Genomic DNA, 261,548 nt, shown 5'->3' with positions numbered 1-261,548 from the left:
AACACCGCTCACGAACAAGAGTGTGCTCAGTCTCAGTCGTGTCCGGCTGTTTGTGACTCCGTGGACTATAACCCACCAGGGTCCCCTGTCCATGGGATTCTCCAGGTGAAAATACTGGAGTGGGTTGCCATTTTCTGCTCCAGGGGATCATCGCAGCCCAGGGATCTTACATCTCCTGCATTGGCAGGTGGGCTCTTTACCTCCAGTGCTACAAGAGATGCCACAAGAGATGTGGAAACAAAAAGTAACTCGGCAGTGGAGAAGCCTGCCCAATACCACGTCATCCTCTCACCTATCAAACAGATGGTGCCCGGTGTTGATGAGAGTGTAGGGAAACTCGTGGTGCTGGCCGGAGTATAAATTGGTACAAGCTTTGGTGCAGGCAATTGGGCTGTAACTTTTTATTTATTGATTTGGCTGCACTGGATCTTCATTGCAGAGTGAGGGCTCTTCTCTGCAGTACACATGCTCTCTACTTGCAGCACGCACATTTACTTGAGGCATGTGGGATCTTAGTTTTCTGATCAGGGATCAAACCTGGGCCCCCTTCACTGGAAGCACAGTCTCAACCGCTGGACACCAGGGAAGTCCCTCGGGCTGTAACTTTTAAAATAAAAATGCCGGTGCTGAGTGGGTTCACTGTAACATTATTCGTAATAACGAAACTTAAGAATAAATTTGACCCTTTAATAGGAGACTATGGTGCACAGAGTCGGACACGACTGAAGCAACAGCAACATGGTGCACATACACAATGGAATATTCTGCAATAAAGAAAAAGTGTGGGAATTTCCCTGGTGGTCCAATGGTTAAGACTCTTCACTTCTAGTGCAGGGGGCTTGGGTTGGATCCCTGATCAGATAACTAAGATCCCACAAGCCACAACTAAGAACCCAGCGCAGCCAGACAAATAAATAAATGTTTGTTGTTTTTTTTTTTTTAAGAAAAAGCATGAAGTAGACCAATTGCACATTGAGTGTAATAGTCACTGTGTAGTTCATCGCATATTTGACTCTCTTAAATGTCATCTGGGTTAATTATAATGCTATTCCCATTTTACAGATGAGGAAATTGAGTCACAGAGAGATTAAGTAACTTCCTCAAGGTAACACTTGAGGAAATAGCGGAATGAGGATTTGCATCCAAGCAGGCTGGCTCTAAATGACAAAAATAACAGCAAAATATACATGTACAGTCACAAATCTGTGTGCATAAGTGCATGTGTGCATGCTAAGTCATTTTGACTCTTTGCAACCCATAGACTGTAGCCCACCAGGCTCATCTGTCTGTGGGACTCTCCAGGCAAGAATTCTGGAGTGGGTTGCCACACCCTCCTCCAGGGATGGAAGCCGTGCCTCTTCTGTCTTCTGCACTGGCAGGCAGGTTCTCTACCACTAGAGCCACCTGGGAAGCCTGTGCATATATGTATATGCAAACATATAAACAACACTTGATGGAGATACTTACCTTCAGACAGCAGCGTGGGGGATGGGCGGGGGAGGCATCCACTCCATCTGTGTAGTAGAGTGTATTTGATCCTGCAGTGGTTTTTGTTTTCCCTTTCATTTAACTCTTCCCTCCCCCCTCCCACCACCTCCACACTGACCTCTGGAATTGGCTCCTTGGCACCGATTCCTGGTGGGGGTGGGGGTGGGGGCTGGGAGATGGGTGCAGAGGAACAAAGAAATCCTCAATCAGCTTTAGGTTTCAAATTAGACTTTTCAAAACTCACAACAGAAATAATACAAGCATCTCCCCGAAGGGGCTTTCTATTGTGGAGCTTTCTGTGGGAGAAGAGGTTTGTTGAGAAAAGAAGGGCTTCAGGCCTTGGAGGACTCACAGTAAAGTTTTCTGCAGTGGGAAAGAGGGGCCTGGGGGTGTTCCATGTGCCCAGGAGGTAGAAAGAGCAGATCTAGGGGCCTGAGACAGGCCCCAACCCCACACACACCTCCATTGCTGCCCACCTCCCCAGCACCTGCCCCCCCATCCCCGCCTCCCAGGAGAGCTGTGAGGCCTCAGGTGAGACCAGGGGGCTTCCCAGGTTTCCCAGGTGGTGCAAGTGGTAAAGAACCCACCTGCCAACGCAGAAGACAAAAGAAACTCAGGTTGGACCCATGGGTCGGGAAGATCCCCTGAGGGAGGGCATGGCAACCCACTCCAGTATTCTTGCCTGGAGAATTCCATGGACGGAGGAGCCTGGCGGGTTGCGGTCCATAGGGTCTCAAAGAATCAGACATGAATGAAGCCACTTAGCATGCACACATGCACGAGACCAGCAAGGAGGTTGGCCTGAGCCCCTGGGCCCCTTGACAGAGGCCTGGTCAGGCCCTGGTCAGCGGCAGCTAACAGTAGACAGCGGCCGAGGTCCAGGAGATGCGGGGCAAGCCTCCCTCAGTAGAGAGAGAAGAGCGCCAAGTGGGGACTTGGCATACTTTTCCTGGCTTTGGCGCCATACCCAAACCCAGAGCTTCGCTCTGCCCTGGTGTAAGCAGATAGGACAGAGGGTCCCCAGCGAAGGAGAACCAGTCATGGCTTTCTTGACATAAGAGAAGCCAATTTTGGCCTAAGACATTTTGCAGTCTAAACCTGGCCACAGTGCTTGCCCTTGAGCAACTCTCAGTAATTACTGATCTTACGGGAACCAAGGAATGCAGAAACGGAGGAAAAGCAGTCAAAGCAGTCAAGAAACAACAGTTCAGCGATTAAAGGGTCCCAGTTCCTTCCTTGGAGAAGGCAATAGCACCCCACTCCAGTACTCTTGCCTGGAAAATCCCATGGATGGAGGAGCCTGGTAGGCTGCAGACCATGGGGTCTCGAAGAGTCAGACACGACTGAGCGACTTCACTTTCACTTTTGCCTTTCATGCATTGGAGAAGGAAATGGCAACCCACTCCAGTGTTCTTGCCTGGAGAATCCCAGGGACGGGGGAGCCTGGTGGGCCGCCGTCTATGGGGTCGCACAGAGTCAGACACGACTGAAGCGACTTAGCAGCAGCAGCAGCAGCAGCAGCTCCTTCCTAAGGGCTACACAGAACAATCTGACACTGACCTCAGGTGACCTGGGCCTGCAGCAGCTTGGAGCGGGACTTGGGCTTCCAGCCAGCCATTGAGGCCAGGTGGTGGCTGTGAGAACACCAGATCCTAGCCACTAGGCCAGTGGTCAGTGACAAAGATCCTGGCCCTTTGGCTTTGTGGAAAAGAGTTACCACAAAGATGGAAAGTAGTGAGACAAGTGAAGTATTTGTTATAAGGAAAAAAGTACAGTACGTGTGTATAGACACACGAAGACTCGGGGAGAGAGAGTTGCTGAGTCGCGCCTTCATGGCAGTTTGAACTACTTTTATGAGATATTTCTTCCCTGTTTCCTTTGGCCAATAATTTTGATTTGCCTGGTTCACAGTCCATACTTGGTATAACTCAGGATCCTCCCATGGTGCACAGGCATCTCTTAGCCAAGATGGATTCTACGGAAGAGGCCTGTGGGTAGCCTGGCATTAGTTAACATCACTGCCCTTTGACCCTCAAGAAGCCTTTCTGTGCATGTGTAGTCGGGGAGTTCTCCTGACTTCAGGAATGAAAAATATGTGGTTTGGGCAAGGCCTAGCCTCCTGTCTTAATTGTTCTGCTATTCTCATCTTGGAGAAGGAAATGGCAACCCACTCCAGTGATCTTGCCTGGAGAATCCCAGGGACAGGGGAGCCTGGTGGGCTGCCGTCTATGGGGTCGCAGAGAGTCGGACACGACTGAATCGACTTAGCAGCAGCAGCATTCTCATCTTGGAGTTTCAATCCACAGGGAACGAACCTCCAATCCCTTTACCCTGGGGGATGGGGGGCGTCTGTCTCCTTCCTCAATACATACTCCTGTATAGCGCAGGGAACTATATACAATATCCTGTGATAAACCGTACTGGGAAAGAATATATAAAAGATTATATGTTTATTTATAAAACTCAATCACTTTGCTGTACAGCAGAAATTAACACAACATTGTAGATCAATCGTACTTTAATCAAAACAAAAAAGAAAGAAAAGCAACACTCTGATACACATCTTCGAGTTGTGAACTACACGCTAATACCCCAGACACCAGACTGTTGGGAACCTAAAGAATGATGACATTGACCTTCCAACAGTCAACTAAGACTTGGACTCTGTCAACCTTTGCCTCAATTCTGTATTGAATTCTCCTCTATTCAAATACTTTCATGAATATGCATACATCATTCAAGCCCCCTTCATGAATATGTATATATGCTTAGCTTACAACTTCCCTAATTTTGCTGTTCAGGGAGATACTGCTTTGGAAAAGATCTCTCCTGTTCTCATCATTTGGTGCAAGTGATAAATCCTTCCTTCTCCTGATCTTTGGCTTGGCTGTGTCTTTTGATTCAATCCCCATCAAGAGGCAAACTTGGTTTTCAGGAAACACTAGAAGAAGAGGAAAAAGACAGGGGGAGAAACTGGCTTATTACTCATCAGTGGTTCTTAAAATTCAGTAAGTCAGACAACAGACTAGAATCAAATAAAACAACACAGAATGGAATAGAAAATAGAAACAGGATAGAAAATATCAGAGAGTACCAAATCAGGGTTTTTTTTAAATTTAATTTTATTTTATTTTAACTTTACAATATTGTATTGGTTTTGCCATATATCAAAATGAATCCGCCACAGGTATACATGTGTTCCCCATTCTGAACCCTCCTCCCTTCTCCCTCCCCATACCATCCCTCTGATCAGGTTTTATCTTATGAAACTTTTGCTCCTGATTATTGATCCAACGTTGCACTGGGTTCCAAAGTGCAATGAGTTTCCTACTGTTGACCAAGGTCAAAGATAATAGAGAAACTTTTCTCGAAGATGACAAACTTGTGTACATGGAAAGTGCCCAGTGGTAAACTTGACACTATTGGGGATTTTGCTGCTACTGATCAGAATTGTGGGCTAGGGAACTGAGTTCAGTTATTGCAGAGTTTTTTTGTACCAATTTTCAACTGGTACAAATTTTCCAAATTCCAATTTTCAAATATTTTTTAAAATATATATTTATTTATTTAACCGAACCAGAGGTCTTAGTTGAGGCATGTGAGATCTTCAAGCTTCATTGCAGCACGTAGGAGCTTTAGTTGTAGCTGGCAAACTCTTAATTGAAGCATGCAGGCTCTAGTTCTCTGACCAGGGATCAAACCTGGGGCCCCTGCATTGGGATCTGCATTTGGAAGTCTTAGCCACTGGACCACCAGAGAAGTCCCTTCAGATCTTAAACTACAGCCATTTGTTTGATTTTTGTACAGGGAGGATTTGATTATATGTCTTCCTTAATTAAAAAAAAACAACGCATGTATTTCTTAAAGGCTATCATGACTGGAAATAAAAAGAAAAAAGGACCAAAGTCTTTAGATTATCTGGGGTTTTGACTGATTGAGTTTTTTAAAAGCCAAATGATTGAGAATCCAAAAGATCAGTCTCTCATCTGACCTAGAAGTGGCCAACTGCCTCTCTGTTCCAGCACGTGATCCTTCCTACACACCTCCTGGGTACAGTCAGAAAGGATCTGGGGGAAAACCATCCAAGGTGACAAGCCTAAGCCTTGCCTTCAGTGGAGCTTGTCATTTATTGTACCCGCTCTGTGCCAACCTGTGCAAGGCACCAGGGTGAAGATGATGACAAGAGTCCCTGTCATTGCCAAGACACCTGAAAGGGACTGATAGGTATTGACCACTGTGATGCGACATGGTGGGAACTCCAATGGGGTCTGAACTCCAATCAGATCCCAGCCATGGGGACCGAGGGAGGTGGGCAGAAATAGCATGCAAGAACAGGAGGGCTCTCGGCACATTCTGAAGGTTGCGCATGAGTTAGGCAAGTAGGAAAGCACCATCCAGGCAGTTGACTAAGTCTCTGAAGGGTGTGTGTGCGCCCCACCTGGTGGAGTAGACTGTCTGACTCCACCTTCCTCCAGGCCTGGGGAATCCCCTGGCCCTAAAGGGTGGTAACAGACAAGATCAGGAGGAGGCTGAAAATAAAGGGACCTTCCTGGAGATCCAGTGGGTAGGACTCCACACTTCCAATGCAGGGTGGCATGGGTGCCATCCCTGGTTGGGGAACTAAGAGCCTACTTGGTAGGTCCAAAAAAAGGAATAGACTGGATAGGGCACGGTGCTGTCCCAGGGTGAGGAATCCAAGAGAAGGTGGGCCATCACTAAAGAGGAAAGCCAGAGCCAACTCCAAGGGACAGTGTCACTAAGCAGGTCCAAGGAACAGGCATGAGGCTGTGCTCGGGCAAAGGGACCAGGACGCAAGAAGCTCCGTGTTAGACGCGTCAGAAGGTTGTGTTAGAAAACGAGGTCTCCCAAAAAGTCATATGCAGAAGCTCTAACCCCCCAGTGTGACTGTATTCCGAGGTAACTAAAGTTAAATGAGGTCACTAGGGTGGACCCTAATCCGAGAGGCTGGAAACCTTCAATATAGTAGCTAATATTTAATATCTACTTATTTATTTGGCTGTGCTAGGTCTTATTGGCAGCATACAGGATCTTTACTTGCAGCATGCAAACTCAGTTGCAGCATGTGGAATCTAGTTCCCTGATTGGGGCGGGGGTCAACCATGAACCCCTGAATTGGGAGTGTGGAGTCTTAGCCACTTGACTGCCAGGAAAGTCTCTGGCACCTTTATAAGACACTAGCACATACTGTCTCTCTATAGGCACAAGGCCACTAAGGACATAGCTAGAAGGCAGCTCTAAACATGCTAGAAAGAGGAGTTTCACCAGAAACCAACCCTGCCAACACTTCGGTTTGAACTTAACATCTCCAGACATATGACAAAGTCAATTTTTGTTGTTTAAGTCACCCAGTCTGTGGCATTTTATTATTGCAGCCCAAGGAGACTTAGATGGATTGGGAGCAAGAGCTCAAGGTGGGGCAAGAAGAGACACAGTCCCAGCAACTTAATTTGCAGGGCCTTATGCAACACGAAAACCCTGGACTCAATTCAAAAATTATCGTGCAAAAAAAAAAAAAAAGTTATTGAGCATTTCAAGAGGGCAAAAGCTGGATATTATACCAGGCACAGGTTATACACCCATGAAGTTGGGCCTGAAGAGAGGATCAGCATGGAGGCCTTAAAGTAACACAGGGGTGGAGGATCAGCCTACACTGCATGCTGGCACCTTCCTGTGGGTTTTTACACAGAGACAGCTACACACGCACCAACTCAGCAAGCAGAAGAACGTGATCAGAGCTTAAATGGAATTACAGAGGAAGTGCAGGAAGCACAGTCAGAGAGAGAGTAATTCCTCAGGAAGAGTGAGGGTGATGAGTGAGCAGGCAGCAGAGACACCTCCGTGAGATGTCCTCAACACCCTTGGCTCCTCCCCTCAGTCTCTGAGGGCAGGCCTCCAGCCGCCATATTTGTACCATGTGACGGCACTCCTGGCCAAAGGGATTGGAGTAGGGCTGATCACCTGATCCACAACAGCCAATCAGAGCTCTTCCCTGAGACTGTGGCCCAGATAGAAATTCTAAAGATTCTGTTAACCAGGTAGGTGTGGGTGGGTCTTCTCACCCATAAATAGGCTGAGAAAAGAAAGAAGAGGAAGACAGATGCTGAGCCACAGAGGGGAGCCATTAGGGCTTGTGAGAAGTGTTTCAGTCTCTGATTCTTGTTCTTTATGGACTTCTGGTACCACTGATGCCCTGAGATGCCTTGAAATGCTGGATCTTTTTCTTAAATTCCCCTCTTTTGCTTTCCAGTAGTTTTCTTGAGTTTCTGTTACTTTCTGGGAAAGGCTTCACAGAGGAGGGGGAAGTATTCAGCTCAGCCCTGAAGGTTGAGCAAGAAGTAGGGAGTGGATGACATGATAGGAGAGTGGAGTTCCTGGTGGGGTGTTCTGCTGAGCAGTTCCTTCACACTCCTTCAGGTTTGCTATTTTTACATGAGAGTTCTCAGTTCCGGAGTGGGAGGCAATAATAGGAGGGAGTCAGAGAAGGAAGAATATATTTCTTTATTAAAGGATTTGGATCAGAAGGTTTCTCTGCATGTCTGAAGGGGACTGCTTCGCCCGATCCTGAGGACAGCCTCCTGTTTGATTTTCTCCTGCTTTCAGTCCGTTTACTCCGTGTGTTCATTCATCAACTCGTGACTTATTGTAATATTATTGCAACTTGTTACTCTTTGAAATCCCACCTCTGCCTCTTGCTAGTGTTCGTTCTTGGTCATATTTCTTCTTTCTTCCTTCCTTTCTTTCTTTTGGTAGAAAAATTATTGTATTAGCACCCCCCACCAGATAAAAGTAGAATCTAATTATAGGAGCATCAAATACATGAACGCCTTCATCAGGTCTCATTTATATTTGTCAGAAACCATTCTGTTTCTTTAAAAATAGCTTTTCCCCAGCTTTACTGAAGTATAATTGACATATAACATTGTGTAAATTTAAGGTGTTGATTTAATACACTCATGTATTGCCAGTGATCCACAAAGTTAGCTGACAACTCCATCACATCAGGTAATTACCATTTCTTTTTTGTGGTGAGAATGTTGAAGATTTATTCTCACAGCAGCTTTCAAGTATAGAATACAGTAGTATTAGCTATAATCACCATGTTGTGCATTAGACTCCCCAGAACTTACTCATCTGTAACCAAAAGTATGTACCCTTTGACCAACATCTCCCGCTCATCCCCACCTTCCCCCAGGCCCTGGTAATCAGCACTGTATTCTCTGCTTCTATGAGTCTGACTATTTTAATTCCACACGTGGTGGTACCATAAAGTATTTGTCTTTCTCTGTCTGACTCATTTCACTTAGCACAATGCCCTTGGATTTCATACGTGTTGTCACAAATGGCAGGATTTCCTTCCTTTTCATGGTTGAATAACATTCCATTGTATATAGCTATCACATTTTTAATCATTTATCCCTTGGCAAACACTTAGCTTATTTCCATATCTTGCTGGCCACATTTCTTAACCTCTCTATGCCTATGTTTCTGAATACACTGAGTTGGGACTGCTAAAGTAGTCCTCATTGTAGGGGAGTTCTGTGCTCAGTCACTCAGTTGTGTCCAACTCTTTGCGACCCCGTGGACTGTAGCCCACCAGGATTTTCTGTCCATGGAATTTTCCAGGCAGGAATACTGGAGTGGTTGCTCCCACTCCTTATGCCTACTTCCAAGGGGTCTTCTAGGCCCAAGGACAGAACCCATGTCTCTTGCACCTCCTGTATTGGCAGGTGGATTCTTTACCACTAACACCACCCGGAAGCTCCCTGTAGGGGTGCTGGAAGCTTAAATGAGTAGACACATGTAATGCTCCAAAACCTGTGCCTGGCGCTGGAGACCTTCTTTAATGTGGGTTCTTGGGACTTCCTGGTGGCCCACTGGTTAAGGCTTCACCTTGTAATGCAAGGAGTGTGAGTTAGATCCCTGTTGGGGGAGCTAAGATTCCATATGCCTTGCAGCCAAAACAACAACAACAAAACATAAATAGAAAGCAATATTGTTTAACAAAATCAATAACGACCTTAAAAATGGTCCACATCAAAACATGTTTTAGAAAATATGAGTTCTTGATTTTTAAATATTGACAAGAGTTAGGGTTAGGGTTATAGGCTGGGCCTGAAGGATTGAGAGATGACTAAGAAATGGCTTCTACTCTTACAGTGGCCAGCATCCAGCAGGGACAGGCATGGAAAGAGATACTTCCAGGAAAGGCACTCTATGTGATGTGGTAGAGGGAGGGTCCAGGCACTGTGGGCAAGGAGACTGACTGACCTGCTGGCACAATCATAGAAGGCTTCACAGGACAGGGTTTTGAAGGATGAAGAGGAGTTCACATGGAGCAAAGCAAATAGAGGGCATTTCAGGGAAAAGGAATTGGATTGAGCAAAAGCTTGGAATCAAGAAAGGCCTTGGTGTGTTTGGGAAATAGTAGGGCATCATGGATGAAGCTTAGTGTGTGGCCTGAGGGGATGATGAGGACTAGACAAGAGGCTGAAATGATGGGTGAGAAAATACAATGAAAATATCTGACCTGATTTCTGCCTTACTGAGATATTTAGAGAAAATACTCCGCCACCTCCCAGGCTAAAAAAAGAAAGAGCAAAGTCTTAAGAATTACCCTGAAGAAGAATCTTCAGTCATTCATTCCTCCTCCATGGAAGCATCCATGCCAGCTCTATCCCAGGCTGCCTTGAGGGGGAGGGCATGGCATAGTTTTGGAGCTCTGACTGCTGGTCTCTGAGGGGTGGGCAGGACAGGTTATAGCAAAGTGGGGAGTGGGAGCCAGTGTCAAGACAGGAGGTTTTGTGATGGAGCTGGAGGTGGACAGTGAGTGTCCAGCCCTTCCTGGGCTCCGTGCCCAACACTGAGCTCATCCCCTTTCGTCTCACCAGGGCGGTTCCAGTTCTCTGTTGGCTTCTGCCCAGTATCCCCCTGGTGACACCTGCCACCACCTCCAAAGGCTTTCCGCAGCTACCCCACACCCTGCTCACTCCCATAAGGCCCCTATGCCCCTATGCCTTCCCTGGGGAGGGCAGCCTTGGCTGCATCTCAGGGCCCTGGGGGTGGGGGGGAGCAGTGATCAAGAGATGCATTCCTGTGGTTCTTCTGCCCTATTTTTTCTCTTCTTTTCTTTTTTGGCTCTGCTGCACAGCTTGTGGGATCTGAGTTCCAGGACTTGGGATCGAACCCATGCCCCCTGCACTGAAAGTGCAGAGCCCTAACCAGTGGACCGCCAGAGAATTTCCTCTTTTGCCCTGCATTAGCAGGGACTTCTTGGCAATGGTGCCCATGTTTTTCTGGTCTCAATCCCTAGAAGAGGCTGTGAAGGTGAAAGTCACTCAGTCTGTCTGACTCTTTGCAACCCATGGACTATACAGTCCATGGAATTCTCCAGGCCAGAATACTGGAGTGGGTAGCCTTTCCCTTCTCCAGGGGATCTTCCCAACCCAGGGATCGAACCCAGGTCTCCCACATTGCGGGCGGATTCTTTACCAGCTGAGCTATGAGGGAAGAAGCTATGAGGGAAGCCTCAGAAGAGGCTGAGCCAAGACAATTCCAGGCCTGGGGCAGTGGGAAGGAGTTTGAGGACCAGGCCCATTTAAGACTTTAGGCCCCAGGGCCTGTTTCTCCTGAAGGCCACATACCAACACATCATACAAAATGGGTCTACTCTTGACAGTAAATAGAATTCTTTATCATGTTATATTGACCTGCAGTTTACTAGTTGACAAAATATTTCTGTGAGATCAAATATTAGCTTCAATTTTCTTTCCTTATTTTGAAGGGAGTAATTTTCCCAGGTGTCAGATGTTGTAGGGCCCTTGCCAAACTAGGTTGGAGGCAATAGGCTTTTTTTTTTTTCCCTATCTTTTTGGTTTCTCTGTGCAGCATGCCAGATCTTAGTCCCCTGACCAGGGACTGAACCCATGCCTCCTGCAGTGGAAACACAGAGTCTTAACCACTGCCCCTCCAGGGAAGTACCAACCCAGGCTGTTTTTGAAGAGCCTCTCAAAGAAGCTCCCAACCCCTCAGCCTTCTGGAGCCCCCACTCTGAGCTTCCCAGTGGCCCCTGGCACGATCCCACCCTTAGTGACAAACCTGGGAAGTCAACATTCTCACTAAAAATGAGGGACTTGTCTCCCAGTCTAACGCAGCACACAGTGGGTGCTTAGTACATGCACTTTGCCTGGCTTCCCTGTACCCTTTCCTCCTGGAAGAAGGTCTAGAGATGGGGAGAACCTGACCCGGGGCTGGGAGGGCTGGCCTGACCTGCCCCGTGCTTTCCCGGGGCTAGGTCCCCCTTCAGAATGGTCACAACACACACTCGAGGCAGAAACCAAGATGTTCCGCTTGGGTAACAGGACTTCAGGGAATCACGTTTGGTTTTGTTTTCGTGTTTACTAGCGTTTTAGGATTTTTCTCTCATGAACATGTCTGACTGCTCCAATGGTGAGAGGGGAAAAATGAAAACCTTGTGTAGTCTGTGCTTCCGTTCATTTCAGATGCACCGTCTCACTGCTCCTCGTGCTGAGCCTGTGAGAGAGACAGGATGGGGAACACCCATTGTACAGATGGGAACACTGAGGTTCTTACGTCAGATCCCTAGTGACAAGACATTTATTACAGGACTTCCCTGGCAGTACAGTGGATAAGAATCTGCCTGCCAATGCAGAGGACACGGGTTCAATCCCTGGTCCAGGAAGATCCCACATGCCTCTGAGTAACTAAAGCCCGTGGGCTGCAACCACTGTTTGAGTTCTAGAACCCGAGCATTAATGACTACCAGAGTCCAGACGCCTAGAGCCTGTGCTTCACTACAAGAGAAGCCACCGCGATGGAAAGCCGGTGCACCGCGGTGAAGAGTAGCCCCCACTCGGCCCAACTCGAGAAAGCCCGTGTGAAGCAACGAAGTTCAGCACAAAGATACGTAAATAAATAATTGCTTATAAACACTTTCATGGATTTACAGAGAGTGACAATAGCAAAAGCAAACAAACAAAAAATATTGAAGAAGAAGAAGAAAGAAACCTATTGCAAAAGACAGAGGGAGCCCGCACTGCCTCAGCAGCAGGGCTGACAGTAGGGACAGAGGCTCGGGGTCTGGGGTTGTGCTGAGGGGTGGGCGCAGCACCGGAAGGGCACAGAGTTTCAGGGACAGAACGGGCTGGGGGGAAGCCTGGGCCCTGGGAAGGAGGCCCCAGGGCTGGACAGGTCAGCAGGCTAGGAGCGTGGACCTGAGGCCCAGGGACCCACGCGGGTGGCAAAGCCCCCAGATCTCCTTCCCACACCCCTCTGCTTCCACCGTCTCACCCCAGCAGAAGAAACACTTCCGACTTGCATTTAAGCCCTCGAGATAAAGTCCGAACTCTGGGACCCACAAGACCCTGCTTGGCCCTTCCCCTCCTCCGCAAACCCACGTGGCTCCTTTCCCTCCCCAAGTGAATTTCATTCCCTCAGCAAGTATTTATGGGCACCTCCCGGGTGCTGGACATGCAAGGTTGGTCAGATCAGATGCCCTCCCTGCTTTTCCGGAGTTTACCGCCTACCAAGCTGCAGCTCCTTGGTATCTTCGGTTTCTCCCGCTTGGGATGCCTTCTCTAGCCCCCTTTGCCTAGCCTATACCTGGTCATCTTTCAGGTTTTGACTTAAAAGGTCACCTCCTCCAGGAAGCCCTCCCTACTCAGACTGGATGAGCCACTCTTCTTTTGAGCTCCTACAGTGCTCTGTACTCCCTTCATCACATCATCTTGTAAGTTGGTCATAAGTCGACCTCCTCTACCAGACTGTGATTTCCTCAAGGAAATCAACCCTTAATAGTCATTGGAAGGACTGATGCTGAAGCTCCAATTTTTTGGCCACCTGATGCGAAGAGCCGACTTGTTGGAAAAGACCCTGATGCTGGGAAAGATTGAGGGCAGGAGGAGAAGGGGTGGTAGAGGATAAGAGAGTTGGATGGTATCATTGATTCAGTGGATATGAGTTTGGGCAAACTCCGGGAGACGGTGAAGGACAGGGAAGCCTGGCGTGTTGCAGTCCCTGGGGTCACAAAGAGTCAGACAGGACTGAGCCACTGGACAACAGTAACTGTATCCAATGTGATCTCACCTTGAGGTCCTTAATTACCTCAGAAAATATATTTCCTTATTTTTCCAAATAAGGTTGCCATCACAGGTACCAGGATAAGGACTTGGATATATTTTGGGTATTCTTTGGAGGGGGCACAATTCATCCCACCACATCATCCCATCAGGGGTCAGCGACGGTGTCAAGCTCACCTACACATCTCCACAGAAAATACTCATTGAAACAGAAAAGGTGTTGGTTACAGGACTCAGTGACTGGGGGTCCAAACAGTATGCCCAGAACAGATGCCTGGGGGGCTCGGGGGATGGAGTGGATGAAAGGGGACCACAGATACCGCAGGCCAGCATCCCTGCCTCCCGCAGCACCAGCCTCTCTGGAGAGGACTGAGGAAAGGCCTGGCTGTCCTGTGTCTAAGCACTGAGGCTGAGCTGTGAGCTCAGCCTGGCCCCCAGCAACTGGGACCTGGTGAGAACCTGGGGCCTTGTGGGCAGCACCCAGGCTGGAGAATTACAGCAGGGGGTGGGGGAGGGGAGAGGATGGGGGGCGGCAGCAACAAGGCTTTTGACCTGGGAGTCTCAGGACGCGGATGCGGGTAGTGTCCTCTCCTGGCCCCCACAGGCAGCTGGGATCCTCGTGGCCTCCCGGCATTCCCTGGAGGCTGGGACTGCCAAAGGCAGTGATGGGAGCAATGGAGGGACCGTCTCAGCCCTTGAATGTGGACCCGGAGAGCTGATGGGCCTGACAGTCAGGTGGGGACAGTCCCAGCAACCCTGGGCGTCTGAGCCTCAGGGGTAGGTGGACAGGTTGAGACCCAGAAGCAGAGAAGGGGCTGGCAGACAGGTCGCCCTGAGCATGTGCTGGGCGGGGGCCCCTCCATCCAGAGCTACAGCTCCTTCTGAGGTTTCCTCTGCCCTAATGCCAGTGGCAGCTTCCTCCGCAAGCAAGGAGCTCTTAGTTGCAGGGGAAGGAGGCAGCCCAGCTGGACCATAGAGAAGGTTGAGCCCCGAAGAATTGATGCTTTCAAATTGTGGTGCTAGAGAAAACTCTTACGAGTCCCTTGGACAGCAAGGAGATCAAACCAGTCAATCCTAAAGGGAATCAACCCTGAATATTCACTGAAAGGACTGAAGCTGAAGCTGAAGTTCCAATATTTCTGCCATCGGATGCAAAGAACTGACTCATTGGAAAACCCCCTGATGCTAGGAAAGATTGAAGGCAGGAGGAAAAGGGGACGACAGAGGATGAGGTGGTTAGATAGCATCACTGATCAATGGACATGAATCTGAGCAAACTCTGGGAGATGGTGAAGGACAGGAGAGCCTGACATGCTACAGTCCATGGGGTCACAAAGAGTTGAACATGACTTAGTGGCTGAACAACAACGAGGCACCCCACAAGATCACCCTCATCAACACTTGCCCAGCCTCTTGCCTCTTGCTCTCCGCATCTCAGTTGACAACTCTCCAAGGAACTGTGTTGGTAGCAATTGCTCAAGGGGCCACTTCCTTACCTGGCATAGATCAGGGAGGCAGGTAGGATGAGGCAACGTGGGTGCCCTCAGGTGATGGGGTGATGGGAGTCCCCACTGGAAGCAAAGAGAAGTTAAAGGGCTCCTTGGAGACAGAAAGAGCTTGGGATTTGGGGCCAGGACTCATGGGCTCGATATGGCCCGTGATTTCAGCTCTCCTGGACTTGAATTTCCTCATCAGCAAAACAATAGCAGCAGCAGCCTGGCAGGATCAACGGGGATAATGAATATAAAGAGGTTTTGGAACACGCCTGACAGATCTCAGCTGTGTGGCTTTGCTGCTAGAATCCCTTTGTGTCTAATGTTCTGATCTTTAAAAAGTCCCTTCCTGTACGTCACCAGGAAAAAAAAGAACTGTGAACACAGAAGTGTCCAGTGGTCCCGACCTCCTTTGCTGGCAAGAAGGGCTCTGGACCTCTAGAGGGTGGGAGGAGAAGGGAGCTGGGTGGGACAGACCAAAGGGAGGCCAGAGAGCTCATGGCTGGAGAACAACGGTGTGAAGGCAGAAGAGGGAAGGCCTGAACAGAGAGCTCGAGAAAGAGTGGGTAGTAGAGGCAGCTCCCGTTCGCTGAGGACTTGCTGTGTACCGGCCACCAGCTCCTTTAATACTCCTCCAAGCTTGTGAGTTGTCATGTCTGGATGTGAGAGTTGGACCATAAAGAAGGCTGAGCGCCGAAGAGTTGATGCTTTCAAATAGTGGTGCTGGAGAAGACTCTTGAGAGTCCCTTGGAGACCAAGGAGAACAAACCAGTCCATCCTAAAGGAAATCAACCCTGAATATTCATTGGAAGGACTGGGGCTAATGCTGGAGCTCCAATACTTTGGCCACCTGATACAAAGAGCTGAAAAAGACCCTGATGCTGGGAAAGATTGAAGGTAGGAGGAGAAGGGGGCAACAGAGGATGAGATGGTTGGATGGCATCATCGACTCAATGGACATGAGTTTGAGTAAGCTCCAGGAGATCGTGAAGGAAGCCTGGTGTGCTGCAGTCCATGGGGTCGCAAAGTGTCAGACATGACTGAACGACTGAACAACAACAAAGCTTGTGAGCTGAGAGCAGCTTCATCCCTATTTTACTGACCAGGACATTTTGCTCAGAGATGTGAAACCACTTGTCAGGGATGGAAATTCAGGTTCAGTTCTGCCTGACCTCAGAGCTCATGCCTACGAGACTTAGGCTGAGCCTCCAAACACAGAAGAGTTGGGCCTGCAGGTGGAACAAGCCTCAAGACGCAGAGCAGACAAGCTCCTGGCCAGGGCCTGGAGAATGTGGAGTTGCCGCCGGAGCACTGGCCTCGGGGCCCAGGTTTCCAACTTGTCTCCGAAGCTCCCCCACCGGGCAGCCTGGGTCAGTCCTTCCTTTCTCTGGGTCTTAGCTCTTTGATCTGTAGACGGGCTGACTCCACACACAACATCCCAGAGGTGCAGCATCCTTTGGGCCAAACCGACCTCAGGGTGATTCCTCAACTAAGACGCACTTGGATCTTCAGGAAGTGGTCACAATTGTCCGAGGGGCTGATGAAGAATGTGGAGGGTCCCTGCTGGGAGACAAGGTGAGCAAGCCCACAGCCATGACAGTTCCTTCAGGACCCGGTAGTGGAGAAGATGGTGGGGAACCAGTGATGCAGCTGGCTCCAGTTACTAGGGTGCAGGGACTTCATGACAGGCTCAAGGGAGGTGACCTCTTTAGGGTGATGTGCAAAGGGAGGATGAAGCAGGATGTGGCCTTCACCAACTGGCCCTGTAGCCATACCTTAGATTCTGAGTCACACAGGACCTTCTCATTCCTGGGGAGGTTCTAAGGTCCAGAGAGTTTCCGGCCAGAGGCAGGTGATTTATGTGAGCTGTGTCCCTCTCCCCAGGGCCACCCCAGCCCGGGCACCTGGTGGGTCATCACTCACTGGGGGGCTTACATCTTGCAAGGGACCCCAGATAAGGTGTATGCCCTCAAGGCAGACCCCGCTCCATGAATGACTATATGTCTCGTAGGGTTTATAGTGGGGGCTGAAGGTGGGCTGCCCTTGAGCAGGAGATGTGTCCAAACCCAGGTAAGACGTAGGCCCTGACTGCTGCTTGCAGTTAATTCCAGCTGTCTGGGAACCTCCGCCTGCTGTCAGTTCCCCGGTTATCTTGCTACTGGGACTCCGGATTCTGTGACACGACCCCTCCCCTCAACACCCACGCCGGGATCCACCCGTCCCTCCGCCACCGCCTCTCCCTAGCACTCCATTCACTCATTCATGCACAGAACATCTTCTTTTGGCTGCTGCTGGGTGTTCGTTGTGGCACGCAGGCTTCTCCTGTTTCAGCATATGTGGGCTCCAACAAACACAGGCTTGTTGCTCCGAGACATGTGGAATCTTCCCCAACCAGGGATCGAACCCATGTCCCCTGCATTAGAAGGCGGATCATTAACCACTGGACCACTCCACACATTTATTAAGTACCTACTGTGTCCCAGGTACTGTATCAGATATACTACAGGGGAATAAAACAGATCTGTCAAAGTGTAGAGTTAAAAGAAAGGACTCTGGAGCCAGGGGGTTCAAGCCCTGGCTCTGCTACTTTCCAGCTGTGTGACCATGAACAAGTATTACAAGCCCCAATTGCCTCAACTGTAAAATAGGGCTAAGAATAGTATCTCCCCATGGAGTTGGGGTGAAGATTCGATGCCTTAATACAACGCTCGAAAAGCACTTGGCTCATGGTAAGTGTGCTGCGTGTTTGTGGTTATTAGTCTCATGGTAGATGCATAAAATGAACTGTAAACAAATAAAATAATTGCCAATTATGGCTGGTGTTCTGCAGGGAATAAACGGTGTGCTGTGGGTGGAGGAGTAGGTGGGGTGGTCAGGAGGGTCTCTCTGAGGAGGTGATTTCTTTGGGGTGCCAACGGAGGAGGAAACAGTCTTGGCAAGAGCAAGGAAAGTGCTTTCCAGGCAGAGAGGCCAGCAAGTGAGAATCCCTGAGGTGGCAACGGCTTGGCAGGTGTTGGGAGCAGCAGAAGGCGGAGAGGCAGGAGATCGGAGGGTGAGGAGAGCGCGGCAGGTCCTTGTAAACCACAGAAAGGAGTTTGGCTTTTATTCCAGTGTGATGGGCAGCCACACAAGGTTTTCGGGTGTTTCTGTAAGTCGTACTGGAGTGTATCACACATGTCGAAAAGTACACGGATCAGGGACTTCCCTCGTGGTCCAGTGTCGAAGACTCCGTGTTCCCAGTTCAGGGGGTTTGGGTTTGATCCCTGGTCAGGGAACTAGGTCCCACACGCTGCAACTAAAGACACCTCATGCCCCAGAGAAATCCTGCAGGCCGCAACTAAGGCCTGGCAAAGCCAGATAAATAAATATTTTTAAAAAGAAAGAAATGCATACTAATCAGAAGTGTGCAGTGCCACAAATTTTCACACACACAAACACACACAACAGAGCAGGAGTGGGGGATGGGGGTGTGGAACCAGCTCTGAGATCAAAACCAGAACATGAGCAGCACCCTGGAATCCCCCGTCCAGGCACCACCACACCCGGGGTAACCTCCATGCTGACTTTTAACAGCAGAGGGTAGTTCTGCCTGCTTTTTGAGCTCTCTGTGAATGGAACCATACACCATGTGATCTCCCGTGACTGGTTTCTTTCGCTCAACATTACAAGTAACACTCATCCACCCATTGCAGATGGTGGTGGCTCTCTTTGCTGTGCAGTGCATCGCCGTGGCTGTCCCACCGCACACTTAGATGCTCACCTGTGGGCAGGCACCTGTAACCCCTGTCTTTGGTGCCTGTACTTCTGTTTTTTTCTGGTCACTGAAAGGTTTTTTTAACATGAAATTGACAAGACCTCCTTTCAACTTCACTCCAGACTCCAGTTCCCACATCAGCCCGCCACACTGACACCAGAAGCAGACCAGCTTCAACCTCACCTTTTGTTATTTTTTAAATTTTTGGCTGTGCTGGGTCTTCATTACTGCGTGCATACTTTTGGTGAGTGGACGCTACTCTCTAGGTGTGGTGTGCAGGCTTCTCGTTGTGCTGGCTTCTCTTGTTTTGGAGCACGAGCCCTAGGGCACTCGGACTTCAGTAGCTGTGAAGCACGGGCTCAGTTGCCTGGAAGCATGTGGGATCTTCCTGTACCAGGGATGTCCAGCCGGTGTCCCAGGCATGGCAAGGCGAATTCTTAACCACTCTACCACCAGAGAAGCCCCTTCATCTTTTTCAAACATTTTCTTTTTATTGAAGTGTAGTTGATTTACAATGTTGCGCTAATTTCTGCTCTACAGCAAAGTGACTCAGATATACACATGTATACATTCTTTTTTAACATTCTTGGCTGCTATGGTTTATCCCAGGAGATTAGATATAGTTCCCTGTGCTATACAGTAAGATCTTGTAGTTTATCCATTCTAAATGTAATAATTTTCATCTCCTAAGCCCAAACTCTCAGTCCATCCTTCTCCCTCCCCGCTCTCTTTGCAACCCACAAGTCTGTTCTCTGTGTCTGTGAGTCTGTTCCTGTTTCTTAGATAGGTTCATTTCTGCCGTATTTCAGATTCCACAGATAAGTCATATCATAGGGTATTTGTCTTTCTCTTTATGACTTACTTCATTCAATATGATAATCTCCAGTTGCATCCATATTGCTGCAAATACCATTATTTCATTCCTTTTTAAGGCTGAATAGTATTCCATTGTATATACGTACCATGGCTTTTTCATCCATTTGTCTGTCAATGGACTTTTAGGTGTTTCCCTGTCTTGGCTATTGTGAATAATGTTGCTATGAACATAGGGGTGCCTGCATCTTTTTGAGTTATAGTTTTGTTCAGGTATATGCTCAGGAGTAAGACTTTAGGGTCATATGGTAGTTTTATTTTTAGTTTTCTGAGGAACCTCCATACTGCTTTTCATAGTAGCTGTACCAACTTGCACTCCCTACCAACAGTGTAGGAGGGTCCCTTTTCTCTACACCTTCTCCAGCATCTGTTATTTGTAGACTTATTTTAATGATGGCCATTCTGACTGGTGTGAGGTATTGGTAGTACCTCACTGTAGTTTTGACTTGCATTTCTCTAATAATTAGCAATGTTGAGCATCTTTTCATGCGTCTACTGGTCACCATCTGTATGTTTTCTTTGGAGAAATGTCTAATAATGTCTTCTGCCCATTTTCCAATTGGGTTATTTGGATTTTTTGTTGTTGTTGTTGACCAATCTCACCTTTTTGCTGCTCCAACAGAAGCTAGTATCAGGGTATACCATTTTCTGTGCTGATGGTGTGTTTAATTCAATGCTCCCTCCTGAATCGGGAACCCTTTAGTGGCTCAGTGTCCTCATGTGGAAAATGGGTCAGTCATCCCGAACTGCAGGTGGCTGGCTATGAAGATTAAGTTAAATGAGAAATGTCAGTGAGAGCCCATGGCCCTTCCTCCTTCCAAGGAGCATAATGAATGCCCTTTGTCTCCTTTTTCTTCAGAATCCATAAAATGAACTGAAAAGGGGGTGCCCCCTGTGAGTGAGAGTGAAACTGCCTCCCTGGCTTCCCGGGGTCCTCCTGCCTTCTAGATCAAGGGTGTCCCCTCCCTGCCCCAAAACCAGCACAGACCCAGCTCCTGGACCCCACAGTGTGCTCTCAGTCTCTAAGTCCCAGAGGGTAGATGATCCAGAAACCACTCCTGCCTTAGCACTCTGGCTTGCCACCTGAGAACCTTGCCCCCTCCCCACCCCATCCCACCCCAGATCCTACAGATCCCCTGAGAAGCCCCACCAGTGACGCACCCAGCCTGCTCTCAGGGTTACTGCACCCACAGCACGTGGCACCTTCCAGCGCACATCCCAGCCCTTTCTAATGCGTGTGCGCCTCCCTGCCAGACTGCGCCGGCAGAGAGGGACCTGTCCCCCTGTTCCCGGAAGATGGAAGATCGCCCACACCTGGCACTGTGCCTAGCATCCAGCGGGGGCGTCCTAAATATCTCCTGAATGATTCATTCATTCCTTTGGAAAGAAAGCACAGACCCCTAAGTGGTATGTCCTAAGAGTATGGACTTTGAAGTCACATCCACCTAGGTTCAAGTCTTAGCTGACTCTTGGCTCTGTGACCTTGGGAAGGTCATCTCACCTCTCTGAGGCTGTTTCTTTCTGCTAAAAAAGGGGAAAAAGAGAGAGAGAGAGAGGAATGACCACGACCCCATTAGGTCATTGTGAGGAGTGAGATGACGTTTTACCATTCAGAGAAGGGGCCACCTGCAGCTTCCTGTTTTCTGACCGGTACTTAGGAGGCGCACAGTATCAAGTCCTATTTACAGAAAAAGAAACTGAGGCCCTAGAAAGGGAACAGGATAACTGGGGGTGCGGCCGCTCGGGCTAGAACCGGGGCCTGTGGACTCGGAGCCCAGTGCTCCCGGAGCTCACGGTCAGCACATCCCCAGCCCCCACTCCGACTCATCCTGGGCCTGGGAGCGCGGGGCTGGTCTCGGCCTCGCACGACCCCTGGGATCCGGGGAGCGCTTGGGGATCTTCGGCTCAGACCCCGGAAGCGCCGCGCAGCTCCCGGGAGCGGAGAGAGCGCTCGGGGTTGTCACTTTAAATTAAAGAGAGAGCGGGCGGGCGAGCGCCAGGGAGCGCGCGACGGGCTCCTGGGAGCGTGCCCGGACTGCGGCGCAGTTCCCGACTGCCGCCCCGGCCCGGCCGAGCCCCCGGCCCGCGCCGCGCTCCTCCCAGGCGGGCGCGGGGCGACACTGCAGGGGTGGCTCCGCCGGCGACCGCCGGGCTTGGCGCCGGTGCGTGCGCGCTGCGGGAGGCCGGCGGGAGCCGGGAGCCCGGAGCCCGAGCCTGAACCCGAACCGGAGCGGCGGCCCCTCCGCGGAGCCCGGGTGAGTACGCGCCCCGAGCGCGGATGAACGCAGTGCCCCCTCGCAGCGCCGGGGACCCCCCGGGCTCCGCGCGCCCCGGTCATCTGCACACTTGCGCGGATCGCACACCCGCGCCGCGCTTGCACACACACACGGCCGGCACAGCGCACGCCGGGCGCCCTTCCCCGGCCCGGCCACTCCGCGCACTGCGCATCGCCTCGCGCCCCGCACGCCCGCCCCGCGTGTGCACACACGCGGCTCTCTCGGCCATTTACACGCCTCCCCGGCGCCCGCGCTGCACGCACACCTCTCACGCTCCCAGCGCCTTGCCTGCCCCCGCTGCCCCGGCCCCGCCTCGCACCTCCTTCCCAGCTCCAGGGTCACCCCCCGCAACACTTCGGTCCCCAAATATCCTGGGGGTCCCCGCAGCATAGGTGCTGGGTTTTCAGGAAATGCCCCATGTCGCACCCCATTGCCAGGAGGCCCCCGGGGAACCAAGAGGATCCTCGGCCTCTGTCTGCTATCACCAGCCTGGGTGAGGAGCTGTCCAGGGTCTCTCTGCCAACCTTTGATGCCATTGCATTTTGGGAGAGGAAGCCTGCCAGTCTCGAGGTCCTGGGGCTGTAGATTTGGGCTGAAGGTGGGGGCGAGCTGGGGCCAAACAGGGGTACCTGGAGCCAGGCCTGTGGGTGAAGGATCCCTTAGCCAGCCATCCTAGTGACCCCTCTTCCATGGGCTGCAGAGGGACTGGGTGCCCCCCTCCCCCGCCTCAGCCAATGAGTCTACCCTCCCCACAAAGCACCTGGCAAGTCTGTACCCTGGAATGTGCACCTCTTCCCGAAGCTAGGGAGTGGGTAACAGGTTGGACAGCCGCAGCAGCAGCAGCTATGCCTCTTAACTAGAAGTAGGGAAACTGAGGCTCAGAGAGGGCATGAGACTCACCAAAAGAAACACAGCCAGTCTGGAGAAGGGTCAAGACCCAAGTCCCCGGCCTCCCCATCCTGAAATCTGAAGCCTTCCCCAAGCAACTTGGGGAGAGTGGGGTCTCCCAGCCTGGGGTTCCAGCTTGGACCCTGCTTCTCGTCAGCGCTCGTGACGACGGGCAAGTAGCATCCTGCCCTTCAGTGCTCTTACCAGTGCCTTGGGCAGAGGAGCAGCCCTCTCAGAGGGCAGCAGGGAGGGTGTGCTGAAATAACACCTGGTGAGCCCTTGGTACAGAACTCAGCACACAAATGTGCCCAGGAAATGCCAGCTCCCACCACCCTCTCCTGTTTGTACTGTGGTTTTGTGGGCTTTAGGGAGGGGACGGTGGCAGGATATGGTTATTCCAGAAAGTGGGAGGGAGCCCCTGAAAAGAATCTCAAACCTGGAGGTCCTAAAGAGGCTCCCAGTCTTAGAGATTGAGGGCTCCCCTGTCCCCACCCCCTGATCCTTCCCATTGCCTGCTGGCTTCCGGGTGAAGGGAGCCAAAAGCTTGCTAGCTCAGGGCACTGAGCAAGGACATGGGGTGAGGGGGAGCCCCTCCCCTGCCAGAGTCACCAAATTCCTGGAAAGCCACGTCTTGATAAGCCCAGGAGGGGTCCTCAACTCGTGGTCAGATTCCAGTAAGTCTCGTGGTAGGTCTTCCCACCCATCTCCACCCCCGAAAGGCCTGCTCAGGAGGTGGCATGGTGGCCAGGAGCCCAGGCCCAGATCCATCGCACCTTGGAGTCAGTCCCAGTGTTGCTACTCGTAGGCTGAGTGACTCCAGCCTGGCTTCCTCATCTGTCAAAGGGAGATCCGTTTACCCATTCAGTGGTCAGGTTTATATCACTTGCATACGACGAGCCAGGCACCATGGGAGGCAGTTAGCATGGACTATGTCTGATTCTTACAGCAAAAGGTAGGTGTTGCTGGGTAGGTATGATTAAGACTGCATTTGAACCTAGAGGGGTTTTCAGTGAGCAAGCTCCCTGCAATTTAGGTTTTGGAGAGTTGGGGCCAGAATGAATGGATGGAGTGACGAAGGGTGTCAGGACAAGGTTCAGATGAGGGTTTGGAATGGCTCTGACCCACCCCCGCTGTGCCCCATTTCCTGCGTGTCAGAACTCAGGGCAGCTCTAGTCACGGGCTGCCCTGGCCTCGGGTGTGCCGTGTCAGCATCTTGTTCCAAGCTGGAGCCGCAGCCCCTCTGCCTGACAAACCTCCAGGCTGCCAGCAGGAATCTGCTGAAGTTGTCGTAGTGGGTGGGATGGGGTCAGAGGGTCTTGGGAGTGGTAAGTAAAGCCATTAAGAAGGGTGCTGGCTGCAGAGCCAGCTTTGGCTCGGTCTCAGCTCTCTGCTTACTGGTTGGTGACCTTGGGCAGAGTCACTGACCTTCTCTGAGCCTCACTTTCATCCTCTGTGGAGTGGGAATGAGGACAGGCTCTGCTCCCTAGGGGTCTTGAGCAAGGCCATGGGGAGGGCATCTTTGAAGTCCATACAGGGCTGTGGCTACTAATAGACAAGGTGCTGGACGACATGGCAGGCACAGCTCCATCCCTCTTGGCTGTGCAGCTTTGGGCAAGTCACTTAACCTTTCTGAACCTTCCCTAACTCATCCAAAAGCCTGCTTACCACGCTCATGAACTGAGATGCTTCCAGGGGCCAGCAGGTTCTGGAAGTGAATGCGAGGGTAGAAGATGCCAGGTCCAAAGAGCAGATGCCCCATCTGAAGGGCACAGCCTACTCAGCTCCGGCTCTGGCTCTGGGGTGGGGGAGGCTGAGACCCATTATTCCTAAATCTAACTTTTAAAGAGAAGCTGAAAATCTATTTTCTTGTAAACAAACCCATTTTTCAATGGGAACTCTCCCCAGTGTTTGAATGCTGCCAACTCACTTTGAGACAAACATACCCCATCTGCAGGCTGGCAGTGCTGCCCACACGATTCCACTGCTCAAAGTAGGGGGCTTGGGGGCCTTCTGGACCCTGGTGGCTCAGATGGTAAAGAATCTGCCTGCAGTGCAGGAGACCCGGGTTCAATCCCCTGAGGAAAGGAAAGGCTACCCAGTCCAGTATTCTTACCTGGAGAATGCCATGGACAGAGGAGCCTGGTGGGCTACAGTCCACGAGGTCGCAAAGAGTTGGACACAACTGAGCAACTAACACTTTCACTTTCACTGGACGATTTACAGGCTAATAATCACAGCAGCTAAGGTTTGCCAGACCCCACCTCACTTCCTTCTCCTTCCTCCCTCTTGACACCCTGATAAGGCAGTCATAAACCCCATTTTATAGATGGGACAACTGAGGCTCAGAGCTAGTGAGGGGGAAAATCTGGGGTTCAAAGCTTTCTCAGGCTGCCCTCCTCCCAAGAACCTCAGCCTCTCTGTTTCCTCTCCTCCCTCCTCTCAGGCAGAGGTGCTTTGGCCTCCGCCCCTTCACAGGGGTTCTCTGTGTGACCTTCTGGCCTGGCTGAGCCTAGAGTCATTGGTGCCTTCAGTGAATGCACAGCTCCCGGGGTGTTGTGATGAGGGGAGGGGGAAGGGTGGGCCATGTGGGAGCCTCAGAAAGACTTCTTCTTGACAGTCAGACGCCCAATATGGCAGATACAGGGTTCTGTCCCCAACTATAGGAACTTGCCACTAAGATGTCCTCAGCTCACTCTAATATGCTGCTGGCATGGGCTGTCCCAGTGCAGGAAGTCAGCTTGGGCCAGGTAAGCGGGAACTAAAGCCGATAATATGATCAGATTCCCAGCAAGACAGAGGCAGGCCGGGACATGAGTGTTCATATTAACATGTGTGTTTCAACATACCCAGAACCCCTTCTGCCAGGAATTAGGGCGTGTACCTAATTCTTGTGTACCTCGGGCGTGTACACAGTGCCGGGTTTGGCCGGCAGGTTCTCAGACACCTTTTGAAAGAATATGCCCTCCTGCAGCAAGGCACAGGGGTTAGGGAGCAAGTGCGGAACAGAATGGCCTGCACTGAACAGTTTCCTAGCTGTGTTGCCTAGGCAAATGACTTCACTTCCCTACCTCAGGGCTCTCTTCTGCAAACCAGAGATAATAATAGTACTTACCTCAAGGGGTTGTTAGAGGATTAAATGAGGTAATGTATATGCAAAGTGCTTACCGCTTGAGTATAAGAAGTACTTGGCAAGGTCCTTATCACCATCTCCAGCCCAGGTTCCAGGAATGAGCTTCCACTTGAACTGGCATGGGTGAAGCCCTTCCTGGTTACTATGGCCCTCCCATCACCATGACAACTTACATCTCACCATGGGAGTAGGGACATCGTCAGGGAACTGGGAGGGACCAAGGAGCTGTCTGTGGACCTGGGCAGGCTTCGCCCCAGAGCCCTATCCTCCCCGACTTCTCTAGGCCTCCTGCCCTGGGACCCATTGCACTTCCACATGTGCTGGAATACCCTGTCTGGATCAAGGCACCCCGCTTCTTGACTTCAAAGCTACAAATTGGGGAGAACCCTAGGATTCTAGAAAATGCTCACTCCCTGATTGGACCCCAGTCCCAACGGGAGCCCACAGCATCCTTGAGGAGTTGTAAACAGGTTACCACCCAGGAGCTTTTACTTTCTACTGAATGGTGTTTAGATTTTTTGTGAATTGTTTGCAACATTTAAAAATCAAGAAACTGCACGTTAAACAAATACCATTATCTGGCTTTTCAGAAGATCTAGCCAGGCTAGATTGGCTTTCCTGTGGGAACAGAAAAGCAGCTGCCCTTGGGTAGACAGACACTCTGAAGGTCTGACCACCCACCTCATCAGCACCCCCCGACCCGCAGGCACCCCAACTCACCTGCTTGTAACCACCTCTCAGAACCCCAAAGGAACGCAGAGGGTGGAAACTATCCTGTCCTCCGTGTCCCTTGAGTTGAGATCCTTACAGATCACCCCAGCCTTCCTTTACCAAACCCCCACCCCATTTAGAACCTGTCTGCGAGCCAGTTTACTTGTTAGCAAACACAGTAATAAAACCATGATCAGTCGCCTGGCTTCAGGTAATGGGTTGTATGAGCTTCTAGACCTTTCTAGAATAACTTAATCAAACCTTCAGTGGTTCGTAAAACTTGAGAGTAAAGGATGGGGAGGAAACTGTCCTAAGCAGAGAAAGGACTGATAACAGAATATTGCAGAAATGTAGTATTTCCGGTTCCATTTAAACAAAAGCATTTGAACTCAGTCCTGGGGAACACCTGAGGGGGCCGCTGTAATGAGTAACCAAGTCGCTGATGGTCAGCCTGTTGTTGGTAGGATGGAAATGAAATAGGGTTGCCAGATTTAGCAAATACAAATATGGGATGCTGGTGGCTTTTGAGTTTCAGATAAATAGGGAATTTTTTTTTTTTTAGTATAAGCATGTCCCATGCACTATTTAGACATACTTTTACCAACAATCAATCAGAAATTGACATGTCCCTGGGCATCTTACATTTTTTGCGTCTGGCAGCCCTGAAATGGAGAAGAGGGTGGCAGAAGATGAGATGGTTGGAGAGCATCACCGATTCAATGGACATGAACTTGGGCAAACTCCAAGAGATAGTGAGGGACAGGGAAGCCTGGCGTGCTGCAGTCCATGGGATCGCAGAGTCATACACAACTTAGCGACTGAACAACAAGAACTCTGAAATGAGGTTTCAGAGTGCTTGAAAAGTGCTTTAAACACTACTTTTTTTTTTTTTTAAGGTACATTTTCTATGCTATTTGTTAGAGACATCCTTGGAAGTCCAGTGGTTTGTTAGGACTCCACATTTTCACTGAGGAGGGCCCAGGTTCCGTCCATGGTCTGGAAACTAAGATCTGAAAAGCCACACGGAGTGGCCAAAAAGAAATAAAATGCTATTTTAAAAAGCTGCTATTTTAAATGATACAAATGAACTTATTTACAAAAGAGAAACAGACTCATAGACTTTGCTGCTGCTAAGTCACTTCAGTCGTGTCCGACTCTGTGCAACCCCAGAGACAGCAGCCCACCAGGCTCCCCCATCCGTGGGATTCTCCAGGCAAGAGTACTGGAATGGGTTGCCATTGCTGAGAAGGAGCTTATTGTTGCCAGGGGGTGGAAGGATCAGGGGAAGGGATAGTTAGGGAGTTTGGGATGGGCATGTACACACTGCTGTATTTTAAATGGATAACAAACAAGGTCTTACTGTATAGCACATGGAACTCTGCTCAGTGTGATGTGGCAGCCTGGATAGGACAGAGGTTTGGGGGAGAATGGATCCATATACATGTATGGCTGAGTCCCCTCATTGTTCACCTGCATCTATTACAACATTGTTTGCTCATCAGCTATACCCCAATACAAAATAAAAGTTTAAAATAAATAAAAGCCCACTACATTTGCCCAGGCCCCCTCCACCTGAGTGTGAGCACTGGACGCTGGGCATGTGTGGCGTGGCGGGGGGGTGGTGACCGTCTGAAGCCCCCTCCACTGACTCTCTTCTCCCTTCCAGTCTCACCCCCGGCGGCAGGCGGCATGGCCGTGGACGTGGCAGAGTATCACTTGAGCGGTGAGTCCCAGCGGCCAGTGAGCCATCTCACAGGACCCTCCCGCCAGGCCAGGGGTAGGGGTGTCAGTGGGACCCCAGTAACAGCCCCGTTCTACTAATAAGGATAGTCAGAGAGTTGCCCGAGGTCACACAGCCCTGGGGGCTCAGATGGTAAAGAATCTGCCCGCCATGTGGGAGACCTGGGTTCAATCCCTGAGTCGGGAAGATGCCCTGGAGAAGGGAAAGGGCCACCCACTCCAGTATTCTTGCCTGGAGAATTCCATGGATGGAGGGGCCTAACAGGCTACAGTCGATGGGGTTGCAAAGAGTCGGACACGACAGAGCAACTGACACTATCGCTTTCACACTGGATTGGGACCAGTCTGAGGTCTCTTCTGTCTGTTCCAGTAGCTTGCCTTCCTGTGGAAGGACTTGAGGGCATCCCCCAGGAGGCCCCTGTCCTGCTGCTCCCTAAGGTTGAGCCTGCCATGTGGAACCCACTGCCCTAGGGCCGTTTCTGGAGCCAAATGCAGGGAAAACCAGGAAGGCTGATATTAGATGCATAGGATACTGAACTCAGTGGTCGTCCAGTCTAGTCTGCTGTCGAGCAAAGGCAGCTCCCTTGGGAACAGCCTCAAGACACCAGACGCACTCAGGCTGATGGCGGATGGTGTCACAGCGGAAATGCACTCGCCATATTTTCTCCTTCTGTTCCCCTGCCCGTTTACAGATGGGAGAAGGGAGGCTAAGGAAAGGGACAGTGACCAAGTAACAGACCCAGGACATGGACCCAGGTCTCCCAGGCCACAGCTCCCTATCCCTCCACCTCCTTCCCTAGCTCAGCCCCTAGCTCAGTCCCCAACCAGCCCAGGGCAGAGCTGAAGGGCAGACCACCTCTCCCAACTCCCAGCCAGGAATTTTCACTTTCCACCTGCAGGCTCACAGGCCTTGGCCCAGGCCCTGGAGTGGCCTTCGGTGAGTGATGAAACCTCTCTGAGCCTCTACTTACTCATCTGTAAACTGGGGGTGATGCTGCCAGCCTCTGTGAGCTAACATGTGTGAAGTGCCCAACTGTGCAAACACGGCTCTCGCCCCACATGCTGTGCCTTCACCTGGAGCGCTCGCTGCTTCTGCCTGGCTGAGTGCTCAAGACCCATATGAGATTACGAGCACAGAGCTGGAGCCAGGTTGTCTATCTCTCAGCTTCCCAGTCTGTAAAATAGGGATAATAATAGAACCATCCTCTCAGGGTTGTTCTGAGGACTCAGTGGGTTAATATACAGAAAGTATTTGGAACAGAGCCTGGCAAAGTGAGGGAACAATTATTCCTAAGGCTGCTTCTCTTCATTCCTGGTCTCAGCTCAGACCTCACTTCACCAGGGGAATTCTTCCCATACGGTCCTGGTACGCAATAAAATGAATAAATAAATGAGCATTAACTGTCATAGTTTCATGTCAGCTTCCTGGGGATTTGTCTGTCCTGCCCCCCATTTGTGCCAACCAGGGTGCTGGCTTCAGGCCCTCAGCCCCCGGGATCCTCACTCTCAGGGGAGCCTGGTGATGCTTAGCCCCCTTGCCATGTCCACTGCCTGTGTGGACTGTGTCCGCCCCCTGCCAGCACCCAGGCCCCAGTGAGCCTGCTGGGCTGCCTGTGCGTCTGCGTGGGAGACCCGCCCCCCGCTACCCGCCCCAACACACACACACACCCCTCACCCTCCAGTCACCAGGTCCGGCCCCTTCCCTTCCCCCATTCACTGGACTCCCTGAGAGCCTGGCCCGCTCTGGGCCCTCTGTAGCTCCTTGTTGTGGTTTTATTTATCCCACAAATTGCATTCTCACAACAGAAGTCAGGAGCACACAGGCTTGCTCGATGTCTCTCCATCTGCGTTTCTTCTGCCTCTTCTCTCCTCTCTCTGGTCTGCCCAGCCCTTGCCTACACGCTGTGTGATTTTTACATCAAAATCATGTGGTTATACCGTGTTGGGGATTGATTTTTTTTTTCTTCTCTTAACAATGCCTGAGACAGTTCTCTGCATTGCCACGGCGATGTCTTGATGACCTCAATTGTCATTCTCAAAGCCCAGTGACAGTCCCTCCTGAGACAGCGCCACCGGCCCCCACTGGCCCCCTCGGTCAGACCTTGGGGCTGTTTTCAGATTTCTGCTGTTATAAATACAGACTCGCTGACTCACTGCAGACAGGAAACTTGTTGAGATTTTTCCCTTAGAATAACCATGCCCCCACCCCCAAGGGGGACCACCGGATGCACCAGATGGTGGGTGATTTTGGTGTCATGCCCTCTTTCTGGATGAGGAGACAGGAGCCAGGGAGGCGAGGTGGCCTCCGGGAGCCGAGGCACCTACACCAGACTCTCCATTTCTCACCCCAGTGGCCTTGAGCCCAGAAATATTAATAGATGTGTTCTTTAGCTTCTGTTAGCCTCAGTTCCCCTCTAGAGACTTCCCAGGTGGCTCAGATGGTAAAGAATCAGACCGCAGTGCAGGAGACCTGGGTTCAATCCCTGGGTCAGGAAGATCCCCAAAGTGGAGGACGGGACCCTGTAGGGTGCTGAGAGCTGGATAAATGCCAGGGCTGAAGGCTGGGCCCTGCCCTTCTCTGGAGTGAGTGTTGTAAATTCTGGTGGAGCTGGCTGGTTTCAGCACAGCGGGGGTGGGCTGGGGCCTCCCAGCGCTGCATGATTCCGCCCCAAATGCCTCCTTCCTTCACTGTTAACCCGGTGCTCTGAACTCTCTGAGCTTTGCACACGGGCCTCCTCCCCAACCAGGGATCGAACCCCGGCACCCTGCATTGAGAGCGGAGAGGCTTAGCCACTGGAGCACCAGGGAAGTCCCTTGGCTGCACACTCCTTGCTGCTCCTGCATGTCCCAGCTTGGGCGTCCCTCTTTGCAAAACCCTCCTGGGCTGTTCTCATCATGACACCCATCACTGTCCTGTATGGATTTGCCCACCCCGGGGACTGTGACCCACTTAAGGGGTTCTCGCACATAGTAAGTGCTCAACGGCTGTGTGATGAGAAACCTCCACTCCTGAAACACCCTCCTCACGTCTCTGCACCCTGCTGCTGGGGACCTGTGCAGGCAGAGGCCGGGTGGGCAGTGGTTACCCATGCTTGCTCTGGAGTCTGGCTGCCAGAACTGGAGTCCCAGCATCACCCCTTCCTGGTTCTGTGACCTTGGGCAAGTTCTTGTGTGCCTGGGTGTCCCCAGTCGAATCCAGTGTAGAGGCAACACTGAGAATGCTTTAGAGGATTGTGTTTGCCAACAGTTCAGTCTTTTGCAAAATGAACCTTACTATCTCATTGACTTCTCTGGGGGATTGAAGAGCCAGGTTTCCCAGTAGAGTGACTTAACATTTATGGTTCTGCCATGGGCCAAGCACTGTGCTAGGTGAGGACCTGCCCAGCACAGCTGAGGGGGTGGTTAATTACCATCTGGGGACAGTGAGGCTCAGATAAGGAAAGTTATTGACTCACCAGTGCACAAAAAGCATCTGAGCATCTAGATTTGTCCCCAAGCCCTGCACAGCCTACAGCCACCTCTCACTCTGGCTGGAGTGTTTGTATGTTGTTTGTTTTCCAGTAATAGTTTTATGGAGATGAAACTCACATGCCGTACACTCACTCACTTAAAAGGTACAGTTCAGTGGGCTGTAGTCTATTGTGCAAGCATGAGCACAATCAATTTTTAGAATATATTCATCACCCCGAAAAGAATCCCCATACTCCACACCCCCCACCGTCCCCCACCAGCCCCTGACACTAATTTACTCTCTGTCTGTAGAGATTTCCCTATTTTGGACATTTCATAGGAATAGAATCATACAACATAGGTCTTTTGGGACTAGCTCCCTTCACTCAGCATGTTTTCAAGGTTCATCCATGTTGTAGCATGTATCAGTACTTCATTCCTGTATATTGATGAATAATATTCCACTGTAAGAAGGTACTACATTTTATTTTTCCATTCATCGACTGATGGACATTGGGTTCTTCTTGATGAAGGTTGAGGCATAAAGGGGGATCATTTCTTTTTCTCCCCCAAGCCCCCTTCCGCTTCCCCCCAGATCCCAAAAGTCTGCTTTGATTATCCAGAAGCAGCAGTCCTCTGAAGGCTGAGAGAACTCAGAGAGGCAAGAACAACCCTATCCGTGTAAAGCCTAAGGAATATTTAACTATTGTTCGCAGCTCTTCACCTGCTCTAACCAAGTGTCGCTCCTGCTAGAAATGTGTTTTTGTGGAAAGTGGCCAAAAGTAGAAATTAGAGAGTGTATATCTCGTTCAACACCGGACCCCCAGCAGCCAGCACGAAACCTGAATAAATAAATATTTATTCAGGGACTTTCCTGGTCGTTAAGACTTCACCTGCAGGGGTTCAGGTTCAATCCCTGGCTGGGGAGCAAAGATCCCACATGCCTCAAAGCCAAAAAACCAAACCATAAAACAGAAGTAACGTCATAACAAATTCAATAAAAACTAAATATATATATATATATATTTATTCAATGAATAAGCAAGTCAGTGCTGAACTGGGGACTCCCTGGGTGGGGATGTACAATGATTGAGAGGCCCCAAGGCCCATTAATGAGAGACTACTCTGCTCTTGCCTTCAGTCATCAAGAGCCCCCCTGACTGGGAGGTGGGTGTCTACGCCGCTGGGGCACTGGCTCTGCTGGGAATTGCAGCCGTGAGCCTGTGGAAGCTCTGGACGTCGGGGAGCTTCCCCAGCCCCTCCCCGTTCCCAAACTATGACTACAGATACCTTCAGCAGAAGTATGGCGAGACCTACGCGGAGGCCAGGCAGAAGGTGAGGCTTCTGTGCTCATGGGTGCACAGCCCCCGCCCCCACCTCCACCATCCACTCTCAGGATTGACCTCACTCCCTCCCCAACTCGCTGCTGGTTAATTTCCTCCTGTGACAGGGTCCTTTGTCCTCCTCCACATCTCCAACAGAGCCCAGCTAGGTAATCAATGAATACTTGGTGAATGAATGAATGCTTTCCATTTAAAACACCCCTGGGAATTCCCTTGTGGGCCAGGGGTTAGGAGTTTGTGCCTTCACTCCCCCGGCCTGCGTGCCTGCGTAAACTGGGTAATCTGGGATCCCGCAAGTGATGCGGTGTGGCCAAATTTTAAAAGCAAAGCAAAAAAACCCCAAACAAACAAATCCTCCCCACCATCCTGTGAAAAATACAGGAAAATAAAAACAAGAAAAACCTCCCCAAAAGCTGCAACCCAGAGGCAAGCTACTGTGAATTATTTTCCAATATTTTAAATCTAGGCCCCGCCCCAATCTTTTTTCCATGCATAGTTTTTATACAATGGATGTCATTTCTCCATAGAATTTAACACCCTACTCTTTTCATCTCACTTAAAGTTGAAGCACTTTCTCATATTGTTGATCAAAAACATCATTTTAATGACTGCATAAGATTCTTTTTTATGTATGTGCCATGATTTACTAAATGCCACCATAAATAATACAGTAAGTGGTTTATATGTAAAACTTTGTCTTCGTGTGGAATTATGTACTTTGAAAAGATGCCCAGATGTGAAATTACTGTATCAGGGAGTGTAAACATTTTTAGGGCTCTCTACATATTGCTAAACATTTCATCACTTGACACTTGGCAGAGGATTTTGCTAACATCATGGAGAGTTCCAGAAAGCACAGCCAGAACCTGTTACCAGACAAGGGCCCCTCATGCTTCACTCATTTGAGGTTTTGGAAGGAATGTTCTCTTACTCTGTTGGGAGGACTGTAAATTGGCACAACTTTTTCAAAGAGCGTTTTGGAAACGTGTCAAAAGCTGTCAAAGGGACTGTGTCCTTTAAGTTGAGATTTTAAGAAAGCTATTCAATGCTTCCTGGTTTACGTCTGTGAAACACAAGATAAATGTCCAGCAGTAGGGGAATAGTAACATAAACTATGGCTATCCACTTAACAGCAAATTAATGGAGCCATTAAAAAATACGGTAACAAGGATCACCACCAAGGGAGATACTTACTGTACACAAGCTTTTGTTTTCTCAAATCCCAAGATCAATTTAGAGAAAAGAAAAATTTGTCTATTAGAGTTAGTGTTATCCAGCATGAAAGCTTTCTCTTATGGTGGACTTTTTCTCAGCTTCCTTGGAGGCTGCTCCATTGTCTGTTGAGTGTCTGTGTCTAGTTTTCTTCTCCATTCCCCTCTGCTGGACACTTAGATTGCTAATTATTTTTCCTTTTCATACACATCATCTCAGTGAACATCTTTATTAATGAAATTCAGTTCATATAATAAATAAACATTTTGAGAAAAGGCTCTCTTGTATCTTGGATAGAGAGAGAAAACTAAGTAACATGAAATAATATTAAAGAAGGATGTTTCTAAGGCATGCCCCGTTTTTGCAAAAGGAGAGCTAGGAGGTGTCTTGCGTGAATGGGACTAACCACATGTCTTCAAGACCAAGCCTATTGCCCTCCGATGCTCCCATGCCCGTTCTCGCCCTAGAGAGTGCCGGCCTGGAATGCGCAGCGCGCCAGCTCTAGGGGGCCCCCCAGTCGCAAAGGCAGCCTCAGCATCGAGGACACCTTTGAAAGCATCAGCGAGCTGGGGCCCCTGGAGCTGATGGGCCGGGAGCTGGACCTGGCCCCCTACGGCACCCTCCGGAAATCCCAGTCGGCCGACTCCCTGAACTCCGTCTCCTCCGTGAGCAACAACTTCGGGCAGGACTTCACGCTGGGCCAGGTGGAGGTGAGCATGGACTACGACGCCGCCTCCCACACCCTCCACGTGGCTGTGCTGCAAGGCAAGGACCTCCTGGAGCGGGAGGAAGCCAGCTTCGAGTCTTGTTTCATGCGAGTCAGCCTGCTGCCGGACGAGCAGATCGTAGGCATTTCCCGGGTGAGTGGAGGCTTGGGGGCGGGGCAAAGGGGGGGGGCGGGGTGTGCCCCCGGGCTCGCAGGAGTCGGGCCCAGGCTGGCAGGGCTGCTGGTCCAGGCAGGATCTGAGGAGGGCGCTAGAAAGTTTGGACGCTGATCCCAGAGTGGAAGGTGCTGGCTATAGGGAGGACAGACCGGAGAGTCTGGGGCCTCCAGCAAACCTACCACAGGAATCCAGTGTAATTGTCCATTTGTCAATTGTGTCAGCTTCAGGTCCTGGCAGGGAAGGGATGACAGGTTCATGCTGGCTCATTTGGGGAGGGTTTGGTAACAGGACTGTTATAAAGCTGTGGTGGTATGTAGGGCGACCCCGGATGGCGTGGTACCCTGGTCCGAGGGGATGGGGGCAGGGGAAGTTACCCAGAGACCACTGTGTGCCGAGGGCCATCTGGATAAGGACTATGTCCTTTGGTTAAGGGGCGTGGTCAACTCGTAGCCATCCTGCCGAGAAGGACTGGGGGAATAAGCACCCTGACCTCCCTCCAGCTTCTGTTTTCCCTCCAGTGACCCCTCCTGGCCAACCCCAAGGGAGCCTGCCAATGTAGCCCTGGGAGGTCAGCTCCTGGGGCTGAAAGCAGTGGGGGGGAGGGTGCAGAGTAAGCTGGAAAGGGCACGAAGAGGGGCCTAGCAACCTGCTCCAGGCTTCTGCTCCAGATGGCACCCTGCCTTGCCAAGAGAGAGCGAGGTCTACACGAGCCGCCATACTGCCCGGCACCAGCGGACAAGGTCAGCCCAGCACGGCCTCTGACCACAGCAGGAGTCTGAGGTCCAGGGCCCAGTGTCCAGTCCTGCTTCCCGTGCTCAGCGGTGAAGACTGTCGTTCCCCTCCTGTCCCACCCTGCCCCCTCACTCCAGCAGGGTCTAGAACCAACGTAGGGCTGAGAAGGGGAGGCCGGCTTCAAAGAGGCAGTCCAGGGGATGGTTAGGAGCAGCGCCCTGGAGCCTGACTGCCTAGGTTCAAATCCTGCTTCTCTGCTTCCTTGAAGTGTGACTTGGAGTGAGTCACTTCAACACTCTGTGACTCAGTTTCCCCATCTGTCAGATGGGCATCATCATGTTTGAGGAAGGAATGCATTAATATCTGCAAAGTCCTGGGACTTCCCTGGTGGTCCAGCAGCTACGATTGTGCTCCCAAAGCAGGGGCCTGGGTTTGACAGCAGGGAACTAGATCCCACACGCTGCAACTAAGACCCAGCACAGCCAAATATATACAGTGCTTAGTCATGTCCGACTCTTTTCGACCCCATGGACTATAGCCTGCCAGGCTCTTCTGTCCAGGGGATACTCCAGGCAAGAATACTGGAGTGGGTTGCCATGCCCTCCTCCAGGGGACCTTCCGAACCCAGAGATCAAGCCTAGGTCTCCTGCATTGCAGGCGGATTCTTTGTCAGCTGAGCTACCAGGGAAATCCTATATACATATATATAAATATATAGATATCTATATTATAAATATATATATATATGCTGCATGCTAAGTCACTTCAGTTGTGTCTGACTCTTTGCGACCCTATGGATGGTAGCCTGCCAGGCTCCTCTGTCCATGGGATTTTCCAAGCAAGAATACTGGGGTGGGTTGTCATTTCCTTCTCATATATATATATATATATATATATATATATATATATATATATGAGCCCAGTCCTTGGTCAGCTCTCCATGGATTGTCTGTCAGGACCGTGAAGTGTTTCTCTTGAGCCCAGAGCCATGCTGCCTGTGGCCTCAGCTGCCTGGAGGACCCTGGGTGGTTCTGGGTCCATCCCTTGAGGGGACAGGTTGACAGCTGCCGCCACAGCCTGATGTGCACTGAGAACCTAGTCCACAGCACCCGGCCCATCTGCATCCCTCTCATTAGCCCCAGGGATGGGGGATGGATTGAGGGCATCTTACAGATGAGGAAACTGAGGCTCATGGAAGTCCTTTGCCCACGAGAACCCCAGCAAGTGAGCTGGAGATCCAGAACTCGACCCCAGAGTTCTCCATCTACATTCCCATAGAGTACATGGGTGATCAGGGAGCCTGCACTCCTATGGGCAGGGGACAATCAAGAGGCTGGTTTGGCCAGAGGAAGGAATTTAGGGCTGAAGATCATGGAGAGCCTGAATGCCAGGGTCAGGATCAGGAGGTGGGCTTTGTCTGACTGGGGAGGAGCCCTTGATGCTTGAGCAGGTGACCGGGTCAGGGATGTAGCTCCCAGGGCGGTGTAAGAGCCTATCCTCAGCCCAGAGCGTGACCGGAGAGTGTGGCTTAGGACACTTGGAGGTGCCGACAGGTTTATTCCCAGAAATGCAGGCGCCTTAGCACCCCAGCCCAGCCAATCCCAGTGAATAGAGGAGCAGCTCCCTGGCTTCAGGCGAGGTACCAGGGATGACAGCTCCTCTCTTAAAATATCGCCAGGCAGTGACTAAGGCAGCCCCCCACGGAGTGGGGAGCAGGGCCTGCTCATGCACCTGCCCGGGGGACTTCCCACGGCTTCCTGGGAGGAGGCCAGTGGCGCCCACCAGGCAGGACTAGGCTTAGAAACAGAGTCTTCCCAGCCTGGCCTCATCATTCCATCCATCCATCTGCCCCATGACATTCAGACCGTCCTGGGCCAGGCCCCATGGGGGCTGGACATCTAAGGCTCTCAGCTTCACAGTTATCCCTCCTCACTGTATGCCTGGCCCCAGGGCTGGACTTGAACATGTGCCAAAAAGATGGCCATCTCAGCTGGCACTTGGCAAGGGTTCTGTGGAGCCATGGGCACTGAGGAGGGGAATTAGTTGGGGTCAGCTTGTCAAGCTTTGAATGCCAGCCCACGAGATGCCCACCTCTGAGAGGAAGACAGGGGGCTTTTATATCATCAGGGCTGAGCCACCAAAGAAAGGATCGACAATGAGGTGTGGGGTCAACAGAGCCTGATGGTAGCCCAGGTCTCCGGACTCCCCCATCCAGTGCTCTCTCCCTACCATGGCCCCTCTGGCATCTTCTGCCGCCTCTTCCCCAGCATCAGACCTCCTTCCACCACCCTTCCTCTCTGCAGATCCAGAGGAATGCCTACTCCATCTTCTTCGATGAGAAGTTCTCCATCCCGTTGGACCCCGCAGCCCTGGAGGAGAAGAGCCTGCGGTTTTCGGTGTTTGGCATCGATGAAGATGAGAGGAATGTGAGCACGGGGGTGGTGGAGCTGAAGCTGTCTGTCCTCGACCTCCCGCTACAGCCCTTCAGCGGCTGGCTCTACCTGCAGGACCAGAACAAGGTTGGTCTGCCCACCTGCATGTGCCAGGATGGCGTCACGGGTGTATACTTTAGATGAGGGAATCCACTGTCCTCAAAACAGCCTGAGTGGCCAGCATCTTTAGGAGATTAGGTCAGTTGGTAAAGAATCTGCCTGCAACACAGGAGACCCCAGTTCAATTCCTAGGTCAGGAAGATCCGCTGGAGAAGGGATAGGTTACCCACTCCAGTATTCTTGGGCTTCCCTTGTGGCTCAGCTGGTAAAGAATTTGCCTGCAGTGCGGGAGACCTGGATTCGATCCCTGGGTTGGGAAGATCCCCTGCAGAAGGGAAAGGCTACCCACTCCAGTATTCTGGCCGAGAGAATTCCATGGACTATATAGTCCGTGGGATCGGAAAGAGTTGGACACGACTGAGAGACTTTCACTTTTAGGAGATTAGAGAAAGAGAGCAACATTCAAAGAAACTCAGGTTACTGCGTGCACATGAATGGCTCCCTGACCACTGCTTACAGCTCTTCTGCTGCTCCTACCACCAAACCTTAAGAAGCTCTACTCGTGTAGAGGTTCTGTTTGGGAAGTAGCTCTCTGGCCCTCCAGTGAGTTATTTCAGACGCAGGCCAAGCTGAAGTTCAACTTCCTAAGTGTAGCAGTGCTTGGTGAGCATCACTGTTATTCAAGCAAGTGAATGTGATAGTGTTTGTCGCTCAGTTTTTGCGACCCCATCGACTGTAGCCCGCCAGGCTCCTCTGTCCATGAAATTCTCCAGACAAGAATACTGGTGTGGGTTGCCACTCCCTTCTCCAGGGGGTCTTCCTGACCCACGGATCGAACCCAGGCCTCCTGCCTTGCAGGCAGATTCTTTACCATCTGAGCCAATATTGAAGCAAAGGATCTGCTCATTCTAGTCCACTGGGACCCTCTAAGCGCTACCACCACAGAATGATTTCTTCGGTCTGGAATGAGGGAATGCGTTTGTTGCTACATTTGACAGGCAACCTCTGGTCCTCCTTCCAAGGCCGGACCACACCCTGTGGGAGGTGGGGAGGGTGCCATGCAGTAGGGGAGGGGTCCCTCTCTCAATCCCACCAGCTTGGTGCCCTGGGGTAAAGAGCCCCAAGAGCAGCAACTTCTCAATGGAGAAGGAAGGGCGGAAGCCCTCTGAGCCACACACTCGTCCTCAGGCTGCTGACGCTGTGGGCGAGATCCTGTTGTCCCTCAGCTACCTCCCAACAGCCGAGCGCCTTACCGTGGTTGTGGTGAAAGCCAAGAATCTCATCTGGGCCAACGACAAGACCACGGCAGGTAAGGCCCCGCTGGCTGCCTGGCTTCTCCTCTGTGTGGCAGGTGGGAGCTGCACCCTAGCTGCTAAGCCCTGGGCACCTGGGGGCATCAGCAGGTGTAGGGCCCAGCGCCAGGCTCACCATCCCTGGCCTAGGCTGGGCTCAGGAGCTCTGCATGGTGGGAAGATTAATCTAGCTGAGGAAACATGGGACCCATGGACAGGGACAGGGAGCTCCTAGGGGAGGGATGTGACTCTGAGAGCAGGAGGCTGGGGCACTGGTTGTGGAACCACAGTGGGCAATCCCAGAGGCTGGACTGCATCCCAGATCCCAAACGGGGACCAGGGCCACTGAGTTGGTGTGGGTATCAGGCGGGGCCTGACGTCTCAGGTCTGCCCCGGGCACCTGAAGACTGGGGGCTGCAGGAGCCTGACTGGGAGCCTGGGGGACCCTTGGTCCCGGCAGGTGTAGCAAGGACACCCAGTGGGTGGTAAGTGACGAGCAGATAGCGACTCGTTATTCCAGAGCCGCACGTCCTTGAGTCAGGCTCCACTGATTGGGCGCCGGGTGACTCAGAGCTGACGTTTGCGTTTGGGCCATTTATAGAGTGAAAAATGATGGCTCTGCGGAGCTCCCCCAGCATCATGCGAGGGGAGCGTGCACATGGGCTGGGATGCAGGCTGCCAGAGTCCAAAGCTCAGCTCCTCTCTTGACGTGCGTGTGAGCCTCAGTTTTCTCATCTGTAAAATAGGAAAGAAATCAAGGACTGATGGCAGAACTTCAGGAGAGAATGGTGATGGTGAAGGTTTGGGGGGACTCCCCTGGTGGTCCAGCAGCTACTATTCTGAATTCCCAATCCAGGCGGTCTAGGTTCGATCCCTGGTCAGGGAACTAGGTCCTACATGTCGCAACTCAGAGTTCACAGGCCACAAAGAAAATTGAAGATCGTGCCTGCTGCAACTAAGATCTGGCACAGCCAAAGAGCTTTGTTTAAAAAAAAATGGTGAATGCTTGGGGAGTTTGGAACCAGTGCATTGCCGTGACTGGGCAGGTCTATGCCAAGTGAGTGTGCCACTGGCCCTCACCCCACCCCCTCCCTACCCACAGATCCCTTTGTCAAGGTGTACCTGCTGCAGGATGGGAGGAAGATGAGCAAAAAGAAGACAGCTGTGAAGAGGGACGACCCTAACCCAGTGTTCAATGAAGCCATGATCTTCTCTGTGCCAGCCATTGTGCTCCAGGTGAGGGGGGATAGCACATGGGAGGGGCCCTCCACTCCCTCCAGCCTCGATCCTCAGGCCTCTTGCAGGCGGTGATGGTTGGCCCTAAGTCATCCCCTTTCTAGTCGAGCAGCATGTACTGAGCACCCGCTAGGTACCTGCCCTCTGGTGGGTGCCGGGGATACGGGCACAGCTTCCTGGGAGCTCACAGCGGATAAGCAGGGAAGTCCCCAGACAGTGCCAGCCCACGAGGAACACCCAGACCTTGGCAGTCAGGCTCGGCTTGGCAGGTGGGGATAGCTAAGCTGAGATCTGGGGGAAGACGGTTCCCAGGGAGCCCTAGGGATGAGCCAGGGCTGGGCCAAGGCCCGGAGGTCAGGCCCCCAGTCTCCTGAGGGGAGACTACCGAGGCCTGGCTGACCTCCCCAGAGGCCCTTGGCCTTCAGAAGGCAATATTCTCCAGGGAGACCCCCTTCCCAGCACAGATATCCCAGACCAAGGGTGGGAGGACTGCAGAGGATGTGGCCTGGGCCATGCTGGTAAGCTGGCTTGCCTGCCGCAGAGGACGGGGAGCTCATCACCTTCTCTTACTCTTTCCTTCCATCCGTCTTTTTTTGTGCCTTAAGCCCAAACCTGCCCCTTGGCCCTGGGGCTATACAGAAATCCCCTGGTCTCCCTTCCTGGGACACTGTCTGAATTTGAAAACCCAGAACTCTGCCTCACTCTGGGTGTTTCAAATCCAGGCAGACATCTCAGCGTCCCTGGCTGGTCCTCCCCTCCACTCTCCTGGGGCAGGCCACCCCTCTGCCCCCTGCTTCCCCTGAGAGGTCATCCTGACACTTCTCCTGCTTCACAGCCTCTTGGAGCGGGCTGACTCTTGGGACAAAGCGGGGTGAGGGGGTGCTGAGGGCTGGGGGAGAGGAAGGAGAAAAGTCTGGCTGGGTTCCAGTCTCAGCTTCACTACTTTGATCTCAAGCAACTTCTTTCCTCCCTTCCTAAATTATGAGTCCAACATATTATCTCAGGCACAACATCAGACATCCATAACGCTCTGACTGTACACTTTTAACTCGTTTTGTTCCTGGAACGGATAGGAACTATGATTACCACCGTTTTAGAGATGGGGAAACTGAGGTAGAAAGAGCCCAAGTTATTACCCAAGGTCACCCACCAAGCAGGCATTGGGGCGGGGCTGTGGGGTCAGACAGGTCAGAGGTGAAGATTCAGGGGAGCCGTGCCTGGCACCTGGCTGGGGTCTGGGGGCCATGGGGGACCTCTGGCATCGCCTCTGGTCCCCAGCACCCATGTCACTTCCTCCCCAGGACCTGTCTCTCCGTGTGACGGTGGCTGAGAGTGGCAGTGACGGCCGTGGGGACAACGTGGGCCATGTCATCATCGGGCCGTCAGCCAGTGGCATGGGCACCACCCACTGGAACCAGATGCTGGCCACGCTGCGCAGGCCCGTGTCCATGTGGCACCCCGTCCGGCGAAACTAACAGCCAGGCAGGGCCAGGGCAGGCACTGGAGACCGGCACGAGCCGAGCTCTGACACCCTTCTCTGTCATCTGGCTGGAACTATGAACACTGGGGTCCCCGGTGGAGTCCCCGTGAGCCATCATGATCCCTCTGTGCAGGCTGCGGTGGAGGAACAGGCCTGGCTGGATGTCAGGGGACCCAGGGCTGTCTCCCACTGAGGACCGGCTGTGGCTGGGCAGGGACCCTGGGAGCACAGCCAGGCATCGGCCTCCTGTGCTCCCATTTTCAGATCCCCAGCAGGTCTGTCCCTCGGCCTGCGGGGGCCTTGGCCTCTCAGAGCTCCCCACACCCCACCCCTGCTGGGAAGCCGTGCACAGGGACCCTGTGAGTCTTGGGGGCCAGATGCTGTGCGAGGCACAGGCTGGGGTGACGTGAACGAGATCCCCCTGCCCCGGTGATCTGCTCGGTGCAGATGGCGGCCCTGCCACCAGGACCTGTGGAGGGCTCAGAGGGACCGGGGGGAGTGGGGGGCAACATGGGAGCTGCACTAGGAGGGCCAGGGAGAGAGCTGAGTCCGGGGCCACAGCCCAGCCTTGGCCTAGCTGGGTAGGATTGTGACCGCGCCACAAACGCAGTCCTCCACCTGCTGCCATGGACACAAGGGCCTCTCTCTGGGCAGAAGGAGGGACCAAGGGACCAGGCCAAGCGGTGGCCCGCAGGCCACCTGGGACAGCGCCTCCAGCCTCATTCTCTGTGAAATCTAATCCCTATAACCATAACCCTCTTAAGGCCCAGTAGTCCAAAGAGGCCCAGCCCCAGCCCAGGCCAGCCCAGGGCCAGGGGACACGCAGCTGGCCAGCCCCTGCAGCCTGGGACACCCTCCACTCTTTTCAACCCAGATCTGTGTTTCAGATCAGATCAGATCAGTCGCTCAGTCGTGTCCGACTCTTTGCAACCCAAGATCTGTGTCTAGCCCCACACAAATCAGGCACTGGCTCCACCATGTTGGTTGGCGTCCCTCCAGGCCAGGCCCTGTGGGGAAAAGAGACGCCTCAGCTGAGGGGGGCTGGGGGGCAATGGGGTGGACAGAATACAGACTGTTGGGGGCCTGGGCGAGGCCTCTGTGGGCACAGGTTCCTGGGAGGACGAGGTGGAGTCCCCGGGGCGGGACCTTAGAGAAGGGGTGGCAGGAGCGGTGGTCGGGGAGGACGTTGAGGGGGGTCAGGATGGAGTGTGGGGACAGGTTTGAAGCCCAGGGAAGGAAGGAGGTGGCTCTGGAGCCCAGTTCAAACCATCAGAACACCAGATGTCCGAGGCTGAGCTCCAGAAGCAGACCCTGAGATTCTCAGGCAAGGGGTTGACGGGGAGAGCCATCAGGAGAAACATTTAAGGCCAGGATGGAGCTCTGGGGCAAGAGAAGAGGCCGGCAGGCTGTGGCTTCAGGGGAGCCCAGCTTCAGCCCTGTGGGGAGGGGGTGCTCTGCTGTGTGGATGGCACCCCAGGGGGCTCCAGCCTGGATGCCAGGGTGGGGCTGTTACAGGCTCACAGGAGTCTTTAGCTCCTACCCTACCCTACCCTAGCTGGAGGGGAGGTGTGCCTAGCCTTCCAGGCGTCACCAAGGCAGCCCCAGAGAAGCAGGCGGGGGTGCGCCTCTTGCCCTGAGGGGTGAGGAGGGGCCCCCAGGCCACAGGGATGGAGGGGGAGGAAACATGCCCCCGGGCCCACCCTCGGGTGAGAGGTGGGTTCTCTGGCTGGCTGCCTCTGGAGACCCAGGCTCACCCAAGTAGGTTGAGGGGCCCCCAGTGAGGCTGGGGGGCCCCGGGGTGGTCACAGGACTGGAGGCCAGACAGTGTCTCTCCCCACCTGACACGGCTGTGGCCCAGCCCTGAGGCCAGGCCGTCCACTGGGTGGAGGTCTGCGTGCCCCAGGCCAGCCCAGGGCCTGGGGACACGCAGCTGGCCAGCCCCTGCAGCCTGGGAGACCCTCCACTATTCAACCCAGTGGCTCTGCCTTGCAGGCCGTGTCATGTACCCCCCCTTCTGGACCCCCTCCGACCCTCCCCTAACTGCATGAAATGCTGACTCTGCACCTGGATGGGCGTGGTGGGGACCAAGTATGTCGACTGGAATGATTCTAGAACCAAAATAAAGCTGGGGCAGGAAGGAGGGGGCTGCCAGGGAGCCCCGCTCGCCCCAAATCACCTTTGTCTCCGGAAATCAGGCACTCAGGCCTCCGTGAGGGTTGCTGAAAGCACGCCTTCCCCTGCTGCTTGGACGCCAGAGGAGCAGGAGGCTCCCCCGTGGGGAGGTCATCCCAAGGACCAATGCCCTCAGGCTGTCAGGGCGGCTCTGAGAAGGGGCCCTGAGCCCCCCTGGCCGGGAGAATGGCCGTCAGGAGTCTCAAGGAAGGCCACTCAGGAGTGTTGCTAAGCTGTCTCAGCAAGATCAAGGCAAGAGGGCACAAGTCCCTCAGGGCAAGAGGGACAAGTCACTCCACTCGTGTCTGACTCTTTGCGACCCCATGGACTGTAGCCTGCCAGGCTCCTCTGTCCATGGGATTATCCAGACAAGGATTCTGGAGTGGGTTGCCATTTTCTTCTCCACAGGATCTTCCTGACCCAGGAATCAAGCTTACATCTCTTATGTCTCCTGCACTGGCCGGCGAGTTCTTCTTTACCACCAGCACCACCTGGCAAGAGAAATAAGGCCAAAAAAAGGTGGATAAGACCCAAAGAGCCTTCCTGGTAGTAGAAACAGTATGTGGAAAAGGGCAGGAGTGGAAAAACCTTGGTCAACTTATCAGCCTTGCTAGAGCAAACTCAGGGAGAATGGGGAGAAGGGAACCAGAGCAAGGGCTTGGAGGGGAGATGGGCCAGGTGCATTCAGTGAGCGCCGGTGCCCGGCCTGCAACCCTGCAGACTCAAGAGGCAGGGACTGTTGTCTGCTTCTTCTTCTTCTTTTTTTTTTTTTTGCAGATGTGGAAACTGAAACTCAGAGAGGTTAGGTAACTAGCCCAAGGTCACACAGCCAGAGCATCTCAGAGCTGGGGTTCGAGCTCAAGCTCTCTGGCTCTTGAACTTAGGACTCAACTACTAAACCACACTGCCTCCTTCCCCAGCTTCTCAAGGGCGGGGTTGAGGGGCAGCAGAGACGCCCCTCCGGATCCCAGGCTGCTCTGGTTTCCCCCTCTCCTGTCCTGGAAGATCACAGCAAGCATGGGAGAAGGAGAATCTGGGCCAGGGAGCAGAAGGGGGGCACTGGGGGAGGGTTCCCAGGAGGCCTGCCCACCTCAGGGCCTAAGTGAAGAGCTTCTGTAGAATTCCTGCCCCCCACCCCCCCACGCCCAGTAGACAGTGGTAACAGGCCCTGCAGGAGCTCAGAAAGAGTGAAATCAGGGAAGACTTCCTGGAGGAGACGGCAGAGTGGGAAGGACTGAGCGCGTGGAGGAGGGAGAGAGCCTCAAGGCAGGGAAACCACCTGCGCAGGTGTCTGGGGAGCCAGACGGCCAGCTGGGGCTGGAAAGGCCAGGTGGGGCTGAGCTGGGGAGGCTTCCTGTCCAGGGTGAGTCTGAATGTCCTTGGCCAGCTGGCAGTGAGGTCCTGGGCGGGAGCGGGCCAGAGGGAGGGAGACCAGGGGCGGGGGCGGGGCACCCTAAGCAGCTTTGAGGGTCATGAAGAGGAATGTGAGCAAGCCCTGCTCTCCCCACTGCTTTTAGGTCATTCAGCAGGGCCCAAACCATGATCCTCCTGTCTCTTCCTGCCCCTTCCTCCCCTCCCACCCCGCCTTCCCCTGCTCCTCCAGCCCCAGGCCTCAAGGGTGCCAAGCCCCCTCTGTCTGGGAGCCCTCAGGGATAGGCCGAGCCCCACCCAAGAGGCCAGGTGTGCAGGTCGCCCGCCTGACAGCGGCAGTGGGGGGCCAGGCCTGCACGTGGGAGGGGCGGGAGGAGCCGGCAGCAGCCACGGGTGACAGCGGCTCAGACTCTCCCTTCCTCTCTCCGCCCTGTCGCCTACGCCTGCAGACACCTGAAGGGCAGACCAAAAAGCCAAATGCACACTCGGGCTGGGCCACAGGGCTGCCTCACTCTCCACCCCTCCCACCCCACTATCAACCTTCCCGTCCCAGCCAGAGGGATCAGTAATAGCAAAGCAGGGACGAGAGGCCTGTGCCTCCAGCCCTGAGCTCCAGTTAAATGGCGACCGGAATTGTGTGGGTCTGGGGAGGCCAGACCCAAGGAAACTTAGGACAAGAAGCCCTTCTGGGTTCCACGTGCCACAGACTGAGTCTGCTGCTTACTTGTTGTGAGACAAATTCCTTCCCCTCAAGAGCCTCAATTTCCCCATCTGAAGAATGGGCATATTGGTCAAGAAGGTCTCTGAAGGCACCCGCACCCCCACATACCAGTTGTGGGATCTTGGGCAAATTATCTGTCTCCTTTGGGCCTCAGTTTCCTCATTCATCAAAGGAGGATAGGAATTAAACACATTTCATAGGAATTCTCCAAGCCAGAATACTAGAGTGGATAGCCTTTCCTTTCTCCAGGGAATCTTCCCAACCCAGGGATCGAATCCAGGTCTCCTGCGTTGCAGGAGGATTCTTTACCAGCTGAGCCACATAGGAAGCTCATGAAATGCGACAGGTCAAGTGTCTGGCACACAGTGGGTGCTCAGTAAACGTTGAGACCAAGGCTTTGGGTGGAGGGGTCCTGGAGCTCTGGGATCTGGTGTTTGGGATGAAAAGGACTTGCGGGGGGTACATTGGGAGGTTTGAAGAGCAAAGCATCTGTGTCCCCTGCCAAGACATCCCAAAGGGCAGGACGCAGGACCACGCCTCTGAAGTTCCACCTCCTCTGACACCCACTCCAGGTGCCTCCACCCGGCTCCATGAACGCCCCACACTGCAAGCCAGGAACACCAAGCAGTGCCCGCAGCCCTGCGTATTGTCGGTGCAGGGAGCAGAGTGGCCACACGGGGGCAGCAGAGACTCGGCCCCGACAGCAGGGAGTTCCGGTCTCACTGAGGACGGGGGTGGGCCGTCGGAAAATGGGGCAGATGGGCCAGGGCCATGGGGGGTCCTTGGAGCAGATGGGGGCCGGAGGGTAATCACCTGTCTGCTGACCCCGCGCTCAGGTCATGTTCTGAATTCACTCAGCCAAGCAACTGTTGTTTCTTCATTTATTTCTTTGGTTTATTCTTTTGCATCAGCCCATCTTCCTTTCTTTGTCTCTCCCTTGCTCCTTCACTTGCCTTCCTTTTCCCTGTTTGTCCAGCCAGTCAACTGGACATAACATCCTGAGCCACGGCTAGGTTCCAGTCTGGGGCAGGACTCCCATCTAGGGGACAGAGGTGGGTGGGCCTCAGTCCCTGCCACTGAGGTGCTCAGGGCTCGGCTGGGAGAGCCTGCTTGGCTATTACATTTGAAGGAAGGACTTCCGCCTCAGGCCGAGGACCTGGGGTCTGCAGGTCAATGACCCACTGAGCAGGGTGCTGGAGGATTCTGGGCCTGGGACTGCTGGGCCTCAAAGGGCTGTCACCCACAAGCTGGTGGTGAACAGCAGCCACAGAAAACTGTAAAACAGCAAACAGTACCCTTTTCAGGCCAACTGTGACCTGGGCCACCTCTTCATCCAAAACAAGCCCCAAGAAAACAGCACCATCCTGGGCCCAGCAATGTCTGAGATTTGGGGAAATTCCCTGGCAGCAGGGCAGACTCTCTGGCCAGTGACTAAATCTCCCTCTGGCAGAAGCAGGAGCATAGAGTGAGAGTGAACCCCTGGGTTTAACATCAGGGGACGTGGGTTGAAATCTTGGCTCAGGATCGTGCTAGCCTGACACAAGCCACTGCCTTTCTCTGAGCTTCAGTTCCCAGATCTGCAGAATGGGGGAATCCAATCCCTCACTCTGCCCAGCTCACAGTCTGAGCACTAGAGGAAATGATGCATATGAGGTGTGATGTTGGGAGAAAGCCCGGCTCTGCAGTCAGAACCGGGTTCCAGTTACAGCACTGCCTCACGCTGGCTGTGGATCTTAGACAAGAGCTTAAACCTCTTTGGGCCTCAAGTGCCCCATCTGTAAAATGGGGCTAACACTCCCCACCTGCTAGGGGACAGAAGAGCCTCCACATGGTCGGCAGTCCATTGATGGGCGCTGTTACTATTAGGAAATGTTCAGTGAAACTCTAAAGCATGACACACATCAAGAATGTCATTAGAGTGATTATCCCCATAGCAACAAAAGCCAAACACCTCTGCCTGACTCTTAGCTCCCTCCACCCCTAGTCTGGCCCCACCTGCCTCCCAGCCTTGCCACCCAACGCCTGATGACAGCAGTCATCAGGGGAGCCTAGGGGATGACGAGGCCGACAGCTGGTTGTTGGGGGTGGGGTTCCTCCCCACCACTCCTTGGGGCGGGGAGCCCTGATCAGTGGCTACACACCCAGTCCGGTGCCAAGTCACTGCCCAGCCCTTTGGCAGTTTCGGGGAGGAAGGGGCAACTGACGGGTGGGAGGGGAAGTCCTGGGGTGCTCCCTCCATCCAGGTGAGGCTTCATTCGGCCTGCTGACTGTGGCCCTGGCTGAGCCTGGAACAGGAGTCAGCGGCCTGGACTCTGCTGCTCAGCAGAGGGGTGGTGACTCTTGACCTAGCTGCCTCTTTGGGCCATGGTGAGGTTTAAGGGGGCTGAGAGTGGTTTTTCACCTCCTGGCTTTGAACTGCTTGAGGAATGATGTCATGACCTGTGTGGGGGAAGGTGAAAAACCCCGAGACTCCTGCCCTCTGTTTCTCTGAGCTTCAGTGGAAACAGTCCATGATCTGGGGCGGCCTTTGTGCCCATCTTATAAATATATATTTCAATTCTGGCTGCTAATAGGAGTAGGAGGCCTTCCCAGATGTCACTAGTGGTAAAGAATCTACCTGCCAATCCAGAAGACGACGCAGTTGGATTCCTGGGTCAGAAAGGTCCCTCAGAGGAGGAAAATGGCAACCCACTCCAGTATTCTTGCCTGAAAAATTCCATGGACAGAGGAGCCTGGCGGGCCACAGTCCATGGGTTCACACGATCGAGTGACTGAGCACGCGTAACTGGAGTAGGCGGTCAGGTGACAGGGAGTTTCCAGTTCAATTCGGTATTAATTCCTGGCACCCAAAGTGCTCCACTATCCAGGCCCCATTTAATCCTCAGATTCACCCCCAGGACCAGCTCCCTCATCCAACCTCACCCTTCATCATAGGGAAGAACTGCAGCACCCCCCGCCCCCCGCCCCCGCCACTGCAAACAACCCCCCACACACACCTCTATACCTTACACATGCTGTCCGCTCAGTTTGGAACCCTCTTCTCTTCCCCCATCTAACTGCATTTCGCTTTTTCCTCAAGACTCTGGCCCCTCTCTCGAACCACCCCCAGCCTGAGTGTGGGGCCCTCTTCCTGTCTCTCGTCCACTGCCTGTCCCTGCCACGGCTGGAGCTCTCATCACACTGATATGTCCCTCTTGTCTCCCGTTCTAGGCTGTGAGAGACGTTTTTTTTTTTGTCTGCATCACGTCTTAGTTGCAGCATGCAGGGTCTTTCGTTGTGGCGCGAGGGGCTTAGTCGCCCCACATGTGGGATCTTAAGTTCCCCACCCAGGGATTGAACTCACATCCCTAGCATTGGAAGGCAGATTCTCAATCACTGAACCACCAGGGAAGTCCCTGTGAGAGACTTGAGCTTCTGCAGTTCAGGGTCCCCAAGCCCTTGAGCACAGGAAATAGCAAGAATTATACATGGCATCACCACCATGTACCGGACCCTGCTCTAAGCACTTTACAGATGGAAGGTTCCATCGCTTTCACCAGGCCATGCCCCAGGCAGAGGGGAGACCCACTGCTAGTGAGACTTCCTGGTACTGGCTGGGGGAGGGGAGGTCCAGCTGGCAGTGCCACGGACTCACCCATAAGGGCCTGCCCGGGTCACCCCCTTCCCACCTTTCCTGGAACACCTGCAGGAGGGCTGTGGGGTGTTCTGTCTCCAGGGAGATGGGGGGAAGGGATGCATATTCATTCATTCACTCATTCATTCATCCACCAAAAGTCACCAGTTCCTGCTCCGGGCCCGCAGAGACTAGGCACTAGGGACCCCGTCCCTGCCCCCCACCAAGCTGGTGGGCCAACAGGGCTGACCCCCACCTCCCTGCTCGGCGAGAAGTGGGCCAGGAGCCTCGTCTGTCCCCGTCCATGGGGTCACTGCCCAACTACGAGTCTTCTCCGCATCAGACCGGGGTGCGCTCCTGAGGGACCTAGGCCGATCTGGGTCCTCCACTTCCTGCACCCTGAGGGCCCCACAGAGCAGAGATTCAAGAAGAGTTTGTCTCGGGCCGCCTGGGTCCCGGGCCGTGGGACGGCAGGGGCAGGGCCGCGGAATGTGCCCGGCCGGCCCCTCACCTGGGCCGCCCGCCGCCCGCACTTCCTCCCGCCGCCCCGCCCCTTCCACATTCCTGCCCCGCCGGCCCCGCGGCCGCCGCTCCGCGCGCCCCGGCCCTGCCTCCCTCCCTCCCTCCGTCCCTCCGCGCCCCGCGATGAAGGCGGCCCAGGCCCCGAGCGAGGAGGCGCCGGGCGGCGCGCGGTCGGTCAAGGTGGTCCTCGTGGGCGACGGCGGCTGCGGGAAGACGTCACTGCTGATGGTCTTCGCGGAGGGGGCCTTCCCCGAGGTGAGTGCGGCCCCCGGCGCCTCCTGCCCCCCGAGGAGGGAGGGACAGGCGCCCATCCTGCCTCCCCGCGCAGAGCCTGGGGTCCAAGGCAGCTCTCACCGTGCCCCCAGGAGTGACTCAGTGGCATCGTCTGTAAAGTGCCAAGAACGGCACCTACCCGGGGGAGGTGTGCCGGGGCACTGACTTGGGCGGCCTGGGGACGTTGTGGGTCCTAAGAGAACCCTCGGTGGCACCCCTTGGCTAAGAGGACTGACCACTCTGGGTTGGTGAAGCTAGATCTCCTGGCTTCAAATCCTGGCTTCGGGACTCACAGCTGTGTGCCCTCAGGCAGGCCCCTTACCCTCTCTGTGCCTGTTGGCTCAACTGCATAATAGGAATAGCTGTGGTGCCCAGCTCTCAGGGTCGCAGCAATGAGTGAGTTCACACAAGTCAGGGGCTGAGCTGCAGCAGGAAGGACCCACTGAAAAGTGGCAAACGTTCTTCTTGGGAGACATCGCGTCTTCACCCAGCTCTTGCCCCTATGATGGCTGTCCTGTGGGCTCAGCCTTAGAGGGTCAGAACACAACCACCTCGTCAGACAGCTGGGTTGGCACCTCAGTCTCCCCCAGCTGGGGGCCACCGTGCCTTGCTCAGCCTCTGTGAGCCTCCGATCCCTCATGAGACCTCCCTGGGTGGAGAGACCCAAGGGTGGTGGTGAGGTAGCATTAAGGCAAGGCTAAGACATGGCCCCGGGTGGTACCTGGCATGTCGTCGATGCCTGGGCACGTGGACTGTCTTTCCCCCACCAGCATGCCCACCGCCTGTCCAGGAGGATTTGTCAGCCCCAGGGCAGGGTGAGACCCACCCACTGTGTGCCCCCTCAGCCCAGTTCCCCTGGAGCCCATGGGTCCCCTTGCAGCACCACCGCCCCCTCCAGTGGATCCCTGCACCCTCCGACCCGGGGGGACGGGGGGGGGGGGTGGGAGTTGGATGGGGGAGGCTGGGGAGACCGGGCCTGCTAACGGAGTCAGCCTTTCTTTCCACTGTGGCAGCATCAAGCCAACTCTTGCTTTGTGGTTTTGGGAGCTGACGTCACGTCCTTTGGCCACTCACTTTTTTTTTTTAGTTGGGGGGAGGGATGTGTTTCCGGGCCCCCAGATGCTGCCTGTGAGAACCCAAACCCAACAATTATGGCAGAGTTGCGGGGAGCTCCACAGAGAAGCTGGGCGACCTGAGGCCTGGGAAAGGGGCCTGTGAGAGGGGCCTGGATGGATGGGGGTGAGGGGGTGGGGGTACCTCATTGCCACTGTCCTGGGCTCTGAGACATCCTCAAGGGTGAGACCCATCCCGACTGCAGAGGCTGCAGTGTGGAAATAGGCGTTTCTGGCTGATGTGAACGAAGTGTGTGTTGAAGGGTGAAGGACACTCGGGATAGCCAGGGAAAGGGAGCACACGCCTGTCACCAGGGGGCCGGCCTGCCACCGGTCCTCCCGTTTGGAGACCCGCATTCCCAGGGACCCGTCTGCCTCCAGGCACAAGAGAGACACTTCATTTAAAGAAGCACAAGATCTGAGAGCGGAAAAGGCCTTCAGTTTATAGCTGGAAAGACAGTGGCCGGAGAGAAGAGTCTGGCCTCGGGGCACAGGGCCCGCCTGTGAGAGCCCTGGCCTAGAACCCAGGTCTTCCTGGCCGTGACCAGGATATCCTCCGCAGCCCAGAGCTTTGCGAGCCAGAGCAGCCTCCTCCTGTCCTGGCCTTGGACGCCTCCTCTTGACAGCCCTGCAAGCCCGGGGAGCCAACAGCTAGGAGACTTGGGATCCCACATGCCAGGCCTCCTGCCTGCAGTGAAGAGCAGGCTGGGATCTGGAGGGCCTCAGGGGTCTGGAGGGCTTCAGTGAGCCTTGTCTGGCTGTGGCCTGACCTTGAGTTCAGGGCTGGAGAGTAGAGAGAAAGCTCCCGAGGCAGGGGGACTCCTAGCCGGGCACTGGCCCCTGACACTTAGGGCAACAACCACAACCGCAGGGCCAGAAGCCCAGGGCCCCCACAGCAGGGTCAGGGTGGAACAGGGCAGGGCACGCCAGCTGACCTTCCAGGGCCAGCCGGGTTCTTCCTGGCCCCCGGCAGGGACTCCCATGAGTGTGCTTCCCCGGGGAAACTCCTGGGTCTCCTCTCTGGAGCTGTGTCTCCCATGCTATCATGGTCCATCTGTCTGTCTGTGAGCGCTGTGCGGTCAGACCCAAGCATGAGTCATCTGCCCTGGTCTAGCTGGGTCCAGCCCTGTCTTTCTGCAGGAGGACGCCGCAGATAAGATTAGGTGCTTATTGGTCCTGCAGGCAGAGAGTGACCCTGCCTGGGGGGGTCCAAAGAACAAGACAGAAGGTGTCGATGGAGTCTGCGGGATGACATTCCAGAGGGGAGAACCCAGTCCCACTCCGTGAATGGGGCTTTCCTGCTCAGCTCTGGTGCCAGGGGCTAGAGTGGGTGACCTCAGGAGAGACAGGTGAGGAGGGTCAGAGCCTAGCTCCTGGAGCCTGAGAGACCTGGCCCCATCCTCAGCCATCTGTCTAGTATGTTACCGTGGGCCAGTCACTTCCCCTCTCTGGGCCTCAGTGTCTTCAACAGGAAAATGTGGTGAGGGGAACTTCCCTGGCGGTCCAGTGGTTAGAACCACACGCTGTCACTGCGGGAGACGCAGGTTCAATCCTTGGTCAAGGAACTAAGATCCCACATGTGGAGTGAGGCCAAAAAAGAGAAAATGGAGATAGTGTCGACTTTCTAAGGTTACCAGGATCAGAGATGGTGCAGGTAAAGAGCCTCGCAGAGCAGATCCCTCGAGAATGTGGGTGACGGTGTTATCTCCACAGACACTTGCAGAGTCCAGAAGCGTGGCTCCCAAGAACTTCACGGCAGGTCGCCCTGCGCCTCAGATCAGGAGGGGTCCTGCCACGGTGGGCAGCCCAGCTGGGAGCTCTACAGATGTCAGCACCTCCACGGTGACAGGCTGGGGAGGGGCTGGGGAAGGGGCACCTCCTGGAGGGGTGGATGCTGCCCCTGGCGCCCAGTTTCCTAAGCGGTGGGCGTTTGACCTCGCCTGCCAGCCGGCCTTCGCTGTCACATACAGATACTCGCCTCCTTTAACCAGCGAGGGCACTGGCCCAAGGTCACACAGTGAGTGCTAGAGCCCGTCCTAAGCCAGGTGCATCTCATTCCAAAGCCTGTGCTCCTTGGACTTCTCTCGTGGTCCAGTGGTTAAGACTCTACTCTTCCATCACAGGAGGTGCAGGTTCGATCCCTCGTTGGGGAACTAAGATCCTACATGCTGTGTGGCACAGCCAAAAAAAAAAGAAAGCCAGCACTCATAGCCACCATGGCACATGTCACACTGTCCCCTACCAGGCCTGAGAGGAGGGGGCAAGGAGGGGGCATGGGAAGGAGGGGGCAGCCCTAATCTGAGTAGAGGAAGTGCCAGTGACTAGAGTCCAGGGTGGCTGACCCCAGGGCCATCCTTGACTTCTCCATCCTGCCTGGTTGCCTGCTCTGTGACCCACCTTTCTCCCCACCCTCCCCACCGCCGCTTCCTAAGTGCCCTTGAAGGACGTTGCTGACCCTCTGCTAAGGGACTGCCCTTCCCAGTGGCCAGGCCCTGACTCAGAGGACCAGCACGCAGGCAGCCTTGAAGTCCTCCTGAGTCACGGGCAGGTGGGGGCCCCGCCTGGCATGGGAAGAGGGAAAAACAGGGTCCCCCCGGGCTATGGTCCCACTGCCCAGCCCTGAGCAAGGGGGCAAGACTTGGCTACCCAGAAGGCAAGGGGGCCAGCATGCCACTTGGTGCAAAGGGCTTGTGGTGTGAAAACCTGCCCCCTGTTGCTCGGCTCCCCTCTGCACAAGCTCCCCTCTTCCTTCCTGCACTTGTGTAAAAGCCCCTCCTGCTCCCACTCATCTGGCCTTTGTGGAGAGGGGGCAAGCTCAGGCTTAGCGGGCCTGGGGTGGAGGGGCCCCTGGCCGGGTGACCTCCACCTGGGGCCAGGCAGGGCAGGTAAGAGAGACAGAAATGGGAGCATCCTGGTTGGATTATGAGAGGTTGAGAGGCAAAAGAGGGGACTCCCCCACCCCCGAAAGCTAGGAGCTCCCCAGGCTAGGCAGTGAGTCTCTATTACTTGTTCCTGAATGTCCAAAATCAGACCCGGAGAAGGTGCTCGTGAATGAATGAATGAATGAATAAGTGAATGAACAAACGTAGGTTAATGTCATTCTAGGAGGCAGGGACAGCAGGAAGGAAGGCTCAGAAATGGGACAGTCTGGATGAGGACAAAGATAAAAATAGCGGTCCTGGCACCTGTAGAATGTTAGTCTGTACCAGGCCCTGGGCTCGGGGCTCCATGTGAAGCTCCTTACAGCAGCACCTGCGGTGGGTGCTCCAGGAGACCCACTGTACAGTCTCAGAGGGGCCCAGGGAGGTTCAGTGCCTCGACGGGGCAGGGGGCACACAGCTGCAAAGTGGCCGCAACGCCACCAGCCAGCTCCCTCCCAGAAACCATCCGCTCTGCTGACTGCCAAAGGGGCTGTGCCGCGCGCATTCGTGGGCTCTGACCTGGTTGCCAGGACCACCGCCCTTCAGAAGCTGCCCTCTTAACCACCCCCAACCCCTTCTTCCCCAGAGCTACACCCCCACGGTGTTTGAGCGGCTCGGCGTGAATCTGCAGGTGAAGGGCAAACCCATCCACCTCCAAATCTGGGACACGGCAGGTGGGTGCAGGGCTGGGGGAGGGGCAGGGTGGGAGGAGGGACCCCACCCCCTTCCTTCTGAACCAGGGAGGCCAAGCAGTCTCCAGGGGACAGGTGTCAGCCTGAACCCTCCTCACTGTAGCCCCCTGACCCAGAGCAGCCAACGGGGTCCTGGAGACGAGGCGGAACTCTTGGCTCTCAAGAGGCAGACTGTTTCTGGCCTCCTGAGCGTTCCACCCTGGCTTTAGCTCCTATAAGATTATTCGACCTTGACTTCTGACCCCCAGCCTCCTGACCTTGCCCACAAGAAGGTTCAGAGTCCAGTACATCAGAACTCAAAGCTAGGAGACTTCCCTGGCAGGCCAGTAGTTAACGACTGTGCCTTCCACTGCAGGGCCTGGGTTTGATCCCTGGTCAGGGAACTAAGATCCCACAGGTCAAAAAAAAAAAAAAGAATTCAAAGCCAAACTCAGGGAATCCCACAACCCCCTTACCTTGTTGGGCTGTGACATCTTGGCCCAGGTCCCGCCTGCCTCTTTCTTCTCATCCCCCAGCTCCCCCAAGCCTAGGGCAAAGCAGGTTTCTGAGTGGGGGCCTCAGAAACCCCCTACTCCTGCCAGAGCAGGGCTCTCTCAGCAAGTGGTCTCACACAGGCGGGGGCTGGCACATCCCACAGGCCGGCCAGGGGGACACGGCCCCAAGGGGATCATTCACGGGCTGGACTCTGAGGCACGGAACTAGGCCCTGGTCTAGTTCACCCGCTCAGCTCACACCCTCCCCTGGTCTTGGTTGGGGTGACCTCTCTGATGTTGGGGACGTGCTGACAGTGGGCAGGAGATCTGGAGGGAGTGACCGCCCCCCACCCTACCAGGGCAAGTGGACTATGACCGCCTGCGGCCCCTGTTCTACCCTGATGCCAGCGTCCTGCTCCTCTGCTTTGATGTCACCAGTCCACACAGCTTCGACAACATCTCTAACCGGGTAGGTGGCAGCGGGGTGGAGGTGGGGATGGACAGGGAGGCAAAACCCCATAGCCAGGCCACTCCGCTCCGCCCCTGCCCTGGACCCAGCTGACTGTCAGAACCTGGCAGGCCCTGGATGATGTGTGGTCCAATGTGTTTGGCGTAACCGTGGGGAAACGGAGGTCCAGAGCGGCTTACCCAAGGTCCCACAGGGATCTGGTGGCAGGGTCTGGACGAGATTCTGACTCCCCATCCAGTACTTCCTGCCTGCCCATGCTGCAGACTCAGAATGCTGAGGCCTTTCCACCATGACTCTGCCTAAGGATGCAGGGCGACCCAGAGACCCCTGCCTCTCCCCAGCCCCGGCCTGTCCGAGGTCACAGGAACTGCCAGCCTCCCGCAACGTGGCCGCTGGCTCCCAGTGGCCGCCCAGGACATCCGCTGATCATGGTAGAGGTCCCCAGGGCTGCTCACAGGTGGTGGGGACATGGTCCCTGGAGTTCCTCTGTTCCAGCCAGCAGCTCCTACCGCCAGCGCCTCCAGGCGTGTGTGAAGGGCGTGCTCCAGGGTCCGTCAGAGCACAACCAGTGACAGCTGTAGTAACAATAACCACAACGACGGCAGTGTTTACTGAGGACTTAATACGGGCAGGTACAGTTCTGGGCACTGACATACTTACTTAGCTAACCTAGAAATGTTATAGAGGAGCTTCCCTGGTGGTCTAGTGATTAACACTCTGCACTTCTACTGCAGAGGGCGCAGGTTCAATCCCTGGTTGGGGAACTTAGATCCTGCATACCCCACAGTATAACCAGAAAGTGGAAAAAAACAAAAACAAACAATTTACGGAGCAGATACTATCATTCCCAGACCGGGGCCCTTGCTCCAAGATACGCATCTATTAACGTGGTAACCCTGGGACTTGAACCAGTCTGCTCCATGCAGACTGGTATGCATTTGGAAGGTACCTCTATGTGCCAGGACTGTTCTAGGCACCAAGGCTGGGACCAGGGTACCGGCAGAGGGGATGGTGAGAGGTGAGTGGGTACCGAATCTGGAAGGTAGAACCAAACCACCAGGGTTTGCAGATGGATTGGACATGGGTGGGAGAGAGACATTTGCTCAGAGCGCCTGGAAGGTAGACTTGCCATTTCCCAAGACGAGGAGGAGCAGGCTGAGGGCAGGGAGGTGGGCAGTGGAGGCCCCTTGGACATCCCAGTGGAGGGGCAGGCAGAAGTCTGAGTCTGCGGTTCCTGAGAGAGGACAGGGCTGGGCAGATCCATTTAGGAGCTGCTGGTGGGGAAGAGCTGTGGATTGGGGGTGGGAGGCGGAGGGGAGCTGTCACCTGGAGACCTGAGGACAACCAGGAGTGTGGGGCCCTGGGGCACCATGCCAACCAGCTTTCGGAGGATGGAATGATCGCTGATGCCAGGGCTTAGCTAGGACGAGGTCTGATGAGATGCCCTGTTGGACTTAGCAAAGCAGCGTCAGAGAGAAGACCCTTGTCAAGGGCAGTTTTGCGGATGGGAGGGTCGCTGGGACCCCACACAGGCCCCATATGTCTCCAGAAGCCAGACAGTTTGATGCCGGTTTTCCCCGAAACTGAGCTGGCGTGCGCTGCTGGTTCCAGGCTCCTGGGTTATAGTCCAGACTGAAATAACCCAGCCGTGAGGCCTCGCATTCCAGAGAGCAGCTGGCAGGACAGGAGTGCCCCCTCCGAAAGGCCAACAGCTGCTGCAAGCATTTCGTGAGCTGCTTTAGTTTTAGAGCCTCACTATTTATTTACGAATGTTGCCCCACTGGGGAGATGGTCCTGGGACCCCTTACCTTGCAGAGGTAGGGTTCTAGAGTAGGTGGGGACAGGGCTCTGGGCGCTAACCTCTGGGTTCAAATTCTAACACTTCCGGTCTTGTGACCAAGGCCAAGTTACAGAGCCTCTCTGCGCCTCAGTGAGTGCATCTGTGCAGTGGGACTGATGATAGAACTTGCCTCACAGAGACAGGGGCTTCGTGTGCTCATTATGTGTAAAGTCTTAGCCTGGCTTGGAGTACCTTGTCTTCTTAGTGCCAGTGAGTTGTTCCTTTGCTCAGTCGCTCAGTCATGTCTGACTCTTTGCAGCCCCATGGACTGTAACCCGCCAGTGTCCTCTGTCCATGGAATTCTCCAGGCAAGAATACTGGAGCAGGTTGCCATTTCCTTCTTCAGGGGATCTTCCCTGACCCAGGGATTGAACCCATGTCTCCTGCATCGGCACTGCATTACCACTAGCGCCAAGAGTACTCCCTAAGCTGGCTGTGCTAAGTATCGTTGTCAGAGTTTACCCGGAGTTCAGGACAGCAGCCCACTCCCCTGATGGCTCACACACGTGTCCTCACCACCCCTCTCCCCCCAGTGGTACCCAGAGGTGAATCACTTCTGCAAGGAGGTGCCCATCATCGTCGTGGGCTGCAAGACCGACCTGCGCAAGGACAAGATGCTGGTGAAGAAGCTGCGGAAAAACGGGTTGGAACCTGTGACCTACCACAGGGTAGGAGACGCAGCCTAGGGTGGGGTGGGGTGGGGGGCAGGAGAGGGCACCCCTGGGAGGATGCCACTCTGGCCCAGCCTCTCAGCACACACAGGATGTGGAGCAGGGTGGGGGGTGTTTGGGAAGCAGACGTGGTCAAGAACTGCCAGGCTTGGAAGTTTCCAGTGAGGATGGAGAGCAAGTGGAGTGCACATCAGATGGTCCTGCCCCCCTACTTCACAGCCAGGGGGACCCCTCCAACTCTTTAGTCTGCAGGCCCCTCTCTGTGGTACGCCTGGGTCAGGCTGGGAAGGTAATTAGTTGGTACCTGGAGAGGCAGAGACCTGGCCGAGAACTGAGGCAGGAAACTGTGTGAACCCATCAGGGTGCTTGGTCAGGCCAGGGGGCAGGAGCTGAGGGCGCCCTAGGAGAGCACGTCTGGGGTGGCAAGGGGCCCGGTGGGGGAGGGGGTGGCTGGACGCGAGGCCCCCGGCAGTGGCCAGCTGACAGCAGCCCTGTCTCACTCTCTGCTAGGGCCAGGAGATGGCGCGGGCCGTGGGCGCCGTGGCCTACCTCGAATGCTCGGCTCTGCTCCAGGAGAACGTCCACGCCGTCTTCCAGGAGGCAGCCGAGGTGGCCCTCAGCAGCCGCGGTCGCAACTTCTGGAGGCGGATCACCCGGAGCTTTTGTGTGGTGACCTGAGGGCCTGGGGCCCTCCCCGCCCGACTGCCCTGGCAGCACAGGAAGGAGCTGGTTGCTGACCTTCTGCCCAGTTGGCTGGGCCGGACCCAGTCCCCAGGCTGTGACCACCGAACTGTACCTCAAACAGATGGGCACCCCTGAGGCCAGCCCCCCTGACCCTGGGGCTGGGATCCTGGATTGCAGCAAAACCCCTCTGAGGCCTGAGGAAGGGGGGTCCCAGGCTCACCAGTCCTATGGAGGGCTGGTCCTGGAGACCCCTGACTCACTCCCATCTCCCAGCCCTGGACCACACATCCTGGAGCCGCCTGTGTGCCCTGGCGCCACCTTGTGGCTCTTCTTAGGGCTGTACCACCTCCCCCGCCCTTCACCCTGCCCATCCCAGCGGTAAACACGTTCAGATGACATCACTTGTCCGTTGCATCATGCCTCTTGTTTTGAAATGCCTTTACACACGTGTTCCATGTGGGATAAAAGCACACCCTGTGTAGGCACTGGGTCCAGTATGACTACCTGGATCCAAACCAGGCTATCACTTTAGGACCTTGGGCAAGTTACCTGGGCCTCTTGCCTGTGAAAGAGGCGGGTGCCTGGCACACAGAGGGTGCTCACAAAAGGTTCACAAGTATCGCTTTTATTTATGATAAATACAATAGATATTATTCCATGGGTGTAATGTACATAGTACAGTCTATAATATTGTACAGAGTTCTCCAGAGAAACAGAACCAATGGGATATATATTCAGAGAGTGATTTTAAGGAATCGGCTTAAAAACACAATTTTGAGGACTGACAAGTCCGAAACCTGTAGGACAGGTTGGAGGTCGATGTTGGATGTTGCTGTCCTGAGTCTGAATTCTGAAGGGCAGCAGGCTGGAAATTTCAGGCAGGGTTTCTGTGTTGCTGACCTGAGGCAGAATTCCTTCTTCCTTGGGAAACCTCAGTCTCTTCTCTTAAGACCTTCTAAGACCTTTGACTGATTGTGTGCGGTCCACCCACACAGAACCAGCCACTAACACCCACCTGCTCAGTTTCATTAGAAACAGCTCCAGGGGTGGGACTGCTTCCTCCAGGTGAGGGCTCCTGGCTCAGGTTACAGAGCTGAGCTGAGACAGGGGGAGTGATGTTAGGGATCTGCTCAGAAAACCCCACCTGGATTACAGGCTCTACTCCAGGGTCTTAACATAAGCTGCTCAGGGGTGGGAAACAACTTCCTGGCCTAGATTTCTGGCCTGGTTGCTCCTCCCCCAAGCCCACTCCAGCCCAGAATGTTCTTTCTCTTCTCCCCTTCCTGCCCTCCCCAACCCAGTGAGCCAAGCCCAGCTCGCACATTTCTGATTTCCCGAAATGTGAGTCCCTGCAACCCTTGGTAGTTATTTTGCAAAGAAGCTTGTCACACTGACATTTTGCACCAGACCTGGGCATCCCTGAAGAAGGCTGTCTGTCTCCCTCATCCCTTTCTTGGGGATGTGGCTTGGCCCCTTGGCATTGCAGACGGGCAGAGTGCTCTGTCTCTGGAGTCAGTCTCAGATCTGGGTTCGAATCCTAGTTCCGTCATTTTCCAGAGCCAGGTGATTTTATAAGCGTGACACTCCTCCAGCCTTAACAATTCCATCTGGCAGCCAGAGAGCATCCTGCCCACCCTAGAGGGTTGCTGTGGGGGTGAAGTGGCAAAATGCTTGTCAGATGCCTAGCACAGTGCCAGGAATAAAGGAGGAATGAGGAAACATGGACTGATCCTGTGGAGTAGGGCGGGGCTGCCCAGTATATTCTTTACGGGACAGCGAGATACTGAACAAGATGTCTGGATCATGCTCCCTCCCTCGGATAACCAGAGGCTCCATCATCCATGCCTTCAACAGCCTGGTGTCCAGGGAGCTCTATGAGGTACCCAGCACCATGACAAGAACTATGGGTGTAACAGGGAACCCACAGTTTGTGCCCTTAAAGCCAAGTCTGTGTGCAATGCCATCTTAACTCCAGCATGCAGGGTGGTTGGGAAGCTACCAAGAGAGAGAAGGCACTTCCCTGGAAAGAGACACTGCCCAGTGAGCATGGAGGCAATGAGTGCCTCGTGGTCCCTTGAGAGTCCATCAGATGCTGTGTGAAGTTTTACAAGGCAGACAAGAGACTCAGGACAAGGAGGCTGAGAGTATTAAAAAGAAGATGATGGACTGATGGGCTTGGTCCTGGAGAGTCAACCTTCTCACCTGATAAATAGGAAGAATAAATTCTGCCTTGTTAGGACATCCTTGGTGGCCCAGTGGATAAGACTCAGTGCTCGCAATGCAGGGGCCTGGGTTCGATCTCTGGTCAGGAGAATAGACCCCTCAGGCCACAGCTAAGACCCAGCGTAGAGATTCACTCTGAGCAATGACGAACACCCAGCACAGTCGAAAATTAATACAATTTAAAAAACGTTTTAAATAATCAGTGTTGGGACTTCCCTGGCGGTCCAGTGGTTAGGACTCGGCGCTTTCACTGCTGTGGTCCTGGGCGTGACCCCTTGTCAGGGGATGAAGATCTCGCATGTTGCTCGGTGCACCCAGAAAGCAAAAATTTAAATGTCCACTTGATGAGGTTAACAGGGCTCGGTTGTTGGGTCAAATGCCAGTCTAGAGGCTGTGAAGGTATTTATTCAACGTGATTACTTTTCAATTAGTAGATTTTGAGTAAAATAGATTACTTTGCATAACCTGTGTGGGCCTCATCCAATCAGTGGAAGGCCTTCAAATGTTGAGGTTTCCTGAAGAAAAGGGTCACATGGCCAGAAGAGGACTGAAGTTCATCTCAGACCATTGCTGCGCTTCGCCCAGGACATGGGCTGGGAGGCCAAGGTCTGGGAAGAACTGCTTTCCGTAGGCAGAGCAGAAGCAGAATGGGGTCAAGGAGGTGGGAGAGCCACAGGTGTGCAGAGGCAGGGGAAGGGCTCCTGGGGCCACACCACACAGAGTGGGGAGCGGGCACGTGCCTGGCCTGATGAAAGCGGGGAGCGGGCACGTGCCTGGCCTGATGAAAGCGGGGAGCGGGCACATGCCTGGCCTGATGAAAGGGGGGAGTGGGCACGTACCTGGCCTGATGGGGGGGGGGAGCAGGCACGTTCCTGGCCTAATGAGAGGGGGAAGCGGGCACGTGCCTGGTCTGATGAGAGTGGGGAGTGGGCACGTACCTGGCCTGATGAGACTGGGGGAGCGGGCACATTCCTGGCCTGATGAGAGAGGGGAGAGGGCACGTGCCTGGTCTGATGGAGCCACTGGGGAGGAGGGTCCCTGCCAGGGAGCAGTTTGGTCCAGAGCTCATACACCCACTTCTCTCCAGCCAGACCCCAGCCCCCTACCCTGGGTTGCACTCCCTTGTGTTCTTGGAGAGCTCGTCACTGATGCAATCGGGTCTCTCACTGAATTGCCAGCTCCTTGAGAGCACAGGCTGGATTTGTTGGGATCCTCTGTGCCTCCAATGGGCTTCCCTGCTGACTCAGATGGTACCGAATCTACCTGCAATGCATGGGCTCAATCCCTGGGTTGGGAAGATCCCCTGAAGGAGGGCATGGCAACCCATTCCAGTATTCTTGCCTGGAGAACTCCATGGACAGAGGAGCCTCAGATCAGATCAGTCGCTCAGTCGTGTCCGACTCTTTGCAACCCCATGAATCGCAGCACGCCAGGCCTCCCTGTCCAACACCAATTCCCGGAGTTCACTGAGACTCACATCCATCAAGTCAGTGATACCATCCAGCCGTCTCATCCTCTGTCGTCCCCTTCTCCTCTTGCCCCCAATCTCTCCCAGCATCAGTGTCTTTTCCAATGAGTCAACTCTTTGCATGAGGTGGCCAAAGTATTGGAGTTTCAGCTTTAGCATCATTCCTTCCAAAGAAATCCCAGGGCTGATCTCCTTCAGAATGGACTGGTTGGATCTCCTTGCAGTCCAAGGGACTCTTCAAGAGTCTTCTCCAACATCACAGTTCAAAAGCATCAATTCTTCTGCGCTCCGCCTTCTTCACAGTCCAACTCTCACATCCATACATGACCACAGGAAAAACCATAGCCTTGACTAGACGTCTGGACCTTTGTTGGCAAAGTAATGTCTCTGCTTTCGAATATGCTACCTAGGTTGGTCATAACTTTCCTTCCAAGGAGTAAGCGTCTTTTCATTTCATGGCTGCAGTCACCATCTGCAGTGATTTTGGAGCCCAGAAAAATAAAGTCTGACACTGTTTCCATTGTTTCCCCATCTATTTCCCATGAAGTGGTGGGACGGGATGCCATGATCTTCGTTTTCTGAATGTTGAGCTTTAAGCCAACTTTTTCACTCTCCACTTTCACTTTTATCAAGAGGCTTTGTAGTTCCTCTTCACTTTCTGCCATAAGGGTGGTGTCATCTGCATATCTGAGGTTATTGATATTTCTCCCGGAAATCTTGATTCCAGCCTGTGCTTCCTCCAGCCCAGCGTTTCTCATGATGTACTCTGCATATAAGTTAAATAAACAGGGTGACAATATACAGCCTTGACATATTCCTTTTCCTATTTGGAACCAGTCTGTTGTTCCATGTCCAGTTCTAACTGTTGCTTCCTGACCTGCATACAAATTTCTCAAGAGGCAGGTCAGGTGTTCTGGTATTCCCATCTCTTTCAGAATTTTCCACAGTTTATTGTGATCCACACAGTCAAAGGCTTTGGCATAGTCAATAAACCATAAGTAGATGTTTTTCTGGAACTCTCTTGCTTTTTCCATGATCCAGCGGATGTTGGCAATTTGATCTCTGGTTCCTCTGCCTTTTCTAAAACCAGCTTGCACATCAGGAAGTTCACGGTTCAGAGGAGCCTGGCAGGTTACAATCCATGGTGTCGCAAAGAGCTGGACACGACTGAACGACTCAGCACAATGCAGTGCCTCAAACAATGCCTTACAAGGAGACTTTGCTGGAGGTCAGGTGGTTAAGAATCCACCTTCCAGTGCAGGGGACGTGAATTCTATCCCTGGTCAGTGAACTAAGATCCCACGTGTTTGTGTGTGTGTTAAGTCGCTTCAGTCATGTCCAAATCTCTTTAACCCTATGGACTGTGAGCCTACCAGGCTTCTCTGCCCATGGGGATTTTCCAGGTGCAAATATTGGAGTGGGTTGCCATGCCCTCCTCCAGGGGATCTTCCCCACCCAAGGATCAAACCCACGTCTCTTGTCTCCTCCCTTGGCAGGCAGGTTCTTTACCACCAGCACCACCTCGGAAGCCCTCAAGATCCTAAGCCTGTAACTAAGCCTGCACCCTGCAATGAGAGACCCCCAAGAAGCCCTCCCGCGGCAACAAAGACCCAGCGACAGCCAAGAAACTTCAAAAAAAGTAAAAAACACCAGCGCTCACATAGAGGAAGCACTGAAGAAATCTATGATGAATGAATGGACGGATGCCGCGAAGCAATGCCCCACTTCGGGACCTCAGCTGCTCCTGCCTGGACCTCTCCCGTCTCCCAGCCTCCAGGCTCTCAGCCTCCTTCATCCTCCTCACCACCACACACCTTCCAAAGCACGGATCCAGTCGCTTGAGCCTTCTGCACACCCCTGCCCAGAGGAGGTCTAACTTCCCAGGTGGGGACGTGGGAGGTTGCTTGCACCCGACCGAAGCCCACCCTCCCCACCTGACGCTCCAGTCGCACCCCGATAGCTGGCCCAGCCTCGAAGTCTCCTGCTGGAGCGCTTTCCCCACCCTGGCCCACCCTTCTTCCCGGTCACTGCTTGTTCCAAGCCCCCCTCTACCCCCAGATCCTTCAGAGTCCGGCTCAGAGGCCACCTTCTGCAGAACACCGGTGGACCTGCTGGCTTCCCGGTTCCTGCTTCACTGCACTCAAACGAACCCGCCTGCACACCAGAGCGTGTGCTGTCTGTGCGTGGGCCCCTGGGTGAAGGAACTGGGTCTTCATTCCCCATGCAGTGGGAGAGGCCAGATTGGATGCCTTAGGATCCTGCAGTTGGTGGCGGGACCAGGCAGGGTGGCCGGGAGGGCGGAGGCGGGAGCAGGACCCAGTTGGGCAGCTGCAGACACCCAGACACGAGGAACAAGCCACCACAAGTCAAGGCCGGGGGACTTTTGGGCTGGGAAGCCATGGCTGCCAGGAGGGTGGACCACGGGGAGGGTGGGGATGCTGAGAGCTAGGGAAGAATGCAGGCCTCACCCTCAGCTTGAGACACCTGCGCGGCTGCCAGAGGTGGGAACCACCAGAGGTGGGAACCATCGGGCGGCTGGTTTCTAGCTTCAGCCTGCCAGCCATCTCAGGGGTCCCGGGGTGGGGGCAGGGTGCGGGGCATCCCTGGAGCCGGGGTTGTTGTTGTGGGTTGTCCGCCTCTTTCTCCTCCTCACCCATCAAGCCAGGCTTTCAATTCCTCCCAACCCGCCTGGCAGGGTGGGCGCGGCCAGACGAGTGGGAGCCTGGGGAAGGTGCAGCCCGGAGGCCAGCTGGGGCCAGGAGCCATAGACAATCAAGTGTCTTCATTTTTCTACCCTGCCTCCACCCAGCCTTGGGGGTGTCTGCCGGGAAGGCGAGGGGAAGGGGTGGGGACCCCAAGTCATATTCCCCGGGAGGGGCCACTCCCTGGCATCCCTGGGCAGGGAGGGTGGGGCACACTCTCTGAGTCACGTAGCTTTACTCTCCGCTCCCCCCCAAGACACGCCCCCGGGGCCCCACATCTGGGCGTGGGAGGGGGTTGGTGGCTGGCTGATCAGCCACTTCAGGCCACCCTCTTTGCTCTCTCCTGCCTCCTGCTCTTGGGGGCCCCTCCTTTGGAGGATCGAAAACTCACAGTTCCCCGGGAGTCACCCCGAAGCCACTAGCTAGGGCTCCAACAGAGCCTGAGACCAGACAGAGGGGCAGAGAGATCCAAAGCAGAGTGGAAGAGCTGACCACCCACCCTACATTCCTGGGCTTGATCTCCAAGCTCCATGCCTCTGATAAATCGGTCAGATTGTGGAAAGCCAGGGATTTCCCTTGTTTTCAATTCTGATTCTGTGATTTACCAGTTCTGTGACCTTGGAGGAGTCACCAGGGCTGTCTCTGTGTCAGTTTCCTTATCTGTAAAAGGAGTTTATGCAAACTCCGGGAGATAGTGAAGGACAGGGCCAGCTGCCATCTGCAGTCCATGGGGTCCCACAGAGTCAGACACGACTAGACAAGTGAAGAACAAAATGAAGGGCAGAGGAGGTCCTCCCCCCGGGAGGTGGATTATATGAGTTAATGTTGCTGCTGCTGCTGCTGCTAAGTCGATTCAGTTGTGTCCAACTCTGTGCGACCCCATAGACAGCAGCCCACTAGGCTCCTCTGTACCTGGGATTCTCCAGGCAAGAACACTGGAGTGGGTTGCCATTTCCTTCTCCAATGCAGGAAAGTGAAAAGTGAAAGTGAAGTCGCTCAGCTGTTGCCTACTCACTCAGTAGTCAGTGTTAACTACTAACTAGAGTGATCGGTGGCACTCGTGGTAAAGAATCTGCCTGCCAATGCAGGGGACATGACAGACATGGGTTCAACCCCTGGGTTGGGAAGATCCCCTGGAGAAAGAAATGAAAACCCACCCGTGGACAGAGGAGCCTGGTGGACTACCATCCATGACGTCACGAAGAGTCAGACACAACTGAAGCGACTTAGCACGCACTCATGGGGGTTATTTGCTATACAACATTGTTGCAGAGGCTGTAAAGCAGGGGCAAGCATGGAAGTGTTAGATGGGTGTCTGTCCCCTCTTCTCAATGTGATCCCAGGCCTGAGAGGGATCCCGATGCCAAGGACAGGCAGCCTCAGAGGGGAGTGGACGTGGTGTACGCGGCAGACGGCTCTCGGCAGGGCAGGCTGGACCCTCGGAGGGGAGCCCCGAAGATAGGTTAGAATTTCCTCCTTGGCTCATGTTTGCTGAGGGGACACTGAGCCTGGTCCAGGACTGAGCACAGGGCACACGCTCCATGTATTGGATTGTTGCTGTTCAGATGCAAAGTCATGTTCCATCTTTGCGACCTGTGGCACACCAGGCTTCCCTCTCCTTCACTATCTCACAGAGTTGGCTCGAACTTATGTCTGTTGAGTAGTTGATGATGCCATCCATCCAACCATCTCATCCTCTGCCGCCCCTTTCTCTTGCCCTCAATCTTTCCCAGCATCAGGGTCTTTTCCAATGAGTCAGCTCTTCACATCAGGTGCCCAAAGTACTGGAGCTTCAGCATCAGTATCAGTCCTTCCAATGAATATTCAGGGTTGATTTCCTTTAGGATTGACTGGTTTGATCTCCTTGCAGTCCAAGGGACTCTCAAGTGTCTTCTCTAGCACCACAATACAAAAGCATCAATTCTTTGGCACTCAGCCTTCCATATGGTCCAACTCTCACATCCATACATTACTGGAAAAACCATGGTTTTGACTCTATGGACCTTTGTCAGCAAATGGATGTCTCTGCTTTTGAATACGCTGTCTAGGTTTGTCATAGCTTTTCTGGATTAGGAAATACTGGTTGTCTACTACGTGAGGCCCCGTTCCAGCCATTGCACACCAAGAGGAGGGTGAGGGAGTGAGCGGGATACGGGAACTCTAGTGTGGACACAAGCAGCAGGGGAGGGGAGTGTCCCAAGTTTGCCGAGCAGAGTGCACCTGCCATTGAGATAAACAGGAAGGGAGCTGGGGATTCCAGGGCGGGGGTGGGGCATCAATGAACGAAAGACACTAGAGCTCACCTCTTGCACCCACGCCTCTGCTGCACTGTTGTTCTGGAACTCCTGCTCCTGTCTGCCCACCAGATCAGCATCACAGAGTCCTGTCTGGCCAGGCGCTGTACGTGACATACCGCACGTCCTCCCCCGGTCAGCACTTCCAAGCCCACGCTTTGCAGCTGAGGAAACACTTTCAGGAAGTTGGAAAGAGGGACCCACAGCAGTGAGTGGCAGAGCTGGGCACTTGGACACGGGGCAGGATAGAATGGGAACTCCCAGCCCTGGCTCCTTACCATCCCTTGGGCACTGGCCAGGCAGCTGGACCTCGACCAGCAGAGGGCAGCAGGGCCCAGGGAGAGGAGACTAGTCCGCAGGGCAGGCCAGGTGCGGAGAGCTACCTTTCATCCGCTCCTGCCTCGGGGCACACCGCTCCCTCCAGCCACCGCCCACCGAACAGGACGGATCCTAACATTTCAGTTCTGAAAAGATAAGCTCAGACAGGCCATGTGACTTGAGCATTTGGCCAATCTGAGCAGAACTAGAATGAAAGTGATGCTGTCTGGAGTCTGTCATGGTTCTAGGGTCGGAACCTAGGATTCAAATTCCGATCCTGCTCACAGGATTATAGTTGAGTGCATGCGCTGGAGTGAGATCGAAGCAACGTGTTTCCCATGGGGACATGTAACCCAGCCCCATTTAATCTCCTCTGTGATACCCCTGGGGAGGCGGCTTGGAACTGAGGGGTCTCCTGTCTGCCCTCCTCACCCCTGATCCCAACCCAGAATTTATAGTTCAGGAGATGATTAAAATACTTAAGAATTTTGGGACTTCCCTGTTGGTACAGTGACTAAGACTCCACACTCCCAAAGCAGGGAGACCAGGTTTGATCCTCTGGTCAGGGAACTAGATCCCTCATGGTGAAATAAAGATCGAAGATCTGGCATTCTGCAACCAAGACCCAGAGCAACCAAATCAATCAATAAATATCTTTTTAAAATCCTTAAGAATGCCAAGGTAGCACAAGGGAGTGCTGCCAGAAAGTAAGGTGCTGTGAGTCAGGAGGTGGGGGCATGCCCTCCCCACCTCTGCAGTCAGAACAGCCTGGGGGCTGGCCAGAGGAGGAGGGAAGGGGAGAATCCAGAGGAACTGGGGTCCTCCTGGGGTCCTTCCTGCTGGAGAACCAGCCCACAAGGAGACCCAGACCCTGTGAGGGGGTGGGACAGTGCTGAGGAAAGACAGTGGAGTTGCTGACTCTCTTCTTCTGGATCCCCTCCTAGCTGAAGGCGTTAAGTCATGTGAAGGACTGGTTCAAAACTGGGAAATGAATAAGTCAAGGCTGTAAATTGTCACCCTGCTTATTTTGTGCAGGGTACACCATGCTAAATGCCAAGCTGAATGAATCACAAGCTGGAACCAAGACTGCCAGGAAAAACATCAACAACCTCAGATAGGCAGATGCTACCACTCTAATGGCAGAAAGTGAAGAGGAACCAAAGAGCCTCTTGATGAAAGTGAAAGAGGAGCATTAAAAAGCTGGCTTAAAACTCAACAATCAGAAAACTAAGGTCATGGCATCCAGTTCTATCACTTAATGGCAAATAGAAGGGGAAGAAATGAAAGCAGTGACCGATTTTATTTTCTTGGGCTACAAAATCACTGCGAACAATGACTGCAGCCACATAATTAAAAGACACTTGCTCCTTGAAAGAAAAGCTATGACAAACCTAGATAGCATATTAAAAAACAGAGACATCACTTTGCCAATCAAAGTCTGTATAGTCAAAGCCATAGCTTTTCCAGTAGTCATGTATGGATGTAAGAGTTGGACCGTAAAGAAGGCTGAGGGCTGAAGAATTGATGCTTTTGAACTGTGGTGTTGGAGAAGACTCTTGAGAGTCCCTTGGACAGCGAGGAGATCAAACCAATCAATCCTAAAGGAAACCAAACCTGAATATTCATTGGAAGGACTGATACTGAAACTGAAGCTCCAATACTTTGGCCACCTGATGTGGCCAAGAGCCAGCTCATGAGAAAAGACCTGATGCTAGGAAAGATTGAAGGCAGGAGGAGAAGGGGAAGACAGAGGATGAGATGGTTGGATGGCATCACTGACTCAATGGGCATGAGTTTGAGCAAGCTCAAAGAGATGGTGAAGGACAGGGAAGCCTGGCGTGCTGCAGTCCATGGGGTCGCCAAGAGTTGGACATGACTGATGGACTGAACGACAGCAGTTAATCAATCAAGGGCTCTGAACCACTCCCCACACACCCATGCACACACCCCAGTGTGCTAATAAGGAAGAGAAGTGAGGACACCTGCCCAAGATCACACAGTACCAACAGGACACAGGTCTTCCTGAAGGACTGGGGTGACTCCTCAGACTGAAGCTCTGTTCCATCAAAGTGCTAGCGAGGTTTTTATTCAGAATTGTTAACGGGGATCCAGGAATCAGTAAACGAACTCTTTCTGGATTATTCTATGACACTCTTGGTTTCAGATACATTGATTCATTGTCAGATCAAGATTAGTAACAGTGACTAACTAAATGGGTGATGCCTGGGCTTCCTCTTCTGTGAAGGGGCAGTGGTAATACCATTGCTGGCTCACAGGTTGGAAGGGGTCATAACTCCCAGCCTAGTGACTGTGCAGCAGATGAGCCCAGTGGGTGTGATTAGTGACATCATTATTGGCATCTTGCAGGCCAGAGCCAACCCAGAGGGCAGCTCTGCTGCAGAGCTTATGACACTGTGGAGGGCCCTGTGGGGCTCCTGGGCACAGGACCTTTCTGTGTCCCCCATGTCTTTGATTATAGGGAACAGCCTTCATTCAGCCTCCATGACCTTCCCTGAGTTCTGATGGGCAGATCCAAGCAGTTGTTAATCAGGGAAGGGAGGGGTTGGGGTAGAAACAGTCAAGAGCAGCCTTGGGGTAAGATCTTGTTTCCCCATCAAAGGATACACACAACAATGTCTTTGAGCTATTTTGCAGATACTGAAACCCCCTCCAGGTATGTGTATGCTCAGTCAAGTCCAAGTCTTTTCGACCCCAAGGACTGTAGCCCACCAGGCTCCTCTGTCCTTGAAATTTTTCAGGCAAGAATACTGAAGTAGGTTCCCATTCCCCACTCCAGGGGAATCGTCCCAACCCAGAGATCAAACCTGCCTTTCTTGCATCTCCTGCATTGGCAGGCGGGTTCTTTACCACTGTGCAACCTGGAATGCCTTCATACTACACTTGATTTTAGCCAAAAGGTCAAGAAGGGATGGGAGAAGTTAATGATTAATGATGATATACTGCCCACAAGTATGTAGATGACACAACCTTAAGGCAGGAAGGGAAGAGGAACTAAAAAGCCTCTTGATGAAAGTGAAAGAGGAAAGTGAAAAAGCTGTCTTAAAACTCAACATTTAAAAAATGAAGATCACGACATCTGGTCCCATCACATCATGGCAAATAGATGGGGAAACAGTGGAAAGTAGTGAAAGACTTCATTTCCTTGGGCTCCAAAATCACTGCAGATGGTGACTGCAGCCATGAAATTAAAAGACGCTTGTTCTTTGGAAGAAAAGCTATGATCAACCTAGACAGCATATTCAAAAGCAGAGACATTACTTTGCTGACCAAGTCCATCTAGTCAAAGCTGTGTTTTTTCCAGTAATCATGTATGGATTTGAGAGCTGGACCATAAAGAAAGCTGAGTGCCAAAGAACTGATGCTTTTGAACTGTGGTGTTAGAGAAGACCCTTGAGAGTCCCTTGGACTGCAAGGAGATCCAACCCGTCAATCCTAAAGGAAATCAGTCCTGAATATTCATTGGAAGGACTGATGCTCAAACTAAAGCTCCAATACTTTGGCCACCTGATGCGGAGAACTGACTCATTGGAAAAGACCCTGATGCTGGGAAGGATTGAAGGCGGGAGGAGAAGGGGATGACAGAGGATGAGATGGTTGGATGGCATCACTGATTCAATGGACATGAGTTTGAGCAAGCTCCAGGAGTTGGTGAACAACAGGAAAGCCTGGCGTGCTGCTGTCCATGGGGTTCCAAAGAGTCGGACACGACTGAGCAACCGAACTGACTAACTGCCCACAAGGATGTAGATCCCAACCAGTTGGATCTGAAGGTTGAAAATGCGGACTCCTGCTGACCTCACCACCAAGCCATCAGAAGAGTGTCCAGGAGCTGATCACACACTCTTAGAACAATTTCTATAAAACTTGTCACTATCTTCCCCAAGTGGGGATATTTAAAGGGCATGAGCCCACTGTGTCATCCTTTGCCTGGCAATGCAATAAAGTTATCCTTTTCTACTTCACCCAAAACCCCGTCCCTGAGATTTGATTCAGCACGGGTGCACAGAGAAGCTGAGCTTGCAGCATCACTTAACACCAGCTACTGAGGGATCTTTGTGGGTGGGAATGCTGCTCCATGTCTCCCACCACTCCAGTCACCCAGGACTGTTTAGGGCTCACCTTGAACACCCCCTTTGGGGGGCCACTCTCTACCAGCTCCCAGTGCTCCCAGCAACCCTAATGGCTCAAAGAGTAAAGAATCCGTCTGCAATGTGGGAGCCCTGGGTTCGATCCCTGGGTTGGGAAGATCCCCTGGAGAAGGGAATGGCATCCCACTCCAGTATTCTTGCCTAAAGAATTCCATATTTGGGCTTCCCTGGTGGCTCAGATGGTAAAGAATCCACCTGCAATGCAGTAGCGCTGGGTTCAATCCCTGGGTTGGGAAGATCCCTGGAGAAGGGAATGGCTACCCACTTCAGTATTCTGGCCTGGAGAATTCCATGGACAGAGGAACCTGCCAGGCTATAGTCCATGGGGTCGCAGAGTCAGACAGGACTGAGCAAATTTCACTTTCACTTTTCAAGGGTTCTCTTAACAGAGAAGTGAGGAATGCAAAACTCCTTGGGATTCAAATCTCCAGGAATTCCATGATCTCAACTGCTGCAATACACCAACCCCCTTTCTGCCCCCAGCAGCCTTCCTGGAGCTCTCCGGTCCACTGAGTGCCCCGCCTCTCAACATCTGAGCTGTGCTGCCAGGCTCAGGGCTCACTGACCAACAGAGGAAGCACTCGGTGGGGGGGGGAGGGGAGGAGGAGGGGGAGGGGGGCGGGAGCAACAAAGCAGAGGCACCAGGGTGAAAAAGGAAAGGAAGGAAATAGGGAAGGAAGGGAGGGAAGCGAGAGAGAATGAACAATTTGGGAAATAATTTTATTTTTATAACAAAAATTAATCAAAGCACTTTGCCTCCATGATCTTCCTTCCCTAACCTAATCATGAGAAAAAACCCCAGTGGACAGATTATTTCATAAGCTATCTGAGAGGTTGTCCTCAAAACTGCCAAGGTCATCAAAAATGAGGAAACTCTGAGAAACTGCAACACAGAGGAGCCCAAGGAGATAGGAAAACCAAGAATTCCCTGGCAATCCAGTGGTTAGGACTCCACGCTTTTACTGCCAAGGACCCAGGTTCAGTCCCTGGTTGGGGAACTAAGATCTCATAAACTGCAAAGTGCACAGCGTGGCCAAAAAAAAAAAAAAAAGCAAGCCAAACGTGTGGTGTGCTGGATGAGACCCTGGGATAGAAAAAGATAAAAAGAAAAGGTAAAAACTGATATATTAGGTATTGCTGCTGCTGCTGCTAAATCGCTTCAGTCGTGTCGGACTCTGTGCGACCCCATAGACGGCAGCCCACCAGGTTCCCCCGTCCCTTGGATTCTCCAGGCAAGAACTCTGGAGTGGGTTGCCATTTCCTTCTCCAATGCAGGAAAGTGAAAAGTGAAAGTGAAGTCGCTCAGTCATGTCCGACTCTTAGCGACCCCATGGACTGCAGCCCACCAGGCTCTTCTGTCCATGGGATTTTCCAGGCAAGAGTACTGGAGTGGGTTGCCATTTCCTTCTCCAATGCATGAAAGTGAAAAGTGAAAGTGAAGTCGCTCAGTCATGTCTGACTTTTAGCGACCCCATGGACTGCAGCCTACCAAGCTCCTCTGTCCATGGGATTTTCCAGGCAAGAATACTGGAGTGGGTTGCCATTGCCTTCTCCGTCTCCTATATTAGGTATTAGATATTAGGTAAAACTAAGGAAATCTGCTAATGTATCAGTGTTGGTTCATTGAAGTGAAGTGAAGTGAAGTCGCTCAGTCGTGTCCGACTCTTTGCGACCCCATGGACTGTAGCCTACCAGGCTATGCCGTCCATGGGATTTTCCAGGCAAGAATACTGGAGTGGGCTGCCATTTCCTTCTCCAGGGGATCTTCCCAACCCAGGGATCGAACCCGGGTCTCCTGCATTGCAGACAGATGCTTTACCGTCTGAGCCACCAAATGTAACAAATGCACCTTATATTTGTACAGACAAATATAAGGTGCTAACGGGGGAAAACAAGATGCAAGTGTAAATAAAATTCTCTGTATGATCTTATTCTTTGTTAATATAACATACAGTTTCTAAAATAAAAAGGTTATTTAAAAATTAGTCCAGGACATCCCTGATGGTCCAGTGGTTAAGAATCCGCCTTCCAACGCAGGGGACACGGGTTCAATCAGTGGTTGGGGAATTAAGATTCCTCGTGCCATGGGGCAACTAGGCCCAAGTGGCACAACTACTGAGCCCTGACACTCTGGAGCCTGCTCGCCACAAGTGGAGAGAAGCCCATCCCGAATGCCGCAACAGAGACCATCCCACCAGTGGCTCTTGCATTGCCCTGCTCCGTCTTCAGCCCAGCTGCAGAAATTCTCCAGGGTTCCCCCATCCTACCTGGCTTTGCCTGAAATTCTTCTCTCACCTCCACCACAATGCCCCATGCCAGGGCCCAGCCTCATGCACAGGTGACCAGAGACCACTGCCCCGTAAGGCTGATCTGGATAGAATTTTGGCCAGAGGCAGAAGGAGGCTAATTGTGGTTCTGGAGAAGACTCTTGAGAGCCCCTTGGATAGCAAGGAGATCTAACCAGTCAATCCTAAAGGAAATCAACCCTGAATATTCATTGGTAGAACTGATGCTGAAGCTGAAGCTCTAATACTTTGGCCACCTGATACGAAGAGCCAATTCATTAGAAAAGACCCTGATGCTGGGAAAGATTGAAGGCATGAGAAGGGAGTGGCAGAAGATAAGATGGTTGGATGGCATCACTGACTCTATGGACACGAGTTTTAGGAAACTCTGGGATATAGTGAAGGACAGGGAAGCCTGGTGTCAGTCCGTGGGGGTTGCAAAGAGTCGGACACAACTTAGCGACTGAACAACAAATAGGGAGGCTGTAGCCAGGTGGTCCGGGGATCAAGGCCGCTTCTGGCCGGTGGATAGCTGTGTCTTATTGTCTTGTCCCCAGCAGATACCCTGGCCTCCCTGACAGGAGCCCTGCAGTTTGTGCCCTGCCCTGGCAGGCCTTTGATACCTGCATAATCCTTTCTGCTGAGGAGGCCCGCTATGGGGTGTGAAGAGGGGCCAGTGAGCTGGAAGAGCCTTGGGAGCAGCTCCGCTGGACACCCAGAGACCCTGGGAGGAGTGAACTGGTGTCCTGGGCCCTTAAAAACCAGGGTCACTCAGGCAGGCCGTCAGCCCAGGGGCGGGGCCGTGCCCTGGGACTCCGAATTGAGTTCACTGGGACCAAGGGCTTAGATGTGATTCCAAACTGTGTTTGGATAACTGACTGACCCTGATTCCTGGGCCAAGGGAACTTGGGCTCTGGCAGACCTGGCACAGCGAGAGTGAGAATGTGTGAGCAAACCCATTAGGGGTTGTTTACCTCTCCATTGTCTGAAGCCAGTGTCTGTTTGTTTAAACTTCAGGAGGTCTCTTGCGGGTTCATTTGGGTCTTTGCTGCAGTTGGGAACTTGAATTTCACAAGTATGTGTGAATTACACCCATCTTATCTGTCTTGCCTGAAAGTAGAGCAGTTCGGGCTTTAGACAGTCCACAGGCATTCAATAAATATTGTTTGTACTGAGGGATATCACCAGGGGTGTCACCAAGCCTCTGGGACCTGCCCTCAGCCATTTTGCCATCTAGGTTGGACAGGGGGGTTTGCTCAGACCCTGATGGTTAGTCTTTAGGGGCTCTCAGCTGAAAGAATATGGGTCCCCCGCCCTGGCATAGGTAATAGAGTATCCAGCAAGTCCAGGGCTTCCCTAGTGGCTCACACGGTAAAGAATCTGCCTGCAATGCAGGAGACTCGGGTTTGATCCCTGGGTGGGGAAGATCCCCTGGAGAAGGAAATGACTAGCCCACTCCAGTAGAGGAGCCTGGCGGACTGCAGTCCATGCTTCAGTCCATGACTGAAGCAACAAGGCGGCAGCAGCCAACTCTGAGGATTTATCCAGGCATCAACTTTGATTAATTTAAATATATATATATATATATATCTTTAACTGATGTTGAAGCTGAAGCTCCATTACTTTGGTCATCTGATGCGAAGAGCTGACTCATGGGAAACGAGCCCTGTTGCTGGGAAAGATGGAAGGCAACAGGAGAAGGGGGCAGCAGAGGATGAGAGTGTTAGAAAGCACCAGCGACTCAGTGGACATGAGTTTGAGCAAGCTCCAGGAGATAGTGAAGGACAAAGGAGCCTGTGGCTCGCTGCAGTCCATGGGCACGACAAGAGTCAGACATGACTTAGCGACTGAACAATGACGATGATACATCTATGGATTTGGTTGCATCAGGTCTTTGCTGCAGCTTGCGGGATCTTTTGTTGCGGTGCTCTGGCTTCTCTCTAGTTGCTGCGTGTGGGCTCCAGAGCACGCAGGCTTAGTTCCAGGGCGCAGGTTTGTTGCCCCGCAGCACGTGGGATCTCAGCTCCCTGACCAGAGATTGAACCTGCGTCGCCTGCATTGGAAGGTGGATTTTTAACCACTGGACCAAAGGGAACTCCCTGAACCCCCTTTGGGGCATCTGCTCCAGTCACATAAGCTGCCTGAGACTCGAAGACAAGCCTGCCCTGTTGCCCCACCTCCTTCCTCTCCTCCCTTAGAGGCAGCTTCCGCTCCAGTCCCTCAGGTGCAGGGGCCACTGCAGAGAGTCATATGTCCTAGGCAGGGAGCAGCTTCTCACAGCGGAGGCCCCCTTCTGCTGCCGGCCTGTGGCTGCAGCCCCTGCAAACCCACCACCCATCCCAGCACAATTGCTGCAGGAGCTCAAGGTACCTTGGCCCCCTGGCTGAGCTCTCGTTCTCTCTCTCAGAAGGAAGCAGAACTTCAGTGTAGCAGCATTGCCTCATGCCTACCCTGGAGAACCTCAAGAGGAAAGTAAGCTTGAGCTGGGCAGTTGGAAGTAGCTCCAGAAGATCGCCCCACCAGGCTCAGCTTTGTGAGTGCGTCACCTCAGCACCCACAGAGCCATAGCGTCACCCCAGGCACAGCTAAGCTGCAAAGGCTCAGGACTTCATCCCAGGGATTGGTGTCCTCAGACTTGTCACAAAACTGTGAGCTTTGAGGTCGCGGCTGGGCCCCTGAGAGCATGTTGCTGCTGGCCCCTTGCCTGAAACTCAACATCCCCATGCACAGCATTGATCCGAGGACATCCGGGTGGTGGGGCGTGGGGGCATTTTCCAGCTGCTAACTGTAGTGCTCTCGTGTCACCTGCAGCCTGCTGAAACTTGCACGGAGTGGGTGGGGGGCAGGCAACTGTGGTTACTGGGCCTGGAGGGGGCAGGTGCCTTTAGCCTGCGGGCTGGGTGGACGGAAGCTGGCAGGCAGGACGGAGCGGGTATATGGAGGGGGAGGGCGGGGAGCAGGGCCTGCTTTTCTGGAGGAGGACTCATACCATACCGCCCTCCTGCTTCCCGGGTCCTCCTCCCTCCCAGGCTGCTGTCACGCCCTGCTTGGCAGCTGTCACCTCCCTCTGGCATGTGTTGTGGCCTTTTTGATCTCCTCCACTGGTCTGTGGTTCTGTTTAAGAGAGAGGCCAGGCAGGGCCTTCCTTGGCCTTTGCAAACTTCGTGCATGCTGGGGGTCTGACGGTGACCCCCAGTTTGCCTCCTCAGTCACGTCACGTGACATGTCTCATCCCCCAGCCTGTAGCCATGCCCAGCACCCAGGGAATGCTCCTCACAATGCCCCACACTCCACCCGTGCCTGACCATCGCTCTGTAGCCATCAAAGCAGCCACCCGCCCTCTGAGAACTTCATTTTACCTCACTTGTCCTTCACCGCACACTCAGCCATCTGTGTGTTAACAGAGCGGGAGCATGCTCTCTTATGTTTTTCGTTGTTTTCGCTGCACTGGCTTTTAGTTGAAACACATAGAACCTTTAGTTGAGGCATGTAGGATCTTTTTTCAGTTGCAGCACGTGGGATCTAGTTCCCTGACCAGAGACCGCACCTGGGCCCCCTGCATTGGGAACCTGGACTCTCAGCCACTGGACACCAGGGAAGCCCTGGTTGTACGTTTAAATAATCCTTCTGGGAAGTGTGGTGTTAGTTGCTAAGTTGTGTCCGACTCTTTGCAACCCCATAGACTGTAGCCCGCCAGTCTTCTCTGTCCATGGGATTTCCCAGGCAAGAATACTGGAATGGGTTGCCATTCTCTTCTCCAGGGGAACTTCCTGACCCTGTGTCTCCTGCATTGGCAGGCGGACTCTTTACCACTGTGCCGCCTGGTCGGTACATCCTTCTGGGGAGGCTGGCCTGGGGAACACAGGCCTGGGAACCCTGTTATCTGGGTTCAAACCCTAGTTCTGTCTGTTCAAGCCATGTGACCTTAGGTAAGACCAAGTGCTTGTCCTTCAGTCTCTGAAGCAGAGTAAACGTCACACCTCCTCATGGGGAGTTTAGGATCAGCGTGAAGACTGGAACAGGGCTGGGTCCTCAGTACACGTGAATGGTTTAGAGAGCATCTCTAGCAGCTGGTGAGGACCAGATGGTGGCAGCGGGGGGTCCTCTGGGAACAGGGGGTCTGGTGAGATGCTGCCGCCCTCGGGCCTCCACTCACTCTCGTCAGAGCTCAGCGGGTGCCTCCAGCCAGGCTGGCTCCTTTTGGGGTGGGACCCTGGGGCGGGTTTTCTCTCCAGAGGACATGCCTTGACACACCTGCAGACCCCTGCAGCCCCTCATGCCTAGAAAGCCTTAGCGAAGGACATTGCTTGTCTGATGACACTTTCTTTTGGGAACTGACAGCTCTCCTCAGGTGCCGCCTGCCCTAGTTCTCTCTCTCCTAGAACTTTCTCTCCACTGCATTCTGCTGTCCTGGACAGGGCACCCGCCCACAGCCCCTGGGCAGTCCCCATTCTGTACCTCTGCCTGGGGGGCTGCCCAGGCTGCGAACTGCCCCTGGAGGCAGCGCTCAGCCAATGACAGGGGGCAGCTGGTGGGTAGGTGACACTATGAGGCCTGGGCTACCATCTCCCACAGGCCGCAGCCAGGCTGAGCTCCGTGGCCCTCTGTGGTAGTTTTTTTGTTGCTGTTGTTTTTTAATTTATTTGTGGCTGCACTGGGCCTCCGTGGCTGCACATGCATTTTCTCCAGTTGCAACAGTGGGGGCTACTCTTCGTTGCGGTGTGTGGGCTTCTCTTGCCGTGCTTTCTCTTGTTACAGAGCACAGGCTCTAGGGCACGCTGCCTCAGCAGCCCCACAGTTCCATTCACTCAGTTGTGTCTGACTCTGCGACCCCATGGACTGCAGCACGCCGGGCCTCACTGTCCCTCACCAACTCCTGGAGTTTACTCACTCATGTCCATTGTGTCAGTGATGCCATCCAACCATCTCATCCTTGGTCGTCCCCTTCTCCTCCCGCCTTCAATCTTTCCCAGCATCAGGGTCTTTTCCAATGAGTCAGCTTTCTTCACAGGTGGCCAAAGTATTGGAGCTGCAGCTCCAGCATCAGTCCTTCCAATGAATATTCAGGACTGATTTTCTTTAGGATGGACTGGTTGGATCTCCTTGCAGTCCAAGGGACTCTCAAGAGTCTTCTCTAGCACCACAGTTCAAAAGTATCTATTCTTAAGTGCTCAGCTTTATTTATAGTCCAACTCTCACATCCATACATGACTACTGGAAAAACCATAGCTTTGACTAAACAGACCTTTGTTGGCAAAGCAATGTCTATGCTTTTTAATACGCTGTCTAGGTTGGTCATAACTTTTCTTCCAAGGAGCAAGCATCTTTTAATTTCATGGCTACAGTCACCATCTGCAGTGATTTTGGAGCCCCCAAAAATAAAATCTGTCACTGTTTCTACTGACTCCCCATCTATTTGCCATGAAGTGATGGAACCAGATGCCATGATCTTAGTTTTCTGCATGTTGAGTTTTAAGCCAGCGTTTTCACTCTCCTTTTTCACTTTCATCAAGAGACTCTTTAGTTCTTCACTTTCTGCCATAAGGGTGGTGTCATCTGCATATTTGAGGTTTTGATATTTTCTCCCAGCAATCTTGATTCCAGCTTGTGCTTCATCCAGGCCAGCATTTCTCATGATGTACTCTGCATATAAGTTAAATAAGCAAGGTGACAATATACAGCCTTGACGTACTCCTTTCCTGATTAGGAACCAGTCTGTTGTTCCATGTCCAGTTCTAATCTGTTGCATACAGATTTCTCAAGAGGCAGGTCAGGTGGTCTGGTATTCCCACCTCTTTCAGAATTTTCCAGTTTGTTGTGATCCACACAGTCAAAGGCTTTGGCATAGTCAATAAAGCATAAGTAGATGTTTTTCTGGAACTCTCTTGCTTTTTCAATGATCCAACAGATGCTGGCAACTTGATCTGTGGTTCCTCTGCCTTTTCTAAAACCAGCTTGAACATTTGGAAGTTCACAGTTCATGTACTGTTGAAGCCTGGCTTGGAGAATTTTGAGCATTACTTTGCTAGCGTGTGAGATGAGTGCAATTGTGCGGTAGTTTGAGCATTCTTTGGCATTGCCTTTCTTTGGGATTGGGATGAAAACTGACCTTTTCCAGTCCTGTGGGCACTGCTGAGTTTTCCAAATTTGCTGGCATATTGAGTGCAGCACTTTCACAAATCTTTTAGGATTTGAAATAGCTCAACTGGAATTCCATCACCTCCACTAGCTTTGTTCATAGTGATGCTTCCTAAGGCCCCCTTGACTTCGCATTCCAGGATGTCTGGCTCTAGGCGAGTGATCATTCCATTGTGATTATCTGGGTCATGAACATCTTTTTTGCATAGTTCTTCTGTGTATTCTTTCCATTTTTTCTTAATATCTTCTGCTTCTGTTAGGTCCATGCCATTTCTGTCCTTTATTTTGCCCATCTTTGCATGAAATGTTCCCTCAGTCAGTTCAGTTCAGTTCAGTCGCTCAGTCATGTCCTACTCTTTGCGACCCCATGAATTGCAGCACGCCAGGCCTCCCTGTCCATCACCAACTCCTGGAGTTCACTGAGACTCACGTCCATCAAGTCAGTGATGCCATCCAGGCATCTCATCCTCTGACGTCCCCTTCTCCTCTTGCCCCCAATCCCTCCCAGCATCAGTGTCTTTTCCAATGAGTCAACTCTTTGCATGAGGTGGCCAAAGTATTGGAGTTTCAGCTTTAGCATCATTCCTTCCAAAGAAATCCCAGGGCTGATCTCCTTCAGAATGGACTGGTTGGATCTCCTTGCAGTCCAAGGGACTCTTCAAGAGTCTTCTCCAACACCACATTTCAAAAGCATCAATTCTTCGGCGCTCAGCCTTCTTCACAGTCCAACTCTCACATCCATACATGACCACAGGAAAAACCATAGCCTTGACTAGCCGGACCTTTGTTGACAAAGTAATGTCTCTGCTTTTCAATATGCTGTCTAGGTTAGTCATAACTTTCCTTCCAAGTGTCACGCAAGTGTATGTTCCTCGGTTCTTTGTCTCGTCACGAGAGAGAGAGAGAGAGAGAGAGAGAGAGAGAGAGAGAGCGCGAGCCCGCGCATGCACGTGGGAGAGACAGTCCCAGAGAAAGCGCTTTGGCTCCTCCTTTTATATGTTTTTTCTTCCACCTGGGCCTGCCCTATGCAAATTGGGCTTAGCCAGGAGTGCTGTTTGTTCTGCCTGAAGTTTTCACTGTGGTCGTCGGACCTTTCTTTGACCTTCCTTGTCTTTTAGCCACCGCCATTTTGGACTCCTTTTCCCTATTCTACCTACCTAACACAAGGAGTAGGCGTCTTTTAATTTCATGGCTGCAGTCACCATCTGCAGTGATTTTGGAGCCCCAAAAATAAAGTCTGACACTGTTTCCACCGTTTGCCCATCTATTTGCCATGAAGTGATGGGACCAGATGCCATGATCTTCGTTTTCTGAATGTTGAGCTTTAAGCCAACTTTTTCACTCTCCACTTTCACTTTCATCAAGAGGCTTTTTAGTTCCTCTTCACTTTCTGCCATAAGGGTGGTGTCATCTGCATATCTGAGGTTATTGATATTTCTCCAGGCACTCTTGATTCCAGCTTGTGTTTCTTCCAGTCCAGCATTTCTCATGATGTACTCTGCATATAAATTTAATTTTCTTGAAGAGATCTCTAGTCTTTCCCATTCTATTACTTTCCTCTATTTCTTTGCGTTAATCACTGAGGAAGGCTTTCTTATCTCTTCTTGCCATTCTTTGTAAATCTGCATTCAAATGGGTATATCTTTCCTTTTCTCCTTTGCCTTTCACTTCTCTTGTTTTCACAGCTATTTGTAAGATCTCCTCAGACAACTGTTTTGCCTTTTTGCATTTCTTTTTCTTGGGGATGGTCTTGATCCCCGCCTCCAGTACAATGTCAGGAATCTCCATCCATAGTTCCTCAGGCACTCTGTCTATCAGATCTAATTCCTTGAGTCTATTTCTCACTTCCACTGTATAATCCTAAGGCATTTGATTAAGGTCATACCTGAATGGTCTAGTGGTTTTCCCTACTTTCTTCAATTTAAATCTGAATTTGGCATTAAGAAGTTCATGATCTGAGCCACAGTCAGCTCCCGGTCTTGTTTTTGCTGACTGTATAGAGCTTCTCCATCTTTGGCTGCAAAGAATATAATTGATCTGTTTCGGTATTGACCATCTGGTAATATCCATGTGTAGAGTCTTCTCTTGTGTTGTGGGAAGAGGGTGTTTGCTATGACCAGTGTGTTCTCTTGGCAAAACTCTATTAGCCTTTGCCCTGCTTCATTCTGTACTCCAAGGCCAAGTTTGCCTGTCACTCCAGGTATTTCTTGACTTCTTACTTTTGCATTCCAGTCCTCTATAATGAAAAGGACATCTTTTTTGGGTGTTAGTTCTAGAAGGTCTTATAGGTCTTCATAGAACCGTTCAACTTCAGCTTCTTCAGCATTACTGGTCAGGGCATAGACTTGGATTACTGTAATATTGAATGGTTTGCCTTGGAAACGAACAGAGATCATTCTGTCGTTTTTGAGATTGCATCCAAGTACTGCATTTCAGACTCTTTTGTTGACTATGATGGCTACTCCATTTCTTCTAAGGGATTCTTGCCCACAGTAGTAGATTTAATGGTCTCTGAGTTAAATTCATCCATTCCACTCCATTTTAGTTTGTTGACTCCTAAAATGTCGATTTTCACTCTTGCCATCTGTTTGAACACTTCCAATTTGCCTTGATTCATGGAACTGACATTCCAGGTTCCTATGCAATATTGCTCTTTACAGCATCAGACTTTACTTCCATCACCAGATACATCTACAACTGGGGATTGGTTTTGCTTTGGCTCTGTCTCTTCAGTCTTTCTAGAGTTATTTCTCCACTGACCTCCAGTAGCATATTGGGCACCTATCAACCTGGGGAGTTCATCTTTCAGTGTCCTATCTTTTTGCTTTTTCATACTGTTCATGGGGTTCTCAATGCAAGAATACTGAAGTGGTTGGCCATTCCCTTCCCCAGTGGATCCTATTTTGTCAGAACTCTCCACCATGACCTGTCCATCTTGGGTGGCCCTACATAGCATGGCTCATAGTTTCATCGAGTTAGACAAGGCTGTGGTCCATGTGATCAGAATGGTTAATTTTCTGTGATTGTGGTTTTCAGTCTGTCTGCACTCTATGGAGAAGGATAGGAGGCTTATGGAAGCTTCCTGATGGCAGAGACTGACTGAGGGGGAAACTGGGTCTTGTGATGGATGGGGCCATGCTCAGTAAATCTTTAACCCAATTTTCTGTTGATGGGTGGGGCTGTGTTCCCTCCCTCTCATTTTCCTGGGGCCAAACTATAATGGAGGTAATGAAGATAATGGTGACCTCCTTCAAAAGGTCCCATGCATGCACTGCTATACTCAGTGCCCCTGACCCTGCAGCAGGCCACCACCGACCCACGCCTCCGCTGGAGACTCCCGGACACTCATGGACAAGTCTGGATCAGTCTCTTGTGGGATCACTGATCCTCTCCTGGGCCCTGGTGCACACAAAGTTCTGTTTGTGCCCTCCAACAGTCTATTTCTCCAGTCCTGGGTAAGTTCTGGCAGCTCTACTGTGGGGTTAATGGCGACCTCCTCCAAGAGGGCTTATGCCATACCCAAGTCTGCTGCGCCCAGAGCCCCTGCCTCTGGAGCAGTTCACTGCTGACCCCTACCTCCATAGGAGATACTCAAACACAGTTCTGTCTCAGTCTCTATGGGGCCTCTGGGTCCTGGTGTGCACAAGGTTTGTTTGAGCCCTCTGAGCATCTCTGGCGGGTATGGGGTTTGATTCTAAACATGATTTCGCCCCTCCTACCATCTTGCTGGGGCTTCTCCTTTGCCCTTGGACATGGGGTATCTCCTCACAGTCGCTCCAGCACCATGCAGCCAGTAACCCCAGGGGATATGGAATCTTCCCAGACCAGGGATTGAACCCATGTCCCCTACATTGGCAGGCAGATTCTTAACCACTGGGCCACTAGAGACATCCCCTGTGTGGTGGTTTTGATGACAGGCCCTCTATTAAGGGTCTTCTTTCCTTCCTTGTCTATTCATCCTCCTCCCCTGTCTGGGCTCCCCAGGACCACTTCCCAAATAAACTTATACTTGAATCTTTGTCTCAAGGTGTGCTTCCAGATGAACTCAAACTCAGGTGTTGCTAGTGGTAAAAAACCCGCCTGCCAATGCAGGAGACGTAAGAGACGTGAGTTCTATACCTGGGTCAGGAAGATCCCCTGGAGAAGGGAATGGCAACCCACTCCAGAATTTTTGCCTGGAAAATCCCATGGACAGAGGAGCCTGGCGACCATAGGGTCACAAAGAGTCGGATATGAATCAATCAACTTAGCATGAACTCAAACTAAGACAGACACAGTTGCTTACGTGAAGACCAGGGCCGGCTGTGCTTGTCTTTCTACGCCCAGTGCTCACTACAGCACCTGGCACTAAGAACCGTAGTGCAATCCTTCCAAATTCATCCACGGATTCCGCATCTGCATGGGAGCCTGACAGCGTTCTCAGCCTTTAATTAACAGGATGAAACCCTCAGCTTGTCAGAGTTCCTAGGTGCAAACCATAGAGATTGACTCCAGCTAACCAAAGCAGAGAGGAATTTCATGGCTGTGAGCATGTGCAAGGGTACTGGAGGTGGTGGTAGCCGTGGCTCCCAGAATGGACTGGGGGCTGAGGGACCAGGTTTGGGTTGGTAGGAAGCTCTGGAGCTCTGTGACCCCATTGCCAGTGACTTAGTAGGAATGATCTCCGCTTTCCCCCACGTCCTAAAGTCTCCTGCTTGGGTGTCAACATCGTGCAAGAGAGGGCCTGCTGGGTCAAACCTACGACACAAGCCACCCCTAGCTGCACGAGGTGAGGGGCTGAGGGCCTGGCCCCTTCAGTTTCCGCAGAGAGGAGACCACCAACGAGGGGTCTCCAAGATAGAGAGCCTGGGGTACCTTTAGGAACAATGTCTTTGAATAGGGTTGGAGGGGGACCACTAGTAAATGCAATGTTCACCAGCTTTGCTTTTTTCAAATTTTATTTGGTTGTGCCGAGTCTTAGTTTCAGCCATCAGGATCTTTAGTTGTAGCATACAAACTCTTAGATCTGGTTCCCTGACCAGGGATCAAACCCGAGCCCCCTGCCTCGGGAGTGTGGAGTCCTAGCCACTGTCCAGTGGGAAATCCCTTCCCCAGGTTCTCCTTGTTCCTTCTCTCCCGCTCACAGGGCAAAGCACTGACTATGTGAGTTTTGCTGCAGGAATCCAGCCTCCAGCAATGAATGGCCTGCTGCCTGCCTGGTGCTGTTGCCAAAGCTGCTTTTCCCAGCTCTTGCCTGGAGCACAGGATAAAGTTCTCTCTAAATCTTTTGTGCCTATCAGTGACTAACCCATTCCCACCCAGAGCTAAATTTGCCACCAGCTCCTTCTCCTCAGGCCCTCTTGCTTCTAACCCCACCCACTTGGCTGGGTCCTTCCAAAGTTACTCAACATCCCCCACCTCCTTTGAGTTACTTTTGATAATTGATGGTTACTCTTGCCAAGTCCACCTCTTTCCTGGCAATCCTTCTCATCTACTGGGGTCCTGCTCTCACATTATCTTCACTAACATTGAGTGAGTGAGAAAATGGCTTCGTTTATTTTTTCACCTTTATTTTTTTTAACTTTTTATTTTGTATTGGGGTATAGCCGATCAGCAATGTTGTGATAACATCAGCTAAACAGTGAAAGGACTCAGCCATACTCAGTATACATGTATCAAAAATGGCTATTTTCCAGGCCTGATTCCAGACACAGTGGAGGAAACGAGTACATGCAGCCTTCAGGGGGCTTCCTCCCCTGGAGGGAAGAATCAGATACCCTGGAGACTTTTAGCACCAAGAGGGCATGCAGTAAAAATATGCCCATCCAGGTGGGTGGGTGCTGTGGGAATTCCCAGGGGGCAGCAGGGACGGCCTGGTGCCCAGGTTTGGGGGGCACAGCAGGGCGCAGGAGGATCAGAGCAAAGCCTGACTGGAGAGGAGGATCAGGTAGGCGTCCTCACCCTCACAGGGGAGTCCAGGGGAAGCTCTGATGGGGAAGCTGCTGGCCAGGTGGTGCCGGCAGAGGCTCTGATTATCTGTCAGCTGGGCATCGTGCCCTGCTCCCGACTCGAGGCTCTCCGTTTTTGTGCAGGGCACCTGCCTGGGTCCTCACTGACCTCTGTCTTGACTTGTGGTCACAGGAAGTGGGCTTCCCTCTATCACTGGCACTGCTTCTCTCTCCAGGGAAGCAAAGAGCACTAAGGCGTGGCTTCTGTTAGGCAGGAAGGGGTTGAAATTCAAAGCCGACAGCAACTGTCTCCTTCACCCTGGTTTTCAAGTGTAAACTCATCCTGCCTCTTGCTGCCATACCTGCCAATGATCTCCCTGACGACCTCTCTCCGGGGTCAGAGGAAGGCGTGTCTTCTCTCAGCTGGCACTCATCTCGGGGCCAGTCGGCCACCCTGACTGTCCCCCACTCCCTTATCCCTATTTCCAGGTTCCGTTTTCAAGCCCTTTCTCTCTCCTGGCATCTTCTTGTAGGCTACACACAAGCATGTTTCTTTCCTTCTGCTCTTCTCTTCACAGCCTGTTTCTTTTTTTATTTTTTTTTTTGCGGATTCTGACATGATTTTTATTTTTTTAAATTTTATTTTATTTTACAATATTGTATTGGTAACAGCCTGTTTCTTGAAAGAAGGGTGTAGGCGCCCCCTCTTTTCTACCTTCCCAGTCATTCTTGGCTGGTTGCGTTGTGACTCCGCCGCTCCCAGCTGCACTGCCGCTGCTGCCAAAGGTTGCCAGGGACATCACAGCGGCTCCTCATCCAGGGCTGGTCCTCCTGTCTCACTTCACCTCTCAACTCCTCCCTCCGGCTGAAGCTCTCCTCCACGCTGCTTTCATCCTCTGTCCTACCTCTCTGGTCTTTCCTTCTCAGCTGTTTCCACGGGCTCCTCTTCCCCTGGGTGCTGCGTCCTGCACCCATTCATTCTTCGAGCAGTAACTGAGCGCCGGCAATGGGCCAGGCACGTTCCTCCCAGACGGAGCTGTCCCTGGAGTTCCAGATTCCTTCTACACTTTCCATGGGCCATCTTGTTCCTTTCATGGGATTAACCTGGTGCTGCTGATTCTTGGATCTCCAAATTGGGTGCAGACTGCTCTCCACCACAGTCTTTACAGAGCCTCTCAGCCTTGATCCCATCTCTTAACCCACCTGGATTTCTCACTTCAGAGTTCTTTCTGAAACCTAAATTTCACCTTGTCATTCTCCTGCTTCCATGACCATCGTGGGTTGCCCCCGCCTTGGGAGGACACTCTAAGCTTTGTCTGACCGGCCTTGCCACCTCAGCCACTCTGGCCTGCTTTTTGAACATACCGATGCCCATTCCCACTGAGGGCTTTGGTCAAGTTGTTGTCTCTCCCTGGAATGTTCCTTTTTTGTCATACAGTCTCAACTCCAATGTCACCTTCTCACAGAAGCTTTCCTATTTTCTTTATAGACTTTATGTAATAAATTTGCTATGGGGCTCCCGACTGACTGCAAGCTCAGTTTATTTCACAAACTTGTCTATAAGCATCTACTATGTTCCAGGTGCTGTTCTAACCCTGTGAATGTTAAACTCGAAGTCAGATCCTATAACAAAGGCCACGAGGAGGAATTCTTAATCCTTTTTACAAATGAGGAATCTGAAACTGGAGCTCTATGGCTCAAGAAGGGTGCCGTGCTCACTGAGAGGGTCCCAGCTGGACCCTTACACCATGTTGCCTCCCAAAGCATCTGTCTTGTTCACAGCGTTCGCAGTGCCTACAGCAGTGCCTGCTACCTAGTAGATACTTGGTATTTTCTACCTGGATAACCAAACACCCATTCCCTTACAAAGGACAAATCCCCATCCACTTGCTGAATATGGTGGGAGAGGTTCTCTAGGCTAGGGTTACCTCTGTAGGCTGAGTCCTTGTCAGCTGTCCTGCTGTGTCCAGAGCACACCAGGTATGGGAAGCACGCTTCCTCCACCATCTTCTTGGTGAACCTCAAAACCTCAGTAACTTTAAGCATCACCTCCTCCATGACACCTTCCCTGCCTGGACACCCCTCCCCCACAGCAGAATTGGCCCCTCCCACCTTTGTGTCCTCATAGTATCCTGTCCTTGCTGTTGTTTAGCCGCTAAGTCCTGTCCAACTCTTTTTGTGACCCCCCCATGGACCATAGACCATCAGGCTCCTCTGTTCATGGGATTTCTCAGGCAAGAATACTGGAGTTGGCTGCCGTTTCCTTCTACAGGGGACTTTCCTGACCCAGGGATCAAATCTGTGTCACCTGCATTGCAGATTCTTTCCCGCTGAGTCACTATGGAAGCCTTCCACAGTATCCCATACAGACCTCCTATCTATCCTGCATAGACCTGGTGTCCATCGCAATGCTTGTCTTGGTTTACACTTGATGTGCGTATAGTTATTATTAGACCCTTTTGTTGTTTCAAAGGGTCTCAGTTTGGAGGCTAATTTGTACAGTCACCTGCCCCACCCCAATGATGTCTCACTGGCACTCACCTTGCAACCCCTGTGCCAAGCACACTGTCTCAAACAGGCAGGTGCTCTCTTGGAGGAAGGAATGAATGATTAAACATTTGATCTGATGGTGAAAAATGTCATCAGTTTGAGGAGCAGCAGGAAAAGCAGCTATGAGAAGACATGGTTTATGGTTCCAATTTCATTACTAAACTAGTTGCATGACCTCAGCCAAACTGCTTAACATCTCTGGGACTCAGACTGCCAGGTTTTAACTGAGCAGGTCGGGGTAAATGACCTCTGAGTTCCATCCAACCAACTCTAAGATTCTGTAATTCACACTAATATCCCCTTTAAATAGAGGAGGACCTAGTAGGCACTGTACGGAGAAAGTTAATGTGACACTGAGAAACGCAGCATGAAGGTGGGGGGGGGGGTACTCCTACCTCCCCTGGGGCTCCGTGGGAATCCTCTTTACTTCTCCCTTCCCAACTCTGCTATGCTGCTGCTTGTCTATGAAAATTGGCATTTTCAAAGTGGTCATTTTTTTTTCTTCTCTAAATAGTAAGCTCTTTGAGGGCAGGGTCCAAGTCTTATACTTTAAATCTTGAAGACCCAGCCGGCAGTAAAAAATTGGCATGCATTTTGTGGTTGATGAGGATAATGGTCATAGAGAGATCCAGTCAAGTGTGAGACAGACGTTTGCAGACAATCAGAAATACACCAGAGAATGAAGAGAAAGCACTGGAAATTAGTAGTATATTGTTTTAGTATCAATAGCTTTCAGAATTACAGGCCTGTGTATTAAGGAGCAACTTAAATGCATATAGAGAGGAATATGGTCCCTTCAAGAGGAATAATGTGAATTCAGAATAAGCAAACTTCTGCCAAGTCTACATTTATCTTCCAGCAATCCAGAACTGAGAATTCAATTTGCCCACTTTTCTGAATTTGTCGACTATAACGCACAAGATATAGCAAATAGTAAATAAGCACTAAATACTGAAATGAAATAGAAACATTTTAAATATATCATAAAAATATTAACATATATACAAAACATAAGCCTTCACCAGTATAAAATGTGCATTAAAAACATCGATGTGTCAATCTTTGTTTTTGGCTGTACCTCTCAGTATGTGGGATCTTAGTTCCCCCAGAAGGGACTGAACCCACATCCCTGTAGTGGAAACTCAAGAGTCCTAACCAGAGGACGACGAAGGAATTCCCAATAGATGTGTACATCTTGTAAGCAGTTTCAATAACAAAGGACTAAGGTATAGATCTTACATCTCTTATATTCCTTATACCAATAAAATTATAGAAGAATTGAAAATTAACTAAGGATACATAGTTTACCAATAAGAAGATAATTAGATCAACAATAGAAGCAGATTGAGTAATTACAACCAAATCAAAACATGAACTGCAAGCTGTGGCAAATCAAGTATATTTTCAAAAAAAAAAAACATAATGTGGAAATCTCACCTTAACTGCAGTCAATATTTTTTTGCAGTCCCCCAGAGGGTACAAAAATAGATTTAGCCAGGAAGAAAAAGAAGACTGAATACATTTCAGAGTTTAAATATTTAGCAAGCATTTGGGGAAAAAAGGAGACTGTCATTTCAAAATTAAACACTCCAAAGATAAAGAACATTAGTATAATTAAAGAGGCATTTTGAAAAAAAGTTGGCTGGTGATATTAACTTTATAATGTCATATCAAAAGCTGTGCTCTGATATGGACTCTACAGACGACACCCAGAAACTGCAGACGGCAGAGACAAGTGGAGCAGAAAGACCAGATCACAAGAGAAGCTACAATAGAATGATGTACTTGGCCTAAAATTTGCAAACTTACCTCACGGTATGGTTTGCAGTAGTAAGGACTTTAGTTTCTATCACCTCTACTCTAGCTGAAGTGACAGCTGCAAGAATAGTTTACCTGGAAAAATCGCTATTATATCAAACCTTTGCTGCAGAACATATGTGCCTTTCTTACTCTGTCAAAATCAAACTTTGCAAGCGTTCAAAGCCCTCCAGCCTTCATGCTTCTTTGTCCTTCAAAGCATCACTGATCTTCACTGGTTCAATAAACACCAATGAGTGTGTGAGGGCCAACTCCGCCTGGCACTGTTCTAGGCTCCCAGCGTGGCATCAGCAAACATAAAAAAAGGAACAAAACTTCCTGTCCCATGGGGCCTACAGCCGAGTGGAATTCTATATCCAGTTCTTCTTGCCTACATTATTTTCCAGCAATTCATTGTCATGACCACCACTATCTTAGTATGTCACGTCTTCCTGGCATCTCTTCCATGATGCAAAGTCTTCAAGAGTAAAATCCATGCTTTCTAATTTTTCAAATCTCCTTTTCCGTCCAAACACTTAATTTAGTGTTAAGCACAAGGTACTCGGTAACAAAACAAATCTTTCTTATAGGAGAATAAATAAAAAGAAATAAGAGAACCAGCAATCCTTTCTAAATATATTGTCTTCCAGCTTCCATAGGACATTGTTGATTAGTCCATTTGACTCCACAACAATCCTAGGAGGAAACGGAGCAAGGAGTCATGATCTCTGTTTTATAAAAGAGAGAAGTTTCTCATAGGCTAAGGGACTGGACTAATAACACACAGCTGGTAAGCCCCCTCACAAAACAGCTGAAAGAGCACCAGACTCTGAAGTTGACAAAAGGCAGTGAATAGCTTGAAGAAGATGTGCAAAGAGTAGACCCTCTGGGAGGATCCAGGAACAGGCCCAAGTTTTAGGCAACTAGTCCTTTGGGGATGTGGCTGGGGCACCTCACAGCTATCTAAGCCATCACCAGCTGAGCCAGCCAACAAGCATAGGGTTGCAAACAGAACCCTAGGGTGACACAAACTTCCCCCTACTAAACATAGGTGTCATGAGACATAGGGCTCAGCCTCTTTCAGTCCCACTCAGGAAGAGCAGGAAGTCTCTCCCTTTCAGATGTGGAAGTGAGGGTGGCCTGGCCCCCAGGCAAAGCTAAGACCGCTAAAAGAGCAGGTGGATCCCAGATACTGCTGCAGCTGTCCCACAGCCGAAGTCAACCCCACCATTCACGAGAGGTGGGTCTGCGCAAAGGCAGGCCAAATGCCTGGGGAAAATGGCAGCAAGGGGAGACTGGGCCAGGGAGGGTTTTGGTCCCATAGTCCCAAGGAAAGGGTCAACCGTGTTCCATGAAACGTAAAAGAGTCTCACGTTATCAATGTTCAACGATACAAAAATTTGCAGGGCATTTCTGTCTTCCTTTCTTTTCTTGATCAATTAAGATTTTACTTTCAGACTGAGAACTTTCTATCCTTTAAGATCCATAATCACCTAACACCTAATTTTTATCCTTCCTAAGTAGAGTTGGACTATAAAGAAAGCTGAGCACTGAAGAACTGATGCTTTTGAACTGTGGTGTTGGAGAAGACTCTTGAGAGTTCCTTGGACTGAAAGGAGATCTAACCAGTCTATCCTAAAGGAAATCAGTCCTGACTGTTCATTGGAAGGACTGATGTTGAAGCTGAAACTCCAATACTTTGGCCACCTGATGCAAAGAGCTGACTCATTGGAAAAGATCCTGAAGCTGGGAAAGATTGAAGGTGAGAGGAGAAGGGGATGACAGAGGATGAGATGGTTGGATGGCATCACCAACTCAATGGACATCAATCTGAGTAAACTCCAGGAGTTGGTGATGGACAAGGCCTGGCGTGCTGCAATCCATGGGGTTGCAAAGAGTCAGACACGACTGAGTGACTGAACTGAACTGAAGGTTGACACAGTAAGTACCTGATACTAACTTTGGAAGGTCTTTTGAGGGATACAGATGGGGCCTGGCCCCTGCCTTCAAGGAACTTACAGTCCAGTAGAGGGGGTGGAGAAAGATGTTCAGGAAGTGATTGTTACAAAACCAGAGAGCACACATGATTAGAGCGCACCAAAAATGAGTAGTGGGAAATGGGCAAGCAAGGTCTACTTTGATGATGAGAAAGTGGATGACATGAGCATGCCTGGAGAGAGGAATGAACACAATAGGTGATTAGTGGAAGAATGGAGAGAAAGATGAAAAGAAAGAGACTTTAGTATGCTTGAGTGATGATCAGGGAGAGGCAGAGTCAGGGATGATAGAAAAATAGAGATCAGAGTCAGGGGTTGAAGAGGAGAGACTAGGATTAAGGAAAGGAAAGAGGAAAACCTATGAATAAGTCACTCCTTACATGATACGTAAATCTGCTTAAACACTCAAGCCATCTCTCCTTAAAACTGGAGGTCAGAAACATAGTAAATGCTCATAATCTGTGGCTATTATATGCCAGACATTGGGTTTTAAGACACTATTCATTTCATCCTGAGCGTTAGGTATTTTCCCCCCTGTATAGAAGAAAAACCTAGGCTTTGAGGCGATCATCAGGACCAAGTAGCTGGTAGTCCGAAGAGTACAACTTCAGTCTCTGATGCTAAAGCTTTTAAATCACTGGCTACAGTACCTCCTGTGGGCTTATCAGGTGGCTCAGTGGTAAAGACTCTGCCTATCAATTCAGGACTTGAGTTTGATCCCTGGGTCAGGAAGATCCCCTGGAGGAGAAAATAGCAACCCAATCCAGTATTCTTGCCTGGAGAACCCCACGGACAGAGGCACTTAGTGGGCTACAGTCCACGGACACAACTGAAAACACATGCATGCTAACTCTTAGGAGATCTTCAAGACCAACTTTTCTATTTTGGTTTAGATCTATACTATTTAGGACATCCCTGCTGCTGCTAAGTCACTTCAGTCATGTCCGACTCTGTGAGACCCCGTAGACGGCAGCCCACCAGGCTCCTCTGTCCCTGGGATTCTCCAGGCAAGAATACTGGAGTGGGTTGTCATTTCCTTATCCCTACTTCCTCCTTAATATTTAGGGAGTGAAATGACATTGGAAATAGCTTAACTTAGTTGATCAGATTACAGGGTTCTCTTTTTGAAGGTGATACAGATTTTGGTTCTCAGTATTTGTTGGGTCTTAGCTTTGCTTAATATAACCTGGTAGCTCACTTGGTAAAGAGTCTGCTTGCAGTGCAGGAGACTCAGGTTCAGTCCCTGGGTTGGGAAGATGCCCTGGATGAAGGAAATGGCAAATCACTCCAACATCCTTGCCTGGAGAATCCCATGGACAGAGGAACGCAGCAGGCTACAGTCCATGGGGTAACAAGTTGGACATGACTTAGCGACTAAACCACCAGCTTTGCTTAAGAAAGCAAATATTTGTTAATATCTTACCAAGACACCAGTTTATTCCAGTCAGAGAGTCTCTTCTTAATGCCTCTAAAAGGAATTTTTCTTTCTTTTCTCTCCATCTACTACTCTTGCCCTCTCCCTGAAGCCGAATACATATAGCTGGCTGTTCACAGTTCTAGCGGCTTTCCTGGGGAATCCCCAAGCTCTGTTCTCCTTGAAAATGGCTCTTTTGGGGCAAAGCAGTTAGCCTCGTGATATGCCCTTGCCAACCAGAGCCACTGTGATTGTAGGGGGAATCACTAGCCATCTGCTTATCTCTTATCTCACCCTGCACATCTGCCTTGGAATATTAACAAAGCCAGCCTGTGGAGAAACCATTGTGGGTATCTGCTTAAACGTCATGTCCCCCAGTGCAGACTAGTTAACAAATGGTTTTCAACTGGAAAGGAGCTGGCTGCAATCTGACAAACCTTTACTCGAAGTCCTGTTCAAAGTAAGTATTACTATTATTGTTCTTGGAGCTGCCGTGGGTTTCCTCTCAGCATAGGCACCTTAGTTAAACCTGCAGGAGGCATCTGTTATCTGAAGGTGAGACAGTTAATCACTTTAAGGAGTCCTGGATCTTAAGACAAAGGGCAAGACCAAGATGAGCTTCTGCTAGAGACCTCCTTCTCTCTCTCTGTCCCCAAGTAAATATTTCATGAATTTATAGGGATATATGGGAAGGAAATAAAGCCATTTATTTTGCAAATAGCAATGAGGCCTGACACTTAATCTGACAATGGCAAAATCTCTCCTTAAAGACAAAACAAGCAAGCTGCTGCCTTTTCCTCTACCTGCGGAGATCCAGATGCCTATGGGATCCCATCTGGTAGTGCCAGTGTTAAAGACTGCTGCCTTTTAAATATATTTTACTATAGTAGGAAACACTTAGGCTTTAGGCCTGATAATTTTGGGTGAAGCCCTTCATTTACTCTGGAAATCTAAGACATCTGAACAAAGCTGGTATTAGAATAAAGAACATTTCCCAGTGACTGGAATGCCAAGAGGGCAATACCATATTAACAAACCTCTTGTTGTTTGTGAGGTGCTGAGGTCTGGTAAGGCAGAGCTGAACTCCCCTCTATTAGAGTAGTCATGCAAGCTGTTTAACCTTTCTGTACTTCAAGTGTCTTATCTTTGAAATGAGTATAATGCTACCGGGCACTTTAGCTTATTTCCAAAGATGTCCTGAGACAAAGCAAAGAATATCTGTAAAGCTCCCCAAGTTTGCATGTAGAAAAACCTCATGTGCTAATAAATTATAATATCTTGAGTTTACATACTGCCTTTACCCTAGAGTTCAAACCGAACTCTAAATCATTATTTCAATTATTGCCTTCCTCTAATGTTTTCCTAAAAGAGTTTGAGGTTGTTTATGGCAGTTGTATGATTCACTGCATGCCTTCCTCTCTCCATCCCCAGATTCCAGGAATCAAGAGTTTAAACGGTAGGAAACCAAGGCAGGGAGAAAAAAAGATTTGTGTGACACCTCTCAGCAAGAGTGTAGTGAAGCCAGTAGAGCTGACCCGGGTGCGTAACGCCCAAGCCACGGTCCTTTACGGGATTTATAATTTAAACGGGCCCCAAAGCACGAGATTGGCTGGGGAAATGCCCTGATCGCGGTTGGGCTGCTCGCATGGCGTTGCTCAGATACCTCCGGCCGGGCTCCGACGACGTCCCCAGCCTGCAAGCCCGTCGGGCAGCTGTCGAGCCGCGGGAGCCCGTTCGTGGGCAGGGCTGGCACGGCTCGGCGGCCGCTGCCCCGTCGCTGACCCTCGCGTGAAGCTGCGCGCACCGAGAGACGACATCTTCCCGGCCGGGCCTCCCGCGCCCGCCGCGGCCCGGGGCGGCGGGGTCGGCCCGGGGGCCGAGGACGGCTCGCGCACCCCTCCGTGGGGGGCGCCCCGACTCGCCGGGGGCGGGGTCACGTCCCACCCGGGCCGCCGGGGGCACGGGCGCTGCGGAAACCTGAGCGTGGCCGAGGAGCGGGGGCTTCCAGGGCCACCTCCCCGGGCGCCTCGGGCCCGCGGTGGGCGCGCCGGCCGCCAACGCCCCCGGGCCGTCGCGGCGACCACTCCCGAGCCTGGTACCTGTGGACGCCCTTGTCAAGCGCCCGGAGCTCCCCCCAGGGGAGCCGAGCCCAGGACAGACATGCTACTCCCGTTTCCTGCCCCTTTGGAGCGGCGAGGAGTGGGTGAGGCGGGGCCGGGCTGCTGCACCAAGCAGCCCCCCGAGCCGAGGGCGGACGGGCCCCGTGGCGGGGGCGCCAAGGGCCTGCCCGGGGATGGCGGGCAGGCCGGCCTCGGCCCAGCGGCGGGCGCGCGAGGGGAGGGCAGCCGGCGGGAAGGTGCCCCTTCCCTGCGCCCCCTCTCCCTGGGTAGTCTGGCCGACCCGGCCCAGAGGCCTGACCCCGGGAGACCCCCGCTTTGAGGCGGGCAACGGCTGCCCTCGCCCAGGCCGCCCGGCCCTCAGGTTGTGTGACTGTGACGGGCTGACTGGGGCAGAGGGCGGTTGAAGGGGACCGGGGCGCTTCTCCCCACTGTTTGGGGGGTGTTGTGCTTTGTGGGGGGTCGGGGGTCACCACCCTCCCAGGCGAGGTGGGGGAGGGCCCCCAGCGCAGCTGGCCGGTGAGGGGCGGGGTCACAGAGGCGAAGTGTGTGTTCGAGCGAGGGCGTGTGGGGGGCAGGGCGCGCGCGGAGGCGGATCCGTGGCCTGCGCGCAGGCGCGAGCCGCGGGCCGAGCCGGAGCCCTGGAAGAAGGCCGACGGGGAGCGGGGGCGGTGGGCCGGCGGGAGGGCGGGCAGGCTGACGCGAGGCGGGGCGGGGAGCCGCGTCGGCGTCTCGGGGCGCGGGCGATTCGAGGCCGACGCATCCGCGCGTGCGCGCGCCGGCAAAGTGTCCGCGTTAGAGGGGAGTGACGCGTGCGCGTTCACGTGCACCCCGGAGAGCGGTAAGGAGCCGAGAGAGGCTTGAAGGGGGGTGGGGGCTGAAGAGGCGAGCTGAAGGAGGGGTGGGGAGGCGGCGCCTGCGCAGTGCGCCGCGGAGGAGCTGTGTGTATGTGAGAGTCTGACGGGTTCAAAATGGCGGCGGCTGCTCCAGCGGCTCCTCCTGTGTGAGGGAAACAACACCCCTCCCCGGCAGCGGCGGCGGCGGCGGCGGCTGCGGCTCGCAGAGCACCTTCTCAGCGGCTGGGCCTGTCGCCGCTCTGTCTATCCTGGGCAGGGGGCGCTCCGGGAGGAGGGGCAACGCCAAGGGGGCCCATCCCCCGGAATCCTTCCTCTGCGACTGGGGAGTAGCCGGGGGCTCGTCCCGCAGCGCGGAGCTCGGGCTGAGGGGGAGACGCGAGGGGACCCGGGGCCCCCAGCCCGGCGCGCCGCGCCGCTCCCGCCCTCTCCGCCCCCCGGGGCCGGGGCCCGCGTTCCGGGGGGCCGGGGCGGCGCGGGCAGCCTCGGGTCGGCCGGTCTCAGCTGATCGGCCGTCGCTCCCGGGCTCTGGAGGCGGCCGAGCAGCTGCTCGCCGAGGGCACTGCGAAGAGGGCGCTCCCCGCGGCCGGGGCTGGTCCGGGGCTTGCGCTCGGGCTGCTGACCGCTCGCTCGGGGGAGGCGGGGGCGCCCCGGGCTCGGCGCCGAGGGGTCGCGCTCCCCTCTCGTGACGCCTCCGACTCCCGGTTTCCAAAGCCAGAAGAGGAGGTTTGATTCAGCAACTGTTTCCTCTCTTTTCCGGGTCGCTCTGACCCTCTGGATACTGGATTGATCCACGGAAAAAAACCGAAGACGACGTTTGGGATTTAATTTTTCCTCTCAGTTTTTGGAATCTTTCACTTCTCACTTGGACAAGAACTCACGAGCAAAATCCCCGGTGAGATTTCCCCCTCCTATCGTTTACCCCCCCCTCCCCCTTTGGAAGTTTTGGTTCGTTGTGTTATCTAAAGACTTAATGTAAAGTTTCTATTTCTTTTTCTGATGGGTGAACGAACCATTGAAACGCCTTTCCCGGGGGGAACCCGGCGAGATTTGCCATTTTTTTCTTCTCTGGCCCTGACTGTTCCCAAGCCCGGGCTGTCCTCGTCCAGGGGGTGCAAACACGGTTTGACTCCCGACTTGGGGCGACGGCTTCCTCCAGGAGGGCTCTGCCACGAACTGCTATTGCAAACTGTGTCATCGGGTCCTCGGGTCTCGTAGCAGTTTTGAAAGGATGCTCTTAACGTGGCCATAATGTAGTTACAAAACGAAAAAAAATCTGCATTCTCTGTGGAAGCCATTATCCCTGAGAATTATTTAGAAACAAGAAAAACCTTGGTATTAGGAATCGACCGTCGCGCAAACCGGTCTTTAATATTTGGAAAAGATGAATTTGACTTATATGTTTAAGTAAGATATCTTATTACTTTAAACAGAAAGATCTGATCAATTTTTGTTCCTGATTTGCAACTCTCTTGAATTTGTTTCAGAGTTGTACGCGTCTTGTGTTGGGGTGGAGGGTTGGTTTGGAAATGAAAAGATCCGGGGAGTTTAGGAAGGACGGCGACGATTGTATACGGATTTTACTAGAGGTGTATAGGAAATGGTTTTGGAGTCTTCATTTCTTGTTCTCTTTATGTATTAGTCTGTCCTTTTCTCTAGTTTCTAATTACGGCTGAAAGAACTATTTTGGTTAGGATCTGGATTCGTTCAGTGGCTGCTTTACCTGGTCGGCGCTAGGAGAGAAAAGTCCTACCCGCGCCCCCCCCCCCCCCCCCCCCCCCCCCGCTGCGGCTTTTTTTTTTTTTTTTTTTTGCTAATGTTGCCGTGAAGGGGAGCCTTGACTATGGTAATCCTGTGGGGAGAAACAAGTGGTGTAGCCCGACTGTAAGGAACTGAAACCATCTTTTGCCTATAGGCCTCAGACAGTTGTAATGTGATTGTTGATCTTGGTTTGGCACAACTTGCCCCAAAGCTGAGAGTTCCCAAACTGATGAAGAGGAACCCGGTTTCTTAGGAAAACTTTTAACTTACGCATATCCTAAATACTTCATTCCAAGGGAAAAAAGCTTGAGTTCGAGGATGAGTTCTCATCTCTGCTCCTATCATTATTCTTTAGTGTTGCAATCTGGTTCCTAAGGAGGAAGAGGAAGGCAGCCCTGGAGTGGTTTCTTTCTGTAATTTCAACAGAAGAGTGAGAGATGGAACCCGAAGAAGAAAGGATTCGTTACAGCCAGAGATTGGTTAGTATTTACTTGCCTTTTTTTTTTTCTTCAGTTTTGAAGCAGAATAACTATTTTGTTTCCATTTGTGAACATACTGTGATTAAAACTTTTCAGGTGGCTTTTCTCTGCCCCAGAGGAGGAGGGAAGATAATATCTCATGTGGGTTTTAGGCCAAGTAGTTACAGCCATAATAGTCATCCTATTTGGAAATGAATGTATAGGTAGCCTTCTGCCAAAACGATTGTAAATCAGATGATTTTGTGAATTACAGCATGACAAGGATTCCTAATTTCAAAATACTGAAATTGTAATCTAATTGATTTAGATTAGAATGTAAATTTTAGGAGCAAAGCTATTTGAGGAAGAATAGTTCTGTATAATTTTCTTCTTAGATTATGGTGTACCAAGATCTGTGGCTTTGAGCTGGGGAGTAGAACTAAGGTTTTTTTTTTTTTTTTTTTAACACGAACATTGATAGTGTTGAAGGGTATTGATTGAGAGAAGGTAGAATACTGGATGCCGATAAAGTTCTGTATTTTGTATTTTGGGAGGGATGTATGTGATCTCTCTTACGGGAATAAATTTCTACTTAGTAATGATTTGGAGGGAATTGACTTGTGTCTGCATGTGGATACTTTGTCCTTTAGGCCCTGTTTTCCTCTCAGGGTTTCCCTGCTGGAGTTAAAAGAATTTGATTTTTGTTTTTCTTCATCAAAGAGAGTTTTATTAATACTCAGCATATATTCATTTCAGAATTGTGAATTTATGTTTGTAGAGTGGGGAATGAGGAAAGCCACAGAACTGTCTGTATTATGTAAATTTGGTGAACTGAAAGACTTAGAAGATTAACTGAAGGAATTTATGCTGGTTTTACTTGGCTCTGCATATTAGACTGAATTTGGAGGAAAAAAGAATGATTCTCTAAAGCTTTTTCTGTTGATCTCCAGACTCTGAGAATAGGCTGTTTTTCCCCCCGCCCCACACCCCCTTAATGTGACTGTTGAAAAGGTGTGGTGTATGTTGGCAAGTATTACTATGTCCAGTAGGCAATAATGTTCTGGTAAACCTTATTTCAGAGGTTTACTTCTTGTCTCCCAATCTGTGTTGAGATTATAATTCTTTATCTCCAACTTCTATAAATAAAGTATATCATTAGTGGAATTTTGTACATATAGGATTTATTTTTTGTTTTGACATTTCTTGAGTTCAATTTTTCTTTGGGAAAAGAAAGAAGATGCTGCAAAACTCTTTCCCAGTTAGTTAACTGCTATTTGAAATTAGTTTTTATCATGTCAGCTGGTAGGATTGCTGAGCTGTTTTGTAAATAAGAGATCTTGGGATTTAGTCTTTCAAAACAAGTTTTCACATTTTTTAACAAGGTAGAAAGGTAGTGGTAAGTGTGATTTTTGCCCTGGTAAGTTTTTTTTTTTTTTTAATTGTAAAATGATTGCTACCTGTTGCACACATTAACCTTTCTTTAGCATATTTTTCCTTCTGGTTTGTGATTTTGTAAAAGTGGTGTGTAAGAGGATAAAGCACAAATTTTGGGAGAATCTTAAATTTTGGGTAATAATCTTGGAGTTTAGAATTACTGTTTGTTTTCCTTTTTAAAATTACATGACAAAATTATATCTGAAGTGTAAATCCCTTCCATAACATAACTTTTGATATGATATTGGTGGCTTATTTGAATGGCAGTGTGCCTACCGAGCCCTTAATGGCTCTGTGTCAAACACTTACATTATAGCATTCTGTATTAAGTTAGTTATTTGAGGAATTTTAAGACTAACATGAAGACATAAAGGCTAAGTTTTACAGTAGTTATAACACTGTGTCTCTTTAAAGTAGGTCAGAGTATAGAATTTAGTTTTGCTTTGCAGTTACTGGCCATGGAACATAAAGTTTGAAAGAGAATAAATGACAGGTATACTAACTTGGCTTTATGATTAAAGTTTGGTTTCATGCTATATGTTTGTCAAATTGAATTGAATCACCTAGTATATTGATTATAGTGTTAACCGGCTTTTACTTCCATATTGTTTTAGAGGACAGAATCTAAATGGTAGTCCCTCTGTGACATATCTTCAAAATAGCTTCTTGGGAAGAAAATGTTGTACCAGTATCAACAGTCTGAATACAGACTCATGTTGGAACAAGACTTCTTTATATTGAGAACCTTTCTCGTATCTTAAAAAAAAAAGTTGTATCCTTACTAATAAGAATGTGTATTATTCATGATTGAATAGATCCTCTTTAATGCTTTTAACTGACTTGGATTTGGTGAGATAAATTATGATGTTTATATCATCTTTGTGACAAGTCATCTTTTAAAAAATCAGAAATGGTTTTTAAAAATGGGCTTTTCTTTTGTCAAACTAGTGTTTGTGGAGGAGAATTACACTTTTGAAGATGGTATGTATGTTTTTAATGAAAATATTTTGTTTTTAATGAAAATATTAGTAGTTTTGTGTATAGATTTCTAGAAGAAAGCCACATACTCTCCATGGCAAGTTGGCATCCCTAAGGAGGTATGACAGTGAGAGGAATAGAACTTTCAGTTTTGGTGATGGGTGGTTATTTGGTTGTCCTGAGGTAAAGATGATTTATTTCTGTGTTTCTAGTAATTTGGATGTAGGACCTTACTGAGAAACATTGTCAGGTACTAATTATGGAACTTTTCTTCCTTAATTTGGTTTCAGGAGCCAAAGTGTTGGAGCAGTTTTGAATGCTTGTCACAGCTATGTATATTTAAGTGTTCATTTACAGGGAATGTTCTACATAGTATTTTAGAGTTTCTTAGTCTAAAATATTAGTTAAATCCTTAGCAGTTGTAGTTGATGATCTTTTAGGTTTTTGAAGTCACACCAATTCTGAGTAGTTCTTGCTATTGCATAGAAAGTCAAGGGCAAAATAATGTGCCTTAAAATAAATGAGTAAAGTGTAGTTACATTTGGTATGGAAAAAATTCACTAGCCCCTGCCAAAGGCAATTGTAGAAACGAATGACTAAATTAGCGTAAAAAGAAAGCGAAGACAGTATACTTCAGACAGTATGCTTCAGGGTAAAAGAAGTTATACTTTTTTCTCTTTCATGTTTCTGAATACTTTTTTCTCTTGACTTAAGTTAGTACTGTTATCTGAAGGGAGAGATGCTGATTTACTTGAGAGTTCAGCTTGCTTGTCAGTCTTGATGATGAAATTAAGAGATTTTCTAAAGGATGTTATTACACTATTGGATGCTCAATCCTGTTAATGTGCCTTATATATGATTCTCTCTAAAGTAGCTGAATCATTTATTTGTTGTAGGAAACTGAGGGCCCCAGTTCCTTATGATGTTCTCACCTTTCTTTGGGTTATCCTTAAAATCGTATCCCCCGATTCAGGAGCAATGAATGAACAGATTCACCCTTTTACAAACAGTCCCACTTTGAATGTACCCTCTGTAAGGTTTTTCTGGCCAGGAATAGACCAGGCAACACAAAAACCTAATTTTAAGCCATTTTTTTCCATAGCTTAACAATTAAAAAAATTATAGCATGGTCTAAATTGATGACTTTGCTTATTTATAATTATTCCATTAGACTTAACTGTCAGTCTGTATTGGTGAAAGAGTACATTTTCGCAGTCTCTTTCCTAGTAATATAGGAAAATCTTATTGCCTATTTTTGGTATTCAACATGCAGATGATGAGGGAGCTAATTTTTTATACTTAAGCATCAGTCTTCCACAGTGACCTGTATTTTGGGGACCCAAATACAGAATGAGGGATGTATTTAAGCCGTTACTTGTCTTATTTTGCTGAGCACTCATCACTATCATACTTAAGTTTGTTTGTGCATATATCTCCATTAGAGTATAAGCTCCTTGAGATTTGGGACTTCGTTTTTGTTTGTGGTATCTACTAGATGCTTTGAATAGTGCCTGACACATAGAAAGTGGTTAATAAAGTAGCCTTAAAAAGAGAAAAGAAAGTACTCTCAATCTGCAATATATAGAAAATGCTCAATAAGTATTTGTTGATATTGTGGAAACCCCTTATAAATACTTTTCTTTTCTATGAGTTTTCTTGACTACTAGGAATAGATCGAGAATGGAGGAGAGTTTGGTGTACAGGGATGAACACACTGTTGGGGTTTGGGTTCTGTAGTGTATACATAAGAACCAGAATGCCTAAGCTCTAACAAATGAAAAACGTTCAGCACACATACCACATGAACACATTTATAGTATTTAGGCCACTAAAATAAGAAAATATTAGTTAACTGTAAAAGCTGTCTGAATTTTAAGTTCTTCCTCAAATCCTGTTAAACCTTCTGTGTTAAGGTTTTTGCTGACTTTTAAGACAGGCTTACGGTTGTGAAGTTGAAAGTGATGGTGGTTGTGTTAATCTCAAGTCTTGGTTTTGACTATTAAGTTGGGGAATGGGTACATTTGGTATATACCATGCAGAGGGACATAACACTCTTATTTTATGTCTCTCTTTATTTTTCCTCTTGGGGAATGGACGTCCTTAATCAAGTTTTATTAATTTGCTCCCTTGGTCTCACTTTTGGGATAATACTGTGTTTTTGCATTGTGCAGAGGTTAAAATTCAGTAAACATTTATCATGTGTTAGGTACTAGGCCAGGTTCTTTCAAACACATTACCCTGTTTAATCCTCAAAACAACCCTGTAAGGTAGATGGTATAATTTTTAAACCTTAATGTTTTTATTATGGAAATAGAGGCCTAGGGAGCTGCCTTGACTTGACCAGGATCACAAAGTTGATAAGGGGTGGAGCTTGACCTTGAACCCTGTTTCTCCTTTCATTCCTTATCATCTCATGCAGTGTATTTCATACAGAAAACAAATAGGTACTTCTGTGGTAGGAAGTTGTAAACTGAGTAGTTTATCTTTTTTTGAGGCTACTTTTGCAATTTCTTTTAAGTAGTTAATATAACTACTTAACATCCTAAATGAGATGGCTACAAATACTTGACAGCCAAAATATGATCATGTTTTTTAAAAGTTAGTGTGCTCTTTCATTTTTTGTCAATTCTGAACTTACTGCACTTGGTCTACTAAAATAGCAATATTTGTGTAGTTTGCATATATGTCAAGCCTTTTATTTATGCATGTCACTCATATCATTGTTTTCTGTTTTAAATTTTAGGTTCTTGGGGGTTTTCTCTATCTGTGAGTACTTGGTAAAAACTTAAAGCATAAAGATAAAAGGCAGCAGATAGTGACCAAACCAGTGGTTTTGACAGATACAGTGGTGAAGGCCTCCTTCAGGTAGGTAGAGAGGAGGAGGGAAGAGGGTGGCCTTGCAGAAGGTAAAGATAGCACAAGTCTTACTATGGAGTGGGGGGTCTGATAAGTTGTTAATAGGAAGTAGAAGATTTGTTTTGGGAGGTAGTGTTGATAATGTAGGGAACACATTTTAAACAATTATGAAAGCCAGGTATGAAAAGTAGAGAGCCACTAAAGTTATGGTTTGTTTTTAATTGTACACTAATTTGATCAGAGTGGTATTTTAGGAGTAATATTTTTGTAGTTTTATGTCAGGAAGTTGTCTGAAAGATTAAAATAGATTACCTCTTGAGAAGATCATGGCATCTGGTCCCATCACTTCATGGCAAATAGATGGGGAAACAGTGGAAACAGTGTCAAACTTTATTTTTTGGGGCTCCAAAATCACTGCAGATGGTGACTGCAGCCATGAAATTAAAAGACGCTTAGTCCTTGGAAGAAAAGTTATGGCCAACCTAGATAGCATATTGAAAAGCAGAGACATTACTTTGTCAACAAAGGTCCGTCTAGTCAAGGCTATGGTTTTTCCTGTGGTCATGTATGGGTGTGAGAGTTGGACTGTGAAGAAAGCTCAGTGCCAAAGAATTGATGCTTTTGAACTGTGGTGTTGGAGAAGACTCTTGAGAGACCCTTGGACTGCAAGGAGATCCAACCAGTCCATTCTGAAGGAGATCAGCCCTGGGTGTTCTTTGGAAGGAATGATGCTAAAGCTGAAACTCCAGTACTTTGGCCACCTCACGCGAAGAGTTGACTCATTGGAAAAGACTCTGATGCTGGGAGGGATTGGGGGCAGGGGGAGAAGGGGATGACAGAGGATGAGATGGCTGGATGGCATCACTGCCTCGATGGACATGAGTTTGAGTGAACTCCGGGAGTTGGTGATGGACAGGCAGGCCTGGTGTGCTGCGATTCATGGGGTCGCAAAGAGTCGGACATGACTGAGCGACTGAAGTGAACTGAATTGAGGTGATAGGTACCTGTACTCAAGTGCAGTGGTTCTCAAACTGTGGTTCCTTTACCAGCAAGGTAGACCTTATCTGCGAATCTGGGAGCTGCTTAGAAATGCTTATTTTTGGACCCTGCCTCATTCTTGCTGGATCAGAAACTCTGGGTTGGGGCCCAGCGACCTGGGTTTTTAACAAGCCAGGTGGTTTCGATGCGTGCAAAAGTTTCAGAACCACCACTCTCAGGTGTAGATAGTAGAAATGAAAAGGAAGGATAGAAGCAAGACACTTGGGCAATGAAGGACTGACAAAACGTGCTGTCTGATGGATGGCAGTGTATTTTGATGGAAAAGAATGCTTGACTGGGGATCATGAGCCCAGAGTCTTCATACAAACTGCATTACCAACTCTAGTTTTAAACAAGAGAACTGACCTGTTATTGAGGGAGTTGTACTGCTAAGTGAATTCTGAGGATTCTGGAGGCAAAGACGAATTAAGGTGGACTCTGGGATGATCTCGATTATCAGGAAGATCAGTGGGAGGGTTTTTAAAAGAGGGAGGTGAGAATATTGGTGGATATTTTAGACAGTTGGAACAGATTTATTTAAAGCAGAGATTCTCAGCTGGGGGTGGTTTTTGCCCTGTCGGGGGACATTTGGCAATATCTGGAGACATTTTTGATTGTCAGACTAGGGGTGTACTGCTGGTATTTTAGTGAGTAGAGACTGCAGATGCTGTTAAAACATTCCATTAAACATTTCCTACAATAGAGAATTATCCAGTGTTAATAGTGGGAGTTTGAAAATTCAGATTTAAAGGGAGAGATTCAGTCAGTGGGTTCTGGGTCTCCATTCTGATTATCTTCTGTTAATCTTAGAGGTTTAAGTCCAACGCAGAACATCTTGAAATCATCTCAGATTGCGTTTTTTAGGGCTTTGCCCAAATAAGCATGAAATGGTTTTTTTGTTGTTGAATTTTCACAGAAGTAGCTTCATGGTCATGACAAGTCCTCAACCTAGTTGCAGATTTCTTTATTACTCCTTTTAACTTCCCTGGTGGCTCAGATGGTAAAGAATCCACCTTGCAATGTGGGAGACCTGGGTTAGGAAGATTCCCCTGGAGAAGGGAATGGCTACCCACTCTAGTATTCTTACCTGGAGAATTCCATGGACAGAGGAGCCTGACAGGCTACAGCCCGTGGGATCACAAAGAGTTGGACGTGACTGATCGACTTTCACGTCACTTACTTATTCTAAGATCAACTAATGTGGGTAACCAAAGTAAATACTCAGTGTCTTGAGATCAATAATGGAGTTACAATAAATATTTTGATACTCTCTTTGAAGAATAGAAAAAAAAGATAAAAGGTGTGGTATTGACACGAGCAAATATTGAAATGTTGTGTATTACCCTGTGGCTGAAAAACCCATGGCCCTTCCTGAGAAACAATCTGATGAACTGGTTGTGGCCCTCAGTGTGAATTTAAGGTAGCCCCAACCTTATTCATTTCCTTATATCCCTGGATCACAGAAGTTACAAATGCTTTTGTGTCAAAACTCTTTTGTATCATCTAGCCAGCCCTTCCTTTTTTTTGACAGTAACTTCGAGAGAATGTAGATTTGTAAATATAGTGCTTGTTTTATAGTATTTTAATCATTTCCAAAGTACGTTTCTATTTTTTGACTTTTGGTCATCTTACTTTTTTGAAACTCACAATTCTAGGAGTTGCTAGGAAATGGGGATGGTGCTACCATGTTACACAATTCCAGAGGGTATCATTCACATTTCTTAAATTTTGTGAAAGATGCCATTGGAGTTGCACAATGTGCAAAAGAAAAAAAAAAACCAAAAGGGGCGCTTTTTGGGTGGATGAGATAAAGGAAAAGTCACCTTGTATATTTGAAACAGAGGGAGAAAGTCCTGTCTGAGAGATAGTTATCTAGTACACATTAATTGAGTGTATATTGTGTGCTTAGTACTGGCATTTTACATATATTAACTAATTTAATTTTCAGCAACCCCTTGAGGTAGGTTCTATGATTCCCATTTTCTGGTTTGGAAACTGAGGCATAGTGCAGTTAAGTAGCTTACCAGAGGTTATAAAGCTAAGTAAACTGAGCCAATGGCTCAGACAGTAAAGAATCCGCCTGCAGTGCAGGAGACCCGGGTTCAATCCCTGGGTCAGGAAGATCCTGGAGAAGGGAATGGCAACCCACTCCAGTATTCTTGCCTAAAGAATCCTGTGGACAGAGGAACCTGGCAGGCCACAGCCCATGGGGTCGCAGAGAGTCGGAGACTACTGAGCAACTACGCATGCATACAGCTAAGTAGGGAAAAGAGCCAGGATTCATAGTAGGCAGTCTAAGATATACTGCCTCTTCTTCAACTTCGTTGGAGTAGAGCTTGTGAATGTTTTGGTATTTAGGATGTTCTCCAAGTCATCTTTTCTCATTCAGGAGATTCATTCACTTAAATGTTTGCTAAATGCTTAATCTGTATCAGGCACTTAACTTGGGCCTTGCTTTTTTAGAACTTCCAAATAACTATGGGTTCAGACAGTGCTGGATATTTTGAAGAAATTAAGAGGGGGGATGAAATACTTGTAGTATGGGGATCACTCCTTGAGCTTGGGTCATTGGAAAAGGCTCCCTGAGAAGATGGTGTTTTGTAACTGAGACCTGAGTGATGCAGAGCCAGTCTTATGAAGTTCAAGGGCTTGAGTGACCAGATCTGGGTCAGCAGAGCTCTAGGCTGAGGGACCAGTTAATTCAAAGCCCTGAGGTAGGAATGAGAAAATGTTTGAAGCACTTAACCACATGTCACACACCAGGCAGAGCACTTGGGATACAGTGATGAGCCAGAGGCATGGCCCCTCTGTCACAAGATTACAGTGTTAGGGAAGTCAGATATTAAATACTTAATGCTAGTAATGTTAGTTACAGTTACACAAAGGACTATAAAGATAAATAGAGGATGCACTGAAGGTGTGTAATAGGGTGACGTAATCTAAGCTTCAGGAGTGCCAGCAGGCATTAGACAACACCTTGTCTTGAGAAAGCCTTTAAACCCGACACCTGAAGGGTGACCATGAGGTAACCAGGCAAAAGGGAGAAGTGATTATCATAAGCAAAGCCCCCCGCTCTGCCCCCCGCTAAAAGAAATCTGACATGTTTGAGGAACCTACCAACTGAATAAAACCAGAAAGAACAGTGTAACTGGAGAGAAGTGAGTGCTGGAGACAATTAAAATCTCAACAAGGTTATCGGGTCAAGTAGGGCTTTATTGTGAATGCAGTGGGAATACAGAAGTTCAGCAGAGGAGTGTAACATGCTAGTATCAGTAGACTAGTATCAGTAGCTGCTGTGTAGAAAAAGGATGGGGAGAGACAAGAATGGATTTGGTGAGACCGACGGAAGCTACTGTGGTTTGGTTCAGCCACTCAGACGTGTCCGACTCTTTGCAACCCCACGAACTGCAGCACACCAGGCTCCCTGTCCATCATCAACTCCTGGAGCTTACCCAAACTCATGTCCATGGAGTCGGTGATGCCATCCAACCATCCACTTTTTCACTCTCCTCTTTCACTTTCATCAAGAGGCTCTTTAGTTCTTCTTCACTTTCTGCCATAAGGGTAGTGTCATCTGCATATCTGAGGTTATTGATATGTTTCCGGGCCATCTTGACTCCAGCTTGTGCTTCAGCCAGCCCAGCATTTCTCATGATGTACTCTGCATATAAATTAAATAAGCAGAATGACAGTATACAGTCTTGACATACTCCTTTCCCAATTTGGAACCAGTCTGTTTTTCCATGTCCAGTTCTAATTGTTGCTTCTTGACCTGCATACACATCTCTCAGGAGGCAGGTCAGGTGGTCTGGTATTCCCCATCTCTTGAAGAATTTTCCACAGTTTGTTGTGATCCACACAGTCAAAGGCTTTGGCATAGTCAGTAAAGCAAAAGTAGATGTTTTTCTGGAACTCTGTTGCTTTTTCGATGATCCAGCGGATATTGGCAATTTGGTTCCTCTGCCTTTTCTAAACCCAGCTTGAGCATCTGGAAGTTCACGGTTCACTTACTGTTGAAGCCTGACTTGGAGAATTTTGAGCATTACTTTGCTAATAAGTGAGATGAGTGCAATTGTGTGGTAGTTTGAACATTCTTTGGCATTGCCTTTCTTTGGGATTGGAATGAAAACAGTTCAGATAAGATAAAATGCTAGTATGCTTGAGAGGCTGACAGTGGAATTACAGAGGTCTTCACAAACATTTAGGAAATAGAGTCAAAGGACTTTGGTTCATTGGTTGTATGAAGGGCAAGGTTAATGGGTACATACAACCATATACTCCCCAAGTTTTTCTCGCGTGAATGGTTTGTGCTGGAGTCCTTTTACTGAGATAGATACAAGTCACTCTGAAAGAAGAGCAGGTTTGGAGATAGAAGGGAAGAGCTTACATTCAGTTTTACATAAGTTTGGATAGGTTAAGGGTGAAGTATCCGTGAGACATCATGGTAGAACCGTTGAGCAGGTAACTGACTGGTTCTAGGCTTTAGTTAGTGTCTGACTCTTTGCGACCCCATGGGCTATATGTAGCCTGCCAAGCTCTCATTCCATGGGATTTTTCCAGGCAAGGATACTGGAATGGGTTGCCATTTCCTTCTTCAGGGGATCTTGCCGACCCAGGGATTGAACCCATGTTCCTGCATTGCAGACAGATTCTTCACCATCTGAGCCACAAAGGAAGGCCCATTCTGGGCTTTAGGAAGAGCTTATTAGCATATAGCAGGGTCTCATTGGCACATGTGTGGTAGTTCACACATGGACTTCCCTCCTGGCTCAGCTGGTAAAGAATCCGCCTGCAATGCGGGAGACCTGGGTTTGATCCCTGGGTTGGGAAGATCCTTTGAAGAAGGGAAAGGCTAACCACTCCAGTATTCTGGCCTGGAGAATTTCATGGACTGTATAGTCCATGGAGTCGCAAAATGTTGGACAAGACTAAGCAATTTTCACTTTCACTTCACTTCAGACTGGGACTGACTTGCAAAGAGGGAGAGAAAGAGGGACCAGAGCGATACGAGGAAAATCAAAAGTAGTGGTGCCCTGTGATTATCAGGCACTGTTCTAAGCATTAGTGTATTTTTACTCATTTAATGCTTGCAAATGTATGAAGTAGGTGCTTTTATTATCTCTATTTTATAGATCAGGGAAATGACCTAAGAAGGGACTATATAATTTGCTCAAGACCACTGAGTAGCCGCTGAAGAAGTTGGTTTTTGAATCCAGGTTTGACTCCAGTTTCTATTCTTCACACTGATAGTGTTTCAAAGAGGAGGGAATGGTAAGCTGAAGTGGTTGCTCCTTAGAGGCTGAGTATACTGAAGACTGAGATTTCTGTTGGAATTGGCAACATAGAGGTTCCTGGAAACTTTTAAACAGGAGTTTCACTGGCATTTGAGGGCAAAAGACATTCTTCAAAATAGATGTGAGATGAAACAGACAGTGAATGAATGAAGAGAAGTTTGGAGAAGTTTGGTTGTGAAGAGAGAAGGGGAGCAAGTCATTAGCTACAAGTGTAGGGTCCAGAGGATGTTCTCTTGAATGTTTGTTATGTTTTAAGATGGAATAGACCACTGCATTTTTTGTTAATGGCATTATCAACCGTTACTCCTTTCTCTGTTACTCTCCATATTTAATCAGTTGCTAAAGACTGCCTGGATTTCTTCTTCATTTTATTGCGTTTTGCAAATACTACAGTTTTTACAGATTGAAGATTTATAACTCTGCATTGTCAAATGATGGTTAGCATTGTTTTTAGCAATATTTTGAAATTAAGGTATATTCATTTTTTTAGACAATACTTTTGCACACATAGGAGACATAACTTAATATAAACATAACTTACATACATGAATCTCCAAGATATGATTAGATGTCTATTGAAATGAGCAGAAATGTGTCGTGCATGTCCTTGAGAGTACATAAAGCTTATATAACATAGTAACTGAACCCTAACAATTAAAAAACCTTAGCTTGGTCATCAGGAAGTCTGTATCAGTTATCTCAGCTTTATTTTGTTCACCTGCAAGGTCTTTCTCATTTCAAATAGTTTAAAGCAGTTATTTTCAAAGTGTGACCCAGATGACCATTCTGAGAGATTATTAGAAATGCAGATTCCCAGGTCCTAAACCCAAACTTAACTGAATCAGAGACTGAATGGATCCAGACTTGTTTCGACAAGTCTGCCAAGTGATTCTGATAGATGATAAAGAGAAGTGCAAGAGTTATTTTAGCAGTCTTTTTTTCTCTTCATTAAAAAAGAAATTAGAGTTAATTACCTTAATTTTGGAGAAGGAAATGGCAACCTACTCCAGTGTTCTTGCCTAGAGAATCCCAGGGATGGGGGAGCCTGGTGAACTTAAAGTTATTTTTAAAACTTTTCTTCATATGTGTTTCCTACCAGTTGACTTTAAGGACGTTTTTCTAAACTAGTAGTAGCTAGATAGTGAGGTTTTTGAATCAGAGGCAGTGGATTGAGAAGTATTTGAAGACTGGTGCTTGCCCAAAACAAAGAATGAGTATGTATATGTGCTTATATCTGTGTATATGCATCTAGCATACATACATGTTTTTCTATCAGTGGAAGATTCTCCTTAAAAGAGTGGTTAAAAGGAGGGAAAGATACAGTACTGGCATCTCTTAGGCGGACTCTAATGGGTGGTACGGCAGAGTAAGAAGTATCAGAAAGTGAAGGTGCTTTTTGTGCAGTAGTAGATACACATACAGTCAGCCCACTGTGTTCCCGCAGCCTGCATCCATGGATTCAACCAACCAATTGAAAATATCCAGGGGGGAAATTGAAAGTTTTAAAAAGCAAAACTTGAATTTGCTATGCTGGCACCTGCTTAATGTAGCATTTACATCACATTTATAATCATTTGTATAGTGTTGTAATAGGTAATCTAGAGGTGGTTCAAAGTACATGGGAGGATGTGCATAGATTATATGCAAATACTACACGATTTTGTAAGGAGCTTGAGTATGTGTGGGATTTGGTTTCCAGTGGCAGGGGTAGGGGGTAAGCGGAGTTCCTAAAACGAATCCCATGTGGATGCTGAGGGACTGTATCTACTTCCTGTAACAAGGAGCTCTCTTAGTAATAGATGTTTGCCTCTGTAATAGTAATAGATGGTTGTGTTACCTGCAATGAGTTGTTGCTGTGGACTGAAAGGTACTGATTATTGTTGATTCTCATTTGCTTCCTATAGAGGGAGTTGCACACTTTACTATTGGAAAGCATAATAATAGCACATGTCAGATGCATATTTTGTGCTTGGCACTATGCTAAGTGCTTTTCCATGTGGTCCACTTCCACCATTGTTGTTTGGCTTACTGCCTTGAGTTTAAATTTACTCACTGTTAAATTAAATAATAGAGTTCCTAAAAAGAACTCCTTTTAGTATGCCTGGTTGCACACTTCCAGGATTTAGTAAACAATATCATATTTGTTCCATTTATCTTTTGTGCTTTTTGTGTGTGTGAGAGTCAGTATTTTTATAGATTATACTCCATTTAAGTTTATTACAAAACAATGGCTGTATTTCCCTGTGCTGTACAATATATCTTTGTTGCTTATTTATTTTATACATAGTAACTTTACCTGTAGTTATTACCCATCTCATACTCTGTAAATTGAAGAAGCTTGTTTTCTTGCATCTTTCCTTACATGGAAGTTGCTTTTTTTTTTCTCTTTCCTTTACTTTTTGTAATTGCCGTTCTCTAAATCTTTTCTACCTATTTAACTGCTTCTTAGTGTAAGAATTGTCATAGGTGCAGAAGTTTTGTTCTTTTTGGTCTTTTGCTCATTTATTTATTTATTTAGCGAACACTGTTGGGTGTACTGCTGATGTTTAACGCATGTATTGGGGATACAGAAACGAGTATCTGTATCCTGTCCTCATAGTCAGGAGGACACAGAATTGTGCTCTGCTGTGATAAATGAAATTTAGGAGGTATAAAGTAAAGAGACGAGAAAGGAGGGTATGACTGAGGAAAGAAAGTCTTAAAAGTGGAGGTAAACTAACTGGATATTGGGACATTAAGGTTGTTCAAGAAGCCAGAGGATGAGGAAGGAAATTCCAAGCAGAGGAACCAGCATATTGACAGGCATAGAAATAGGAAACAGCACTACAGCATTGCTAGTACTTCAGTGTTAGCTAGTAGACGCAGACTGGAGAGGATCTGAGATCAGAAGAGTCTGAATCCCGTTAAGTTGTTTGTACTGCAATAGGCAGTGAGGAGACCTGACAGAAACTAGAAACATGGGAATACTTGATGGTATCTGCTTTAGAAAGACCGCCTGGGAGGGTGTCGTGGTGGATAGACTAGTGAGGGAGGAATTGCAGTGGAAAGTAAATCAGATAAGAATGTACTATAATAGCTTAGAAAGAAGTGATAACCAAGCCTTGGTACCAAGAATGGACATGGAGAAGTGACTGAGTCGAGATAGTTTAGGACAGAGTTGGTGGAACTTGATGATCCTATTAGATGCCCTTGGAGAGGAAGATGACTCCTGAGTTCTTGGCTTGTTCTTATTCCCAGTTGTTGGGTGTGTCACTCATTGAAAGAGAATACCATGGTTTTTTGCAAAGGTAAGAATGTAATTTTGGTATGTTTGTATTAGTCCTTGGGCTTCTTCCCTGGTGGCTCAAGTGGTAAAGAATCTGCTGGCAGTGCAGGAGACCTGGGTTTGATCCCTGGGTTGGGAAGATCCCCTGGAGAAGGGAATGGCCACCCACTCCAATATTCTTGCCTGGAGTATTCCATGGACAGAGGAGCCTGATGGATTACAGCCCATGGGGTCGCAGAGTCAGATGTGCCTGAGTGACTAATCTGTTAGTCTTTATGTCTATAGTAGCATATTTAAATAATCAATTATTTATTGGGTCTCTTCTGTAAAGAACCGTATCAGAGATTCTGGGCTAGTGTCATGAGGTATCAACATGTATTGGGATGACTTTTTATTAGGTGAAACTAGTCTACAACCATTATATTTTAATTACTATGTGGATTGCTTAATTTTCCTGTAGGCTTTCTGCTTTTAACTTGCCTAAATCAAAGATTAATAGTATTATGCTCATTCACGTGGCTTAAGCCCTTTTCTCAGTTTATCCCACTCTGTTTGAAATATTATTCTGTATTCTGTGTCATTTATGAAAATATTAGGAACTGTCCCAAACATTTTATTGTGGAAAACATATGGAAACATGCAACTTATTGTTCTTACTTAATTTTTTAAACCAGTTCTCCATATATGATACAAAATTGTTTCAAATTCTGTTTTTAAAATTCTATGAAGAGACTTTATTAAAAATTTTTGTAATTCTAACTAAATTAAATTTCTTGAGTTTCTCCCTTCATGGAATCCATGTGGCCATTCTAACAGCACATTTGGGAAAAGCTTTGTTGATACTTGGCCATCTTAAGTCAGGTTGGAGGTGTGAGGAACTCTCAGTTACCAGCCGTGAGCCAACAAGCTCTACTTTCACTGGGTAAAAGGAATTTATAGTGCTATGATCAGATGTCAAGTGGGTGGTGGTGGTAGTTTTAGATCTGGGAAGGCATCACATCTCTAGGCCTTTTGGTCTTTCCTGTGTAAGAACAACCTTCTCTCATTTTTTATAGACTGAGAGTTTTCTAATCACCTGGATGCATGCATGCTAAGTTACTCTCTGTGCAATCCCATGGACTGTAGCCTGCCAGGCTCCTCTGTCCATGGGATTCTCCAGGCGAGAATACTGGAGTGGGTTGCCATTTCCTCCTCCAGGGGATCTTCCCGACACAGGGATCAAACCCATGTCTCTTATGCCTCTTGCATTGGCCACCTGGGAAGCCCAGTCACCTGTACACAGCTCCTTAATTTGATGACTTAGTTCTAAGATCTATCTGAAAACTAAAAACTATTGGCTAAAATTTCTCAAATCTTGTTCTGTGATCATAACTATTGAAATGACTTACATATGCACACTCATATTAATCAAAGTAATTGACTTCTGTGAAAGCACTAATGGCAAAAGAATGGCAAGCTGACCATTTGAATCAAAACCTGTCTGTTCATTTCACAAGTGTCTGAAAGGTTCATTACCACAGGACTTGAAACTAGACACAGTGGCTTGCTTACCTGTGAAATAGGCTCTGTTCAGTTTCTGAAAAGGGACAATGCTTTTTTGCATACTTTTTTGTTCTTTTGGGACAGTGCTTTTTTGTATACTATTAAATCCTAAAAATAGTTTATTGATTAGTTGTACTGTGGGACTAATTTGATAATAAAAGATTCCTATTAACATTACAATTAAATACAGAAATAATACAAAAACTTGAGAAAAATTCAAATAAGATTTTCCCATGGGTAAAATTTTGTTTTACCTTTTCCCATATTGATCAGTCTTTTGGAATGTAATACTGATGACTCTTCCACAATTTATTAGTATTTTTGCTTTCTTCCCTCAGCATTGATAGAATCCATATTTTGGGTGAGTGAATGAGGAACATGTTTAAAGGATTTTACCTTGTTGACTGATAAAAGTTACACATGCTGGCTGTGAAAAATACAGGAAAATCATTCATAATCTTAAAAACTTAGTCATCATTACCATTTTAACATATCTCCTTCCAGTTTTTTTTCCCCATGCGTAAAAGTATTTCTGTGTAGCTGGGATTATGCTTGATACCATTTTATGTCTTGCTTTTTAACTTTATCATAATCATTTTCCAGTAACTAAAAATTCTTATTAAAGTTTTCATTGACTAAAGGTATACTGTGATTTCCTATGGTTTATTTGCCCATTTCTCTGTTATCGAACATTTGGGGAACATTGAAAATAAAAGTGCAGGGACTTCTCTGGCAGCCCAGTGGTTAAGAATCTGTGCTTCCACTTACTAGGGCTGCGGGTTTAATCCCTAGTCAGGGAACTAATCCTGCATGCTCTACAATGCGGCCAAAAAAAAAAAGTGGTGAACTTAATTTTTTTTTTAATGTTTCTGGGTATATCCTTATCATTTCTAGAAATACAATAGTTAAGGTTATGAATATTAAAAAAAAAACTGTGAAAAAATTTAAACATACACAAAGTAAATAATAGTGGATATATTTCCCTATACCCATCCCCAGCTACAGCAATTATCAGCATATGGAACTCTCTCATCCGTATCCTCTGCTCCCTCACAATTATTTTAAATTAAATCCCAGATGTTTTATTTGAGTAATTTATTTCATCTGTAACGTATGTATATTATGTATATCTGAATTTTTAGTAAAACTTACTATGTGTCGTATAAAGCACCTACAGAAAAGAACATAAAACATATTAACTACTAGTCCAGTGTGTGATCGCAGAATGAATCCTCTTGTAACTATCACTATCAAGATTTGGAGTTGCTGTCACCTCAGAAGTTTGCTCATGCCTCTCCCAAAAACTAACTCGCTTTTCTTTTCCAGTGGAGACTTCTAGGACTTTCATTTAGTTTTACTTGATTTTGAACTTTGGAATGTGTATTTTGTGTCTGGCTTGTTGGACCCAACATTTGGAGATTTATCTATGTTGCTCTGTAATATGGAGGCTTTAAAAGCATATTATTGATGTCTCAGTAAATGAACAGCTTCTCAATATCTTCATTGTTCAGATTTTCCTAATGACTGTCTCTCACTTTTTTTTTTAATGATTGGTTTGTTGGAATCAGGAGTCAGATAAGGTCCGTCCACATGTTGTGTATGGTTGATGTGTTTAAAGTCTCTCTTAACCTGTAAGTCACTGTTTCTCCCTTTTCTTGTAGAAAGATCTGGTTACTTGTCCTATAGAATTTCCTACTTTTTGGATTGTGCTGATTTCATACCCATGTTATTTTTTAAATTGAGATATATAAATATTTAAAATACAATAAAATATACAGGTCTTACGTTGGGTTTGGTGAGTGTAACATTTCTGTCTTCATGGAAAATTCCCTTGTGTCCCTTTGTCTTTAGTGTCCTCTTCCATCCCTGTATCTGACTTCTGTCACCATAGACTAAACTTGCCAGTCTTCATAAATATAGAATCATAGCATTTGCTCTTCTCTGAGGGGCTTTTTTCACTTAACATTATGTTTTTGAGATTTGTCCATGTGTTTTCATAGTTTTTTCATTTTTATTGCTGAATATATTCCATTGTCCTTACATACCATAATTTGTTTATTCTTCTATTGATTGGACATTTAGGTGGTTTTGTTTTTGGCTATTGCAAATAAGGCTGTGGTGAATATTCTTGTAAGTCTTGATATGGACATGTGTTCATTTTTTCTTGAGAAAATACAAAGGAGTAGTTGCTGGGTCATATGGTAAATGTATGTGTACCTTTAAAGTGCTGTTGCATTTTATGCTTCTGCCAGCAGTGTATGAGATCTTCACTTTGGTCCATATCTTTGCCAACACTGTTGTTCATGCCTGCAGCTTTCGGAATCTTAGTTCCTCTACTAGGAATTGAACCTTTGCCCCCTGCGTTGAGAGCACAGCCTTAAACACTGGACCATCAGGAAAGTCCCCTAGCCAGCATTTTTGACATTCGCCATTCTAATGAGTGTGAAGGAGTATCTCATGATTACAATTTGTATTTTTCTGATAACTAATCTTGTTGAGCACCTTCTCATGTACTTATTAAGCATTTGTGTATTTTCTTTGAAAAAAGTGTTGAGTCTTTTACCCGGCCCTCCCCTTTTTTATTGGTTTGTTCATCTTTTAATTGTTGATTTGTAGTTCTTCTTGTATTTGGATGGGGCTTCCCTGGTGGCTGATTGGTAGAGAATCCACCTGCCCTGCCAGTTCAGGAGACCTGGGTTCGATCCCTGAGTTGGGAAGATCCCCTGGAGAAGGAAATGGCAACCCACTCAAGTATTCTCACCTGGGAAATCCCGTGGACAGAGGAGCCTGGCAGGCTGCAGTGCATTGAGTCGCAGAGAGTTGGACACAGTTACCTAAATGGCTAAACAACAACAAAACAACATATATTTGGATGCAAGTCCTTTGTTAGACTTAATGTGCTGCAAATATTTTTTCCAAAAGTTTGTGACTTAATCATTTAATTTTCTTAATGGTATATTTTGGTAAACAGAATTTTTTTAATCTTTTTTTTTCTTTCTTTTTTTATTTGTAACATGCTTTGTAAAACTTGATTTTTGAGGTGACTCTTTGAAGGGGAATGTGGTAGTGTCCTCATTTTGCTTATTAGGAAGTAGAGGCCCAGAGAGGGAAAATGACTTGTCCTAAAGTTATACAACTAATGGAGCAAGCTTGGAAACCAGGTCTTTTTCTTTCAGGTTGAATTTCTTTCCGTCACACTGTATTCTCCGTTTCTCTTTCCCGTTACCTGAAAATGATACTGTACTCAGCTACTTTCTTTTTCTTAAAGCTCTGTGTCCTCTTTCACTTTGGGGCCTTTGCATATGTAATTCTGAGTTGAACACTTTTCTTCCTCTCTTGAATTTAATTTATCATTCAGATTTCAGCTTCTATGTTTCATCCTTTGGGAAAATTTTGACATCTCCTTTTCCTGCAGGTAAGGTACCTCTTCTCCCTATTTCTTTAACAGTAGATTTTTCTGCTGTCATAGCAAATAATACCCTGATTGTCTTTCCACTTACTCTAGATTCTGAGGGCAGGAACCATTACAGTTTTATTTATCAGAATATTAATGTTTGGCACATGGGAGATGATTAAAAATATAATGAATTTGATTATATATAATTCTCTCCTTATCTACTAGTGACTGGTTTTATTTTTTTTTTTTACTGTATACTTAACCCTATAGTGTATTTAATTTAGCATTTTTGTGTAGTGTTACGATGCTCCACTTGTGATTGCTGAGTACCTGAAGGATTGTAACCTGTTAAAGGGAAGATTATGAAAATATATTTTTATTTCCTACATACTAGGGAGTATTAAAACTTAATTGAATATTTGACTAGCTTTAGGGAGTTTTCTTTATCCATTTACTTTATTTTTATTCATTTACTTTTACTGTTGACAGTGTCTTAAACAGAAAGTTTAAACTATATAATTGCCTGAAAGATACTACATCTGAAAAACTAATTTATACATTTCACAGCTGCTATCTTTGACATTGAACAGCAGGCATTGATTCCATCTTTTATTCCTTAAGAGTAGATAGGTTCTTAAAAAGTAATCTCTAAAAAAAATAAAAATAAAAAAATAAAAAGTAATCTCTGACAGCTGTTCTGTGGTTTGGTAGAAAAAAATCCTTATTCTTAGGAAATTCTTAGGAAATACGTGCTTAAGTATTTAGGAGTAAAGGGACATCATATATACAACTTATTCTAAGATGGTTTGCGAATAAGTGGGCAACAAAATACACACCTGCGGAGTGTAAATTGGTACAGCTACTTTGGAAAACAATATGGTGGTTCCTTAACAAACTAAAAATAGAGTTGCCATGTAATCCAGCAGCCTCACTCCTGGGAATATATCCAGAGAAAATTGTAATTCAAAAAGATAAATGTACCCCAGTGTTCACAGCAGCACTATCCATGGTAACCAAGACAGGGAGACAACCTAAACATCCCGCTGAATGCCTAAAGAAGATGTGGTGCGTGTATGCAATGGAGCACTACTCAGCCATAAAAAGACTGACATAATAGGGAGCTCTTGTGATGCTGCTACTGCTGCTAAGTTGCTTCAGTCGTGTCTGACTCTGTGCGACCCCATAGACGGCAGCCCACCAGCCTCCCCCGTCCCCGGGATTCTCCAGGCAAGAACACCGGAATGGGTTCCCATTTCCTTCTCCAATGCATGAAAGTGAAAAGTAATAGTGAAGTCGCTCAGTCGTGTCCGACTCTTGGCGACCCCATGGACTGCAGCCTACCAGGCTCCTCCATCCATGGGATTTTCCAGGCAAGAGTACTGGAGTGGGGTGCCATTGCCTTCTCTTGCTCTTGTGATCAGGATTCAGCATTTTCACTGTTGTATTGCAGGTTCAGTCCTTGGTTGGGGAACTGAGATCCCACAAGCTGCTTGGCCTGGCCAAAAAAAGAATGAAATAATGCTATTTACAGCAACATAGATGGACCTAGCGGAGAAGGCGATGGCACCCACTCCAGTACTTGTGCCTGGAGAATCCCATGGATGGAGGAGCCTGGTAGGCTGCAGTCCATGGGGTCGCCAAGAGTCGGACACGACTGAACGACTTCACTGTTACTTTTCCCTTTCATGCATTGGAGAAGGAAATGGCAACCCACTCCAGTGTTCTTGTCTGGAGAATCCCGGGGACGGGGGAGGCTGGTGGGCTGCCGTCTATGGGGTCGCACAGAGTTGGACACAACTGAAGTGACTTAGCGGCAGCAGCAGATGGACCTCGAGATTATTAAACAAAGTGAAATAAGAGATACCATATGATACAACTTATAGTGAAAGTGAAAGTTGCTCAGTTGTGTCCAACTCTTTGCAACTGCATGGACTATACAGTCCATGGAATTCTCCAGGCCAGAATACAGGAGTGGATAGCCTTTCCCTTCTCCAGGGGATCTTCCCAACCCAGGGATTGAACCCAGGTCTCCCGCCTTGCAGGTGGATTCTTTACCAGCTGAGCCACAAGGGAAGCCCTGTCACTTATATATGGAATAAATGAACTTATCTACGAAATGGAAGCAGACTCACAGACACAGAAAACAGACATGGTTACCAAAAGTGAAAGGTGGTGGTGGGGGGGGATATATTAGGCAGATACAAGCTATTATATATAAAATATATAAACAACAAGGTCCTACTGTATAGCACCGGAAACTGTACTCAGTATCCTATCAGATCAGATCAGATCAGTCGCTCAGTCATGTCTGACTCTTTGTGACCCCATGAATCGCAGGACGCTGGGCCTCCCTGTCTATCACCAACTCCCGGAGTTCACTGAGACTCACGTCCATCGAGTCAGTGATGCCGTCCATCCATCTCGTCCTCTGTCATCCCCTTCTCTTGCCCCCAATCCCTCCCAGCATCAGAGTCTTTTCCAATGAGTCAGCTCTTTGCATGAGGTGACCATACTTGGTAGTATGGGATTGTAAAAATGACCCTGCATACTTGTAAGATCCTTGTCAATGGGAAAAATGATGTGCCCTTTAAAATTTTTGTCAAAATTAAAAATGATTTCATCATTGGTTACAAATGTATGAAAAAGTGAAAACAATAGTAAACATATGTTTCTGGGGGCTTCCCTGGTGGCTCAGACAGTAAAGAATCTGCCTGCAATGCGGGAGACCTGGGTTTGATCCCTGGGTCTGGAAGGTGTTTATTTGATACACTATAATTTAAAGCATTAGAAACATTGAATATTAAAGTGTTCTGTATCTTTGTTAAAAACTTACGTAGCCTGAAAGGTGCTTACCTGCTTCTTGTTATGTAACTTTAGATATGGAGCAAACATCTTCTGGATGCCTTGGCTTCCAGCATTTTATCCTTTGTACTTTCAATGTCATGAATATCACTGAGCGTTCCTTTTTTGCTGGTGTCGCTTTCTCTGGGACAGCCTCATCATCACCATCATCACTTAATGTCTGTGTTGAGAAGTTTGCCTGCACTAACTTCATCTGATGCGTGTAACTCTGTTTTCTACTCAGATTTCACTTCCAGCATTACTACTTTTTATCTGTTTCTTCATTTTTATCTCTGAAGGCCAGTTCCCTCTTTTGATTATCTATTTTTGTAAAATTTCATGTGGGTTTATTACTGGAGACTAGGCATCAACACAGTTACACACTGTGCTATTTGTATATGAACTGAATAACATGCCCAGTGACTCATCAACAGACTTTGAAAGGGGTGTGATTGGTCATTGGACACAATACACATCTGTCATTTTCATAGCCGCTTTTTTGACCAGTAAAATTTGTACTTAGGCAGCTACCCACGGTTCATATACTGTGGTACCTGAAATTGAACTATATTGTTGGGAGACTGATATTTAAGAATATCAGTATTCTTGATATTTGATATTCTGATATTCAAGAATATCTGATATTCAAGAATCAGAATTAAATAATAGCTTCTCTGGAAATGCTGGATCTTAAACTATGGAGGACAGAGAGCCAGAGAAATAATTTTAGAAAGTAAAGTGCAAAAGGCACGTTTTAGAACTTAGTTGTCTTGAGATTTGAGTGAAATTAACTGAGACCCAATGAGAGGGTGAGAAGTTACTTTGATAATTAGAGTAGGATAGAGAGCAAAGGGTTGGCCTGACATTGTGAGGGAGGCAAACTATAATTGCTAGCTTTTAAAGTTTCCTTTATTGAGTCTGGCAGATAAATAAGCAAATATTTTTATTTAGCAATGGCAAAATTTAAGGAGTGTTTTTTCTTTACTCCTACATTAACTGAATATTCCCTTAGCAAGGCTGGAACTAATCTGTCAATTTCTGTGTGGTTTGGCATCCCTTCCAGATGCTGACATGGTGCGACCTTAAATGGGGCACTTCTTAACCTCTCAGAGTCTTTGTTTCAGTTCAGTCACTCAGTCATGTCCAACTCTTTGCGACCCCATAAATTGCAGCACGCCAGGCCTCCCTGTCTATCACCAACTCCCGGAGTTCACTCAAACTCACGTCCATCGAATTGGTGATGCCATCCAGCCATCTCATCCTCTGTCATCCCCTTCTCCTCCTGCCCCCAATCCCTCCCAGCATCAGAGTCTTTTCCAATGAGTCAACTCTTCGCGTGAGGTGGTCAAAGTACTGGAGTTTCAGCTTTAGCATCATTCCTTCCAAAGAACACCCAGGACTTATCTCCTTCAGATTGGACTGGTTGGATCTCCTTGCAGTCCAAGGGACTCTTCAAGAGTCTTCTCCAACACCATAGTTCAGAAGCATCAATTCTTCGGCGCTCAGCTTTCTTCATAGTCCAACTCCCACACCCATACATGACCACAGGAAAAACCATAATCTTGACTAGATGGACCTTTGTTGGCAAAGTAATGTCTCTGCTTTCAAATATGCTATCTAGGTTGGTCATAACTTTCCTTCCAAGGAGTAAGCGTCTTTTAATTTCATGGCTGCAGTCACCATCTGCAGTGATTTTGGAGCCCAAAAAAATAAAGTCTGACACTGTTTCCACTGTTCCCCATCTATTTGCCATGAAGTGATGGGACCAGATGCCATGATCTTAGTTTTCTGAACGTTGAGCTTTAGGCCAGTTTAGTTATTTCTAAATTAGGGGTAATAATGATACTTGCCTTTTTAGAGTTGTTTGAGGATTTAATAGGATAATGAATATAGACTGCTTTGCAAACAATGAAGTTTCAATAAATGGTATCTATTATAATTTTCAAAACTTAAGTTATATAACCAGCTAGTTCTATATATTTCAGATATGACTGCTTTTTAATTATACAAATAGAGTAGGAATGTTGTTATATAAAGTATTAGAGATAAATAATACATTATTATGTAAAGTTAAAGTATTATAGATAAAGCTAAAGAGCCCCTAATGGCTTTGGCCCTGATCCCTTCCCCCAAAGGAACTATTTTATCAGTACATGTATCCTACCGTGTTGTCTTCTTTGCCTTTATATATGCATACACGCCCGCATGTACACAGATAATACACAGGTAAATGTATTTTCTACTTCATAGACCCAGTATAAAAAGATAGTATTTAGTAATTTTGTAAATATTACGAGTACTAGTTATTAGAATTTATATTTTATAGTCTAAATAATGCAAGTGTATGAGCTTCCCGGGTGGCTCAGTGGTAAGGAAGCTGCCTGTTGTCGACCTTTGTGTTCAGCTTTCTCGAACTGAAGGCAGCTGTCTACCTTCACAAAATGCAGTCACCCCCAAACCTTTGTAGTTTGGAAAAACTCTTAACACAGAAAAGTTGAAAGAGTAGTATAACGATCATCTGTATATTCTTCACCTAGAGTCCCGAGTGTTTTCTAAAAATTGCCACATTATTTCTGTATATACTTTCTCAAGGCTGAATTATTTGAAAGTAATATGCACATCATGACATGTTTGTGTGTGTGTGCTCAGTCATGTCCGACTCTTTGCGACCCCACAGACTGTAGCCCACTTGGCTTCTCTGTGGAATTTTCCAGGCAAGAATACTGGAGTGGGTTGCCGTTTGGTCCTGCAAGGGATCTTCCCAACTCAGGGGTGGAACCTGTGTCTCTTGTATCTCCTGCATTGGCAGACAGGTTCTTTACCAGCTGAACCACCAGGGAAGCCCACTTGGAAGCCCCTAAATATTTCAGCATGTCTTTCCTAAATACGGGTATGAACCTGATCACAAATCTGTTGTCATAACCTAAGAAAATAACAGCAGTTTCCTGTTACCTAATATTCACATTTGCCTAAATGGCTCTTTTCTGGCTTTTTAAAACTCTGGATTCATTCCAAGTTTATGCATTCCGTTTAATTATAGCTCTTCAGTCTCTTTTAATCTAGGATAGAGATTGACATAATATAACTCATGTGTCAAGTCTGACTAGCCACCCGTTTCTATACAGCCCCCAAAGTAAGAATAGCTTTTACATTTTCCCCTGTATTTTTTTAATTGAGGTAAAATTCACATAAATAAATTAACCATTAACCACTTTAAAGTGTGCAGTGTATTGACATTTAATACATTCAGTGCATTCTATCTAGTTTCAAGACATTTTAAACACCCAAAAAGGAAACCCTCTACTGTTAAGCAATGTCCCCATCAGCCCCTCCCTTCAGCTCCTGGGAAGCACAAGTTGACTATCCATTCCTATAGATGAGCCTATTCTGGATGTTTCATATAGTTGGAATAATATATGACCTTTTGTGTCAGCCTTCTTCCACTCGGCATGTTTTTGAGGTTCATTCATGTGAATGAACTGTATCGATATTTCATTCTTTTTTATGACTGAATAATATTTCCTAGATATAGGTATACCACATTTTATCTGCCCAGTGATGGATATTTGGGTTGTTTCTACCTTTTGGCTGTTTTGAATAGTGCTGCTGTAAACATTTGTGTACAAGTATTTGTTTAAATACTTGTTTTCAGTTCTTTGGATTTTACATTTTTAAATGGTTGAAAACAATCCAAAGAATGGCATTTCATGACATATAGAAACTATATGAAATTCAGATTTCAGTGTCTGTAGGTGAAGCCAAGTGTATGCATTTGTGTTGTCTCTGGCTGTTTTCGTGCTACTGTGGCAGAGTTGAAATAGTTGTGATAGAGACCTTATGTCCCACAAAACCTAAAATATTTACTCTTTGGCCCCTTACACTAAACGTTTGCTGATTCTGAACAGTCCTTCTATCTTCTTTGTTTTGTGACATAGATTTTTTTTTTTCCAACTACTGTTTTTATTTTTAAAGCAGTTTTAGATTTGCAGAAAAATTGAGCAGAAAGTACAGAGTTCCCACATACCCCCACCTTGCCTCCCAGTTTCCCCTATTATTAACGTCTTGCATTAGCGTGGTACATTTGTTGTAATTGATGAACGTACAGTGATAAAAGGACTTCCCTGGTGGCTCAGACGGTAAAGCGTCTGTCTACAATGCGGGAGATCCGGGTTTGATCCCTGGGTCGGGAAGATGCCCTGGAGAAGGAAATGGCAACCCACTCCAGTACTATTGCCTGGAAAATCCCATGGATGGAAGAACGTGGTAGGCTACAGTCCATGGGGTCGCAAAGAGTCGGACATGACTGAGCAACTTCATTTCACTTCAAAGTGATAAAACATTATCACCCAAAGTCTATAGTTTATATTAGGGTTCCCTCTTTGTATTTATAGTTATTTGGGTTATTATATCCATAGTTTTGCCTTTACTAGAATGTCAGATAGTTGGAATCCAAATACAGTATTATAGCCTTTTCAGACTAGTTTTTTTCACTTCGTAATATGCATTTAAGTTTCCTGTATCTCTCTGTGTCTTGATAATTCTTTTCATTGATGAATAATACTCCATTGTGGGGCTTCCCTGGTGGCTCAGTGGTAAAGAGTCTGCCTGCCAGTGCAGGAGATGTGGGTTCGATCTCTGGGTGAGGAAGAGCCTCTGGAGAAGGAAAAGGCGCCAGTATTCACTCCAGTATTCTTGCCTGGAAAATCCCATGGACACAGGAGCCTGCTGGACTATAGTCTGTGGAGTCACAAGAGAATCTGACACAACTTGGCGACTAAACAGCAGCAACACTCCATTCTATGGCTGTACCATAGTTTGTTTATCCACTCACCTAGTGAAGGGCATATTGGTTGTTTCCAGGTTTTGACACTTCTGAGTAAAACTGCTGTAAGTGTTTGTATACAGATTTTGGTGTGTGGACATAAGTTTTCAGCTCCTTTTGTGAATATCATCTCCCAGTCTGTGATTTCTCTTTTTATTCCCTTAAAGAATGTCTTTCACAGAGCAGAGGTTTTTTTATTCTAATGAAGACTAATAGACCAAATTTTTCTTTTGTGGTTTGTGTTTTTGGTACTACTGTGTCTTAAAAACTCTAAACCTGGAGTCATTTCAGTTTTTTCCTGTTATCTTCTAGAAACTTTCTGTTGTCTATTTAGGTCTATGGTCCATTTTGAGTTAATTTGTGAAATATATAAAGTTTATTGCTTGGATTTTTTTATTCCATGATTGTCTAGTTGTTTCAGCACCAGTTGTTGAAAAGACTGTGCGTTCGTTCCACAGGAAGGTGTTGATTTGCCCTTGGTCGTCTGTCGGAAATCGGTTGACTATACTCATGTGAGTGACGTTTTTTAAAATGTCACACGTTCTGGATTTGTCTCTTCCCTCCTTGTGTGCTTTGTTTTTCTAAACTGTATTCCTTGTAAACTAGAACTTGAGTCTAGAGGATTAGATTCATGTTAAACATTTGGCAAGGATGCTTCCTGGGTGATTGAGAACTTCAAATTGGATCAAGTCAGAAGGGGCACAGTACTCAGTTGCCCCCCTGGTAGTGATGGTTAAGACTGGTTAAGGTGGTAAACAGCAGAACTCTTCATTGTAAAGGTATGTTTTCCCTTTGCAGTTAGTAAGTTCTCTTGGAATAGTACTTTGGCCATGTAACAAATGAATATTTGAATCTGTATATGTCAGACATGCACTAGATTCTTGGAAGGCAGTAGTAAAAAGATTTCTGCCCTCACGGAATTTGCCCTTTCCCCTCCAGATTTGAAGATAGTAGTGGGATTGGGTCTATCCTAGGAGACGGGTGCACTTGCAATTTAGGGTAGGCTCATACCAGAAAAATAAGATCATTGAAAAAGTATCAACCAGTAAGGACAGACTTTCAGTATGGGATGATGTAAAACTTCTGGAGAAGGGTAGTCCTGTTGGTTGTATAACAGTGTGAATGCTACTGAACTGTACATGTAAAAATGGTTAAAAATCTTACATTATGTGTAGGTTACTACAATTTTTAAAAAATATATGCCATTATGATGCATCATTGAACTTAGCCCTGCCTCCCTGCCTTTTTTCTGATAATTTTCCTCAGGCTTCTTATTGGTCTGTTGGGACTAATTGAGAAACACCTGAGATAAAAATTCTGTCGTTCAGTTCTGGTAGAGAGGAAGAGGCAGTGATGTCATGTTTCATTCACTGCCTCCAGTAGAGTTTGTCTTTGTAGCCTCTCAGGGAGTCCACTGTTGAGATCTCTGGGTGTCCTGGATTGTGCCCAGGCTGTGGGTGGAGCTTCAGCTGTTGGTGCAGACAGGCTCTGCCTTTCACTCTCTGCTGTTTGCATTTGTTGCAGTTCGCCAGATGCAGGCCTGCCTTTGCCAGGATAAGGAGAGACATCTACAGCTTGAACCATTGTCTGAATGCTGCTCTTTTGACCCAGGAAATCCTATAGATTCAGGATGAGAGCAGTAACCATAATGCCAGCAGCAAAGTGATTGTTGACCAGTTTGCTGTGAAGGCAGGCCCTTCATTTAGGAAGTAAACCTGTTATTAAGAGCAGGAGCTCTGTTTAGAGGGAAGGAAAGAGCACCTTTGTTTGTGGCAGTGGAGCTTGGATAACCCCTCTTGCCTTCCTATTTACCTGAACTGACTGTGGAAGAGGAGGTGGTAGAAAAGCATTAGAGACGGCTGTGGCAACAGCGTGAAACCATGGTAAGGTAAATTATAACTATTCTCTAGACATTTTGTCCATCTAAAACCTTCAGTTGCCTTCATGTTGGAGAATATCTAGATTCTCAGAATATATCAGAGAATATCACAGATTCTCAGAATGTATCAGACAATATCACAGATTCTCAGTTTTCAGCATACAGATGATAGGTTATGTACATACAGCCTTTGGCTTGGCAGTAGTGTAGGGAAATTAAAGTGTGGGAGGGTGTTTTTCAGTTTTTGACTGCAGTAGGAAACACCTTTTTCAGTTAGGAGCCAGTACACTCATACACTTGGGTGTACATAATTGTAACAAATGTTTCAGGAAATGGTAACCCATACTGTGTTTTCTGATACTCTCCACTTCATTCTATTCATATTATTTCATTTAAAAAATGCAAAAATGACCTCAATTAATTTTTATGACCCAGGATTTAAACAGGATTGGTATGAAACAGTGGTTCCCACAGTATGGTACATACTCAGGATTCTTTTACGTATAGGAATCTGTGAAGTCAAAACTATCTTTGTAGTAATACTAAGATGTTATTTGCCTTTTTCTGTCTCATTCTCTAATTAAAGTGAAGATTTTCTAGAAATACAGTGGAGTTTTCCAGAACTATTTGATGTGTGATGATATCACTGAGGATTAATTGAATGTGTATTTGTATATTCCTGTGTTTTCTAAAATTTTGCAAAGTAGTAGGATTTATATGTGTTTTTTTCAGAGATTAACTCAGTTTGAGGTACTCATTGTGCTCTTAACTAGCTGCTTTTGATTCAGTTCAGTTCAGTGCAGTTCATTCTCTCAGTCGTGTCCAACTCTTTGCGACCCCATGAATCGCAGGACGCCAGGCTTCCCTGCCCATCACCAACTCCCGGAGTTTACCCAAACTCATGTGCATCGAGTGATGCCATCCAGCCATCTCATCCTCTGTTGTCCCCTTCTCCTCCTGCCCCCAATCCCTCCCAGCATCACAGTCTTTTCCAGTGAGTCAACTCTTCACATGAGATGGCCAGAGTATTGGAGTTTCAGCTTCAGCATCAGTCCTTCAATGAACACCCAGGACTGATCTCCTTTAGGATGGACTGGTTGGATCTCCTTGCAGTCCAAGGGACTCTCAAGAGTCTTCTCCAACACCACAGTTCAAAAGCATCAATTCTTTGGCACTCAGCTTTATTCATAGTCCAACTCTCACATCCATACATGACCACTGGAAAAACCATAGCCTTGACTAGACGGACCCTTGTTGGCAAAGTAATGTCTCTGCTTTTGAATATGCTAAGTTGGTCATAACTTTCCTTCCAAGAAGTAAGCGTCTTTTAATTTCATGGCTGCAGTCACCATCTGCAGTGATTTTGGGGCCCCCCAAAATAAAGTCTAACACTGTTTCCACTGTTTCCCCATCTATTTGCCATGAAGTGATGGGACCAGATGCCATGATCTTTGTTTTCTGAATGTTGAGCTTTAAGCCAACTTTTTCACTCTCCTCTTTCACTTTCATCAAGAGGCTTTGTAGTTCCTCTTCACTTTTCTGCCATAAGGGTGGTGTCATTTGCATATCTGAAGTTACTGATATTTCTCCCGGCAGTCTTGATTCCAGCTTGTGCTTCCTCCAGCCCAGCGTTTCTCATGGTGTACTCTGCATATATGTTAAATAAGCAGGGTGACAATATACAGCCTTGACGTATTCCCTTTCCTATTTGGAACCAGTCTGTTGTTCCATGTCCAGGTCTAAATGTTGCTTCCTGACCTGCATATAGGTTTCTCAAGAGGCAGGTCAGGTGGTCTGGTATTCCCATCTCTTTCAGAATTTTCCACAGTTTCTTGTGAGCCACCTAGTCAAAGGCTTTGGCATAGTCAATAAAGCAGAAATAGATGTTTTTCTGGGACTCTTGCTTTTTCAGTGATCAAGTGGATGTTGGCAATTTGATCTCTGGTTCCTCTGCCTTTTCTAAAACCAGCTTGAACATCTGGGGATTACACCTGCTCTAATGTTTGTAACTTCATCATGGTCCAGTGAAACATTACTTTGAAATCTTGAAGTTTTTCTTGAGCCTTTGTGGAAATACAAGACTTGTTTTGCAATTACATATTTAGAAATTCTTCCATTTTAATTTGTAATCACTAAATATTGACCTGTATAACCCATATATACAAAAGCTGTTTGGGGTCCTCAGTAATTTTTAAGAGTGTAAGGGATTGAGACCAAAAAATTCTAGAACTTCTGTTGTAGGGATTAAGAATAGCTACTTGTTAAGTAATTCTGGTTTGTTACCTAACCTTTTTGATTCTTTCTTCATAACTGAAATTGACATTTTACTGTCTTCATTGGATTATTGTAAGGATTATAAATAAGCTATAAAAATGGGTTTGAAAATGCTTAACACAAGGAGGCATTCATATGTTAACTATTGTTATGATAGAAAATGTAGTAACATCTAGTCACATTGATATTTAGCTGTAGCATTTCATAGCAACACTCACCTGTGTGAAAGTGGATTGTCTAAACCTGTTCTAAGTTCTTGTTTGCATTCTGCTCTTGCCTATGCCTTTAGTCTTTTCGTGAGTTTTGTTTTCTAAACAAATTATGAGCTTCTGGAAAACAGCCACTCACTTCTATTTTTTCTTTCCTGTCTTGGACAGAACTCAGCCTACAGTAAGTACTCAGGACATGTAAATTCTGGTACAAAAGCCATGGGACTCACCAGCTTAGAATCTCTATGAGGATGATGGTGGGGAAAGAGCTTTTAGGTCTCTGTTCTAAGTCTTTACTCTGTCTCTCTTAGAAACTTTCTTTCAGTACTGAACAAGCTTTCTAACAAGTACAGTGAAGGATGAAGTATGGTTTATCAAATCCCTTCAATTTCTTTGTCTATTCCCCTTTCTCTTGGCAATATAAAATTTAACATAATTTACTTTTCACTAGGGTTTTCTCTCATTACATCCCAACAATACAAGAGAATCATAGCAGTACATGCCAAATAATTCAGATTGGCATGATTTAATTTTTATTTTCTTTAAATGTATATAATTATTACTCCTGTAACACCTTCTGAGATATTAGAGCAACACAGGCAGGCAGGTGTGAAATTTATTTTATGTCAACTGTGTTCTAAACCTTCTCCTTTTTGGTCACTTCTCTTTTTTCCTTTAGTCTTATCTTCAGTCTTCTGTTCTAGTCTGTCTTGATGTCCAAAAACTTCTTCTTGTATAAGCACGTAGCTCCTCTGTTCTGGCTCTGCACTTCTGTTCACATGTGACCATTCCTTTAATGGTCGTATTATTCCTGAAATGTTGATTTCTGGGTTCCTTCTACCCAGAAATCAACAACAGTAGAACCAACTCTACCACTTAGGCTTCTCCTAAATAACACCTTCCAGGAATGACCACTTATATTAAATTAAAAGAGCTGGCAGTGTGGGGATGAACAGGGTACAGTTGTTGGAGTTTGTGAAATTTTATCCCTAGGATTAGGTATTTGGTATAAGAAGATTTAGAGATGGTGGAACCATGAAAGAGCTCCTGAGAGGGTTAGGCTTAGAAAACTTATTAGAAGTCTGCCACCTGGGATGATAAAGAAGGAGAAAACCTTATCCATTGTTTAATACTATATGAGAAAAGGCATGTCAAGTAGGACTTGTCTCTAGCCACGTAAACCAAATCACTCTTTTTGGGAAAGATGGTTATTTCCCAATCCAGTGTTGATTCCTGTTGAAAACCAGAATTCTTAATACTTTTTGAGCTCATGCCAGCTATTTTATGTCTTTTATCTCTCTTAATCCTCATCCAGTCCTGTGCCATGGCTTCTATTTTAATTGTTAGTTAAGTGGCTCTTACACAGTGAGAGGCAGAACTGTTATTTGAACCCTAGACTCTGCCACTACTCCATTTAGCCTCTTTGTATAGGGCACTCATTGGAAAAGACCCTGATGCTGGGAAAGATTGAAGGCAGGAGGAGAGGGGGAAGACAGAGGATGAGATGGTTGGATGGCTTCACTGACTCAGTGGACATGAGTTTGAGCAAGCTTGGGGAGTTGGTGGTGGACAGGGAATCCTGGTGTGCTGCAGTCCATGGGGTCGCAAAGAGTTGTGCACAACTGAGGACTGAACTGAACTGATAGGGCACTTTACAGTTTGCAGAGTGTTTTTGCATATGTACATTTAAACCTCACCACAATCCTGTGGTGTCAAGAATTAAGTGAAATTATTGACATATTCACACAAGAAAATGAAAGCTTAGGGAATTCAAAGCTCAGAGTACCAGTATCTAGACCCAGGCCGACACCTACTCCAACTCCGGTTGCTTTGTTCTCCTTATGTAGTTTTGCTGAAGATAATAAGTAATAAATGGGGTCATACCTGCAGGTGAATTTTTCTCAGAATGTTCTCTTGGTTGGGAAGTGATTGGCAATGTTTTAAATGTCTGGAGGAATTTAGCAAACCTCGTCATTAACTTGCATTATTGGTTTCTCTCTTAGCTTGAGTATAACTGCTTTATTGAGTTTTCCTTTTGCTGTTGGGCTTCTTAGTGCAGTGGGTTACTTTGCCACTCTTCTACTACATACCTAGGTCAGTTCAGAAGTGAAGACTCAATTTTCTGTGCCTTAACCTTAGTCGACACAAATGAATGACTGAAAGATGGGAAGTGGTCTTGCCAGGATTCTAATGCGTCCATGGCAGTGGGGAGAGGAAGAGTATATGTGTCTGTGAGGGATATTGTAAAATACCAGCTTTTGATTGTTTGCCAGTTCCTTTCAGAGCTCCTGCTCCTTAACATGGAATTTCATGACTCCTCTAAATCTCAGATTTGACAGTTTGAAAGAAGTCATGTGTTGGTTAAGAGATTGAGCTTTGTCTATGAATCAAAGCATTAGTCAGAGCTCCAGAGAGGAGGGCCATAGAGAAACACATGTTGATTAGAGGAATATAGCAAGACTGGAAATAGGTGCGTTTATGGACTGTCTTCTGGCTTTAAGTGACTGCTTGCTGTCTCCCCTAACTCACCTAAAATTTAGGAGAAGCAGTGTGTGTGACACCTTTAATGGTTCATATTATTTACTGAGTAAGTAGAGTTAATGTTTTCCAAAATCAACTGTCCTTTGAGGGTCACTGTACCTTTCTTAGTGACTGGCAGATTGTTCTTACTTCCCTTTTAAATTTGAGGTAAACTTTTAGGGGCTTTATCTTTTTCTATAAATTGTTTTGCCCAACAGATACACTAATCTTTACCTTCCAGGAACTGGAAATGCTCTGCTTGTGCCATCTATCATACTAATGACTTACAGTTGCATCACTTACAGAAGATGGTGAAGAAATTAGGCATTATCTTTGTTTCTGCATTCTAGGTGTCTGTTGCTATAGAAACAAACCAGGCAGTAAACATAGGTGTTCAGGGACTATTTGAATCTCAGAGGATGTTCATTGGCTAATGAAAATAAGTTAAGACATTTGTTGAGTTGAAGGACAAACTGAATATTTCTGAGTTCATTATTGTTTCCATTTTTAGTGGGTGGTATTTTCCATTTTCTTTATGTGTGAATAATTTGAAGATTATTTCCTAATGATCAGTCCTTCCAAAATTCCCTTTTCTGCTCTGGGAGATAAAAATTAGAAAAAGCAAACATTTTATATTCCTTTTAGATAATGATTTCACTTAACTCAGAGTAACTTTTGAATGTCAGAGAGTAAGAGTGCTAAGTTTAAGAAGCATTCTGTGGTTACAAGAAGGAGGTGAAGATTTGAGAGTGGGACAGAAAGGAGAGTGAGGAATTACACATCTCTTTTTCCCAGCTACTTAAGAAGTAAAACCCCCAAGGTGACTTGGACATTGACAAATGCTGTTATTTCCAGTTTCTCTGATGGTTTGACTGGGCTTCTTTTAGAGGATAAACTGATCGAAAATTTGCATGTTGGTAGAACATGTAATATTGCTGAGTACTGCTTTTGCCAGTATCCAAGAAGAAAAGTGTATGTATGTATATTCTAGTAAAAACCTTTAGGGGAATGAAAATGTGCTTTTTCTGTAATGTCTGAACTCAGATTATTTCTCTTCAGGATGGTGTTGGGATGCCTGTCTTCATCCTGAATTTCACAGACTGATTTTGCTGCTTACACCAGTTTTTTCTCTTATAGAATTGTGGCACCATCATGATTAGTTGTGCAGCAAGCACACTGAACAGTTGATTATTCCAAACAGTATGCAGAAAAGCAGGGGGTGTTGATGGCAGAGATCCAGCACTCTAACTCATTTCTCAGCCAGTTGGGTTTTTGGAGGACATATTTGTGGTTGAGTAAGTGTATCCTGACTCAGGATTTTAGGATCATTCTGTACATACTAAGTATTTGACATTAGTTCTGAGGGAACTTTAGGGGAGAAGTTCACTTTGTGTTGTATATCCCTCTCCTTTTGAGCATTCTGCCTTCTCAGCTGTCTTTTTTTCTTTTTTTAAAATCAGAGACTTAGATGTGAATAAACTTCTTGCCAAATTTCTATTTATGGATTACTCTGTCTTGTTGGAATTACTGTGATCTGCTAATGTTTTGTATATATAGAAAATGTTCTTTGTGCTGTTGGTCTCTGCATAAGTTGATCTTCAGTTAGCCCAGAAATATTTGGAGGCTGAACTGTCAACAAAAGAAATGCAAGCTTTTCAGCTATGTAGTTGATAAGTACACGTTCTTTGTAATACAGTAACGCGGTTGTGTTAAAATTAAGCATGTGTCTTCCTTTATCCTTGTCCTCAAGCCTCTTACTATTTTAGGGGCAGCGGGTGTGTCATCTAAAGGTAGAAATGGGCCCAAGGGTTAGTCACTGTAAGGCAGTGATTCCTCCTGTTTCTGTACTACCTTAGGACGTTGCCATTAAAATCTCATGAGATGTAATGAAGTTACCACATTTTTCTAAACAAACAACTTTTATTTTTGAAAAATGATATTCACCCTCTGTTAAGGAGAGTCTCAGTAACCCAGTGGGGAGGAGTTTAGTTCAGTTCAGTTGCTCAGTCGTGTCCGACTCTTTGCGACTCCATGGACTGCAGCACGCCAGGCTTCCCTGTCCTTCACAATCTCATGGAGCTTGCTCAAATTCATGTCCATTGAGTCAGTAATCCCATCCATCCATCTCATCCTCTGTTGTCCCTTTCTCCTGCCTTCAATCTTTCCCGGCATTAGGGTCTTTTCTAATGAGTCGGCCCTTTGCATCAGGTGGCCAGTGTATTGCTGCTTCGGTTTCAGCATCAGTCCTTCTAAGAAATATTCAAGGTTGATTTCCTTTAGGATTGACTGGTTTAATCTCCTTTCAGTCCAAAGGACTCTCAAGAGTCTTCTCCAGCACGGCAGTTCAAAAGCTACAGAGGTCACTGCTACAGAGGAGCAATATAGAATCTATATCCATAGTCCTTGGCACTTAGTAGATGTTCAGTAAAGTTATATTGAATGAGAAAACATTTCTTCTCTTAAGTCGAGCCTTCACCAACCATTCTACTACTCCTTCCTCTTGGACTTTAATAAATTCTGTACCTACCTGTCTTAATGCATATCACATTAATGGTAATACTGTAATTTACTTACATGTCTGTCTCCCCCTACTGGCCAGAAATCTTAGCGCTAGACTGTGCCTTTTATCTTTGTATGCAGAGCATCTGGCTTTAACTCCATAATGAGTGCCCTGTTTTATGAATGAGTAAGTGTTCAAATAATTTTTATATCACAAACACATGTACACACATAGAAAGGTGGTAGGCAGTGATTCATCTACATATGTACCTGCCCCATTGTGTGATCTTACAGCAATATCGGGTTTTCAAAAATATGGAAAGAAAGAAAATGAGAACAACACCTTCAAGCTTAGTTGATTTTTAGGATATATATGTAGTCATACTTTTGTGAAGGGGACCAGTTGAGAACCTGAGCTTGCTTCTTTCTTTGAAGATGTATAAGAGCTTATTAAGCACTTATCAAGTAGGGATTTGGTGTGTGTTGGAAAGGTTCAGATGTAATCTGTATCGCTTTATAAATTGATAAAAAGATGCCCCCAAACTTTTTCTTTAAAGCAGTATCATGATGTGGGACATGAAAATACACTTGTTACTTGGCTTCTTATACCGTCACCAGCAAAGAGGCTGTGTAATTAAAACTTTTCTCTAAGGTAGTGAGGTAGATCTGCCTCAGATCAGAACTTAGAGACAGTAGGAAATGTGAATCTTGGTTTAAAAAAAAAATGTTGGCAACGTCATCTTTACAGAAAGTGTGTGATAAATGTCCCTGACTACAAATATAGAGAATGAAAACAAATTTTAATTAGCATATATAATAAACGTACTAGGTTCAAAGCACTCTTTGATGTAAAGTGGTCTGTGGTTAGAAATTGCAATATTTTTATTTCAGCCAAAATAACTGAATGTCCAGGAAGTTAAGTAAAAGCTAGAATTAGAAGTTAGGATTGGTGAAATGTTAAATAACATTTAAAGGAAATGTTGTATCCCTTAGCACGTATCAGAAACCTCCCTCCCTTGGGAAGATATTTTGCTGATCTTTGTACCAGGCATGGTGTTCTGGTTTATAGACTGCTTCGTTGTCAACAGCCCCACCACTTCACCTCCTTGCTCTGCCAGAGCCATTTCATTTGTCTGGGATCTCCTCCTGTGACAGTTACTTCAGCTGCCCCAAGCCCCTGGTCTGGCCAGAGTTCGTTGCTTAGTGATTTCAGTAGTAGAGAGAGTAGTGGTTAAGACCACAGGTTTTAGAATTGGGTTCCAGTCCCAGCTGTACCACTTAATAGCTTTGTAACTTGGGCAGGTTACTTCTGTCCTTCATTTGCCTTTTGTCATACAAAAGAGAGGATAGTATCCTTACATGTGTTAATACATGCAGAATGCTTGTTACAGTACTTGGCACATAGTCAACACTGGAATGTTAACTGCTGTTACTACTGTTGCTTTGTCCTGGCATCATAGTTCACCTTCAAAGCAGTAGCCCTTCTGGGTGTCATTAATTAAAAAGCAACTGCCTTTTCATACTTTATACAATTTCTTCATTCTCTTGACTCCTTTGATCCCTTGGGGAATGGTAATTGCCTAAGCTCTCCAGAAATAACTGCCTTAACATCTGGTTGATTGAGATACACGGAGATTTGTTTAATATGGGGGGGGGGCGGTGTGTGGGGAGGACAGGAGGATGATGTGGAAGTCCCTTGGAGGGCTGTCCTGCCAACCCACCACTCGTGCCTCTCAGTGTCCCTGGTCAGGACAGAGGTGGGGCTATGGGTCAGCAAAATGTGAACACAGTATAAGGTAAGAGAGAACAAGGCTGAGAATCAGGTGGTGAGGACTTTATTGTAGAGCACAGAGGGACCTTGTATTATTTACCTCCAAGGGAAAATTAGGATCTAGAGAGGTTAAATGATTCACTTAACTGCCTAAGATCACACAGTAAAGTGTCTGTAGTAGAATTGACAAGGGATAAGCTCTCCCTTTAGATAGTTCAGCTTTCTTGTTTTTCTGTTTTCTAAAAGGGTAAACTTAGGTCAGTTTTACCTTTCTTCTTTGTAAAATAATTCCACCATATTTCCTGATTCTCAGAAGTTACCGTAGGCAAAACCTATTTGATATAAAGTGAAGGAATTATACAGTGACTCTTAAAGGGAGATTTTTGATATATTGCATTATTTTTAGAAATTGTAAGATATTTGCAACAAAACTTGCCATTCTAACCATTTTAAGCAAATTAATTCAGTGGTGTTAATTCAGAGTATTGTGCTGCCATCATTACTGTTTCCAAAACAAAATTACCCCAGATAGAAATTGTATAATCGTAAAACTGTAACTTCCCATTCCTCCTCCCCCCAGCCCCTGGTAATCTCTCATCTCTTTCTGTCTCTATGAATTTGTCTACTTTAGGTACCTCATAAGTGGAATCATACAATATCTTTTTGTCTGACCTGTTGCACTTAGCATAATGTCTTCAGGGTTTACCCATGTTGCTGCACGTGTCAGATCTCCATTTCATTTTATAGCTGAATAATATTTTGTTGTATATATAAATACTACATTTTATCTGTCAATGGAAATTTGGGGCTGTTGCCATCTTTTTTTTTTTTGACCATCAAAAAAAAACAATTTTGGCATTATGAACACTGGTGGTGTAGTGTCTGAGTCCCTGCTTTTGGTTGTTTTCTTTTGGTTCTAGAAGTAGAATTACTGGGTCATATGGCAATTCTGTGTTAAATTTTTTGAGGAATTGCTGTACTTCTTTTTCACACAGGCTGCAACCAGCAATGCATAAGCGTTCTAGTTCCCCACTTCCTTGATAACTCTTGTTATTTTGTGGGTTTTTTTGTTTTTTGTTTTTTCTTTTTTGGTGATAGGAATCTCAATGGATGTGAAGTAGTATCTCACTATGGGTTTGATTTGTGGTGATGTTTGGCATCTTTTCCAGTGCGTATTGACCATTTGGGTGTCTTCTTTGGAGAAATTCCTATTAAGTCCTTTGCCCATTTTTGAATCGGGTTGTTTCTTTTGTTGTTGAATTGTAAGAGTCCTTTATATATGCTAGATCCCATGTCAGATGTATGGTTTGCAGGTATTTTCTCCTACGGTTTCTTTTCACTCTGTTGATAGTGTTTTTTGTACAAATTTTACAAATTTTGATGAAGTCCAGTTTACCTGTTTTTTTTCCTTTTGCTTTTGATGTCATTAAAAAAAAATCCTCTTTAAAGCTAATGCTGTGAAGATTTTCCCTTGTTTACTTCTAAGAATTTTATAGTTTTAGCTGTTATGTTGAGGTCTTTGATGTGTTTTGAGTTAATTTTTTGTACTAAATGAAATGGTTTAAGGTAAAGGTCTAACACATTCTCTTGCAGGCAGATACCTAGTTTCCCTTGCATCGTTTGTTGAAAATGTTTTTAATCTTAATAAACTTAAGTCTTACAGCTACGTGTGGCTAGCAGCTAACATTTTGGACAGCTCAGATCTAGCTGATCGTTTAATTTTTCTCCTTTAATCTGTTAATGTGGTGAATGACATTAGTCGATGGAGTGGAAATTCTCAGAACTAACAGACTGCTTTTGCGTTTCTGGCACAGCATGGTGGTTCCTGACACTTAAGAGCTTTTTTTAGTCACTTATCTATGTGTCCTTTCGTATCAAGTCAACTGAAATGGCGATGAAAATTTAGAAAAAAATTGTGCTTTCTCAAAAAATGTTATTACGCAAGATTTGGTCTGTGTCAGACTTTATTCTTATATCGTAAAAATACATTGCTTTACTTAAATATGTGCATTGTATTAACCTTTTTTCTGTTATAGACTGCCCATCATTATTTTGTATTGAGATAGAATTCATATGCTATTCAATTCACTCTTTTAAAGTGTACAACTCAGGGAGTTCCCTGGTGGTCCAGTGGCTAAGACTTCACATTCCCAGCACAGGGGGCCTGGGTTCAGTCTTGTTCAGGGAACTAGATCCACATGCCACCACTAAGAGCTCGCATACCGCAACAAAGAGTGAAGATGCCACATACTGCAATTCAGACCCAACGCAGCCAAATATTTTTTTAAATAATAATAAAGTGCACAATTCAGGAGTTTTTAGTAGATCTACAAAGTTGTGAAAACATTCAGGTTGATCAGTCGTGTCCAACTATTTGGGACCCCATGGACTGAAGCCTACCAGGCTCCTCCATCCACGGAATTTTCCAGGCAAGAGTACTGGAGTGGGTTGCCATTTCCTTCTCCAGGGGATCTTCCCAACCCAGGGATCGAACCCAGGTCTCCCGCGTTGTAGGCAGATGCTTTCTTTACGGTCTGAGCCACCAGGGAAGTCCTCTGTGAAAACATTACTAGTATCTAATTCTAAAATATTTTCATTACCCCAGTACACATTAGCAGTTACTCCCCATCTCTCTTCTCTCCAGCCTATGTCTTTATAGATTTGCCTATTCTGTACATCAGATAAAGGCAATCATAAAATGTATGGTCTTTTGTAATTAGCTTATTTCACTTAGTGTTTTTGTCGAAGTTCATCTGTGGTTGCAGCATTTCTCAGTACTTCACTCCTTTGTATTATTGCTTAACTATATTCCATTGTATGGATATATTGCTCAGTCCCTAAGTTGTGTCCAACTCTTTGCCACCCCATGGACTGCAGCACTCCAGGCTTCCCTGTCCTTCACCATCTCCCTGAGTTTGCTCAAACTTACTTCCATTGAGTCAGTAATGTCATTCAACCATCTCATCCTCTCTCGCCCTCTTCTCTTGCCCTCAGTCTTCCCCAGCATCAGGGTCTTTTCCAGTGAGTCAGCTCTTTGCATCAGGTGGCCACAGTATTGGAGCTCCAGCTTCAGCACCAGTTCTTCCAGTGAATATTCAGGGTTGACTTACCACAGTTCAAAAGCATCAGTTTTTTCAGCTCTCAGCCTCCTTTATGATCCAACTCTCACATCCATACATGACTGCTAGAAAAACCATAGCTTTGACTACACAGACCTCTGTTGGCAAAATGATATCTCTACTTTTTAATACACTGTCTATGTTTGTCATAGCTATTCTTCCAGGGAGCCAAGCATCTTTTAATTTCAAGTGTGGCTGCAGTCACCGTCTGCATTGATTTTGGAGCCCAAGAAAATGAAATCTGACAGTTTCCACATTTTCCCCATCTATTTGCCATGTAGTTATAGGACCAGATGCCATGATCTTCACTTTTTGAAAGTTGAATTTTAAACCAGCTTTTTCACTCTCGTCTTTCACCTTCATCAAAAGGCTCTTCAGAACCTCTTCACTTTCTGCCATTAAAGTGGTATCATTTGCATATTTGAGGTTATTGATATTTCTCCCCACAATCTTGATTCCAGCTTGTACTTCATCCAGCCCAGCATTTCTCATGATATACTCTGCATATAAGTTAAATAAGCAGTGTGACAATATACAGCCTTCAAGTACTCCTTTCCCAATTTTGAACCGATCCATTGTTCCATGTCTAGTTGTAACTGTTGCTGCTTGTCCTGCATATAGGTTTCTCAGGAGGCAGGTAATGTGGTCTGGCACTCCCATCTTATTAAGAATATTCCCACAGTTTGTTTTGATCCACACAATCATAGGCATTATCATAGTCAGTGAACCAGAAGTAGATGTTTTTTTTGAAATTCCCTTGCTTTTTCTATGATTTTGACAGATGCTGGTAATTTGATCTCTGATTCCTCTGCCTATTCTAAATCTAGCTTGTACAGCTGGAAGTTCTTGGGTCACGTACTGCTGAAGCCTAGCTTGAAGGATTTTGAGCATAATCTTGCTGGCATGTGAAAGAAGTACAATTGTGTGATAATTTGAGCTTTCTTTGGTATTGCTTTTCTTTGGGATTGGAATGAAAACTGACTTTTCCAATCCTGTAGCCACTGCTGGGTTTTCCAAATTTGCTGGCATATTGAGTGCAGCACTTAAACAGCATCATCTTTTAAGATTTGAAATAGCTCAGCTGAAACTCCATCACTTCCACTAGCTTTGTTTGTAGTAATGCTTCCTAGGGCCCACTTGACTTCACACTCCAAGATGTCTAACTCTGGGTGAGTGACCATACCCTCATGGTTGTCTGAATCCTTAAAAGCTTTCTTGTACAGTTCTTCCATGTATATTTGCCACCTTTTCTTAATCTCTTCTGCTTCTGTTAGGTCCTTGCCAATTTTGTTCTTTATTGTGCCCGTCTTTGCATGAAATGTTCCCTTGGTATCTCCAGTTTTCTTAAAGAGATCTCTAGTCTTTCCCATTCTGTTTTTTTCCTCTATTTCTTTGCATTTTCCACTTAAGAAGGCTTTCTTATCTCTCCTTGCTGTTTCTGGAACTCTGCATTCAATTAGATATATCTTTCCCTTTCTCCTTTGCCTTTCACTTTTCTTTTCTCAGGTATATGTAAGGCCTTCTCAGACAACCACTTTGCCTTCTTGAATTTCTTTTTCTTGGGGATGGTTTTGGTCACCACCTCCTGAACAGTGTTACGAACCTCCATCCATAGTTTTTCAGGCACTTTGTCTACCAGATTTAATCCCTTGAATCTATTCATCACCTCTTAGGTCATACATGAATAGCCTAGTGATTTCCCCTACTTTCTTCAATTTGAGCCTGAATTTTGCAATAAAGAGCTGATGATCTGAGCCGTAGTCAGCTCCAGGTCTTGTTTTTGCTGACTATACAGAGTTTCTCTATCTTCGCCTGCAAAGAATATAATCAGTCTGATTTGGATACTGACCATCTGGTGATATCTCTGTGTGGAGTCATTTGTTGTGTTGTTGGAAGAGAGTGCATGGATATATACTATATTTTATTTTCCTGTTTGTCATCACCCATTTGTTATCACCCGTTGGTTATAGTGAATAATGTTGCTATGAACATTAGTGTGTGTGTTTTTGTGTGGACATGTTTTCATTTTCTTGGATAGATTAGATACTTAGAAATGAAATTTCTGGGTCATATGGTAACTCTCAACCAGTTTGAGGAACTGCAAGACTCGTCTATAGAGTTGTTTTATTCTATATTCCCACTGGGTTCCTTGGTGGCGCTATGGGAGGCTTTATGAGGCTTTTGCTTTTTTCACATTCTCACCAGCACGTATTACCTAGTAGATGTTAGGTAGTTTCTCATTGTGGTTTTGATTTGCATTTTCTTAATGACTGATGAGCTGAAGACTAATGATGTTTTATGTGCTTATTGGCCAGTTATATATCTTTGAAAAATACTCATTCAAACCTTTGTCCATTTTAGTTTTATTTTTTGTCTTTTCAGTTTTAAGTTGAAAGAGTTCTTTATATATCCTGGATATTAGGCCCTTATGAGATATATAATTTGCAAATATATTCTCTCATTCTATAAATTAATTGCTTTTTACTTTTGTTGGTGTAGTGTTTTTGAAGTTTTAATTCTGAAGAAGTCCAGTTAATCTGTTCTGTTGTTCCTTGTGTTTTTGGTGTCTTATTTAAGTAACTATTGCCTAGTCTAAAATCATGAACATTTGCACTGTGCTTTCTTCTAAGAATTCCGTAGTCTTAGCCTTTACATTTAAGTCTGATCCATTTTGAGTTAGTTTTTTTTTTAATAAGGTATGAGGTAGAGATCAGGTTTCATTCTTTTACACGTCCAGTCTTTAACATGTTGTCTAGTTGTGCCAGCACCATTTAAAATTTTTTTAGTTTTTGAAATTTTTATAGTTTTTAAAGGTTACTTTCCCTTTATATTGGCTGTACATCCTTGAGCCTGTCTTACGTTCAGTAGTTTGTATCTCCTGCTCCTCTACCTATGTTGCCCCCTCACTGGTAACCACTAGTTCATTCTCTATATCTGTGAGTCTGCTGCTCTTCTGTTGTATACACTAATTGGTTATGTTTATTAGATTCCACATATAAGTGATATCATACAGTATTTGTCTTTCCCTGACTTACTTGACAAGTCGTAATGCCCTTCAAGTCTATCCATGTTGCTGTAGATGGCAAAATTTTATTTGTAGTCGTGGCTAAGTAGTATTTCACTGTGTGTGTGTCTACACACACACATATATTGCCATTTGTTTGTTTTTGTTTTTGTTTTCCCTTGCCTTTGGAGTCAGATCCAAAAAGAAATTGCTAAGGCTAATGTCAAGGAGCTATTGCCTAGAAGTTTAATGGTTTCAAATTTATATTTAAGTCTTTGAACCATTTTGAGTTAATTTTTGTGTATGGTAAAAGGTAGTGGTTCAGTTTTGTTCTTTCGTGTGTAGCTGTCCGCTTTTCCCAACGCCATGTATTGAAGAGACTGTCCTTTCCCTGTTATGTGTTCTTGCCTCCTTTGTCATAAATTAATTGACCTTGTATGTGAGGAGGTTATTTCTGTGTGCAAATGAATGCTTTCTAAAAATGATTGTTGTGGGAAACCATATTTATTTCAGTGGTATTTCTCTTGCTTTTTGACATGCTTGGAACTCATCTTTTGGAGTTCTTTTCTAAGACACATGTGAAATAAGGTGAGGAAGAGAACTGAGGGATGCCTTTCAAAACACAAACCCATTTAAGAAATTGTCAGCGAAAATAACCAGCCTCCCTTCAAATATAAAAGTACCTAAAAGTATTTTTGAGCATTGGTGGCATTTTTAGAGTAAGAGGTCTACTAAAAATAGATCTTTTGGCCTTTAAGATGTGACTTATGGCAACAAACTGCTAGGTAAGAGTGTTATAAGGGTTTTTTTTTTTTTTTTTTTTTTGCCAAACTTGGAAAAGATAACAGGTATTCATCAGTGTTTCTACCTAAAACTGGTAAATTGAATCTCGCTCTCCTCTGGTGTGTAACCGTCAGTTTTATTTACTTTAATTTTAATTTCTTATTTCTGCTCTTTCCCTTGTCCCATTCCCTAAGAGACTTTTCTCCAGTGTCTCATTTTCTTAACGTGTTTATATAAATTCTGGTGCTGTGTAATCGATTCTAGATCATCAGTATTTAAATTCTAGGTTTGGTTGTTCTTAGCATATACTGGGGTGGGGGCCTTCGGCACCTCAGTCCCCAAATCCATACTCCTTCCCACCTGGACCTCCCCTACCCGTTGGAACCTCAGTTGATGAGCACCGCAGCAGGCTTGGGAATGGGCAGCAGAGGCTGCGGGGAACCTCACCAGGAATCTAAGGACCAAACCAGCCTCTTTTTCCATTCCCAGTTTTATTTTTTTTTAACCCAAGGCATGCTGTGCTCCCTGTTTTCTTCTGTTTGTGTTGATTGGGAGAGGGGTATTCTGAGTGGGGTGGTAGATATTTTTTCTTCGTTTAACTATTTTAATACTCAGAGGGATATGGGAAAGGTAAAGTGAGGAGCTCCACTTGGGTGTAACCAGGTGGTGGTAGGGTCTGGGCCAGGCAGGCCCTTGTGTAAGTAGTGGAGTGTGTTCTTTCTCTCCCTCCCTGCTGTGCCTCTTCCAGTGGGACCATAGCTCTTATCTTTAGCTGTATGTGGGGCTCAAGTTAGATTGGAAGGAAGCCATGGAATGTCTCTCTGAAAATCCTTCTTTTGCTAGTCTTCCTTCTGAGATTCAGCTTCTGATTTTCTCCCATGACACACGCATCTTTCCCCAATATCTTGAACCCTGGGGTTTTATGTGAACAGGGCTTCCCTGGTGGCTCAGGTGGTGAAGAATCTGCCTGCACTGTGGGAGACCTGGGTTGGGAAGATCCCTTGAGGAGGGCATGCAACCGACTCCAATGTTCTTGCCTGGAGAATCCCCCTAGACAGAGGACCCTGGTGGACTGCAGTCCATGGGGTTGCAAAGAGTTGGACACAATGGAGCGACTAAGCACAGTACACCCTGGAGTTGGGCTCCTTTACCGTTGCCTCACACAAGTTGTCCCATGTGTTACAGAAATTTCAGCAAATTTTAATACTGGCTAAAGTAAACTATACCAAAAGGTAAATTTGCAGCATGAGCAACATGTTATCTTAAGAAAAAAATTAAAACAGGCAGCTTACCAAGATAATTCACATACCATAAAATTCACCTGTTTAAAGTGCACAGCTCAGTGGTTTTTAGTATATTCAAGGTTGTGCAGATGTCACCACTGTTTAGTTCTAGAACATTTTTAATTGTTCCCCAAAGAAACCCACATTGTTAAGTTACTTTCTATCCCTCCATCTCCCCAGTCTCTAGCATCCACTAATCTACTTTGTGTCTCTGTGGATTTGCCTATTCTGGACATTTCATGAAAATGAAACTGGCTTTTTGAGGGTAGTGACTGAGTGTGTGCAGCTGCCCCAGGAGCCAGAGCTGTTATAGCTCCTCCTCTTCCACTTCCTGTTGTACACAGTAAAGATCGTTTATACAGCAAAAAATTAAAATAAAAAATGAAATTATGTAATACACGGTCTGTTGTGTTTGGCATCTTTCACTTAGTATGTTGTTCTCAAGATTCGTCCATGTGTAGCACATAACGGTACTTTGTTCTTTTTTGTGGTCAAATAATATTCCATGTGTAAATATACCACATTTTGTTAATCCGTTCATCAACTGACTGACATTTGGGTTGTTTCTGCCATTTGGCTGTTACAAATAATGTTCTGCTGTGAACATCTGCATTTTAGATATGTTTTTAATTCTTTTGGATATACACCTAGGAGGAGAATTGCTGAATCATGATTTACTGTTTAATGTTTTGAGAAACTGCCAAACTTTTCCAAAATGGCTACAATATTTTACATTCCCATCAACATTGTGTAAGGGTTCCAGTCTCTCCACATTTTCTTCAACACTTGTTATTGTCTGCCTTTTTTGGTAATAGCCATCCTGCTGGGTGTAAAGTGGTATATTTTTGTGGTATTTATTTCTAATGACCAATGATCCTAAGCACTTTTTATGTGCTTGTTGACCATTCGCATATTTTCCTTTGGGAAGACATCTTTAATGCTAAGTATTGGTGGTCTGCTCTTTGGAATGCTGTTGTTTAGGTTAACTTTATCTGCTGTAAAAGAGGTTTTGCTTCATTAATTAAAATGTTTTAGTCTATTCTCAAAGGTTGTTTTAGAAAGCTAATCCAGAAGTAGCCTTCCCCATAAAAAAATTATGTTTTGTATCCTGGTCTGTAAAGTCTATAAAGACAGTTTGTCCACCCTCTGATAAACGATGGTAGATAAATAAAATGTTTCATAGGACTTATCCTGGTGATCTAGTGGTTAAAACTTTGTGCTGCCAATGCAAGGGGTGTGGGTTCAATCCCTAGTCAGGGAACTAAGATCTCATATGCTGTGTGGTGCAGCCAGGAGAAAAAAATGTTTAGTAGGCCCTATTTGGTCATTTGGTTTTTGTTGTAAATTTATCTGTAGGCTCAAAGAGTTAGCAGTGTAAAATTTACAAGTGGGGAACTTAGTGACTCATTTTAAATTTCATACATTGTGAGAATATTAGCTGACCTTTATTTGAGAAAAAGATCTACAAAGCAAGGCAAATGGATGCTTAACGTAGCAAGTGAAAATCTTGAAAAGGTGTATGATTTCATCCTTCTGTCCCTCTCTCCCCAGCGTGGTACCATGCGACGACGCTATGAAGATGATGGCATTTCAGATGATGAAATTGAAGGAAAAAGAACTTTTGACTTGGAAGAGAAGCTCCACACCAACAAATATAATGCAAATTTTGTTACTTTTATGGAAGGAAAAGGTCAGTATCATTTGGATTCAGACCTGCAGCCACTTGATGTAGGAGGTTGTAGACTCTGGGAGCTGTGGGCTCAGCATGTCTGCAGCCAAAATACTGCCTGTTAATGCTGTGATGCTGTTTATCTTTATTTTCTCTTCTTACACAATGCCACTCATGCACCAGCCTCCCCCGGTCCCCCAGCCCTACCCCATGAGTCATTCTCTGCTATATTGGAAGAAGCAAGCGTTTATTAGGACAGGAATGTTGGGATTTTTTCCCCTAAAGGCCTCTTCCTTCTCTTATCCCTTGGTTTGGGTTTAATTAAAAATAGTTCAATAGCAATTCCTTTATGCATGTACCTGCTCCACCATGACTGAGCTCTGTGTGTGTCATGCAGCTCGTTCTTTGGCAAACTGACAAGGATGTCATGGTGTGTATTGCAGGGGGCAGAATTAGATGTTAGGCTGTTAAGGCACAGGATGTGGTTTCTGCTTGGGATTTATGAGATGACTCAATAGTACTATCCCCTGTTGGTTAAATTCTGAATGATTGTGGAAATCTCTTATCGTATTACGTAGGTCCTTTTATCTTTTTCCAGCTAAACCTCTTGGCCTTTCTAACAATTGTTTTCTTATGGTGACAGATTTTAATGTAGAGTATATCCAGCGGGGTGGCTTAAGAGATCCTCTGATTTTCAAGAATTCCGATGGACTTGGAATAAAGTAAGTGTTCACTGATTGGGTTTGGCTGCAAAGTGGCCACATTACACACAGGGCTATAGACAGTGCAGTATTGATAATCCAAAGCATAGATCATTGAAACTATCTGAAGTGTGTTATATGTAAATGAGAAAATATAGATGAACTATAAAGAAAATAAATTTAAATCTCCTGAAATCTTATCACCCTGAATAATCCCTATTAACCTTTTCTCATATATTCTTTTTTCCTACATATATATGTACATCTGTTTATATATGTATAAATATGTTTATATATGTATAAATGTTTATATTTAAAATATATTTTTTTAATCCTCAATTTGAAGATTGATGGGGCTTGACTGGGGAGTTCTTAGTTCTTTAAAAAAAAAACTCACCCTGACTAGAGTAGTTGTGCTTCCCATTATACTTACTGGTGTTTGTTTCATAGGATGCCAGATCCAGACTTCACTGTGAATGATGTCAAAATGTGTGTGGGTAAGTGCTACACTCAAGGCCTTTGTTTTTGAGGCAAAGATCTAAGATTTACAGCTGAGTCTTAAATCTCTTACTGAGATTTTAAGGTTTAGGAGCATTGAACTATATATTTATTTGAAGTATGTACTACTTGAAATACTGTCTTGATTAGATAGTACTATTTAGCAACTGAGAATTTCCTCAAAGGGAGTTACTGAAGTTGCTTCATTGAGTACTTCTCATTAGACCACAGCATCTGAACATCTGCCTCTTTCCTACCTTCCAGTTTTATCTCTGTGCGTCCTTCCTTCTCTCCATGAAGAGCCTGCCTTCGAGGGTAAAATTTCAAAAGTAGAATTATATTTCTCTGAGTCAAGAATGAAACCTCATTTATGATTCTCATCCTTCCCTAAAAGCCATAGAGAAATTTCCAGAAAATTTTCACTAACGCTACATTTGGTTATAGAATGTGGTCCACTGGAGAAAGGAATGGCAAACCACTTCAGATTCTTGCCTTGAGAACCCCATGAACAGTATGAAAAGGCAAAATGATAGGATACTGAAAGAGGAACTCCCCAGGTCAGTAGGTGCCCAATATGCTACTGGAGATCAGTGGAGAAATAACTCCAGAAAGAATGAAGGGATGGAGCCAAAGCAAAAATAATACCCATTTGTGGGTGTGACTGGTGATAGAAGCAAGGTCCCATGCTGTAAAGAGCAATATTGCATAGGAACCTGGAATGTCAGGTCCATGAATCAAGGCAGATTGGAAGTGGTCAAACAGGAGATGGCAAGAGTAAATGTCGACATTCTAGGAATCAGCGAACTAAAATGGAGTGGAATGGATGAATTTAACTCAGATGACCATTATATCTACTACTGCGGGCAGGAATCCCTTAAAAGAAATGGAGTAGCCATCATGGTCAACAAGAGAGTCTGAAATGCAGTACTTGGATGCAATCTCAAAAACGACAGAATGATCTCTGTTCATTTCCAAGGCTTCATTCAGTATCACAGTAATCCAAGTCTATGCCCTGACCAGTAATGCTGAAGAACCTGAAGCTGGATGGTTTTATGAAGACCTTCTAGAACTAACACCCCAAAAAGATGTCCTTTTCATTATAGGGGACTGGAATGCAAAAGTAGGAAGTCAAGAAAACCTGGAGTAACAGGCAAATTTGGCCTTGGAATACAGAATGAAGCAGGGCAAAGACTAATAGAGTTTTGCCAAGAAAATGCTCTGGTCATAGCAAACTCCCTCTTCCAACAACACAAGAGAAGACTCTACACATGGACATCACCAGATGGTCAACACTAAAATCAGGTTGATTATATTCTTTGCAGCCAAAGATGGAGAAGCTCTATACAGTCAACAAAAACAAGACCGGGAGCTGATTGTGGCTCAGATCACGAACTCCTTATTGCCAAATTCAGACTGAAATTGAAGAAAGTAGGGAAAACCACTAGACCATTCAGGTATGACCTAAATCAAATCCCTTATAATTATACAGTGGAAGTGAGAAATAGATTTAAGGGCCTAGATCTGATAGATAGAGTGCCTGATGAACTATGGATGGAGGTTCTTGACATTGTATAGGAGACAGGGATCAAGACCATCCCCATGGAAAAGAAATGCAAAAAAGCAAAATGGCTGTCTGAAGAGGCCTTAGAAATAGCTGTGAAAAGAAGAGAAGCAAAAAGCAAATGAGAAAAGGAAAGATATAAGCATCTGAATGCAGAGTTCCAAAGAATAGCAAGAAGAGATAAGAAAGCCTTCCTCAGCAATCAATGCAAAGAAATAGAGGAAAACAACAGAATGGGAAAGACGAGAGATCTCCTCAAGAAAATTAGAGATACCAAGGGAACATTTCATGCAAAGATGGAATCACTCGATAAAGGACAGAAATGGTATGGACCTAACAGAAGCATAAGATATTAAGAAGAGGTGGCAAGAATACACAGAAGAACTGTACAAAAAAAGATCTTCATGACCCAGGTAATCACGATGATGTGATCACTCACCTAGAGCCAGACATCCTGGAATGTGAAGTCAAGTGGGCCTTACAAGGCATCACTATGAACAAAGCTAGTGGAGGTGATGGAATTCCAGTTGAGCTATTTCAAATCCTGAAAGATGATGCTGTGAAAGTGCTGCACTCAATGTGCCAGCAAATTTGGAAAACTCAGCAGTGGCCACAGGATTGGAAAAGGTCAGTTTTCATTCCAATCCCAAAGAAAGGCAATGCCAAAGAATGCTCAAACTACTGCACAATTGCACTCATCTCACACGCTAGTAAAGTGATGCTCAAAATTCTCCAAGCCAGGCTTCAGCAGTACGTGAACTGTGAACTTCCAGATGTTCACGCTGGTTTTAGAAAAGGCAGAGGAACCAGAGATCAAATTACCAACATCCGCTGGATCATGGAAAAAGCAAGAGAGTTCCAGAAAAAAATCTATTTCTGCTTTATTGACTAGGCCAAAGCCTTGGACTGTGTGGACCATAATAAACTGGAAAATTCTGAAAGAGATGGGAGGAATACCAGGCCACCTGACCTGCCTCTTGAGAAACCTGTATGCAGATCAGGAAGCAACAGTTAGAACTGGACATGGAACAACAGACTGGTTCCAAATAGGAAAAGGAATATGTCAAGGCTGTATATTGTCACCCTGCTTATTTAACTTATATGCAGAGTACATCATGAGAAACGCTGGGCTGGAAGAAGCACAAGCTGGAATCAAGATTGTCGGGAGAAATATCAGTCACCTCAGATATGCAGATGACCCCACCCTTATGGCAGAAAGTGAAGAGGAACTCAAGAGCCTCTTGATGACAGTGAAAGAGGAGAGTGAAAAAGTTGGCTTAAAGCTCAACATTCAGAAAACGAAGATCATGGCATCTGGTCCCATCACTTCATGGCAAATAGATGGGGAAACAGTAGGAACAGTGTTAGACTTTATTTTGGGGGGCTCCAAAATCACTGCAGATGGTGACTGTAGCCATGAAATTAAAAGACGCTTGCTCCTTGGAAGAAAAGTTATGACCAACCTAGATAGCATATTGAAAAGCAGAGACATTACTTTGCCAACAAAGGTCCATCTAGTCAAGGCTATGGTTTTTCCTGTGGTCATGTATGCATGTGAGAGTTGGACTGTGAAGAAAGCTGAGCACTGAAGAATTGATGGTTTTGAACTGTGGTGTTGGAGAAGACTCTTGAGAGTCCCTTGGACTGCAAGGAGATCCAACCATTGCATTCTAAAGGAGATCAGTCCTGGATGTTCTTTGGAAGGAATGATGCTAAAGCTGAAACTCCAGTACTTTGGCCATTTCATGCGAAGAGTTGACTCATTGGAAAAGACTCTGATGTTGGGAGGAATTGGGGGCAGGAGGAGAAGGGGACGACAGAGGATGAGATGGCTGGATGGCATCACTGACTCGATGGACTTGAGTCTGAGTCAACTCTGGGAGTTGGTGATGGACAGGGAGGCCTGGCGTGCTGTGATTGATGGGGTCGAAAAGAGTCGGACATGACTGAGCGACTGAACTGACTGACTTAACTGACATTTGGTAACATGGCTAAGGTTTGAAACTTCATAAACTGCGAAGTAAATACATTAAAATATCTCTTCATCAGTGATTGGTTAACTTGAGTCTTTAGTCAGATTTGTATTTCATTATATTCAAAATTTAGGGGGAAAAAAGCAAATTAGAGCAGTATAATTAAAGAAGGAAACTTCTGGTGTCACTTATGAAAGTCACTCAGTCATGTCAGACTCTTTGCAACCCCATGGACTGTAGCCTGCCAGGCTCCAGGGATTTTCCAGGCCAGAATACTGGAGTGGGTTGCTGTTCCCTTCTCCAAGGGCTCTTCCCAACTCAAGGATCGAACCCTGGTCTCCCACATTGCAGGCAAATCTTTTACCATCTGCTCATCATTGGTGTTCAGTGTGGCCCTGAGACATGCCAGGATCCTCAGGAATTCAGAGATGGTTACTCTCATATACATGATAAGGCAGTAAAGTGGATAAAAATGTTTTAGAAATGTTTCTAACAGAACGTGAAACGAAAGGTGCTTTGGGCTTCCGTTGTGCCTTGTCCTCTGTGCTGAAGCTTCAGTGCCAGCTTCCTCTTTGAAATGAAGTATTGCAGTACTGTCTATTGGCCACTTGAGGGCTTTTTTTAGACAACTGAGAAACTGTTTATCCAAGAGGTGAATGTCCGAGGTAGAGGAAGGTTCTCTAAATCCCTGTATTTTTCACTCCCCTACATGTTTTTGTGTTAGATTTCGCTTTTCCTCCTGTCACTGTGTATTTCCTATTACTCAGCACAGTCTCTGGGGTGTAGTAGATACTCAGGAAATCTGTTTAGTAGTTACTCTTCACAAGGCAGGGTTCTCAGGGGGCTTCAGAAAACCTAATAGTAGAGTACCTATTGGTCTGTTACTTGACTTTTTTTTCCTAATGACCTCCAGGAAGTAATTCTTTGGATCCATAAGTTAATGGGCCACCACAGCTTTTCTCTATTGGTCAGGCATTCTCATGGGTTTATAGTCCACAGATGACTTGCATCAGAATCATATGTTCAGTTCAGTTCAGTCGCTCAGTCGTGTCCGACTCTTTGCGACTCCATGAATCACAGCACGCCAGGCCTCCCAGGCCTGTACCTCCTTGACCACTATTTTCTTAACTTTTCAGCTGGACTGCCTCTCCATATCTTCTCTTACGCTATTACCTCTGCTTGCAATTCACACTGTTGAATCTTGCTGAAATTCGGTTTAGTCCTCCAGGCCCAACTCAAATGTCTCCTCTTCCCTCTCTTTTTCTAAAAGCCTTCTCCGATCAGTCTAGTTAAAACAATTTTTGTCTTTTGATTTTTCATTTTTACTACCGTTTAATTAATTAGCATCTATTTTATGTCAAACATTTTACTTCATTGACTAAATCCTCACATTGGCCCACAAGGTGATATTATTCCCAAGTTATAGAAGAAAATATTAAGGTTTAGGAAAACTAAATAACTTGCCTAAATAATATTAGAGCTGAGATTTAAACTTAGGTCTCTTTGACTCTGAGGCTGTTTTTTCTCCCCCTGCTATTTTATGCTGCCTCTTTGGCATTCTGCCTTCTGTTGTGGTTATTACAGTTGGTTGAGAATCTTGTGTCCATTAAGATGTCTTTATCATTCAGTAAATATTTATGGAATGTACGAAATTTATCATCTATGAATGGTACTTAGTACTTAAAATTGTTAGGATTGAGATATTGAATAAAGATTCAACGCCTGACTATGTAGTAAACATGCCATAGGGAGTGATTATTGTTTTTAGTATTAATCATTGTCATTCTCATTCTTTCTGATTTGATTTTCTGTTGATTACCTCTTTCAAGTGACAGTTATTTCCTGTCTATTTATTGCTGAATACTGTAAGGGAAAAAGGATAGTTTGTTTACTTTCATTTGTATCTTATATTCTTAATATATTTAAGGATATCAGTGGCTCAGTAGAAATGATGAGTGCGTCTTTCATGGCAGGGAGTCGTCGTATGGTGGATGTCATGGATGTGAACACACAGAAAGGCATTGAAATGACCATGGCTCAGTGGACACGCTACTATGAGACCCCAGAGGAGGAGCGAGAAAAACTCTATAATGTCATCAGCTTAGAGTTTAGCCACACCAGGCTGGAGAACATGGTGCAGAGGCCCTCCACGGTTAGTCTAATCGTTGTCTCCACATTGTCTTTGTCACCAGGAGGGTTGTTTATACACTGGGAGAAGTTCTTAAACATACCAGGATGAAGATGAAGATGAACAAGAAAATTTAACTTGTATTTAACTTGTATTATTCGAGGGGTCATCATTTCCAACATCACTTGATTATGTTATAGGGAGAGGCCATTCTGATAATTTTGGAACTTTGTCACTTGCATGTAATGGGGAAGAGTCTTAAAATTCACTCTGATAAGAACTGTAAATAGGAAGTTTGCCTAGTAAATTTCTATCCTGTAGGTTTATACTTGTAGAGGTGCTTGGGAGAAAAATGATTTAGAGGCAGGTGAGTAGATGCTGTTGGATGATTAGTAGTAACAGATTGACAACCCAGCATGGGGGGAAGTTAGTTTTTGGTGCTTAACTTTCCTGAGGTAGATACTGATTTAACCTCTCTCATGAAAGTGGCTATCTACAAGATCCTTTCCTTGAGGGGGATTGGTTTCACTTTTAAAATATACTTAGTCATTTTTGGACCACTTTTATTCCTCTCTCAGAACTCACTTGAGTCAAGTATTCCATCTGGAGCAATGGAATTTGGAATGTACTAATATTTTAAACATTATTTTAAAGTCTCAGTGTTTTATCCCATCTTCATTTAAATTATCCTAATTGTACCCTTTGACTTTTAAAGTTAAAATGTGGTTAATTTGTTATAATAATGTTTATATATACCTTCAACTTACTAGATTGTTGCATTATTATCACTAACACATTGGTATGTACAGACCAAGGGACAATGTTCTGTCAGTGTGATGTAAAGAGATCTCCAATCTTGACATGAAAGAAGAAATGAGGCAGAGAAGAAAGACCAGAATCCCAGGCAGGAGGAATAGTATGTGCAAAAGTAGGTGCAAGGAGAGTGAGCTGGGCAACTTTGAACTGTCCATTTTGGGTGGTAGCATGAAGTGAGATTCTATCTAGAGGAGAGAGATGGCTTCTGCTCTCATTCCAGCAGTAACTTAGAAGTAGATGAAGAAGTAGCAGATACAATGTGCAAGTTTGTTTGGTGATGGGGAAATTAGTTCATGGAAGGCGATGAGCTGTTTTTGCAGTATGTGATTTGATTATGTCCCAGTTTGGCCCTGTATTGGTACAGAACAGGTAGAAACTGCTGATTATCCGTCCTGGAGACTTGTTCTCAAACGGATGTAACCATTTAGCAAAAGGCCTATCCAGAGCCTAAAGAGTAACCTAAGAAGGAGGTATGAACACCTTACTACAGTATTCTTTTGGTAGTCAGATGATACCCAATAATATCAAACAGAAAGAGGACAGAGAATGACTTACTGCTGCAGGTGAGAACTCTAGCCAGAAAAATCCAACTGTCTCTGAGTGAACACTTAACAAAAAAATATTCATATGTTCCTAATTTTTCCTGTTCCTGTCCAGACATAAGAACTTAAGAGTAAGTATATTGAACAAGTCAGTTATCCTTTATTCTGGTAAAGGCTTTCCAAAGGACAGTTCCAGGAGATGAGAGATCCTGGCCACTACACTAAGAGAGCAGAAATTAGGTTTTGTTTGATGAGAAGAAAGAAACCTGGAGCTCAGTCAGTGTTCCTAGGCCCAGTGGATGCTTGGTTAAAGCTGTTGGATCCCTGAGTGGAAATTCTTTGAAATGGGCCAGAAAGTGAATCTTCATAGTTGTTCCTCACTTGCTTATTTAAACTTGCATGTCATCAGTGACCCCTTCCAAAAACTCACGGTTTACATCTGAGTATCCACTCGATATTTGCCTATATCATTACACACAGATTGTATGCATTTATCTAGATATATCGGAGAAGGCAATGGCACCTCACTCCAGTAATTTTGCCTAGAAAATCCCATGGACGGAGGAGCCTGGTAGGCTGCAGTCCATGGGGTCGATAGAGTCGGACACGACTGAGCAACTTCACTTTCACTTTTTACTTTCATGCAATGGAGAAGGAAATGGCAACCCACTCCAGTGTTCTTGCCTGGAGAATCCCAGGGATGGGGAAGCCTGGTGGGCTGCCGTCTCTGGGGTTGCACAGAGTCGGACACGACTGAAGTAATGCGGCAGCATCTAGATATATGTTGTAAGGAAATAAATGATGAAATATAAACAGACATAAGTTATACAGCTTACCAGATACATCTTTTTTATAGCCATAAGTTAGACATCTGTAGCACCAGTGCTTTGCTGAATCCATGGTTGTTTGACTCACACTTAGCTACTTAAGACTGTTTCTTGGAGTTCAGTGGTTGGGTGCAGACATTTGAAGATATAGGACATGTTACAATTCAGTGTAAAGTGTTTAAAGAAGTTCATACTGTTTTCATTTCTCATTTCTTTCAGCACATATTATTTAAAACAGGTTCCTGGACTTCCTGGTGATCCAGTGGTTAAGACTCCATGCTTCCGTTGCAGAGGGCATGGGTTCAGTCCCTAGTGGGGGAAGTTCCCCATGCTGCAAGGTGTGGCCAAAGGAAAAAACCAGATTCCTAAACTCTGATAACATTATTTCAAAAAATTTTAACATGTTTTTACATGTAATCCTTACAATATTCCTTTGAGGTAATTATCCTCATTTTACAGATAAGTTCCAGAGCCTCACAAAAGATCTTGAGAAAACGTGATAGACCTGGAACTCTGATTCCTAACCCAGTAGGTTCTATAGCACATTGCTCATATAAGGCTGAAAATCCCTATGGAATTCTTTTCTCCTCCCCTTTCCTTTCCTCCTCCCCTCTCCTTTCCTTTTCTTAAATGTTTGGTATCTTGGCTCTTGTAGCAGTTTGTCTTTCAATAAGTTTACAGGAATCTTCCAGACAGTGCCTTTTATCTCCACCCTTCAACCCCCACCCCCGTCAGTATAGCTGGTTATGCCAGTCTGCCACACACAGGGTTTTATTGGGTACTACTGCATCATTTAATGACTTTTTTTTTTAATGACTTTGTTTTGATTAGTGCTATCTTTGTGATCATGCTCGTGGAACCATTAGTCTTTATTTTCACTTAATAATTATATCTATAATGTTTGCCTGTTGACCCCGAATTTAACAGAAGATTGTTAGCTTGCTGGAAGTTAAATTGTAGTCTTTCAGTATGTGTTTTGAGAATTTCTGTTTTTCTTGACTTTAGCTTTCTCTTTAATCCCAACCTAAACGTTCTTCCTCCTTTTAAAGGTGGATTTCATTGACTGGGTAGACAATATGTGGCCAAGGCATTTGAAAGAAAGTCAGACTGAATCAACAAATGCCATCTTGGAGATGCAGTATCCTAAAGTGCAGAAGTAAGTGGCTTACCCTGCATTTCCTCAGTGTGCTGTGGGAGACCAGAGTGATAGCAAGGAATGGGTCCTCCCTTAGCAACCTTGCTTCATGTCCCAAGACAGTCGAGTTTAGTTCCAAAGGAAGAGTGTATGTAAGAGCCCCATAGCCATGGTAACATAAAGGAAAACAAACTTTTCTTCTGATACTATGATGACTTGAGATTGCATTCCTCTCACCAGCTGGGAGTTCATATCAGGTGGAAGATGGAGGGGAGTACACAGGGGAGAGTGTGGCATTGTGGTGGGAAGTCTCCTTTTTCTCGTCAGTGCACTAACTCTACTGCTTTTTTTGGGTCAGGTACTGTCTGATGAGTGTTCGAGGCTGCTATACTGACTTCCATGTGGACTTCGGTGGTACCTCTGTTTGGTATCATATCCATCAAGGGGGAAAGGTATGGTCACAGTTGTGATGGGGCTTGGAATCTGAAGCCGGTTATATGACTTAGCTTCAGTTCATGCATGCTTCATATACCCTGAAAACTAGTCTATTAGGAGATACACATACACGAATCTGGAGAGAATCATAGACTAAGTTGACTTTCTTGGCTAGAATCCAGTAGAAATTGGTATCTATCTAGCCCATTTTCCTTTTGCCAATATTGGCACCAGTACTTAGTAAACTTCAACAGTCCTGTTTATAAATTCCCAAAGCAGAATTCTCCAAATGAAGGCAAGGAAGTGGTTTTAAGAGGAAAAGATAACTTCTCTATGTGGAAGTATAGTAAATAGTAGAAGGGAACACAAAGTGGGGCTAGATTGACAATGAAATCAGTCAACTGGGTTCCAGACCACTTTTCCCTATATAGCGACATTGGTCTGAAATGTAGCCAGAGGAAGCCTTTAAGTCCTGTATGGGGATATAAATAGATTTTTAAAGACTATCCTCATTCATAAAGCCTTATATTCCAGCTTCTGAGAGTGCTTCTGAATGCTGTATGAGAATGGAAATGTAGAATTAATACCAGAGGTTTATAGTATTATACTCTTATTGTGATCCTTTTTTTCTTGTTAAGAAGTGAAAGCATTTATGAGAGAAAAGTAGAACTGGAATGAAAACAGATGATGCTTTTAAAATGTGAGGGCTGAATTAGAACAGCTATATCTCCAAATCCAGAGTCACTTTGTTTACTTTAAATCTATTTAGATGGTGTCCTGAGTTTTGTCCTTTTGATCTTGGAATCGAGCAACCCAGGCCTGTCTTTTGAAGATACTGTATACCTAACTAACTGAGGCCAGCCAGCTAGGGGCAAGGAAGGGACTGCCTAGGTGACAAGCTTAATGCCCTCCTTCTCTCCAAGTCCTGTATAGGTTCCGGGTTCTACAATCAAACCCCAGGGAAGCCCTAATGCTGTTTGATCAAGTGGAGGACAGAAAAGGTCTACTTCCCTGAGGCCTCTAGAATTTCCCAAATGGTCAAGTTCTGTAGGCTGGGAGGATTGCTTGCTTCTCTTCTACCTGTTGGTCTTAACTTTGTACCTGTTTTATCAGTTGAGGGAGACGACTGGGTCATGTCAATGGCTGTTAACAGACTGAAGTTTTTTAACTCACAGGTCTTCTGGCTCATCCCCCCTACAGCCCACAACCTGGAGCTGTACGAGAATTGGCTGCTGTCAGGGAAACAGGGAGACATCTTTCTGGGTGACCGGGTATCAGATTGCCAACGCATTGAGCTCAAGCAGGGCTATACCTTCGTCATTCCCTCAGGTAAGCAAGATGGAAAAAAGTGAGTCGTCTACTCTAACCTCTGAGGGAGCCACACTACAGTGAGTGCTTATAGCCTCTGCCCTCCGTTCCCTTTCTCCTAGGCTGGATTCATGCTGTGTATACTCCTACAGACACATTGGTGTTTGGAGGCAATTTTTTGCATAGCTTCAATATCCCCATGCAGTTAAAGATATACAACATTGAAGATCGAACACGGGTAAGTAACTGTGTAAGAATTAAATGTGAAGATGTTTCATATATCTATTTTTACTCTGCTTACTGTGTAACACTCAAACTATTATACTTTAACATATAAATGTGTACACTGCCTTTCTCAACTGGGGTTCCATGAGAGAATTAAACTTTACAGAAAATGATTTGTGTGTCTTATTTTGTCAGTTTTTCACAGGGTGTTACATAGCTGATAAATCATCCAGGATATATAGGGGAAAAGTTACATGCAGTAGATACCTTAAGGCAAGAGTTGACAAACTTTTTTGTAAAGAACCAGATAGTAAATATTTTAGGCATTGTGGGCCATACAGTATCTGTCTTGTAGCACTTACTCTGCCTTGTAGAAAGAAGCATTTAAACAAGTGAGGATGGCTCAAATATAATACTTGTATTTATGGACACTGAAATTTGATTTCATACAATTTTCTTATGTCACAAAATTCTCTTTTAGTTAGATTCTGCCTTACCCCCTACCATTTAAAAGTGTGATATGTTAATGATTGATGAATCATGGAAGAGCTCTGAAAGTCTTAGTGGTACTGCTCTATAAACTTGGTGGATTTGAAAGTTTTCAGGATTAAAAATTTAAAAATAATTAATGAATTCATAATTTTTAGAAGGAATGGTTACTGACTAATGATCAGTTAATCATTTTGGTGCCTGTTTTGAAACATGTATTTTGGTTAGAGCTACCTATTACATAAATATTATACATAAGAGACAAGATTGTTGCTGTCGGAGTTATAGAGATTGCCCTGTTAGAATTAAGAGAGGATACAGTGCTTGAATTTTATAGAATTTTATAGCTTGTTTGTTAAAAGTAGTGAAACTACAGAAGATATAATAGTAGTTTAGTAAATTGGAAGTTAAAGTAACAGTAAAAATAGTTAAAATTTTTAAAAGAGAAAAATCACATAATTTCATAGTAAAATACTCTTATTTAACTCAAAATCATTTTGCAATAATACCATCTACCTTGGTGTAAGATTCAATCTGGAAATATTTTTAAAAAGCATTTGCTTTTTTGGCTAAAAATTGCCATTATGTCCATTGCTTAATTGTTTGCTCAGTTTGAGGGAAGAAAGGGAGGATATATATTTAATACTGTAGGTAAAATGAGCACCTTAACTCTTCATGGAAAAGTCTCCTGCAGACTGTTAAACTGGTAATAACTAATCTTGGTTTGTCTATCTGATTTTCCTAGACTTTGTTTATCAGAAAATGTCAAATTTCAGTATCTGACATACTATTCCATTTTTCCTAAATATGTCTTAATTCTTTCCTTCCAAATAAGGAACTCTCTGTGTTTCCATGAAATTTCACTGGGTCCTCTACACATGTCCACAGAGGCTTTTTTTTTTTTTTTTTGCTTTCCACACCCAAGCTTTTACATTGCCAGTACCAACCTGACATACATTTATTATGTTACCAACTTCTTTAAACTTGTTTAACGTAAAAGAGAATATGTAGAGAATGCTTTAGTAAAGAAATATAAAATATGTTATAAATTTAATGCAATATGTTAGTTACTTTTGCCATGCCGGTATAGAAATATACTATTTGAATTGAGCATTGGTAAGTCTATTGATAGTGCTTAAAGGTTCAATAATTTTATAATGAATATTAAAAACTTTTTTTTCAAGAATTCCAGCCCAGCCTTAGAAATTGTGTGCTCTGGGGTATCTAGCAGCATAGGTAAAATGTAACGGGGTAGTTTGGGTATATGATGTCCTGGCTATTATTAGTTCAGTCTCTTGAGTTCCAAGTGAAAAATTAAAAGTGTAATGCCCATTTTATATTTTATTTTACTTTATTTTATTTTTTAAAACTTAAAAGGCAAACAGAGAAGTGCAGTGTATTATGTTTAATTTAGGGGGGATCAAGTATCTGTTAATTCTTGTGTTCCCTCCTGGTGTACCAGAAGTAAATTTATTTTATTTTCAAACAAGGGAGGAGAAACCTCTTCTAGTTGTTGAAGCTGTAGTGGCATCAGAGACTAAGATTCAGAGCCTAAAGCCTTTGCATTGGAAAGCTAATGAAAAGTACATGTCTCTCCTGCCTTGCAATGAGGAAAATGATCTTATTCCCCAGTGGTGCCCTGTGACCTAGTGAAGGGTTTTGAAAAGGGATGTCCATCTGAGTCTCCTCGATTTGAAAAGATTGCCTGACATGGAGCTTTGAAAAGTAGGTGGGAACATTCTCAGGAGTTACATATTCAGATCAATCCTAAAAGTATTGTTTTCCTTATCCTTTTGAAAGAAGCCCTCTCTGAAAGAAGACAGGCAGAATATACAAGCATACCTCAGAGATCTGGCAGGTTTGGTTCAGTACTACTGCAATAAAGTGAATATTACCATAAATTGAATCACAGTATTTTTCTTTTTCCAGTGCATATAAAAGTTGTATTCACATTATACATAGTCTGTTAGTTATTTTTACATTACTTGTCTGTTAATGTACAGTAGCACTATATACATAATGTACAGTAGCTTTTTAAAAAAGTATGTACTTTAATTTTAAAATGCTTTATTGCAACAGAATTCTGTAAAGCAGTTATCCTCCAATTAAAAAATGATTGATTAAAAAAACAAAAAAAAATAAAGATAGACGAGTTAAAACAGGAAAAGAAAACACTTTATTGCTAAACAGTGCTAGTCATCATCTGACAAATGCAGGATTGCTACAAACCTTCAATTTAAAAAAAAAAAAAAGGCCACAATATCTCTGAAACTCGGTAAAGTAAAGCACAGTAAAATGAGGTATGCCTGTGTTTAAGATAATCTCCATGGTTGATCTTGCTCAGTGATTGATCCATGCTGATTTGCAGGTTCCTTGACCATGATAAATCTAAAGGGCAGTTATTTTTACTATAATTCACTTGGAATAATTTCATACTGTTTTGGGGAAGAATGGAAGAAAGCTAAAGAGAGCAGCTGATGAGGCCACATGGAATAGTAACCTGATTTGCGGACATACCATCTTGGTAGAGTATTATGAAGCAGGCAAGCTGAGAGCTAATAGTGGGAGGAAATACTCAGTCTAGTGTCCTAGATGAGATATAGCTTGGGAATGCATTTCTAATTGTACCTTTATGTATGTAAGGACATAATAGAAACATTTTCCGTTATATTCTGTGTTTCATGGCCTTCTGATTCAGGTACAGGCAAGAATGGTTGATATGTACAGAAAGTATATTGTGCCTTACTAACATTTTACTCTCTGCCTCAAAACTTCTTTTTGATGCTTTCCCACTCAACAAGACAGCTTCTTGATAGTTCTAAATGGTCTTTCCAAGTACCTCTTATCTTTTTTGATGATTTCCCAAGACCAACAGTTTTTAAGTTGAGAGATTCACTTAAATTCTTGCTCCACATGGCAACCTAGGATTACATGTTAACTAGAGAGAGATTTTCCCGGGCTAGTTATTGGAGTGATTGTTTGTTACTCTCTTTCCTGAAAAATTGTTATTAGCTTGGCTTTCTCATTATTTTGTTCCCGTGTTAGGTTCCTAATAAGTTCCGCTATCCATTCTACTACGAGATGTGCTGGTACGTGCTGGAGCGCTATGTGTACTGCATAACCAACCGCTCTCACCTAACTAAGGAATTTCAGAAAGAGTCTCTTAGCATGGGTAAGTGTTCCACCTACAGGAACTTTCAAGATACTCCACAGGACTGAGGGTAAGGCCAGGAATATTCCAAAGGCTATTCCCCAGTTGTTTTTTTATGGTTTATCTTTTTACTTATCTACTTAGAAGTACCGAATCCATTCATTGAAGTTAATATGGTTACAGTTGATCTCCTACCCAGATGTGAATTATTAGGGCTAAATGAAATATTCTGGATCTCATCTGGTGTTAGTACTTTGCTCTTCAAGAAAGTAATCAGTTGGAAATTCCCTGATGGTCCAGTGGTTAGGACTCTGTGCTTTCACTGCCGTGATCCAGGTTCAGTTCCTGGTTGGGGAACTAAGATCCTGCAAGCGGCTCTGTATGGGCAGAAAAAAGTCTTAACATGTTCTATTGTGTAAAGAATGGTCTTTGGCACAATAAAAACTAGGATTGCATCATCAGAGTTACTCTTACTGTATTTCAGGCACCAAACTAAGCAGTCTGTATCCATTAAGTTGTTATTACCTGTGAGGTGTGTATATCATCCATATTTTACAAATGGTGACATCAAGGTTCAAGGAAATTTAAAAACTTGCTAATGATCTAAGAGTTAATAAATGAGAATGTTACAACTTAAATCATGTTGGTAAGATTCTAAAATGTGTATTCTTCTGAGTTTTAATGTCTCCCTAACTTACATTGGAGAAATATTTTATTGGATGTCAAGGTAGTTTCAGTTATACATTTTTAGGCTAGTCCATGCCTTGAAAATAAAGAGGAGCCAACACTGCCATATCCTGTGGTCACGTAAGCAAAATACTTTTTGCCTTAGCATTTCCTCTGAGGATAATTGATGTTGTCATTTGAAAATAAAACATGCTCAACAATATGTAAAAGCAAGATATAGAATTGTATATACAGCATGATCCTAATCTTGTTTGAAAATATGTCAAGTTGTAGTTATACACATATGTATAGAAAAAGATGGAAAGACAATCCATCACACGGTTGAGTTTCTCCAAGGGTGGAAAATACAGGATGACTTACTTCTTTGCACCTTCCTGTATTTTCTAAATTATTAATAGTCAGCATTTATTTCTTTCATAATAAAAGACTACTTAACATTTAAAAATTCTTCTTTCAAAACTTTCTTTTGTTTTGACTATCAAAATCTTTCTTTAAAAAATACTCATTTTATTAGCCATGTTGCTAAGATTTTGATTCCAAAGCTTAATTTTATGGCCAAAATTTTGAACAAAGGTGGTTTTTAAATATATGTGCTTCATGTTTTTGTTGTTTCGTTACTAAATCATGTCTGACTCTTTGCAACTCCATGGACTGTAGCCTGCCAGGCTCCTCTGTCAATGGAATTTTCCAGGCAAGAATACTGGAGTGGGTTGCCACTTCCTTCTCCAGGGGATCTTCCCTGACCCAGGGATCAAACCCGTGTCTCCTGTATTGGCAGGCAGATTCTTTACCACTGAGCAACCAGGGAAGGCAGTGTGCTTCATATTAGTACTAGTCTTTTAAAAGATAATGAGATCATAATCCTTAAATTAAGTTTGAACTTGAAACTCATGTACAGCTATTTTCATGGGTAATTTATTTTCAGCACACTGTTTATTAAAGACTGAACCCTTCCCAATCTTTTAAAAATCCAATTGACTGTTGCCTCAGTTGTCCTACTAACTCAGGATCCTGTTTTTACCTGTAACTGATTTTCAGCAGTAGATAAATGGGTTGGAATAGGGAAGACTGTTTTTAAACTGGGGTGACTTTGTCGTTTATAACTTCAGGGCCCCTCCCATAACTACCTATTTCTCTTGTTGATCACATGGCCGAGTGGCACATTCATACCACACTTTCTCTTCATACTGGCAGATTTGGAGTTAAATGGGTTGGAGTCTGGAAACGGGGACGAGGAAGCAGTAGACCGAGAGCCCCGGCGCTTGAGCAGTAGACGTTCTGTCCTCACCAGCCCTGTGGCCAATGGGGTCAACCTGGATTATGATGGACTGGGCAAAACCTGCCGAAGTCTTCCAAGTCTGAAGAAAACTTTGTCTGGGGACTCATCCTCTGACTCTAGCCGGGGTTCCCAGAATGGCCAAGTGTGGGATTCCCAGTGTAGCCCCCGAAAGGACCGACAGGTGCATCTGACCCATTTTGAGCTTGAAGGCCTTCGTTGCCTTGTAGATAAATTGGAATCTCTGCCACTGCACAAGAAATGCGTCCCTACAGGGATAGAAGACGAAGATGCTCTCATTGCTGATGTGAAGGTAAGGGTTCATTGTGTTGCATAAAGGCTGCTAATCTGGCTAGGACAGTTAGTTTCTGGATTCTGAGAGAAAATTCGGGAGTTTGGGGTGATCTTGGTTCAACCAGAAAGAAGTTGAGAGTGTGAGAGTGTGTGTGTGTGTGTGTGTGTGTGTGTGTGTGCACGCGCATGCGTGCTTGGGCTGTACAGTGAGTGTTTCAGTTCCTAAAATGAGGTTAGGTCACTATTAGGAAAATGTGAACATTTGTATGTTCAGTTAGGATTTAAATCCAACCTTAAAAATGCAGATTTCAGGCTGACCCTAGAAAAAGGGTGAGCCTGAGAAAAATGTTTATGTTAAGAAATGTTACTTAGAACTTAAGTTACACTCTGATAAAGAGGCCTATTTCAGAACAAAAATGGCCGGTAAAATCTCTAGCAGTCTTATCCCAAGCACATTTGTTGTTGTTCAGTTGCTAAGTCGTGTTCAACTCTTTACAACCCCATGGACTGCAGCATGCCAGGACATGAGTTTGGGTAAACTCCAGGAGTTGGTGGTCAACAGGGAGGCCTGGCGTGCTGCAGTCCATGGGGTCGCCAAGAGTCGGACACGACTGAGCAACTGGCGACCCCATGGACTGTAGCCTACCAGCCTCCTCCCTCCATGGGATTCTCCAGGCAGGAGTACTGGAGTGGGTTTCCATTTCCTTCTCCAGGGGATCTTCCCAACCCAGGGATCAAACCTGGGTCTCCCGCATTCCAGGCAGACGCTTTAACCTCTGAGCCACCAGGGAAGCCCAGTCCATGGTGTTGTGAAGAGTTGAACACGACTTAGCAACTGAATGACAACAACAAATGTGCTTGGGATAAGACTGCTAGAGATTTTACTGGCCATTTTTGTTCTGAAATAGGCCTCTTTATCGAATGTAACTTAAGTTCTAAGTAACATTTCTTAACATAAAACTGAACTGAACTGGGCTTCAAATTTATCTACATTAAGACTTAAATACATTGGGGCAACTTCTGAGAAAAGTGTCATTTTAAATGTAATTCATCTTACTGCCAAATCGAGTTTCTTCATGTTGTATATTTTTCTTCTTTCTCTGTAAGTCTCCCAGCATTCAGTTGAGTTCAGGCGCTCAGTCGTGTCCGGCTCTTTGCGACCCCATGCACTTGCAGCATGCCAGGCTTCCCTGTCCATCACCAACTCCCTGAGCTTACTCAAACTCATGTCCATTGAGTCATGATGCCATCCAACCATCTCATCCTCTCTCATCCCCTACTCCTCCCACCTTCAATCTTTTCCAGCGTCAGGGTCTTTTTCAAATGAGTCAGTTCTTCACATCAGGTGGCCAAAGTATTGGAGTCTCAGCTTCAGCATCAGTCCTTCCAATGAATATTCAGGACTGATTTCCTTTAGGATGGACTGGTTGGGTCTCCTTGGTGTCCAGGGGACTCTCAAGAGTCTTCTCCAACACCACAGTTCAAAAGCATCAGTTCTTCAGCACTCAGCTTTCTTTATAGTCCAACTCTCACATCCGTACATGACTACTGGAAAAACCATAGCTTTGACTAGACGGACCTTTGTTGGCAAAGTAATATGTCTGCTTTTTAGTGCTTAGTAATCTTCAGAGTCCATCCCACTCCTCATATATTGGTCTCAAAGAAATGAATTTATTTTTAGGGAATCCAGATTGGAACTGTCTGAACTGGAGAGAGTTCTAGTAAATCTTTCCTCATGTATCTCATATGAAACCATTGGGGGCTACCCCAGAGGGCCAGTGATTTAGACTGAGCTTCCACTGCAGGAGACATGGGTTCAGTCCCTGGTCAGAGAACTAAGATCCCGAATGCCACCATATGTAGCAAAAAAAAAAGTGACCATTAATACAAACATGAAAAAGTCTTTAAATCACTGTTTGGAATTACGTCTTCAGTGCAGGGCATGGGTATGTGTATTAGGAAGCTAGTTAACCATTTGTAACATGTTATTTTTAAAACCTTTTGTATATGTTGTTTTAAGCCACAGAAGAATTTATAAGGAATAATTTTATGTGACCTTAAGGAAGATGGGCTAAATATCTCATAGTATGACTTTTTTATTCCTAATCCTTATACAAGTGTTTCTTGGCTACCACTAAACAACCAGCCGAGGTTCTCCCTACCTTCTGCCAGATACCTCAGGAAAGAACTCCAAAGACTGGGCTAAGACCTAGACTTCTAATTTTTTTTATTTTTTTCTTTCTTCAATTGACATTCTAACTATATCTTATTATTTATGCATCATCGAGATGATAAAAACTTTAAGAGACTGAAAGGATTGGTAACCTAGTGAGTTTGGTCCTCTCCATACTGATAGAACCTAGGCAGTTGTTTTTACAGTTTAGTTTTATAACGTTGTAGACAAGGCAGGTGGTATTGTGGCCTTGTTTATGGGAGGAAATAACGAAGCTCCAGGTAGGTGTGGTCCTGTGTCGATGATTGGTACAGTGCGCCAGAACAAACTTAGCAGTACTTTCCCATATTCACAAGCCAGTTCCCAAACTCACTTCCCACCCCTGAGTGAACAAAGGACACTGTATTTTTTGTTTTTCATTGCAATGGGACATATATATTTTCCTGAGAGTTTGAGTATAGCATCTTTTTTTTTTTTTTTTCCTACAGAAGGTTGTCTCTTTTTTTGGCCAGGCCACACGGTTTGCATGATCTCAGTTCCCTAACCAGGCACTGACCCCAGGTCACGGCAGAGAAAGTCTGAAATCGTAACCACCAGGCCACCAAGGAATTCCCCAAGGTTTCTTCTTTCTTTTTTTAAAATTTTATATTGGCCGTGCTTTGTGGCATGCGAGATCTTAATTACCAGACCAGGAATCGAACCTGCGCCCCCTGCATTGAGAGCATGGAGTCTTAACCACTGGACCACCAGGAAGGCCACAAGTTTCTGTTTCCTAGCTCTTCTACCATGGATGTGGAAAACATTAAATCGTGACTTTGGTGACTTACTAACTTGCCTTTAGGAACCCTAAGAAGGAAGGTTTTATAAGTTTATCTCTCAATAATCTTCTTTTGGCCTGGGGATCTGCATTTTTAATTTATGAAAAAGAGAAATATCTTTTTAATCCTAAGGGATGTCTATAGATAGATTTTATTTCATTGAATTCAATTGTAGGAAGTCATATTATAATTCACTAATCAGTTGTACAGGTCAAATGTTATGATAGAAATACACAAACTATTAACTAATTTGACCAAACTCAGGGAGATAGTGAAGGACAGGGAAGCCTGGCATGCTGCAGTGCCTGGGGTCACAAAAAGTTGGACACAACTTAGCGACTGAACAACAACATCTCTTAACTAATATAGTTGCTGCTAAGTCGCTTCAGTCGTGTCGGACTCTGTTCGACCCCGTAGACGGCAGCTCACCAGGCTCTGCCGTCCCTGCGATTCTCCAGGCAAGAACACTGGAGTGGGTTGCCATTTCCTTCTCCAAACTAATATAGTTAAATAAAGATATTTATAGAGGTAGAGTAGTAGGGGAAAATGTAGAAAGATTTGTGTCAAACTTTAGGCAGAGTAAAAGGCGGCAGCAAGAAAGGGAATGAGTTAAGAAGAGCCATCTAAAGAGAGCTCTTAACACTGTGACAGGTGCCCTAAGAGAGCTTGCTATTTATCAGGAATCATGGAAAACGTGGGTGCCTTTGCTCAGTAAGACAGAGGTGGCATAGAGACCAGGTCGTAAGAGAATGAGTGGCCCAGTAGGATGACTGCACAGACTGGCAGTGTTTGAGTTCTCCCTTGTTTACCCAATAGCATATCAAAATATAGCTGATGACAGAAGACAAAAGATTTAGAGACTGGCTCTGCAAGTACTTTCAGTTAAGATCAAATGGATTACTTATTCCTACATTGGACCTGTTATATTTAATTTGAGCTTTAGATAATAGTTTCAGACTTGAATACTTTGAAAACCTAAACACCACCAAAAAGAAAAAAGCATTGGATCGGGTGGGTGCCGAATCACTGCCCAGCTGGAGACTGCAGTGCCAGAGCACTTGGTGCTGTGGTAGCACAGAAGGCTACACTGCAGCGAAGGACTAAAGCAAGCCCAGAGTTTACCCTTCCTGTAAGAGAGAGGAAGGGTCTCTTGTTGTAGCCTATGTGGCTCTCACAAATAACTAGGAAAAGAGGTTAGAGGAACATTGGTGGGATGAGATACCCATAATTACATATTCCCTGGGAGAAGCAGATCTAGTGATGTGGTTAAAGGGCTTTGAAGCTTCTAAAAATGTTCTACAGTATTGAAGAAAGAATAATACAGAGTTGCAAGGGGATTAGATGAAATATGGGGCATTAAAAAAAGTTGATTTATTGGCAGTTGGGGGAAAGTAATGAGTGTATATAAAGTCCTGTTTTGGAGGGGTTATAAAGTAACCTTGACTCCTGATCTAAAATTGAGAGGCCATGTCCTTGAGAGATGTTGAGTAAAGAGGCAGGAGCTGGAGTAGTATGTATAGTGTATAGTGTAATCCCATTAGTGTTTTTAAAAAAGTATCTTTGTTTGTATGTGCTAAAATTACAGAGGGCCTGGAGTGGGAATGTTAACTCCTTACTGACCATGGGTCATAGCAAGGTGGTGGGAATCAGCTGGAAGGCTGAATTTTTAATCAGACTTTATTGTTTTCTGTTTATTTTGGTAATAAAGCAACTCTTAATATATGTATAAAAAGAGGCACTTAATATATCAATACATCTGGCTGCCCAACTCAGTTAATGAAACAATTTCAGAGTTTTTGAGTATTTTTCTACTTTCCTATTTTCTCTAAGACATTTTGATACGCTTGGCAGAAATGTGACTGTGGGGCAGGATACTAGATCAATAAGAGCCCGTTTTCTCCTCTATAAAATAACATCTACCTCAGTGGTGATGTTGTGAAAATTACAAATCTTTGAAATTCACTTATTTCACTACTGTAAGTAATCCCTGCCTGCTCTCTGCCAAGAACCAGGCTTAGTGTTGGTATAAATATGCAAACATACTGTGGACCAAACCTCAGGGGGCCTACTAAGGTCCAGTGGAGGAGCAGGCATTTTAAGTGGGCTAAGAAAGTGAGTGACTGTCTGACTTCTAGGTTTACAGGTGCTGGACCTGACCCTGAGGACTGGTGGTAGATTCTGTCCTGAGGGAAGGAGGCGCCCTTCTTTTTAGTTAACTGGTTAAAACCCTTGCCTGTTAGATGATGCAGACTGATGACTACAGTATTATCTAGATGATAAAAGCTCTAAATTTATAAATTTGAAATTCTTCCTTTGTGGTACAGTTGGCTACTGCTGCTCTTATCTAAGAGTCTATCTAGCGTTTTATTTTAAACTATGATCTAAAAATTTATATGAAGCTCCTCAGGAGGATGATGGGACTGAAGCAGAGTTACGGTTGTGAATAAATACAGAAACACCAATCAGGAATGTTCCTTCATCTGACACTTTGGGAGTGATTCTGACACTAACAAAGAGAAGAGCTGATAGAGAGCCCAGTATAATTGGATTTTAATCCATCAAGCCAGATGAGGAGGGAAAAAAAGAACCTGTATAAATAAAACTTCATTTGTAGTTTTTACTGATATTTGTAATAATTACTGAGTAAAAAGTTTTGAATAACTCACCTACAAGGCATATAAAGCTAGATTAAAATAGAGACAGTTCTTTAAAAATGTTTTCATATAGTCCTGTATTATGTAATGTTATGTTCTTACTAATTCTCATCATTGTTGCCTACCTTTTATTCTGAATGAAAAGGAGAAAAAGAATGGGCCTTATTTATAATGTGTGATTTGGGAACTTACTTGAAATGAGTTTCCTAGTGCCCTGATTTTTGTTCTTTCCTGGTGGCCTCTAGAATTTGTGCTTGCTACAACTTGGACTTGTGTTTAGTTTTGGAGTAACTTGTTTCTCTTAAGTATTTGAGCATACTGTATCATCCCTCTAGGTTAGATAGCACTAAGACCTAAATAAGCATTTTCCAAGAGGACCTCTCACAATGTTAAGGAAGGTTTTTCTAACATAATAGGCTAATTACAGAGAGTCCTTGAATCGTAAAAGTACAAGTTTAGGATTAGAATGACCATTCACACATTTCCAGGAAGAGCTCCACAGAACAGTACAAAAGTCTCTCCTTCCCTTGGTAAACTAATGTCAGAAGCAAACGTGCTGCCCCTGGCACCAGAGCCCCAGGCCTCAGAGAGCCTACTCGGCCATTTGACTGTGCAGGAGAAACTCACCGAAACAGCTGTCCTGGAATAAGCTAGAATAAATAAGCATGTTTCCATTGGTAAGAGCTAGGTTCTCAGTGGCCTGAGGTGTTTATTTCAGAGCCACTTCTGTAATTTCCCAAAAAGCCAAGTTACATTTATTAGAGTCTAAAAGTTACATAAATCTGGCCCCAATATACTGAATGCTGAAGCCTGAGAAAAGAGTGCTCCTTCAGTCTGAGTTTAACCCTGACTGTGGATCGGTGAGTGCAGAGTAGGTGACACGTGTCACTTGAGTGGCTGTCAAAAGTGGCACCAAGATGTGTGACCTTATGGGAGACTGGTTGCTTCATCAGGCAATGTCAAACGACAAGAATAGGAAGAGTGCGGGGGTGCTGGTATCCTGAGGATGGAGTGGTGAGAGGCAGAGTCCGCGCTGTTAACTGAGGCCCCAGGAGAGCGGCAGGTGTGGAGTCGGAGGCGGTGCTGGTCCTAGGTTCCCGGTTAGGTTCCCGGTGCCTGATGCCAAGCAGGGGAGTGAAGCTCCTGAGGGTGCACCTCAGCCGGTCTCACTTGATCACGAGGGAGCCTCCCGCAGCGGGGCGGCTCTCACGGTGTGGGCTGGGGCAGAGGCCGCCGCAGTTGTGGAAGTAGCTGAGATGAACAGACGGATGGTATCGGGTCCCCTCCGTGTTGGTGGGTATGCGTCATGCCCAAGGTGTTTCTGGAAACGTGTGCTGGTTCTGAATTCCGGCCTAGGGGAGGGGCAGCGGGGGCAGGTGAGGCTGGCCGGCGGTGGGGAGAGAACGCAACTCCAGAGGCGCTCGGCTCCGGGCCGGGCTCTGCTGCAGAGGCTGAACTTCAGGCGACTCGCTGTCTGCCCGGGCACGGGGAGAGCCCTGTGCGCAGCCCGGGGGAGCGCGGCCGTGACGGGGAGGTGACCCTGAGGGCCGGGGTGTGGACCGCGGCAAGGACTTTGCAACGCGGGACCCGACTCGGCACGGGTTAAAGCCTTCCCTTCCCTCCGCTGGCGCCTTCCCGAAGTCGCCGGCGAGAGCCCTGGGGGCCGGCCCTGGGTTCTGCCCCAGCGCTGACGGGGCGGTGGGAGGGAGAGGGCGGGGCGGCGGTTCCCTCCCGGCGGGCTCTCCTCCAATCGCCGCGCCGGGAGCGCTGCCCAGCACGCCCCCTCCTGACTCTGCCGCAGGACGCTGGGCCCTCTGCTGGCTCGCTCACTCGAGCTCGGCTCCCCTCCTGCCATCTTCCGTTGCAAAGCATTTCTGGGAGCTGCATGTGGGTGACGCAGCAGCATTGTTCGCAGGCACAGGAAGCCGCGGCTGAGCTCTGGGGCTCGAGAAGGAGCTCAGGGCGCTGCGCGCCGCTCCCTCCGGGTAGCCTGAAAGGTGATCGCCCGATTGCCCTGCCTTAAGTGCCCTGGGAGATTTCAGATTTTTTTTTCAATAAACTGGGATTTTTCCTAGAGGCAGAACACCTAACTCCTTCAGCACAACTTCCAATACAGAAAGCAAAACAAAGACGCTGGGGAAACTTCATCCAAGAGCCTCGGCAGCTCCAGAGGACGGGAAATACAAGGTCAGACGGGCGGGCGGGCGGCAGAGCCCTCTTGGTCTGGGGTGTGTGGTGTGTGGAACTGCAGGGACCAGTCTCGGCGGCAGAGAGGCAGGAGAACTGCCTGGCGGCGAGTCCGGGATAGTGCTGAGGTATCGGTGGTGCCGTCGTCACTGCACTTGTTCCCTCTCCCGGTGGGATGTGCTTTCGAATTGGGTCGTTTGCCTTTGGGAGTCTCTTCCCCTTCTCCGCCCAGGCGCCCGCGGTTCTCGTCGCCTTCCTGGGCTGTGGCGGGTGTGGGCTTGCGCTTGAACATTCTCTCATGCCAGGAGGCTAGATAGGCGTAAGCCTTTCCGCACTCCACCCCCACTCCCTGTCCCAAACCCCCTCTGGTGAAGGGTGGTGGCTTCTTTATATGGTTTCTTGAAGGGCCTCAGCTGGAGTCTGCCTTTTTTGATGAAAGCAGGGCGTGCTTGGTTGTATGGCCCCAGTGAAATAGGGCTTGGAAGGAAATCTGCATTTCCCTCCACACCCACGCAGACCCTAGTAACTGAGTCGTGCCTCTGTGAACAGCTGCCCCCACACCCCACACCCTCCACCCCCGCCCCAACACAGACACAATTTACCCACCTACCCTTCCTTGTCCCCCACAGAAATCTAGCAGGTAGACTGCTTTTGGTGATAGTTAGGTCCCTGTTCTACTCTTGAACAATTGTGGATCTTTCTGTGCAGTCTGTTTTGCTGAAAGTGGAAAGTCCCTGTTTGTGGACAGTTCAGTGCTCTAGGGGCGGAGGAAATGGGCAGAGTCCTACTCCGCGGCAGCAGTGCGAAGTGGGGGAGGGGAACTCGCACTGCCTAGCACACATTTTGAATGGACCTGAATTTCTCACCCCAGGGAGATTGGGAGCGGGACGGAGCCTGGTCCCACGTGGCACCGCACCCCGCCTCTTCACCCCTACGCAGTGTGGTGCTAACAGGAGGCTCCAGAATAGGATGCCATAGCAACTCGAAGTAAATAAAACGTCTGCAGAGGAAATCAGTTTGGGGGAGGGAGAGAGGCATCTGGGGGACTTGGCAGAGGGACTTATCCTGGAGGAGCTTCGTGGGTACTAGTTAAAGGGTCTTTCTGAGTCCCAGCTCTGGATCCGGAGCGTGATCCTTAGGTTAAGGATGAAAAAGCTTCGTAGAGAAATGCTTCATGCTTCAAGAGTCCTGGTCTCTAGGCATAGAGCCCACAGGATTCTGAGAATGATTATTTAAAATGGCCCAGGCATGCTGGCCTGTCTAGGATCAAAAGTTTACTTTTTCTTGAAACAGTTGATATCCTGTATACATCTAAAGCAATCAGAAAGAATTGTGTGATTTGTCTTCTGGATTTGTGTGTGTGGGGGTGGTGGTGTTTTGCGGTTGCCATTGCTTTAGGGCTCATGAGGTCAGGTGAGGAGAGATTTCATTGTGCTAGAAGGTTTGGGACTGAGAAATTTCTGTCTAAAACATAAAAGATTTGTTTCAAAATAATAACCAGTGTGACTCACTTGAGTGGCAGTTTCTTACTGTAGAATTGTTCCTCGAGGCATTCAAACTAGATTGGCTAAAGGCATGAGAACTGTTGCCCCTGAGATTGTTGCTGCCCCCTCTATAGGAATAAAGGCAAATAAGTGACCATGTGTGCATATGGGTACATGTGTGTGTGCATGTGGGTGTGAGGGAGAGAGATTTGAGAATGAGATTTCTTTAATTGGCCTTCGAAGAACGGAGTCCTGGGTTGAAATCAAGATGTTAAGACCCTGTTACTCATATTAGCCAATCCTTTTTGTTATTTTTGCCAGTCGGTATTTGATAACGTTGACAGAATGAAGGAATTATTTTAAAATATGATGGTACTCGTTAGCTGGTATAGAAAAGTGAAGAGTTGATGTAAAGTTTTACTGTCATGTATAGAAGTATGTGACAACACTTGACAACGGTAGCCTGGTTACAGTGAGCACACAAAGTGCAGGGTTGGAAGCAAAGGTCAATGTAAAGTCCTGATAGTTTGAGTTCTCTTCCATCTTCTGTTTCGCAGCGGGTCTCTATATGAATGGAAAATGTCGAAAGTTGCCAGCCTGCTCTTCCCCTTGGTGCTTAGGGGAACTGAGGCTAAGTCTGTCTGGATGCTGTTAGGAGTGGTTGACTCTTTGTTCACTGTGTCTCTTCTTCCCCTCTTCTCTCCTGTCTCACCCTTAGGTTTTGCTGGAGGAACTTGCCAACAGTGATCCCAAGTTAGCCCTCACTGGAGTCCCTATAGTACAGTGGCCGAAAAGGGATAAGGTAAGAAACCATTCTTCAAGCCGCTGAAACATTTTGCTGGCTAACTATTACCATTCCAGGAAGAAAAAGAACAACCAGAGGCAGACAGGTTTTGGTGCATTAATGTGAACTGACAGAAAATCATTACTCAGTTCTGTTTTGACTCTTCAGTCAAGCTATCTTTGGAGGTGACTCTCTTAACAGACTGTCAAACTAGAAGACCTGCCTCCAAGTTCAGATGCCAGCGTGTACATTTGTTCACCAGAGTGGATTGGTTCCTATCCTTCTGCCCCAGTGACTCAATTCTTTTTATAGATCTGATGTAAAATTAGTTAAAATAATTAGATATACATTTAAAAGGCTAGAACGTTTCTTCATTGGAGTGAGACCACACTCTGAAGGTTCCCCTTGATTTGGACTTTTCAGTATTGAATTGAGAAGGGACGAAAACAGCTACCCATTAGTTAATAGGTTGTGGCTTATGAATTTTCATGTCCCTTCAGTCAGGTCCTATATAATTCTATCCCATATTGTCCTTTGTCAAGATCAGTCATAGAATTCTGATCTTGGTCGTGAGTCTGGCAAATAAATTAGGCTCTTCTTTGTTTCCCAGCTACAACTTGCAGAGCCATCACATCCCAGGAACATTTAGGCAAAATATAAAGGTGTGTGTCTAAAATATGTCTTTGAAGAAGCACTTCCTCCTTCCTCAGTGCTTCTGTCCCACTTGGCTTCTGCTTGGCCACCTGGGGCTGCCGCAAAGCAGGTTAGTCCTTTCTGGCCCTGGCTGTTGAGTGTTTTGTGTCCAAAAAGTGTTTAAGGCGCAGTGGAAGTTAAAGAAGTGGAAGACACAGTCCTTGTTCTTAAAAAGATCACCGGCAAGGTAAAATACAGGTGCTAAAATTATAAGCGTATACCTGAGAAATTCATTCATGTTCAGCTGTTATTGGAGTGTCTGCTAGGTGCCAGAACTGTAGGGTTGAATTAGAATAATAAAGAATAAGACTTGTTGCTCCTTCAAGCAGTTTCCTGTCTTCTTCAGAAGTGTATTCGGAGTAATAATATTCAGGATAAGGAAGTATTGGAGGGCCCCTGCAATGCCTTTGGCACATAGAAAGCTTCAGGGAAGGGCAGATCAACCGAGTGAGAGGGACGTGGCTGAAGTAGTCTGAAGGGATTGGCAAACTTTTTTTGTGAAGATAACGTGTAGGTAATAAATGTAATAAAGATGATAATTTTTTAAATTTTGCAGGCTATTCAATCTGTTGCAGTTTCTCAGTTCTGCCACTTCACCATGGACAAAACAAAAATGAGCATGGTTTTGTGCCAATAAGATTTTGTTTACAAAAACAGCCTGTGGGTGATTTGCCCTCAGGCCATAGTTTGCCAGGCCATATCATCATCTGCCCACTCCAGTCCTCACTGCTTTCTCTTTCCAGCTTAAATTCCCAACCCGGCCAAAGGTGCGGGTTCCTACTATCCCCATCACAAAGCCTCACACTATGAAACCAGCGCCGCGGTTAACACCTGTGCGCCCAGCCGCTGCTTCTCCCATCGTGTCTGGAGCCAGACGGAGACGAGTGCGATGTCGAAAATGCAAAGCCTGCGTGCAGGGGGAGTGTGGTGTTTGTCACTACTGCAGGGACATGAAGAAGTTTGGGGGGCCTGGTCGCATGAAGCAGTCCTGTGTTCTCCGGCAGTGCTTGGCAGTGAGTGATCTGCTGGGTAAAGAATATGGGGGAGGGGTGTGGTGCCGGGGGTGGGGCTGGAATATACATATAGTATAGACCCGCAGAGCTGGAAAGAAAAGATTCTGCTGTCTATGGCTTTTTTCATTTTGCCCCTTTTGTCTCTGTATTTAGAAGGAAGATGTCTGATATTTAACATAATCTAATTTTTGCCTAATTTTCAAATGAGAGACTAGTGTTTGAAGGACAGATCACTGCAGTCCGTTCCCTCTTTAAGTGGATTAGAAAGGAAGGACCTGGGAGGCCAAGGATAGGCCAGCTGAAAATAAACTGATCCCTGTTGGTCTCTACTCAGCTGGTTGACTCTTCCTATCTTCCTTAGTCATTTTCCTGCCAAAACCTCTCTTCTCTCCACCTCATCTCCATTCTCTCTTAAGTGTTTACTGGAGAATTGCAGGAACCAAATTGTCCACCTTCAGTTTAAGGGAAGCTGAATGATAAGGATCTAAGCTTGGTTTCTGTCTTTGTCCTCTTATAGCCCAGACTGCCTCACTCTGTCACATGTTCCCTCTGTGGAGAGGTGGATCAAAATGAGGAGACACAGGACTTTGAGAAGAAACTCATGGAATGCTGTATCTGCAATGAGATTGTTCATCCTGGCTGCCTCCAGGTGAGGAGAGGCCTAAGGGGCCCATGAGGTAACAGAGTGTCTCAAGACTCTGAGTGGAGCAGAGGAGAGTGGGACATCTGTCACAAGGGGCTGCTGAGGGTCACAGAGGGGTCTAACATCTGTTCTTGATTCAGTGTCTATATTCAGTGTTGGGGACCGTACTAGACCCTGAGGCTAAACTAGTACAGAAAATAGTCTTGGTTTCTGCTCTCATGGAGCTTACAGGCTGGCCTTGGTGGGTATGTTTGGAGTCCCCAGCCATCGTGGAATAGCGTAATTTTGGAATGCCTCACATTTTTAAAGTGTCTCTATTACATACTTCATTGTGTCCGTGGGTTATTAGTTCCTGAAAGATGGTGAGAGTAATACTGTCAGCTGACGTTTAGTGTGTGTTGAGTCTGTGTCAGGCTCTGTGCATACCTGGGGTAGTGCACTACCCCAGGTAACAATAGGAATTCTGTGGGAATCCAGTGTTTAGAATTATGGGCGTACACTGCTAAAGGCCCGGGTTCCATCCCTGGTTGGGAACTACGATCCCACAAGCCACACAACACAGCTCGGCAAAAAAAAAAAAAGGGGGGGGGGGTAATAAGGAGGTTTAAGCCTTAACCTCAGATATTGAGTCAACTCTTCTATCATGGACCTTGGGCTGAGGTGTGTTCAAAAGCTCCCCAAGAGATTCTAATGTGCAGCCAGAATGGAGAAGCACAGTTTTATATGACTCCTCATTTAATCTTGAAGACAACTCTGTGAAATTGGGTCTATCTTAGATTTTCTGTAAATCTAAATTACATTGGTTGGTGCTGGTACTTTCTTGGTCTTTCTGAAGGTGTCAACTATGTCATGACTGCCACCTGGCTGACAATGATTATATAAGACACTGTTAATTGTGAGAAGCAGCCCAGTTTCAGACAATTCAAATGTGAAAAAATACGTATCTTGGATTTGATAAAATAGGGTATAAAATAGGGTATTATCATCATCATGATGACAATGGTTGGTACAAAGTGTTTACTACATGCCACACATTTTTCTAAGCATTTTATTTAATATTTAATCCATTTAATCCTCACCATTACCATGTAAGGTGGATATTGTTATTTATCCTCACCCAACAGTTGAGTCATAGAGACCTGGTTACTAGTCTCCAAACCAAAGCCATAACTGCATCATAACCATTATGCCCCACACTCAAGATCATACTGGCACCATTCCTGTATGTTCACTTCCTTTTACAGAGTGGCATGGGACCCTCAGGAGAAGGTATGTGTCAGAGGAAGAGACTCCAGATTGGCTCAGACTCTTGGGAATCTTCTCTTGAAGGCTAAATTTGATCAGAGTGAGGGTGGCTAGTATCCCACTGGCTGAGAGTGAGGCCAAATGGCTCTTGATTTTGTTTTTTTTTTTCCTCCCCTGTAGACCAGTGGGTTTAGGAGTGAGTAACTCTTTCCAGCCCTATGTCTGTGTTACTGTTTGATAAAAGAAACTTAAGAGACAGATTGGGTTTTGTCTATTTCTTAAATGAGACAGATTTTTAATAACCTCTCTCTGCCTGTAGATGGATGGAGAGGGGTTGCTTAATGAGGAATTGCCAAATTGCTGGGAGTGTCCAAAGTGCTACCAAGAGGACAGCTCAGAAAAAGCCCAGGTAAGGGAACGTTTCCAGTCTCGCACTGTGAGAAGGAAGCAAGTGTCAAGTTTAGAAATAACGTTTGCCTTTGCATGTTTTTTCTGACCCAGGAGATTATTTTTTTGTTTGTTTGTTATCTTTTTTCCCCTTTGTTTAGCTATTTTTGAGTTGTGAATTTTGTTTTTTTGCATTATTGAATATTGTTCCCCCGGGACTCTGCAAATTCCCAGTGTTCTTCTACACCCTGGGGCCCTTGGAAAAGAGGAGCCACAGCCAGGCTGTTTGAGGAGGGAAATGAGGTGAGCATGGTCTGTGAGGAATGAAACTTGAGGGGAGGCAGCGACCTGAGTCAGCTGGTACATACAGTCATACCCTAGAGTTTCCAGTTGCACGGGTTCACATTTTTGTCTGCTTCACCTTTGTGGCACAAAGTCCTGCCCTTGTGCCCAGTTGTGTCCTACAGAGGCAGTCCCTCTTCTGGAGAGAACCAGTGCCGTGACCTTGGCCCCAAGCTACTATGGTTGCTTGTCAGTAGCCACCAGTAATGTCAGAGGGCCAGAAGGACTGGTCTCTCAGGCCAGGAAGACACGATCTGCTAAGGGCATGCACAGAGGCGGCCATTGGCCTCAGGCCAGTCATCATGCTCTGGCGGTCTCCTCCAGGTACCCTGTACAGGAGAGTAGGAACACGTTTCCTTGTTTCTTTTGGTTTTTTTTTTTCCTATTTCTTCCCACTCAGGCACTGAGGTCATTGAACTTCTCAGTCTAAATAGGTCTGAGGACACGGATTTCTGGAGTTGACGAGTGCTAGAGTTCTCATTGGAGAAGGCAGTGGCACCCACTCCAGTGCTCTTGCCTGAAGAATCCTATGGACGGAGGAGCCTGGTAGCTGCAGTCCATGGGGTCACTAAGAGTCGGACATGACTGAGCGACTTCACTTTCACTTTTCACTTTCATGCGTTGGAGAAGGAAATAGCAACCTAATCCAGTGTTCTTGCCTGGAGAATCACAGGGAAGGTGGAGCCTGGTGGGCTGCCGTCTATGGGGTCACACAGAGTCTGACACGACAAGCAATTTAGCAGCAGCAGGGTTATTTCAAGTTCTTCTAACTAGCAGCAGGTTCTTGTAGTAGTAACTTTTACTTTTGTCTTCTTCACTGGTGGTGGTGGTAGGTGCTTGCTGTAGCAGACAGGTTGGCAGATACTATATTTAGTGTTACCTTCTAATGCCTTATAAAAGCCAGCATCCAAAAGTTGCTTGTTCTCTTTCAGCCACAGTGATCTAAGAATATAAGGAGAAAAGGGAGCAGAATAGTTGCAGAGGGACATAGAACATCTCCTTAAGGGAGTCTGACCTGCTGCTTTGATACTCAGTGGAACATGGTGGTCAGGCTTCATTGCATCATAGCCAAGGTGGGCTCCAGGAAGGGACAGGGGACCAGAGAGCACAGGTGGCAGAGGGTGAGGTGTGCTTTTATTGTGGGATACTGGCTTCAAACTCGAATTCCTCATTTTCATCCTGAGGAGATTCCTCCAGGAGCAGTGTGGCTTCTCATTCTAGGCTTAATCTCTCACCTGTGGTTGGTCTCACGGGACAGCACGGGGTGCTGAGTAGAAACAGCCTGGCAGGGTCACACTCAGACCCTGTATAGGGCTAAAAGTCAGTAGGTTTACTGCTATCAGAATCTGCATCCTAGTTCAAACGTGTATATTTAGACTGTTTTTCTTCCAGCAGAAGCGTCTCTTGGGTGAAGAGCTGAATTAGAGGCAGAATTTAAAATGGTCAGACTGCGTAGGGGTAGGAGTTGCAGCCTCTTTAAAGGATTTCTTTACGCAGAGAATTATAACTAAAAAGTTGGGACAGGAAATGAGTAAGGCAGGCTTTGGAATCATGTAGCTCAAATGTGGATCCCATTCCTCTGTACTTGGACACAGGCCTTTCTGTCACAGGTAGATTTCCCAAGCAACTTATTTTGAGGGTTTTGCTCTATAATCAGCTGCCTTGATCACAGATGTGAGCTCAGTTACAGTCTGGTTTGCAGACAGTGAGATGACCACCCTGCAGCACACACAGGTCCCTCCCCCATAGAAAAGCAGCAGCCTGCCCTCTGCTAGTCCCCGAGAGCAGCAGAGAGGCTGACCCGGTAAGTGCAGAGGGTCTTGAAGAAAGGAGACACTGACACGGCGTTTGCGGGCCTGTTTTGCAGAAGCGGAAAATGGAAGAGAGTGACGAAGAAGCCGTGCAAGCCAAAGTCCTCCGGCCCCTGCGGAGCTGCGACGAGCCCCTCACGCCCCCACCTCACTCGCCCACCTCCATGCTGCAGCTCATCCACGACCCGGCCTCCCCCCGGGGCGTGGTGACTCGGTCATCCCCTGGGGCCGGCCCCAGCGACCACCACAGTGCCAGCCGCGATGAGCGCTTCAAACGGCGGCAGTTGCTGCGGCTGCAGGCCACAGAGCGCACCATGGTACGGGAAAAGGAGAACAATCCCAGCGGCAAAAAGGAGCTGTCTGAAGTTGAGAAAGCCAAGATCCGGGGATCGTACCTCACTGTCACGCTGCAGAGGCCCACCAAAGAGCTCCACGGGACATCCATTGTGCCCAAGCTGCAGGCCATCACGGCCTCCTCTGCCAACCTTCGCCATTCCCCCCGTGTGCTGGTCCAGCACTGCCCAGCCCGAACCCCCCAGCGCGGGGATGAGGAGGGGCTGGGGGGAGAGGAGGAGGACGAGGAGGAGGAGGAGGAGGAAGATGACAGTGCAGAGGAGGGGGGTGCGGCCAGGCTGAATGGCCGGGGCAGTTGGGCTCAGGATGGAGACGAAAGCTGGATGCAGCGGGAGGTCTGGATGTCTGTCTTCCGCTACCTCAGCCGCAGAGAACTTTGTGAATGTATGCGAGTGTGCAAGACGTGGTATAAATGGTGAGCAGGGCTACAGGGATCAGGCACAGGGGTATGGGCGTAGGTGGCAGCTTTCCATGTGAGAACAGCATGTGTCTTGGCTCCTGGAGGCTGGTTGGGCCCTAAAGGATTAAATCCACCCAGTCTGTTTCCCAGACACAGGGGTCCTCTTCAAAGATGTGGCCGGCCGTGCCTGCAGGTGTCATCAGGGAAATCTGGCCCTTGGCCCCTTCTCCCTGCTCTGTACTTTTCCCGTCTTTCCTTACTGGACTTTGAATGGATTTGTACCTTGGGGCTTGGGGGTGGGTACGGTGTGTCCTAAAACTTCGGAGTCATGATCCCCCTGCCCCCAGTTAGTTGAACACATCATGCATTTGTTATGCCAGTCACTCCTGGGGCTGGGGACACAGACGACTGCTCTTACACCCCTGCCCCATTACGTCTCCATCTCCTGAGAAAGGTATACGTGCTTTTCAGAAACTTTGCAGGTGCTCACAGGCTCACAGTTTTCCACAGTTCTAATTCTCATGCTCTAAACCTAGGCCAGAATACCTTTCTCCAGCAAGCAAGGTTCAGTTTTGAGGCTTCCTGAGACTTTGTTGTCCTTCTTAGTGAAACCTGTCATTTCTTCTCAAGTTAGACATTAAGACCTAAGGGAGCATCCCTAGAGGTGATGAACAAAGATTTCCATTGGACACTGTTTTTCCTTAACTTCCTAAACCCTAGGATAAATCCTTTATATCTGGGTCAAATCCTGTTACGGTCGTTTTCAAAGTGTGATGCCCAAACCAGTGTCGTAACTGGGACCTTGTTAGAAACGCAGGTTTTCAGGGCATATCTCAGACCTGCTGATCAGGACCTTGAGGGTGGGGCTGGGCAATCTGTTTTTAATAAATTCTCCACCAGAGGATTCTGATACACATTAATAATTTGAGGTCCAGGGCTCTTGTTTTTGCCATACAAGTTTCACGTGCCCTGGGTGAAGTTTTCAGTCTCTAAGTGAAGACGCCATTGTTGCAACCATGAGTTTACGTCCCAAATCTGCATTGACATGTGACCTCCAGATTCTCCTGATACTTTTGTCTTTGTAGGGCTCAGTGGTGGCTCTGTCCCTCAGTTTCTAGGCCGAGCCACATAAGACTCCCATTATATGCCATCTCCTCTTGCCCTGCCAGCCAGACGCTGAGCCAGGCTGGGCTGTAAAATATTAAAGAGAAGCCGCGTGTTGCAGTGCTATTTGTGGCCTGTGGATTTGTCGCGGAAAGGCAGGCCTCTCCCTTTCTGTTCTGATGTAGACTGGCTAGAAAAAGTAAAGATAGCACTGAGGCAGAAACCTAAGGGTGGTGGAGGACTCTCCAGGCCTGATTTTAATAAAGAGCCTCTTGCGACCTGATAATGAAATGGGCTCTTTCTGGAGTTCAAGGCACAATGAGCTGGATGTGCCAAGTAGCACCACTCTGCGTCTCAGGCGGCTGGGAGAGACTTTGAGGAGAGTAGAGGGAAACCTAGTAACTTCTAGTAGTAAGAAGTCAAGAAATTTTTTTAATGTTCCTTTGTATACACTTTGGTGGGAGCCATACCATTTTAATGCAAATGAGGGGTTATAGTATATTGTTTTACAGTGTGTCCCTGACAGTCGCTCTGTGCTCTCAACCTGGCCAAAGTAAATTGGGGTGGACTGGTCAAGTAATCTCTCTTCGCTGAGGCAAGAAATGGCAAGGCATGATCCTTATATGCATGAAGAAGCATCTAGGGAGGGAGATCTCCAAGGCTCTGCTTTTCCCAGAAGCCTCCAGCAGCCTGTGGTGAAGTTCCTCTGACAAGGGATGTGAGGTCTTGACAGCTGGTTCTCTTTCCTTCTGTTACAGGTGCTGCGACAAGAGACTTTGGACAAAAATTGACTTGAGTAGGTGTAAGGCTATTGTACCCCAGGCTCTCAGTGGCATCATCAAGAGGCAGCCAGTTAGCCTTGACCTCAGTTGGACCAACATCTCCAAAAAACAGCTGACATGGCTCGTCAATAGGCTGCCAGGTGAGCAGGCCCATGCTGTCCTTCCAGGGGCCCAGGGCCGGCTGGGAAAGCTGCATTATTGGCAGCGCTACTTAGAATTGCTTTCGGGCAATTTAGGGCAACAGTCTGTGCCATCGTTGCCTTTCTGCTTGGCAAGAAACCTGGCCGGTCCCACCTTAACTGCCAGTCCCCAGGGTGCCACTGTGGGCTGGCGGGTCAGGTGCTACCGCCAGCTCTGCAGGTCTTCTCGGTGTAGTCTCTGAAGAGAGGATTTGAGTTAAGATGTCGCCTTGATTAGCCCCTTGTAAGGATTCCCTTAAGCACTTTGAGGTCTTAGAAGTCACACACACTTGTTACTCTGCTGGAAACCAAGCAATCCAGTTTACCACCAGAGTTAGATGTAATTTAGGAGGGCAAAGAAGTTTTTGAGCAGGATTACTAGAATAAGTTTAGGATATGGTCCCTTCCTCCATTCGGCTGGGGATCTGTTTACCTTGGTCAGATCAGCTGGTAGTTGAGGCTTTGGACAGCTGGTAGAGTGTGTTACTGCATGTCTGTCTCCTTCCGTTGCAGGACTGAAAGACCTCCTCCTAGCAGGCTGCTCCTGGTCTGCAGTCTCTGCCCTCAGCACCTCCAGCTGCCCCCTTCTCAGGACCCTTGATCTTCGGTGGGCAGTAGGAATCAAGGACCCTCAAATTCGGGACTTGCTGACTCCACCGGCGGATAAACCGGGTATGCTCTAGGCCTGACTTCCCTGTGCTCCTTTCAGCATTCCCAGAAGCTCAGGTAGTCCCAGAAATGACACTGTTGAAAAGTAGAAAAGTGGAAGTTGAAAACAGGACGATGGACTATGTACAAGTACAGTTAACTATTTACAGATAGCTACCTGCAAAGAAAGGAGTAAGTCCATTTTGTGGGTCAGTGGAGTTTGGGGGTTAGAGAGTATAAGCCTGAGGAAGTCTGGGAAGGCATCATGGTTGAGGTGGAACGTTGAAGCCTGTTTCCCTGATGGTCTAGAAAAGTGTGGGAGTGTGGGAAGGAGAGGAGCATTCCACACATACCCCTTTGCTGTGTGAGTGAGGCACAATCCAGCAGCTGGGAAGAAAGAAAACGTGTTTGGTTTCCTGGAAACGGCCCCCACACACTGCTCGCTCCCTGAAGGCAGGGCTGGGTGTGGGCAGTTCTGCTTGTTAACCCCTGCACAGCCCAGCCAGCAAATATCCATGACTGAAGCTGCCTGCAGCTTGAGCTGAACTAGAGTTAAGGGTCTGGATCTAGGTCCTTCTCTTGCCTGTGCAGGCCAGGACAATCGCAGCAAGCTCCGGAACATGACCGACTTCCGGCTGGCAGGCCTTGACATCACAGACGCCACGCTTCGTCTCATCATTCGCCACATGCCCCTCCTGTCTCGACTCGACCTCAGTCACTGCAGCCACCTGACAGACCAGTCCTCCAATCTGCTCACCGCTGTTGGGTCTTCCACTCGTTACTCCCTCACAGAGCTCAACATGGCAGGTATGGCACTGCCATGTTCTGTGACAGATGGTCCCCTGCCCTTTGGAAGCCCAGCCCTTCTTGGAGTTTGACCAGTAGAACAGAAAGAACATGGGCTGTTGACTAAACCGTGTTAATTCGTTTCCTCACATGTGGACAAGACATGGAACTCTGTTCCTTTTGTAACTGGTGGGGACCAAGGCCTTGAGCAGTTGTCAGGTGCCTAAGAATACAGCCAGCACCCAGCTGCAGGTTGGGCAGCTTTGCAGCGCAGGGAGTACGGTGGCAGGGGCCTTCCGAGGCTGCCGTGCTGATGGCATATCTGGTCTCTGAGCCAGGTAGTTACGGGGAAAAAAGGGACTTTTGTTTAGCCTCTTGAGGAAAGCTGGGGAATTGAGCGTCAGAAGCAGGCTCCTTTGAGTGTGTGTACGCAGCATTGTCCTTGTGGTCACTTTCCCCACAGGTTGCAATAAACTGACAGACCAGACCCTGATCTACCTACGGCGCATCGCCAACGTCACCTTGATCGACCTTCGAGGATGCAAGCAGATCACTCGAAAAGCCTGCGAGCACTTCATCTCAGACTTGTCCATCAACAGTCTGTACTGCCTGTCTGACGAGAAGCTGATACAGAAGATCAGCTAAGACACACCCAGCCCAGACTGAACAGGAAACCGATCTTCCCCCTGACTCCCCAGCCAGGAGAGCCTCTCTCCCCGCCCCTGCACGGGCTCCGAGGCCAGCGTCACACTCCCTCTCTGCTCTCCTGTCCCTTGAGCCCTCCCCTTACAGTCAGGGCAGAGAGAGGGGTGGACTCCAGGCTTACCGGCCTGTTCCTCTCCCTCCTAAGGAGAAGGGAGTAGCAAATTGATCCAAGGGGAAAGCGCAGGCTGTGTGCTGTCACAGTGCCTGCTTGCTTGCTCACCCGCCCACTCACTCGTCGGCCAGGAGGCTGGGTTCTCACTTTGGGGTGTCTGTGCAGCCATCACCTGCACTGGGCCCTGGGGCCCTCCTCCCCCCATCCATGGTCCCCAGCAGTGCCTGGTTCTGAGCAAACTCCCAGGGAAGAAAGCGGCCCTGTCTCCGTGGCCAGGTTCTCCTCGTGGTGTCCAGTGCGTGTCTCTCCTCCGTCACACTCTCCCGACTTACGCAGGAGGGGCCAGTGGCCCCAGGAAGGCCAGACCCATGCAGATCACACTGGTGCTGTTGAGGTGTCCACACCTCTTGTCTGTGTCTGTGCTCTCCCTCCTCTCCTTGTAGCTTGATCCTGTCCGATGCTCATGGTAGTTCACAGAATGAGGTTCCCCCACCCCAGACTTTCCTGCTAGTTTCTATGAAGTCCTTGTTGCACTTATTGGGGTTGAGGCTCTTCAGAGGAGCTGGAACTGTCTACCCCAGGGACACCCAATTTTACTGCTTCCCAGGCAGATCCTGAGACAGGCACCACCGTTTCCCCATCCCTTCCCTCTTTGGCCTGCCCTACCCTTTTTCACACTTTCCTTTATTCCCACCTGAATAGGGCTTTCCCTAGATGTCTATCCTCAGAGGGAGCAGCCTGTCTCCCCCAGCTGGGGGGTCAGAGAACTAGGCCAAGTCCCCACCTGCCCCTGGGCAGGCTCCAGGCCTCGGGTCCTGTAGCCATCCGAGCCCACTCCTGTGTCTAGCCTCAGCGGCTCACTGATCCGGCGCCTTCGGAGGGGTGGGGAGTCCTGCTTAGAAGCCAGTCACCTGCCCTCTGCCTGCAGCCATGGAAGGGGGTGTGCATGTGCCTCTGTGTGTGTGGCTGAGTGTATTAAGCGTGTGTGTGGAGGGAAGGAGGGGAGCCTGGCGTCTCCCGCTCCACTGCCCTGTGTCGAGCCCCATCAGCTGCCCCCTCTTACTTTGCATTGAACGGCCTGTCCAAAGATCCTCTCTCTAGGGCAGCAGAGAGCTTTTTGCACTTTAAAAAAAAAAAAATGGAACGAAAGGTCGGGATTTCTTTTGGGTCAATATTTAAGTGTGTGAGGAGATGCTCAGTAGCAGCAGCCTGTGGCAAGAGCTGATAAACGATAGACGCGGGTTTGCACTCCGCTCCCCATCCGAAAGGAAGGCGATAGCACAACCTTGCCCCACCATCTGGAACCCAGCCCATCCCCTCCCGGCCCCTTTCCTGTAGCCCAGCCTCAGGCTCTCCTCCTCCTGAAGCCCTGTGGGGGAGGGGAAGGAGCCCAGGCACCTGGGGTCTGAAGTGTGAGCCACCCCAAGGAGAGACGCCACGTGCCCCCTTGCCACTTCCAAAGCAATAGAGGCAGAGGGGCTCCCTCTTTGCCACCTAGCCCAGCTTTGACCCTGGCATTGACTGGCCTCCTGAGAGAAAATTGGGTCTTGGGAGGGGGTGGCATTGTGTCGGTTTCTTCCAATCTGCTGATTCTCTTGCTGCACCTTAAAAGCAGCAGTCTGCTCCCCTGACCCTCTGCCCCTTCCATTGGTCTCCAGGCCTCAGCCACCTGGGGCTGAAACCTTGAGGAAATGCCAGTGACTTATTCCAGAGTGCCTCAGTTAGGGGAACTTCTCTGTCAAGAACCCTGGGTATTGAGCAAAAACCTTATTAATGTTATTGTTAATGACCTATAATTGGAAGCTTCCTGCCTTTTTTCGGTTGCTCCTGTGGAAAATACTGAAAAGATGACTTTGTTTTGCTTTCTTGTCTTTTTATAAAAGGGGAGGTGGAGAGACCCCCTCAGAGCAGGGATTGTTCCGGGAGAGTGCCTCTGACTTTGGGACATCTCACCCATAGAGATTTCCAAGCTGATGGTTTGTTTTGGGCTTTGGCTTTTATTTTTGTTGTTTTGCGTTTGGAAAAACGAGCATTTTTACTGCGCACGTAAGTCGGTGAGAGGAAAAGGGAACCCAGGAATGGCAGCCAGTGGGCTTTGCTGGGCTTCCCTTTCTCTGGAACTGTGAGGGAGAAAATGGTTTTTAGAGGTGAGGGTTGGTCTGTGTGGAGGACAGAAATGTCTCTCTTTGGGGACAGAGGAACCCGGGAGTTCCACCAAATTTCCTGCCATCTGCTCGTAGACACAGCCTTGCCAGGAGAGCCTGCCCTCCGCAGACCACAGGACCAGACACCCTGCCTCCATCTTTCCAAGCACCGGGGCGAAAAACCACAAAGGAAAGGAAGAAAATTTATATATATATATATATATATAATATAAAATCACTTGGTGATTAAAAAAAAAATAACTGCTCCATAAATAAAACTCCTAAAGTCACTATGTTTAAAGGGTTTGGTTGTGTTTTTGTTTTCCGAGAAATATTGTAAATATATATTTTTTTGTTGCTGGTTTAGAGTCAATCTCCAATGTTGTGCTAAAAAAAAAAAAATGTAAGCATTAAGAGGACAAGTCACGCTATCTCAGTTGACACATTGGGGTTATTCGGGGCCAGGGAAAGGAGGAAAGCTAGGCGGACTTTTGTTTTCTAAACGTTCTCCACTATTGGTTTTACAAAGAGCAAGGACATCTTTCCTCTGACATATGGGAATGGGAGATATTTGTGTAATAAAAATTTTTAAAACAAAAAAAGAAATAGCCTCCAGTGGGAAATATTTTTATTTGGGTTTTTTTTTTTTTTTTTTAAATAAAAAGGCTTTCAAAACCAAAACAAAAATACCAAAAACTTTTCTGCCTTGGTGTGTGTGTGTGCGTGCATGAGAAAGAGGAAGTCTGGGGGTGCTGCAGCCTCTCCCCCCACCCCCCACCAGCCCCGCAGTTCCTCCCCCATCCCTGAGTGGCAACGGAAGTGCTGTGTGCTTCTGTGACTTGCTTTGCCTTCTTTTTTTTTAATGTCTGAAAGCAGCACTTGCTTAAATTTTACAGCATCAAAGGGAGCTTTTTAATAGATGTGGAAATTTAGGCATAGGATTACCTGATCCCGACTCCTCCCCACAAGGCGGTGCCTGGAGAGGTGCTGCAGAGTTCTTGGGGAGAGCTGGAAGGACTGTGTGGTGCCCCCCTATGTACAGGCCTGAGGATTTCTATTCTGGCCATCCCTGGAGAGCCAGTAGCCAAGGCCACGGCCAACCTCCACCCACTGCAGCTACAGAACAAGCCTCTCAAGGACAGTGCCTGCTCGAGGCCACCAAGAAAGGTCTGTATCCGGCTCCATCGGCATTTGTCCCACTGGGTCCTGCCTGTTGAGTACAAGCTTCCAGCGTTTAGACGAGTGTCCTGCATGCTGCCCGCTGTTGACCTCAGACCTGACTGTGCCATCTCAGGAGAGCTGAGGTGATGCCCAGGAGGTCCCAAGAAGGCTCGCATCTCTCCCTTAAGGGATCTGGGGGGCTCCTGCCCATCCTCCTCGCCGAGCTGTTAAGGACCATCTCCAATTCTGTGCATCCTGGAAGAGGGATCCTGGACAGTCAGCCGATTCCATTTCCCGAGGATGGCTGCGATTGTGGCCGTTTTTGACGTTGGCCAAGGAAGGCAGAGTGTCCATTATGCCTTCTAAACATCACAGAAACCCATCTACCTCTTTATAACTTCATGCCTGCCACCCTAGTTGAAGCTACCATTTTCCAGAACCTTGACTCCAGCAAGAGCCCTGAGACTTCTCAGCCTGCAGTCCAACCCCCATCTGCCTTGTTGGCAGCCAGAACATTTCTTTTAGATTTGACTCCTCTACTTAAAACCCATCAGTGTGTTTGTCTCAGGATACGTTCTCAAGCTCCCTCATCATTTACCCCTCCTCTCCGGGCTTCCCTGATGGCTCAGTGGTAAAGAATCTACCTGCCAGTGAGGAAATGCAACCCACTCCAGTTTTCTTGCCTGAGAAATCCCATGGACAGAGGAGCCTGGCAGGCTATACTATAGTCCATGGGGTTTCAAAAGAGTCGGACATAACTTAGCAACTAACAACTCCTCTCCACCCTTATAACTAACTCCACTGTCTCTGGGCATTTGCTGGTACACCTTCCATACACCTTCCGTATACAGGAATCAAGCTGTCATGTGTAACTCTCCAGGGTCATGTGCCACTGACCTCTGCATCACTAGCCACCGTCATCTGTAAAAGGAGAAGCACCGGGCTGGCGGTAGGTGCTTCCAAGAGGCCTTGAACAGGCACCTCTGTAGCCCCCAGGGTTGCCGCGTTCAGTGGGTGTCACTTCACCACAACTATGAAAACCTATCCTCCTTCACCTTTTCCTCCAGAAGCCCTTCCTGTTTCTCCTCCAATCAGAAGGGATTAACCTGGACATTCTGTATACCTTTCACAGGCAACAAAATAAAAACAGCGGGCATCTACTGAGCCTGTGTGTTGACCCAGACTGGTCTAAGTATCTACACATGCTAACTCCTAATCTTTACAGCAACCCTATTTTTTTGAAGTATAGTTGATTTAGAATGTTGGGTTAATTTCTGGTGTACAGCAAAGTGATTCAGTTATACACATATGTATACATATTCTTTTTCATATTCTTTTCCATTATGGTTTATTACAGTATATTGAGTATAGTTCCCTGTGCTATACAGTAGCACAGGCTGTATTTACTATATAGTTAGTAGTTTTTACCTGCTAACCCCAAACTCCTCATTTATCCCTCCCCTAGACCCTTTCATGACTCAACGGACATGAGTTTGAGGAAACTCCAGGAGATGATGAAGGACAGGGAAGCCTGGTCTATGGGGTCACAAAGAGTCGGGCATGACTGAGCAACCGAACAACAACCCCCTTTCCCCTTCAAGAACCACAACTGAACAACAAAAACAGCCATAAGTTCGTTTCCTATGTCTTTTAAGAGTCTGTTTCTGTTTCATAAATCAGTTCACTTGTGTCGTATTTCGTTGGTTTAGGCTGTGCTATGCAGCTTGCGAGATCTTAGTTTCTTGGCTAGGGACTGAACCTGGAATCATGGCAGTGAAAGTATCCCATTGTAACCATTGGATCACCAGGGAAGTCCCTTGTGTCATGTTTTCGATTCCATATATAATGATAGCACATGGTATTTGTCTTTTTTTCTGACTTCACTTACTGTGATAATATCTAAGTTCATCCATGTTGCTGCAACTGGCATTATTTCAATCTTTTTTATGGCTGAGTAATATCCCATTGCGCACGTGCACCACATCTTCACCCACTCATCTATCAGTGGACATTTACGCTGATTCCATGTCTTGGCCACTGTAAATACACAGCAACTCTACTGTTATCTTGTTTTTGTTTTTGTCGGCTGTGCTGGGTCTTCGTTGCTGCATGGACTTTTTCTCTAGTTGGAGAGAGCAGGGTCTACTCTTCAGTTGCGATGTGCAGGCTTCTAATTGTGAGGGTTTCTCTTGTGGAGCACGTGGGCTCCACAGCACAGGCTCAATACTTGGGGCACTCAAGCTTAGTCGCTTCACGGCATGTGGGATCCTCCCGGATCAGGGATCAAACCTGCATTAGCAGGTGGATTCTTTACCACTGAACCAGCAGGGAAGCCCTACCCTCATTTTAAAGATGAGAAACTTCAGTTTATGGACATTGGCCTGAAGTGTCTTGGCTAGTAAAACCTGGAGACTGGCTGCAGAGTCAGTCCTATCCACCTCACTTCCTAGCCTCTGTGTACAAGCAATGGCATTTCACACTCAAACTCCACCCAAGGAAGGGAGTGGGCAGGTGGCTTCACTCTACAGATAACACAGCCCAGGCTGAGAGAGGAAGTGAAGGCAAAGCTGGGACATACATGAACACTGGGCCAAGGACTCCGGAACTTGGGCCTTCCCCCCCTGCCCCCCAGTCTCTCATGCCTGCTGAGCAGCCAGGCCGGGTGTGTGCCCACAGCCCCTCCCATGGCACTCTGAACTCCTTGAGGGTGGGGCTAGACTTAGCTAGCTTGGCTTCCCCTCCATCTGCTCCTGAGCACAATGAAAGGTGGATTTATAGGAAAAGGAAGCAGGACTGATTTCATGGGTGAGTGATCCATGCAGTCACATGGGGCCCTGCCCTCAGAGGGATCCCACACTGGGTTTAATGTGCTCTTGTCACCATCTTGAAATTCTTTTTTTTTTTTTAGTTTGGCTGTGCCAGTCTTAGTTGCTGCACTCAGGATCTTCGATCATTGTTGCAACATGTGAGATCTTTTTTAGTTGTCCCATGTCAACTCTTTCTTAGTTGCTGCATGTGGGATCTAGTTCCCGGACCAGGGATCAAACCCGGGCCCCCTGCATTGGGAGCGCGAAGTCTTAGCCGTTGGGCCACCAAGGAAGTCCCTTGAAATTCTTAATTTTTGAAAAAGGGGCTGTGCACTTTATTTGCAGTGGACCCCACAAATGAGGTAGCTAGACCTGGGGAGAAGGCCAATTCCAGCTCCTCTAGCCCTCCCAGGTCAGTTCTGTGCTAAGTGCCATTCGGGTGGCCACCAGCAGAGCAGGCCTGGCACTTGCTGGGGAGAGTCACCCTACCTCCCCACCTTCCAGAGGCCCAGACCAGAAACGAACCCTCAGCGCTGACACCAATGTATGGGCAGGAAATAGAGCAGACACCCAAGGTCCGGGAGCACCTGCAGTTGCCCTCAGCCTAGCCTTCTGTCCCCTAAACCTGCCCCACGCCAGAGAGCGACAAGGGGCCAGAAAGCTGTTGTGCTTCCAGACTGTGCCATGGCAGCGCCAGGAGGGCAAGACAGGTGGAGAGGCAGAGAGATCCAGACCCAGAGAGAAACACCCTGAAAGATCCAGAAAAGGGAAGGCAGAGAAAGAGGCAAAGAACCTGGGAGGGGAGAAGAGAAATGAAAGGAGAGAAAGACCATGGAGGACGCTGAGAGGGAGACACACAAGTGGGCTCCAAGGTCCTCAGGATGTGTTACCAGTGACCGTTCAGAAAGACATCTCCTCAGCCCACCCACCACTGCATACACATCTTCATTTACCCTCAAAACAATTCAGTGAGGCCAGGCTGGGGTACAGAAGAGAAAGGCAGGGCTCAGAGAGGTCAAGTAACTTTATCTAAAGCACCCAGCAAGCGGCTTTTCCACACCCATCCTCCCTTTCCCTGACAGGCAAGTACCAGAGGATACAGCGGGGCCGGTGGGGCCTACGAGACCTCGACTGAGATGCTCAAAGGTCAAGGCGCAGACAAGCAGTAGGAGCTCAGCACGACTAAGCCTGAGTCGCGGAAGACGAGGCGCATGCGCACTGGGGACAGCTCCAAGAGGGCCCTGTGGGAGGAGCGGGGCGGGGTGGGGCGGAGCCCGGGCGGGGCGGGGCCGGATCCAGAGGCGGGGCCATGTCGCGCTGAGGCTCCAAGGCGGAAAAGGGAGACTGCGGCCCCAGGCGGCGTGGGGACTTGTGACTTTCCGGAGGGTTCCAGGGAGAGGCGCTGCTCCCGGGAGACTGGTCGGGCGAAGCAGCGGCCTGGAAGCCTGGCACAGAGTTGTGGGCTATCAAAGGCCCTTGGACTGTGCAGGAGGGAGCACAAGGCCTGTGTCCTTGGCGGAAATGCCAGTCCTCAAGAGTTTTCCCCGACTTCACCCGAGCAGGCTCCCGGCCCTAACGATAACTTGTCACTTGCCTCATAAGGATGTTTTGAGTATTAAATGAGATCATCTGGGTTCTAGGAACAGTGGCCTGCACATGGAGAGAACCCAGGAAGCGTCAGTGTTTATTATTATGTATGCTTTGCCCATAGATTCGCCGTCTCTCCTATGTTGGATGCCCAAGGCCAAGCACCAGGGCCTGGTATGTAGTAGGAGCTCAGGTACACTGTTGGACGAGTGACTGAGTAAACGAGGTGAAGTCCCAGCCTCCCAGCCAAAGCCTGGCACCATGTGGGCCCCGGACATCAGAGAGGTCGCTGCCCACATTAAGCAGGAGTTTCTCCCAGTCAAGTCTGCTCACCCCCGGTGAGCTGTATGGATTGAGACACCCTCAAGTTCATCCTCCTGGCTCTTCAAAGCCCAGGATGGAGACAGAGGTGAAGCCCCAGCAAGAGGAAACCTGCGTTCCTGGGCCTTGGCACATGCCAGTCCTCACCCCCAACCTCACTCCTGCTCATGTGCAGACCATGTCAAGTTCAAGACCTTCGCCAACTCTTCCTCTTTTCCTGAGCCTGCCACCTCCTCCCATATCCTCTTGCCAGGTTAATTGGAGGGGGCCTTCTTCCTCTCCAGACCTGAGTTCTGTTTCTGTGGCCCTAACTTGGCATCCAATGTGAGGAATGCAGCAGTGACCACACCAGACAGGGGCACCAGGGAGAGCCCTCTGAACAGGAACCTTTCCACCCATGGGATGCAGGGCGAGCAGGAATCTGCCTTATGGGAAGGAAGTGAAAAGGAAGTCATTCCAGGCAAGGGGAATTATAAAGTCAGCACCCCAGAGGTAGAAATGAACTTGGCTAGTTGTAGTGTCAGAAGGAAGATCAGAGAGACTGGAGACTAAAGGGCACAGGGAGGGGCAGGGGGATTGAGTTAGAGCGATGGGCAGGGGCCAAACTGTAAGTCTCACGGGCCACAGAAAAGAGTAGGTTTCCTAAGTGCAGGGGTGGTCATTGGAGATGGGGTTACATTTAGGCCTGTGAAGACTCTGTAAAAGACTCTGGCTAGAGGAGTGGCAGGGTGGAGGCTGGTGCAGGCATCAATGCCAGGCAGGAGGTGATGGGACTCAGATCGGGTTTAGCAGGGCACAGTGAAAGGATTTGGGATGTATCAATACCTTTGTGCTGGAGAAGACTCTTGAGAGTCCCTTGGACAGCAAGAAGATCAAACCAGTCAATCCTAAAGGAGATCAACCCTGAGTATTCATTGGAAGGACTGATGCTGAAGCTGGAGCTCCAATACTTTGGCCACTTGATGCGAAGAGCTGACTCACTGAAAAAGACACTGATGCTGGGAAAGACTGAAGGCAGGAGGAGATGGCAACAGAGGACTAGATGGTTGGATGGCATCACCAACTCAAAGGACATGAGTCTGAGAAAACTTGGGGAGATAGAGAAGGACAGAGGAGCCTGGCGTGCTGCAGTCCATGGGGTCACAGAGTTGGACACGACTCAGCAACTAAACAGCAATACTTTGGAGACAGACACATCAGTAGTCAATGGGACAAGCTGGATGACAGCCGGGAGAGGGGGCACAGGAGCAGGTGAGGGAAGAGAGGAATGGAGGATGACTCCTGGGCTTTTGAAAAGTGAAGGAGCTGTGGCTGAGAAGGGGAGCCGGGAGAGGAGCAGGTTGGACTGGGCAGGGTGGTGGGAGCGAGAGCTCAGCGTGGGACATGTTAAGTTTGCAACACACATTAGTCATCCAGAGGAGATGCCAGGTATGGCTGTATCTGCAGGCCTGCCAGCTGGGTGGAGATGGGATTCCACTCCTCGTTCACTCCCAGCACCCCAGCCACCGGCTGGCACCGTCTAGGCACCAGACAAAGGCTGGTTGAGGAAGACTGAAGCCAGCCTGAAAAGGCAAGTTGACAATTGACCTCCCCTCAACCACCAGAGGGCAGCACCATCCAAAACACAGCCTCCCCAGGCCAAGGCTTCCAGGAGCTGCTTTCCAGGGTCCCAGGAATCAGTGAGGAGAGGGCCCTGGCGGCTCTCTCTCTCTCAATCCTGGCTTCAGGCCTGCCTGGGTTGCAGGTTGAGCAGTGGGTGGGAAGGGCTTTCTGGGTTTGCAGGTGGTGTGGAGGAGGTTGGGCCTCTTCTGGGAGCAGGATGGGGGGCTTTTCAGAATTCACAGAGACTCTGGCCTAATGAGTTCACTGGACAGAAGTTTTAAAATAGGAGCTGTTCCAGAAACCCCAGGCCAGTGAGTGACTGTAGTTAGAGTGCTGAAGAGTTTCGGAGAGGCAGGAGGAGAAGAGGTCGGAGGCCTTCCGTCATATCCTCCTATTACTCTGGCCATCTTCTACCCCAGACACCATGTGCCACCTTGGGCTGTGGGGCTCGTTCACTCAGTCACTCATTCACCCATCAAATGTTGACTTTATCTTTCTGTGTCAGGTCTCATGGTGGGCTCTGGGGGGCAAGAAGTAAACTGGGAGCACTGGTTTCAGTGAGAGGAGGTGTGAACGGCAGGAGGCATTTCCCAGTGGATGCAAATATTGAATAAAGCTTCATGGACTGATTCAATGGACCTGAGTTTTGAGCAAGCTCTGGGAGCTACTGAAGGACAGAGAAGCCTGGCGTGCTGCAGTCCATGGGGTCGCAAAGAGTTGGACATGACTGAGCGACTAAACAACAACAGACACACACATACCACCCCTCCCCGTCAAAAAACTTGAATGATGTGCATCTTGCAATTGATGATGTTTTCAAATCAGGGAGCAGGTACCAAGTGCAGAACTAGAGATGTACACAATTGGGAGCAAGGGGACTGGGGACGGTGGCCTGGAGGAGGTGGGTCTTAAACGGTAAGCCGGAGTTAGCCAGGGAAGAGGACACGCAGAGGGCTTCGAGACAGAGGGAGAGACAAAGACACAGGGGTAAAAGCTGATGGATCAGCTGATGGCAGGGGGTACCTCGGGCTTAGGGGATGATGGCAACCCTGGCCTGAGAGGGGAGCACGACTCAGTCACCCAAGAGTTTGACTTGCAGGTTAAGGAACTTGCTTACGTGATTTGCTTTCGGAGAGTGGGGCGGGGGGGGAGCCCCCCCTCTGAATTCCCCACTCCCAGCATCCCCAGAAAACCTGGAGCACTGCTTCTCAGTGCTAAGTAGACAGTAAATCTATCAGATCGAGATTCGAGGGAGGCATCTCTGGTCAAGGCCTGTATTCAGGCAGGAGCCCTGGGAATCCTCAGAAGCAGACAGGTTTAAGAAAATTCTCAGGAGGCCAGATGAGAGGATATGGTGATAGATTAGGGCATGGGGAGACAGAGGAGCCAAGGGTAATGCCTGGAGTTCGGGCTTGAGCGTCTGGGTGGATGGTGGCGTCACCCACTGAGAAGGGGACCTCACCATCCTGACTGATGCGTTCTGGTTCCAGGCTCTGCCGAGGCTGATCTCAAAAGATAGGCTGAGAAGTGCCCATGACAAAGGTGGTGGAGAATCCTAGGCTTTGCAAAAAGGTCCTGGTTACTGACCCACAAACTGGCATGAGGCTTTGGCTCCATGGGCCCAGGACTGGGAGGGAATCTTGTCACCTTGGAAAACAGAGATGCTCTTAAGAGCAGCACACTGAGATAAGGGTGCTGCTTTGTGATACATGGATCCTCTCCACCTCCACCATGCAGTCTCATCAGAGTAAATTTCCCTTGCCAGGCAGTCCAGTGACCCCCATGACCTGCTCCCCTCCCCGCAAGGCTGAGATAAGTTGGATCCTGCTTTGTGGAATCATGATTCTGACCCAGGAAGGGGGTTTTTGGTGCACGGTCCTCAGTCCTGAGTGGGAGTCCTGGGGCCTGGATTGGGTCTGGAGCAGGAGTGGGGATTGGACTAGGGTAAGTCTGGAGTCTGATGCCAGTCATCAGGTCCCAGGTTCATGACAACCTGTTAAGGGCTCTAGGTCCAGTTTGAGTCTTGGTTGGGTGTCTTGGTCCTGGGTTCGTGTCCCAAATTTTTGGGTCCAGAACCCTGGTCTGGTCCAAGTCCAGGCCCAGGCTCTGCCCCCAAGTCCAGGGTTTGGAGTCATGATAGTGGTCTAAGTCGGGGGTGGAATCAAGGTTGGGCTCAGCAACCAAGCTGGGATCAAGGTCATGGTCTGTGGTTGGGATCAGTGTTTGAGGTCCTGGCCCCAAATCTGGATCTGGGGTCCTGTAGGGGGTCAAGGGTCAGCGTCAGGGTCTGGGTGTGAAGGGGGTTGGGTCCAGAATGGTGACCTGAGGTCATGGTCAGTCTGAGATGATGATCCAAGGTCTAGTTCTGGGGGTCCTATTTGGAGTCTGGGGTCAGGAATGTGATCGGGTCTGGTGTCAGGTTTCTGACTGTGTCCAAGGTCAGGGGTCAGGGGTTATAGCTAAAGTCTGAGATCCACGTCCCTGGGAACACATTCTGCAATGCCAGTCTGGGGTCCTTGCCGTGGTCTATAGTGGCCCCTGGGGTCACATTCTGCAATTCCAAGTCAGGGGTCCCGGCAGTGGTCTATCGTGGCGTCTGAGACCCGAATTGTGCCCCGAGTCGTGGTCAATGTCTGGTCTAGGGTCTTCTGCTGGCGAGGGGCCCTGTCGTGTCCCAGGTCAGGGGACAGGTCATGGCCGGTGGGGGCCGTAGGCGGAGAGTCGAGGCCGGGGTGGCCGCGGGGGTCAGGCTCGGTCCAACCCCGCTGCCTCCAGGGGGCGCCGCCGCCCGCCCGGCCGGCCCCTCGCGGGCTCGCTGGCGCTGTGCGCGGCAGGCGGGGCCGGAGGCGGCGGCGGCGGCGGCGGCTCCGGGGCGCGGGCGGCGGCGGGCGGCGGCGGCGGCCCGACTGCAGTCCCGGCGGGAGCCGAGCGAGCCGGGGCCGGGCCCGAGCCGGCGCCATGGGGCGGCGCCGCCTGTGAGCCGCGCCGAGCGGAGCCGCGGGCGCCGAGCGGGGCCGGGCGGGCGGCGGCGCCCGAGGCCGACGGAGCGGCCGGGCCGGGCCGAGCGCGCCGAGCGGAGCGGAGCGGAGCCGAGCGGCGGGAGAGGCCGCCGCCGCCGCCAAGATGGCGGACCTGGAGGCGGTGCTGGCCGACGTGAGCTACCTGATGGCCATGGAGAAGAGCAAGGCCACGCCGGCGGCGCGCGCCAGCAAGAAGATCCTGCTGCCCGAGCCCAGGTGAGGCGGACGCCGCAGCCCCGCGCGCCGGCCCCGCGCCCCGGCCGCCCGGGCGCTGGCCCCGCGATCCCCTCAGCCCCGCGCAGCGCCGGCGTCCGGCAGCCCTGGCCGGACCCCGGCGCCCCCGGCCCTGTGCACCTGAACATCCGGGGCGCCCCAGCGCGGGGGCTTTCCGGCTGCGCGGGCTCCCCGACCCGCCCGGTGCCCCCGGGCCGGCTCTGCCTGCCTCCCTTTCGCTTCACACACTCCGCCTGGCCCCCTTCTCCTTCAGCCCTCTGGCTCCTGCCTTCTTCCCCGGGGGCGCCGTGCACCCCCTTCATCCTCCTCCGGATAGCCCAGGGTACCCCCTTCCCACCGCGGAGTCCCCCGCCTCTGCCTGCCCATCTCCCGGAGCCCGACTGTGTCGTCCATCCTGTCGCTGCCCCGACTCCCAGCACCACCCCCTTTGGGGTTCCACCGGCCCCCACCCTGGCCCCCTCGGGTGGACCCTTCTGTGAGGTTCGGGGCAGACCAGTCTTCCGGGGATCTTCCTCGGTCTTCCCGCGGGCTTGGGGTGGGAATTGAGAGTACTCTGGGGACTGGGGGAGCGGTGGGGAGCAGGGTCCAGTGTGCACCCCATGGCTCTGTCCCTCTCCCCTGGAATTCCTCTTCTGGCAAGAGTCCTGCCTGTGGTACCCCAGGGGTGCTGCTTGCCAGGGGATGTCCCAGCACGCCTGCAGCAGCTGGATCACAGCTGTCTCCTCTCTGTGAGATAACTGACCTGATACCCAAGTTTCACCTGCTCAGGGTTTAGGCGCAGGAGTGGACAGCGTAGGGACGGTAGCTGAGGCTGTCCAGCATGTTATGGCTTCGAGAGTATTTTCCCATCCCTTGAGCCTCGCAACAACCCAGGGGACCAGTCGGTCAGGGGTGGTTTTGTCACCATGGAACAGAAAGGGAAGCTGAAGGCCCAGACATGAGTGGCCTGCCCAGTGTCACAGGTAAGCCAGGGTGGTGCTGGCCACCAGAATCAGGGCTTCTGGCTTGTGGTTCCACGTTGGGTCCACCACTCTAGCCTGAGCCCGGGCCTGGCCATTCTGCCTGAAGAGCCATATGCCCTGCCAGCCAGGACCCTGGGCGCATCCTAGCCGTCCTGGTCTTATGTGACTGTGGGCAAGTCCCTTCCCATTTCTGGGCCTCAGTTTTCTCATCTGTGAAATGTGGATGGTGTGAAATAACGGCTGTGACTCTGTGGCATTCTGAGTGAAGCGGGGCCCAAACGGGCTTGGGAGGGGTGGGTACCGTGCCAACGTCTCCAGTGCTTTTCTCCTGCCCGTTCACTGGGTTTCGGATTGACTGAACACCAGGCCTGGGAGAGGAAAATTGGTCTGCGTTTTGCAAAGGCTGTTAGGGCCCTTTTTTCTAAGACATTTGCAATCAGATTTCTCAAAACAGGAACCAGACTGACTGCCAGCCGGGGGCTGTCCGGGGAGCAGCGACAGTTAGAACAAAAATGAGTTCAGAAATGACAAAGCCACGAGGGAGGAAATGGGGGAGTTGGCCTCTGGGGCGCCCAGCAGCTCTCCTTGGTGGCCACGGCCTCGAGACCCTCCAGCAGGTTGGACTTCAGCAAAGCGTGAGGCGGGGCTTTTTCTGGAACTCTCTGCGTTTGGGTAATCTCGCCCCAGAATGCATTGCTGGCGGTGGGGCCCCGCCTTGGCTTGGCTCTGCAGGTGTTAGAACCCTGAGAAACAAGATGTTCCTCTTTTTCTGTCCCCATTACACCCTTGATATCGACCGCGTTGAAAGGAGTAGTGGTGGAAATCATGATAATTTATTTATTTCTGACATCTGTCATCTCAGCCGATCCAAAAAACCAGCCCGTGAGGTTGGCAAGGTCATGTCTTACATGTAGTAGTTGCTCAAGAAATAGCAGGACCGCGTGGTGTCTGAAAGCAGGGGGGCTGTGAGGTTGAGGGGAGCAGCAGGAGGCCGAGAGCCAGGGGTCAGGGGTCCTCAGGTAGGGTTGCCATCTGGCGGCGCGACCTTGGGTGGATGGCCGGCACCTGAGAGATGCACTCGGGGCCCTCGCCGTGAGCTGAGGCTGGGCAGGGGCTGGGAATCCACACTTTCCACCTCGGAGGGTACGCAGCCCTTTGCCTTATGCTCTGCACACCCCCTGGGGCTGATGCCTCTTGCCCTGAAGATTGTTCTGACTGTATCTTACAGTTGCCAGTTTGCAAAGTGCTTTGTACCCCGTTTTATCCTTTTCACAACCATAGGAAACGGGCACGGCAGGTGGTATTTTCCCACTTAATAAGTCGAAGCATCTGAGGCTCGGAGAGGGGAAGAGACTTGGTTGCAGAGGCGAGGTGGTGTTTGAATTTGGGGTCTCCGGGCTCCCAGGTGCTCTTTCCCCGCTGTGCTTCCTGTCTTCCACACTCCCTTCCGGACCTCTGCGCTCACCCTGGTCCTTCTCTTGAGGAATGTGTGCCAGCTGGCCCCCCATGCCCAGGGAGGGTGGCCTGGAAGCCACGGGGCAGACCCCGCGCCATCAGCTGTCTTGGTTCACAGGGCCCAGCCCCCTCCCCGCCTGGGGTCACGTCTTCCCCTCAGCCATGATGCTGGGGTCAGGGAGGAAGGCCATGGTTTCCCTCAGACAAGGTGCCATTTGGAGCTGTTTGCACCTTGGGGTGGTCCATCTTGGCAGCCTCCCTGTGGCTGGTGCCTGGGTTGTGGCTTGGCTGGGAGCTGCGCTGGCTCACAGCTCTGACTTCTCAGGGCTGGGGAACAGGAGCTGTTGGGCACAGGGCCACTTCGAGTTGGCACAGGGGCCTCCCCTTCTGTCACTCTATAGAATCCAAAGGAGACAGACTCATTTCTCGCCCTTCTGGCAGAGGGAGGCAGCTGTGTGGCAGGAGTCCGGAGACCCGGCTTCTAATCACGCTGCAGTGCCAGCTCACCTGGGCCCTAGGGATACCCCTTATCCTGGCCGAGCCTGCCTCAGTTTCCACCTCGGTCCAATGAGGGGGCTGCCCTTGACCGATGGACCCCCCAACACACACCCCCCCGTGCGCCTTCGGCTCTCAGGGTCTGTGGTGAGTGCCGCTCTCCAGAGAAGCTGCTGTCTGCCTTTCCCAGCAGCGGCCACGGTCCCGCAATGATCGTCATTTGCTTAATATGACCACGGAGGCCTCATGTAATTAATCTCTGGGCTCCTGGCAGAGGAGACCGGCCTGGGCGGTCCCGGGAGATGCCCAGCTCTCCCTGGTGACTGCAGCAGCCCCAGTGGCAGATGTCAGAGCCGGGTGCCTCTTGCAGCCTCTCCTTCTCTTGCCTCTTTCTTTCCTGGTCCCTCCCCCCGCCATGAATTTCCTTCTTCCTGCCCTTTTCTGGCTTCCCTGTCTCCCAGACCCGCGGCTCTTCCTCCACTGCTTCTTCGTTCCTGTTAACTCTTTGCTCCCAGGACTTCCTGCCCTTGGTCTGCGGAGGGAAGAAGCGCAGGCAGTGGTCTCTTGCTTCCTCCTCCCTCCGCTTCTCCATCACCAGCAGAAACCCTGCTGCTTGCATCCTTTATCCCTTACCCAGAACGTTCCGCTCCAGTAGCAGCATTTTCCCACCCTATTCCTCTGCCTCCAGCCGTCCCCCGCCTCCGAAAACAAGATTATCTTTTAGGGCACTCATCCCCTCCAGGTATTCGAAGCTCCCCCCCACCCCCACCCCCACTCTCCCCAGGAATGGGTCTCCAGGACCTCTTTCCCCATCTGTTCTCCTTTCCAGATCATAGGGTTTCACGTTTTTGCCATTAAGTTGCTCGCCCGCCTGCCGTCTCTCAGTAAATGGATTCGAAGGGAGCGTGAGCTTGACAGGTTGGAATCTGTGCCGGGGAATCTGGGCTCTGTCAAGCCAGGAATAACGTGCCCTATTAATGCACGATCAGTCCTTAGTAGTAAACTCCTGGTGACGTCAGGTGTAGGCACAGTCTGGGGCGGCGTTTCCTGCCCGCCGTGGGCACCTGGGGAGGCTGTGCAGAGGGGTCGGGCTGTGTGCACACAGCTGGAGCCTCCAGGATATTATGTTCCTGCCTTGGAACAGACAGCAGAAGCCAAGAGGACCTGAGAGGCTTTGAAGAACACACAACCTCCATCACACCTGCCCTTATTATTACTATTATTTTTGACTGCACTGGGTCTTAGTTAGCACACGAGGAATCTTTGTTGCTGCATGTAAGATCTAGTTCCCTGACCAGGGATCGAACCTGGGCCCCTCTGCGTTGAGCATGCAGAATCTCAACCCCTGGGCCACTGGGGAAGTCCCACACCTGCCCTTCTTTTTTCCCCGTGGTCCCAAGGGACCAATGTCCTCTGCTGATCACAGAAGACAGAGTTATACTCAAGTTATCCCTCATCTGTTTCAAACAGGAGATACTAAAAAATGAGGCGTTTGGCTGCAGACTTTTCTAAGACAGTAACCTGCCCTCTGCATCGCTGCTAACAGGCAGGGTAGTGTCTCGACTGGCTGAAAAGCAGGGTTTCCGAAGTGGGTTTTCTGATGCTGACGTGTCTGCTGCTCTGTTCTCTGAGCAGGGAGGCCATTCTGGGTTTGGGGTTCCAGATAGCTCTCTTCCTGGGAGTGCAGGGCAGGGAGCCCTGGAAGTTGTTCCGGGTTTGTTGTCACGGGCCGAGAGCAGTGAGCAGCGGGGTGCGACAAGGCCACCGGAGCGTCTTTTCCCGCGAGCCGTCACTTTGTGGCCGCCATGCCTCGGTGGGCTCGTGGGTGCGGTGCCGCATGGTGTCATTTCTCTTCCCTGGCCCCGGACTTGTCCAGAGCTGGCTGATTCGGCCGCTGTTTCCCATTTGGTATGCGGTCCTTCCTCGAGCTCTGAGGATGCTGTCAGCCCTGAGGAGAGTCATTGAGCAATATTCATCAGAAGCCCCCGAGGACTTCCTCATACCAGTTGGCACCATGGTGCCAGGTTTCCTGGAAATGCCCCAGAGGAGTGCCCCGGCCGTGGCGACAGCCTCTGGTCTGCTGGCTTGCTGCCGTCTCTCCCAGAGCGTGTTGCTTCCTGGCGTGGCTGCCCCCGAGTGCAGAGCCCCCAGGCCAGCTTGCACCGTGGCTCTAGCATGCTGTCACCCAGGAGCACAGGAACCGTGGCCCCTGGCCCTGCCACGTGCCAGCTGGGGCTGCCCCAGCCTGATCGGCACCCACAGCCAGGATACAAGTCCAGGGTCCCCTGGGACCCTGCACCCAGCTCTCCCAAAGAGGCTGGGGGAGGCCCCCGCCTGGTGGGGGCCCCTTTCTCAGGCGGGGACTGGACATTTTCTTGCCACTGGCTTGGTTGGGACTCAGGGTGTGCTGCTTCTCAGCTTCTTCTGTTCTCTATTTCCTCACCATCAAGATGAGCATGTTTGCTCCTGACCCTGAGGTCCCTCCCCATCCACAAAGGCTGCGGTCTGTGACCGAGTGGGCGTCATCTGGGAGGCCACCGTGCCACAGAGCGAGGGACTTAGCTCTCCCCTTGAACCACGTGGTGCCAGAAAGTGCCGGAAGCTCTCCCGCTCAGCCCTCACCCTGCCGCCCCATCACCCCAGCCCGTGCTGGGGTGGGGGGCCGGAAGTGCTGTCTCCCCGGCCTCCGGGCAGCTCCTACCCAGGGGCCCTTGCTCCTGGCAGGGCAGGTATTGGGCTCTGCCCACGGGGCTCCCCGGGCTGGTCTGTGAGCAGAGTGGAGTTCTAGCCCTTCAGGCTCGGGGAGAGGCTCACAGGCGCAGCCCTGGGGAAGGGTCCCTTTGTAGCCCCACTCCCTGAGGACGTGGCAGCTGTGATCAGATTCTAGAAGGGGGGCTCCCGCCAGGAGAAGGAGGCCCGACGCGATAGGCCGCGTTCTCCTATCGCCGTGCGCTCTCTGCCTTTCTCAGCGGTCAGCTCAGTGCTGGCGATTCAGCGTTTGTTGACATCCTCATTTTACAATGGGGAAGCTGGACATTTAAAGTCTGTAACTTGGCCTGGCCTCTGGGAGGGGGGAAGGAAGAGCCATTTGAAGCCCAAGCCTGGACACCAGGCAACTGCAGGAACCAGGGCGGCCGAGCCCCTTCCCCCCAGAGGCTGGGAGGCGGAGGGTCCTTCGGGGGCAGGGACGGAGGAATGATGCAGGCACGGGGCTCCCCTGACAGTCTGACGTCCATCTGGGGGCCCGCATGCTCCTGGATATCAGAGTCATTGACCTGGGTGGGGTCAGGAATGCTGCTGTGGGCCCATCGCCACTCAGACTCTGCCAGGAAACAAAGGTGACCCAGCCCAGGAGGCTGCCACCGCCTCCCGTGCCAGCCTGTACTTGCCACCCTGGCAGGAGCGTCCTCCACGACACGCTTTCCTAACCTGCCAGCTCCCTGGGCCCCAGCCCCGTGGGAACAGACAGGAAACCCTAACGTTGCCGCCTGGAGGCCTCCCCTTCAAGGACTGCCGAGGTTGACCTCGTGTTTGGTTTGGGTTAGGGCTGGGGGGTTGTTTATTTTATTTAGAAAACATTTTTTTCTTTTTAAGGAAGAAAGTGAAGTGCTGCGGGCTGGGAAGAATGCTGTGGCCATCCACTCTGTGCGGTCTTCTGAGGGAGGCGGGGTGTAGCTTGCTGTGCCCGAGGCCCAGCCGGCAGCAGGCAGAGCCCCTGGGAGGGAGGAGGAGGTCTGTGCCCGGCATGGTGCCCAGAGAAGAGCTGCTGGCTCCGCTGGCTCTCAGGCAGACCCTTGGAGAGCCTGTTTCCCTGGCCTTGGTGTGTCCAGCCTACAGGGCCCCGCAGAGGGAAGTAGAGGCCCTGCTCCCAGCTGGGCATTCCCATCGTGTGCCACCTTTGCTGAGCCTGGGCCAGTCCTGCTGGTTCCTGGGGGGTGGGGAGGAGCTTCCCCGTGACTGTTGCAGAGGCCATACCCAGCTGCCCCATGGGGTCATCTGATAGGCTGGTGTCGCTCTGCCTGTCACCCACACCTACCTGTCTCTGGACATGCCCCTGACCACCCCTCTGACCGTCCCCCTCCGTGGAGGATCAACATTCTGTGATACGTCTTTCTTGCTCGTTACCATCCCCTTCCATAGACCAAGAGGTCCTGAAACCCAGGAATGGGATGTGGACACAGAGACCCAGGAGCTGAACCGCAGAGCGGTTGAGGGCCCAGCCCTCCTGTCCGCCTCCCAGGAGAAATCTGGCCCCCGTGGGATCCCCGGGGCCACACACCCCTACCTCCTGGCTGCTTGGTCTCGTGGACCTGCTGAGCCTCCGTTACCTTGGACTGGGCCCCCCTGCTGTGCTCCGGCCAGCACATCGCCCAGCCTGTGTCCTCGTCCAAACGGGAGGCCCTGAGCTGCCCCCTGAGCTGCCCTCCGCCAGGCTGGGGGCCCGAAGGGATGGGCGCACGCTGCGGCCTGCAGCCTCCCTGGGCTCCCATCTCTAGTTTGCAGGCCCGGGGCAGGGGCTGGATCTTGCTCAGTGTCACAGATTTTTAAACTCCTGATGTGTGTTAAGTGCTTGGGGGGCTTTTGGGGTCGGGTCTCGCTTCCTGAGTCCCTGCAAGTCCCACAGGACCAGGGAGCCGTGTTCTTGGAGGAGGCTGGTGGTGACTGTGAGTAGGTATGTGGCCCCCAGGAGGGAGGCTGTGCCAGCCTGGCTCAGGGCCACTGCCCAGCCTTGGAGTCCCCACGGCCATGGAGGGTGTCCTCGCTTTCTGGGACGGAACCGGCTCTGAAGTGGTAGCTCAGGGCCACTGGGCCCCTGGCCCTCAGCTGGGGCTCTTGTCTGTCGGAGTACAGGATGGGGACACAGAGGGCCGTCTGGGTCATCGGCACCCTGCTCTCCTGGTGGAGACAGTTCTCAGGGAGGGTCACAGGGCCTCCGAGCTCCTAGGATTGCGGCTCCAGGCCTGTGCTCACAGTGGTTCTGTGTGTGCCCGCATTGCCTTGGGTGGCTCGAGTGCAGGCAAGGGCCTGGCCAGGTCAGGGCTGGACCTCCACCCTGACCCCCTCAGAAGGGAAGGGCAGGAGTCGCCCCACCTGCGAACCTAGGTTAGGGCTAGGGCCTGGGCAAGGTCTGCTGGTTACGCTGGCCTTCTGACCTCAGGCCCCCTCTCTGATGGGGCCTCGAAAACCCCAGCTGGTCTTGTCAGTTCTGTCCATCCGTCTATCCGCCAGCCCCAGCCTCCTCCCACCCCAGCTGGTTTCAACCCTCCTTCCTGGCCCCGTGTCATCAGATACCTGGGCTTCCCCCCGTGGTACCTCCAACAGAACCCGTCCACTCACCCGCCGCCCAACCGAGCTTCCCAAGTGTGGTCTGTTGAGCCTCCTCCCTGCCCAGTGGCTCATCCCGGGCCAGGCCTCCCGTGCCTGTCCCCACATCCACCACCTGCCCTGGGCTTAGCCACCTGTCCACATTCTGTTTGCATTTGAGGAACCCAGTGAGGTTCCGCCTCCTCCACGCGACCTCTCCAATGGCCTAGAACGTTCTTTCCTGCCTGAGTCTCCTCCAACCGACTGGGCCCCACGCAGTTTGTCTCATGTTGTCTAATTTCATGGAATCACAGATGCAGGACCGGTGCCCTGGGTGGGCCTCCCCGGGGGGCAGGGCTGCATGGCGCCTTCCAGCAGGTGGTGGGCAGCAGGGCCCTGTGCTGGACTCCACGAGACAGGCAGGGATACGGAGACGTGGGCACACAGCGTCCTTTTCACCTGTGACCTGCTGATGGCCCCCCCATATCCTGAGGCCCTATGAACATGTCGAGAGCTAGGTGGGACCGCAGCCAGTGGCTGGGCGGGACGGCAGGTGGCCCAGGAAAGGAGAGGAGGGGAGACCAAGCTGCCACTGAGGCATGAAGCCTGGTCAGGTGTGACTTTCCCAGAGCGCTCGGTGTTGGGGGTGAGATAACCGGGGGCGGGGAGTGTGATAACCTGGGCTTCCGCGGTCACAGGGGCAGCCCCCCTCCTCCGCTGCCCTGGAGGCAGCTCAGGGCCAGGGGTCTTACTTTAGATATTAGGGACAAGGGAGCTGAGGCCTGACTTTTCCCCCCCCCCCCCAATATTGAAATATAATCTACATGGCAGAAAATTCATCATGCTGAAGTGCTGAAGTCAGTGGATTTCAGTACATTTACCGTGTTGTGCAGCCCTCATCACCGCCTAACTCCAGAACATTTCCATCACCTTATAAAGAAACCCTGGCCCATTAGAAGTTATTCCTCTTTTCTTCTCCAGCTTTTGACACTCACTCATCTACTTTCTGTCTGTAGATTTGCCCCTTTTGGACTTGTGGTATAAATGGAATCATATAATGTGTGGGATTTGGTGACTGTTACTTGGTGGAACACTCTGAGGTCGGTCCATACCGTGGGGCACACGTATACCAGCCTTTCACTCCGTTTCATGGTTAACCAGTATCCCGTTGTGAGGATGGGCTGTATTTTCGTGATCCATCATCTGCTGATGGGTGAGGCCTGGCTTTTGAGGTTCGGCCAACTCCCTGAAGCCAGCACAAGGAAGGGCTGGGACCAGACTTCCGAGCAGCCACCTGCTGGTCACCCTAGCTTTGGAAGACGGAGCTTTGGTGGGCAGACAGGCTCCCTCGGGTCCCACTGGTGTGACCCACGGTCAGGTCCGACAGGGTGGCTGCCTTCCTGGAAGGGAGCTTGACACCCACCGGCAGTGCCCTCCACTCCGGATTCCGGGGGAGGAAGCAGCCACCCTCCAGGGGAGCAGGGCCAGCAGGCCTGGCAGGAGCCATGGGGGCTCTGGGTCACCCCCGCCCCCGCTGTCTTCCAGCATCCGCAGCGTCATGCAGAAGTACCTGGAGGACCGGGGCGAGGTGACTTTTGAGAAGATCTTCTCCCAGAAGCTGGGTGAGTATGGTGGGGGCTCTGCCAACCTGAGCATCCTCCCCACCTCCCGGTCCGGCTGCCAGGCCAGGGGGTGGGGGCAGGAGGCCCCTGGGGCCGCCTTTGTGCGGCACCCCAGCTGACCAGGCTGTGTGCCCCCCTCTTTGCCAAGAGATCTCCCGTCCACCATGGGGGAAGCACAGGGCAGCAAGCGAGCCCCGCTGCTGGTGGCAGGGCCGGGACCCAGCGTCTCCCAGCCCCTGGCTGTTGCTCCGGGAGGCCCCTGATGCGGGGTGGGGGCCCAGCAGTCTTCCAGGGCCGCCAGGGAAGTTCCTCCTTTGGGGTTTTTGTTTTCGAGAGTTGCAGCTTCCCCTTGGCGCAGGCACAGCTGCTGGGGCCGTTGGTGGAACTGACAGGAAGGGGCGGGGCCCTTCCTGTGGCGCCTGCCGTGCTGTGGTCGCCCCCGCCCCCATGGCCCTCTTTGTGAGCAACCTGCGCTGGCAGGCCCCTGGGCTGCCTCCTCCAGGGCCCCGGCCTTAGAGGTGGGCACCCGGGGAAGGGGGCGGCGGGGCCCGGGGAAGCAGGCTCGGGCCACACATAACTCTGACTCGGCCTTTCCGGGACAAGGGACCTCGGCTCTGAAATGGGAGTGGCCTGGCCCAGAGGTCAGGCTTAGGGAGTCTGTGTGTCAAGGAAGCCTGCAGCATGGGTCCCCTGCCTGGGCTGTGTGACCTTGGGCACATCGCTGCCCCTCTCTGAGCCTCACCTGAGAGCTAGCATTCTGGAGCCCCACTGCGCAAGACTGTTGGACAACAGGCCCAGGTGCGGTGGTGGCGATGAAAAGCCCCTCACCCACTGGGAAGCCGAGGGCTCGCATTCCTCAAGGTCCACCGTTAAAAGGCCCATCCGCCCTTACCAGAAGCCGTGGCCGAGAGCTCTGGCAGAGGGGATAGGGCCCCCAGAGGTGTGCACAGTCACCCGGCTAAGCCTGGGCACCCATGTCAGGCTACAGGGAGTTGGGACCACCCTTCCTTCTGCTGGCCCTGCAGGGCTGCTCTGGGGCCCGGCCCCTGGCCTGAGTCCTCCAGGGTCTCCTGCCCACCTTTCCTGCAGCCCGTCTCATCCCCTCCTGTCCCCAGAGGCTGTGCTCTCTGGGGCCCTCTGCTCGCACCCTCTGGCCTTCCTTCCCAGGACCTGCCGCTGGGCAGAAGAGCCCTGAGTTCTACTCAGGTTGCCATGTACCACCTGCCTGACAGGTCTCCCTCGGTTTCTCCCACTGGACCTGCCGCCCCTGTCCACCTGTTTCAAGTGGCAGCTGTGAGAGCCAGCCTGATGATGGACGGGGGGTATAAGGTCCAGGAGTCTCTTTGGTTGGTGGTGACCTCCGAGGCCACCTTGCCCAGCCTCCATCCGGGGCAGGGACCACCTCTGCCACCTCCTTGGCCAGTTCTGCCCAGGAAGCACCAAGCCCACACCTACCACCACGATGGCACGGCCTCTGTGGGGCTATGACTCAGCCTGACACAAAACACTTCCTTTCAGGGTACCTGCTTTTCCGAGACTTCTGCCTGAAGCACCTGGAGGAGGCCAAGCCCTTGGTGGAGTTCTACGAGGAGGTGAGGCTGGGCTGGCCTGGCCCTGCTGCACGTGGGGAAGGGAGGGGCTCGGGCTGCTTTCATTGGACCTGTCAGACAGTCCCGTGCCCCGCTGGGCCAGGGCTCACCTGTGGGGATCTTGTCCTCTAGATCAAGAAATACGAGAAGCTGGAGACAGAGGAGGAGCGCCTGGTCTGCAGCCGAGAGATCTTCGACACGTACATCATGAAGGAGCTGCTGGCCTGCTCACATGTGAGTGCCTGGGGCCCGGGTGCCGGCCTGGGCGTGGGGACGGGAGGGCTGGCCCCATGGAGAAGTCACTCGCCTTTCCCTCCTTCCCCAGCCTTTCTCGAAGAGCGCCATCGAGCACGTCCAGGGCCATCTGGTGAAGAAGCAGGTGCCTCCGGATCTCTTCCAGGTGTGTGCTTGGCTTGTCCCTGCTCCCGCCCAGCCCAGCGGGGGTCCCCCGCAGGCGGCACAGGTCCTGGAGCCTGGTCGGCTCCTGTTGTGGCTCAGTCACCCACCTCCCACTCCCTCCCTTAGCCATATATTGAAGAAATTTGCCAGAACCTCCGAGGAGACGTGTTCCAGAAATTCATCGAGAGGTGAGAGCGGGGCACGTGCAGGAGCAGAAGGTGGGAAGAGGCCGCTCTGAGAAGGGGTGCGGATGCCCTGGAGGAGAGCAGCCGGCCTGCTTCAGTGCCCAGCGTGTGGGCATCTGGACCTGTCTATACCCCAGTGCGGCGACTCCTAAGGTGTCGCCACTCCCCCACTCCTGCCCCACCCTTCTCAGCACTAGGCACCTCAAAGCCCACCCATGTCTAAAGGGAGCGAGGGACCAGCCATGTGTCTTTCCCCCCATGGAATATCTAGCCCCTTGCTGGGCCCACTGGGGATGAGAAATATCAGGCTGGTGGTAAGGATGGGCACAGGAGGACACACTGCCCACTCCTCTGCCCCCTGTGGCCAGCCTGGAAGGTGTTCCTTGATGTGTCCCAGCTGCCCGGCCATGGCATAGGGGCTTTACCGGGAGTGAGTGGTGTGTCACTGGATGTATGCGAGGAGGGAAACGAGATGAGCCTAGTTGTGGATGTGGTAGCAGGAAGTCGGGGTCAGATGGGAAGATCTCACCTTGAAGTTTATCTGATCCAAGCAGAAACCCAAAGACCGATAACAGTGCTGGCATTGCCGGGAGGGGGGTGGGGGCAGCCTGGTCTGGCATTCTTCCTGGCAGGCCCGGAAGAGGACCCTGAGGCTTGGGAGGGAGCCCAGGCAATAGCAGTGGGTGGGGCCAGCTTGCCCCCAGCATCAATTTCACTCACTTTCTAAGGCTCAGCTGAGCTTGGGTTCTTTCTTCTCTTGCAGCGATAAATTCACACGATTTTGCCAGTGGAAGAATGTAGAGCTCAACATCCACGTGAGTGGGCTGGGTGGGCGTGCAGAGCCCTCTCCCTGCTGCTCCTCCCCAGGGCCCCTGGGCGGCGGGGGGAGTCTACCTTCAACCCCCAGGGGCGGCTGTGGGGTTGGTGCTGGAACCCCAATGCAGATGGTTCCAGGCAGGGTGGCACTTGGGAAGGGTGACGGTGGCCCTGGGTCAGGGGCCTTGGGGGAACCCCCTGCTGCTCCCGGGTTGGGGCCTGGGCAGCCTGCAGTGACCCCCCGGCTGCCACCCCCGCAGCTGACCATGAACGACTTCAGTGTGCACCGCATCATCGGGCGAGGCGGCTTCGGTGAGGTCTACGGCTGCCGGAAGGCCGACACGGGCAAGATGTGAGCACCGGGTCCACTGCCTCGGGTGGGACACCTGAGCGGGAGGCGGGCCCCCGGGGGCGCCCTGAGGACCGCCCACACCCCACTGCGCCCCTGGGCCTGCACTGAAGGTGCCAGTGGACCGACTGAGGGACCGGCCCCTCTCCCACAGGTACGCCATGAAGTGTCTGGACAAGAAGCGCATCAAGATGAAGCAAGGGGAGACTCTGGCCCTGAATGAGCGCATCATGCTGTCGCTCGTCAGCACCGGGGTGAGCGGCAGCCCGCCCCACCTCGGCCCCGGCTCCGAACCAAGCGCAGTCTGCGCTGACCTCTTCTTCCACCCCCTCCTAGGACTGCCCGTTCATCGTCTGCATGTCATACGCCTTCCACACACCGGACAAGCTCAGCTTCATCCTGGATCTCATGAACGGTGAGTGCCTGGCCTGGCCCCAGGTGGACCTCGGGGCTGGGGGCTGGGGTGGGAGCTGAGCGCCCCTCCCCCCCTGCGGGCTGCCTCCCTCAGGCGGGGACCTGCACTACCACCTGTCCCAGCACGGGGTCTTCTCCGAGGCCGACATGCGTTTCTACGCCGCCGAGATCATCCTGGGCCTGGAGCACATGCACAACCGCTTCGTGGTCTACCGGGACCTGAAGGTGAGGTGCCGCCCCGCCCTCCTCCTGCCGTGGCTCCGCCACTGTATGTCGCGCCCCGCCCTCCTCCCGGCCTGGCTCCTCCCCTCTTCATGCCCCGCCCTCTTCCTTGCCTGGCTCCTCCCTTCCGCACCCCCCACAACGCCCCCAACCCAGGGCCCTGTCTCTGGACACCCTTACCTCTAGACAGCCACCCGGCTGGCGTGTTGCCCCGCCGGGTCCTGTCCTGAGCTGCTCACTGAGCCTCCTCCACAGCCGGCCAACATCCTGCTGGACGAGCACGGCCACGTGCGCATCTCAGACCTGGGCCTGGCCTGTGACTTCTCCAAGAAGAAGCCTCACGCCAGTGTGTGAGTGCCCCAGCCCCACGCCCTCTTCCCGCACCCTCCGACCACCCACTCATAGCCTCCTTACTCCGCCAGGGGCACCCACGGGTACATGGCTCCCGAGGTTCTACAGAAGGGTGTGGCCTACGACAGCAGCGCCGACTGGTTCTCCCTGGGCTGCATGCTCTTCAAGCTGCTGCGAGGGTGAGCAGGCTGTCCCAGGGCGGGTGCACAGGACAGAAACAGGCTCTCCCCCAGGCCAGGAAGGAGGCTGGGGTTGGGTGGGGGCCCCCTGCCGCCTGGCTGACAGGGGTGGCACCATCCCTGGCTTTGGCAAGGATCATTCATGGGCTTCCCAAGTGGCACTGGTGGTAGAGAACCCGCCTGTCAGTGCAAGAGATGTAAGAGATGCAGCTTCGATTTCCGGGTCAGGAAGATCCCCTGGAGGAGGGCATGGCAAGTTCAGTTCAGTCGCTCAGTTGTGTCCGACTCTTTGCAACCCACTCCAGTATTCTTGCCTGGAGAATCCCCAAGGACAGAGGAGCCTGGGGGGCTACACTCTATAGGGTCGCACAGAGTCAGACATGACTGCAGTGACTTAGCAGCAGGCACTCATGCAGCCTGCCTCAGTTTGCACATTCCCGTTCTCTGACCTTGGACTTTGGCCCTTCTTGCCCAGGCATAGCCCTTTCCGGCAGCACAAGACCAAAGACAAGCATGAGATCGACAGAATGACATTGACAATGGTGCGTGGAGGGTACCAACCCGGGCTGGCTGGGTGGAGCTCATGAGGGGCCGTAGTGTAGCTGGGGTCTCCTGTAGGCATCAGGGTCTCGGCTGCCAGCAGCCCACCCTCTGGCCTCTGGCCCCGTTGGCTCTCCCTTCCCCACATTGTCAGAGCAAACATGCCTGCTAGGGGCATCTGGAAGCTCTCCATCTGCCGGGGGCCTGCACCCGCCTGCCACTGCCTCACGCAGCCTCAGGAGGCCCAGAGCTGTGATGGGGGCCGGGGTGGGCCTCTGCCAACATCCCCTCCTCCTCCCTGCAGGCTGTGGAGCTGCCTGACTCCTTCTCCCCTGAGCTCCGCTCCTTGCTGGAGGGGCTGCTGCAGAGGGATGTCAACCGGAGGCTAGGCTGCCTGGGCCGAGGGTGAGTGCCCGCGACCCCGGCCATCACCCCAGGCCTTCCCGCCCTGCTGGGTGATGTCCACACTGCGTGTCTAGGCCTCTGCAGGGGTTACTGGGGCAGCCTGCCCGAGCCTCTGCCCGTGTCCCTCTGAGGACAAGGGCTGTGTTTTGTCACTGGAGCCCCTCCACTCCGTGGTCCCAGCCTCCTTGGCAGAGTTCACAAGTTGGGGCTAGGGCAGCCCTGCCCATTGTTCCAAGGTGGAGGGTGCGTGCCGTACAGCTGCTGGGGGTGGGCGCAGACCCAACAAAGATAATGTTGCTAATGATGATGACAGCAGCTTTCTATGTTTATTAAACATTTACTAAGCACTGGGCGTGATGTTGCAAGATTCCCAGTATTAAACTCACCACAGCCCTATGCCGTGGAGACTGCTGTTCTCCCCATTTTAAAGATGAGGAAACAGGCTGAGGTTTAAGGAACTTACCCAAGGTTGCAGAGCCAGAGCGTGGCTAAACCAGCAGTTACACCTAGGTCACCTGTCCCACAGCCCAGACCTCGCCCCCCCCAACCTGGGTGGTGCCAAGCCCCAGTGATGCTCTCTTCCCACAGGGCCCAGGAGGTGAAGGAGAGCCCCTTCTTCCGTTCCCTGGACTGGCAGATGGTCTTTTTACAAAAGGTAACAGCCCAGAGCCGGGACCAGGCGGGGTGCTCGGGAGCCCCTGCTGGGTGCTGATGCCTAGCCCCTGTTCCACCACAGTACCCTCCCCCGTTGATCCCCCCACGAGGGGAGGTGAATGCAGCCGACGCCTTTGACATTGGCTCCTTCGATGAGGAGGACACAAAAGGAATCAAGGTACAGGGCCTGGCCTGGCCTCCCAGCCCTGAGCACGGCTGGCAGTGTCCTCCGTCCTCTGGCCCTATGAGATCCCCGTGCCAGCCCCATCTGCTTGGTGGGCCTCGGCTCCTCCTCCCCACACGTCCCCGGGGGTGGCCATTGGACCAGACCACCATGTTCCGGGCCCTGCAGCTGAGCTGGCCTGTGGCTGACAGCCGTCCCTTCTCCACCCTCTTGGTGAAGCTACTGGACAGTGACCAGGAGCTCTACCGCAACTTCCCCCTGACCATCTCGGAGCGGTGGCAGCAGGAGGTAGCAGAGACTGTCTTTGACACCATCAATGCTGAGACGGACCGGCTGGAGGCCCGCAAGAAAACCAAAAACAAGCAGTTGGGCCACGAGGAAGGTGAGGGTCAGCAGCTGCTGTGGGCGCCCACTTCCCCCTCTAGAGATGGGAAGCAGGCTCAGGTTCAGCCGGGGTCCCTGCCAGAGAGCAGCTGATCCAGGACTCAGACCCGGCTCGTGCGGCCGGCTGAGTTCTCTCTTGCTCTCTCGCGTCAGACTACGCCCTGGGCAAGGACTGCATCATGCATGGCTACATGTCCAAGATGGGCAACCCCTTCCTGACCCAGTGGCAGCGGCGGTACTTCTACCTGTTCCCTAACCGGCTCGAGTGGCGGGGCGAGGGCGAGGCCCCGGTAAGGAGCGGCCGGGGCCCTGGAACCCCTGGGGGTGGGCGGGCCAGCCAGGGGGTGGGGGGGCAGTCCCAGGCCCTCACCGCCCGCTCCCGCCCTGCAGCAGAGCCTGCTGACCATGGAGGAGATCCAGTCGGTGGAGGAGACGCAGATCAAGGAGCGAAAGTGCCTCCTCCTCAAGATCCGAGGTGGCAAGCAGTTTGTCCTGCAGTGCGATGTGAGTGGGGACTCGGGGTGGGGCCGGGGCAGGTCCAGAATGGCTGGGGCGGGGTCGGATGGGGCGGGGCCAGAGTGTGGCTGGGGCGGGGCCAGACGGGCCGGCTCCGCCTAACAACCGGGTGTGCGCGCAGAGTGACCCAGAGCTGGTGCAGTGGAAGAAGGAGCTTCGAGACGCCTACCGCGAGGCCCAGCAGCTAGTGCAGCGGGTGCCCAAGATGAAGAACAAGCCGCGCTCGCCCGTCGTGGAGCTGAGCAAGGTGCCACTGATCCAGCGCGGCAGTGCCAACGGCCTCTGACCCGCCCGCTAGCCCGGTCGCCCTCCTTTTATAAACCTCTAATTTATTTTGTTGAATTTTTATTATTTGTTTTCCCGCCAAGCGGAAAAGGTTTTATTTTGTAATTATTGTGATTTCCTGTGGCCCCAGCCTGGACCAGCCCCCAGGGAGGGGCCCGCTTGCCTTGGCTCCTGCTGCCACCCACCCAGCCACTGTCCAGCCACCTCACCCTGCCCCCAGGGGCCTCCGCTCCCGGTGTCTTCCCCACACGGGGAGAGCAGCAGCCCCCAGCGCCCTCCCGCCCTTCCCCAGGGATGGTCGCCTGGAGTTGGGCCTGCCGTCCCCTCTCCCCAGCTCTGTGCCCACAGCACAGCTGGGTGGCCCGGCGGCTCCACCCAGGGAGGCTGCAGCACAAGGAGGCTACTTGAAGCTCCCACCTCGGCCCCTCCTGCATCGACTGGGACACAGGCCTGCACTGACCTGCCCTCCAGCCAGTCGGTAGATAAGGGAGCCTGTGGACTCGCTGAGCCCAGGGCCTCCCACGTGACTTAGGCTCCTGCACCCTTTCTTGGGAAGAGCCCCCGTTTCACTGGCGGCCTCCACGTGCACTTTCCCTGGACACAGTGGGACCTGGCCAGGAGGGTGGCATTGGCAGTGGCTGCTGCTGCCCCCACCCCAGTCCCCTCTTCTTCCCACCCAAGCGCCCAGGCTCAGGGACCACAGAAAGGCACCTTTGGGGCTGTGCCACGCTGGCCTTGATTGGCCCTGAGTCCCCTCCCCTGGGCTGGGCAGGGCCTCTTCTGCTCAGAACCGTTGGGGACTGGCCTGGGCCAGCCGGACAGCACAGTGCGAGGGGCGGGTGGGGCAGCCCTCCCCACTCCAGGTTGCTCAGCGCGCCCCTCGCTGTCCAGCCCCACGTCCTGTCAGTGCCACCACCCCCAGGGCGCCACCTCGCCCGCAGCATGCCCCCTCGTGCCAGTCGCTGCCGTGTGGTGTCGCGCCCTCCCCCGGGGCTGGGTCAGCAGGCCCTCCCCTCCCATCTACACTCCCCGGGGCATTCCTTTGCCGATTTTTGAATGTGATTTTAAAGAGTGAAAAATGATACTATGCGTTTTTATAAAAAATAGTGCCTGACTCCTTGGCTATGTCAGACTCTTTTTGTGCCCGAGGGTCATTTTCAGCCTCCCCCAGGGGTGGGGCCGGAGGAGGGAAGGTCTTGGTGGCGCCAGATCTCCTCCGCCTTCAGGGCAGGCACTCACAGCCTGGGGAGGGGTGGGAGTGGCTCGCACCCTGCCTGTCCCATCCTGGGGGACCAGAAGGGAGTCTTCTGCCCACTGCCTGGGAAGCAGGAGGAGGTGCCTGCAGGTTGGTGCTTAGTGTCCTGTTTGGACTGGCCGGGCATCTAGCCCGCTGGGGCCCACACTGAGGGCACTGCTGTGGACAGATGAACACCTCTGCCCTGGGGGCCACACACGCAGCCTCCGGCCTCAGCCTCTGGCTTCAGCCTAACCCCTGGCCTTGCAGCTCAGCCTCCAGTAGAGGTCCCTGAAGCCTGAGCAATCCCCCAGCACCAGGCTTCACATACCCAGAGGCAATGTTCAACTTTCTCCGCACACCTCTGCTGTCTAGGCCCCCATGGGTGATGTCGCTGCTGCCCTTTCCATGCAGGGCTCTGCTGGCAAGGACTCAGGGCCCCAAGGAGTCCCGAAGGAAATGGCTTTTGAGCTGGGCCTCCAGCACTGGGGTGGACGAGGTGGGGAGGACATTTCTGATGCAGGGAAGGGTCCAGCGGTCAGGAGTGGCTCAGGTTGGCAGCAGTATTGTGGGAAGGAAGCAGGCCCGGGAGGCCCTGAATGCCAGGCTAAAGCCAACCCAGAGTCCAGGGGCACCTAGTGACTGCAGCACAAAAATGGGAATGGAGATGGAGTCTGAACCTGGATAGGCTCTCGGGAATCCTTGAAGGTTCTGGACGGGCTGGGTGGTGACTGGACGGCTGACTGCAGAACTAGTTGCTGGTTACACGTGCAGGGTGTTCAGAAGGAGACGAGTCAGGGAGCCAGGGGAAGGGGCCGTGATTCTGTCCAGGGAAGAGATGGCATAATGACGGTGGTGGTAGTGCAAAGAGGCCAGATGGAAAGAACGTGGCCCAGCGGGAAGGGGCAGGACTTGGGGACGAGAGAGGTTGGAGCCCATGATGGTACACCAGGAGGGCCCTGCTGTCACTCAGAGCCACGATAGGGAGCAGAGCTGGCCAGAAGGGAGGAGGGTGGACGTGGCTGCATGTGGCTTGAGACCTGCTGATGGACTGCATGGGCCTTCAGGCACAGAGGGGTCCCAGAAGGAGCTGAAATGTGGTCCTAGAGGTGGCACCAGGGTGACATTGGAACAGATAGGCTTTCAGCTGGGAGAATCCTGATTTGGGAGTCAGGAGGAGTCCTGGAAAAGGTTTGAGAAGACAACGACATTAGGAGTCAAGGACCGGTAGGGAGTTGTGTTCAAGGCTGCAGAAATCAGGACAGGCTGGGCCTGAGACAGTCCAGTTAGATTTGGGGTGAAGAGGGCTTGGGGATGGGGTAGCACTTTTTAAGGAAAGTGGAGGCTAGAAAGAGCTGCAGCAGTGGTGGCCGGTAGGGCCTGATTATATATATATATTTTTTTTTATTAAAAAAAATTTTTTAACACCAAAACCATTTGTATTGGGGTATAGCCAATTAACAATGTTGTGGTAGCTTCAGGTGAACAGCAAAGGGCCTCAGCCATACATACACATGTACATATCCATGCTCTCCCAAACCCTCCCCCATCCAGGCTCGCACATTACACTGAGCAGACTTCCAGATGCTATGCAATAAGTCTTTGTCAGTTATCTATTTTCAATATAGCAGGGTGTACATGACCTTCCCAAAGTCCCTAAGTATCCCTTCCCCCAGCAACCATAAGTTTGTCTTCTAAATCTGTGAGTCTCTTTCTGTTCTGTAAGTTCATTTGTATCATTTCTTTTTAGAGTCCATATATAAAGGGTGTCGTATGATATTTCTTCTCTGACTTAACTTCGCTCAGTATGACACTCTCTTAGGCCCACCCACGTTGCTGCAAATGGCATTATTTCATTATTTTTAATTGCTGAGTAATATTCCACTATATATCTGTACCACATCTTCTTTATTCATTCCATGTCTGGTAGGCCCTGATTTTAGAGTTCTAGACATTGAGAGGCCTCTGCTGTCGTAGGGCCAAGGACATTATAATGACTTGATGGCACCACAGTGCAGGGTAGCTAAGTCATCCCAGATAGCACAGGAATCACTTGGCCACAATGAGAGAGCAAGGTGAGAACGTTAACTAGGGCCTCCCAGCCCACAGACAGACCTCAAACATCTAGATCAAATGGCACGACCTTTTTATAAACAGAGAGATGGAAACCTGAGGGTCAGCCTTGGCCAAACCCAGCCGCTGCCTCACCAAGTCTGGGGCCAAAACCCAGGCTAAGGCTAGGGTAATATACCAGAGCTCAGCAAGGCCTGCACCCTGGTTCCGGTGCGGGTGGAGGGGGCTGGCTCTGATTTCGAAACTCTCCTTCCTCTCCTGACACTGGCAGCAAAGTGCAGCCTCTGCAAAAGGGATGCATGCGACGGCTGAAAGCAGCCACCTCGCAGTGAAGGGCCCTCCGCAAGGTCTAGAGCTAGCCAGGCCGGCTCCCCACCCCTCCCCATACTCCCATTCCCGCCTCCCGTGCGCCCCACCCCCAACCCCCCGGGCAGAGTCCAGCCCAGGAAGGGGGCTTCAAGCAAAGCTGGTAAGCGGCATCTCAGAAGTGATGGGGTTGTGGTAAGCCAGCAGCTCGCATCCCACCCGCACAGTCAGGCACGTTCGGGTACCCGCGGGGCCTGGCGTAGGAAGATCCGGGTGCCTGGTCAAGTGGGGGAGCTGCCGGGGTAACGCTGGTGACCCAATAGCCGCGGGACCGCGGCCCGCAGAGCACGCAGGCGCGCAGGCGCGCGCGCACGTCCGCTCGCCGGGCCGCCGGACCCCTGGCCTCGCTTCTTCCCCTTCCGGACCCGCGAGGACGGGTCTACACCGTGCCTGGATCGCCCCCTGCAGGGCGCGGGCTAGCTGCACCCTGGCCCCGCCCCCCGGAACGCCCTCCGCAGACCCTTCCCGGCCAAGACCCGGGGCTGAGACCCGGGGCCCGGCTTCTGCCCTGGCGCCCGTGGTCGGCATCGCTGCTTGGCGGCGCCCCTCGCCCGTCCCCGGCGCGCGCCAGCTCCGCCGAGGTTTCGATGGCTGCGAAGCAAGGCGGGCACCAAGCCCGACGCCCCGCCCCGCCCCGGCACCGCCCCGCCCGCCGGGCCCCCCCTCCCAGCCGCCTGCGCCGCCGCCGCCGCCGCCACTGCCGCCGGGGGCGCGGGGGCTGCGGTGGGCGCAGCTCCGGCGCGGCGCGGACTGGAGGCGAGGGGCCTGCGCCAGGTCCCCAAGCCGAGGGGGTACTGGGCCGCCCCCGCCGCGCCCGCCCGCCCGCCCTCCCAGGATGCGGCGCTGAGGCCCAGCATGGCAGGCCCGGGTCCCACCTTCCCGCTGCATCGGCTCGTCTGGGCGAACCGGCACCGCGAACTGGAGGCCGCGCTGCACAGCCGCCAGGTTAGGAGGTCCACCGGGTCCCGGGGTGGTCCTCCTGTCCCCCACCCCCAAATCTGTGCTCTCCATCCCGGAGGCTGCCCGCCCGGCCGTCTCTCCCCGGAGGTCCAGAAGTCCAGGTCACCTGCCCCTCGAGCTTGGGCTCCTGGCCTCGGGGCTCCCAGCGCTGGGCCTGGGCCTGCCGATCTCCCCACTTCGCACTGCATCCAGTCTCCGAACTCGGGCTGCACCACTCCTGAGCCCAGGCTGAGAAAAGCAGCTTGGTCCTGGTCCCCAGGCCAGTCCTGACTCTTGACGTCAGCGGCTACATCTCTACCTGACCAGACGCCCCCCTCCACCGGGCCCCCAGCTCTGACTCTGGCAGAGGGCAGGAGAGGTGGGCAAGCCCTTCCCACCTGCCCCCCTCTCTTCCCTTGCCAGGACACTCAGGCCACTGGTGCCATTTCCACCGCCTGTCTGCAGTGACTCCCGCCCCTGTTCATCCCCGCGGCCTCCTTGCCCTGGCCTCTCCTTACTTGCCCTGCTGTGTCCCATCTCCCCCAGCATGACATTGAACAGGAAGACCCCCGGGGGCGCACCCCGCTGGAGCTGGCCGTGTCCCTAGGGAACCTGGAGTCCGTGAGAGTCCTCCTTCGACACAATGCCAACGTTGGCAAAGAGAGCTGTCAGGGCTGGGCAGGTACTGCAGAGGCAAAGAGGGGCTTGCTTGAGACCGGCAGCAGGGGGTGGTGTGGGGGAGTGAGCGGCCCAGACTGGGGCCGTCTAGGGAATGCCCCTCAGGCGCCTGGTGCCCCCAGTCCTGCAGGAGGCCGTCAGCACTGGGGACCCTGAGATGGTGCAGCTGGTGCTCCAGTATCGGGACTACCAGAGGGCCATGCAGAGGCTGGCCGGCATTCCGGAACTGCTCAACAAACTCCGCCAGGTGCAGCAGGGCGCGGGGGTGTGGCCCGTGTGGGGAGCGTGGGGCGCCATGGAGGGGGCCATGACAGACTCTGCGGGGTCACCCCGCCAGGCCCGGCCGTGGAAGGACACCCAGCCTGTGCCGCAAGCTTTCCTGACGCTGTCAGTGGGGTCCCTCCCTCTGGACCCCAGCCCAGGGTCGGGCAGGAAAGAGGGGCATCCCGGCCCCCGTGGCTGAGAGCGGGCCCTTGAGGAGGAAAGCCTTTGCCAACGTAGAAGGTCCTCTATGATGTGTCCTCTCTATGTGTCTCTGTGGTCCAACTCACCCCCTACTCCAGCCAAACCCTGCCGAGGAAAGGGTGGGCCTGAATAGGTCTGCGAGTCCTCAGGCTATAACCATTTGCAGGCCAAGGGGCCAGGCTCAACCCCACCACTGGCCTGCTTATGTGCCAGAAATCTCAACAGAGCTTTAGGTGGTGGGTCTCCTGGTTCACGCACATTTCCTGGAAGGAGGATTTCATCCAACTTAGCAAATGTGGCCTGGACCCCAGTCCCCCCTTCTCAAAGCACACGGTGGGCAGGGGGAGGGGTGCCCCGCTGGGAGAGTTCACTGCCTTGTGCCCTCCACCCCAGGGGTTAGGCCCAGAGGGAGTCACTGTGTCCCCTTTTCAGATGAAGACTCTGGGACCCAGAGGGGACAGATGCCCTCAGGCCCCCCAGCAGGCAAATGGTGGGCTTGAGCCTGGGCCTCAGGCCTGCAGATGCTGATAGCCTGAGGACCTGTTTAGGCCGCAGATGGCCCACCCTTTGCTGGGCAGGGTTTGGCTGGGGTGGGGGTGAGCTGCACCACAGAGACACATCGAGACCCGCCAAGGGGCTGGGCGCCCCACGGGGGCTGGCCCTGCTGCAGGCAGGGAGGGCCCTGACCGGCATTCTGGTCTCTCTCAGGCCCCCGACTTCTACGTGGAGATGAAGTGGGAGTTCACCAGCTGGGGTGAGTGGGGGCCTACCTCTTGGCTCCCAGGGGGCCCGGGGTGGGGCCTGGGGGAAAGAGTGCCAGTGACCTCTGTGACCCCCCACAGTGCCCCTGGTGTCCAAGATGTGCCCGAGTGACGTGTACCGTGTGTGGAAGCGGGGTGAGAGCCTGCGGGTGGACACCAGCCTCCTGGGCTTCGAGCACATGACTTGGCAGCGTGGCCGGAGGAGCTTCATCTTCAAGGGCCAGGGTGAGCTTGGGGGGCGGGGGTGGGGGGTCCCCGCCAGTCTGCAGCAGACCAGGGTCCCAGGCCTTCCTGTGAGGACAGGGCCATCCTTTGTCTGATGGAGGTGGGGTGGGGGGACCCGGAGCCTGAGGCCACAGCCGGCAGCAGCGGGCGACTGAGGGGTCCCGGGGGGGGCCCCGTGGCCGCCGTCTGGACCTCATGCTGATCGGTCACCTTCACACCCTCGTGCTGGTGCGCAGAGGCCGGAGCCTTGGTGATGGAGGTTGACCACGACCGGCAGGTGGTGCACACGGAGACGCTGGGGCTCGCGCTGCACGAGCCCGAAGCGCTGCTGGCCGCCATGCGGCCTAGCGAGGAGCACGTGGCCAGTCGCCTCACCTCTCCCATCGTCTCCACGCACCTGGACACTCGCAATGTGGCCTTCGAGAGGTCAGTTGGGGCCTGGCCACACCGCGGGTAGGGATCTGGTTCAGGCCTCTGGGAGGCTGAGCCACCGGCAGAGGCCTCTTGGATGGGGCATGGGGGGTCACTGCAGGCCCAGTGACTCCTGGACCACCTGCCAGTCTGGGACCTGTGACACCTTCAGGCCCCTGCACGCCTGTCTGTACTGGCAGCTGTCTCCCAGGGAGGAGGCTAGGTCAGGGTGTCCCCAGTTTCCTGACTTCTGACCTCACATGCTTTCCCGTGAGACAAGGATTGAGGCTGTGGTCCAGGGCAGCTGTCTGTACCAGAGCTGGCTTCTCAGGGGTGCAGGTGTGTCTAGGCCAGGGTCCTTTGTGAGTGGCGAGGAACCTGTCACAACAACACATACCCCAGTTCCAAAGCAGACTTCAGAAACACTTGAAGAAAAAAAAGAAAAAAACAGCTTTCTTGTGATAATAATTTTATATACCATACGGTTTACCTGTTTTAAGTGTACAATTCATTGGTCTTTGGTATATTCACAGGTATGTAACCAGCACCACCATCCAACTTTAGAACATTTTTGTCACCTCAAAAAAGAAACCATGACCCCTTTCCTCGACTCCCATCCCCTCATCCCCGCCCCCAGCTAATCTACTTTCTGTCTCCATGAATTTCCCTGTTCTGGATCTTCATATGAATAGAATAATACAATCTGTGCAGTCTTTTGTCACTGGCCTCTTTGGCTTAGCATAATGGTTTCAAGATTCATCCAAGCTGTAGCATATAATGACTTCATTCCTTTTCACGGCCAGATCCATTGTATGAATACCCCACATTTTGTTTATTCATTTGTCCGTTGACGGTCCTAAGGATTATTTCCACCTTTTGACTGTTGACTATTAGACTATGAATAGCGCTGCCCTGAACGTGAGTGTACAAGTTTTTGTGTGGATGTCTGTTTTCATTTCTCGGGTATTTACCTAGGAGTGGAATTGCTAGGTCATGTGCTAAGTAAACACAGATGTCTAATTGAAGAGCTGCCGGACTTCACTGAAGGGGCTGTGGCACTTTACATTCCCATCAGCAGGATATGAGGCTTTCAGTTTCTCCACATCCTCACCATCACTTACCACTCATTTATTTCTTTCTTTGGGGGTTATCACCATCCTGGCAGGTATGAAGGGGTATTCGTTGTGGTTCTGATGTACATTTCCTTAATGACTAATGATACTGAGCAACTTTCATGTGCTCGGCCATTTGTGTATCTTCTTTGGAGAAGTGTCTATTCCGATCCTTTGCCCATCTTACAAATTAGGTTATCTTTTTAATATTGAGTTACAAGAGTTCTTCAGGTATTCTGGATATAAATCCCTTATCAGGTACATGATTTGCAAACATTTTCTCCCGTTCTGTGGGTTGTCTTTTCATTTTCTTGATGGTGTCCTTTGAAGCACATAAGTTTTTGATTTTCCCGGAGTCCAGTTAATCTATTTTCCCTTTTGTTGCTTGTGCTTTTAGTTTTATATCTAATAATACTTTGTGGTCAAATCTGAAGTCATGAAGATGTTCCCTTATGTTTTGTTCTGAAAGTTTTCTGGTTTTAGCTCTCGCACTTAGCTCTTTGATATGTTTTGAATTAATATTTGTATATGGTGAGAGGTGAGGGTTCAGCATCATTCTTTTGTATGTGACTATCCACTTCTCCCAGCACTATTTGTTCAAAAGACTATTAATTCCCATTAAATGGTCTTGGCACCCTTGTGGAAACATCAGTTGACCAGAGACAAATGGGTTTGTTTCTTTATTTGCAATTCTATTCCACTGATCTGTATGACTCTCTTGATGCCAGTACCACACTATCTTATTAATCACACATTGCTTTGTAATAAGTTTTTGAAATCAGAACATATGAGTCTTCCGACTTTGTTCTTCTTTCTCAGGATTATTTTAAGTATTCTGGGTCGGTCCCTTGCAATTTCATATGGATTCCAGATTCAGTTTGTTTCTACAAAGAAGTCAGGTGGGATAGTGTTTGTGTTGAATCTGTAAAGCAGTTTGAAGAATAGTGCCGTTTTAATAATGTTAAGACTTCTGCCGTGAACATAGGTTATTTTCCCATTTTAGACCTTTAATTTTTTTTCAGTAATGTTTTGTAGTTTTCAGAGTGTTTTGCACTTAGAGTAAATAAATTTATTCTAATTTATTCTTTTTGATGCTACTATAGATTATTTTCTTAATTGCATTTTCAATTGGTCATTGCAAATCTATAAAAACATAATGGAGTTTTGTATACTGATCTTATATCCTGCAACCTTGTCAGACTCATTTTTTTAGTTCTAAAGGGTTTTTAGTGGATTCCTCATTTTTCGTATGTAAGATCATGTCATCTGTTAATAGTTTTACTACTTCCTTTCCAAACCAAATCCCTTTTATTTCTTTTTCTTGTCTAATTGCTTTGTCTGAACTACCAGTAGAATGTTGAATGGGAGTGGCAAGAGCAGACATCTTTATCTTGTTTCTGAGCTTAGGGGGAAAGGGCAGTCTTTCATCATTTAGTGTGAGGTTAGTTGTAGGCTTCCCTTTATCAGATGGAGGAAGTTCCCTTTTGTTGCTAGTTTGTTGAGTGTTTTTATCATGAAAGGGTTTGCTATTCTATGCTATGCTAAGTCACTTCAGTCGTTTCTGACTCTGTGCGACCCCATAGACGGCAGCCCACCAGGCTCCCCCGTCCCTGGGATTCTCCAGGCAAGAACACTGGAGTGGGCTGCCATTTCCTTCTCCAATGCATGAAAGTGAAAAGTGAAAGTGAAGTCGCTCAGTCGTGTCCGACTCTTAGCGACCCCATGGATTGCAGCCTAACAGGCTCCTCCGTCCATGGGATTTTCCAAGCAAGAGGTACTGGAGTGGGGTGCCATTGCCTTCTCCGATGAAAGGGTTTGAGTTTTGTCAAATGCTTTTTCTGTGTCTATCGATATGACCGTATGACTTTTATTTTCATTCTATTGATATGTGTTGTTGTTCAGTCACTCAGTCGTGTCCCATTCTTTGTGGCTCCATGTATTGGAACACACCAGGCTTTCCTGTCCTTCACTATCTCCAGAGTTTGCTCAAACTCATGTCCATTGAGTCGATGATGCCATCCAACCATCTCATCCTCTGTCGCCCCTTCTCCTCCTGCCCTCAATCTGATGTTGAACCAATCCTGTATCTCTGGGATAAATTTAGCTTTGTCATGGTGTATAATTCTTTTCATATATTGCTAGATTTGGTTGGCTAGTATTTTGTGTCCATATTCATAAGAGACAATGTTTTATAGTTTTTTTGCACCATCTTTGTCTGGCTTTAGTATCTGGGTAATGCCTCAGAATGAGTTAGGCAGTGTCACCTCCTAGTCTATTTTTTGTAAGAGTTTGTGAATAATTGGTGTTAATTCTTCTTTAAAAGTGTAGTGGGATTCTTTGGTGAAACTGTCTGGGCTGGGCTTTACTCTGGGTAGTTTTTTGTTTATTTTTATTTTTACTACTTCAATCCCTTTTCTCATTACCAATCTATTAGACTGTCTATTTCTTGAGTTCATATTGGTAGTTTAGGTCTCTCTGAAAGTGAAAGTGAAGTCACTCAGTCGTGTCCGACCCTTTGGGACCCCTTGGGCTATAGACTGCCAGGCTCCTCTGTCCATGGGATTTTTCCAGGCAAGAATACTGGAGAGGTTTGCCATTTCCTTCTCCAGGGGATCTTCCTGACCCAGGAATCGAATCTAGGTTTCCCACGCTGCAGGCAGACTCTTTACCATCTGAGCCACCAGGAAAGCTCTAGGTGTCTTTAGGATTTGTTCATTTTATCTAAATTATCTAATTTGTTGGGGTACAATTTTTAACATATTGTTTTATTTATAACCCTTTTTATTTCTGTAATGTTAGTGGTAATGCCGTCTCTTTCATTTCTGATTCTGGTAATTTGAGTCTTCTCTCTTTTCCTGTCAATTCCATTGATCTTTTCAGAGAACCAGCTTTTGATTGAATCAGTTTTCTCTATTGTTTCCTATCCTTCATTAATTTTCACTCTGATATTTATTATTTCCTTCCTTCTGCTTGCTGTGGATTTTAGTTTGCTATTTCCCCAGTGTCTTACTATGGAAGATTGGGTTACAGCTATACATCTCCCTGTGAGCATTGCTTTAGTTGTGTCCCACAAGTTTTGATACGTTGTATATTCATTTCCATTCATCTCAAAGCATTTTCTGATTTTACTTTTGATTTATCGTTTGATCCATTGGTTATTTAGGAGTGAGTTCCTTTCCACATACTCATGAGTTCCCAATTTTTTTTTCTGTTTTTAATTCTAATTTCATTCAGTCGTGACTGGAAAACATCAGTCTGCCGGTTCAGTCGCTCAGTTGTGTCTGACTCTTTGTGTCCCCATGGACTGCAGCACGCCAGGCTTCCCTGTCCATCACCAGCTCCTGGAGTCGGAGAACATACTTTGTATAATTGCTTTCCTTTCAGCTTTGTTGAGGTTTCTTTTACGGCCGAGCATGTAGTCTGTCCTGAAGGGTGTGTATTCTGTTGCTGTGGGGTGAAGTGTTCCAAGGACATCTATCAAGTCTAGTTTATAGCGCTTTCAAGTCTTCTGCTTCCTTGATCTATCTACTCGTTCTTTCCCTTCTTGAAGGTGGGGTTATAAAGTCCTCAACTATTATTGAGTCAGACATATTTTTATTTTTAAATTTTTATTGTGGAAAATTTAAAGCACATAGAGTAGTATAATGTACTCATCACTCAAACTTTAACATGTATCAACATTATGCTTTTTTTTTTTTTTTTTTGGCTGTGCTGTGTGGCATGCGAGATCTTAGTTCCTTGACCAGGGATTGAACCCATGCCCCCTGCAGTGGAAGCACTGGCCCTAACCACCGGACCACCAGGGAATTCCCAACATTTTGCCAATCTTGTTGAATCTACTCTTGCACACTTTTTTCCTTTTTTTCTTTTCCTTTATTTTAAAGAACATCCCAGATGCTTTATCAACAGTACATGCATCTGTACGTGACTGTAACGGATAAGGAAGTTTTTAAACTGAGCCCCAACACTGTTAGCAAAAGTGAACAATTCCCGCAGTACTTCCTCGCTCTCAGTCCTCTGTTCATTTGTCCGAGCTGTTCAGGCAGCCTCTTCAGGGTTCCTGTGTGTTTCACGGCGGGAAGTCTAACTGGAGGGGGTCTTTGGAAGGGACGACTTTGGCCAGAGTTGGGGGGGTGTGAGTCCTCATGAGCTCCTGTTTGGTCTGTTTCAGGAACAAATGTGGTATCTGGGGCTGGCGGTCTGAGAAGATGGAAACCGTTAGCGGCTACGAGGCCAAGGCAGGAGAGCCTAGTGGTGGGGGCTGGGGTAGGAGACAAGGCCCAGGAACTCTGCCCCTTCTCCGCATCCACCCTGTGTGGAGGGAGAGACTGAGCAGTCCACGGGCTCTGGAAGCCCTGTGTGTCCCCTGCTGAGCCCACAGGGATCACCCACAGCACAGACCCCTGCCTGGATCGCCAAGATGAAGCGAGGAGCGTTTCCCCTCATTAGTGACTCCCTGGGGTTCAAACCCCACCGCCTCCACTGCGGGGAGCGAGATCTCACCTGTCCCTGGAGACAGGAGGCCTTGGGTCCTGTGCTAGTGAGGCTAAATGTGGGGAACAGGCTCCGAGCCCCCAGCTCCCCGTGTCCCCCCTGCTCCCCAGGTGTACAGTGCCACCAACGTGGAGCTGGTGACACGCACACGCACGGAGCACCTCTCTGATCAGGACAAGGCGAGGATCAAAGGTAAACCGAGGTGCGCCTGCCTGCTGCCCAGTCACACCGTATGAGGGGGATCACCCTTGTGTGGGGTCAGGGCCAGAGAGTCTGGGCCAAGCTGGGAGGTGTCCCCATTCCCATCTACTCTGCCTCCCACTACCCAGGAGGCTCCCAGGGTGGAAGGTGGGTGTGGGCAGTCTGGGGGCAGTGGCCCCAGGTCCCCTGATGGGCTCCACCCCTTCTCCTTAGGGGGGAAGACTCCATTCCAGTCCTTCCTTGGCATGGCCCAGCAGCACTCCTCCCACAATGGGGTGAGCCAGGGCTGGGGGGCAGGTGCTGGGGGCTGGCTGGCAGGGGCCACTGGGCAGGGCCAGGCCAGCACCTCCAGAGTGCTAAGCCTAGTCCTGGGGCCCACGCAGGCTCCTGTGCAGCAGGCAGCCAGCCCCACAAACCCTACAGCCATTTCCCCCGATGAATACTTTGACCCCAACTTCAGCCTGGAGTCGAGGAACATCGGCCGCCCCATTGAGATGTCCAGCAAAGTACAGAGGTGAGGTCTGGGGGCTGGTTGCAGGCTTCCCTGTGTGCCCCCAAGCCCTTGTAGACTCCCCTCACCCACGGGGCTCCCTGGAGTGGGGGGACCATTCACCTAGCCAGCTGCCTTCTAGACTATTCCCTGGGGGTAGGGGCCTGGCTTTGGCTACCATGGTCCTCAGCACCCAGCTTGGGGCTTTGCTTAGAGGCCGGGTCGCTCTTTCTGGTGAATGAATGGATGGCTTTCTATTCAATTGAATGAGCACCTGCTGGGGGCCAGTTTATGGCAAAGGGGAAAGGCCCAAGGCTCTCACACCTCCTGGCTTTGGGGCCAGAGGAATCATCTTCCCCTCCGAGAGTTTAGAGCCCCCTTGGTAAAATGAGAACAGTCACATTTGACCATCCGCTCACAAGGTGTTGGGAGGCCCTGATGAGGTGTGAGTTCTAGAACTTCCCATGGGCCCTGCACTCTACCTGGAGCTTCACATGGGCTCCCTCAGCCAGGGGCTGGGATGTGACCCTAGTGGTACAGTCCTAAACTGTGTGTGTGGTGGGGAGGGGGGATGCTGGACCCAAGAGGAAGCCATGTGCTGAAGCCACGTGCGAGGTGCTGGCTGTGGGCTGAGGAGGAGGAGGGGCCAGGCTGAACCTGGGGCCTGGGGACAGCCTGGGCTGTAGGGCCAGAAGGACATAAGCTCCCAGGGTAAGGAGGCAGGGGCCGCTGAGCAGAGAGGGCCCCCCAGGCCAGGCAGAGAGCATGCATAGAGGTAGAGTAGGTGGGCCTCAGCAGAGGGGCCACCAGAGGTTCCTTGACCCACATCCTGCGGCTGGCCCGTCAGGTTCAAGGCGACTCTGTGGCTGAGCGAGGAGCACCCGCTGTCCCTAGGGGACCAGGTGACACCCATCATCGACCTGATGGCCATCAGCAACGCTCACTTTGCCAAGCTGCGTGACTTCATCACCCTGCGCCTTCCGCCGGGCTTCCCGGTCAAGATTGGTGAGAGGGTGGGCGGGGCAGCAGGAGGGTCCCAGGCAGCACCGCCCCCGCCCCGCCCGCCCCGGGGAGTGGCGGCAGGGCTGGCTCAGGCTGCCGTCTCCTCACAGAGATCCCCCTCTTCCACGTGCTCAACGCCCGCATCACCTTCAGCAACCTGTGTGGCTGCGATGAGCCCCTGAGCTCAGTTTGGGTGCCGGCGCCCGGCTCTGCTGTCGCAACTTCAGGTACCGCTGCGGGCGGGCGTGGGGCCATGAGGTTCGCCCGCCTCTGTGTGCCGGGGAGGGGGCTGAGCACGACCCCTCTGCTGCACCCAGGGAATCCCTTCCCCTGTGAGGTGGACCCCGCCGTGTTCGAGGTGCCCGAGGGGTACAGCGTGCTGGGTGCGGAGCGCAGCGAGCCCCTGCGTGACGAGGATGATGACCTGCTGCAGTTTGCCATCCAGCAGAGCCTGCTGGAGGCGGGCACGGAGGCGGAGCAGGTGGGCTGCCGGCCGGGCCCGGGCCCTGGGCGTGGGCCTGGGTGGCAGAGGTGACAGCTCAGGGTTCTGGCTGCTGCAGGTGACTGTCTGGGAAGCCCTGACCAACACCCGGCCTGGTGTCCACCATGCCCAGGCCACGGCCTACGAGGAGCAGCTTCAGCTGGAGCGGTGAGCTTGCTGGGACCTAGCAGGGCCAGGTCTCAGTCCTGCCCTGGCTCAGGGTCCTGCCAGCCCTGGGGGCTCTTGGCTGGTGGGGGGTAGGGAGTGGGGAGGTGCTGGCCCCAGGACCCCACACCCTCTTTGAGGCCATGCTCCATCTTCAGGGGTGCCCACCAGGGAGGGTGGCAGGCATGAAGCCTGGGGAGACAGGAGCCTGCCATGTCTCTTCTCTCCAGTCTTCCCGTCCCAGCCTCCCTGCCCTTATCTGCTCCCTCCACAGCCGTGGCCCAGCCCTCGGTCCCCTCCCCAGCTTTAGCGCTCACTGGTCTGCTCTCCCCTCTCATACCTGGCCTGGAAGGGCCCTCCAGGAAAGCCTGCGGATGTCCACAGAGCCCGGGGGTCCAGGCTCCCCACACAGGACGCCCCCAACCCCGGCCCCCCCCAGCTTTGAGGAGCAGCTTCGCCTGGCCCTGGAGCTGTCCTCTCAGGAGCAGGAGGAGCGGGAGCGCCTGGGGCAGCAGGAGGAGGAAGACCTACAGCGGATCCTGCAGCTCTCGCTCACCGAGCACTGAGCCCCCGCCCTCGGGAGGGCATCTGGGCTGCTCCCCCACCCACTTTTGTAATTTATTTATTTATAAACACTCAGCTGCTGGGCTCAGGGGCCTGGAGCCCTAGAAGGGGGGAGCTGGCCTTGAGACCAAGATGGAAATAAAGAGACCCTTAGCAGCAGGCTTGCTCTGCTCAGTGTGGGGTTGGGGTGAGGGGGCCTGGTGGGGGGTACCAAGGCGAGACACTGGGTAATGGCCTTAGGACTTGGATTTGAATCCTGACCGTGGCCCGCTTGGCTTGTTTCCTCAGCTTTAAATGAGACCCCCTCCAACACTCAGGGCTGCTGGGAGGGTAAGATGAGCCGACAGGTGTCAAGCGCCCTCACTGGGTAGGTGCTCCGTGAACATCACTTCCCCTGAGGCCGGTCCCACCTGCTGGAGACCCGGGCTTTCCTGGAATTCGGGAAGGGCAGAGGCTGGTTCTCCAGGTGGCTCGGAGGTGGCGTCCCCGCAGCCCAGGCCTGGGTTCCTGCCCCTACCTACCCTGGCAGGTTCGACTGCAGTGACATTAGACAAGTCACTTCCCTCTGCCGCGGCCCTGAACCTGCTCAGCCCCGCCCAGCTTACCTCCAAGGTGGCCCCGAGGACCCCTTGTGAGCCTGTGGGTTCGTTCTAAATCCAGCCTGACATCCCCTGAAGCCGAGTGGAAGTGCCAAGACCAACTAGCAAAAAGAAAGAAGTCTGGGGTGCCTCCACTTAAGACCACCGTGTCTGGTCCTCTCCAAGACTTGGGTCCTCACCCCTGCCTCCCTGGGCTCCACCTCTGCGGGGTAACAGGATGGTTGAGGCCCAGAGCACAGCTCAGGTGACCCAGCCGGGCGGAGCCGAGGACTGGGGCGGGGGCGCCTCCTGGGAGGAGGGACCGAACCCTGGAGCGCTGCGTAGGCTGTCTTTTCCCGCCGCCAGGGCCCGGCGCCTCACCTGCGCCCCGCCCCCCGGCCCCGCCCCTAACGTGCTTTGAGGGGCGGGGGCGAGGCGGAGACGCGGAGGGAGGGGCGGTGGCCACTGACTGCGGGCTCCGCAGGCCGGGCTGGACGGGTGTCTGGCCCTTTAAGGTCCGCCCCGAGGAGGTGCCAGGCCCTGGTGGCGCCGGACTCTCCTTCCTGGTCCTGCGGGGCAGGGACCGTCCGCGGGGCGACGAGGGAGGGCGCCGCGCCATACCGGCCCAGGGGCCCCCGGCCTGACCCCATGGCCCTGGTCACAGTAAGCCGCTCGCCCCCGGCCAGCGGCCACTCCACGCCTGTGGGGCCCACGGTGAGTCTGGCTTGGCTGTGGTCCTGCCCACGCAGTTGGCTGCCAGTTGGGCCTGGGGGAGTGCTTGCTGCCCACGGGCAGCCTCCCCTCAAGCCTGGGGGTGTGCGGAGGGGGCCTTCACGTCTCAGGCTGGAGCTGCTTGGGGGAGATCTTGAGGCAACCAGGAACTCGGACCAAGGCAAGATCCGGAGCCCCGAGCGCCCGCGGAGGCCCTACCCCGCTCTGGGCCCAGACCTGGGCCAAACCCTCAGGCATCTCCAGCAGCGCTCCCCCTCCCTTACCTCCGGCTGCCGGCCTGGACCTGGGCCCGGCCCCGCCAGTGTCTCCACGTGGAAAGTGGACTGGAACAGAAAAGGATTTGACACCCTTTCTGGTTCCTTTCCCCACTGCATGGGGGGGGGGGGGGGGCGGGACGAGGGAGGGGGCGGATCCCTGCACCCCCAACCCCAGCACCCTGAACCTGGGGAGGAGTCCTTTCCCACCACTTTACTCTGCCCTGGGGGCTGCCTTCTCAGCAGGACCCGGTGTCCCAGCGCAGAAGCCGACTCCAGCGAAGGTGAGCACCTCTCCCCACACACACACCTCCATCCAGCCACCAGGCTTGGCCACTGCCCTCTGGGAGGACTTGCAGCCAAAGCCAACTACTTAGTATGTGGGGACAGAGTTGCTAGTGGGCACAGCTGGCTGCCTTTGCTTCCATCTTCCCCCAGTCAGTTGAGGCTCCTTCATCCACTATCCTGGCCCTGGCTCTGGCCAATGGCAGGGCCTGAGGACTCCTGGGGCCCCACCAAGTTCACAGTTATTTATTGAGTTAGGCAGATGGGAAGGGAAAGTTGGGCTCGAGGCTTGAGAGCCACCAAGGCAGTGGTTCCCAAAGCACTGAGGTGGCATCACCTGGGAACTGGGTAGGCACCTTCTCAGGCCTCCTCTCCAGGCCCACTGACTCGGGATGGGGGCCAACACCTGATTTAACAAATCCTCCAGGCGGTTCAGGGGGGTTGACTCCCCTGTCCTGAGGGGTGGGATGGACTGTCACGGTGTCACTTTTCCCCTGCTCCCCTTCCAGGCAGAGCTTTGCAGTACTCCGAGGGGCTGTCCTGGGACTGCAGGATGGAGGGGATGATGGAGATGCTTCCAGGCCCAGCCCAGAGCCAGCGGAGGAGCCCCCCGGGGAAGGGCAGCCCCACGGGGACCAGACAGACAATGGGCACGGGCCCCTGAGTCCCGGTAGGCAGGAGCAGAGTCAGCACCTGTGCCTCATGGTGGAGCTGCTGAGGCCACAGGATGACATCCGCCTGGTGAGGGCCCGTCCAGAGCCCCCTGGTCCCCTGAAAGGGGACAGAGCCACTCCTCAGGTGGGAGGGGAGAGTGGAACAGAGCCAGTGTGTGTTTGGAGAGCAGTGATGTGAGGGCAGGGGGCACCCTGGGGAGCGTAGAGGTTACCCAAACCACGATGACTCTGCTGTTTCAGCTAGCATTGTTTGAACAGGCCGAGGTGGTGTCTTCAGGTCTCTGGAGAGAGCTGGGAGAGGATAGGGAGGTTTGTCCCACCTGAGCCTATAGGGCAAGATTAGGACCAAGAGTGGGGAATTACCCAGAGGCGGGTTTCTGTTCAACCAGCACAAGACCTTCCTGACCATGTAAGGTGCCCACAAAGGGACTGGTGCTCAGGGGGGCCTGCTGAGCGCCCACCGTGGGCTGGTGTCCTGGAAGGGCCCATGTGAGGATGGGACACAGGTGGCAAAGTGAGAACCAATTCCTGGATGCCTGTGGAACATCTCACTGTCTACAGCAAGATGGGAAAAACGAGACAGTCAGTCTTGTAAGGCAGAAGAAGCACCACCCTTTATTGTGAGATTGGGTCCTTAATATTTCTTTGGTAACAAACATTTCTCGAATCAAATTATGGTAATGGCAACTGGAAAGGTGTTTTTTAAACTTCCTTCCTAGCAGGAAAAAAAAAAGGGGGTGATGTCATGCCCACACTCCCCTTTTTTCCCCCACGTACATCCCCTTTGAGAAAACTCTTTTTAAACATTTTAATGGACCATTAAATCCCAAAGCTGGGAACCACTAGACTGTAACCCCTGATCTGGTATCTGGGGAGGGAGGGGTGGGTGCAGAGGGAGCAGGTGGAGGTCTGTTCCCTACCCAGATGTGTGTCAGTGGGGGTGGGGAGAACAGGGCCCCTGGGCCACTGCAACCCCAGGCTTCTTCCTTCCCGTCTTCTCCAGGCAGCCCAGCTGGAGGCGGCTCGGGCCCCCCGGCTCCGCTACCTGCTGGTCGTTTCCACCAGAGAAGGCCTGAGCCGGGATGAGACGGTCCTTCTGGGCGTGGACTTCCCTGACAGCAGGTGGGAGCAGGGGGAGGAGGAACAGGAGGGCCTGTCTGGGAGGCGCTGGTGCTGACGGACCTTGCCCTCTGTCCCCGCCAGCTCCCCCAGCTGCACCCTCGGCCTGGTTCTGCCTCTCTGGAGTGACACCCAGGTGTACCTAGATGGAGACGGGTAAGACGTGGCACCTGGAGGGAACGGAGAGGAGAGAGAAGGGCCAGAGGGTGAAATAACCAAGTGTGATGTCTGCCCAGGGGGTTGGTACTGGGGAGCACCTGCAGAACTCTGGGCTTGGCCTACTCTCTGCTCCACCTGAGATCCACCATGTGAGCCTGGGCGAGTCACCTAACTTCTCTGGGCCTCAGCTGCCCCACATTTGCAAATGGCTTATTTTGAAGCTCAGACGATCTGTATATGTTCTGAGGACCAGCCTGGTGAGGTGGCTAGTGGGTAGCCCTCTCAGAGGTGCTGTTCTAGAGCCAGGTCCCACCCCACCGGGTCTCCCACAGGGGCTTCAGCGTGACGTCCGGCGGGCAGAGTCGGATCTTCAAGCCTGTCTCCATTCAGACCATGTGGTAAGGGGTGTGGCTCCACCATGGCTGCAGGGTCCGGGGAGGGCTGCTGGGAGGACGGTGTGACCCGGCCTCCCCTCTGTCCCAGGGCCACGCTCCAGGTGTTGCACCAGGCATGTGAGGCGGCTCTCAGCAGTGGTCTTGTGCCAGGGGGCAGTGCCCTCGCCTGGGCCAGCCACTACCAGGACAGACTGAGCTCTGACCAGAGCTGTCTTAACGAGTGGATGGCCATGGCCGACCTGGAGTCTCTGCGGCCTCCCTGCGTGGAGTCCAGCCGGTCAGTCTGGGGAGGGGGCTTGGGGGGAGGTGCCTCGGCAGAGAGGGGAAGGGGCCCTGCACTGACAGGCTTGGGTCCCAGGCCCTCAGAGCAGGAGCAGATGGAGCAGGCGATCCGGGCCGAGCTGTGGGAGGTGCTGGACACCAGCGACCTGGACAACGTCACTTCCAAAGAGGTGGGCCTGGTGCGGGGATGAGTGGGGAGCTGGGCCCTGGGTGGGGGCCCTCTGGCTGGGCACCAGAGTGGTCCTCTCCATGGAGCCTCCCCTTTAGTGCTCCTCCTGTCTGAGTTGTTCCCACGTGCTTGGCCTCAGCTTCTCTGCTGTGATGGGACGCAGTACTGTCCTCAGAGGCCCCAGAGGGGAGGGTGGGGCGTAGGAACCTTGCAAGGCGCCCCAGCCTCGCCTCACCCACCTGCCTGCAGATCCGCCAGGCCCTGGAGCTGCGTCTGGGATGCCCTCTCCAGCAGTACCGCGACTTCATCGACAACCAGATGCTGCTGCTCATGGCCCAGCAAGACCGGGCGTCCCGCATCTTCCCCCACCTCTACCTGGTGAGGTAGAGGGGCTACCTGCAGGCTGGGGGTGGGAGGTGGGGATGGCCAGAGCCAGCAGAGACCAAATGACACGCTCTCCCTGTTCCCAGGGCTCAGAGTGGAACGCAGCGAACCTGGAGGAGCTGCAGAGAAACAGGTAGGATTTCGAGCCCTCTCACAACTGCCCACCCTCCATCTTCCCCAAGGGGAGACCTGGCCAGAAACTCCCAGAACCCTCTTGGCAACCGCTAACTCTGCTTCCAGCTCCACCCCAGGGCTGTTCCCCTCCTATGGGCTTAGGCCAGGACAGGGGAATACCTATCTTGCTGATTTGCTAGCAGCTCCCTGGTCCCCTCTACCCTCTCCCTAGCTGTAAAGCAGAAAAGCCCCTCTCTGCCTGACCACGTCTCTTGGAGAAGGAAGGGCCCCTCTCTGGCTGCCTGCTCCCAACACTTCAGTACCTTGTCCACCATGGGCTTTTGGGAAACCTATGACAAGGGTCATAGGTTTTAGCTATTGCACATCCAGCCAGGCTCAGCTGAGCTCCAAAGCCCTTCTCTGGGGACTTGCCTGGAGGTCCAGTGTTAAGACTCTGCACTTCCAATGCAGAGGGTGTGGGTTCGAGCCCTGGTCAGGGAACTAAGATCCCACGTGCTGCACAGTATAGCCCCATTCCACCCCAAACCCCCACCCTGGAAAAGCCCTAACTGACTTCTGATGGTAAGATAAGGACTTGTGCTGCAGACGGCCTGCAGCTACCTGGGAGCGAGGCGGGGGCGGGGAGGGGAGGACAGTACTCAAGCCCAGTGGGGTAAACCGATTTGCTCAAGGTCACAGTCACCTCCTCTTCCCACCACAACTGCACCACCCCCGCCCCCCACCCCGACCCTCAGCACCGAGAACACTCAGCGCCCAGGGTGCGCTGGCTCCAGGTCAGCCGGGCTCGTGCCTGGGCTGCAGGGTGAGCCACATCTTGAACATGGCCCGTGAGATCGACAACTTCTACCCCGAGCGCTTCACCTACCACAATGTGCGCCTCTGGGACGAGGAGTCGGCCCAGCTGCTGCCCCACTGGAAGGAGACCCACCGCTTCGTGGAGGCCGCCAGGTAGGGCCATGCCACCCCACCACCCGCCCCACCTCAGCCACCTGCCCTTTGCAGCCTGTGCCCATCGCCTGCCTGCCCTGCCCTCCGCTTTGCTGGCTCTCAGGGCCCTCACCTCCTTTCCCCTATGCTCTGGGAGGGGAGCCTGCGAGCTGCCCTGCCCCTGCACAGCACAGCAACGGGTGGGGATGGGGAAGCTGACCACGTGTGGCTCCACAGGGCGCAGGGCACCCGTGTGCTCGTCCACTGCAAGATGGGCGTCAGTCGCTCAGCTGCCACAGTGATCGCCTACGCCATGAAGCAGTACGGCTGGAGCCTGGAGCAGGCTCTGCGCCACGTGCAGGAGCTCCGGCCCATCGCCCGCCCCAACCCCGGCTTCCTGCGCCAGCTGCAGACCTACCAGGGCATCCTGACTGCTAGGTATGCAGTGGAGGGACAGGGAAGGGGGCGTGTGGTGGCCGCTGGGGGTGGCCGCTGGGTCAGGAAGCTGACTCAGGGCCCCCCTCGCAGCCGGCAGAGCCACGTCTGGGAGCAGAAAGCGGGTGGGGCCTCCCCAGAGGAGCCCCTGGCCCCCGAGGTCTCTACACCGTTCCCACCTCTTCAGCCAGAACCGGGGGGCAGTGGGGAGCTGAGTGTCATGGGGTCAGAGGACAGCCAGGCAGCCCCAAAAGAAGCGCCTGGGTCACGGCCCCGTATCAACCTCCGTGGGGTCATGAGGTCTATCAGCCTCCTGGAGCCGCCCTCCGAGCTGGACAGCCCCTCCGGTGATGCTGACCTGCCAGAGGTGAGCCTGCGGCCACGGGAGGAGCCAGGCTGAGGCAGGGTGGGGGCCTGAGAGGAGGAGGGGGCAGATGGCGGGAAGACGAAAGAGCCCAGGACTGAGGCTTGGCTTGGCCCTGAGCACGGGGCTCCTGAGCAGGCGGGCCATGCCCTGGTCTGCTCCTTTTCATCCGCTCAGAGCAGCAGAGGAGACACAGGGAGGACAGGTGAGCAGGAGCACAACCTTGGGACAAGGCTATCTGGCGGGCTCCACGGCCAAACAGCCCTAGGCTGGCAGCTGCAGGCAGCTCTCGGCCTGAAGAGGGGACTTGGTTCCTGAGGCTCAGGGCTGCCCAGACTTGGGAGAGCATCCTCCCCAGGCCAGGAGCTGCACAACCAACTGCTGAACCCAGATGGGTGTAGACGACCTCAGCACCCGTTCCCAAAGCAGAGGGGCAACCCATCGAAGGATGGGGGTGCAGAGTGTTCACAGCACTCACGCAACCAAAGTTGTGGCTGGATAGCTGAGCACTCTCCCTCTGCTGAGAGCTGCAAGGCACAAGTCTAAGACCAGAAGCTGGCCCCTGCCTTGGGAAGTCACCCCCTGCCCCCGCCATGTGACTTGCGGCCAAGGTGGCTAACCCAGAGGAAAGACAGAAAGACGGCTCATCTCACAGAGGACGGGGACATTTGGGAGAGGCTTCCTGGAGGAGGCGGCTCTGGGTGTGGAAGGCTGGGGGAATTGATGGGGGGTGTCAGTGTTCCTCGCCCAGCACCCAGCTCAGGGCCTGGCATGGAAGACATGTCCCTTGTGGCACATGGGACGGACTGTACAAAGTAATGGGGGCAAGAGGAGGAGCGGGGGGCTAAGAAGGGCTTCTGGAGGCCACACGGGCAGGTGAGGAGCAGGGGCAGGAGGCCTGGGGTGCTGCCTTCCCTCCTAGGGAAATCTGACCTGTGAGTAGCTCAGTGTTTCTGAATTCACTCAACAGACATTCTGCATCTACCCTTTTCACAGTCCTGCCCTGTAAAGAACCCCCTGACTCTACAGTCTCACTCTTCCAGGTTTTTTCTTCAAAAGAATCTTCAGATGAGGACCCTCCCCAGCCCTTCCCTCAGCCCTCAAGCGCCAAGGGAGGCCGGCAGGTCCACAGGGGGCCTTGGCCTGCCCTGAAGTCCCGCCAGTCTGTGGCAGCCCTCAACAGCGCCGCCCTGGTGGCCAGCCGGACCCGGGCCTTCCAGGAGCAGGGGGAGGCCGGCTGTGCGTCCACACCCAGGCACCAGAAGATTGTGAGGCAGGCCAGCGTGGACAGCAGTGGGGAGGAGGGCGAGGTGTGAGCCCCCACGCGTGCCCCTGCCCCCGTAGACACAAGCAGAGGCGCCCGAGCACAGCTCCCGGGGCGAGCGCCCCTCAGTCCTGTCTGTTCACAGTCCTCTCAGGAGGAGGCCGCAGGCTCCTGTTACTACAGCCTCAGCGCCTACAGCCTTAAGTCTCCGACCCATGTCCACCTCTCCAAGGGCTCAAAACTTTCTCCATATTTGGGGATGTGGTAGAGACTGAAGGTGCCTTTCGGGCAACAGTACCCTAGCTTCATTCGCAAGTGCTGCCTGAAACACACACTTGAAGCCACAGATGTAAAAAACAGAGTTTCCCAGTCAGAAAGGCTCAGGCTCCCTCCCTCTCCCACTCCCTGTCCCACTCCCGTCTGCCTCATCCCCCCAGCCCTGCCATTTCATTCCTGAGGCCCTCCAGAGAACCATGGGCCCCCCTGCAAAGGCTGAGAGTAAACTCCATCCTCAGTGCCAAACCCCTCCGATGGGGCTGGCGGTCGGCCTGCCTCGCGCACCCTGCGAGCAGCCTGAGTCTGCTGCGGCCCCAGCGCCCTCACCAGCACTGCATGGAGCCCCGGGCACTGGGCCAAAGAGAGCCTTCTTTGTGCTTCACAGCCTCTGGCCAGTTTTTCGTAGTCTTAATAGTATCTCGCTTTGTACTCAGAAATAAAAAACATTTTCATACCATTTTCAATTTGATGATAAAGCCTGTCAGCCCACTCTTTCTCTGGTTACACGAGGAGTCTGGCCTCTCGTTACCCCTTCCAGTCTCCTCACAGTTCCCAGGTATCTCGTGACAGGCCCATGTGGGCAGTGGTGTGTTTGGGGTGGGGTGGGTGGGAGGAAGAATGGGGAAGAGAAGAGAGGCCCTCATCTCCCAGGGCAGGGCCTGGGTAAATGCTGGCTGCACACGTCCCCTCCGGCAGGTCAGCAGGGGAACAAGTCTACACTGGGCAGGAGGTGCTGACGCTGTTGGGGCAGCGGAAGGGAGTTACCTATGAGGAAATGGAAGCTGCCAATGCCTATCTGGACAGGACCGAGCCTGTCCCGGAAACTAAGGTTCCTTTTGCACACTTGCTGCTAGTTCCTGAGCACACTTTGGGTCCCAAGAATCTTCCTGCTACAATGCAAGAGAGCCTCACTTTCTAAGCCAACCCACCACTGCCAGGGAAGAAGGAGCCACGATGGTCCTTTCCTCTGCCAAGGGGTTCTCTCTGTTCAGTTGCAGTGTTCAAGAAGAGTAGGCAGGCCCACCGCTGGCACTCCTCTCCCCACTTCCCAAGATGATGCAACACGGTGCCCTATAACTCTAGTCTGGTTGGGGGCGGGGAGTGGGCGGGTACAACTCCTTCCCTCACAGCAGACCTCACAGATGGGAGCTGGTGGCAAATGTTCTTGTTAACTGAGACTTCACGCTCAGTTCTAGGAGTGACTCTCTCACCCAGACCCAGGTTGGACCCCCAGCGCTGCTCTAACCCTGGTGGACAGAGACAGGTTCTAGCCCTAGCTTTATCACTTGCATCTTAATTCACCTTAAGTCTCTGTTTCTTTCTGTAAAACAAAAGGATTAAACTAGGAAATCCCTAGGCTTCCCCCTCCTGCTCTGATATTTTAACAATACACGTCACCTGTACATTGACAGAATTCAGCCTCAATGTGCCCTCTAGAAGAGGAATCGCTTTTCTGTGGGTAGCAGGTTCAGCATCACAAGGTAAGAGTCAGAAAAGCTAGATCTGAGTCTTGACCCACTAGGCTGACCCACCCTACTGAGCTGAGCCGAGAGGGGGTTGCCTGCCGTCTCAGGCAACCACGGTTCCCACCCAGGCTGCCCTGTCAGCAGTCCGAGGCCTAGGCTGGGGGGAAGTGGGGTGACAACGTCGGGCCCTGCCCTCCTGAAGTCTGTGCAGCTGGGAAGGCAGGATCCAATGAGGAACTCAGAGCTGCGGGGCCCACCGTAATCTATGGAGGACTCTGAGAAGTAAGAATTCACCACGTGGAGAAACAAAAATGGGAAGGGAAATTATCTGCATCAAAAATGCAGATAAATGATTAAGAACTATATGTATACTGGGAGTTTCCTGGTGGCTAAGTGGTTAGGATTCCAGGCTTTCACTGCTGGGGCCTGGGTTCAATCCCTGGTTGGGGAGCTGAGATGCCTCAAGCCAGGTGGCACCCCTACACCCTGCACCAAAAAAAAAGAACTATATGTATAGATAAAGATCACACAAATTGCTAGAGGGGCAAAAAAATACAGTATCTTAAAAAAAGATATAAAATGAAAATAGCATCTCCATCTGATCTTGCCCTCCAATCCTTCACAGGCAACCACTGTTACCAGCTTGAATCCCTCCAAAAACATTCCATGCTTAAGTCATCAAATATATTTGTATATTCTTTTTAAAATATAAATTAAATCATTATTAACATCCTGCATTTTGACAATTTTTTTCATATCACAGAGAGTTGCACATCAATACAGTAAGCTCTGCCTAATTTTAACAATAACCACACATATCCTCTTTAATGGTATCCATCATTATTTAAGTGGTCATCTATCGATGGTGATTTGTTGCTTTGTTTCCATTTCCACTAATGCTTAATTACCTCTGTATATACTTTGTTGTGCACACATGACCATTAATTTCATAGTATTTCTAGAATCGCTGAAGCAGAGGCTATGTGCATTGTTTCCATTTTTTAAATTTTATTTTTCTTTAAAAAAATTTTTTTTTATTTTTGGCTGCTCCACCTGGCATGTGGGATCCTAATTTACTGACCAAGGATGGAACCCACGCCCTCTGCACTGGAAGCGCAGAGTCCTAACCACTGGACTGCTAGGGAAGTCCCACTATGTGCATTTTTAATTCTAAAAGGCACTACCTAATTTCCTTACCAGAAATTGCACTACTTTACAGAGAATGGGAATGCCTGTTTATGTTCTTAAAGGACTGTCCAATCTGCACATCAATCATGTCATATAAACCTTGCAACACTCTCAGAGGAGAAATGGGAGCCATTACAATTATCACCCTTTTTAGAAATAAGGAAACCGAGGCCCGGTAGCTCCTGGGCCAGCTCCCACCTCCACATCGTTCTTCCTCCGGCGGGCCCGGCTCGGCCCGGCCTGGGACGAGTCACCAGCCAGGGCATCCCCTCCTCAGGGCAAATTTTCAATCGGCAAGACGAAACCATCCGAAGACCGCGAGCCCACCTCTTCACCTCGCCTCCCAGACGCCTCAGAGCCGCGGCTACCACGAAAAACTACCTTTCGGCCTCCACGGCCTCTCCTACGCCGGCAGCACCCAGAAAGGGCCCAGGCCAGCCGTGGAACCTGGCGGCTCAGAACGGACTGCGACGCTGGGGCGCCATCTTGCGTCTGTTCTTCTGGCCGCCGGATGACAGTCTGGAAACCACATTTCCCAGTGTGCCTGGTGCCTTCGCGCAAGCGCGAAGATTCCACCCCCCCCCCCCCCCCCGTTTCCATAGGAACCTCACTCTCCAGAGTCCCGGCGGCTAGACTCTGAGGAGAGTCAGTTGTCGGTCTCTCTGTGGTGCCCCGACGCCAGGACTGGGTCTATAGACTGTTGAGGGGGCAAAGTAAGAGCCCGAGGAAAGGAGACCAGGTGGCCCTGCCTCCGGGCTGGGGCCAGCGCTTTCCAGTTCTCCTCAGCGTCTGGGCGTCCTGGGGCCTCGGCGTTCTGAAGCGAAGGGGCCCGGGTTGGCGAGACCAACTCGAGCACTGGTCTGCGCGGCCCTGCTGGTCCCACTCAGCGTTTTGTCACCCCCTGCCAAGAGCCTGCGCGCCGCCGACAGGTATTCCCGGGGCGCGGGCAGGTGAGTTGATGATTGGCGCCCCAGGTGAAGGTGCCGGTAGCATCCGGCAGGATAACTAACTCACCGGGAGTTGGATCCCGCTCTGACTGTGATGGATCGGGGACCTGCGCTCAGGGCTTCACGTCCCCCTCTGTAAAATGGAGCTTCGACTCATACTCTTGTGCACATTGCCATTCCGTTGCAGAGCAGTTCCTGGCTCTGTGAGACCCAAGGAACATGCCCCTTTATCTCTCTGGGCCCGTTTCCTCTCTCTAAAGTAAGGAGATTGAAGCAGATGATCCCTAAAGTCTCGTCTAGCAGGTATGGGGTCATTGTCCCTCACTGCAGACCAAATGCAAAAAGGAAAAAAAAAAAAGGGACCTGTATGGTCTGGCCAAGAAGAGCCAGAGACACTTGGGTATGTGACTTTTGGCAAAGTGGCTACATCTCTTGAGGCTCAGTTTCCTGATTTGCAGAACTAGGGGTAATGATAGAACCATCTCAGATTTTTGATGGTTAAATGGGAGTGAGTTTTTAGCCTACCTGTAATAATTGCTGTACCCCATCCCAGCCATCAGTTCTTATATTTTCAAAAATATTCCTTAGCCATTGTGAAAACTTAATTTTTGGAGTCACTTCCTCCCAGGCTGGATGGTTTTATAGGCTGATCCAGATGGGAAAACCGAGGCCTTCTTACCCAAGGCTGGATGTATCTCAGGGCCGGTGTATCTCTTCCCTTCAGCCTCAGTACAGCACAGGATTGGGAAGCAATCTTGAGGACCAGTGATGGACACTCCTTTGGCTCTAGTGGCTTTTGTGTCATTCGTGGCTCTTCTTTTTCAATGGCCTGCTCTTCCCCAGAGATATTTCTCTCCCAGCTCTGACCCACCTGGGAGTGGGAAACTATGTACCACACCAACAGATTGTTGAGACCAACAGCTGCTGCCAAGGAATGAGGCTGGCTCAGCAGCACCATCTTCAGGCTGGCTTCTAGGCCCTGCCCTTCCACAGGCCCGCCTAGGGCTGAACTTTTGTGCCAGGAGCTGATGCTGAAGCGGACGGCTCAGAGCAGCTGTCCAGTGACCTGGGGTGTGGAGAACTTCTTTAGGATCTGGGATGGAGCTTTTACTTGAGGAAGGCAGAACAGAGAAGATTGAAGGGAGAATGGCTTGAGGACAGGGCAGACCCTCCTAAGTCTTGTTTAGATGTCCCCTGGGATCTTCTGTTGCTCACAGAGGATGTGGTCATCTGAACAAGGAAGCTGGGGAGAGGTGAAGTGGGTGCAACCAAGGAAGGGAGGGACCGAAGCTGACACTCCGCTTTCTCACTAGATGTGAGGTGGTGCAGGACGTCTGGGGGCCACAGATGCTCCTTTTCCTGGAGATGTGACCCGAAGTGAGCTGTTACACCATCTTCCTGGTGACATGTGCGCCCGCCCTGGGATCCTGCACGTCCCCTCCTTCCTGCTTCTCCAGTTTGCTCTGCTGCACTGGCTACAGGGAAGTGCCTGCTGGGTGTGTCAGGATTCCCGTGTAGTGAAGTGCTCCAGGAAGCCTTAATTACTCCAGGCCTGGTGCGGCTCGGGGCCTACCGACGTCAGCCTACTGCAGGGTCATGGTGATCTATTGCAATTTACAACAGCTGAAAAGTCTTAGGACTTTCACTTTCCCATCTGAGGGATATTGAGTTTTTAGGTTTAGGTCAAAGAGCCAGTGGTAGCACTGAGACCAGGGGTCTTTCTACAGCCTTGGCTGTCACTGAAGGCGTGCCATCTGCCTCCTGATGAGGCCACAGTCCGAGGCTAACCTGCAGTTAAACCAGAGCTCTCCTTCCTCCCATTTCAGCCAGAATTCCCAGTCCATTTTCCCCAGTTTTCCAGCCCAGCTTTTCTGTCATTGAGCATATTTGACCAGAGCCTCTCACTCTCACATCCTTGCACATTGCTGACTTGTTTCCATGGCAGCAGGTCGTACCAGTGCTGGCAATTCCTCTCCTTTCTCTGCCAGGCTTGCTGGTTCCCAGGCAGTGGCCTTGGAGGGTTAGGACATTTTAGGGAATTCTGTATCTGGGCTTGAAGACCAAGAATACGAAAGCTGTCTTCCCAAGGGGTGGGGAGGCAAGTTGGTAACATCTGCCCAGTGGGATTCCCTGGTCTGGGCAGTGATGTCACCCCCTACCCCACTGGCACCCCTCAGTGAGCCTTGGAGGTAAAGTTGGGGAGGCAAGAGTGGCAGGGAGGGGCATACAGAGTAAACCCTGGCTAAAGCAAGGCCCCACATGTTGGCCTAACTCAGGCCAGACATAATTGTGGAGGTTGGGCAACAGTTTGGGTAAAGAAGGCTGCCCTGGAGGCTGGCATGGGGAAAAAGAGCTGATTATATGCACCCTACATTATTGATCTTCACACAGCCTGAAACAGCGTGAAGCTGGGCATGTGTTCACGCCACCTGTCTCCGCAGGCCACACTCTGCTGTGCAGCTCATCTCTTGGTTTGGAGAACTGGCTCCGAGACCTCTGACTTTCTCCATGGCTTCCACTCTCACTGGTGGCTCAGCTCAATGCCTTGTCCAATTCTGGGCACAGTCTTGATTGTCTCCGTGTCCCAAATGTTCCTGCGCTAGACTGAACTCTGCCTCTTGAGAATGTCCGCTCTCCTGCCGACCCCAAGCTTTTATTTCCTAAACAGAAATGGGAAGTTGGGGAAACTGGGAGGCTGAGTGCCATGGGGATAGAGTAAGTGGTTTGGGGGCAACAAATAGAATTATTTGAGGGTCAGTGGGATGACTGATCTGGTCGGCAGAGATCCCCCAAAACCCCAGTACTGCTAGGTGTCCTGTACGGCAGGTGTGGCTGGCTGGAGCAAGGCCTACAGGCTCTCGCTGCAGCCAGATATGCTTCAGGTGGTCCCTGCTGCCCCACCCACCTGCTGCAGCCTCCCCCTCACCTCAGCCCTGCTATGTCCTCTCTTCCCTCTGCTCCCTCCACCCCGGGCCACTCATGCCTGAGCTGCTTAGGAGGGCTGAGCTTGGCCTGCATGTTGGAGGACTGGTGCTCTCAGGCAGATACTTGATTCCTCTCCTCTTACAAAGGAAAAAGGACTCCGAAAAGAAAGGAAGTTAGAGCAAGCGGACAGAACTACCTGAAAGCCAAGTGCAAAGGAATCAGGTTGAAGCGATCCTGAAGGTTGTAGTCCGGAGAAGAACTCAGGGTACCAGTCAGCTCTAAGGGTCTGCTGGTCTCAGGGATGGGTTGTGGGGCCAGGTGAGTCTGGTCTAATGGAGAACTCTGTTTCAAGTTGGATTGTTTGACAGCCTGGGGGTCTGTGAAGGATTCATTTGACAGGAAGACAGGGATAAAGCTAAAACTATTCCTTTTTCTTATAATTCTTCTCTTCAAGCCTTGAGCTTCAAACTTTTCTCTCCTGTCGACTTTCCCACCTCTTCTATTTACACCCAGGTGTAAATCTCAGGGTGATAACCCTTACTTTTCACATTTAATCAGTTATCAAATTCTGTGGGTCTTCCACAAAACAGTTGCCTTTTATTCCCACTTCCTCTCCAAGCTCCTGCTCCCACTCCTAGACTACTGTAATAGACTCCTAACTGTGATGCCCTTTGGTCTGTCCAGAGTGTCCTGACTAGATTAATCTTTCAGGAGAATTACATCACTTCACGTGTTACTCCCATGTTTATTGCCTTCCATGGTGCTGCTGTTGCTTGCCAAGTACAGTACACACTCTCTGTTCTGTTGTTCAAGGCTTTTCCCAGTTTGGCACACAGCCTACTTACCTTTCTGAATTATCTCCCAGAACGTCCTAGTATGCACCTTTGACTCAAATCAAACTAGATTACTCACTGTTTCTTGAAAACAACTTTTCCTCCCCTTAACCTTTGTTCCTGCTGTTCTTTCTGTCTAGAAAGGTCCTCTGTCACGTTCATTTATTCATTTTAAAATATTTATTAAGGGACTTCCCTGGTGGTCCAGTGGCTAAGACTGAGCTCCCAATGCAGAGGGCTTGGGTTTGATCCCTAGTCAGGGAACTAGATCCCACATGCCACAACCAAGACCCAGTGCAGCCAAATAAATAAGAGTTTATATATATACATACATACATATATATATATATATATATATATATATAGAAGACGTTTTTATTTTCAACATTTTCAGATTTAGTTGAAAGCAGTAGTACAGTGAACACATATCTAAATTCACCAGTTGTTAATCTTCTGCCACATTACTTTTTTTCCCCCTAGATTCACTAAAAATAAGTTTCAGGTATTAAGAGACTTCACTCCTAAATATTTTGGCCCATATCTCCTAAAAGTAGGATATTTTCTCAAATAACTGCAATATCCTTTTTAAAAATTGTGGTAAAATATACATAACATGAAATTTACTATTTTAACCATTTTAAGTATATAATTGTGGCATTAAGTTTCTTCACAGTGCTGTCAACCATCATCATTATCCACTTCCTGAACTTTTCCATCATCCTGAAAGGAAACTATACCCAGTAAATATTCCATTCTCCCCTGGCAACTTCTATCCTACTTTATGTCTCTATGAATTTGTCTGTTCTTAGTAAGTGGAACCATGCAATATTTGTCCTTTTGTGTCTGGCTTATTTCACTTAGCATAATGTCTTCAAGGTTCACCCATGAAGCATTATCAGAATTTCATTCCTAAGCAATATTCTATTGTCTGTATAGATCACATTCTGTTTAGTTACTCATCTGTTGAGGGACAGCTGGCTTGTTCCACTTTTTGGCTGTTGTGAATAATGCTGCTATGAACACAGGTGTACAAGCATCTCTTTGAGTCCCTGCTTTCAGTTCGTTTAGATATATATCTAGAAGTGGAATTCCTGGGTCATATGCTAAGTCTATGTTCAACTTTATGAGGATCTGTGGAACTGTTTACCATAGCGACCAAGAAATTTCACAATGCAGTATTATTATATAGGCTAATTAGGCCATAATAGCATTTCTCCAAATATTCCGAAAATCTAGTTCTCCTGCCTTCTTGTTTTTCATGATGTTGATATTTTTGAAGGATCTAAGCTAGTTTTCTGGTAAAAAGCTCTTGATTTAAATTTTCTCTGAATGTTTCTTCACAATTAAATTTAAGTTAAACCTTTTTGCAAGAATACCACATGAGGGACATGTTCTCTCTGCTGCATTGTTTTGGTCATTTAATGTTGCTTTATCTCATTAATCGGAGAAGGCAATGGCACCCCACTCCAGTACTCTTGCCTGGAAAATCCCATGGACGGAGGAGCCTGGAAGGCTGCAGTCCATGGGATCACTGAGGGTCGGACACGACTGAGCGACTTCACTTTCACTGTTCACTTTCATGCACTGGAGAAGGAAATGGCAACCCACTCCAGTGTTCTTGCCTGGAGAATCCCAGGGACGGGGGAGCCTGGTGGGCTGCCGTCTATGGGGTCGCACAGAGTTGGACACGACTGAAGCGACTTAGCAGTAGCAGCAGCAGTATCTCATTAATGTTGATACTGAACCAAGACACGTTACATACAGAGGTACTATGAGAGGAAGAAGACAGATAGGAGACAAGGAATCACACTTTTAAATTGCTGACAAAGGGAGAGTTTCAGTCTAGAGTTCTATATCCAATGAAAATACCCTTTAAAATGAAAGAGAAATAAAAACATTTTCAGAAAAATGAGATAAGAAAATTTATTGTCTGCAGACCTGCACTATGAGAAATACTATGAAATTATTCAGGTTGAAGGGAAAAATTTGGAAACTTGGATCTATAGGAAGGAATGAAGAGCCGCAGAATTGATAATTCTGGGTAATTATAAAATAATTTTTTTTCTTGTCTTAATTGCCATAAAAGACAAATAATTGCTTACAGCAAAAGCAATATAAGTGTAAGATGCAGTTTATGATATATGTAAGAATAAAATATATGATAATAGTACAAAGGATGGGAGAATAAATGAAATTAAAGCTTCTTTTGTGAAATGTGTTCAATTACACTGTGATAAATTAGCAATGCATATTATAATTTCTTGGTAGTGTCTTCTTTTTTTTGTCTCTTAAATTTTTTTAAATTTTTTGGAGGTGGAGTCTTTATAGAGTTATTACGTTAAAATGAGGTCATTAGGGTAGACCCTAATCCAATGTGACGGGTTTCCTTATAGGAAGAGGAAATCTGGACACAGACATGTACAGAGAGAAGACAAGGTGGAGACACAGGGGCACGATGGTTGTCTACAAGCCAAAGACTGGGGCCTGGAACAGATCCTTTCCCACCCACCTCGGAAGGAACCAACCCTGCCAACACCATGATCTCAGACTTCTTGCTTCAGAGCTGTGAGTAAATAAATTTCTATTGTTTGAGGCCCCCAGTCCATGGCACTTTGTTATGACAGCCCTTGCAAACTAACACAGACTTAAACCCAACTGTATTAATAATTCCACTAAATATAAATGCTCCAGTGGAAAAAACAGAGCTGGTCAGATTGAAAAATGAAGACCCAACTATAGTTGACCCTTGAACAGTGCAGAGGTAAGGGGCACCAACCACCCAGCGGTGGAAAAGTTGAGTGTAACTTTACAGTTGGCCCTCCCTATCTGCTGTTCTGCATTCACGATTCAACCAACTGCTGACAGTTTAGTACTGTAGTGCGTATTTATTGAAAAGAAATCTATGTATAAGTGGGCCCTGCAGTTCAAATATGTGTTGTTCAAGGGTTAACTATATATATCTAAGATATAATTTTAATATACAGATACAGACCATAAAAGATGAAAAAAAAGATATACTATGTACATAAAAAGCTGATATGGCTACATTAGTATCAGATAAAGTAAATGTCGAGACAAGGAGAATTAGCAGAGAAAAAAGCATTTCATAATCAAAAAAGGGTCAGTTGAACAGGAGGATATAATCCTAAATGTGTGTGCATGCGTGGTCGCTTCAGTCCTGTCCAACTATCTGCGATCTCATGAATTCTAGCCTGCCAGGCTCCTCTGTCCATGGAGATTCTCCAGGGAAGAATACTGGAGTGGGTTACCTTGCCCTGCACCAGGGGATCTTCCAGACCTAGGGATCAAACCTGCGTCTCATGTCTCCCGCATTGGCAGGCAGATTCTTTACCACTAGCGCAACCTGAATCCTAAATGTATACACCTAATAGCAGAGCTACAGAAAATGAAATAATAATTGACAGAACTAAAGGGAAAAACAGACAAAAGGATAATTACAGTCAGAGATTTGAAAACCCCTCTACTGATAACTGATAGGCAAGAGAGCAATGGGATTTAGAAAATCTAAACAGTACAACCAACCAACCTGATATAGTTGACATTAAAGAAACTCCACCCCATAAATGCAGAATGCACTTTTTTTTTCAAGTACATATGGAATATTCACTAAGCTAGATTATATCCTTGGCCATAAAAATAAATCTCAATAAATTTCAGAAGATTAAAATCTCGTAGAATATGCTCTCTAATCACAGTGGAATTAAGTTAGAAATAAGTACGTAATATAGCTAGAAAATCCATAGATGTTTAGAAATTAAAGACTGTATTTCTTTATAACTAATGAGTTGAGAAAACAAATGAAATTAGAAAATATTTAAAGCTGAACCATAATGAAAGCACAGCATATCAAAATTTGTATAGTGCAGTTAAAGAAGTTCTTAGAGGAAAATATTTAACTTTAAATGCTTATATCTGAAAAAAAGAAAGAAAATTTTAAAGTCAGTATTCTACGTTTCTACCTTAAGAAGCCAGAAAAAGTTTGGTGGTTTCTCAAAAAGTTTAACAGAATTACCACATGATCCAGCAGTTCTACTTCTAAAAATATACCTAACATATATTCATATAAAAACTTGTACATAGGTGTTCATAGCCACATAGTCATTTATCGGAAAAGTGGGAACAATTCAAATGTCCATCAACTATTGAATGGATAAACAAAATATGATATATTGGCCCAATGGAATACTATTCAGCCATAAAAATAAAGTAGTTACATATTAGAACATGTATGAATCTTGAGTACCTTATGCTAAGTGAAAGAAGTCAGACACAAAAGGCTGCATATTGTATGAGTCCACTTACATGAAATACTCAGAATAGGCAGGTCCACAGAGAGAGCAGACTAGTGGTTGGCAGGGGAGAACTAGGACTGACTGCTAATAGAGTGATGAAAATGTTCTGGAATTAGATGATGGCGATTATTGCACACATAGTGAATATACTAAAAACCATTGAATTGTACACATTTTTTTCGGTAATTATTTATTTTTGGCTGTGCTGGGTCTTCATTGCTGTGAGGCTTCTCTAGTTGCGGTGAGTGGGGGCTCCTCTTTAGTTGCAGTGCGTGGGTTCTCATTGCAGTGGCTTCTCTCGTTGCAGAGCGCTAGTTCTAGACGCACGGGCTTCAGTGGCTGTGGTGGGCAGGCTGTAGAGCACGGGCTCAGTAGTTGCGGTACACAGGCTTAGTTGCTCTGCGGCATGAGGGATCTTGCTGGACCAGGGATTAAACGTGTGTCTCCCACATTGGTAGGCGGATTCTTTACCACTGAGCCACCAGGAAGCCCAAGTTATACACTTTTAAAGTGGCAGTTATATGAATACTATCTCAAAAAAAGAATAAAAGTAAAAAAGTGAACAAGCTAAACCCAAAGGAAAGAATAGTGAAGAGCAGAAATTAATGAAATAGAAAATATACAAAGAACAGAGAAAGTGCAGCAACAAAAATTTAATTAATTAAAAAATAATATAAGAAGTAGAACCACTTTGGAAAACAGATGGGCAGCTTCTTGTAGAACTGACTGTATATATTATGTTACACCTCCCAGCAATTTGACTGACTGACATCTACCTGAGAGAAATGAAAATATGTGCCTATACAAAGACTTGTACCTAAATGTTTATAACAGCTTGATTCATTAGAGTCCAAAACTAGAAATAACCCAAATGTTCATCAACTGATGAATGGATAACTACATTTTAATATATTCATACAGTGGAATATGACTTAGCAGCAAAGATGAGTGAAGTGCTGATACACAGTAATGTGAGTGGATCTCACAGATACTCTATTGAATTGATGTAGCCAGATATGCTGAATGGTGGCATTTATATGAGTTCCAGAAACAGCAAAACAAATCTTAGATTATAGGAATCAAATTGTCTAAGATGGGAGAAGAGAGAGACGAGGTGCAAAGGAGAGTGGGGGAATTTTCTGGGCTGATGATAATGTCCTAGATCTTAATTGGGTTGGATTGGTAGTTACACTGGTGCATAACTGTTATCTTGGTGATGCAGCCAAAATTAAAAAAATAAATCTATGTAGTTTTATTGTAGATATATGATACTTCAATAAAGTTAATTTTAAAAAAATCAACATACTGATACCTCCAATTCAACTCCAACACTTCAGGACTCTTCCCCACCTTCCCCTATTAAAAAAAATTTTCCCCTCTACATGGCTTGTGGGATCTTAGTTCCCTGACCAGGGATCAAACCCATGGCCCCTGCAGTGGAAGTGCAGAGTCCTAACCACTGTACCATCAGGGAAGTATCCCTCAATTCCATATTTTATCTCCCTTTTTTCACAGTGAAGTCTCTGGTTCCCAACATCTATATAGTTATTCATTTTTTTTCTGTTTTTAATACAAAAACAGAAACAGTTTTAGAATTTATATACCAATACCATTTATCAACAACAAACCTACTAAGTAAAGCTCCAGATTTCTTTTGTGTGTGGTTCTTTTGTTCTTACGAAGTCCATGAATTGTGTTCAAATTTTACAATTCTTATATTCTTTTTCTGTGAGGTTATATTATTAATTTAACATATAGTTGGATTCATTTGCTACCATTTATATTCAACTTTAGGATTTTTGAAAATCTCTCTTGATACATTTTTAAATATGCAAAATGTTTATGTGGTTCAAGAGCTGAAATTATATAAGAAAGTATATTTAGAGAAATCTCATTCCCATCCTATCTCATCCACTCTCTTCTTGCCTGCCCCAAACAGTAACCATTTTGTTAGTTTTTAGTTTACTGTCCCAGTGTTTCTTTGTTCAGTTACCTCTCTCATCTCCCGTCTTTCTTACCCAAAGGCAGTGTACTATGTATTGAACAATTTGTCCTGGTGATCACTCCATATCAGCTAATGGAAATCTTCTTCATTTTTCAAAATGGCTACACAGTATTCCATCGGGAGGGTTTGTTTAATCCGTGAACCAGAATTTAGGGGGTTTCCAATATTCTGCTTTCACGAATAATGCCAGCAAATATGCTTTTGCATATGTTGTTTCATGTTTGTCGAAGAGATTCTTCAGGGTAAATTCCTAGAAGTGGGGTTGCTGGGTCAAAGGTAAGTGCCGTGTCGTCTTGTCAGTGCTACCAGATTCCCCTCCACGGAGGCTGTGATGTTTTCTGCTCCTGTGTGTTTCCCCCAAGCCTTGTCAACAGAGTACACTGGCCAAATGTTTCAGCTTTTATCAGTCTTGTTTTATTTTCTTATTTATTTATTTATTTTTGGCCGGGCCATGTCTTCATCGCTGTGCAGGCTTTTCTCTAATTGTGTCAGGTGGGGGCGCCTCTTCGTTGCAGTGCTCGGGCTTCTCATTGTGCTGGCCTCTCAGGTCACGGAGCACGGGCTCTGGGGTGTATGGGCTTCAGCAGTTATGGCACGTGAGCTCAGTATTGTGATGCACAGCCTTAGCAGCTCCAAGGCCTGTCGGATCCTCCCAAACCAGGGATCGAACCCTGTCTCCTGTATTGGCCAGGCAGGCCAATTTACCACTGAGCCAGTAGGGAAGCCTTTTTGCCAGTCTTGTGTGGAATGAAGTGGCACATCTTTTGATGTATTTAAGAGTAGACTGAAAAGTCTTTTAGGCTTGGGACCCAAGCCACATACTCCACATACTACTCACACTAGCAGATGCCCCATCTGCATTTGTTAAATGCATAAATGAATGAACTGGTTGGACTTCTATTGGACTCATCATGTTTGCACTCTTGTGAAACCTGTTCCCATGACAAGTTGCCTCTTGTCCCAGTGTAGGGCAGTGCCAAGTGCCTGGCAGAGGTCTAGTGAACAAGGAGATGCGCCAGCTAGAAGGAGTGAGTCCTGGACCTTCCCACTGCCAAGACCCCACCATATGGACAGGTAGAAGCCCCGTTTCTCCCTATATTCTCCCAGTGGAATTTGGGATGGAATTTGGAATTTGGAATAGTTAAAAAAGTGTGGCATCATGAGTGCAGAATATGCACAAAACCATCGCAGTATGTAATACAAAACCCTTGTATCCTAGTGGAATTGTTTCTATTATTATTTTTTTTTTGTCCATGCCCAACAGCATGTGGGATCTTAGTTCCCTGAAGTACTTGTTAAATAAATACATCAACATTTTCTTATTGATTGATCAAATAGGTAATATAGTTATAAATTCAAGGTTCAAAAGTCTCATTTAATGAAAAATTTCCCCTCATTCCTATTTCCAAGCCACCAAGTTACCTTCCTCTCAAAAACAGCTGATGGTATCAAGTTCGTGGGTATCCTTTCAGAGATATTATATGCATGAAAGAAGTGAATACACACACATTTTAACCCAAACTGTAGCATAGTGTGCACATTGTTCTGTAAATCCTTTTTTCCCACTTAACTTTATTTCAGAGACTATCCTATTCTGTACCAATACATAAAGAGTTTCCTCAAACTTTTTCACAGTACGATATCCATCGTGTACTACTACTTACTTTCTGGTTGCCTTATTGATAGGTGTTTAGGCTGTTTATAGTCTTTGCAATAAAATGGAGAAGGCAATGGCACCCCACTCCAGTACTCTTGCCTGGAAAATCCCATGGACGGAGAAGCCTGGTAGGCTACAGTTCATGGGTTTGCTATGAGTCGGATACGACTGAGCGACTTCACTTTCACTTTTCACTTTCATGCATTGGAGAAGGAAATGGCAGCCCACTCCAGTATTCTTGTCTGGAGAGTCCCAGGGACGGGGGAGCCTGGTGGGCTGCTCTCTATGGTGTTGCACCAAGTCAGACACGACTGAAGCAACCTAGCAGCAGCAGCAGCATAGTCTTTGCTATTACAAACAGTGCTATAATGTTATTTTATACATACAAGAGTATCTGTAAGATACATTTCTACATACGAACTGAAAGGGACCTGTGTACCGGTAATTGTGATAAACAAGGCCAAATTGGTGTCTTTGGGGTTGTCCCAGTTTACACACCAGCACTGTGGGGGTGAAAAGGACCCTGGGCAGCTGTGCTCTTGAGAGCATTTGAGACGTTGGCTGGATGTTGTCTGCACTCCATAGAGAGGCAGTGGTGGTGGTTTAGTCAGTAAGTCGTATCTGACTCTTGTGACCCCATGGACTGTAGCCTGCCAGGCTCCTCTGTCCATGGGACTCTCCAGGCCAAGAATACTAGAGTGGGTTGCCATTTCCTTCTTCAGGGGATCTTCCTGACCCAGGAATCCAAGCCAGGTCTCCTGTGTTGCAGGCAGATTCTTTACCAACTGAGCTACAAGAGAAGCCCAGAGGACCTCAGATGAATGCTCAGTGGGCTGGCCCAGAGAGGGGAACAGGATCCTGCTTTAGAAGTCGACAGCCTTGATGCCTTCGTTCATAAGAAGGCTCTAGGAAAAGAGGACTCCTGCCGTCAAGGTCACACAACCCCAAGAAGTGACTTAGAAGGAGACCAAATTGCACTGGAGTTCAGGACTAGCCTTCAGAACTGGGACCTAAATGATTCTCACAAGCTGGATAGGACCAGTGGATCAAACAGTAGGTGTGAGTGAAGCGGGAGGGTTCTTTCAGCTCTGAGTGCTTTGTTGTTGATGTTGTTCAGTCGCCCACTCGTGTCTGACTCTTTGCAGCCCTGTGGACTGCAGCACACCAGTCCTCCCTGTCCCTCACCATCTCCGAGTTTGCCCAAGTTCACGTTCATTGCATCAGTGATGCCATCCAGCCATCTCATCCTCTGACCAAAATACTGGAGCTTCAGCTTCAGGATCAGTCCTTCCAGTGAATATTCAGGGTTGATCTCCCTTAAGATTGACTGGTTACTATGCAGCAGTGCCTGTGCTGATTACTCTGGTGACAAGGATAAAATACTCTCCAGCAGTGGAGATGCTGAAATGTCCTGTTGTAGCAATGTGACACATTGCTACATTATAAAATATGAGCTTCCCTGGTGGCTCAGATGGTAAAGAATCCACCTGCAATGCAGGAGACCTGGGTTCTATCCCTGGGTCAAGAAGATCCCCTGAAGAAGGAAATGGCAACCCACTCCAGTATTCTTGCCTGGAGAATCCCATGGACAGAGGAGCTTGGCGGACTATAGTCCATGGGGTCATGAAGAGGAGGACACAACTGAATGACTAATACTTTCACAGGAGGAGGTGGAACCCTTAACTCTCCTCAGGGAAAGTGCCTGGAGAGAAGAGCATGCAGTCAGGGTGGGGCTCACAGGAGGAGGAGCCAAGGGAACCTCCTGGTGACGTGAGAGGCTTCCTCCTCATAGGAGGTCTCTAGGAAATGCCTGTCCCTTCAGAAGAGAAAGGACCGAAGTAGGGCTCCAGAATTACCCAGGACTTGTCCACCATGTGGAAGCCCCTGCTCATCCTTGAATGCTGAGCTAAAGGGCCGTTTTCGGGAAGCCTGAGTTCCCAGAGTTCAGTGTACACCCGTCTCGTGGCAGTGTTTACGGTTCTTGGGCGCATCTTTTCTCTGTCTCCACTGCAGTGAGCTCCTGGAGCTTAGGGACTAGGGTTCTGAGCTGCCACGACCAGCACGAGACCAGCACGAAGCTGTTTTCTAACAGGACTCAGGTGGATGAACTGGAGGCCAGCCTACCTGCTGAGGAAACTAGCAGTCGTGTTCCAGATCCCCTAAGTCCTCGAGGTGGTGTCAGCCCCGCTCAAGCTGGCACTCTTTGGCTTCCATCTGCTCCTAGACTAATTCAGAAACGTCTTCCTTTCCCTGTTTACTCAAGTGTCTTGGAAAATTAGCTCCCTAAGCCCTCACGCTACCAGTGAGTTTGTCTGAGTTTGAAGGTGGATAAATGTTGCCACACCTGAGTCAATAAAGAATGAATCAGTGTGCCCCTCATTGGTGGGTGTGGCATGGTGGTTACTATGACAGCTGAGCTGCCAGTGAGAACTGCAAAACTGGGACAGAGGGAAGCAGGAAATGTGGGGACCAAATTAGGGTGAGCCATACTGTTCCTTTCCATCTCCTCCTAACGAGATCTTCCTTGATATCTCCGCATCATCACACAGGTGCCACCATGTGTGAAGTTCTCGGGAACCTCCTGGACACAGCGTGGCCTCTCCTGCCACTCTGACACTCTCCCCGCCTCTTTGCTAGTCGTCTTCTACCTTCTAGAGAGACTTTTCCCAAGTGTGATCTTTGGTCCTATCCGTGCCACCTCCCCCTGTCTCCCTTTCCTCTCTCTGAGAACTCATCTGTGCTCATGGGCTCGAATGTCGGTTCTAGGCATGTGAGTCCCCTCAGTCCCCTGGATTCCACACACTCTCTGTCCTTGCTTCAGCACTTGACCTCTGGCTTCCCATTGCCTAATAGATGTTTCCATTCGGGCGTCCTGTTGTCATCTCAAACTAAACATGCATGAAATCAAGCCTGTCCTCCCCTCCCAGTTTCCACTTCTTTTCTGCCCACGGCACCAGCATTCTCTCATCCATCCACGCTCAAAAGCTGAGTCATGTTTGACCACTCCTCCCCATCCTTGCCTTCCCAAAGGCAAGTCTTGCCAGCTTCCTTTGTGACTTCTCTTACTTTATCCTCTGCATTGTCTGCTCATCTGGGTCTCAGCACCCATGTTTTGAATACTTTAGAGCTTCCCGCTTGGCCCTCCTGCCTGCAGTTTGTTCTCCATCTAGTCTGTCATACCTGGGCAGACAGATTCTCCAGAATGATTACTTTTATCCCGTCCCTTTCTGCTCAGAACCCTTAGGCACTGCCATCACCATCGAGGAGTCCACACTGCAAAGGCCCCGGGGTCAAGCCCCTGTGTCATCCCTCACCAGTGTCATCCCACGTGATATGAATGCAGGCTGTGCAGCGGGACTCTGGGATCAAATCCTGTCCCTCATATGTGCCGTGTGATCCTGGGCAAGCACTTAACCTTTCTGTGCCTGAGTGTCCTCTTTAGACTGCCTTATAAAATGTTTATAATCATTTCTAGGATTGCTGTGAGGACAAAGGTCACTTAGGACAGTGCT

At 49.3% G+C, this 261,548-nt stretch overlaps 6 protein-coding genes and 2 long non-coding RNA genes across 15 annotated transcripts; 7 read left to right on the top strand and 1 right to left on the bottom strand.

The window, feature by feature from the left end:
• The first annotated feature begins 21,432 nt into the window (after positions 1 to 21,432).
• On the top strand, positions 21,433 to 44,781 carry SYT12 (synaptotagmin 12). The gene is made up of 8 exons (XM_027532354.1): positions 21,433 to 21,979; positions 28,396 to 28,452; positions 33,061 to 33,254; positions 34,942 to 35,334; positions 38,394 to 38,609; positions 39,771 to 39,891; positions 40,977 to 41,110; positions 42,412 to 44,781. Exons 2-8 carry the CDS (start codon positions 28,419 to 28,421, stop codon positions 42,583 to 42,585), a joined length of 1,266 nt encoding a protein of 421 aa, XP_027388155.1. The 5' UTR covers positions 21,433 to 21,979; positions 28,396 to 28,418; the 3' UTR covers positions 42,586 to 44,781.
• Positions 44,782 to 51,044: 6,263 nt separating this feature from the next.
• Positions 51,045 to 60,526, top strand: RHOD (ras homolog family member D). Its single transcript, XM_027532342.1, has 5 exons — positions 51,045 to 51,244; positions 55,882 to 55,969; positions 56,820 to 56,929; positions 59,303 to 59,437; positions 59,951 to 60,526. Exons 1-5 carry the CDS (start codon positions 51,113 to 51,115, stop codon positions 60,116 to 60,118), a joined length of 633 nt encoding a protein of 210 aa, XP_027388143.1. The 5' UTR covers positions 51,045 to 51,112; the 3' UTR covers positions 60,119 to 60,526.
• Positions 60,527 to 98,273: 37,747 nt separating this feature from the next.
• On the top strand, positions 98,274 to 190,969 carry KDM2A (lysine demethylase 2A). Of its 4 annotated transcripts, XM_027532484.1 has the most exons (23): positions 98,858 to 99,272; positions 100,494 to 100,617; positions 105,752 to 105,873; positions 148,956 to 149,094; positions 149,717 to 149,795; positions 150,225 to 150,271; positions 155,780 to 155,958; positions 159,169 to 159,275; positions 159,613 to 159,706; positions 160,865 to 161,018; positions 161,120 to 161,235; positions 164,757 to 164,883; positions 166,744 to 167,138; positions 177,154 to 177,237; positions 178,656 to 178,925; positions 179,443 to 179,574; positions 181,133 to 181,222; positions 181,435 to 181,503; positions 183,410 to 184,122; positions 185,970 to 186,133; positions 186,686 to 186,844; positions 187,412 to 187,627; positions 188,070 to 190,969. In XM_027532484.1, exons 4-23 carry the CDS (start codon positions 148,965 to 148,967, stop codon positions 188,249 to 188,251), a joined length of 3,507 nt encoding a protein of 1,168 aa, XP_027388285.1. In that variant the 5' UTR covers positions 98,858 to 99,272; positions 100,494 to 100,617; positions 105,752 to 105,873; positions 148,956 to 148,964; the 3' UTR covers positions 188,252 to 190,969. The 4 variants fall into 4 exon arrangements, with proteins under 4 accessions (XP_027388284.1, XP_027388285.1, XP_027388283.1 ...); XM_027532483.1 differs by lacking the exons at positions 98,858 to 99,272; positions 105,752 to 105,873 and adding an exon at positions 98,274 to 98,364; XM_027532482.1 differs by lacking the exon at positions 105,752 to 105,873.
• Positions 190,970 to 201,063: 10,094 nt separating this feature from the next.
• Positions 201,064 to 219,724, top strand: GRK2 (G protein-coupled receptor kinase 2). 2 transcript variants are annotated; one of them, XM_027531721.1, is made up of 21 exons: positions 201,064 to 201,281; positions 211,061 to 211,137; positions 212,656 to 212,729; positions 212,859 to 212,960; positions 213,052 to 213,126; positions 213,252 to 213,313; positions 214,074 to 214,125; positions 214,387 to 214,478; positions 214,630 to 214,729; positions 214,812 to 214,890; positions 214,984 to 215,114; positions 215,367 to 215,461; positions 215,534 to 215,641; positions 216,117 to 216,183; positions 216,486 to 216,586; positions 217,175 to 217,241; positions 217,323 to 217,418; positions 217,644 to 217,806; positions 217,962 to 218,098; positions 218,202 to 218,312; positions 218,446 to 219,724. In XM_027531721.1, exons 1-21 carry the CDS (start codon positions 201,169 to 201,171, stop codon positions 218,608 to 218,610), a joined length of 2,067 nt encoding a protein of 688 aa, XP_027387522.1. In that variant the 5' UTR covers positions 201,064 to 201,168; the 3' UTR covers positions 218,611 to 219,724. The 2 variants fall into 2 exon arrangements, with proteins under 2 accessions (XP_027387522.1, XP_027387521.1); XM_027531720.1 differs by having other exon boundaries at positions 218,199 to 218,312.
• A 3,379-nt stretch (positions 219,725 to 223,103) lies between these two features.
• ANKRD13D (ankyrin repeat domain 13D) lies at positions 223,104 to 235,203 on the top strand. Of its 3 annotated transcripts, XM_027531304.1 has the most exons (16): positions 223,104 to 223,227; positions 223,768 to 223,903; positions 224,022 to 224,146; positions 225,073 to 225,118; positions 225,207 to 225,350; positions 225,587 to 225,776; positions 231,045 to 231,111; positions 231,478 to 231,559; positions 231,782 to 231,843; positions 231,952 to 232,082; positions 232,906 to 233,063; positions 233,171 to 233,287; positions 233,378 to 233,541; positions 233,621 to 233,709; positions 234,059 to 234,319; positions 234,559 to 235,203. In XM_027531304.1, exons 1-15 carry the CDS (start codon positions 223,138 to 223,140, stop codon positions 234,270 to 234,272), a joined length of 1,815 nt encoding a protein of 604 aa, XP_027387105.1. In that variant the 5' UTR covers positions 223,104 to 223,137; the 3' UTR covers positions 234,273 to 234,319; positions 234,559 to 235,203. The 3 variants fall into 3 exon arrangements, with proteins under 3 accessions (XP_027387105.1, XP_027387104.1, XP_027387106.1); XM_027531303.1 differs by lacking the exon at positions 234,559 to 235,203 and having other exon boundaries at positions 234,059 to 234,429; XM_027531305.1 differs by lacking the exons at positions 223,104 to 223,227; positions 234,559 to 235,203 and adding an exon at positions 223,253 to 223,600 and having other exon boundaries at positions 234,059 to 234,429.
• Positions 235,204 to 235,393: 190 nt separating this feature from the next.
• Positions 235,394 to 243,171, top strand: SSH3 (slingshot protein phosphatase 3). 2 transcript variants are annotated; one of them, XM_027531301.1, is made up of 14 exons: positions 235,394 to 235,562; positions 236,081 to 236,118; positions 236,629 to 236,860; positions 237,797 to 237,915; positions 237,997 to 238,068; positions 238,404 to 238,469; positions 238,555 to 238,743; positions 238,825 to 238,918; positions 239,167 to 239,295; positions 239,388 to 239,434; positions 240,238 to 240,384; positions 240,601 to 240,801; positions 240,892 to 241,165; positions 242,206 to 243,171. In XM_027531301.1, the coding sequence occupies exons 1-14, from the start codon at positions 235,497 to 235,499 to the stop codon at positions 242,476 to 242,478; spliced, it is 1,947 nt and encodes a 648-aa protein (XP_027387102.1). In that variant the 5' UTR covers positions 235,394 to 235,496; the 3' UTR covers positions 242,479 to 243,171. The 2 variants fall into 2 exon arrangements, with proteins under 2 accessions (XP_027387102.1, XP_027387101.1); XM_027531300.1 differs by having other exon boundaries at positions 236,078 to 236,118.
• On the bottom strand, positions 237,383 to 245,877 carry LOC113885717. Its single transcript, XR_003509315.1, has 3 exons — positions 245,738 to 245,877; positions 239,157 to 239,420; positions 237,383 to 238,082 (listed from the first exon to the last, which is right to left on the bottom strand). It is a non-coding gene; the product is annotated as an uncharacterized LOC113885717 (long non-coding RNA).
• Positions 245,878 to 245,972: 95 nt separating this feature from the next.
• On the top strand, positions 245,973 to 259,207 carry LOC113886475. The gene is made up of 4 exons (XR_003509448.1): positions 245,973 to 246,306; positions 252,455 to 252,626; positions 257,344 to 257,453; positions 258,806 to 259,207. It is a non-coding gene; the product is annotated as an uncharacterized LOC113886475 (long non-coding RNA).
• The last annotated feature ends 2,341 nt before the right edge of the window (positions 259,208 to 261,548 follow it).

Source organism: Bos indicus x Bos taurus, chromosome 29, assembly GCF_003369695.1.
Source record: "Bos indicus x Bos taurus breed Angus x Brahman F1 hybrid chromosome 29, Bos_hybrid_MaternalHap_v2.0, whole genome shotgun sequence".
NCBI lineage: Eukaryota > Metazoa > Chordata > Mammalia > Artiodactyla > Bovidae > Bos > Bos indicus x Bos taurus.
This window is presented reverse-complemented; position numbering and strand designations above follow the sequence as displayed.

What these genes read in the sequence shown, in the direction of transcription:
- SSH3 (XM_027531300.1), top strand. Translation starts at nt 235,497, where the DNA reads ATGGCCCTGGTCACAGTAAGCCGCTCGCCCCCGGCCAGCGGCCACTCC. An exon ending in GTGGACTTCCCTGACAGCAG is followed by an intron (nt 237,916 to 237,996) that starts GTGGGAGCAGGG and finishes TGTCCCCGCCAG; the next exon opens with CTCCCCCAGCTGCACCCTCG. An exon ending in CAGGGCATCCTGACTGCTAG is followed by an intron (nt 240,802 to 240,891) that starts GTATGCAGTGGA and finishes CCCCCCTCGCAG; the next exon opens with CCGGCAGAGCCACGTCTGGG.
- GRK2 (XM_027531720.1), top strand. Translation starts at nt 201,169, where the DNA reads ATGGCGGACCTGGAGGCGGTGCTGGCCGACGTGAGCTACCTGATGGCC. An exon ending in ATGTAGAGCTCAACATCCAC is followed by an intron (nt 214,126 to 214,386) that starts GTGAGTGGGCTG and finishes CCACCCCCGCAG; the next exon opens with CTGACCATGAACGACTTCAG. An exon ending in AGTTTGTCCTGCAGTGCGAT is followed by an intron (nt 218,313 to 218,445) that starts GTGAGTGGGGAC and finishes GTGTGCGCGCAG; the next exon opens with AGTGACCCAGAGCTGGTGCA.
- ANKRD13D (XM_027531304.1), top strand. Translation starts at nt 223,138, where the DNA reads ATGGCAGGCCCGGGTCCCACCTTCCCGCTGCATCGGCTCGTCTGGGCG. An exon ending in TGCTCAACAAACTCCGCCAG is followed by an intron (nt 224,147 to 225,072) that starts GTGCAGCAGGGC and finishes GGTCTCTCTCAG; the next exon opens with GCCCCCGACTTCTACGTGGA. An exon ending in CTTCATCTTCAAGGGCCAGG is followed by an intron (nt 225,351 to 225,586) that starts GTGAGCTTGGGG and finishes GCTGGTGCGCAG; the next exon opens with AGGCCGGAGCCTTGGTGATG.
- KDM2A (XM_027532483.1), top strand. Translation starts at nt 100,576, where the DNA reads ATGGAACCCGAAGAAGAAAGGATTCGTTACAGCCAGAGATTG. An exon ending in TGATGTCAAAATGTGTGTGG is followed by an intron (nt 150,272 to 155,779) that starts GTAAGTGCTACA and finishes CTTTCATGGCAG; the next exon opens with GGAGTCGTCGTATGGTGGAT. An exon ending in TGCAAGACGTGGTATAAATG is followed by an intron (nt 184,123 to 185,969) that starts GTGAGCAGGGCT and finishes CTTCTGTTACAG; the next exon opens with GTGCTGCGACAAGAGACTTT.
- RHOD (XM_027532342.1), top strand. Translation starts at nt 51,113, where the DNA reads ATGAAGGCGGCCCAGGCCCCGAGCGAGGAGGCGCCGGGCGGCGCGCGG. An exon ending in TCGACAACATCTCTAACCGG is followed by an intron (nt 56,930 to 59,302) that starts GTAGGTGGCAGC and finishes CTCTCCCCCCAG; the next exon opens with TGGTACCCAGAGGTGAATCA. An exon ending in AACCTGTGACCTACCACAGG is followed by an intron (nt 59,438 to 59,950) that starts GTAGGAGACGCA and finishes ACTCTCTGCTAG; the next exon opens with GGCCAGGAGATGGCGCGGGC.
- SYT12 (XM_027532354.1), top strand. Translation starts at nt 28,419, where the DNA reads ATGGCCGTGGACGTGGCAGAGTATCACTTGAGCG. An exon ending in CAACGACAAGACCACGGCAG is followed by an intron (nt 39,892 to 40,976) that starts GTAAGGCCCCGC and finishes CCCTACCCACAG; the next exon opens with ATCCCTTTGTCAAGGTGTAC. An exon ending in TGCCAGCCATTGTGCTCCAG is followed by an intron (nt 41,111 to 42,411) that starts GTGAGGGGGGAT and finishes CTTCCTCCCCAG; the next exon opens with GACCTGTCTCTCCGTGTGAC.